We start from the raw sequence: 288,358 nt of genomic DNA, 5'->3' as shown, positions 1-288,358 counted from the left end.
CCTGCCTGGAACGTAATTTTGGAAGCCCGCCACATCAAAACTAATACATTTGCAAAGCCCAATCCAGACAACTAGGGTAAGTCCTCTGTGGGCCACGTAACAGGTGACACTCGTTGCTCACTGTTGCTGCTGTCCTTGTTTGCTTGTTTCGGGTTGGTGGTGTGTTTTGCCTTTGGACAGACGAGATGTGGGGAGAAGGTAGAACATCCACCTTGAGCGCACAATTTCCCAGATGGAACCATTTGCCTGGCAACTCTAACACCTAGAAGCTTGCCTGGTGCTGGCAGATAAGGATTTGAATGTGAGTAGTGAAGCATAGGAGACGGAGGGGATGGAGGGAGGGAAGCAAGCTGGAATATGTGTCAATAAACCAGGTTTCACTGTGAGCACCTGAGGCTCCGTCCTGCTGGAGCCTCTGGGGGGCTGCAGACAGCAAGCCTCAGAGCTGCCCTGCTCCCTTGGGGCACAGAGGCTGGGCTTTCTACCCACAATTCCTGACAGAGAGCGGCCACCCCACCCACCCATTAGCTCTGAGGGTGGGGCCAGACCCTGCGAATCCACAGGACAGTGCCCCAGTGCCCGCAGAGGAGATGCTACGAACTTCACTCTTCATGGTGCACCCTGATCCAGCCACGGGCTCAGCTCGTGGCCGAAAGCCAAAGCAAGCACCAGGAGAACCCAATTCCAGTAAGAGCCAGCAGCCCCTAAAAAAAAGGAAATGGTACTACACACATATGGTGATGTTTTGCTAAGCGCCCTGTTGTGCGCCGGTGAAGGGTCCTCTGAGGGGATTTGCAATGCCTATCACACCATCCAGAAAGGAGCTTCCAGCTCAGCGGTGTGATGGGCTTCGGTGGGTAACAGGCATGGAAAAGCGAAGGCCTCCGGGGACACTGGGCTCATTAAATGCAATCCTGTTTCTCCTTCCTTCACTGCTGAAACACATAAGCCAAAATCTCCCCAAAGCCCTAAATTTGCAGCCATAGTCATCTCTTTAATTACTGTGTCTGGTTCACTTTATCTGCAAGCATGGGAGCTTTTTATAGCCCTTTCCCATATCTGTGCAAGGTGTCAAAGAATCCTGAAGACCCAGGTGGGGGAGAAGCAAGGGGAAAACGCTCACTCAGGCCAATAAGCACGCTACTGCCCTTTCTCTAGGTCACTGAAAAGGTAGCTAAGCTGCTCAAAACTGAAGGGAGCATAAGCTGGCAAAGCACTGAGGCCAGAGGGACCACAGGACCAGATCTATCAAAGCAGGGGCAGCCTAAGTAGTTTGCGGAGTGAATACGGGGTATGTCCTAGCAGATCCTCCCGTAAGAACCAAGGCCACCATTCCCAAGGAGTGTTGGGGGCTCACAGCTCATGGCCTGGTTCTGCTTAGCGAATGATCTTAGCGAAAGGGGCTGCCATGCCAAGGATACCTCCCCTCCCTGGGAGTAACCCCTAGTCGGTGTAGGGTACAAGCCCCTTCCACCTTGCCTCATTTGGGTTTCTCTGAAGGATGCACCAATTCCACAGCTCCCTTTGGCTGGGCCATGGGTTGCAAGCACACACTTCAGCTGCCTTCCAAATACTAAGAGCACTCCCCAGTGACCTTCCTACACGCAAAGTGCTGCTGTAGGGTCTGCGTCTTGGGGAGCCCAACCTAAGGCAGCTGTACACCATGGATACTGTATGAAATGGCAGATGTGCTGGGGCCCTGTCCAGGTGTTTCTGGAAAGCACTGTGTCAAGGAAAATGTGCTCGGGGCAGAAAGGACACATCAAGGGTGGTTGGGAAGGCCCAAGTGCCTGGCATTCCCCCGTATATTGTCCCACAGTGTCTCACTGCATTCTGAAAAATTCGTACATTGAGAATGATTGAAAATGTGAGGGCATAAAGGTTTAAATTTCTACACTGTGAAATAAAGAACTAGTACCATAAAAAAGGTAACAGGACAAGTGAGAAACTGTGGAAAGGATCTGTAATATATGTGATAGACAAAGCAGTAATTTTCTTCCTATATAAAGAACTCGTCTTGAAAACTAATAAGAAAAAGACCAGCAATCCAAAAAAATGAAAAAGGACAAGGAGGGTGAACTGAGTTGGCAGAAAAACACATGATAAAATGGTCTTTTCACCTATAAAAAGATATTCAACCTTACTCATAAGAGAATGCAAATTAATACTAACGTGAGATGTCATTTTCACCTCACAGATGAATCAAAATCAAAGAGTTGAATAGCATGCTGGGTTGGCATGTGTGTGAAGTAATAGGTATTCTCATAAAATTCTGGCAGGTGTATAAATTGGTACAACCCTTCTGGAAGGCAGATTGGCAGTTTTAAATCCATAGACCCACTCACTGAACAAGAATCTGGCTCTTCTAAGGGTTTATAAATCCAAAATGTGTACAAAGGCACACATACAGGATTATTCATTTTAACATTGTTTATAGTAGCAAAAAACCAAAAGTCATCAAAATGTTCATCATCATAAGTAAATGTATAGTAAACCCATGAATACAATACTCTTCAGCCTGGCTCTGCCCTGCCCACCGGGCAAAGGATAAGTTCCAGGAGCCAAAGGACGCTGAGGTCAAGGGAGCTGGCTGTTCAGGCTGTCAATAAGACACAGCCCGCCCCATGCACCTGACTTCTTTCCTGGGTTTGGTCAACCTGACCATCCCACTGGGCAGCAGTCCTGGATTAAAAACCGTTCTGCAATGTACTGTGTTCCTTCTGATAAACATTGACATCAAAACACATTTTATCACCGCTTATATTTTAACAAATCATGTAATTAGTTGCTCTCACTTTAAGAAAAAATTACTTCTATCCTAAGTGTCAATTGTGATATTTAATTTTTGGATGTTCAAACCAATCCAGAGGAATTCTTTTTCCCAGTCATCTTTCGTCGGGGAGTTTATCAAATAGCTTTCAGTCACAGAATGATTTAAAAGCAAATCTTCCCTAGGTTCATCCTGTTATGGTCTGAGGTGTCTTTATTCACAAGGGTTCTAAGGGTTTTATATAATCTGTGTCAGCCATAAATTTCTGTGTTAAGGGAGCAAGAATCTTTGGAGCAAAGCTCTCTTAAAATGTTTTTCAAGATACTAATTTCTGAAAAGCAAATCAGAACTTGCAAACCCCAAAGCCTCGGAGATGTTCACCTGCTTCTTCTCCACAGGATTCAAAATTCTTAAAAAGCCCCTGGATGTTCTTCGGAGACAAAATTCCAACGGTAGGAGAGGAGGAAGGCATGATTCCAATTATCTGTGTCCACTGCCCCATCCACTAAAGCCTGCTGTCTCTTCCACAGACAGGCTTGGGGATGTGTTTCCTAGCAGGTGTCATTTACACACACACATTTTCCCAGTTCTGTGCTACACAGATTTCATGGTGCTCTGCACAAATGTTGCCAAGGCACAGAAATTCAGAATCACACATCTGGATCTCAGATCCCCGCAAACCTGGATTAGGCACCCCCCCTTCACTGATGCAACAAGGGACTAGGGATGAATTGTCCCCGGCCCTGTCCATTCATTTCAGATGTCCAGACGACCTAAGAAGGCACAGGGATGTTTCTTTATTCCATGGAGCTCTTCAGATAAGACGGGGGAGGGAACCCTATCTTTTGGAGAACTAAGAAAGGATCCCTCATGGTACACAAATGAACTAATGCACCATCAATCACGGGCGGTGTGTGAAAGGACCTTGGATCACATGCTGCATTATTCTCGACTGTAACCTGAGTATTGTTTGTAATTGCTCTCACTACCTTGCTCAGGGTTCAGATAGCAACTCCTCCATCAGGCCTGTTGGCAGCCGGGGAGCCAGTGAGTGTTCTTGGAATGGCTGCTGTCTTAGCTGGGCCTTGATTAATACCTTGCTCTGCCGGTCTTCTGCTCTCTGGGCCTCTTCCCTCCAGCACCTCCCCCTCTCCTAGCACACTTTCCCACAAAGCCCTTGCTCCCTTCAATCCCGGGCCAGGAATCGGCTGGGAGGCCTGGAAGCTCTAGGCGGAGTCCGCGCCTTTGCTTCATGCCACAGCGAATGAAGTGAGTGTGCAGCCCCTGGCAGGGAGCCCGCCTCTGCCTCCTTGGGCTGATGTATCCTGGGAAGCTAGGCCAGGGACTGGTGGGGACAGCCTGTTTTATTAGGAGTCCAGGCTGCGACATGGAGCCCGTCCAAGGCGTCTTTCACATGTCCTTGCTACTCCTCTAATAAACTAGGATTAACCCTCAGTATAAAGCACACTGCACTGCAGAGAGCCTATAAATTCTCTCTAGAACCCTGGCCCTAAAATGCTGGCCTTGCATTTGGCAACCCCAAAGCTCAACAAATGAGCAGCCATTTGCTTGCCTCCCCTCCCCATGGCGTGGGGCACACTCAGCAAGAAGGTTTATAAAATGGGTGTCCCGGCATGGGATACCAGCGTGGGTTTACTGACGTGGCTCTGGAGCTGTTAAACCAACCCTTGTTTTCTAGGGCAGAGTCTCCCTTCCCACCCACCCACCCCCACCCCCCCGCTGCCCCCAGCACGTCCCCTCACTCCTCGCCAGGGCTGGCTTGGGGCGAGCAAAGCTGAGCAGTTCACAGCCTCCCAGGCTCAGCAAGACTCCATGCTTGCTTTCATGCTTTGCGGCTGCCATCTTGAAATTCTTACAACTCTTCGAATGAAAAGCCCTGCGATTTAATTTTGCAATGGGCCCTGCAAATGATGGAGCCAGTCCTGCTCCTGGACTTTCTGGCTCCTGACCCAGAGGAAGCCATGCTGTGCAGGACCACCTCTCCTGGAACCCCTCTTGGGTTCTGTGTTTTGCAACAAGCGCTGTGGGCTTTCCAATGTGGGGGTGGGCCAGGTTCTCACAGCCTCAGGGCAATGCCTTTCTTTGTTGCCAAGGGCCCCTTGACCATATTTTTAAACCACCATAGAAATTAATACCTACCGACTGATTAGTCAACTCCAAACCCTGCTCTGCGGACTTTGTGTGCGTTTTATCGTATAATCCTCACCACAGCACTGTGAGGCAGGCACCATGATTACCCGGTTTTAAAGGTAAGGAAATGGACTCTCAGAGAGTTCAATTTGTCTCAAATCAAACTCAGATGCAGTTAACTCCAAAACATGTAGTTTTAACCGCTAGACCATACGGCTTGATTATAAAAGGAAAATATGTTCTCCATTTCATTGGCAGTAAGAGTCATGATTGATGTGTCAATTGACTGTGAGTGCGAAGATGAAGGCTGGTTGGAAGGAGAAAAGTAATACAAAAACAGTCTCTTTTTTTACCCCACCCAGTCCACAGGAGAATTTAAACTGATATTACCAGCATGCCATAAAGAAACAAGGATCTCCTGTAATTTTTTTTCCTGTTCGCTTTGGCCTGGCTTTTACTTTTAAGGATGTTGGCTTGGGTGACCGTGCGCACTTCTGGCTCTTGGACTGTGGGATTCATTATCCCAAAATGGCTCGCAGGCCTCAGCATTGGATATCTTCTCAAATGCATTCAGCAGACCAAGGATAGGCCCAGAATCCAACATCGCAGAAGTTTCCACAATTATAACCATCATCATCTAACGACCAAAGCCAATGTTGATTCACTGCTATGAGCCGGCCAGTTTATTTATATATATATATATATATATATATATATATATATATATATATATATATATATATATATATATATATCTCAACTTCTTTAATCCTCACACCCACCATATAAGGGAAGCATGATGATTGTAATTTTATAGGTAAGGACACCGAGGCCCGGAGAGATGAAGTAATTTGGTGAGATCACCTTGCTGGTAACTCTCAGAGCCAGGATTTGAATCAAAAGTCATGCTCTTAACCGCCACACAATATGAAAGCTGAATGTCCTTTGTCAAAGGCCCAGTTCTGAGGACAGACATCTAGAGATTAATCATCAAGAGTAGAAGGTCTAGTGGGGACTCCTGATCCTGCAACCACAGTGCCCTTCTCTCTTGAACCCCCCTCACTGACACACCACTGGCGGGATGTGCGCTCACTGGGAATGAGACCCCTCTAGACACAGCTCAGCCAACACCGGGCTCAATGGTTCTTTATCAATCTTCATTAGATGACATGTCCATGACTCAAGAATATCATCTTCCTCAATTTCCTAACTGGACCTATTGGGGAGTGATAGCCAATTAATCCAAGGGAATCTAGGTCCTGACAGAGATTGCTTGTAAAACCATCCACCTAAGGATAGAATTCAGAAGTGAACGGAGAAAACATTTCATGAATCCCAATACCCCTAATTTCTTGCTGCACTACGGAGAAGGTATCAGTATCCCCACTGTACAGATGGGAAAGCAGAGATTCAGGGAAATTTAGTAACTTGCCTGAAGTCCCAAACCATTAAAATAAAACCCAGGGTCTAAACCATGAGCTGAATAACATCTCCAAGTCCTATGCCATGAAGCCCAACAAGCCCACCGCCTTACACAGAAGGGCTTACAGTCTTCTCTCTCGGCATGAACTGTGCTTCCAAGGAGGCGTGTAGCTAGCTTCCAACCCTCCCGGCCGTGGTATCCTAATCAATACTAGCTACTCATTGAAGTTTTCTTGCCCCTGAAGAGGTCCCCAAAGAGGTTCTACACAAACCTTTTTTTCTCCGAACTATATCATACTAATTCAGAATCATTTTAATGGGACAAGTTCATGTTTACAGAATATAGTAATAGCAACTTACCTTCTGCCAAACCCATCAATCTTTTTTCTTCCTTTCCTTCCCTCTAATTCTATGACGGTGGAAACTGATTATGCTTTACAAAAAGCATCGCACTAAATGTCATTAACTCTTCAGCTGTAGAGGTTGCTGTGCACCACAGAAAAGCATAAAAAGAGCTGGCGTCCCTCCTTCCGGCCACTCACCACCATCACACAGAAAACACCTGCGGGCGCATGTGCTCACAGGCGCGGATGCAGGCGCTCACAGGCGCATGCGCTCACAGGCGCGCGGACGCAGACGCTCAGAGGCGCATGCGCTCACAGGCACAGGGAATGCACGCGCTCACAGGCCCGTGCGTTCACAGGTGCGCGGAGCAGGCGCTCACGGGCGCACGCGCTCACGGGCGCATGGCGCCCACTCACACACGTGCACACAACCATGCGGAGCCCACCAAGTACACACACCTGCTCAGACACACGTGGGTATGCTCCCACACGCGGAGCCCACCAAGTACACACACCTGCTCAGACACACGTGGGTATGCTCCCACACGCGTGCACACACAGATCTCCACATACAAACAGACGCGGACACACACACACACACACACACACACACACACACACACACACACAAAATTACACACACCTGCTCAGACACACGTGGGTATGCTCCCACACGCGTGCACACACAGATCTCCACATACAAACAGACGCGGACACACACACACACACACACACACACACACACACACACACACACACACACACACACACACACACACACACACAAAATTGGCTCACTCCCTAAGACTTCCTGACTAGGCGTAGAGGTTTTTGGAAAGCAGGCTGTTCAGGTAAACCGTTCTTTCTGGAAATCGCCTCTGCGCTCTCAGACACACCCCCTCTTTGCGGGAAGCCAGCCTCAGGGACTTACCTGGTGCTTTTTATTAAAACAAAGGCTGCAGTCACTTTCCAGCAATGACTGCGATGTGACTCCACATTGTAAGCAGAATTTTATTTATTTTCTCAGCAACACTGTTTTATCCACTGACAACTTTTTTCAGACACGTTTCCCGCTTTAATCTAGATCTGGAATTATAAAAATCAAGAGTGATTATTACTTGGGAGCGACAATTTTCTTTATAAAGGATTCACCATGCTTGGAAAGAAGTCTCTTAGTGCATACAAAACATGGCTTTTAACAAAATTTAACTATATGCCTGGCTCTTCAGGGTCCTCCTTACCCCATAAAGCTTGGGGGATGATCAGTACTGAACCCACAGATAATTACAACTTAAGGTTCTTCTCGATAAACAACAATGATGCTGAAAGGAACGTCTGACTTGAAATCAAAAGTTAAAATGTGTTGAGTAGAATTAATAGCTTGAGACAAAGAAAAAGGAAAGTTGCTTCAGAAGGCAATCAGAAATTCCAAAGGCAAACTAAAGGAGGAGGAAATAGATGTGATCTGCAGACCTCTAAACGTGGGGTGCCCTGGAGTCTTTTTCTAAGACTTGCAGTCTTGAGGCTACCTCTATACCCAGTGTCCAAATCTCCTTCTCTTCCTTTGCTGCCAACTGGCCCCAAGGTCATCAAGCAGTGCTAAATATAGGCCAGCCTTTTGTTTTGTTTTTTCCCTTCACTGGGAAAACGATATTTTAGTCCAGAAGAAAGCCAGGCAATTGACCACTTTTCCTGGAAAGCCTATGTGTCTAATTCTTAATTTTGCAAGAACCAGGCAGCGTAAATTCAGTTTATTAAAACATGAATTTAGCACATTTGCTGGAGTGGTGATATTTATCCCTCCTGAACTTTAAATTATCTTAGATGGTGAAAGAGATCTTTAATTATGCATAGACACAGGACGACAGAACACAATGGACAGGGTTTCTTTTGATATATATATTTCCCAAGAGCAAGAAAGTGATAGGTTAAGCATTTAATATTCTTGCAGACTTCATTTTATTTCCATCAAGTTCTGGAGTAAGTAAAATTTTCATTTTGGCATTAAAAAAACTCCACTATATGAAATACATAGGTTTAAAATTGGCCTGATGTTTTTCCACTGGATTCAGGAGACTAGGAATTCACAAGAATAGGCTTTTCCAATTTTCCATGGCATCTGATTTTACATCTGGAAATAGCCAGAGAGGAATAATTGAACATGTGTGAAGCACTGGGGACTCTGCCCAAGACATTTACATACAGCATCTCATTTTGAGCCTCACACAACCCTGACAGGAGCGCCATTATTCTCTTTTCTGATCCTACCACAATGATGGAGTTAGAAACGTTAACGGCCAAATACTCAAGGTCTAGAAGAAGTTAGGCAATTTGACCAAGGTTTCACCCATAATAAATGCAGGGATGGGAACTAGAATTCAGACTTGCCAAATCCCAGATCAGGCCTTTTGGACCACACTTACCATTGGAATCCAATTTTTCAGTAGGGCTTGGGGGATCATTGGCAACATGGTGTAAGAGATTAAAAAAAAACACGCTTTTTATTTATTTATTTGAGAGACAGAGAGAGCACCAGCAGGAGAGGCATTGGGAGAGGGAGAGAGAATCTCAAGCAGACTCCGACGCGGAGTGCGGAGCTGGATGCGGGGCTTGATCCGAGGACCCTGAGATCATGATCTGAGCCAAAAGCAACGGTCGGATGCTTAACCGACTGAGCCACCCAGGTGCCCCCGGTTTAAGAGATTTCTTAACAGAGGACTCTCGTGGTGGTGCTGGAGAGTTACCCAGGCCTTCTGAGGAGTTCTGGAGAGAACCTCCAAGGACCTCCCTCACCTAGCCTCAAGCAGCGCCTGGGTTGAGGACACACAGGAACTGCCTCTCCTCTAGGTTTGACCTCCCCGCCAATCCCAACTACTCAATGTGACAGAAGTGCCACGCTGGGCTGATGATTCCAGGGTCAGCGAGCAAAGGTCCCGTGAGTATTGGCCCCCCACCGTATGAGGGCAGGGAATGGGAGTGTAACTTCAGGGTCAATGCAGTGACTTTGCTTTCCGTGGTGTGTTTGTGACCTAAAAGTGCACATTGTTTTATCAGCCTGCCTTCCTGTCCCGAATACATCTATCGCACATCATTTTGCCTTCAGACGATTGGTTCTTTTTTTGGAGTGCAAATTCTTTTTATTTGGCAGGAGTGGGGCCAGGCGGGGTTGGGGGGGTGGGGAAAGGTAGCACACTGTATCAATCATACTCATTAAAACCTTAATTCCACTGCCTTTATCAGATTCTTTATCAGACCTGGCAAGGGTTTCAAACTGGGAGCTGGGAGAAGCTGGTAGAAGCTTCCCCACAGAAGTGTTTGACTGGGCAAGCTCTGAGGTCTGCAGTGCCTTCAACTTGACTGCCCTAGACACAGCGTTTGCTCCCCGACGTGCTACAGTCTCCTGCGCTCCTACCATTTACCTGGAGGCAGGTGTCTCAGGTGGTCCCCCTGAACTTCGGTCTCTTCAGCCTAGGACACGGGGGATGGATGGATATTTCCCGATGAGGACTGAGACACGGGGAGGCAAGAGGCTCTGATCCAGAGAGAGTGGGGCATCTTCTCTTTGGATGAACCAAGAAGTAGAGCGAGTCTGAAAAGGGGAAGTGGCCAATCAAGAAGGGATTACTGACATACCCCAAAAACCCACTCAACAGTTCTGCTAATAATGGAACCACCGCAGTGAGCTCTCTGAGTTCCCAGTTTCCGCTACTGCCAATTGGCAAAGAAGCTGAGCCCTCAGCACCAAAGGGCATCGGGAAGAGGAGGTCCCTCACCCCCTGCCCCCCCCACCCCACTCCCTGCACAAAGGCGGGCAGGACCGGCCCTGACACAGGGCAGAAGGGCAGATTTCTCTCCTAATCCCAAAGGCAGCGAGTGCGTGACCTGCTGAATCACTTCCTACTTTGTGGAAATGTGCTCTCATTTGCTTGCTCTCCATCCTCCCTGCCTCGTGACACACTGTCTCTTTGCAGAGTCCCCAGTCCTCTGCCACCCTATACCTCACGGAGACCCTCTTATTGCCTTTGATCTCTTTTTTATGGGCTAACCCCCTTGCACCAGCAGATTTGTTGTTGGTATACACTCTTTTTAAACTGATGAAAAAGCGGTGGGACAGCAGTGCATCCTTTGATTTTTATCTCCTGCGCAGTGAAGATGAATTCTCTGTGTGTTTTTCGAAGTGTATTGCCTCCGCCTCGATTTTATTTTCATGAGGTTAAGAAAGCAATTGAACAAGGAGTAAGGATTCCAGGAACGGTGGTTGTGACCGTGCATTTAGATTCACGTCTCTCTCTGCTTGACTTCCAACTGGCCACATCAAGCAAACAGAAGCATCCGTCCCTACGTACGTACTTCTATTCTTCACGTAAAGATCTGCAATTACAATAAGGGACATGATCATTGTTATTTTATTATTGATCTATGTTTATTTATATCTGCTTTGTTCCAGATTTAAAGCAGCCTGATGTATGAATTTCGGAGCTATGTGTGGGAGCAGTTCCATTTTTTTAAATCAAATTTACTTGTTAATGATTGATATGTTAATGATGTGATTAATCCATTGGGTTTGATTGATTTATATCATCATTTACATTTCATCAAGATGTATTTTCTTTTTTTTCTTTTTTTAAATATTTTATTTATTTATTCATGAGAGACAGAGGGAGAGAGAGAGGGAGAGAAGCAGAGGGAGAAGCAGGCTCCCAAGGAGCAGGGAGCCCGATGCGGGACTCGATCCCAGGACCCTGGGATCATGACCTGAGCCGAAGGCAGACGCTTAACCATCTGAGACACCCAGGCGCCCCATCAAGATGTATTTTCAAGGAGACACTTGACGTCCTTCTCAAAATGCTCCATTTCTCAGCATGGGGGACTTTTATTTTCCATAAGCAAACCAAATCCGACCTTCTGACTGATGGGAGGCTGAACTCTAAGTGTGGGGAGGCGAAGTAAGCCCACGAAGGTTTCCAGAACACTGAAGGAGCCCACTTTTTCTTATGCCTGTGTTTTTCCGATAAGGTGCGTTTCTCCGTAAGATACACAAGTCTGTACAATGTCTAAAAGAAATCTAGGAGAGAATAATCCCCACCTACTCCCAGCAGGCTGCAAAAGGGCCCAGAAAGCCTCAGGCCCCGGGCATCGGGACTGCCCTGCAGCCAGCGAAGAAAACTATGTCGGAGAGTGTCGGTCTATGACACCTCACAGTGGGGATGCAACCTTCTGGGCATTCTGTGTAGATACAAGTGGAGTCGAGTTCATGGGAAATAGAATAGGCAGGCCAGGAAGGGGGCAGTTGAGTGTTTTTAGGACAAAGAACATGAAAAAATCTTGAATGCCCACTGAGAAAACTGTTCTCTGCTTTCATTTTCATTTTCAATTCCTTTTCAGAGCTTCCGAGTACATTAAGGAGAAAGACTCTGTTGAGTTGTAGTCGACTTTTAACACCGCCCTCACTCCTGCTAAGGGTAACTATCAGTAAGGAGCGGGTATCAGGCCCAGAGCCATGGGCAAGCCATAGCAGTAACTAGCTCTAATCAAGTGATGATGCTTCCTTTCTGCTGAACGTGGACGGACAGTGATCTCTTTCTATCAGGGGGTGCTAATTGTCCCCTGAGGTACTGCTTCGAAGGTCTTGTTTAAAATAAATGTATTTAAGGGGCGCCTGGGTGGCTCAGCCCTTAAGTGTCTGCCTTCAGCTCAGGTCATGGTCCCGGGGTCCTGGGATCGAGCCCCGCGTCGGGCTCCCTGCTCCGCGGGAAGGCTGCTTCTCCCTCTGACCCTCCCCCTGCTCGTGTTCCCTCTCTCTCTCTCTCAAATAAAGAAATAAAAATCTTTAAAAAAATAAATAAATGTATTTAAGTATTCCTAAATCAATTTTTAGAGATTAAAATAAATGATTGCATAAGTGGTATGTTAAAGGTGACATCTGGGCTAACAGGAGGAAAAACATAAAGGGTCTTCAATGCAAGACACGGAGCTGATGTCCTTAGAACCAAGTTGGTGGCATCAACCCCAGAAGAGTTGAGTCTGAGACCAGGACATCTACCAATAAGCCACAGGAGGGGATAAACGTCTGGTTATTGATCTCCCCACCAGTAAACTGGATATAACAGAAATATTAACTTGACTTCTTCACAGACTTGTGGTGAAGGATCAAACGAGACAGTGTAAGGGAAAGCCTATTACAAACTGTCAAGTATTATATCCATGTTAGGGATTATCACAATAGTGAGCAATGGGGGAGGGATCGGGGATGACAAAAGCAAGCTAGGTCGAAGAAAATTAATGAGCTGGAAAGAACATTCTATTGTCCCATTAGGTCGATGGGCCCGGGTTTTGGGAAGGCAGGGAGTGGGCCAGGTTGTCATTTGGTTTGTACGAGCGCAGGGATGAGAAGAAGGAAAAAAACCAAAACCAAACAAAAACAAAGACCCACTGGAAGAGAAGAAAAAGCCGGGGAGACCCCGCGTCTGGGTGAAACCACCCTGAGGGTAAAACTACCACAAAATGGGCTCTGTGTGCCCTTCCCCACCTGCTCTCGCCCCTCCATACATGGCTGCCTCCTGAGGGGTCCCGGCAGTGTGGCCAAGCGCTCTGGGTCCACCGCGCATGTGGCTGCCGGGTGGCCTGCTTGCAGTGTCCTAGAAGAAGGGGATAAAACGGCAGAGTAAACCCCACGAGGCGACAACACCATCGGCTTCCCTTGGCCTTCCACACCTGGGGCCCAGTACAGAGCCTGACAGAATGGGGGCCCAGGAAGCGTGTTCAGTCAGTGCAAGGATGAAGACACAGAGGGAGGAAGGAAGAGAGGGAGAGAGCCAGCAAGGAAGGAGAGGGGCCAGAATTGTAGTTTGAATTCTTACGGCCCTGGCTATTATTACATATGCTCTACAAAAATGCAGAGGAGTTATTTTGATTCCTTTAAAAGTGTGACACGATATGGATTTTCGTTCCGTAAAGAGATTCTTCTACTTTGCTTCCTAATTAGACTGTATCTGTCATGTCTGTAATTCCCGTGTAATTAAATTGAAATTAAATGTCAATTTACTTTGAATTACAGAGTAATTCTATGTATACATGCCATGCAATCTGCATTTCGTTAGGAGAGGACAAGCGAAAATATCCTGACAGTCCCTCTGTAATTGCACAGTGATCTGATTAAGATCAGCGTGACAAACTACCTGCCAAGTCCTGAAGAAGAAACACTATGGGCTGGTGGAGGGAGGGGTCGGCAGAGCTCAGGTGCAGGAGGGGAGGGGAGGGTGAGCTCACCGCTCCCCCCACGGCTCCCCCCGGCACCCACAAAATCCTGAACCAACGGTGATCACTCATACAGTGGGGGTGATCTTTTAAAAGAAAAAAAAAAATAGAGACCTTCATTATAGAACTTGCTAACTGGCACTGCTTCTTCTTCACTCTCTAACCCAGCTGCTTTAATTAGGTTGGCTTTTGAGGGCCTGAATCCCCGTGCCCCAAAGACAGTGATAAATTGCAGAGAGAAGATTTCAAACCTCATCCAGGAATTTCATCTTTCTGTAATACACAAAATGGCTTCCATCCTACAACTTTAAAAAAGAGAGAAACACGGAAATAATTCCTATTCCATTCTTTTGTAACCACCACACATGCTGATGTTTCTAGCAATCCTGAGCACGGGGGCCCTGGGCAAAGGTGAGGTAAGCGGGGTGCAGGGCAGAGGACAGTCAGGACGTGGAGGAACCAGGTCAGGAGGTTTGCGCAGCGACCTACAGGGCGCGGAGCTCCCATCTTCGAAGATGTTCACGACGATGGCAGGAGAGACACAGAAATATCACCACCCGGGCTTTCGCCCTCGCCTCCTTCCCCCAAGTCCACGCTGCGGCCAAGGAAGGTCACTTTCCCTCAGCCTCCCTGTCCTGGACTTTGCCCCTTGGTGCCCTCCTCACCCAGGTATGGCTTCTTTCTGACGGTCAGCCAGTCTCTACACTGGCCCTCGTTTGGGATGAGGAGCTGGTTATTTCCCATTTACTCAGCAGAAGGCTCCTTTTTCTGCCCTCCCTCCCCAAGTCTCAGACACTGTCCCGGCTGAGCCTGCAGGGCCCCCAATGCCTGCCTTTGGAGGTGAGTGGGAAGGACTCAGAGCTTACAGGCCAGCAATGCCCCAGAGAAGGGGCTGGTCATGGCTCTATTTCTTACCAGCTGGGACCCCAAGCAAGTCATTTAACCTCTATGAACCTCAGTTCCCCCTAATATAAATGGAGATTAATATATACTGTCCTGACTATTGCATAGGCTTGTTGGAAGAACCCATGAGCTAATGTAGATGAAGATATATAGGAAAAGTAAAGACCCAGGTTTGGGACTATGATTATCCCCATAGGACATACATTAGTCAGAGTTCCCCCTTTTGCAGATGATTGAAAACCCAACCCCGCCTAAGGAGATAGAAGGGGGAAAAGGGAACTGGGTTTCAGGGACTCAGAGTTAAAACGTCCACGGTGGATGTGGCTTTGGGCCTGGCCAGGTTCAGGGATCATGCAGTGTCTGAGGATCTGGTTTCTCTGCATCTCTGGCTCTGCTATCAGCAGTGTGCCCTTCATCCTCAGACCCCATGCAGGACAGCATGACCAATCCAGCTCACGTCCTGCTCAGTTCAAGTTCAGTGGGAAAGAGCTTGTCCCAGAAGCTCTCTCTCCAATTCCAGGACTCATGATGCTATGATCAGTTGGTCATAAACCCATCACTGTGGCCAAGGGGCACTGGGGCACTCATGGGCGCCAATCCCAGCTTCTGGTCCTGGATCCCAAAGTGCCACTATGCTTACTACCTGAACTGCATGGACTGAGCAAGAAGAAGGAGATGGCTCTCCAGGGCTCAGAGAAGAAGAAAGAATGGAAGCTGGTCAGGATGGTGACACACACCCTCCTTGGAAGTCAAGGAATTTGTGGTTGGACTCCATCTTAGAAGCAGCAGCAGATGGGCGAAGGTCTAAGGAAGGGAGAGGCCCAAGTAGAGAAACTCGTGACTAAAAATAGCAGATCACTTGAGGAATGGTCAGCATTCAACAAGTGAATGTGTCCCTACTTCATGCAGTTTAGGAACACCAGACTCGGACACTTCTGTGGCAGGAGAGGGAGCAAGAATAAGCTCTGATTCACAGGAACTTCACCCAAGTGACAGAATGACAGCTGACGTGTGGCAAAGGGGTTGCCCGAACTCTTGTTTTCACATCCAGAGGCGGGACCCCCACCTCTGGGTTTCCCCCCAAACAGAGTGCTCCTGCTGTAGGTAGGAGAGGACAAGTGTTTAATGCATCTTAAGTCACAGGAAGGACAATCAGTAGGGTTCTCTTTCTTACTGGGAATAATTTCTGCCCAAGCAAGGATGGTGTGTCACATCTCTGTTTGGCCACCTTCCACAGCAAGTGGTGCTGGGAAGGTGGGTCATGGGGCATCTGAGATCACAGTTTTTGAAGCACAAATTAGAATCATGGTTTTATTGTTCTTGGATGTTCAAAAATTTACACATAGAAATTTACAAAGCCCAATAGTTAAAAACCTACTAGCTGCATATCACGGATCTCCTTTATTGAGATGAGGTGAATGCAAGAAATTGGGGTTCGCCCAGAAAGTCCAGAATGCTACCAATTAGGAAACTCAGGGAACTATACCACTTCCTCAAGGAAAGTAGACAAAGCAAAAAGAGAGCCTGTGCCTGCTTGAAAGCATGCTGAACCCCTAAATAGGATATCTATTTTTGCATAATAGGAGACCCGGCATATAATTTAAGGTCTATTATTAAATATTATTAAATATGGACCTACTGATACAGAGAGGCTCTGGGAAAACAATTCTCTCCCCTGTGGCCTGTTCTCCTTGGACTTACATGTAAGTTTAATTTACTCCCTTAAATTAAAAATAATAATAATAAAATATAATGAAATATGGCACTTCAGCATAATGCAAAAGCCTTCTGATGAATTCAACGCTCCTTCCCAATGCCCTGGCAAACAAATAGACCCAAACTGTATAAATCGGTAGAAAAGGCTGGGGGAAAATCAGACTTACACCTTTCTAAAACTACTGGGTTTCTCCCAAAGAATCGATCTCAGCCTCGTTTTCCCTTGTTAAGACTCCAAAATCTTGGTGAAAATCCCCAAGGTGGCAGGCTTTCTATCCAGGAACTTAGGACCTAACGAGGTAACAGTGGACACTTGCTGTCCTGTGACCACTAATGTGTTTCCTCTTCCAGGTACAGCCCCTCATCATTCCTCAAGGCAATCACCTGTCTCCAATTTCTGTGTTTTTACAATGTGCTTGACCCCTCCATCCCTGGGGGGACTGGCATGTTATTTAGGTTCCTGAATCACTCTTCTATTTCTTAGCTGTAGTGGTTAGGATGGGAACAGGTATGATCCAAGTCACATGCAATGAGACCTAGACCCGAGGCTTTTTTCCTGGAATGACTGGGAAAGAGAAGTGCTCTTTCTGCTGGGATGGCAAAGCTGAGAGCAATGGAGTCAAGGGTCTGCTTGAGAAGGAAACCAAATGGAGTGAAGTAAAGCCGAGGGATATAGGGAGTTCTCAAGTCCTAAAGACATGATATGACTCCCTGGATCCAGCTATGCCAGAGACAGGTCAAGAAATGAATTCCTAGACTGTTGGAAGAACCAAAAAATCCCACTCCCCACCCCTTTTAAAATTTTAGTTCGAAATGGGTTTCTAACTAACGCAATGGAAGGATTGAGTGAGGGAAAGTCCGTTCATGAGTGAATCAGTGAAAGCTTTCATAAATATGGTCCCACATCAATCAATCAAGACAACAGATTAAGCCTGAGAATATCTGTGATGTTTTACACAATCTAATTTAGCAATAATGAGTAAACTGCCATTAATTTTTCCATTTGCAATCCCTCCGCTAGAAACTTTTTCAGACTTTTCCTCCCTGTAAATATCAAAAAGATACTATACACCCATTCTACTTTGATGCAGATAAACAGACATTAGAAGGCATGCTCTGTGACTCAAACTGAAATCCACACAGTCCGAAAAGAGGTGCACAGGCCTACACAAAAATCCAAATGTGATACAGCTTCATGACAAATAGCCTCATCTTCATACAGGCCACCTGTGTGAAGGGCTTTATGCTCACCTGGAACACGGATTCTAGAAAGACAATGTAAGAAACAATTTAGTGACAATGAGAAGTACTTGAAATAGATTAATGAAAAGGATTCCAGACTCAATTTCTCTGAAACCCTGCAAATGTAGGATGGGTATCCTCACTTGTTAAAATGAGCTGTGCTTGTTTTTTCTTTTTTTTTTTCAAGATTTTATTTATTTATTTGAGAGAGAGAGCGAGAGCAAGAGAGAGCACACATGAGCAGGGGCAGAGGCGCAGGGAGAGGGAGAAGCAGACACCCCTGCTGAGGAGGGAGCCCGATCCCAGGACCCCGGGATCATGACCTGCGCTGAAGGCAGACGCTTATCTGACTGAACCACCCGGGCACCCCTAAATCAGCTATGTTTTAAGGCAAGAAAATGGTTCTAGACCAGTGGTTCTCAAACTTGTTTGGATATCAGGGGCGCCTGGGTGGCTCAGTTGTTGGGCGTCTGCCTTCGGCTCAGGTCGTGTTCCCAGGGTCCTGGGATCGAGCCCCGCATCGGGCTCCCTGCTCAGTGGGGGGCCTGCTTCTCCCTCTCCCACTCCCCCTGCTTGTGTGCTCTCTCTCGCTATCTCTCTCTCTGACAAATAAATAAAATATTAAAAGAAAAAACTTGTTTGGATATCAGAATCACCTACACAGATGAGAGACACATAGTTTTCTGTGGCAGGAGCCAAGTTGACAGCAATGGAGTTAGGCCCTATTCTCTACCTTCTGACTTAACAACCTGCGTTCTAACCCCAGGATCTAAAAACGATGACAACAGTCAAGTGTGGGGATACATGCGTGTATCTTCACATACATATAATCATGCACACTCTTTATTTCTGCCATTGTCTCATTAAATCCTCATCATAACCCTACAAATTAGATACTACAAAGCAATGAAGTAGTTACAGTGGTTATGTCTTGTTACAAATTAAGAATAGAGTCTAGAGTTTGAACACTTTTCTCAAGGTCATACAACAGGGCAAATCCGAGGCTTTATTTTTTTTTTAAGATTTTATTTCTTTACTTGAGAGAGAGAAAGAAAGAGAGCATGCACGTGAGAGAGAGAGGGAGGGAGGGAGAGCACAAGCAGGGAGAGCAGCAGGCAGAGGGAGAGGGAGAAGCAGACTCCCAGCTGAGCAGGGAGCCCGATGCGGGATTGATCCCAGGACCCCGGGATCATGATCTGAGCTGAAGGCAGATACTTAACCTACTGAACTACCCAGGCCCCAAATCCAAGGCTTTAAATCCAAGACTCTTATCCACTCCAAAAACAGATATGACAGCTAGTGTCATGCTTGATGCACGAAATCAATAACTGAACTTTACTAATAACATCATTAGAGAATTGGATAGAGTAATACCACTGACAAAGGGAAAATAAACAATGCAAAGAGTTCCTAAAAATAAAGACATGGATCCTAGAGAAATGAAAGCAGCCTCTATTTAACTCCTCAGAAGGCAATTTTAGAAGAAAAAGAAAGAGAACTGTTGCCGGCTTATTTGAAAAGTTTGCATACAAGAAACTGTATGCTCTCCATTACTAAAAAGACCTACAGCTCATCTCTTCAAGAAACACTCTGAGTCCCAAAAGATGTCTTGAAAACTGATGTACGGGTCCAGAGAGGGGCATCCCCCAGGTATCTAATTCATGCCATCAAAAGCCACAGTAATGGGTTGGAGGGAGGCAATAGATTTTTCCAGTGCGTAAATGACACAAGTCCTTTGTTTTCCCTTTTGCGCTCCCTTGACTCCCAACTAAATGACATAAAAAACATACCCTTCCTGGAGGCAGGCAGGCTATAGAAAGATTTTAAAACCATCGAGAAATAGTAGCAACCAGTATATCATGAAGAAAAGATTCTGGTAGAACATCAAATTGCAAGTGCTTATGAAGGTCAGTTTAAAGAATTGGCACCTGTAGGGCACCTGGGTGGCTCAGATGGTTAAGTGTCTGCCTTCGGCTCAGGTCATGATCCCAGGGTCCTGGGATCAAGTCCTACATCGGGCTCCCTGCTCCCTGGGAGCCTGCTTCTCCCTCTGCCCCCCTCTCTCTCTTTCTGTCTCTCATGAATAAATAAATAAAATCTTAAAAAAAAATAAAGAATTGGCACCTATAGTGGTAACAAACAGGATGATGGTACAATCTCGGGTTCCTTCCCAGCTCTAAGTCACTTGATCTTCCCTAGGACATGCTTACTGGGAAGTTATACTTTTGATGTGTTAATAACATCAAGAAAACCTCATGATGTCATACGGGTTATTTATATCACAATTCTAGGCCAACATCACTGCATTTTGTATAAGGAGAGCCTTGCTTTCAGCTCTGGCCATCGGAGCCTCTAATGGTACTGGTAGCCTGCCTGAGCATCTTCAGTGCATCTGATACATCACTGGCTGCCAACATCCATATGCTTTCGCAAAATGTCCTGCTGATGGGTACTGAAAAGCTAATGGAAAAATCACTCTTTGATAATAAAACATCAGTGCTTGACGTGCTGGCTTAGTGAAGTTTTTTCACATTAGTGATGGCAAATGGGAACCCTATCATGACGTCTCTCAAAGAGATAAACATACTTGCAATTGTCCTTCAGCAATATCTGATAATGCTAACTTGAATAAGGATAAATTTTACAGATACTTGGCGTGTTGATGCTCTTGGCAGGTCTTTCATGTTTTTGTATCCCTATTCCTCCTTATGTATGGCAAAGAAAACCTTTTGGTTCCCTGGATAATAGGGGAGTATGGTGACAGGTCCTTCCTTCCCTCCTTCCTTCCTTCCCTCCTTCCTTCCACTCATCTATTAATCACCTACTATGTGCCAGCGATTGTTCACAAAGAGTACATAAGAAGACTCATCCCCAGCCTTCAATCCTCACAGTCTAGTGAGAAGTGAGGAACAGCAAGCAAACATTCAAGAAGCAAAATCATCTGAAATAACCGAATACTGTAACTGAAGTTTGGCAAGAGGGCGATATCACCGCCCACGTGGAGGCTGAGGGAAGGTTCCCAGAGGAGGTAACATTTGAGCTGACTTTGGATATAAAAGTAAAAGCCCACGGTGGAAATGAGAAGAAGAGACATTCCAAGACATTTTGGTATGTGCGAAGCCCAGACATTTTAAAGAAACATGGAATTCTGGGATTCGGGAAGACTTTAGCAAAGTTAAACAACAAATACATGAAGGAGCATGTCAGGAATAGATGCTATGAATATAACCAGTGGCAGATTCTGACTGGGTCTTAGATGGCATGCTGAGGAGTTTGAATGTTACTTTGCGGGCAAGAGGGAGCTCTTTGTGAAAGGGGTTGTAGAAGGTGAGTGATAAGCTCAAATAGATAGTATGCTGTCCGTATGACCTCATCTGACTGAGGTAGAAACAAAAATAACAAAAAAGTTACTCTGCAGCATGAGAAATTTCATTGAGGCACAAAGGAGCATTTAGTGACAGTATCTTTTGCCAAATATTGAAATGTGTTCCTCAGAGAAGTTGGAAAATCACCTCGGGAGGTCTTTAAGAATAGACTAAATTATAATTTGTCTTAGATGCTTCGGATGTGATTACGCATTAGGGCAAATGGATTGACTTCAAGTCTCTCCCAGACTTACAGCTCCATTGTTCATAGAATATTGTAGTGAATAGAGCCCTGCGTTGGTTAGCAATTTGTACTTGATCCTGTGGTTGCAGATTGATTACAAGATTACAGAAGCAGAATGTTCACTTGAGAAATATGCACAGAATGAACACCATATGCTGGGGAAGCTATCGATCTGTTGAAGATTGAGCAACCTAGTTTATGAGAGAGGTAAATTTCCCCTGACTTTCTCAGAGGCTCATGATATAACCGTAATGTAACTCCATTTCTCTTAAGGCTATCTGAACACTAGAGCAGGGACCACCAGGCATGAGAAGACACAATACTGAGCTATAGCAGGACTAAAGGAACTCATTCCAGATTAACTCAGTATGTGGGGTGCCTTGTGTCATTGCCTGGGAAATTAGTTAAAACTAGCTATTATTGAAGGTGCCCTCAGAGACTATTAATTCTTCCCCAAAATGTCATAGTTTTAGACTTTAGCAAGTACATCCATAGGTATTATTACCTTAGCCTCTCTTCCCAAGAACACTGCAGTGAATAGACTTTAACAAATGAGAACATTGAGGCCGGGAGAATTTCAATAACCTGCCTAGTCTATTTAGCTACAAAGTTGCATAACCTGGATTTAGCCAGTCTCAAAACATTTATGAATCTCAGTTCCTAGCAATCTTTCCAAAGTAAGGGAACAAAAGTTTGGCAGGATAGGGGAAAGAGAGAAAATGAAGCAACAATCTAAATACAATACAATAAAATAAATAAATAAATAAATAAATAAATAAATAAATAAATACAATAATGCTAAATAAAATGATACTGAAAAACCAGAACTTACTTTCACGTCAAGGTCACAAATAATCCCAAAGCAGATTTTCAAGTGGCAAATACCTACTCTTGGTAAAAATCAGCTTTCAAAGGAAGAAAAAGATCTCCTAAAATACTGATGAGGTAACAGATTAAGGAGAGGTTAATAATGATAAATAATAATGATGATGAATTAAACATAATAGTGAGGTTTCTAATGTAGTTCCATGTGACATATCTCATTAGCAAAATAAAATAACACTGGATTGATAGTTTCATTAAACTATGCATAACAACTGAATTTTATCAAAACTAAAATATCACTGATTATAAGATGCACTATTACCTTATGTCCTACTAAGAAAGAAAAAAACACTGTCAATTACAATATGCCATGGATTTTCAGGCATGTCATGATTCCAGGGATGCTAAATGAAGAAAAAATTATGCATTTTAAAATACGTGAAATATAATGGTTACATATATTTTTACCAGGGGGTTAATAATGACTGGAAGCACTAGGGACATATCCATCTCAGGCATCACAATGAGTTATTTCTGAGCTGGGTTTTATTTATTTACTTTTTAAGATTTTATTTACTTATTTGAAGAGAGAGACACAGCGAGAGAGGGAACACAAGCAGGGGGAGTGGGAGAGGGAGAGGGAGAAGCAGGCTTCCCGCTGAGCAGGGAGCCCGATGCGGGGCTCGATTTCAGGACTTTGGGATCATGACCTGAGCCGAAGGCAGACGCTTAACGACTGAGTCACCCAGGCGCCACTCTGAGCTGGGTTTTAGATGAATAGAGGACCTCCTATGAAGAAGTCATAGGAGCTTAGTTTTAATGCTAAAAACATCATATTTAGAGGTAGATGGTAGAGGGTTTGGTTCTGAGAAATCATATACAAGGGAATAATAGTAGGGAAGAAGAAAAAATTTTCTGAATGCAAAATATTCTAGGAACCATGGAGTTACGGATTCATCTAAAAGAATGTGGGGCAGTCATCTGACCCATAAAAAACAAAAACTGGAAGGGGGGTTACCCAGGAGATGGATCCTAGGGTACAGGGACTTCAAGACCAAGAAGAAGAAGGTGACCGAAGAATCCGGGTGGTACTTGTGCTTGTCAATAGAAAAGTTTCGATATAATAAACCCTTGAGATAGTATTTTCCTATCAAAAAGCAGAAATATTTTCAAATGTGATGAATACTACCAAATTGTCTTCTAAAATGTAATAATTCATAAGCATTAAAGTGTATGAAAATTCTTATTTTTCCCATAACCCCACCATGCCTGGGTATTATAAGTTATTAAGTGACTAGAAACACAATAGATAAAACATGAAAAATCATATCTCATCTGAATTCAAATCTTAACATTATCAGCAAGGTTTAGAATATTCTCATTGAACTTTGATTATCTGAATTTACTCTTCCAAATCATCTGTTCATAAGTTTTGTGTAGCTTCCTATTGGATATTGTCTCCACTTTATTGATTTGTAAAAACTCTTTACATATAACTGATATGATATTAAAATATATAGTTATCATAAATGTACTTACTCAAAGGTTATTCCTTGATCTGTCATTTATTTGTTAATGTTATTTATTGTGTGCTTTTTTTTTACCATACCATGCTTTTAAAATTTCATATAGCGATACATCTTAATGTTTTTCTTTATGATTTCTGAGTTCTATTTCACACTTAAAAGGCTTTAGTTACCTGAAAATAATAAAGTATTGCCTTCAGTATTTTCATTTTTCTATTTTTTACATCTAGACTTTTAATTCAATCGAATTTATTTTTATAGTTTGGTATGAGGTAGATATTTAACTTTTTATTTTCAGAGAGAAATCCGATTGTCCTAACGTCATTTATTATGAAATACGTTCCCTGCTCCATAGATTTCAAATGCAATCTTTTTTTTTATCTTAATGGGCCCTCTTTACTTTTCATTGATTTAGTTGTCCATTATGCACCAAAGCCACAGTGTTTTGATTATATTATTATAGAACTTCTTAATATCTAGTAAGGTAAGTCCACAATAGAACCACTTTCAAAAAATTGTTCAATCTTTTGAAATTTCTTTAAAGTGTTTGAGTAATGTTCCACATACAGTCTTTCAAGTGATCTTAAAACAAACAAACAAACAATAAAAAACACCTTGACAAGTTCCCTTCTACTGACTTCCCACCAAAACTACATTAGGGTTATGACGGGAGTTTCAGAAGATTGATAATATGAATTTAAGAAAGATGCCCTCCTGAATGCTACATTTATTCAGCCCTAAATCTCTTTGGACAAAATGACATCCCTGACTTCACGAAGACTTACATTTCTTATTACATCTAGTCTGAGACTTTCCACAGCTGTTGTTGCTATCATTAGTGAGATTTAAAAAGTTAATGTTAATTAACTATTTATTGCTGATGTAATTAAACTATCTAGATATTCACCTTGCTTCCAAACACCTTTGTGAACTTTATTATTAGTTTGAACACTACTTCACTGAGGTCCATTTGACTTTCTAGGCATATGGTCATGTTTTCTGCATATAATGGACGGTAACTGTCTCTTCTAATACAAATGCAGTTTATCTATTATCTTACTGCATTAATGAGAATCTTCAAAAAATTGGGGGAAAAAAATGACAAACACCATCCCCCCCACCCCAAATTTAAAGAGAATACAGTAGTATTTAATGTGGTAGTTGCTATTTACATCTAATACTGGTTTGGTTTTCTTTTAAGATTTTATTTTGACTTTTTTATTTTTATTTTTTAAGTAGGCCATGGAGCCCAACACAGGGCTTGAACTCCCCACTCTGAGATCACGACCTGAGATCAAGGGGCACCTCTGTGGTTCAGATGGTTAAGTGTCTGCCTTCGGCTCAGATCATGATCCTGGGGTCCCGGGATGGAGCCCTGCGTAGGCTCCTTGCCCAGCGGGGAGTCGGCTTCTCCCTCTCCCTCTGTCTCTCCCCCTGCTTATGCTCTCTCTGTCTCTCTCTCTCTCAAGTGAAAAAAAAAAAAGACCTGAGATCAAGAGCTGGATGCTTAACCAACTGAGCCACGCAGGTGCCCCTTAAGATTTTACTTTTAAGTAACCTCTACACCCAACAAGGGCCTCGAACTCAACCCTGAGATTAAGAGTCACATGCTCCACCTACCCAGTCAGCCAGGCACCCCTGTTTTTCTACATTTAGGAGTTTTCCATTTCTTCCTAATTGTTTTTGAGCTTCCACAAAGAATACATGCTAAGTTGATAGAGTTACTAATGTATTATCTTTGTATTCCTTGAATAAGTCCCACTTGATTAAATTATTTGCTAAAATAATTTAAAGCATCCTGGCATGCCTAGAATAAATCTCATTTGGCCATAAGGTATTTCTTTATATAATCTTAAATATACCATCTAAGGGGCACCTGGGTGGCTCAGTCAGTTAAGCATCTGCCTTTGGTTCAGGTCATGATCTGGGGGTCCTGGGATAGAGCCCCACATCGGGCTCCCTGCTCAGTGGGGAGCCTGCTTCTCCCTCTCCCTCTCCCCTTCCCCCCCTCCCTCTCCCCTTCCCCCCTTATTGTTCTCTCTCTCTCTCTCTCTCTCTCTCTCTCTGTCAAATAAATGAATAAAATCTTTTAAAAATATATATAACATCTAAGATTTCTGCACCTGGAGTCATCAGTAAGACTAACCATAATTTGGGGGCTCTTCCTGACCCTTCACACTCCAGGAATCCCTGAGGATGTAACCCCCAGTCATCCTTTGTCTTGCTTTGTGGAGTTTCTCTTCATGCCCTCTCAGCAAAACCTTAACTGAACACCATATTGGTCTTGGAGCTTCTGCTTCTCTGCAGGACCTTCGTTTCTGGAACTCTGCATTGCAACTTCCGGTTGTTTCCACCCCCACACCCTCCACCCCCAAACTCCACTCCCCATCCTCCACAACTAAGCAAGGCTTGCTTTGTCTTTCTTGGGTTTCTTATCCCTGTGCCTGTGTCTGAATATTTCCTCCAAGCAATAAGCCAAGATCTTAGGGCTTACCTCATCTGCTCCCTTGTCTCAGGATCATGGTGTGTGCTGACCATGGTCCAGTATCTAAAAATAGCTGTACCGTATACTTTGTCCAGTTTTACTGCAGAAGGTTAAATCCAGTCATTGTTATTCCTCCAAGGGTGAAAGCAGAATTCCTAATGCCTCTCTGATGACAGATACTTAGTATCCTTTTTCATTCAGCATCAATTCTTTGTTCAGTTTGGGTTTTATCCTCTTGAAGCAATTTGTGTCACTTTAATTCTTTTATGAAATGATCTAATTCATCTAGAGTCTCAAACTTAAAGAACTGTTCTCTTCCATTGGTAACATTGCCAGATTTAGCAAATAGCAATAGAGGACACACAGCTAAACGTGAATTTCAGATAAACAACAAAAAATATTTTGTACAGGTATGTCCCATATTTGGGACATCATTTGAAATATCCCCCACGCTAAATGATGTGTTGTTTCTCAGAAATTCAAATTTGACTTAGTTAGTGTGTGGTATTTTATCTGGCAAGCCTATCCATTAAGTGTCTTTGTAAAAAAAATTTTTTGGGGGGGTTTAATTGATGAAGTCCAGCATATCTGTAGATTGTAGTGGTAGGTTTTTAAAAATAGAGCCAAGTCTGCCTTATATTTATTAATTTCTTGCTCTCTGGCTTTCATTTGTGGTTTATTTTGTTATTCTTTTCCTAGTTTCCCAAAGTTAAGAGTTTGAGTCGTTTGTATTAAAATTAAAAAAAAAAAAACATTTAAAGTCATGATTTTTGCTCTGAGTACAACTCTATTCACATCATGGAGATTTTTCAGTGAAGAGAGCTTCATCTGCATTAATTGCTAAAGCATTTGTAATCTTGGAAAGGCATTTTTTTTCAAATTCTAAGTACTTTTTTATTATTTTGTTTTACCATTGAAATCCAATATTTTGGCTTTTTGGTCAGAATGTGTCCTACAAGCGTTCCAGTTTAAGAAAAAATGTTAATGTTTTTTGCAGGCCAAGTATATAATTAAATTTTGCACACATTTTAGAAACAGAAGAGGAAAATATACGTATTCCTCTTTATTGGGTTCAAATAGAGATATATGATAAAGTCGGTTAACTGTGTTATTTAAATCCTTCAAATTTTTACTTGTCTTTGGCACCGTTCACCTTGAACAAGATCCACAAGGAACTTTTGCTCAAGATCTACAAATGCAACAACCTCTTCTCTCCATGATTTATGAAGCATTTTTAAACATGGCTGAGTAACTATGAAAAAGTATCCTTTTACAGGGATTTATTAGATAATGTATCATTGAAAGCCAATTAGCCCCTTGTCCAGAAGATAGTAAAGGCCAAGAACATGAATGAGATTATGTAGACAAAAATGCCTTATACCTTTCACCAAAGCCAAACTTGCCCATTCTTCTACATAAAAAGCATGAGAGTCATTGTTTTCATCAATGGCTTGCTTGGAGGGATCTAGAGAAGGCTTTGAAAGATTTTTGTAAGGTTTGAAGTTAGCCACCAAAGCGAAAGCCTGGCAAGGCAAAATCAGAATTTTACCCACTCCTAACAAGTTGGTGCAAACAACAACAAAAAACTAAAGGTTGGAGGCAAGGTTGGAGGCCACTAATGCTAAACAGTCAATCATAAAATGAAAGCAAGAGTGAAGGCCACACTTATATGTAACTATGTAAACTTCCAAATGGAGTGGTTTTCACTTTTCAGATGTATCAACCACAGATTTTTATGAAAGAAGTAGACTAGACTTCCAAACTGTGGACTTTCCTCAGTTTTCCGATCTTCTCAATGGATTGCACCTATTTTTTGAAATACAGTTGACCCATAAACAATGCAGATGTTAGGGGCACTGACCCTCAGCACAGTCAAAAATTCACATATAGCTTTGGACCCTCCCAAAACTTAACTACTAATACCCTATCCTTCACTGGATGCCTTACCGATAACATAAACAGTTAACTTAACACATAATTGTTAGTTATACATATTTACACTGTATTCTTATAGGAATTACTGTATTCTTAAAGGAAGCTAGAGAAAATATTAAGAAAATCATAAGGAAGAGAAAGTACATCGATAATACTGTACATGGATAGAACTGTCCTGTATTTATTTTTAAAAAGTAGTAAGTAAAAGTAGACTCGTGTAGTTCAAGCCCACACTGTTCAAGGGTCAGCTCTGCTTCCTGAAATGCCTAGACAAAAGAGTGGTATTACAACTGCAAAAACACAAGGAGTTTGGGACTCTGTGAAACACTGGTATTGCTAGTGCTTTCAATGTCTCTAAGTTTCTTAGGGAAATCAAACCCTACCCATGCATCACTAACCTTCCAGATTTGACAATGTAAGGCTTCAGGTGTCTTTCGCTATGAGGATTACAGCATAATGGTTTGAGCAAAAACTGAGGAATTAAATCTCAAAGCCTCAAATTCTAACTCTGATACTTCATAGATAAATTATGTAATCTCTCTCTAAGGCTCAGTCCCTCAATTTTAGATGAGGATAATGCCTCCCTCCAAGAATTATAAGATGGTTCTTACCAAGCATTCGCCACAAACCTGACACTCAATAAATACAACATATCATTAGATGGTATGTTGTAAGCATGCTGTCTTGATTTAGCAAAGTCTCTAAACAGAAATGGTTTTCATGCATTTTCTTTAAAGCATGTCAACATCGTAGTCCTTAAGCTTTTCAAGAGCAATACCACCCATGCCTTGTATGATGAGCAATCCAAATCAATTTCAAAGATGGTGTCATGTTCTAATCACTACAACTATATACCATTTTAGAAAACTCGTGAAAGGGCTTCACCTGAACCAGTGACCAAGCCAAATCAATGACCTCAAGCATATAGTACAAATGACTTCCCCAATAAGGCTGCTCACCAAAAATCTCCCTCCAACTGATCCAAGAAGGATGACATTTGGTAATTCACCCTCCACTAAAAAAAAAAAAAAAAAAAAACCTCTGCATTTGGATTGCAGAGTCCATAACAGTCAAGATCCTGTCTTTTTTCCCATGTTGTATCCAGAAACTAGAACAATGCCTAGCTCATATCCAATGTACAGTATGTATTTTGTTATTGAGATATAATTGACATGTGACATTGTACTGGTTTCACAACAATTCAGTCTTTGCATCGGTTGCCAAAATAATCACCACAGTTAAGTCTAGGTAACATCCATCACCAATACATACTTTCAAACAAATGATTGCAAATGATATTGACAGTGAAATTAAAGAAAGTACATTTTTAAATTATTCAGTGAGTATAAAGAAATGAAATTTTAAGATCATCCTGCCAAAACCAACATGAAATCTAAGTCTGACTTTCAAAAACTGTGGTAAGCTTCACGTGGAAGCAAACACATGGGGGGAGGGGAGGGTGGCATAACAGAAAGCCCAAAACGGTGGGAGTCAGAACACTTCAGTTTCGGACCCAGCTTAGTTGCTGAGCCTCAGTTTCCCAGTTTGGAAAGCAGCAGTCGCCTTGCCTGTAGCAGCACAAAGTTCAAGTGAGACAGAGGATGAGGAAGAAAAGGCTTTGAAACCTGTAAAGTACTGCACACTACAAATGAATGTCTGGAAATGTAAGGTGTAGAACTGTATTCATTACACCAAGCACACAAGGCATGAGATGAGTCAGAAATGGAAAAACGCAAGAAATAGAAACAAGCAGCAAATCTAGTTCCTTAAAAGAAAAAAATTCAAAAAGCGTTTCTAGATAGCTGATGTTCATTGTTTGATATTTGGAAAGAACATCGAATTAGGTATGCGATGGTCGAGTACTGGGAAAGCTATTTTGTTTTGTACACTTTTTCCTCTTAATCTTTGCACAGAATTAAATTTATTAATGGTCTTTATTTATAGGACAAGAAATAGCTCCACTGCTTACATGGTTCCTTTCCTAACTTGTCAACAGAGCCCAGAAAATGGATGAAATATGCTGATGGAAGAATTTAAGATATGGGGCACCTGGGTGGATCAGTTGGTTAAGCATCTGACTCTTGGTTTCAACTCAGGTCATGCCCCATGCTGAGCTCTGGGCTCAGCGTGGAGTGTGGAGTTTGCTTGAGATTCTCTCTCTCCCTCTCCCTCTTCCCCTCCCCCCAACTCACATGCTCTCTCTCAAATTAAAAAAATAAATAAAATCTTAAAAAAAAAGAAGCAGCAGCAGCTCAGGGCGCCTGGGTGGCTCAGTCGGTCAAGCGTCTGCCTTCAGCTCAGGTCATGATCCCAGGGTCCTGGGATCGAGCCCCGCATCGGGCTCCCTGCTCAGTGGAGAGTCGGCTTCTCCCTCTGCCCTCCCCTCCCCGGCTCATGCTCTCTCTCTCTCATGTAAATAAATAAAATCTTTAAAAAAAAAAAAGCAGCAGCTCAGAAAACACATCTACTAGCCTAGGGAGAAAGACAAAAGATTGCAGAAGTAAAGAGAAAGAAAAAGGGGACACACACATGCAACACACAAATTCCTTCTATCCAGTCTCTGAAAAGCAACTAGGAAAGAGTTTCAGTCCACTTCCACAGTTGTTGAAACCGCTGAGATAGTTAGCCAGTGACACAACTGCTTTGTAAAGACAATGAGGTGCCACTGAAAGGCTAGCTGAACCTGCTTTTTCTTTTACTGGGTTGTTTGATGGAATATCCTTTATAGTGATCTGGCGACTTACTAGAAAATCTTTGGTTTTATGGCTTAACTGTAGAGAATATAAACCATGGACAATGTGGGTAAACGTTCAGACCAGCAAAAAGAATCTCTTGATCATGAATGTCTAAATGTTTTGTACCTTCATATCCATGTACAAACACAGCCACTAAGAAAACTGAAGATCCATGATTCATGCTTTGGGAAATACTGTTTCTGGGGGTAAGAAAATGTATTTTCTTAATTTCAAATAGTCAATGTTTTATGAATCATTTCCTACTGGCTAGTGTCCATTGCAGTTGAGCAAACTTTTAAAATTCCATTTCTCGGGCGCCTGGGTGGCTCAGTTGGTTGGGCGACTGCCTTCGGCTCAGGTCATGATCCTGGAGTCCCGGGATCGAGTCCCGCATCGGGCTCCCTGCTCAGCGGGGAGTCTGCTTCTCCCTCTGACCCTCCCCCCTCTCATGGCTCTCTCTCATTCTCTCTCTCAAATAAATAAATAAAATCTTTAAAAAAAAATTCCATTTCTCTTAAAACTCTACATTTTGTTTCCTTTCATTGTATTTTCTAGAATTATCATCTTCTCCTTCACTGTATCCTTTCCATCAGCACACGGTGTTATTTCTTCCATTAAAGAAAGTGCATAGATCCCATGAACCCTTCCACTCTTGCCTCCTTTCTCTGCCTCCTTTTGTATCAAAACTTGATAAAAGGGGAGTCAATGCTTCTTCACCTCAACTTCTCCCCTCAACCCACTCCAGTAAGGATTCAGTCCTCACTCCTGTGGACATCCCTGAGGCTCTCCATGTCCCCAAACACCATTTCACTCCCTTTTTCATCAACATTTGACACAGCTGCTTCCTTTTCTCTTTTTTCAAATATTTCCTTCACTTGGTCTCCAAAAAAAACACTCTTGTTTTCTTCCAACTTGATGGGCCACTTTATTTTAGTTTCCTATGCTGACTCCTCCTCCCCCAAATATCTAAATATTGGCGTGTTCCAGGATTCAATCCTGCCTCCTCTCCCGTCCCTCTTTCCGACGTCTACTCATCCATAAGTCTCTTAACCAAAGTCTGTGGCTTTGATTAAACTTCAGTTGATTCCCACATTCACCTCTCTGCCTGACGCCTCGCCTCTGCTCTAGACTCCTATATAAGCCGCCCACTCGACATTTCCACTTTGATGTCTAATAGGTATCTCAAACCTAACATTTTCCAAAAGCAACTCCTTAGTCCACCCTCCCACGCCAGGCTCCCCCAGTTTTTCTGGTCAGTAAAATTCGAGTCCCACTCACCCCCTTGCCCAGGCTTCAGTCCCTTCCCTTCTCTCTGCATCGCATCATCCTTCTCCAAGAACTCGGAATCTATCTTCAGGATGTATCCAGAACCTGGTCCCTCTCCGGCACCTGCACTACTAACACCCCGTCAAGCCACCAGCATCATCGCTCACTCGTGTAGCTAGCATCGTTTACCAGCCCTTCCTTCCGGAGAGGTCTCCTTGCTCCTCCACGTTCACCTCCTAAAGACCCTTGTTGACCCAGCAGCCGGAGTTATCTGCTAAAGACAAACGTCACATTCCCTTCCTCATCATAGTACTGCAATCGCATCCTATCACGGGCACCACATGCACAATACAGTCCAAATGAACCCATTTTCACTTGGCCAGTTCCTTCAGGACATTCACATCAAATACCTCCTCAAAGAGACTTTCCCAGCAAACCTATCTAAAATAGCCCCTCCCCATCTCCTCACTCTCCCTCTTCTTATTTATTTATTTATTTATTTATTTAAGAGGAGAGAGCAGAGCGAGAGAGAGGAAGTATGAGTAGGAAGAGGAGCAGAGGGAGAGGGAGAAGCAGGCTCCCCACTGACTGGGGAGCCCAATACGGGGCTCAATCCCAGGACCCCAGGATCATGACCTGAGCCGAAGGCAGACCCCAACCTACTGAGCCACCCAGGCGCCCCTCGCTCTCCCTCTTCTTTAACAGCAAATGTATTTTCCTTTATAGCCCTTGTCAGGATGGGATGGACTCACTGGGCCAGTAGCAATTTGAGAATGAGGCTGGTGGTGGTGTAGCACTCCCCAAGGTTAGCCAAAGTGTCTTCTGCTATCTTTTAATTATACACCTGTTAGATTGCTATAAAAGAGTAAGCTTTGGCAAATTTTTCACATGTCTGGGTTTGCAGGGACAAAAGCATCATGGAGAGCTGAGTAACACATGCAATAAAATTGACTCCAATAACCAAAAGATAAATAAATAAGTGAAAATTAATCATTCTCAATAGCCATATGACCCGTAAATATAGGAAAAGATGCAACCTTCTTAGTAATTGAGAAATGCAAATAAAATTATAACGAGATGCTACTATTCAGCCCAAATGGCTAGAATTAAAAATAATCACAAGGCCAAGTGTTTATCAGCACGGAGAACAATGAGAACTCTCACACACTGCTGGTGAAAGTGTAAATTAGTATAATTAATATGGAAAACTGCTTGGCAGTATCTATTTAAAATAGGTAAAAAAAAAATACCCTAGTTCCCACAATTCTATGCCAGTTATATAATCGAGAGAAAGGCAGCTATGTGTGTATCTAAAGATAGGTACAAGAAATGTTCACAGCCACAAGATTTGTAATTAGAAAAAACCAGAAACAACCTAAATAAACATCCCTCAACAGTAGAAGAGGTGAATAAACTACAGTATATCCATACCATGTAATAACTCTATTCACCAGTGTAACCGAATTAACTATGGCTCTATCCAAAACCTAGAAGCTTTCTCTGAGTAATACACAGTACATGACTCCATTTACATAAAAATTTTAAAACAGGTAAAGTTAATTCATGCTTTTGGCAGTCAGGAAAGTAACGGGAAAGGGAATGCCTGGATGTGAGAGGCTTCTTTCTGGAGTACCAGTAACATTCTACCTCTTGACTTCATTTGTGATTACACAGGATGTGTTCACCCCCTAAGAATCCCACTCCAAGTAAGTTGTGACCTAATCATATAATATAATACTTTCAACAAGTGTAAATGAATGAACGACCACTATATCCAAACTCTGGATGACTCTCAAACACAATTGTAAGCAAAAGAAGCCGACACAAAATAGTACATAGTACGTGATTCCATTTTTACAAAATGAAAAAAGCAGGCAACATTAATGAATGGTTCTGGAAATCAGCAGAGGAAGAGGAAACCAACGAAGTAATATTGATGTTTTTATATAGAAGCACCTAGTTCCACTGATTTTTCTTCAGCCCAATTTTCACTCTTCTCCTTAACTAGAACTTATCTCCTGGTTGCACTGCAAAAGGATCTCCATTAATGTGGACAAAAGAAAATGGAGGTAAAGCCTGAACTATGGCCCAGGGCAGAAGGGTTCATTCAGCTTAAAGACTAGGAGATTAGCATTTCCAAGGGAAAACAATTCCCTGGCCCTCCCAGTCCTGCCTCATCCTGGAGCCCTGGATCACTCCCTTTCCTTGCTCTAGGACCAGAGAGAGCCGCACAGCTGAGATGGGGCAAGAGATTTCAGAATTACATCTAGTTTGCAAAGGGCTCTGCTGTATTTGGGGATAAAAAGCACTTTGGACATATATGTGATTATTGCTGCGTTAGAAGTAAACGTAGGATGAGAAAAACCCATTAGCAAGTGTTTCTGCAGAATGCTTTCTCTGGTGGCCATTCAGAGAAACATTTGAAGACACAAAACGTACAAGGATCCAATTATATCTTCCTGATAAGAAATACTCTAAGTGTCCAACAAGCGCTAATCATGGAGAGCCGTCAGAGCACAGCAATTTCTAATACAAGCGAAAAGCAAATCCCTCCTTTAAGGGTAGCAGCCAAAAAGCCTTGCTTAAATAATACCATTTTCGCGACTTCCAAAATAACTTGCCTCTATCTACCCAAGCAAAGGTCACAATAACAACTTGATCTTACAGTATGTCACCAACCAAGCAGATGTGAAAACCCCGGAGTTTTCTATCCCTCTCTTAAATCTGTAACATTACGTCAAAGCCTATTATTTCAAATTAGGGTTGAAATGATAGTAGAAATTGTGGTGCATATTCTTTTCTTTTTTAAGATTTTATTTATTGAGAGAGAGTGGGGGGAGCACGAGCAGGGGGGATGGGCAGAGGGAGAAGCAGTCACCCCGCTGAGCAGGGAGATGGCCATGGTGCTCCATCCCAGGACCCAAAATCGTGACCTGAAGCCTAGGGAAGCTGCTTAATCAACAGAGCCACCCAGGCGCCCCTGTTGTGCATATTCTAATAAGAACAAGATATCTTATCTTGTTAAAAATCCTTTAGAATTTATGATTCAGCCTACCCATACAGGTGAACACTACTTTTCAACCAAAAAGTGAGTGTTATAAGCCACTGAGCATATAATAGACACCCAGTGAAGGTTAGTCACCTTCCCTTTTCCCTAGGGGGTTACCTTGTTCTCTCAAATTTATTTAATCCACTCTGAAAAAGAAAAATAACTTAGCATAAGTATCTTGCAGTTGGTGTCTAGGAAATGTGGTCAGTGTGGAAACCACTATACATTTAAATACTCTCTAATTTGACCAACTATGGAATAGATCTTATCATTATCCTCATTTTACATAGGAGGTTAAGAAAACTGTCCACCATTTAGAGAGCAAGTTTTAAAAACAAGGATCATCTCCTCTCTCACACTGGTCACAAGGGAATATCCACAGATTTCTTTTGACACATTGTAATGAATCTTTGAGACTGAAGATTGCTGGTTCTAAACTGGGCGCTCTTTATGTGTTTTACTGACGTCTTGAAAAAGTCAACTTACTAAAGAAGATTGGTTAGCTCTTTTTCTATTTACAGAATTCATCTTTCAGGATTCTGTGTTTGTGGTAGGTGACTAGATACATCAAGGTAGGGTTTGGAAAACTTTTGGTTTTCAGAACAAATTGCTTATTTTACTTTCTTAAGGGCAATCGCGTAGGCTAAATTTACGTAAACCCTCATATGGAGCCCTATAAATATGCACCATATGCCTTGGGGTAGCTAAACACTCAGGATGCTGTTGAGGCCAAATGGAATCCTATCAAGAAGTCCTTCAGTGTTCAGTTCTTCTCATCCTTGAAAATGAGTTTAAATTACCTTATTAGTGAATACTGCTAGATGATCCCTGATGGCTCTACCACACAGCGATTACACGGTGTCTCATTAATTACTTCCAACTAATCTCTTAAAATTTCGGACAGGGCCAAGTGATTTTATTTGTGGGATCATTTTTCATAAGGAAAGAAAACTTCAGTCTCCAAAATAGGTCCCATTCATTCCTAACACTATATCTTTGCTCCTGTTATGGTCCTTGTTGGAAGAGCCACACCGCAATCTCTTTAAATCCAATCATTCTTCAAGGTCTAATTAGATTTTGCATCTGCAGCCATCACTGACTTCCATCTGCCTATTGTTTTTCTTGATTATATGCACTTTACCTCTCCTCTCTTGGTTCCCTTGAAGGCCTATCTTGGTGTCCTGCATATAATGGTACTCAAAACATATTGTCATTTGTGGCCTATAGTCCACAGTTTAGTACTGACTCATTTGTGACTCTACACTATTCACCTCTAAGTCCTAAGCGTTAGTCTGGCATATTTAACTGAATTACATGTTCCTTAAGGGCAGAAATTAAGTGGTATACTTCTTGCTCAAACACATAACTAAGAACATAGTAGTGCCGGATGAATGGAATCTTAGAATTGCTCAATGAGTCTCACACACACACACACACACACACACACACACACACACACAATGTTGTGAAGACTCAATGAGATGATATATGCAAAGTTTATTACATACCAAGCTCTTAGCAAGAAAGCACTTACCAAGTATACACATGCGCTTGATTTCTCTTTAACCAAAGACTGCCATCTTCACTCAAAACAAATATCAAAGTGACCAAAAAGCCAAGACAAATCACATTCAGTGTTTGGGACAGTGTGGCGGAAATGGCACTTCATAAACTATGAAAAGTGAAGAACAGCAATATAACCTTTTTGGAGCGAAATCTGGCAGTGTAAGGTGATACTACAAATAATCATCTGTTTCTTAGATCTTTTCATTTTTAAACTCAAAATTTTTCCCGTCATAAATACACCCATATTGTTTTTTAACATTTATGCTATATGATAGTTTTGAACATAATGAGGGTGATGATCAGTGATAAAATATCTCAAAAATAGCCCAAATAGAGCAAAGATGTCTTACACTAATAAGGAACCCTCTGGACACTACAGAAATGGCAGACAGTTGCTGAACTTTTGTTCCAGAGTGGGTTTTTTTTTTATTGACATGTATTAAAGCTCTCATATTAAGCATTTCAAAACACTGCTTCATTGGATGAGAGCGCAGATGCGGGGGCCCAGCTACTTATATTCAAGTCCCAATCCTGCCCCTTCCCAGCTGTATGACCTTGGGCCGGTGACTTAACCATTTCTCCATGTCAGTTTCTTCATCTATAAAATGAGAATAATAGTAAGACCAATTTAGGACCACAGTGAGTATTAAATGTGTTCGTAGATCTCAGACTTAGAGCAGTGTTACAAAGAGCTTCATAAGGGCTTGTTTGATTATTATTACTGCTATTTATTAAGTACCCATTATGCACTAGGGGCTAAGGATATAGTGGTGAAAACTTCATGAGACTTACATTCTAATGGAAGGAATTATATAGGTTGTAACAATAATACCAGGGACTGTAACTAACACCTACTGAAGTCAATGGATAGATCATCCAGACAGAAAATCGACAAGGGAACTGTGGCTTTGAATGACACATTAGACCAGACGGACCTAACAGGTATATTCAGAACATTCCATCCAAAATCAGCAGAATACACATTCTTTTCAAGGGCACATGGAACATTCTCTAGAATAGATCTCATGTTAGGCCACAAAACAATTCTCACTAAATTGAAGAAGACCGAAATCATATCATGCATCGTTTCAGACCACAGCACTATGAAAATAGAAATCAGTTACAAGAAAAAAAATCTAAATACATGGAGGCTAAACAACGGGCTACTAAACAATGAATGGGTTAACCAAGAAATCAAAGAAGAAATTAAAAATACATGAAGATACATAAAAATGAAAACACAACAATCCAAAATCTTGGGATGCAGAAAAAGCACTTCTAAGAGGGAGGGTTATAGTGATATAGACCTACCTGGAGAAAAGGAAAAATCTCAAACAACCTAACCCTGCAACTAAATGAGCTGGAAAAGGAAAAACAAAGTCCAAATCTAGTAGAAGGAAGGAAATAATAAAGATTAGAGCAGAAATAAATAAAACAAGGGCTAAAAAAAATTGAAGAAAAAAGAAATTACATAGGTTGTTGACTAAATCAACAAATACATATACTCTCAAAATTATGATAAATATCCTAATAGAAGAATCATAGCTGATAATAAAAAATGGTGCCAAAGGAACATTAGGGGTTGGCAGTCATGTAGGATTATCCAAAAATCAATGGGAAGAAGAGTATTCTAGGCAAAGCGAAGAAGCTATGCAAAGGCACATTCAATAAACTGAAGAAACTCAAGACCAGAGAGTGATAGGGAGAGGGTCACAAGATGGAGTTGTAGGAGTTAGCAGGAGTTGAATAGATGAGAGCCATACGGACCGTGTTAGAGATTTGGGATATTGTCTAAGTTCAGCTGAAAGCCAATGAAGAGCTTTAGGGAGGGAGGTGACATGATCAAATTTATATCTTTTCAATTTTTTTTAAGATTATTTATTTATTTATTTGACAGAGAGACAGAGAAAGAGGGAACACAAGCAGGGGGAACAGCAGACAGAGGGAGTGGGAGAGGGAGAAGCAGGCTCCTCGCCGAGCAGGGAGCCCGATGCGGAGCTCGATCCCAGGACCCTGGGATCATGACCTGAGCCGAAGGCAGCTGCTTAACCAACTGAGCCACCCAGGCGCCCCTCAAATTTATATCTTAATAAAAATCATTTTGGCTGGGAAATCATGCAGAAGATCTTGAGTTCTTATACACGAGCACAAAGACGCAAGTACGATAAAATCTCCGCACTTGGAGGAATGCAACCACACATTCTTTTTTTATATATAATTAAATCACTGTAAGTTATATAAGTCTATTATATATGTCATACATATAAACATAGATATTATATATACTATACATTTATACATATGCACGACTATGAAGATTTGTACTCTACATGGTGAAAGTTATTCTGGACCCAATTCCACCTTGCAGCAGGGTGGGAGGGTTCCCCCACATTTCCAATAAGCAATTCTTGGACACCAGTAAGATGTCCAAGAATTCAACTCAATTCCGACACTTTCTACCCAGAGATAGCATCCGATCCCACAGATTAAGGGCTCAGTCCTAAAAGACTCCCCTTACCACCTGGGGTTGAGCCATAAAATAAATGATATAGATCTATATAGACCAAAATGGAATAGTTATGGGGGAAAAAAGCAAGTTCTAGGAACATACAATTAGTAATGATAAGATTTTTGTGAAAATAAAAAGTATATATGAATAAGTGAATACAAATGTAAATGTTTCTCCAGATCTAAAAGTGTACACATCAAACCATCAATACTGATTACTTGAAGAGTAGGGTCAAAGAAAAGGTGAGCATTTACTTTTTACTTTAGATGTTTTTGATTATTTGAATTCTTTATAATGAGTATCTGCCAATTTGCAATCAAAAGCAAGCAATAGGGTGCCTGGGTGGCTCAGTAGGTTAAGCATCTGTCTTTGGCTCAGGTCATGATCCCAGGGTCCTGGGTCCTGGGATGGAGCCTCATATCAGGCTCCCTGCTCAGTGGGGAGCCTGCTTCTTTTTCTCCCTCTGCTTGTGCTCTCTCTCACTCTCTCTTCCAAGTAAATAAATAAAATCTTAAAAAAAAAGCAATAAAGATATAAAAATAAAACCAAGCCCAAGGTTTGCTTTAAATCTGTTTAGCAGAAGTAATTTATAGCATAATAAAGAATAAAGACACAAATAATGGGGCGCCTGGGTGGCTCAGTTGGTTAAGCGACTGCCTTCAGCTCAGGTCATGATCCTGGAGCCCCGGGATCGAGTCCCACATCGGGCTCCCTGCTCAGCAGGGAGTCTGCTTCTCCCTCTGACCCTCTTCCCTCTCGTGCTCTCTATCTCTCATTCTCTCTCTCTCAAATAAATAAATAAAATCTTTAAAAAAAAAAAAAGACACAAATAGTGAGTGAAGTGAAAAGAAGACTGATCTATGCTATTTATAATTTTTAAAAATAGTGGCATATAATTAAGGTATTTCCTGTTAATTACTGACAGGCAGAATTAAGGAATCTCTGTCAGCCATTATTGATCAGGTAATACAACCTGATGTTAGACTAATGTATGATCTCTATGGGGGTGGGCTTTCTTCTACAATGGCTTCCTCTTCCTTCTCTTAATCTGCCTGCCTGCTTCAGTTTGTCTTTTTGAGAACAAATGGATATTGAAAGACTTTGATCAGAGTAGATGTAGAAAATGCCAACTCTATAAAACAGTAACTACTAAGTCATGCAGCCTATACCTGTCCACAGGTGCCTGAAAAAAAATCATGAGACCTCTTTAACAGCTCATAATTAGAGGGACAAGCTAATTATATCATAGGATTAAGATGTACTCAACAGAGACATGAGAGAGTAAAGCCATCTAATTCAGTATGACTCATTTTTCTGACTCAGCTGAATGGCGGCTCCCAAAATACCAGTCTTGCCATTCAATAGTTTCAAGATAGCTACTAGGAATTAGTACCAACAAAATATTTTGGTATTATCTCAATGAATCCACCATATTATAGACCAGCCTTACTGAAAACATCTTCAGAACACAAATTCTGAGGGCACTTAACAGGTGTTTTGAAAGTATGGGGGTGTGTCACTGATGAAATAAACTTCAAAAATGCTGAGTAAAATAAGTTGAGGAAGTTTTTTTATTGGACTTTTTGGAGCCATCATTATACTAACGTCAATTATGATTCTTCAAGATATTGGTGAAATGAGTAGTATTTTCAAAATCCAAATTTATTTTTCTAGGAAATCCTTTTATTGGTGATATTAGGGACATACGAAGGATAATACTAGGGATATTTTCTTCTTTTGGAACCCCATGGTCAATCCTAAATTTGGTGCTTTAGGTTCTAAAACAAGTTTTGTTTGCCTTCTTTCTTGACTGATTTACAAGAGTTGTATAGGGGCGCCTGGTGGCTCAGTCGGTTAAGCAGCTGCCTTCGGTTCAGGTCATGATCCCAGAGTCCTGGGATCGAGTCCCGCATCGGGCTCCCTGCTCAGCGGGGAGTCTGCTTCTCCCTCTCCCACTCCCCCTGCTTGTGTTCCCTCTCTCGCTGTCTCTCTATCTTTGTCAAATAAACAAAATCTTTAAAAAACAAGAATAAATAAATGAGTCATATAACCCTCTAAAACAAAATTTGCCATGTCGTCATGCCCTCTATGGCTCTGCAGGCTCAGTGAGGAGTCTGCTTGAGTTTTTCTCTCCCTCTGCCCCTAACAGCTCCTCCCCTGCCCCCGCCCCCACTCTCACTCTCTCTCAAACAAATAAATAATTTTTAAAAAAGAATATTTTGTCTTCATCCTATTACAAAGTTACAGAACACATTGAAGGCTAAACTTCAGAGGAAGCCAAGGTATACTGAGTTCTTCATTCATTCTCTCCCACTGTCTCCCCTCCAGCTTTGCCATCTTCGGGTGAGGAGCACACACAAATAGAGCTTGGTCTTGGCGACAGCAAATTTGGGTTGGCAGATTTTGCGAATACACAAAAATAGACTTGGGTCTTCAAGTTGAAAGCGGTTAGTATTCCTCAACCCTCAGTTCATCACTAGCAAATTTCCTAAGACTTTACCACTTTTTAAATATAAACTTATGCTAGTATCTGAACAACGCATGTTGAATCCACAAGAAAAACATTCTGGAAAACATGTGGCAACAGTCTTAAAAATGTCTCTTTCCACTGATCCACATTTGATTCCACTTTTAGAAACTGATTGCCAAAATATGTGGAGGGAGTGGTCATAGACACTTTATTCACAATAGCTACAAAAAAAATGATACACATACAACAGAACCTTATTTAGAACTTTAAAATGACACAGTGGAAAAATATTTATTAATGTGGGAAAATACATATGTCCACATATACACATTTTTAAAAAACAGATATACCTAAATAAATAGGTGCATACATACTGGTATAAACTTGTATTTGCAGAGATTATATGGAAGGACACATAAAATGAAAATGGTAGGTACATATGGAATGGAGAACTGGAAGACTGAGGAATAGAGACTTCTTCCTCTACTCTCTGAATTATTTACCATAAATAAATTAAAATAGAGATAAAAATGGAAGGAAGGAAGGAGAGAGGGAGGGAGGGAAGGAGGGAGGGACTCTGTGATGGTATAAAGAAATTACCAAACAAAATGCATCTTCAATCCTGTATAAAGCCCCAAGTAACCAACTCATGATATTGGTAATTCAAACACATTGTTTGATAGCTATTATTCAAATTGTCTACAGTTTATTTTAAATTTTGCTCATTTGATCTCTCAGTTTCTAAAACAATGTTAATGTACATTTTCTCACATTTTTAGAGATTTCTGCCTTCAGTAGTATGAAACTGTGGTGCTCTTAAAGGCTCATGATAGGTATACTTGCTGGTTTCAACCTTTTATCACCATGATATAGATTGCTTTTTCCCTTTCAATAATTTTAGCCTCAGATTTGATTTTCTAATACTAATATGTTTGGCTTCTGTTATTATAGTCATTATTAGCATTTGCTTACATTATCTTTACTCATCCCTATATATTCATCTCTCTTGGGTCATTTCATTTTATGTGTCTCGTAAAAAAACATGCAGATGGATATAAACTTGTCGAAGCTGTAGTTCTTTGTTTTTTAACAGGGATCTTTAAACCATTCACATTTTTTTAAAAGACTTTATTTATTTATCTGACAGAGAGAGACACAGCAAGAGAGGGAACACAAGCAGGGGGAGTGGGAGAGAAGCAGACTCCCCGCTGAGCAGGGAGCCCGATGTGGGGCTCAATCCCAGGACCCTAGGATCATGACCTGAGCAGAATGTAGAAGCTTAACGACTGAGCCACCCAGGCGCCCCTGAACCATTTACATTTATTTCTTATACTTTCTGTTTATTCCAGTCATTGTTTTGGTGTGTATTCTATTTATTGTTCTCTATTATTTATTCTTTGATAAATGTATCAGATTGATTGTATTTGTTTTATGCATTATTTTTATTCCATGCCTTTGCTTTAATTGCTTGGATGTTATACTCCTGTTTCTGTTACTTAGTAGTTTACTCAAGTGTCTAACACACACATTTAAACTTACATTAAATTTACAGAAGGCTCACATTTATCTACTGAAGCCTAGATTCAATCAGTACTTATAACCACCTGTCCCCTTCCCTACCCCCTGGGCTTCAAAACTGTGAAATTATCTGGGAATTTAGTTCTAAATTTTATTATATTTTAAATAATTAACCTTCATTAAATAATTAATGCTCCATTATAAATTATGCTTATTTTTCTGCTCAGTCCCTTTTCCATATCTTCCTTTTGAGTTGGTTTTTAATATTGCTGAAGTATATTGTCTATTAATCATTTCATGTAAGTTTCATGAGTGGCATATTTCTAAGCGTTTTGTTGCTTACATCCTACTTTACCTTCATACCTGAATGGCAGGTTGATGTGATCTAGAATGTTATTTTCTCAGAGCCCTCTGAAAATACTAATTATATGCATTCTAAAATCTCCTTTCGGGCGCCCTCTTAATTATGTCTCTTCAGGTATTTTTTTTTCTGTAAAACGCAATGCCTGTCTTTCATGCTGACTGTTCTCCCCGAACGTAACATGATTTTTTTTATTAGCCCTTTCCCTTTAGCCCTGTCCATGCTTAGCCTCTAAGCAATGACCAAAGTGGGCAGACTCGCCTTGCGGGCTGCACCAGCCACCGCAGACTTGGCCCTGCCTCCCAGCTTTGCGAGGACTACCTAGAAGAGGGAAGGAGGAAGGTCCTCTCCAGAATGCCTTCCCAGCAGCTCCCAACCAGGCCCATCCTGGTTCCTACCCATCACCTTCCAGCTCAGAGCTCCCCTGGGACCATCAGCACCTTCTCCATCACCCACTCCTGCTCCTATTGTGGGCTGTGGATTCCACCTTCGATTGGATCTCATCTAAACTCCAACTTTCAGAGCCTCCTCCTCATTACTGGGTCCACTAATGCTATGCCCTCTCTTTACATATATTTAAGATTTGCGTCTATTAATTCTAAGGACTTGGGGATAGAGGAGGGCAGGGGTAGAGAGACTATGAGTCTGCTCACTCCAGGCCTTTGGTCTAATCCCCAGCCCTAGTAACATTTTAAGTCACGCACACCCGCAAGCATGCACATGACCTCCATAGGTTAATGCTAAGTCTAAATAATTAGGGCTGCATCGCTTCCTCTCAGGAAGAGCAATCCACAGGATCTCAGTGACATGCTTGGATTGTGCGGCCTGCCCTAACAACCTTTCTACCCAAGAAATAGTTCCTGGAATTTTGTTTTACCTCCCTGCCAGAATGGAGATTGAGATCACCTGATAAGGAACGGCTGCTTCTTGGTTTGGTGACCCTCGTTACTCTCGTGCCTTACCAGCCTCTTGCCTCCTCTCCCTCGGCCTGCCTCACCAAGCGCTCACAGTGTGCACGGGGCTATCATGGGATGTGGGGTTCAGCGTGTCACCAGACTCCTTTCTTCGCTCGAGATCTAAACTTTGGAATTTATTTATTTAGATGAAGTTACACAGACCCTGCACCAGAGGCCACAACCACACACCCAGGACCAAACAGACCAGACCATGAAGATGTGGTTCCCTCAAGTTCCCGCCACAGGCTTGCCACCAAGACGGGCATAGGCGCTTCGCATCAGTCGTCCTTCGTCTTTCGGGGAAAACGTGTAAGGAGCATTACTGAGCTCTGGACAGAGAATTAGAGGCCTGTGCGTTAGGGCTGAACCTTTTTTTGGTCTCTAAGATCAATCTGCTTGTGACTGCTAAATACGGCCACAGAGTTTCCCCCTCACTGTGATAGGAACAAATAAAGAAAAAAATGCACCAGTGACGGGCGCCTGGGTGGCTCAGTGGGTTAAGCATCTACCGTCGGCTCAGGTCATGATGCCAGGGTCCTGTGGTCAAACCCAGTGTCCCTCAGACTCCCTGCTCAGCGGGGAGCCTGCTTCTCCCTCTGTCTGCTGCTTCCCCTGCTTGTGCACACACTCTCTCTTTTTCTGTCAAATAAATAAAAATTTAAACAAAAAAAAATGCACCAGGGAGAAAACTCACAATGAAAGGCAACCTAGCATAGTGCTTGAGAGCCCAGACTCTGGTTGAATTCATATTCTTCTCTTCAAATGTGTGATCTTAGCCAAATTACTTAACCACTCTGTGCCTCAGTTTCCCTATCTATAAAATGGGGACAATACCTGAGAATTGTTATGAAATTAAATAAGAGTGCATCCACAGTGCCTGGGATGGGCACACAGGAAGCCCCGGTAAGTATCTGCTAATGGGACTAATATTAGCAGCAATTGCTGTTACCCTGCTCAGTAGAATAGACTAACCTGTGCCTCTATATTTGGAAGGAGCGCATCTCTCATGGCTCTCTTCTGACTTCCCACAAAGAGATTATTGCCAGGGGCATTTCAGCAGAGCAGACCCCTCAGAGGTGTGGAGAGGACAAGCCCAGGGGCCCCGGGCACCCTCAGGAGACGTGTGTCTCTATCCTTCAGATCTCTTAACAAGGTCAGGAACAACTCCCTTGTAGCTCAGCAGACTCATCCCCCCTCCTCTGTTCCGGGAACCACCTGGTCCAGGAGTGCAAAGCTGCGGTGTCTCACACACTCTCCAGGCACAACTCAAAGAGCCTGGCCCCCAGGCTCAGGCAGCCTGCTTCTGCCTGGATCGCGCACATGATCAGCCGCTTCACTTTCAGGCTCTGCAGATGGCACATGGCCGTGGGCTTACTGGAGTCCTGCTCAGCCTCTAGATGAGAACATCTCTTAATCAGTCCTGGGGATCCAGGCTGCCTAGGACCGATCACGACGGCAGCCTCACTGCCAGGCCCTGTCAACAAGGCTCTTTTCATCCCCTTATCTTAATTTAGCCAGCATCCGTGCTTTGTGGATTACCAGCTTAAGCGCTTGAGGAGGATGGGGAGGGACAATGAGAAAGCAGTTAAAGATGGTGTTGCTCTTGGGTTAAAGATGGTGTTGCTCTTGGGTTAAAGATGGTGTTGCTCTTGGGTTACAGAAAGGAATGGGGCTGCTTAGGATTTGGGAGGTGAAAGTGGATCGAAAGAGCAGACTGCTGAAAGATTCTGTTTTCTGTTTTTGTTTTTGTTTTTCTCCTTCTTTTCATATTGGCCCCATGGATAATAGTTGGAGTAAATATTTCTTTGGCCTTCTCCCTACCTCTTCCATTGTTACTTTGGCCTCACAACCCCATTTGAGGATGCATTTGTTTGCGTTTCTCATTAATGCAACAGGTCTATTTACTAAATCCCAGAAATCAATAGTCTCCTTTGAAGACGTGTGCCCTCGCCTTGCTTTCCTGGAGAGGGTTTCTTAAAGCACTGAAATGCATCACGCCGCGCACATAGCTCTGTCATTTTTTTGATGGTCAACAGGCTCGCACCGTCCTACCCAAACCCGGTTGGACAGTAAAAACAACTATAAGAAAAATGCTTTTCATCAACACATGCCAGGGCCACGCCAAGGCACGTGGGTGCCCCAGGGACTAATGATTTGCTTTCTCAGCCGATTCATTAAAATATTGGCAAAAGGACACCTGCTGGATAAACTAAGAAGGGAGTGGATTCCCTGTGGCAGCCTGCCTTCTCTTTGCTGCCCCAAGCAATCCACCTCTCCCTCAAACTTGCACGCCCTACTCTACAGAACAAAAGCCCTTCAATTAACCAAATCTATGCTCCTTAAAGCCCACTTAGTGACTTTAGAACCCGCTTAAGGCCCTTTGGTTCCTTACACCCCTCCACGCAGAGCACAATGCCAAATTATTCCAACAATTCCACCAAAGCCATTCTCATCCAGAAAGGAATTCTAGTCAATATAAATTTCCCCATTTCATGACATTTCCAGGGATGTTTTTGTGTCTTTTATATAGCAGCGCCCCAGACAGCTCTCCAGCCCAGCAAGCACAGAATGGGAACCAGGTGGAAAGAAGGAGAAAGGGGTAGAAGGGAGGCTGTGTGCTTAGCCTCAGGGCAGGCTTTCTGGAAAGGAGGGCAAGCCAGAGACCAGGGGGACCCCAATCCTGTGAGCATGAGGCCACTTTCTAAACACAAAAGTGAAAACTTTTAGGAGTCCTCAGGATGAAAGGGACCAAGAATGTGAAGTGCCAGGTTTTGTCCTATAGAATATCATTCACAGAATTTACAGGGATTTAGTTTCTAGCATTCCCTCTGGTTTCTTCCCTTTGCAAGCTCCTGAGTAGAGCACTTGAGTTGGTCTCAGAGAAAAGGCACAATGTACAACTCCCATAGCGCCGATGTCCAGGAGAAGCTAACGAGAGCCACAGAACACAACTGTGAAGTTTTCTAACAGCCACATTTTTTAAAAAGGAACCGGTGAAATTAAATTTAATGTCCCCTTTAGCCCAATATATCCCAAATAGCATCATTTCAACATACAGAAATATGAAAATGTATTAGTGATGTTAACACTGTATATTGGACAATGCAGTCATGGAGGCTCATAGCCTCATGGTGAGATCAGTTCTTGCTCCCAGGGAGTTTCAGTCTGAAAAGACAGTGGAAGTTTGAAGACTCTCTGTCTGTGAGTTAGAGTTACCGGAACGTCTAGTCCAGAAAAAACAAAAAAGAAAGGAAAAAAGAGGTTGGTACAATTTAGTGATTAGAGGTCAGGGCTCCCTTGCTGGACATAGACCCTGAACTCTGACTCTTCCCAAAGGTATGACTGTGGATAATGTACTTAACTTCTCCAAGGTTGTTTCTTGAGATCATAGGGCTGTTTTGAGGCCTGACCCTAATAAATGATAGAGAAATATTAGCTCCAATTGTACAAATTATGATTATCATTCATATATATGTTCTATATATCATATATACTAAATACATAAATATATTTTTAGAGGGGGGAGGGGCAGAAGGAGAGGGAGAGAATCTTCTTTATTTTTTTTTAAAGATTTATTTATTCATTTGAGAGGGGGACAGGGGGAGACAGAGACAGAAAGGGAGAGAGAATCTCCAGCAGACTCCCCATTGAGCACGGAATCTGATGTGGGGCTCGATCCCATGACCCCAAGACCATGACCTGAGCTGAAACCAAGAGTCGAACGCTTAACCGACTGAGCCAGCCAGGCGCCCCTACCATTCATATTTTTATTAAGAGTCGGGCATATTCTCTTATCTCCAGAACACTGAAGAGAAGATTTCTAATCTATCAATGGCTGATAAAGCCCTATGATGAGAGCAAGAAAGAGAACGAGGGAGAGAAGAGAGGTAGTTAGCTAGTGAGGTAGTGAGATGAACAGGGAAGGGGAAGGTAGAAGGGGGAACTCCAGCACAGGCAAACAGGGATTCCCTGGAGACCAAGACCCACACACCGCACTGGCCCTGTTCTTTGTGTGAAAACACTGAAGGAAGGACGAATTCAGAGGTTAATAAGTGGGGGCCTTCCCCTGGACTGCTGTATGACTGGTACATGGGGCCCAGAATGACCAGAGCCCCTTCTAGCCACATCAGCTCTGAGTACAAATCCGTGCGGGATGGAGCAGAGGAGGAAGGAAGTGAGCGAGGACCACAGAGGGCTGCCAGTACCCAGAGGGTCCATCAAACCCCGAGCTCTTCCTCCACGGGTGGCAAGGTGGTGCCCATAACATGTCCCCTCCTCCCTGTCACAGTCCCATTGCCAGCACCGGGTGATGAAAAGATGGCATGAATCAGAGCATCCATGGAGGGAAACATAAAGCCTCTGGAGTGCTAAGACTGTACCCCATCGCCCCTTTTACCCCCAATATCCCTTTCTATGGGTCCTAACGGGGCCTCTCACTCTCTGCTTGGCTGCGTGTTCACGGAAGCTCTTAGCCGGCAAGGTAGCTCGCAGTTCTGCATCTTAGAAAGATCTCCCCTATATGGAGCCAAAAATACGCTTTTGCGGTACGTTCTCGCTCACCACCGGCGTGGCTTCTGCCCCTGGGACACATGTAATATCTCTTCTACAGGCTGATCTTCAAATCCACGAAGGCAGCCATGGCATTTCCCCTGGCGTTTTGGGGACTGTGTGCCAAACGAACAACTTTGGATTCTGGAGTTCCCTTCTCCTTGGTCAAGATTTCCAGGCCCTTCCCTGCTCCCGAATCGGCCACATTTTTTTGGGATGTCCTCGTAAACTGCAATGCACAGCGTAGAGCACGCTCCTCCCACTATGCACTGAGCAGCGTCCCGGAGAGTGGGCTACTGTTTGGAACACTCAGCTTGGCAGCCCCGCTGCACGGCCACTTCACCATCCTCCCGGCCCATCAACGCACCCTCTTCTCCCACAGAAGACGCTGTCTGTTTTCCTTCCATAGGGTCTCTTCTACCTTCCCCCCCACCTCACCTGCACCACCCCAGCCCTGCCGCGGCCTGGGGCTTCATCATCGCTCACCCGGATGGATGACTGACACGGGCTCCGAAGGCTTTACTAATCCCAGCCTCTCCCCTCTGCAATCCATCTTTCATCCTGTTACGAGATGGTTCTTTCTGATCCATAAATCAGCTCACATCACACCCTTATACAGAAACAACTGCAACTCCCTGCGGCCTTCAGAGTAAGTGTTAACTTCATGTTAGAGCACTCTGCCTCCCAGGGATCTGGCTTTAAGCTATTTTCTTGACCCCATGGTCCTCTACACCCTTCTAACCACGCTGGACCCCTTGCCATTCCCTTCAGCCCCAAATATTCATACTTCCTCCCTGGTTGTAGAACGCTTTTTGGCCATCCTTCAAAGCCCAAAGTCAAAGTCATTTCTCCGTGATACCTTTAATGACCATGGAAATCCTACAGCACATTCATTGTATTGCCTTATTGGGCCATTCATTTATCATTTCTTTTGCTCGTTTTTTTCCTTTCCTTTTCAACCAGACACGGTCCCTATATTCAAGGAGGTTCTGATTCTAATGTGAGAAATGGACAAGCAAAGAGCACACAGGATCATGAATGCTTTAAGGGAGGATGGATGTGGGAACCTGAGGTGTAAGGGTTAAGTGTCTAACCAGACAGACTTCGGTGGCACAGAGCCTTCACAGAGAACAGAGTCCACTCAAGCAGAGTCCTGACTTGAGTGGGAGCTCCGGGCAGAGGGAGTCATCTGTGAGGAAGCCATATGACAAGTGAGATCAGGAGCCACAGAAAGAAGTGAGTACGCAAATTGCGGCTGCCCTGTAGCAGAGGGATGGGTCGTGGAGGGGACAGAGCTCGGAGATTGGCCAGGGCCAGTTCACACAGGACACTGAAGGTTACATATACAGCGTGGGGCATCAATGAAGGATCTAAGCAGGGGAGTGATGTGCTGAGATTTCGAGCTCAGAAACACCATTTTAGCAAGAGTGTGAAGAATAGAGAAGAGCCAGGTTGGAGCAAACTGTTAAGACGCTGGAGCAAAACTAGAGATAGGACAGTGGGTCCAAAGATCGGTGAGCAGACTCAAAAGTGCAAAGGAGTAAGAAATGTCAAATGGTGAACTTGAACGTGAACAAAGAGGAAGAAGGATACATGCTGGGTTTCTGTTTTGTCTTGTTTTGTATACACTACCTCCAAAGAGACAACAAGCTTCCTGCCTTAACAGAGCTTATGCTACCAGAGGAAGACAAAAATAATTACATAAACAAATGAGATAAAAATGTAAATTCACATAGGTATAATTGCAAGGGATAAAAATGGAGTAAGAGGTGGGAACAACCAACCAAGGAGGTAACAATTAAGCTAAAAACTGGATGCAGGGCGCCTGGGTGGCTCAGTCGGTTAAGCGTCTGCCTTCGGCTCGGGTCACGATCCTGGGGTCCTGGGATCGAGCCCCGCATCGGGCTCCCTGCTCAGCGGGAAGCCTGCTTCTCCCTCTGCCTCTGTTCCCCACCCCCACTCGTGCTCTCTTTCTCTTTCTCTCAAATAAATAAAAAAAATCTTTAAGAAAAAAAAAACAAAAAACCTGGATGACCATAAGGCAGGAAAGACACGTTAGGAAAGTACTCTAGGCACAGGAAGAGCAACATGCAGAGGACCTGTGTGTCTGGGACATAAAAGGGAGGGGAACGGGGCAGGGGGAGGAAAGCGCCTGGAATGAGTTCAGAAAGGTGGGAAGCTCAAAAAAGGGCATGAAAAAAAGTTTGACTATTTCCCAGAGATTGGCATGATTTGACCATGAAGAGATCCCCCCACTCCCCCCACCCCCATCTTATTTTTTTAAGATTTTATTTATTTATTTGAGAGAGAAAGAATGAGACAGAGAGAGCATGAGAGAGGGGAGGGTCAGAGGGAGAAGCAGACTCCCCACCGAGCAGGAAGTCCGATGCGGGGCTCGATCCCGGGACTCCAGGATCATGACCTGAGCTGAAGGCCGACGCTTAACCAACTGAGCCACCCAGGCGCCCCCACCTTTGAGGTTGTCACAACCTGCTCCTCATGTCCTTGGAGAAAAGCAGAGCAGTTTCCCCTGACTCGGCTTTTCCTAGGAATCTTTCCACAGGGAGCCTCCCAGATCACATGAGCAACCTTAATTTAGGAAAAATCTCACCCAGCATCTTCAGCAACATTATTTATCATCTATCCAGGTGCAGGAGGGTATACAGCAACAAGGGGCCGGGAGCCAGAGAACCAAGTCCCTATGGTCTGCCTGCTGTGTGTGGAGCCCTTTACCTCTGAGCAGTCTCTTCTCAGAGCCTGAGAAGCCGGGATAAGGTGGCAGACCGGGACAGAGCCAACAGGGCCTTTTGTAACCGGAGAAGGGGCCAGAGCACTGGCCATGCCAGGCGGTGGCAAGAGCGCATATGCAATGCTTGTGAGCGACGAGTTTGAGGTTCAAAGATGGGGAAAGAAAGGCCGAGGAGAAAATTTGGCTTTGTGCCTCTTCGAATGAAAGAGTGACTAAGCATTAAAATCACAGCTGTGGGTGACTTAGCCGGTTGAGCATCCGGACTCTTGGTTTCGGCTCAGGTCATGATCTCACAGGTCATGGGATCGAGCCCCACATCAGGGCTCTGCGCTCAGTGGGGAGTCTGCTTGAAAGATTCTCTCCCTCTGCCCCTCCCCTGTTAAAATAAATAAATAAATCTTAAAAAAAGAAATCACAACTGTGGGACACTTGTCTCTTCTGGCTTCCGCAAAGAAGAAACAGAGGTAATTATTTCTGAAGTTCCAATGAAGAAAAAATGGAAAAGGCCAAGATCAAAATGCCCTCAACAAATGAAGCTAGATAATGACAAGCCCTCCATTTTCCTCCCCCCGGTTTCCATGCCAGGTCTTCTCTGTACCTTGAAGAGCCAAGAGAACTTTTTAGAATAAGAAGAAAGGACTTAGGACCATAACTCATAGGAAGAGGGAGACTATCAATGGCAAATGGGCCTCTGATTAGCAAGTGCTGTTTTGTTTTTCTCTTATAAAGATCATAAATACGAGGGCCTGTCATGGTGTTTTGGTCACTGTCATCTGCCCTGATCCCCAACCTTAAAAGAAGCCTGCTTTCAATTATCTCTAGATTCAGAGATGATTGCTCTTTTGCTTGCTATAAATGTGGCTGGGGCCATCCCATACACACTGGGGTCTTGGGTTCTCTTGCCCAGTCACTAGGATTTAATCAATGCCCTCATAGTCGAATGGCGCCCATGTGTTAGTGACCTCACAGATACACCATTGTAATGCTGCATTATGGTTTTCCTTGGAGCGGGGAGGAAGGTGGGGGGAGTTCTGCCTAAGTTCCAGCATGTACAAAACCGTGCTGTCAGAATTTTACCCCTAGTAGTAGCCTGAGCATGTCATTCTAATCACAAGGGAACCATATTGGCTCCTTGTCAAATGTTGAATTGATTTTAAAATTGCTTTGATGACTTATATATTCAGTGCACAGTTTGGGGCCTCTGTTTATCTCTCCATATGAGCCCAGGCGCAGCTTGAGAGCATTTGAAGCTTGTTCTATTGGCCGTTTGAAAATATAGGTTTGAGTCACATGGAGCATGTACTTTCGGTTGCAAGAATCTCACATTTGGAGTTCATTCCTGGCTGGCCTCCAAAGCACTGAATGAATAGATCTATTTAAGATGAAATTTCAGCTTTATCTTTACAGAACGCTTTTGAATTAAACATATACATAAGTTGTGCATGATTTTATTTGGGGTTATACAGCACACGAGAGCTTGAAAGAAGAGAAGAGGAAAAGAAAACAAAAACACCACACAGCCTACTGGTTAAATTGGTCACATCCTACCTAGTTTACCTTCCAAATTCAGCCAGGTGCTCCGGACAGCAGGGGATCCGACTTTTGCCCAAGTCCCCCTCCAGGAGAGATCAGAAAATCTTGCCAGCATGGACTAAAAATTCAGAATTGGCCTAGAAAGATGAGACTTTTGTTCACCTAGGAATTGATTAATAAATAAAAGAAAGGCAGAAGGAACTGAAATAAAACCAGGAGAAAATCTTAACTGTGGGCCCGTGGGGAAAGCTAAGCTTTTGTGCTAGGCATTGGATTAGGGAGGATGATAATTAGTTGAAATTAGGAAAATGGGAAGCAAGACAGGAATGTGATAGCCTGGAAAACCAGGGTCCTCGGAGCTCTGCTTGTTGACCATGACTGGCATAATTTTCCCCTGGGGGCGGGGGTTCAACACAAAATTCCTTATGCTCATGGACAAGTTCGATGGATTAGACGAAAATCTAACCTGGGATTATCTATTCCATGGCAAGATGCACGCTTAGTACACATGCACTTGGCAGGAAATGTTTATGACGGGAGGCAGAGATGAGTCAAGCCTGCTTTTTAAAATGCATGAGGTTAATGCTGAGGCTCCCCAAGGTCCAGCGAGCTAATGATTTCACTTTCTGATCATGCTTTGTTCCTATGTATCTTGGAAAGAATTCAGTTGTCTCAATCCTGTCTCCAGAGAATTAGAATACCCTTAAGTCTTCTCCATGGATGTACAATGATAGCAAGCAGGCCCCGTATTAGCATTCCGCACCCCATTTCAGGGTTCAGTGTCCACTGGAAGAGTCCGAAAGACAAGAAAATGACATTACAGCCAATCCCAACTGTGGTCTATCAATACCGTGACTTCATTTTCCAAAACACAGGGCCTAAGTGCTGAATTCAACAGTGAAAAGCATACCGAATCAGGGACAGGAGGCCAGCTGAAGCTTTCACCACTCTGAGGTTGCCAATCCAAGATGGAATCAGTCTGTCTCTGCCAGTCAGCGCATTTCAGAATAACGGTTTTAAGTCTGAACATCTGAGGTAGATTTCCAATGAAGCCAATGACGCTTACGCTTCAGGACCCGGCACTTTGCCCAGACCCTGAGAGGGACCCTAAGTATGTATTCTCGTGCTCATAGGCTTTTATAAAACTTGTAAAAGCAAGGTACTTTAATGACCATTACTGTTATGTTAATTACCGAAGGGACTACTGGCTCTTTCCACTCCGACTTATATTCCATCACACTCCCCCTCCTGTTGGGAGGCCCCGGAGGCTGTGCACATGATGAGTATCTGAGAAGGGGAAGCTGAGTTGGGGATCCCTTGGCTTGGGTTTAGGACGCTCTATGTACGAGGTTTTCAGTGGCTTCTGTGTAGAGTTAAGAGATTGCTCGTCATGCCAGAGTAACAGATGCCTTCAGAGATGGTCCAATCACCCACCATGCCAAGACTCCCAGTGTTGGGACATGAAGGGACAAAGTCTAAGGTAATATTATGATAGGAACGTGTCCCACAGCACCCAGCACCAAAAGTTTGTGGGTGGCAAAAGAGAACAAAAAGTTGTGCAATGCTTAGATCCAGAAGCCATTCTGGCATGGTTGGGTTTTTTTTTTTTTTTTTTTCTGGATTTGTGATGTTAGTAGTATGTGACAGCTTTTTTGAATGTATGATTTGTTGTGATTTCTTTTCTCAATCTAAATTCATATTTATTTTTATATCTAACTTATATTTGCCATTGTGTACTATTTTCCCAAAGAGACCTAAAAGTGACCCACCCCTGCCAAGGATCCAACAAGTCAACTAGATGGCATCAGAGACTATAGACAAAGGGTTAGTGGAACAAAACTTTCTGGAACCTGAGATTCCAGAAGCTGAAGGGGGTATATGATCCACATTGCCAGAGATTCTGCTGTAGCCTCCAGATAAGCCTGCTCTGACCAACCCTGCCTGGCCAGTCCATCACTGGATTCTAAACAAGATCTTTCACTCTCAAACAACTTCTTCCCAAGAAGGACAGAGTACCCCTGAAGCAGAGCCAAGGTCATAAACCACATGCCATGATCCTTCCCACTGCTGCTGTCATCTTCCAAGGGCTGGACAGAATACCCTGCTAGAAGAAACTGTGATAGCCTATCACATACACTTGGTTTAACTCCTATTATCACTTGACCTCAAGGTAGGAGGTGTCAAATCCCAGAGTCCCTCCCCATCACCTCAAGTCCCCATTTGTGTTTCTCCAGGATGCCAAGCTCCTCATACCTTCCAGGATAAAAGGAACTGAAAACCAAGCTCAATGTGATTTACTTAATCACTAGAACATATTCTGTCTTCTGATCCTTAAAGCTCTTGGGTATTCTTTCCCTCCACACAAGACTTCGTTTAGTGTCTCATCACGATTCCAGTATTTCTCAACCTCTCTCCTTCTTTCATAGCCCACCTATAAGCCATTCTCCAAAGGATGTTACTTAATAAAAGAAAGTAGCTGATGGAATGTAGTGTGGTGTCAGGACCTATTATGACACATACTTTCTCCTGCTCCATAAAACACAATTGGGATATACGGCCTCAAGCAGTTCAAGTCCATCAAATGGGTGAAAGTGGGGTATTTTCAATATAGACTATTTGCATATTTCTCCTTGCATGGAATTATAGCAAACTCGAGACAATTCAAAAGAAAAAAATTACTCTTGGAAAAAGTAACAAACAGGCAAGTTTAAATCCCATATATTAATACTGACACAAAAGTTCCCAGGTATATGAAGCTACTTTATTTTTTTATTTTTTTTTAAAGATTTTATTTATTTATTTGAGAGAGAGAGAATGAGAGATAGAGAGCACGAGAGGGAAGAGGGTCAGAGAGAGAAGCAGACTCCCTGCTGAGCAGGGAGCCCGACGTGGGACTCGATCCCGGGACTCCGGGATCATGACCTCAGCCGAAGGCAGTCGCTTAACCAACTGAGCCACCCAGGCGCCCTATGAAGCCACTTTAAAGTGTGCGTGCCTTATATAGCTACTTCCCACCACTGTTGTTACGCACGTGTCGGCAACCAGTTACAAACCCACATTCTCTGAGATGTGTTGTCAACGATTAGTTTAATAAAATTGAATCTTGTGTTCAAAAGCATCAGACAGCAAGCGTAATAAAACACAGTTGCATCATTTCAAATGTCCACCGGTAAAGACCACACTGAACGTGAACACCACTGAACATCCTATTCTTACAACATAACATAAACAGTAAAGTTTTACCAGAAAGTTTCCCAAACCATAAACAGCACCCTAGGATAGCCAGCTTTCAATATGGCTCCCAGTAATCCCCGCTTCCAAGGGTTCACACACCTGTGTAATCTCCTCCCACATGGTATCAGGTTTGGTCAGCGTGGCCATTAGAATACAGCAGAAGTCACAATATGTCCCTTTTGAGATCGGGTTGTAAGACTATGCCTCTCAGGGCACTCTTGGTTTTTCATTCAATCTCAACCTTTCACTTTTTTTTCTCTCTCTCTATCCCCCTCCCCCCTCCATCCCTTCCTCTTGGGGACGCAAGCTGCCATGTTGTGAGCTCCCCTACGGAGGGGGGCGTGTGGTGGGAACACAGAAGCCTCCACCCAGTAGGAACTGAGGCCTGCCGACATCCGAGTGGATGGAGATTTGACTGGTGCACCCCCCACTCCGAAACCCAGTCCAAACTTCAGGAACTTAACTGGTTGAGGGCAGATCTCTATGACCTCATAAGAGATGAGAAAAGCCTGTGTGTACAGATGAGAAGGTCACATGCTGAAGACATAATCACCTCCCTTGTTCAACCAAAATACAAACAAGTGTAATTAAAGGCCATGAGAATGGGGTAGAGTACAAACAAAACCATAAATGGTTCTGGTTCTGTTTCAGCTTCAGGCACATCATATCTTCTTAATCCAGGAGGAAGAAACACACTCAGACCCCACATTTCAGAGGCATGTTTAAATCGCTTGGCACTGAGTTTCCTGCAGAAGATTTCTTTGATTAACTTTGCATTTTCTGTGCATTCAGAGGTTGTTTCTGATAAGTCAATTAGTGCTTTTCAGAAACTGTTAACTTATGCAATATGTCAAGTAAGAAAAGCATTCTTTAACCTACCAAGGGAATAGAATATGAGCTATTCAATTCTGAAAATTCCCAAGGTAGAGGTCAATAGCTGCTAAGTCACTGCTATTTCTGTTGCAGATTCTATAGGACAAGTCAATATTTCTACCCCAAAACTCTGGAGAGAAGTGGAGTAGATTTCCAAGTGACTATGCATATTTTAAGAAGCCTCTTTCTTGGGGCGCCTGGGTGGCTAAGTTGGTTAAGCATCTGCCTTTGGCGCAGGTCATGATCCCAGGGTCCTGGGATCAAGCCCCTGCATCGAGCCCCCGCACCAGGCTCTCTGTTCAGTGGGGAGCCTGCTTCTCCCTATGCCCCTCCCCCCACTCATGCTTTGTTTCTCTCTCTCTCAAATAAATAAAATCTTAAAGAAAAAAAAAAAGAAGCCCCTTTCTTTCTCCTTCTTTCTTCCTCCTTCCCATGGAGGACTCTCACTGGTGACTCTTCTGCTACCATATTCTGGAGGGGACAGACTATGTCTGGTTCATTCCCAAGTCCCTCTTACAGTGCTTATCACAGAGCCAGGGTACCCTAGACATACGCAATGGTTTGATGTCAAGCCCTCCTTTCCCAGGCGACCGCTAATGAAATTATAAAAGTGGATAAGGGACGGTAAAATAAAAAGCGAGGAACATTCTAAAGCAGCAAGAAAAATAATACACAGGCATCCTGTAATATCCCCCTCATGGATTCCTGCTTGATTCAAAGATGAAATATCCTCGGTATGCTAAAATAGAACAAGAGCTAGTACGTAACCAAGAAAGATGCAGAGCCAAAGCAACACATACTAATTTACCAGAACAAAGTAGGGATTTTACTGGTTCCACAGAAATCATCAATCTTTGCACATTTTAAACAATCCAAACAAGAAAAGTGCTATATTTTTGTATGTAATAATGGGTTGTAGTGAGTCATTTTTCCTGTCTATGTTCCCACTGAAAACGTTCTTCCATGAAGAATTTACTGCTACTCAATCCAGGAATTTGTCTCATAAAAACCACACAGAAATCTACTCAGTTATGTCATAAACTTCTCATTCCAGGCAACCAGGAAATAGAACTTTATTTACAAAGTTAAAATAGAAGCTGCAATAAATAATTTGCTGCCAGAGGCTAAAAATAACTCTTACTCCTAATTACTATTAAAATAATGCGAGGAAATGCTGGAGTCCTACTTTCCAGCACTTCCTGGCTATGCAAATGCCAAAGTGTCACTTGGCAACAGTTGGACAAACAAGAGAGTTTTGTGTCAATCAAGACAAAGCAACCGGGATGCCTTGTCGGGGCGGGGGGGCAGTTGGCAGCTCCTTTATGAACAAGATTATTATCTGCACCCAACCCCAGCCCTTCCATATTTTTTGCTTTCCCCAAAAATCACTTGTTAATTTCCCATTAGACTGAATCAAGAGTAAACATTCTCAAGTATTGAATAGACATCTGGTCATCATGCAAAACAAGTGTGTTGATGAATCGGCACCTTTCTAAAACTCAGTTTGGGCCAATGAAGCAAGCAGTCCATAAGAACTTTCGCATTTGACAACATCTGTCACTAACTGAGATATTTCCAACTGCTCTCTATGTCCAATCTGCTGAATAGTTCCCACCTCGCTAATCAGTTCAGCCTGACTTTGCTAAGCGAGTGTCTTCTGTGGGTTTGGATACCAAAGTACACATTGCCCAGCAGACCGAACAGCCCAGGTTTGAACTTCACTGCACCACGCACTAGCTATGTGACCCAGGGCAAGTAACTTCACGTGATTTTCAGCAACGGCAGAGGAGGGAACGACAGAACCTACTTCATAGCGTGGCTCTGAGTGTTAAAAGAGGTAATGAGCACCTCACATGCCTGGCACAGTGCTGGGCATAAAGTGCTTAGGAAGTGTTGGACCACAAGATTCTTGCCATTTATTTTAGTCTTATTTCTGTTGTTAATATTATGTCTGTTGCAAAACTAGGACACCTGACCTCCTAAAATAAATGTCCAGAGGCATACTCACATGTAAGGGCTTGACTGTAGTCCATGCATTGACAGGCAATGTTATTAAAAGGTACACTTATTGGGGCACCAGGGTGGCTCAGTTGCTTAAGGGGCTGTCTCCTGACTTCTGCTCAGGTCATGTTTTCTGGGTCTTGAGATCGAGCCCTGTGTCAGACTCCGTGGGCGTGAAGCCTGCTTAAGATTCTCTGTCTCCCTCTCCATCTGCCCCTCCCCACTCGCTCCCTCTATCCAAAAAAAAAGGTACACTTTCAAGCCCATACATGTGTATAGGTCCAAGATAAGTATGGAAGAAACAGGGTACAATCATGTGTGTTCTCTGGCCCTGTTTGGAGTCACCAAGCTCCTTCTCCCAATGTTCTGCTTGATAATCATTTTATATCTGCTATTAAAAACATATTCCATTCTCTTCTTAAACCCAGACTCTTAGACCCACCACGGTAATTCTCAACTTCTCCAGTGACAGAATTCACAGTACAAGGGATGAAAAGAACTCTAAAGAAATTCATCTCCACTCCAAAGAACAAAACCATAGCCAAAAGGGATTCTGTAATTTACTCATGTCCTTATTCAAATGAAGATACGAGACACCAATAAAGGAAAGCAGGAAAGCTGTAGGCTAAATAACTCATCTGGAAGGGGGGAAAAAAAAAAGAGGGGGGTTGCTCTGAAATGAAGTCTTCTTCATAAAAGCAAAATTCCTGCAGGGCAAGTCAGCTGATTGGTTTTTAATGGAGTGCAAAGTTTAATCCAGTTACCAACTAAATCGTACCTAAATCAAATCAGAATCCCTCCAGCTGACTGTAAAAAGAATCGAAAGACGATGCCATTCCTGTTGCTTTCTCAAAGACCTCACACCTCCATGCTATAGGCATCACTCTAAAAATATAGGAATCATTTACCGGTAACTCTTTGAGTTAGGATTTACATTTAGTTAACTGCCTTTGGGGTAAAAATAAAAACAAAAAAGAGACCGTCTTCTCTTTCTAAAGTCAGGAATAATCCAGGGTTCTTTTGGAATAATAGAAGAGACAGTATACTTTGAAAAGAGGGTTATCGGTCATGCAAAAGTCAACTTTCATCTATTTTGAACTTTGCAAAAATAAACCAGATAGTTGATGTGTCTGAAGTTCTGACAAAGTGAGAAAATGATCATTTATGTCAATGGGTAGAACTCATCTGGCCATGGTAATAAAAAAGAGAGAGAGAGAGGAAGGAGTTACCATTCACTGGGAATCTGTTATGTGTCAAAGACTAGCGTTCTACGTAGACGAAGTCATATACGCCTCATAAAAATCCAATGGTGAGAATATTATTGTCCCCATTTTAGGGATAATCAAAGAAACTGATGTCCAAAGAGCTTAAATGACTTGTCCAGAGTCCTACAGCTAGTAGTGACTCAGCCCCGAGAGACCAAAACCCATCCCTGGTCTTCACACAGTACTATTACCCTCCAAATGGACCGAGTTGCTTTACCCCTGTCCACAGCCGTTTAACTTCTAAACAAGTTTAAAAAAATTATTAACTTGGGTGTTGAGAACTCCAGGTGCATTTTGATAGAGCAATAACCATATAAATGAAAGACATGAGGAGTAGTCTGTCAACAAGTAACAAAGCCAGAATTTCACAAAAGTAAACAGCTTAACAGCTTAATTGCTGGTGCCTCATGGTTCATTATTTCTGTTTCCTTCACTTTCTCAGATAAAATGTTTTTCAGTTTGTGGGAGAAGGAAGGTGAAGAACTGCATTCAGTGACTCCGGATATTAGCCAGGGACGATCTGGTTGCAAGAAACAAAACTCATTTAAATTAGCTTAAATAAAATAGGAAGAACTTGGGAACTCAGGCCAGGATTGGCAAGCTGGTACGAGCGGATAGTCCATCCGCTGTCTCGGAGGGTTCACTTCTTGCCTTTGCTCTGCTCCGCAAGGTGGCTTCTTTCTTCTCTCTCTGCAGATAATTTTCCCTGCCTCTCCACACTCCGGGCAAAAAAAAAAAAAAGTCCCACTTTTATCATGTCCCAGTTCAAATACTTCCCTGAAGAATAAAAAAAAAAAATCTCTGAATAAATTGGCAAATATTCTTTGGAACATCTGGTTCACTGGAAACTCAGCTTTCTTTTCTGCTCCAGTGGCAGAAAGGGGCTCTTCAAACACTCAGCACGTTGACCTGTGACTTAGTCTGCTCAGGCTGCTACAACAAAATACCCTAGACTGGGTGGCTTGAACAAGACACATTTATTTCTAACGGTTCTACAGGCTGGGAGGTCCAAAATTAAGGTGCTGACAGAGTTGATAGCTGTAGACAGCTGCTTTCTCGCTGTGTCCTCAGAAGGAAGAGACAGAGAGAGCTCTGGTCTCTTCATCTTATTGTAAGGGCCCTAAATCCCATCATAGAGACCTACTCTCCTGACCTCATATAAATCTAATTACCTCCCGAAGCCTCTGTGTCCCAATACCATCACACTGGGGGGCAGGGACACACACCTTCAATCGATAACAGCTTGGGTCACCACCGCCTTGGTTCTCAGACCCCCTCCCCTTACCAGTGTCCCTGAGGGAGTCCTGGTCCCACATTCCCTGGCCTCTCCTTCCATTGCTAATCTTTCCTCTGCTGTTGGCACTTCTGTTTTCTCTGTTCCATCAACCGGCAAAGCTCTGGAAGAGCTGTTGGCCAACGGCATTGGAGCAGGAGTAGTTTGGGCACTGCAAGCTTTTGCAGCAGGCACACATCTCCCAGGTGGGTCTCTGGTGGAGGCCGTCCCAAATACAGCAGCCTGAGAGCAGATTTAGAGATTGCCCATTCTGGACATTTTTTCAGGTGCTACCACCTGATACGGTATCATGGACAAGTCACTTCTTCCCTCTAAAGTTCAGTTAAGAAGTGGGAAGATCAGAGTAGATGAACCCTAACGTCTACAGGTCTATGACCAAGACAGAAGACCAGCTCTGCCACGCCTCCGTTCATTTAACCTGAAGTCTATATAACTTAGACTGGATGCTTAAGCTACATCGACCCTCATGTCCCAAATGGCCTTATCTGCATCCTTGTGAATACACTTATTTTTAGTCCTTCAAAAATCACAATCAGCCAAAAAAGTTATGTTGTCTTTATGAGTTCTTCGCTGCAACTAACACTCCAGGGGACTCATTTACTCACTCATTCCTTTCAACCACTGCTTGAGAGCACCTAGGCCAGGTGGAAGGAAAAGTGCAAGGCATGGCAGAATCTCAAAGGAAGCTGGACTTCAGTGGGGAGGGGAGAGAAACTGATCATCACCAAACAACAGCAGAGAATATTAGCAGCTTTCATGAGGGCTAACCATTCAAGCAGGCTAAAAGACCTTTAAGGTTCAGGCAAATGGGAAAAAATATCAGTGATGATGCTTGTCAAGGTCCTAAATGTGGCTGAGACAATGGAGTCCTTACCAGACCAGCTTTAATAAGCTATCTCCCGGGGAAATTAACAATGTCACAAAAATACACAGCAAACACTGAGCATAAAGGGAAATGGGGGAGGGGGTTTTGACTCTTGGTTGGCTCCTATCCCCCATCCAGCTCCAGTTCTTATTTTCTTGCTACAGGTGGGGAGGGGTGTGGTGTGGCAGAGAAGGGAAGGGTGTCAGGCGTCTGTCATTTATGATGCCATACTCCAGCTGTAAGAAGGATGATTCACAGAAGTCCCAGGCCATCCAACCGACTGTGAGGGTCTCCCCGGTCATTTCAGTAATGCTCAGCCCCATCATCACACAACCCAGTAGAAGAAACCTGTGTTTTACATGACTGAATTTTCCCCACCTGCATTAGTCAGAGTTCTCCAGAGAAACAGAAATCAGTCTACTTACCTATCTACCTATCTGTATAGAGAGGGATTAGGAGGAATTAGTTCAAGAGATTATAGAGGCTGAAAAGTCCCACGATCTGCCATCTGTAAGCTGGAAACCCCGGGAAGCTGTGTGGCATAATTCAATCTGAGTCGGAAGGCCTGAGAACCAGGGGAGCTGGTGGGGTAAATCCCAGCCCAAGATCAGGAGAAGATGAAATGAGATGCCCCAGCTCAAGTGATGAGGCAAAAAAAAAAAGCAGGGGGGTGTGAATTCCTCCTTCCTCTACCTTTGCTTCTATTTAGGCCATCAACAGATAGGATGATGCCCACCCACATTGGGGAGGGCAGTCTTCTTTACTGAGTCTACCAATTCAAATGCTAATCTTACTCAGAAACATCCTCACAGACATGCTTAGAAATGATGTTTAGTTTGTTATTTGGGCCTCCTGTAGCCCAGGCAAGATGACACATAAAATTAACCATCATACCACCTACCACACTATGACATGGTTGTACTCTATGTGAACAACTTATAAGGAGGGCTAAGGAGAGATGGGGGCCCAGAGTAATTAGAGAAATGGGAAGTATAAGCAACAATGGGCTTCCCACAGGCAAGAAAATGTGCTGAAAGTCTAACCAAATAACAAGAAGAATGATCTGTAAGGCTCAGCTTTTCTGAGTGTCTTCATGCCTTTGTTTTCTCTCCATTCGCATGCTGCCATCTAGACTCATTCACCATGGGAAGGGGGTTCCCAGTGGGCCTCCCCAGGGCTACGCTTCCCATCCTCCAATTGTATTTTCAAAACATTATCTTCTCCTAACTGATTTCATCACATCACTCCCTACTCAGAAACCCGATTCAGTCTACATCAAATCCCTGGACCTAGCATTCACACTTCCTGTTCTCCATTCCAGTCAAACCGGTCTTACTCCTACATGTGGCACGCTCATTCCTGCCTCTCGTCCACGCACCTCTTCTTGAATATTTGACTACCTCCCCATCACTGGCTTGAATCTTCTAGTCCTCCAAGTCAGGAAAGGTCCCCTCTCTTCAGGAAAGTCAGCTGCAACCACTCAGATCCTCCCCAGTGGATGGTCCCTTCACCGCAAGTCTGCAGTGCCAGGTCAAACGAGTTTGCAAGTAATGATGTATTTTAATACCTTGTAGTCTTGGCTCTCCAGTGAGACTGTCAGCATCCGGCACTCTGTCTCATAGGCTCCACAGGTGTTTAATAAATACAAGAATGAGTGATTGTACTGATCATATGATCTATACTCTTTATCTCTTATGTAATGAGTCACAAAAGGCAGTACCGATATTTTATCCGAAGCGTTAGTTAAATGGTTTCCAATGATAGCACCTGGAGGAGTTGTGGGGTGATAACAATGCAGGCAAACTCGGGCCTTCACAGGGCAGAGCACGCAAGTAAGAAAGACAGCATCAAAGGTATAAATGGTCAATTGAAAATTCTGGATGTATAGAAGATGAGGAGAGAGTTGTCACGTGCAGAGGCCAAGGGCTCATGTAGGAGAGTGGATATGAGGGCAGTGAGGTGGCAGGCAGAAAGCACCAAGTGGAGCAAGAGCTAGATTAATAATGAAGAAGAGAAGGGGTGCATGGGTGGCTCTGTCAGTTGGGTGTCTGACCCTTGATTTTGGCTCAGGTCAGATCTCAGTGTTGTGGCATCGAGCCCCGCGTCAGGCTCCACGCTGAGCACAGAGCCTGCTTGCAACCCTCTCCCTCCCTCTGTCCCTCTCCCCACCCCTATTCCAGCTCACATGTGTGTGTGCTCGCACTCTCTCTCTCTCTCTCTCTCTCTCTCTAAACAAAAGGAGAAACAATAAGGAAGAGGAGCATGAGGAAATCTGTCCATCCCTCAGCTTGGATAAGGGAAGGGATCAAGGCAAAGAATCGAGGAAACAGCCACAAGATGTAGGTGCAACCTGGTACCCATTTAGATCTGTCCCCAAAATATGAGTATGTGCCTGGCAGAGCTGCAACAGAAAGGAGGGGGCTTGTCGGCTAACCTATTGGTTATAACTCCAAGTATCTGACTCTATGGTTTCTAGCCACTGATTCCAGGTGTTGTGTGTGGGTTCTGGTGGTGACTCATTTGTTCATCCACTATTTTATTGGGTACTTACTGTTTGTTCAATTCCTTGTCAGCTGATGTTATGCACCTTACAAGGTCCTGAGCTGGCCCATCAGGTGGAACTAAAGACTGATGAGAAGGAAGAAAAATGATAATGTAGGCAAGGTCCCTAGGTGGGGACAGAGAAGAAGGGCCAACTCTGGAGGCAACAAGGGCTGTGGAAAGTGCTCTGAACAAAGAGTTGTTTGGGCCAGCTTTTAAGAATGTTAAATTGTTTGACTTTCAGATATGTATTTTTTTTTATTTTGCATGTTACCGTATCTGATATCGGGATAATAATTATAAGAAATATTTAAATAGCCCTTGCTGCATGCCATGGATACATTCTAAGTACTCTACAAGTGTTCATTCATTTGTTCTTCACAACAACACTGTGAGGTAGACACAATTCTCAGTCCTATTTTATAGGTGAAGAAACTGAGGCACAGAGTAGTTACGGTGCTTACCCAAGGCCACAGAGTTTGTCAGTGGGGGGGGGGGCAGGGTTCACACTACAGAGCTGGGGTCCAGAATCCCCGCTCATCAGTAGTAAATTTAAGGGAATACACACACGTGTGCATTGAATATATCCACCCCTGAACAGTTATTAAATCAAAGTGCATCTTCCAACCACGGGCTCCTTAAAATCAAAGAACACTGTATGGCAATGAATTGGGGGTGGTAATTCAATGTGATTTGGTAAATATTTATGTAGCTGTGGAGGATGAAGAGATGAATAAGATGTAGTCACTCTCCTGAAGGAGGTCAATATGTAGTGGGAAACCCAGATAAATAAACACCTCATTACGGGGCACCATGTTAAAGGCTGTAGTACTATTTCCATTGTGTCAACAAAGCTCGTGGGCTGCTAAAAACAAAAGGATTCATTCTATTTGCCAGGTCTAAAGAGGCTTCATGGTGGTGGTAACCACCGCAAGCTGAGCCTTGACAGAAGATCCATTTCACTCGGGCCAGGGGAGGGTTGTAGGCGCTAGCAAGGACATTGCACGAGATGGTTCCACAGAGAGCTTATTAATAAGGGGTGATCATGAAGCAGAACTGTAATAGCACCGGAATTCTGTTTTGGCTTCTCCAGTCCTTCTCCTCAAAGGTTCCTGAAGGGTATATGTGTACAAAAAAACGCCAAGCAAGGTCACCTAATATCTTCTTCTTAGCTTCCTGCCCCCCACCTCAACCCCTAGTGTAAAGTCAGGAGCTAAGCTAGACCCATGGAAAATGCCTTTATCTAGGTTAGCATGGTTGAAAGAAATGCCCTAGAATCCTAAAAGCACAGAACCCAAACCATAGGTCTCACCATTCTGGTTTGATGAAAGGCTCATCTGGAGCGTAAAGCTGGAGTCAAGATAAGCCAGTTAGAGTGCGTGTGAGCACAATGGCCTAGACAGCTTGAGAGAGAAGGGAGCCTCCCAGCAAGAAGCCTGGCTCTCCTGAGGCCTAAACAACTCCAGCCAAGGGGCACCTGGGCGGCTCAGTCAGGTAAGGGGCCAGCTCTTGGTTTCAGCTCAGCTCGTGATCTCACGGTTGTGAGATGGAGCCCCACGTGGGGCTCTGCGCTCAGCGGGGAGTCTGCTTGGGATTCTCTCTCTGCCACTCCCTCTGCCCCTCCCCATGCTCGCTCACTCTCTCTCTCTCTCAAATAAATAAATCTTTAAAAACAAAAACAAACTCCAGCCAAGTAAGTGGAAGCAAAGGACATGGGGAAAAAGCAGGCGAGAATCAGGCTGCTCACAGGAGAGGCCCCAGTCCTCATTTCCACTCCTGCCTTGTGGGAGCCTTTGGAATTTTCATAATTCATGCACTGGAGCTTTATTTTTAAAGAAGATATAGTATAATGAAATCTTTAACCACTGGCAGTCCTTATAGGACACTGATTCTACACAGCACCTATTCCTTCTTAGAGTTGAGTGAAGGGGGGAAAGGGGAGATTGTGAGGAGCAAATGGGTCTCCATCCCCCACATCTCATGGAGGCATACTTGTATGCAGGGGGCCAGTCTAATTCAGCATGGCAGAGCAGACGTTCACAGTGAAGAGTCAATGAAGTGAAGGTCACGTCTCTCTATCCGTCTGTCTCCCCACTTGAAAATGCAGGAAATTATCCTGAGATACCTCAGTAGGCAGCAGTTATTTCTGAGACTCTAACCATTTCCTGGTCCTCACTGGGACAAGACACAAGGCTTGAAGAAAGGATAGGATTTTGCTTCCTAGCTCTGTGGCCTCAGGCAAGTGACTGACCTCCCTAACCTTACTTCTGTAGATCAGGACCTCGACAAAATGGCGGTGATGCCCACCTCACAGGGTGGTTGGGATGAGCCAATGAAAGAATGTGTGTCAAGTGCCTCACATGAAGCCTGGCACAGGGAACTCGCTGGTTTTCTGTGAGGGCCTACTACGGTATCAGGGCAGTTCCCTGCCCTCAAATTCCATGGGACCGGACATAATCAATGTTAGCTGCAGTAGGGGCAGTGCAAGAACCAGAATTTACCCCACCTATTTTAAGCAAAATGGGCTTAATACATGAGTTGAGAGGTTTACAACATCACTGGAAAGTGAGAGATGAGCTTCTTGGAAGGAGTCCCAGAACGACCCAGAGCCAGCCTCGCCGAGGGGCTGTAAACACAGAGGCAGAACTACTACCATGGCAGAAGTCTGAGGTCCCTGCTGTAGCAGGAAGCAGGAGAATGGACAGAAGAGGTCGTGCTCAGAGACTGGAGATCACCTCAAAATGTGGCCACTACTCCCTGCCCCGCTTCTTCTCAGTCTCCTGTGAGAACTTGCATCAGTGGAGCCTAATTTATAGCCAGAATCTGAGCTACAAGGGAGCCTGGGAAATGTAGTTTCGAGGTAGGCAACCATGGGCCAAGCCAAAACGCTAGGACCGGTGAAAGGAGGAACAGAATTTGGGGAACAACTAAATGTCCATCTCTTTCAGTACAAGATGGAGAAGGCAGGTGAGGGCAGAGAAGAGTATCCCTAAAGACCAAGGTTAGGAAAGAGGAGTCAGCAAGAACAACTGGGTAACCACAGTAAAGGAGGATAAGGACCCTCTAAGGAAAGCTAGAAACTAGGTATCTGACATTGTCTAACAGCTCAGAGACAGTTCGGACTTTACTACTTTTGCCCTAAAACAGTGAACACTTATACTTCCTTCTTCAGTGTTCTTCTCCCCTAAGTGTCCCAAAATGCTGCTTAAAGTCTCGCTAACTTGTCATTATTAAATAGAGCATCCTTAACTGGGTCTGGAAAGAACCAGAGGCCCCTTCCTCACAGGCTGGCCCCGCATGGAGCTGGCTCCGCCCCCCCACCCCCCCACCCCCCCCCCACCCCCCCCACCCCCCCACCCCCCACCCCCCCCCACCCCCCCACCCCCCCCACCCCCCCCACCCCCCCACCCCCCCCCACCCCCCCCCCACCCCCCCCCACCCCCGGCTCTGGAACGATACTGTATCATCCACTTAAGTTCAATTAATGCACAAAGGAATTGTCAATAATTACCTGCCCACTAGGTTTTCTGAATTTCTCTTTCAAAATGCTACATATTATTGTTATTATTAATCAAGGTATGCTCTTTGAACCAAGAACAAATTTGCTTAGAGTTGAGCACTAAATGGGAGGAAAGACGGCAGCCGGCGGGTGGCAGTTACATGTTTTCAAGGAAACGTATTTTGTCTCCTGAAGCCCAGCCTCTGTTGGCTGAAGCCATTTTCTTTGTCTGTGCCTGTGGTAGAGGGAAGGGCGCTAGTTCCTCGCTGGTGAAAATGGGGTGGCAGAGGCAAGCAAAAAGACAGTATTGTTTCCATTTTGCACTAATGTCCCCAGACAGAAGCATGCATTTCTCACATTTGCTTTCTCAAGGCCTTTATTGTCCTGGCTTCCTGTTAAAAATCAAGCTGGCGATGGCAGACCCATGCGAACCCATTAGAATACTGAAAGCAGTGTATTACGGTACCAGGCAGGAGAGTGAGGGCCAAACAATAAGTATAATAGGAAAGTATTAACCCCAAATGAAATCGATAGTAAGCTGCAAATTGCAGAGCCCAGGCTATGGCAACAAAATGAAGACACAAGTTACCATTGATGGACTCTCACAAGCAAGCAACATCGGAGGGGCTGAGGGCAAACAGAGAGGAGACAGAGAGGTTGAGGGAACCCAGCTTTGTTCCCGCCAGTTCTCCCAGGGAATTCAGCACGTCTCTCTAATTTACATGGAGTCCGCGATATCAGACACAGGCATAACTTGGACATTGAAAGGAACCGTTTTGAACAGAGCTGTGTGAACAAAGAACGCTGGATCCATCAAACAGAGAAACATGCCTGGAGTCTTTAAGCTTTTCTCGTGCACGCCCCTATGTGCATATCAGCCATACTATCTAATGGTAACTCCTCTCTTTGCCTGAGCAGGTGGGGGGTGGGGGGACACGAAGAGAATGTCTCTCAAAAACATAGAAGATGAACTTCAGGGTCAGTTTCTTAAGGGCTTATGGCTAGACTTCCTCAACCTCGCAATGAATCTAAGAGGTAGGAGGCCAGAGAGAGATCAGCAAGCAAATAAACATACAAGAATGAGGACGAGTGATTCTAAAGCTGGGCCCTGAACACGCACCAGCAGGAGAATTATGCCAGGATATTTCCAAAATATTATAGAGTGTATTTCTGAAGATGGAGATATACGGCCATAGGTCCATAGCCTCTGTCTACATTAAACATTGTCCTAGAGAAGACCAGCCATCACTTGCACAGAGACTGAGTTGAAATTCTCCACAAAGGTATTTATTCCAGGAAAAGGAAAAGTTACCTTCCCCACACCCACCCGCCTAGAACAAATATCAAACATTTTAGAGAGAGGGGACACATCTTAGTTAATCTGAGATATACAAACTTCTCCAAATTATCAGCCTATATATTTTCAACAGAGAAGACGGGTCTGTTCATACACACTTAACTGAAGCGAAGAAGTAGGAAACTATAAGATAAGTCAAGTCAAACAAAATGCTTTCACCTTAAGACCTACATGAATAAAATCATAAAACTTTACTGAAGGACATAAAAGAAGATTTGGATAAACGGAGACAGACCATATTGCTAGACAGGAAGAACAGATGTGATAAAAGTGTCAATTCTTTCCAAATTAATCTATAAATTCAGTGAGATCTCAAGTAAAACACCCACAGTTTCTTTCATGGAACTGACAAGGTAATTCTCTGGATGTCCGGGGGAAAGCAAATGTACAGAAATAATTAACAATATTGTTTTAAAAAAATGAGTGAAGCTATACTAACTGAAACAGCACGTGATAAGCAAAAGAAAACTCAACAAGAACAATGAGCTAGAATAATGTATTGACTATTGCCCATATATGTATGCGTCCGTGTGTGTGTGTTGTGTGTGTGTGGGGGGGGGGAATTTATTTCAAATTAGCAGGGAAAAGAGGATATCTGACGTGAATATAATTTTTTTGCCCATCTAGGAAATAGAAGGTCAACCCCTACCTTCTAACATACCCCCCCAAAACAATCAAACATTATCATAAAAGCATTAGGAGAAGCAAAATCTAGAAGAACGGGAAAAGACTGACAAATATAACAGTGCAAAACAAACTCTTGATTGTAAAAAAGGCCGTAAAACAAAAAGACAAGGAAGAGGTGAGAAGGGAATATTCGGAACATGTAATGGAAAAAGGGTAAGATCCACAATCCGTAAGCAGATACTACAACTCACTAAGAAAGAGAGAGCGCTGTAGTCAACCGGGTAGGTCCGAAAGGCCACCACAGAAGAACCTGGGCAAATGGACTCTCCCTTGACTCTTCTCTCTTACTCTCTCCTACATGCAAGACACCAACCGTTCTCTCCTCTCGCTTCTAGCACCAATACCCCGGTTCATGGTCCCCTCCCTCTCCCTTCTACCATGACAGCCTCCCACGGAATCCCCTCACAACTAGTGAGTCCTCCACCCTGAAGCCAGGCTGAGCTTGATGAAACACATGTCACCCCATGCCTGAATCACAGCCTCCATCACTCTTGGGGCTCAGAACCAAGTCCCAGCAGGGTCTACAAGGCGCCACAAAGCCTGGAACTCTGAGCTTGTCTCCCACGGTGACAAACTTATTCTCTGGATATTGGCCTTGCTTATTTTTTCTCAAATGCACATGCCCCCTCCCATCATCAAGCCTTTAATGAAGCAGCTTCCTCTACCTAGAAAGCTCAGCTGCTCTGGATCCTTCTTTCCCCCTCACTGTTGGGGGGAGCCAAGGGCAGGCCACCCCAAGATGGGCCACTTGGGCATTGAACACAGTTTCGAGTTAAAGGCAATCACAGCCCAGAGGAGCTCTTTGTTTCCCCTCAAAGGCCTAAATTTACATGGGAAAGGACAGCCTCTACCAGGAAGACAACTATTAACCAAAGATTCCTCTTTACCTAAGAAACTTATCTGCTTAATAAGGCAACCTTTATTTTTCAAACATCTCCTCTCACCTTCCGGCTGACGATCTTCCTCGCCCTTGTATCCCCAGACCCTACCCCTCTCCTTGGCTCAGGAGGCCATAATAAAGCCTCTTAACTTTGCTTATCTTTGCTATTTGTGTCTGTGTAAATTCCCAGTACGTATGAAACTAAATTTGATTTTCTGTTAATTGGTCTCATATCAGTTTGATTCTTAGTCCAGCTACAAGTACCTACAAGGGGACAGGAAATTCTTGCTCCTTGACCTCCCCATATTTTTTAGGTATCCTCTATCCTCCTCCTTAAAAATCTAAGTTCAAGGGCGCCTGGGTGGCTCCGATGGTTGAGCGTCTGCCTTCGGCTCAGGTCATGATCCCAGGGTCCTGGGATCGAGTCCCGCGTCGGGCTCCCTGCTCCTTGGGAGCCTGCTTCTCCCTCTGCCTCTCTCTCTCTCTCTCTCTCTCTCTCTGTGTGTCTTTCATGAATAAATAAATAAAATCTTAAAAAAAAAATCTAAGTTCAATATCATCACTTCTTCTAGGAGACCTTCCCTGGCATCTTGGATTAAGCCCTTGGATTAAGTCCCCAATATAAGGTCTTATAACATGTACATCTCCTTTATTGTAATTGCCACATTTATAACGCTATAGGATTCTTTGATTAATGTCTCTCTCTTGCAGTAGGCTGTTAGGCTCTACAAGAAGAGCAACCATGTCTGTTTTTGCTCACCATGGTATCCCATTGCCTGGAACACAACAGATGCTCAGTATATACTAGGTTGAATAAATGAAATTTTATTAAAAATGCATATACATATTTACATATATAATTATATAGATCTGTATCTATCATTTATATTCACGTGTCATATGGAAAGTGCTTGGAAAAACAGACACTAAATTTTAACAGAGTTTTTCACATGGAGGATTTTGGGAGATTTTTACTTAATTTGAATTTTGACTGGTGAGTATCTATTGTATTGCATTTAGAGGCTAAAAAACAATAAGTTATTACCATTTGAAGAAAAATACTCAAAGGTAAAAATTAAAGCTATGTAGCAGCTGGGAAATTTAAAAATGTATCAGATTGGAGATAATGAAGATTCTGTATTCCTTTGTCTTTTTAATTTTATGTGAGACAACCAAAAACCACGGCTCAGACAACCCACTTGCCTACACCTGCAGGATTTTCAGGCCACCTCACAGTTTACTAACTCAGTTTTAATTTCTCCATCACTTCAGTTCTTTAACCTCATCTGCTGTTGTTGTTGTTGTTTTACTACTGCTATTAGTCTTTTTTTTAATTCAGCAAAGCTCATTTTAATTGCTTACTGCAAATACCACCTACTTACCTGGCAACAGAGACAGTCCTCACCCTGTTTGAAAAAGCGAACCTAATTAGCAGCCATGCTAACAAGAAACTGGAAGCAAGAGTGGAGGAGGCAATGGGAAGAATGTTCGAGAAAAATTATTTTAAACCATTTAGGGTAGGGCCCCTAGAAAGGCAAAGATGGCCCTGCGTTTTGAGGGATTGTCAGGCTTCTTGAGGGTGAAGCTTCTCAAATAATTAGGTGGTAGAGCCAGAAAAGGTGTTAATTGACTTCAGGGATTATGGCGTCTTTCACTTTGCATAATTTCTCAGAGGAAATTCAAGACAGTTGTGGGCTATCCTGTATGAGTCCATCACTCCAGTAACCCAGGAAGGGAAGAGGGTTGTGATAAATGAAAGTTAATGAAACAAGAATTTTAGATTAGAAGTTTGGGATTTTGTCTTTGGCACCGGTATGATTTCATTCCCCTTTCAACGCTGAAAGCTGTCATGCCCTCCGCCACGTTTTAACAAAATGAAAGCCCATGTACCGATTTTAAACCTTGGAGACCCTTAGAAACCCGGGCATTTGCTCTGATTTTTATAGCTATTAGGAAATTATTGCAAACCTCACCTTAAAAATTAATAAGTGACACTCCACGAGCATAATTACATTGTTCCTCTTTCCCTAATCCACAATTCCTCGGCGTGTAATAACATGTGATCAGTGCTCCTTGTAACCCAGCTGCTTCATGTAATCGCTTGCTGTCCTACTGAGAAAAACTTTTAATAAACGACACATTCAGCAAAATGGTGCAACTCTGTTCTCGTAGCTACCCAGTCAGAACTGGGTTTTCCCCAAATGGGGTCCTGTGATTCTTTCTCCCTTTTAACCATAGCACTGTGGTGGGGATGGGGGAGGGTCAGAGAGGGAATTCGAATATTTCAATTAGAACCCCCACAGTTCTTGTGGAATACGACCAGGATTGTGTCACTAATTGAAGAAATAGACAACCCGTGTCTTTTCTTCAGCAGCTCTTATTTCCTTAATAGACATTTTTTTTCAGCAATTGTAGGAAATGTTTCCCTTTTGAAACACAACATCTACATAATGGGCCCCATCTGGAATGGAAGGCACACAAACTGAAAAATGGGGGGGAGATCTTTTTTTTTTTTTTTTGGTCTTTGTCTAGGGTGAATAATTGCAGTTAGCTACTGTGGTATCTATATATGTTACCATGATAGAAAATGAGCCAAGCTTTTCAATGACTAGAAACTCCAAATCTTGAAAAGGCTGATATCCAAGAAAAAGAATCTTGTGAATTTTGTTTATTCAAAAGGGAAGCATTTTCTTTTCTATTCAGTTCTATATTACCTTCATTCTGATAGTTTGACTTTGCTTGGTCCTGTTTTGTTTTTAACATGCATTTGGAATAACATCTGAACTTTCTAGCCCCCTTCTTCAAATTTGGATGAATTCTTTGGTGAATGATGAGAGCTTTTCTTTCAGTCAAAAAAACATGGAGAATTTCATGGGGGAAAGGGGCCTCTGAAATCTTGTATGCTAGTGTTGGGGTAAATGAAGACTGGAATAAGCAAAAGGATTTAAGCCCTCTGGACAGGAAAAGATTAAATCAGAGCTGCTGAATCTCTTCATTCTGTGATAATTTCCTAGGTCGGCACTCAAAGAAACATGAGAAGCGCAGGTATAATTTAAAACACCGATGGGGCGCCTGGGTGGCTCAGTCGGTTAAGCACCTGCCTTCAGCTCAGGTCATGATCCCGGGGTCCCAGGGCTGAGCCTGCTTCTCCCTCTGCTCCTCACCCCTGCTCTTGCTCTCTCTCTCTCAAATGAATAAATAAAATCTTTAAATAAAATCAAATAAAATAAAATCAAACACCAAAGAGCTTATACTGCTTGAAACCCAACACAGGAAGTACGGACCAACAATGACAATTGGAAGGAAGCAACTGATCAGTATCCAGTGAGGTGATCATTCTATTGAAAACCAAACCAAAGAGGGAGTCCTAGTTGTGTGTGGAAAAGGGCCCTGAATTTCTAATCACGGCATGCTAAAATATTAGGTGAGTTAAGTGAAATCCTGCATCCCAGCTTTGGCAAATACTCACAGTGTGGATAGCCTTAGTTGTCACATTAACACGATTTCGTGTTTGCTTTGCCCTCCTTTGCCATCAACGGTATAATCCGTGGGATCAACTCTGGAGAGCCGTTTCAGGGAGAGCCAGCCAGTTCAACCCCTTCCTTTGGTTCTTTTGTATGACATGATTCCAAATCAAGAGTTTTCCATCATGGTTTGGCAGAGGCCTCTCCCCCGCAGAAATTAAGGAAAGGTATGTCACTTGGCAAATGAAGAAGAGCGAAGAGGCTAGTTCTAATTAAAAGCAGAACATGACATTGACTTGAAAGCACTGGGTTTTGAATTCCCCTTGTCATTCTAGCTCAAGTCCTTTGTAAACCCAATCATCATCTCTGAGAGCCAGAATAGGCAGGTCTTCTCATTCTCCTCCAGCCTTTCTATCGGGACAGTCTTGGGACTGCTGACTACTGAAACGCAAATCCCATTACAACGTCTATACGTGGAAATAACAAGCATCTTCCAGGACAAAACAAGGAGTGCTAAGCTCCAGGAACATTAAAAGGAAACTATCCGTATTTTCCGACCTCAAAGGACTGTCTATCTTTTGAAGATAATGACATTTTGGACACAAAAATCACTACCTTACCATGGAAACATCTGATATTCAATCTGCCTCTGTCAACATATGTTTAGAGCCAACGCATGCTGCTTATTTCATTAAATCACTACAGATCCGGAATTGGAATCATTACGCTATTACAGTGCAGGGACTTCTTCTAAAGCATAATGTTCCCCAGAAGTGTTCACCTTCACTCTTTATTCTAGCCCCTATCCTATTTCCCCTCTCTCTGGCAATCACCCGTGACAATAAGAATTGCCTGATGGGTGTCATTTTGTCATCGAGAAATACAGGGGATCATACAAAAGTTTTACATTTAACTTTGGGATATGGGATCAAAGACTCAACCCTAACACTCTGTGATTGAACCGCTACCACTAGGAAAAAAATAAAAAAGGTAATAACTACCTTGCCAAACTGTAAGTCATAACAAGTAGAAATTTGTGTGAGGTTGGGATCCTCCCAAAGTGTTGTCCAGCAGCCATTATATGCAGCCCGAAATAATACCCCTCCCCCACCCCGCAACCCCCCCCCCCACCCCAAGCAAAATGTGGTAGATCCCAATGGATCCCTTCGGACTCACAGATATTCCTTCAGGGTGACATGCCAAGTCACTGAAACTCAAGTTCCCAGTTAAGAGAGGTGACCTCAAAGTAAGAGGAATGTTCCAGAATTCATCTTTCAGGAAAGGTAAATCTAGAATCTCTCTAATTCACATTTTGCAAATGTGTCCTTCCAGAAGACGCAAATTAAATAAATTTTCCTAACAAAACATGGTCATGTTCTGATTTCAGTCCACCCCCCACATAAACAACTGACAGACGGGGCCCCATTAGCAAGCTCCTCGGAGGCTTGATTAAAGGCTCGCTGCACTTTTCCCCAAATCTCCACGTTATGACACACTCTCTGGCAAACTCTGAACCCTGTCATTACCCTCCCCAGTTCAACAACACTCAGAAACCTTGGTCCCCAGGGATGTTGTCATGTTTCACAAAGGGCCACATTGTGTCTCTAATTCCTACTCTGCTTGAGGTTCATTTTATATGCTCTGCATGTGCCTTTTGATTTTCAGAACATGACTCATACCTTTTAATTTACTCTGCAAACCTACCAGTGGAGGACAGGATTGATGGGTTGGCTGATTGGAAGTGAAAGAAGGTGTCCTTCTTTCCCTGGACGGTATGACTCTTTAAAGAATGCCCTAAGTGACTTCCTGGCTCACCAAGATCAATGTGATGTGACATTTGAGAAGGGACAGGAGTAGTGGGTGTTCTCCTTACATTATTTTTAGACAGCTTATCATTTTTTCACTGACAGAAATAAAGCTTTTTTTTTTTTTCTCCCCCGTCTTTCTCTCAATAGAATAACAGAGCAACATGGAATGAATCTAGCTCAGCTAGCTCTCCGACAGTCGCGCCGAGGTGAAAGCTTTCACTAGGTGACCTATTTAGAGTTACAGAGTGTATTGGACATGATTCTGTTATCAGTGTTCCGCCCTGAGAGGCCCCAGAACTTGTAGGTAATATGTAAATATTTCACACTTTTGTCAGGAAGGGAAGACCATTTTTTCCCTAGATTGACTTGGAAGCCCCCTTCATTGTTTGAAAGAGTGCTTTCTGGAAGGGGAGGAGCCCCACCCACCATGAGGGCCCGGGGAGGGGGGGCGGTGAGCGGGGGTTGCTCTGTTTGAGACAAGGAGAAGAAATCTGTGGGATTAGGGATGGGGGTGTGTGGGGAGTAGACAGAAATGAAGAGGGAGAGGGAGAAGAGTCAGCCTTTGGAAAGAGGCTCTCCATCTGCCGCAGGAAGGAGTGGTGACTCGGGATATGTCCTGAACCAAGAACTCCGGGCTTCCCTGTTACCAAATAAACCGAGTCCCACCCGCACCCCCACTGCACTCTCCCGCACTCCTGCATGATCTACCACATGTTTGGGACGGTGGATACTGTTGACCGCGGGCCTCGGAGGGGCTGAGTTTCTCTGTGCTGTCTCTCTAGGTTATGCAGCAGAGAGTCTGCCTCTAGGATGAAGAAAGCCAAGGATAGAAACCAGAAGAACTTGTGTAACCATCAGACACCTGAGGAACTTGCAGAAATCTTGCAGAGACTTGGGGTGCTCCCTGCTATGGAGTTAGAGACTCGGGTCACCTGACCCAGATCTCTCAGAGCAGAAAGGTTCCAGCTACGTCTGGATTGTACTTTTTCCCTCTTTCAACATTTACACAACATTTATGTATTTCTTTTTTTTTTTTTTAAGATTCTATTTATTTATTTGACAGAGAGAGACACAGCGAGAGAGGGAACACAAGCAGGGGGAGTGGGAGAGGGAGAAGCAGGCTTCCCGCGGAGCAGGGAGCCCGATGCAGGGCTCGATCCCAGGACCCTGGGACCATGACCTGAGCCGAAGGCAGACGCTTAACGACTGAGCCACCCAGGCGCCCCCATTTATGTATTTCTTATGCGTACGTCTTATGTACATGTCGGTCTGGGGCTGTGCACGCGTGCGTGAGAGAAAATTCACGGCAGTATCTGACCCAGAATAGGACCTCACTGCTCTTTTTCATTCTTCTTTTTCTCTCAAGAAAATCTCTTAAAAACTTGGGTGAAAACCCACGGGCCTACAGAGAGAACATGGCTTGACATCGAGCATTCCAATTGTCCTGGGGTGGAAGGCTCTGACATCATTGGAATCACAATGCTTTTCGTTCTTTTATTATTTTGACCTATGTTTTTATACTTTTCACAGGACTTTTATATCCATGATGTCACCTCATAGTGACGACACGCCTGCAGGCGGAGGAGGACAGGTATGATTATAACTCAGCCACTCTTCTGTCAACAGTCATGGTTCATGACCAAAGCCCCAGAGCCCACAGCAGGGAAAGCAACCCAATCGCGTTCTTCTGCCCCCAGAAAGGTCCTCCAAGGCTGACAGTGCGAGCAGGCTTTGCAAGCAGCTCTAGGAAACAGTCCTGATAAAAGGGCAGCCTGCCCGATGGCCATATGCCAACAGCTCTGCCTGGCACGAACTGGGTGGGCCGTGGAGAGAGATGCTCTCCTGTAGGATGACTTTTCTTCTTTTGAGTCCATTAGGGCACACAGAGTTAGAGGCATGGGGGTTGGGGGGCTAGCCTGAGTCTTTACTTTTTTCTTCAGTCTGGGAGATATAATGCAATGGGACTGGATGAGAAAGAACGATCCTTCTTTTGTATTTAGAGCTCTTTCTTTGGTAGAGCAGCAAGAAAGTAAAAAAATCTCTAGATTTCAGGGAAAGATGTGTACTGTTCTCTTTTCCTTCCCCAGCCAGTGATCGTCGTGCTTATGTATAACAAATGGCTGGACCATTTCCTGGCCAGGCAAGAGTCATTTTATGTTCCTCAGTAACTTCTATGTTCACAGCATGAGGTTAAAAACAATGTGTAAAGTTATCAGCCTAGTACCTGGTACACAGTACAAGTTCAGGAAGTGTCACCTATTATTATAACGATATGCATAAGATCCACCACAGAGAGTATAAAATTGGTGTGTCTCTTGAAATGGGTTAGATCTGCCAGAAAGTACTTAAGGCCTGTATAGATAAGGCTAATAGTTTTGTTTGCTTTTTTAAATTAATTTATTTATTTGAGAGAGGAAGGGAAGGGCGGAGGGAGAGAGAGAAACCCAAGCAGACTCCACACTCATGGAGCTCCATCTCACGACCCCAAGATCAGACCTGAGCCAAAGCCAAGAGTCAGATGCTTAACCAACTGCACCACGCAGGCGCCACAAGGGCTCATAGTTATAAATAAGCAAGACAAGTGTCCTGCCTGTCCAGGTACCAGGGTAAGCCCTGCCCCAAGGTAGAGGCCAATGGGTGTAAGATCAGCATCCGCTCCTCTTGACCCATAACGCAGGACAAACGCACCTGCGAACACAAGACCACCATTACTTGGCCCACCATGTGAAATAAGTTCAACAGAAACGGGGAAGCAGCATGACTGAACCCAAGGTGTCTACTCACATTCGTTTGATGATCCCACACCCAATTCCAAAGGCAAGAGCCGACAATGATTTTTAAATGTATCCAATTCACAGCCAAGTGAAAATGTTTCTGTACCAAGAATAATCTTACATTAAACCTTTTTTTTTTCCAGCAGCCTAAATTTAACCAGTGGAAATTCTTTTTTTAGATGCTATTCTATTCAACCTTTAAAAATGAAGGATCTGAATTTAATGTGAAATCTGCATTTCATCAAAGATGGGACACGGTGTCCTTGGCTTAATCATTCTTTGGAAATCAAACATCTTTACTACTGCATGCTTAACAGGTAGCAAGAAAAACAAGTTGCAGGAAATGTGATTCAGCCTGAAGGACTGAAGGCACCAATCCCATCTACAGTGGTAAAGCATGGGGAACCCACCTCGTGTTGAAACCGCTCACGCATTGAACTAGCACGCAGTGTAATAGTCAATGATAAGGTCACTACGTATCTACACGTATAGGGAGAATTTGGAGCATGAATAAGAATAATAACACTTCCCAATTACATGACACCTTGCTTTATGACCCCCTATAGTATGGATCGCTCCATTAGTAGCCCTTGGAGGGGAGAGCCAGTAGGGCTCAGGGAAGAGACTGGAGTGGTAAGGAACCAGTTTGCAAGGGGTAAAGCTGAGATGTGCATCTCACCACTCCAGAACACTTGTCTTTCTGTCCTGCAGCTTCCTAATGAATGTGGAGACTTTTGTGGACAGGGGTAGGAAGTGTAGTAACTGTACTTATGGAACCAGCTTCAGGCAAAACAGAGGAAGAACAGAGGGCTGAAAGTCAAACTCCGCTGGAACTTTGATTATGCTTTTAAGGCATCAGGGTGACCTGGGACGAGTACCTTAAACATCCACTACTTCTAGTTTCCATCCCACAAGAGGGAATGTTAATTCTAGTTCTTTCCACCTCATCAAGTTTTTAAAGGAAAGAAGGATCTAATGAATATGAAACTGTTTAAAAGGTATTAACTCAAAATATAGGTATGGAAAGGATATATATATTTTTAAAAGATTCCACTTATTTATTTGAGAGTGAGAGAGAGCACAAGAGCAGGGGCAGAGGGAGAGGGAGAAGCAGACTCCCTGCTAGGCAGGGAGTCTGATGCAGGACTCGATCCCAGGACTCTGGGATCATGACCTGCCTGAGCCAAAGGCAGAGGCTTGAGCGACTGAGCCACCCAGGCACCCCTGGAGAGGATTCTTTTAAATAAAGTATATTGCTAATTAACGGAAACACTTGGATCAAATGAACGTATGAAAAACCTCTGAGGTCCAATCTCCTACTGGCCATTTAGATGATTCCAGAAACCGGTGATGGAGTGGGGTCTGGTCTCTGTGCTGGTCAACGACCCTTTCCCTTCCGATGGTAAAAGGTATAGATTTCCTTTGGGGAAACTCCTCCCACTGGATACAGACAAGAAGGGAGCTTCATCAAGGAACACACCCTCCCTGGGCCTACTCACACCGCAGAGAAATTGGAGCTGAAGCAGAAGGATAAGGCACCTGAGAAGTGTTGGCTCCCACGCCCTTGCAGTAAATCCCATCCGTGCCCCCTTGTTATTGTTCTTCCTTTGAGGTGGCGAGTGTTAGTCCCAGCAAATTGCAAACGAAACACGCAGCAAACTGCAAACGAAACACCCGGTGAAAGCAGCAACATACTGACAGATCTCTGCAGCCAGGGGAAGGCGGGTAGAAGAGAGAAAATCAAGAAAATCACACCATTTGGTCACCTATTAATCTACTGCAGAACAAAAGGCAGGAAAGCCAGGCAAATGAGCCACCAGTCAGTCTACAACCACCATACTTATAACGTCTCCTTTTCCCTTCCTTGTGTAAGTCAAGGAAAGTTTAAAAGCTCAAACAAAAACTATTAGTGTTGTAACAATAAAAATTAGTTTTAAAAGTAAATTATATAATTTAGGGGTGCCTGGGTGGCTCGCTTGGTTAAGCATCCGAGTCTTGATTTCAGTTTAGGTCATGCTCTCAGGGTCATGGCATCGAGCCCTGCATCAGGTCCACACTGGGCATGGAGTCTGCTTGAGATTCTCCCTCTCCTTCTGCCCCTCCCCCCACCTCTCTAAAATAAAGATAAATATTTTTTAAAAAAAGTAAATTCTACAATTTACACACACAATACAAAGTTTTTTATGCGACCACATAAATAGTACTGTTTAATACTGTTAGTTTAATAAGAAATGTACTAGTAATTCTGTTAAGGAAGTTGTCATTTTTTTGTATGAAAGTTACTCTCTTTTGCTAAACTGTATTTGACGGTGGGTCGTCATCACAAAATGAAATCACGAGGAAGAGCTGCATTCTAAAATCTTCAAAATGTTCTGCAATCAGATAAATGAATATCTAGAGATTTTTCTACAAAAGAGTATTCAAAAGCCAGAACATCAGATGTGAAAGGGAAATTCAAAAAAGTCGCCTACACAAGAAAATCACCAGTCTCGGTAAGGATCACATTTTCTGTACATCTAAACACTGATTTGGTTCTGATATTCCCTCTTTCAAGAAATCTGTTCTGATAACTGCTGTGACCTGGCAAACCTCTCTTAGACTTAATGGTGTAAAACAACCTTTTCATTATACTCCCAGATTCTGCAGGTCAGGAATTCAGAGTGTAGCAAGGATGGCTGGGCCCACACTGGGAAGACTTCATGGCTGGGGGTGGGTGAGAATTGTGAGGAGGTGCCTTCCCTCACCCAGCCACTGTGGAAGCTGGCCATCAGCTAGGACCTTAGCTGGGACAGTCAACCAGAGCGCCTACAAGGAGTCTCTCCATGTGGCCTGGGCTTCCTCACAGCATGCGGCCTTAGGGCAACTGGACTTCTCACATGGAGGCTCAGGACTTTACATGACATCCCAGCAAACAAGGCGGGAGCTGATTCTCCTTTACTGCCCTTGCCTCAGAAGTTATGTGGCGTCCTTTCTGCTGGGCACAAATGAGTCACAAGCCCATTTAAGAGAAGATGACACCAACGTCCTCTCTGAATGGGAGGAGTTATCAGCGTCTCGTCATAAAAGATCATGTCGGATGGGGGATATCGTGTGGCCACCCTTGGAAGATACGATCTGTCACATCACCGTGGATCTCTTCTTTCCAGCTCAAAATAAGCTTTGCTTCTCAAAATTCTCACAATGCTCGATTTTCAAATTGAGGCTTACAGATTTCCATCTTATATTGTAATTGTCACAGACATGTGTCATCTTCCCCACCTCTCTATGAGCTTCTAGGGTTTTCTCTCCTTTTTTGTGTCTTCACAGTACCTAACAGAGCTCCTGGCACTTCGTAATCCCACAGTGAAGTTTACTGAAGAACTGTGGATTGTTTCAGATAGGACTACAGCCTGGCCCTTGAACAGCACAGGGTTGGGGTGCTGACCCCTGTCCCACCCAGTTGAAAGTTCACAGATAACTTCTGACTCCCCCAAAACTTTACTAATAGCTTACAACAGATCAAGAGCCTTATCAATAACATAAAGGGTTGATCAATACATATCTTGTACATCATATGTGTTAAATACTCTTAACAATAACACCTAACTTTTTCTTATTTTGGGGGGTATTTCTAGGCTACATGGTTCACCTGTGAGTTTTTTCAAATTGTGGCAAAATCTCCAAAAAATTTTCCAATATACTTATGGGAAAAAAAACCTCGCATATAAGTGGACTCACACGGTCCAAACCTGTGTTGTTCAAGGGTCAACTGTATTCTGGACCTAGGAGACACTTACAAGCGCTTTGGGAAAGAAGGGAGGGGAGGGAGAGTGGGGGAGGGGAAGAGTGGGGGAGGGGAAGAGTGGGGGAGGGGAAGAAGTTGGAAGGCAAATGGGCAGACATACTGTTTGAAGTGGATCTTTCATTCTCAAAACATTTAAATCAATGCATTAAAAAATGTCCAGGGACACCTGGGTGGTTCAGTCGGTTAAGTATCTGCCTTCGGCTCAGGTCATGATCTCAGGGTCCTGGGATCGAGTCCCGTATCGGGCTCCCTGCTCAGCGGGGAGCCTGCTTCTTCCTCTGGCTGCACTCCCCCTTCTTGTACTCTCTCTCTCTCTCTCTCTCTCTCTCTCTCTGACAAATAAATAAATAAAATCTTTAAAAAAAATTTCCAAAGGAGAAAACATCCAATCGCCCACCTTTCATGTACATCAGCAGAAGATCCCTGGAGAAAAACACACAGTCACATTCACAGGTTTCATGTTAAATCCATGACCATGAACACCAAGGAGGCCATTTGCTCGGCACTTGTGTTGTGCTTCCCTAGTCCGTTCGTGCCCTTCCCTTCCCAGATGTCTGTTTCATACCTTCTCCTCTCTCCTCGACCTTCCACATCTTTTCCTCCTCCTTTCTGTTCTGTTGGTGACCTTCCCCGCTCTGTGAACAACAGAACAATGCAAAGGGAGGCCCTAGAGACCCCCACCCTCTCATCTTCCAGCCCGGCCTCTGCACAGAAGCCCTCTGTCTCCCCACCACTGCCCTCCATGGGCCATCCATGCCCCATTCTAAAGCCAGTCCCTCTGCTCTAATGCTGGGCTCTAGTCCCACCCACCACGGTGCTCCCAGTAAGCCATCCCCCTCTGTCACTTGCACCAGCTCCAACAGCATGTCAATGTGCTGGTATTTCTACCACCTTAGAAAATATTTCTCTTGACCATCCTTCACCCACCAGCCCATGGTTTGGTTTCTGTCCTTCAGTGAAATAAAATAAAAAGTTACTTGAAAGAGTTGTTGACACTTACTATTCCAACTGCATCTCCTCACTCTCTCTTAAATTCATCTGAATCAGGTTTTGACTCTTACCACTCTACCAAAGATGTTCTTACCAAGGTCACCCTTGGACCGTCTCTGTACCAAATCCAATTTCCAATTCTCATTCCCAATATCGCTTGACCCATCACCATTCAGGTGACACCCCCTTCCCCTTCATATATGTAATTGACCTGGTTTCCAAAACACTACACTTTCCCCCCACTACCTCCCTTACATTCCTTCTATATCTCCTTTCTTGGTTCCTTCTCCTCTTCTTTGCCTTTAATATTTGGTGCACTAAGCTTAGACCTTGAATTCTTCCCCAGATACTCCCACTCCCTTGTAAAGCTACTAATCTCAAAGCTTTAAATTACCATCTCTATGTGGGAAACAACTCCCATAATGTCTCTCCCCCTAGAACTCTCTCCCAAACTCCAGATTCACCACCTCTGCTCTAGATGCCTGGGGGCCACCTCGTACTTAAGGTGCCCAACATGGACTTCCTCATCCACCAGTCCCTGTGCTCCTGTAGTCTCTCCCATCTCTGTTGATGGCAAGTCCAATTTTCAAGTTGCATATGCCAAAAACTCTGCAGTCATTCTTGACTTCTCTCTCTTATGTTTTATATCCATTATATCAGGAAGTCCTGTATCCAGACTGTGATACTTTTCTCCACTGTTTCAAGCTACACCCATCCCTTGGTTATTGGAATTGCCTCCCTACAGCCTGTTCTCGACAGTGCCACCAAAATGGCTAGTTTTTTTTTTTTTTTAAGATTTTTATTTATTTATTTGAGAGAAAGAAGAGTGGGAGCTCACATGAACAGGAGGAGGGGCAGAGGGAGAGAGACAAGCAGGCTGCCCGCTGAACAGGGAGCCTAACATAGGTCTCAATCCCAGGACCCTGGGATCATGACTTGAGCCAAGGCAGACACTTAATCAACTGAGCCACCCAGGAGCCCCCAAAATGGCTAACTAAAATATCAGTCATATCATGTCTCTCCTCCAGTTAAAGTCCTGCAGTGCCTCCCCATTTCAATCAGAGGGAAAGCTAGAGTCCTAACAATGACTGACAAGTCACTACACGGTCTGACTCCTGGTTACTTCTCTGACTTCACCTTTTATTGTTCCCCGCCTCCTTCGTTGGCCTTGTTCTTCACTTCAAATCTTCCAGGCATGATCCCACAGTAAGGCCTTTGCCTTGGCTCGTCGCTCTTTGTGGACTGCTCTTCTTCCAAATATGTGAATGGCTTTATACCCTTACTGCTTGCAAGTCTTTATCCAAATGTCATCTTTTCTGTGAGTCTACGCGGAACACTCGATTCAACCTGCAGTGACCCATCCCTCGGCATTTCCAATCCCTCTTACCAACTGCTCCATTTTTTTGCTATAGTTTATCATTGTCTAACAGGCTATTTAATTTCCCATTTATTATTTATAATGTCTACTGTTTGTTCTCTATCACTCCCTGCTAGAATATATGCCTCACAAGATCCGAGACTTGTCTGTTTTGTTCACAGATGTGTTGTAAGCCCCTAGAGTACTGCCTGGCACACAGAAGGTGCTCAGTGAATAATTTTTGAATGAATAGTGTGAAGACAAAATCTGTGTAGAAATGGAGTAGAAGAACTTACATGGTGTGATTTTAGGGACATCATGGGGCTTCTCTTGTCCCAGAGTAGCTTTCCCACCACAATACCAAGGCACCACCCTCCCTTCCCCTCTGGCTTACAAGAGCCACCTTTATTTAATTTATTTTTTTAAAGATTTTATTTATTTATTTGTCAGGGAGAGAGCGAGAACAAGCAGGGGGAACAGCAGGTACAGGGAGAAGCAGGCTCCTCGCTGAGCAGGGAGACTGATGCAGGACTTGATTCCAGGACCCTGGGATCATGACCTGAGCGGAAGGCAGACGCTTAGAGCTGACTGAGCCGCCCAGGCGCCCCACAAGAGCCACCTTTAGATTTTGCCCTTATTAGTCCAGAATAGTGCAGTCAAATAGCTAAAACACACACTTACTCTAAGATGTCGGTAGGAGCTCAGTGCAAAGCTGGGTTGGGGCTGGCAAAGAGGTGAGGGAGACAAGAGATGGGATGGTAGTGCCTGGGCACCGGGCTGGGTGCCTGGCTGGCTCAGTCGGTGGATCATTTGACTCTTGATCTCAGGGTTCTAAGTTCAAGGCCCACACTGGGTGTAGAGATCACTTAAAAATAAAATCTTTAAAAAGGGGGGGGGGGCACTGGACTTTGGAAAAGTTGTATAATATCCTTTCCTCACCTGAAAAATCGAAGAGGTGGGTGATGATCATTATGCTTCATCCATGCAGTGTAATATATGTATACTAAATGACCATCACATTGGAAGTCAGACAGCTAGACTGAAATTCTCAGTAGCCTGAGAAAACTACCTAACTTCCCCCTGCACCCTCATCAATAAGCGACATGGGCTCCCACACCCTGAAAGAGAATGCTGGGTGTGTGTCCCCAGAAACAGAAGGTGTAGCATTTGAGAGGCACTGAAGGACAAACATGATTGCCTCCATCATGAAGCTTGGCTCTTGAGTGTGAATATGGCCATGACAAACACAGTCTCCCTCATCTTTAAAATGTCCTAGTGTTCCAAGGAGGACATGTGATGTGTAAAGGAGCCAAGATGCTGTTATCTTGTCATCCATTTATTGTCTAGGACGATGATGAAAACCTAGAGCGAAACATGCCCCCACAGAGATTTCTTTCAGACTCTGGGGCACAGGACTATAACCTTAAGGCAAAGGAGACTCAGAGGCAGTCCTGCAAAATCCAGCCAGGCCAATCCCCTGGAGTCCTTTAAAGGTGCAAAGACATCAGAACCATGTGTCCACGTCCCCACTGCACAGCCAAAGCAAGTCAGCTCAACAAGGCTTTAATTTAGAGCAAACTCACTTCCTCGTGCAATAAGGTCTAAGGTAGTCACGAACTGGCTAATGTAGCTTATTTATATTCTCTCAAATTTTTCATGGACTACAGTTGCTTTTGGAGTAGCTACAGACAAATGGTACCCACAAACACTCCCCCTCACTGTCTTTCCCATCCTCTCTTCCTGCTTCCCTGCCTCCCTCTCTCCCTCCAAGAATTGGTTTAGAAACCATCACAGCATCATTTGCAGAATCGAGAAACTAGGGTGGTGCTAATTTAAAAAGAGCCAGGGGTTCCTGGGTGGCTTAGTCGGTTCAGCGTTGGACTCTTGATTTCGGCTCTGGTCATGATCTCAGGGTCGTGAGATAGAGCCCCGCCTTGGGCTCGTGGTGGGCTCCACTCCAGGCATGGAGTCTCCTTAAGATTCTCTCCCACTCCCTCTGCCCCTCCCCTCCTCTCTCTCTCCCTCTGTAAAAATAAATAAAAATAAATAAATAAAGGCCAGATACCACAAATTGCATACTGTACGGTTGCACTTATATGAAGTTCAAAAATCAGCAAAACTAATGTACGATGTGAGAGGTCAAGGTCATAGTTAAGTTAGTGGGGTTTGTTATTATGAACACCTGCTAGGGAGTTCTGGCCTGCCGGTGTTCTCTCTCTTCGTCTGGGTATTGGTAACATTATAATGTACTTTTCTTTATGTTTATTTTACTTGATTTAAAAAACCGTGAGGTGCTTTTGAGGGAACAGACTCCTTCCTCTTATCAGCGAGCCAACAGTTCTATTACACTAAAATGAATATTGTGTTAGTTTTGTTCCAAAACTGAGTCTATGGCCTCAAGAAAAAAAAAAAGTCACAAAAAAACTAGTGAAAAATCTATCATTCCATCACATATTTAAAAAATCAGCATGGATGTCTATAATATTCTAGTATCAAATTATTCAAATATCTGAAAGAGCAAATCTCAAATGTTCCCAATTAACATGGTAGCTCCTGCCTACTAAAATATTGAATATATGCAATGCATGCATTCAATTAGCATTTGAAATTTTTGGCAAAGCCAAAGCCTGGTCTGTGAACAAAGCAGAAATTGAATTCTAATACGTTTTCTGAGATGCATTGCTCAGAAAAATCCCATACTATCACACTTCAGCAGAAATCGTGATCTGGAACCCATATTCCCTGCCCAGATTCTGAACCAGTGAGTATGGGGAGCTGCCTCTGGAGGAACAGAAGAGACCATGTGCTCCATGTTGCTGACAAGCCCCAAGAGAAAGAAGAAAGGCACGGAGAAGCTCACTGCATAGGTAATGTCACAGCCTCCTCTTTTCCCCAGGGGAAGGGATGAGTGAAGACCAATATGTCAGGGCCAGTCCAGTTCCAGGCTCCTAGAAGGAAGCACAGTGGGGTCGAAACCTCCTCACTTTCAGATACCAAGATTTGACTAGTAAGTTAAAAGGTGCCCTTTAATGAGGTGGTTACTGCTAAAAGGACATTTGATAGGCCACAGAAAGCTGTGTTAGCCCACCTCACAGACCCAGTCTTGCATGGAAGTGGGTGCCAGCCCCAACGCTGCTTTTTCGTATCTTTTCCTGAATGTTCTGTGTCACACTGGGCTTTGCATCCATGAGCTAGTGAAGGCACATGACTGTGCCCAAACATTAGTATTGTTTCCCTGGAGTGAGACTGGCCCTGGACGTAAAGAAGGATCAGGATCGGGCTGCCCTGAGGGCCTGCATTCCAAACACGTGGGCGCTAGGACAGACTGGCCGGACCGTGGTTAGTGAAACTGCTTTCAGGGTTTCATGCTTTCAGGATGGAGGGCGTGCGCTGTGCCCTTGTGGGGTCCAGAGCAACCCACCAGTCTGCTGGGGACAGGTTACAAGAGGGGGGTGCCGGGCCTACCATAGCAGGAACTCAGGGGCCAGAACAAAGGAGAGGCCCTGTGATGGAAGGAACCAGACCTGCCTGGGCTCAGGTGCCAGGCTGCTCCGGCACCCAGAGCTGCAGGAGCCCAAGCAGGGCACTTCCACTTGGGTGTCTCAGGTGCCTCACTGGCAAAAAGGGATGGAACATAATCATCTCCTGGGCTTACTGTAAAGTGTAAATGAGCCGAGAGATGTAAAGCTATTTAAAACCCCTGGCATACCCAAAATGTTATATAATTTTTGCGCTTAAGTAATATAATTGTCATAAATAATAGATAATGTAATAGAAAAGGTAAGAAGCATTTGGAGCCTGGAAATATACATACTTTGGCTGTTTCAATTTGTTTTTCTAACGGATCAAGGGAGGACGTAAGAAGGGAGGTCCAGAAGCAGTAGTAGTTGAATCGTGTAAAATTGCTGCGAGTTGGCTAATTTTTTTTTGGCCCATGCGATAGCAATTTCATGTGATTTGAACTGTTAATAAGAGTGGGATAAAAATGTTTATTTTTCCTGTTTTTTGAAGTGTCCAGGCCCATCCTGAACCCAAGGCCAAGAAGTGCTTGTGGATTTGTGGACCCAGGGCTCATCCACTAAGCGCTCTTTACTCTCAAGTGCTGCACACACACTCAGTCACCAACATGGTCAACTGGCCAGGGCCACACTGGGAAACATCTTCTTCTTGCCTGAACTTTTAGGTGCGCAGGGGAAGCGGAGAGTGCCCAAAGGCATCCGTGGTTTTACCCAAACTATCTGATGGGGGACCTTCAAGCTTTGTGCAATCTTTAAACCGAAAGGAATGTGAGATGACCTCCTTCTACCACAAATCCCAGCCCACTGCTGAGAACGCTAGCCCCGTCTTCCTAAAGGGTACATTCCCAGCCTGGCTCAAAAGGCACAGATGAAAATCTGATCCATAAAGGCATAAAATAAATATTAAGTCTTGCTCGCCTGTCAATAACTGGTCCCCTTCCCTAAAATAAACACTCTTAAGAGTTTCTTAGGTATTTAAGGGCACCTGGGTGGCTCAGTCGGTTAAGTGTCTGACTCTTGATTTCAGCTCAGGTCACGGTCTCAGGGTCGTGGGATCGAGCCCCACATCGGGCTCCACACTCGGCACGGAATCTGCATGAGATTCTCTCTCCCTCTCCCTCTGCCCCTCCCACTTGTGCGCGCGCTCTCTCTCTCTCTCTCTCTCTCTCAAATAAATAAATAAAATCTTAAAAAAAAAGTTTCTTAGGTATTTAATCAGAAAAAGGTATGTTTTTACCCGTATTTATGTTTCTGCTTTTTAAAATTTACCCAAATGGGATCTCACCGTGCATGCTGCTCTTTTGCTCTTTTTTTAATCTACTTAGAAGTCTCCCCACTATGTCCATACAGGAAACCATCCTGGAGCACACAAGAAACGCCCCGGAGGAGTCCTGCAGGCCACTTGCCTGTCGGGGCAACGGCTGGTCATGTTATGAGAACAGTAACAGTAACAGTCCTGCCATTCAAGGAGCTAGAAGGCTCAGAGGTTAAAGAAGGCGGTTCTGTGGAAAATCCCACTGCATAGATGTGCCCGTAACGTTTTTAAACAGTCCTCTATTCGTGACCTTCCATGTTCCTCCCAGTTTTTTTGCTATTAAAAATGTGGATATGCTACTATCTTTGGCTCAGAGATGCACTATTTTTAAGACAATCTGTTCCACTGTAGGACACTCCAGTTATTAGGAACTGTGTCCTTGAATTGATGTAATACCCAACACTCTTTGAGTTCAAAGTATTGGTCATAATTTATAACTTTAGGGTCAGGGAGACAAAGAAGCATGCGGAAAAACACACTCTCAAGCTTATAAGACATTGCCAGTTAAGTATAGCAACATGTAGCCTGGGTAGGCTTGACACATTTAACTAATAAAAACACTGCAGACCCAATCAAATTGGAATTTCAGATAAGTAATGAACAACGTTTTTGGTATATGTTTGCCCCATGCAGTAGCTGGGGCATAATTACCCTTAAAAAGTATTAAGTGTTTATCTTTTTGTTTTTAAGATTTATTTATTTATTTGAGAGAGAGAGAAAGAGAAAGAGAGAGCATGTGCAAGCATGAGCAGGGGGAGGGGCAGAGGGAGAGGGAGAGAGAGAATCTTTAAGCAGACTCCCCGCTGAGCACAGAGCCCCAGGCAGGGCTCCATCCCACGGCGCTTGAGATCATGACCTGAGCCAAAACCAAGAGTCGGACGCTTAACCAACTGCACTCCTAATTATTTATCTTAAATTCAAATGTAACTGACATCCTATATTTATCTGGTAAATACCTATCCCTGGGTTTCTTCTTCCAGCTAAAAATGTCCAGTACCTATGACCATTTCCCAATTTTATTCCCACACTCTCTAGCATTGGGACATCCTTTTTTTTTTAATTTTTTAAAAAAATATTTTATTTCTTTATTTGAGAGAGGGAGCACAGGCAGGGGAAGAGGGAAAGGGAGAAGCAGAGTCCCTCCTGAGCAGGGAGCCCGATGTGGGGCTCCATCCTAGGACACTGGGATCATGACCTGAGCCAAGGGCAGATGCTTAACTGACTGAGCCACCCAGGAGCCCCATTGGGACATCCTTAAATCAGAGCTCCCAGTGACCCAGGCTTGGTCCTTCCTGCTGTTACCCCATTCCAGCACTGTGTCCACCATTTCTATCCATCCCATAAAGACTTTGCCCCTAACACAGACCTATGAGTAAAAGAGCCCACATTTGCATCCTACCATACCAGAACGAGACCATTTGCAAAGTAAAAGAGCATGAACATCTCTAATGTCTATAAAATGTGTCATCAGAAAACAGCTATACTGGGAGTCCCCCTCTGCAATCTCATCTCCTCAGGCCGCTATTCACTCTAATACAAAAAGAAGCCAGTAGACTGGAATTCTTCGATTCAAATAATCTACATGCTCTAGTAGCACAGAACACAGCTTGCACTTTTCTTTAACGCAAACACTGAACCTTCATAATGGTATCCATACTTGAAGTTCCTTTTTTACGTGTATTTTTTTGTAACTTTGTCAAATTGTTGGTTTATCTTTGAAGTTTTTATAGTAGCCAAGGCAAGCAGGTTTCCATAAAACAGATCATACTGTTGCTGCTCAATCAATTATTCATTAGCCTGATCGTGTGAGCTGGGGCATGGCAATGGATCCATTTATTTTGACATTTTAACTACCAGTCTGGGTTGGCCACGTTGCTCATCAACTGAGTTCAACTGGCTGTTAATGAGAGTAAACAAAAACAGTGCATTGCCTGTGGATTTGGCTCCCAATTTTAACCCATGAAAAGAAGGGATTAAGAGAGGGAAGAATGGGGAGCTAAGGGGAAGGGAGAAATGATAAAGGAAGACGGGGAAGAAATGGCTAGAGGAGGCAGAGCCTGGGGGCGGATCCATCGCTCTCCCTTATCCCTGCTCCTCCATCCCTAACCCAGGTCATTTCTATTAGGCGATCATTTTCCTAAACAGACCTGATAAAACAGACTTAGAGTACATTCATCATTCTGCGGCTTCCTTTTTCACTCACCACCACCTCCCGAGGACACTTCCACGTCGACACTCATAGATCCACCTCAAGGTTTTCCTACTGCATACAGTGTCGTTGTAAAAAATAGGCGGCAATTTATTTAGACCGTCATTGAGTTGTTTACCTTTATTGCTATTATAAACAATGCCACAAGACATATCCTTGTTCATTCTTTCTCGTGCACATTCAATAGGTTTTCTTAAGTGTAACTTCTGAAAAGTAGAATTTCCAGGTCAAGGAAAATGAACTTTAATTTAAATAGATACTGCCAGTTTGGAAAAGGTCTGGAGGCTAATAGTTCGTCTTCTGGGGAGGGGACTGGTGTGACAGCCAAAAGGGATTTTAGCCTTATCTGGAATGTTTTAGTTATTTTTTTAAACAAAGAGAATGAATTCACTTATTAATTATGTAATGAAAAATAATTTTTGGAAAAGAGCTTTTAGACACAGAATAATGTATCAGTGGCTTAAATCACCTTGAGAACCAAAGAGATCCAGTCTACCTGCTTGTCCTATAAGGGCCCCTGTCCGGAGGTGCTAATAGCTGTGCTAGTGGAAGGAGGCCGAGCTTACTAGATGCTTCCCCCACTCCCCCCTCAACACACAGCACACCACATGCCGTACACACACCATACACACACCACACACCACACACCACACACACACCACACATACACGTCATACACGGCCCGCATCACACATACACACACCACACACACATACACACACACCGCCCGCATCACACACACACCACACATACACATCGTACACACCACACACTATACATACCAAACACACACATCACAGACACCACACGCACACCACACACACACACCAAACACCACACACAGTGCCCACACCACACACCACACATATACATCATTCATACCACACACACATCACACAGACACTACACACATATACACAACACACATAACATATACACACCACACACCATACACACACAACCATAGACACACCACACATACACATCATACACATACCACACAGACACTACATACCCTGCACATGCCATACACACCACACACATCACACACACACTACACACTACACACACACACCCACAGCACCCACATCACACATACTACACACCACACATACACACATACCACACCATATATACACCACACACACTCCACACAAACACAATGTCTAAAAGGCGCCCTTGTATGGGCCAAACACTTTCACCCAAATCTGGTACAAATTGCACTCGATGGAGTTAGGGTTTCTGAAGGAGCCACCAATGAGCAGCTTTCCCATCCCTGTTTTAAGTAATTTAAACACAGAATTAATGTAGAGACCAAAATATCTTTATCAAGCTGACTTTCGTAGGCTTAAGGATATGGATTCTACCTGTGAGTGGGTGGTTCTACAAATACCAAGTCTTAGAATAGGGCAGCCTGTCCCAGAGGGATACTTCAGGGAGACTGCGTCAAAAGTATGGCCCGGGCAAGTACTCGGAGGTGAAGAACAGCACTGTCTTAGGCTGGTGCCTCAGGCAAGACGCTCCTGCACGGAAAGTAGCATGCAGGAAGTCTGCTGCGGAGCACACTCAAGACCCAGACAGTGTGCGGGAGTGAAAGAAGCCGAACTGGCAGAGGGAGGCGCTGAACTGCAGAGAAGTTGCCGTGAAGGCCTCAACCAATCCAAGGACTGGGGTGAATCTTCCCAGATGTCCTGCTGGACACGGGGAAGATTTGCCATTATCCGACCACACACTGGATGGGGGCTGCCTCTGGGGAGTGGACTCTGAGCTGGGGAGAGAGTGACCTTGGCTCTCTTTAGCGGAAGGCAGTTCCTCGGCTGAGGGCGCAGGTCACCAAGTCATGAACATTCTCAGCAGCTTCAGGGGGATGCTCTCCTCTGTCCAGATGGGGGATCCAGCAGTGCCCCACAGCGCTCACTAGGGCTCAGCCCTGGGTTACGTGGATCCACTTTCAAAGTGGATAAGGTAAAATCTGGGAACAGTTCCTCAAGGGATTGTGGCTGGCCTATTTTTCTGGATAAACTTGTAAGAGGAAGGTTAGTGACGTGAATTACAGTTCCCGTTGCTGCAGCTGGTTTCAAGGTAACTGATACACATCATTGTCCACTCTACTGGTTGCTTTGGATTCCTCTGGCTCTTGGCTAGCACCTCTGTTGGTCTGAGTGGCTCACCTGGTGGGGTCACCCTGACCTTCATCAATGAGATGATCTGAGCCCACGGTCACCATGCCCTTCTCAGGCCGCAGCTACTGCCTTCATCCATTCATTGTTAAAAATGGGTACGCACGTTCCAAGAGACACCCCAGGATGTGACAGCAGCCCTCCCCCCTCCTGATCATCTGAGTCCATTACTCCTGCTTGGATGGAGACGATTTCCCTTGCTAGGCAGATGCAGGCACCAAGGTCAGCAGGTAGAGCTTAAGGCTTAACGTGACCCCTGCTGAGTTTCCTGATAGAAATGTCCTCCCTCTGGAAACTGAGAAGTTTAAACCCAGAAAACCCTAGAAGTGCAGTTAACAGGAAGCAAAAATGCCCTAAGTGGGTCACTGGGAATGATATAAGCAGAGCCACGCCTCCTTGGTTTCCAAACTCAAGGCTTGCTACCTACTGGTGACACAGCACCATAGAATGGTGGTTGACGTCGGGTGCGTACTGTGTCCTAAGGACGGTGCCCATTCTCACAGCTTATTATCTCCAAGCTGATTCTTCCGTGGCTGTTCAGAGGTTATTTCATCGCTGTTGGCAACAACTTCTTTTTTTTTTTTTTTAAGATTTTATTTATTTATTTGACAGGGAGAGAGACAGAGACAGAGACAGAGAGACAGAGCACAAGCAGGGGGGAGTGGCAGGCAGAAGGAGAGGGAGGAGCAGCCTCCTTGCGGAGCAGAGGAGCCCAATGCAATGCTCGATCCCAGGACCCTGGGATCATGACCTAAGCGGAAGGCAGACACTTAACAGACTGAGCCACCCAGGCGCCCCAACAGTCGGCAACTTCTGAGCGACACGGTAGGTGACCAGGTCAGTGGACCCCACGGTCATGCGCCCACTGCCACACCTCCTTGTCTGTCACTGGGTCTCTCAGTCCAATGACCTGGGACCCTGTGTCAATGAATCAAGCACTCTGAAAGCCCTGTGATAATCATGCTGGCAGATGCCTCCAGGCAGAAAGAGCAATCTTCTATCCGGTGCACATGTTAAATTCAGTCAAAACAAATTGCTGCTCCTTCAAGATGGGGGCTGTCGAACATAATCACGTGCCACCAAGTCTCCATAAGGGATGATGCCAAGTCAGCAGCTCATTATTGGTCTCTGTTCTTAGAAAGGTGGACATTCAGTGGGGGCAGATCACCCTCGGTGAAAGGAAAGCCAGGCTGATGGGCCCATGCATGGCTTCCTCCACTGCCACCATGGCATGAAGCCCGTTTTGCCAGTATTGGAGTGTCCAAGGATTGACACCAACTGGCTGAGTCATTCTGTCAACTTGGCTGTCGGTGCCTCCTCCATGGTGAAGGGATGCTCTCTGTTGGGTGTTAACATTAAATTCGAGGTCTGTCACACCTCACGCTCCCTCCCATAGATGCTTCCACATCCGTCTTCTCCAGATCTCCTTGTCCCTTCTCCTCTCATCTTTCTCCCTCTGGATCAACCTCATCAACCAGACAAGCCCTAGATTACTGACTATGAGCCCACATTGATTGTTACTTTGGCTACGTGTGCCTCCACACAGAGCGAGTAACCAGATACAGCTCCCGCGTCCCCGTCTGGAGGATTTCTCTTCACTCTTTCTCAGGGCCGCCCCTGAATGGAACTACAGCACAGCAGACCGTTGTCAGCTTCCACCAACATTAAAAACTACCTCATCTGAGAACTCGGTCTGGCCCCTTATCTCCTTCCTCAGCTGGTCACACGGACCTTAACGGGGGAGGTCACTGAGAGGACGCACTGCTAGTTGAGCCGTGAGTTGGACCCACGCAACTAGGGGCCCCTCACCCCCACCCCTGCCCTTGGGACGTACGTCCTGCCCATCGTTCCCACAAGGGGAGCCACGCCCAAGGATGCAGCCTGGAGAGAGCAGTGCGTTGTTGAGCTCATGTGGATGGTATACTTGCGTGAGTTACATTTAAGCCCTCTGTGTAAACTCTGAAGACTCTGGCAGGCAGGTGCAGAGATCTGCTTGTTCTGTGGCTGCCCAAGACACGTCTCATGTGTATGTCCCTTGCTTATTAAACCCACCGTCTACCCATCTGGAGTGGTCTGCCTCTTTCTTTGATCTCTCCTCGCCCTCTGCGTTCGAAGGCCAGTTTGCAAACAAACAGCCCCTCCCACGGCCCTGCTGCCTTAGGTGTGAGCCGAATGAGAGGCACCGGTGGAAGACTCGTAGGGGAAATGGGTCTGTGTTACCTGCTCAGATGATTTCCTTGGGTGCCTGACCTTCCTTGTGTCCAGGGCCAGATGGAGCGCCTCTATCTTACCATAAACTGCTGCTGAGAGTGGATGAGCTTATGATATGGTGGGTCTGACAGAGGTCAAGGGAGGGAGATCATACAGGCGAGCTTCCCGGAGCTTAGAGCAGGGTGAAGAGCGGAGAAGGCATTTAAAAGCACACAGAAGATATTCAGGACACCCCACAGCCTGCCCAGCACAGGGGCAGAGCCCTGGGGGAAGAGCAGAACTTGTATTCCCACAGGTAGCCCATTCCCAAATTAATCGATCAGTGAAGCACCTCTACCTCCCATGAGCAGAAGCAGTCACAAGGCAGGGAGAGGTCAGAAATGTGCTTAGGGAAAATTCCTCCCAAGGTGCCCCGGAGTGGGACTAAGCATTTCTGCTCTGATAAGCAGGAGGAGCTGGATTCCCCAGGCCCAGAAGGACTAAGCGCAGCCTGAACAGGAAGGTCCCATTAACAACTAGAATGTTCCAGACAGCCAGTGCTGTCCACCACAACTTTCGAGAAGTTTGTGCTGTCCAGAAAGATAGCCGCTAGCCGCCTGTGATTACTGAGCATGAAAAGTTGCTAGCAGGGCACCCGGGTGGCTCAGTCGTTAAGTGTCTGCCCTCGGCTCCGGTCACGATCTCGGGGTTGTGGGATCGAGTCCCACATCGGGCTCCCTGCTCAGCGGGGAGCCTGCTTCTCCCTCTGCCTGCCCCTCCCCTGCTCATGTGTGCGTGCTCTCTCTCACTCTCTCTCTCTCAAATTTTTAAAAAAAATTTTTTTAAATCTCTAAAGAGCTGCTAGAATGCTGTCATTCTAGAACTGAGTTGTTTATTTTAATTAATTCAATTTTTCAATGTCACAAATGGCTAGTAGCTACGGTAGTGGACAGCCCAGACACTAGGGAGTACATAGGCCTTGATCCCGGAGAGAAAGACCTTCGTAGGCTCAATCACGCGAGTTCCCACGGAGCAAATGAAGGCACTGGACGCTTGCACCTAAATCCCTTGAACTTGATGCACAAACGCTCTTGGCCTGGGGTATGGCATAGGCTTTGGAGTCACGCAGGCCGGGTCTCTGCTGACCAGCTGCGTGATTTCAAGCAAACTGCTTGACTTCTTTGAGACCCAGTTTCCTCCCCTCTGACGTGGGACTAACACTGGCTTTATAGGGCTGATGATGGGTCTGAATTGAGATACCTGGGGCACCGCGATCCTTTCGTGAACACAGCTCCTGATCCCAGCCCCCAGCCTCAACTCCGTGCTACTTCTTTCTTCGGTTAACCCCCCCACAATATCAGGCCAGCTCCGTGGGCTGAGCTTGCTTATCCCACGGTAAGAACGAAGTAAGCAGGGCTTCCTGCTTTGGATAGTTGCAGTTTTGAGCTCAGCGAACTGAGGCGTGGGTAACTTAAGAGTGTTAAAATGGAGGGCATAATTCAGTTACTCTTTTGGGAGAGTGGTGTGGAATCCATTCTGTAACGTCACAAACATGGCATTTCCTTCCACACCATCCCACCAACACTAACAACACAATCAGCTCCTAAAAATCAGCCGCCTCACTGCATCGGAGGAAGTGAGATTCTCACCTATTTTGGCTGCTAGGCCTTAGGAGGAAAAGCCTCACAGGAGGGGCCGAGATTCACAGGCAGGGGAGGGCTCTTGTCTGGGAATTACATAATTCCCTGCAGGGCAAACAGCCAGAAGCCAAATCTGGCAACCCACCAGGGCTTGCTGATTTCTTCGCCTGTTTGTTTGGCCCTTTGGCGCAGGGCTTTTGTTTTGATTTGGGATGTTGTGAGTGATGTTTTGAGTGTGACTACTCTCAGGTCGGCCTCTCATTGGGCGGAGAAGAGAGAGCTTCCTTTGTGGCGATCAGTAGCGATCTTGTTATTTTGGGGGCAGAAAGCGTCAGAAGGTTCATCGGTTCAAATTTTCATCCCGCTCCACTCCGGGTCCCTCTGACAAATTTACGTTTTACTTTTTTATCCAGGTCTCAGCACCAGACACCACATAAATAAATGAATGCATAAATAAAATCCACGAAGCTGGCCAGGGGATTTGAAGCTCAGAAGCCTTGCTGTATGTCAGAGACGAGTTTTAACCTCAGAGCCTCCTCAGCTTGTTATTGTTACCTGTGCAAAAGTCGGGAGTGAAGGGGCAAAGTCAGTCAATCCCAGCTGCACCAAAGGAGAACACAGTGGAGGAATGATCACAGAAATTTAAAAGCCGGTCCCAGCCATTCAGAGCGCACACTTTCATAGGTTTTCTTTCAGTGAGAATCTGGCCAGTCAAAATCATGCCAGCTGACGGACTTTTCCAGGTTGTCAAAGCAGAAGTAATGTCAGTATTCCTAAGAAGGTTTGTGTGGGAAAGGGCAGGGAGTATTCAGGATAATTAAAAGCCCTGCAAACTAGTCTGATGTTATTCTTAGATCTTGGGGTTTTACCTTCCTGTATAAAATAATAAAATAACTTCAGGCTCTTGTGAACTCCCTAAAAGTCACTTTGTACTCTCCTGAAAGCGAAATCCATGTTTGAACGGATGCTGCGAAACTTTCCTGGGATTACGTGCATTTCAACAGCTCTACCAGTTTGCAAACCTCTTTTGGAAGGATGGGGTTGGGGGGGGAGAAGAAAAAGGTTTTGGCAAAAGGAGCTCAAATCAAATCCCTGGACATAAAGAAAAAGTGGGATGAATCGCAGCCCCCAGGTCTGAGAAGACAACGGTCATGAACGGAGGCAGAAAGCAAGGAAAACGGAGAACTTCTGTCCAACCTATATGATGGGTGCTCCTTGCAGAGGTGTTCCTCCAAGAGAAGTCCCACAGTAGGAAACCTGACCTCACAGAGAGAGTCTTAGCAGCCCGGTGCAAAGGGTCCCAATCAGCTCCTCCCCGGGACAAGAAGCCGTCAGTTCTCTGGTTCTGAAGAAGGGCAGGGAAAGCCAGGAGCCTGGCCTGACCTGGTCGATATGTGTCAATTCCCTTCTTGCTCGCCTCCTTTCCCCGCTTTCAGAGGGCCAACCGGGGAGGAAACTAGCCTCTGAACCTGAAAGAAAGCACTGTCCCAAGAGCCCCTTCTGCCAAGGGCCCGGGAAATGGCGTGTTCCTGTTTGGTACCCACCCGACAGGCAGGGTCACCTCTGAGTTTCGTCCCCCAAAGAGAGGAGGCCCACACCCTTCCTCTCCCTCTATCTCCCCATCCCCACCCAGGTTCCTGGAAGCATCTATGCCATCAGACCACATACGCGGGACCCTAATACTAGTGTCATTACCCTTAACATCTCTGCAAGATCCCTTTTTCCTCCCAATGTCCATTCAGAAGGGGGAAAAAAATAATCCTCAAAGTGGAAAGGAGAGAAGCAGGGCAGGTGGTTTAGGAGCAGGCAATATCCCCTCTTGCCTGGGTTGCTGTCTTCAGACCATGCACACACACATACAGCCCATCCCCTTGCATCAAGCTTCCAAGGGAAGGGGCCTATCCTCCGAGGGCCTGAACTGGCTCCTGCCAGGCCACCCCTTGCCCCCCATGAGAAGAAGTGTCCTACCTCTGGAGGTCTGGGCGGGGCTCCACACGGGGCCCTGGAGGCATGGTATAATGGAACAGTCCTGGGCCAAGTCAGACGCGGAGCCTGATCCCAGGTCCCCAGAAAAGTGCAATCTTGAGCAAGCTACTCAACCTCTTTGAGCCTTCATTTTCTCCTACAGTATGTGTGGTAGTAATACTTGGCTCACAGAGCTGACATGAGGCTCAAAAGATAATAGGTAAAAAGCTTCTAATCCGGTACACAGTAGATCCCAATAAATATCAGTCTTTTTGTCTCTCTCACACACACACACTCAAGGCAAGACAAGACAAAAGGGATGCGGGAGTCAGGAGCGGAACACATAGTTGGGTACACAAGTTACTCAAGCTTCTTGGCCACAGCGTCCTCAGCTGGAACGTCAGGAGGTTGGGTTGCACGATTTCGATGATCCCGTGAAGAACAGAAGTGATCCACGACTGAAGAAGAGAAAAGAAGTCAGAGAAGAGAGGAATGGCAGATCTCAGAGCAGGATGGCAGAGAAGATCAGAGTCTACAGAAGTCCAAGAAGACTAAGGACGCTGCCCTGGAGGGGATACCAAGGGTTCCTTCTGGGTCCCGGTGAGACCTAATGCCAGAATTCCACCAGCGTAAATTCAATGCAACCAATGTAGGTAGGTAACAAGTTCAAGAGCACACACTAAAAATGTCGCACTTAGATTGGAAATGCTTCCTCCTCCTTGCCTCCTGTCACACTTTCCGTTGAGCCAATAGGATGAGAGGTGGACAGATGGAGGAGAGGCTCAAGCAGACCCCTGTCACGCAGATACTCTCCTCCAGCCTTGCTCCTCAACCCACATTCCTTGAAGAGGCCACATTACTGGGACTTTGAAAACACATCAAAGTGCAGACTGAGAATACCCCAGGGAGCTTCAGTTTCAACATAGAGATTCTTGAGGTACTGAGCGCTTGTCGAATGATGGGTGGACTCTGGCCCACCCCAGCCTTGGAAATGGGTCATCTCATTCCATTTTTACCTTGGAAATTTACCCTTTATTGCATATCAGATACAGGTGAAACGAGATGACTGTCGGGCCAGAGATTTCATTATGAAGCACCTAAGGGAGTGAAAAAAACAGCAGGAATTGTTCAGAATGGGCATCCACCCCATTCTCCTTGGGTGTCCAGGCGCCCAGCTTAGGAGGGTGAAGACACATCTCTTTCCCTCCACTCCTGAAATGCTTAGGAGCCCTGTGGTCCAGGGTTTGTGTCACTTTCTCCCTCAGTGTACAATATAGGACAGGAAGACACGGAATCTGTCTGTAGCTACCCTTAAGATGGCTAACTCATCAGATGAGTTAGCATCTTATTTTTTTAATAAGATACAGTCTCGGTCCCTTGTGGTGATACCAAATAGTCTGGCTTAGATTGACTGACTGATTTATTTATTTATTTATTTTTATTTATTTATTTGAGAGAGAGAGAGCATGAGCAGAGGAGAGGAGGAGAGGGAGAGGGAAAAGCAGACTCCCCGCTGAGCAGGGAGCCCGATGCAGGACTCGATCCCAGGACCCTGAGATCACAACCTGAGCTGGAGGCAGACGCTTAACGGACTGAGCCACCCTGGTGCCCCGCTAACTCCTCTGTTCTAAGCGGTGAACGATCAGAGAAAATGATTTAAGAAAACAAATAAGATGTCTTTTAGGTGTCTCTCCTTTAACTTGAGCAGGAGATTGGAAGATACCTGGGTGGTAGTCAAAAACCTGGGTGGTCCTGGAGAACTGCCAGCAACCCCACCCGTTCAGGGCCTAGTAGATATTCTAAACACGCCAAATGTTTTACATTTTTGAAAAGGGTGTTGGCTTTGGATTCAAAATCAGTGCAGTTCAACAACATTCTTTCCCTGCCTTGTGTTGCCCGTGGGACAGCGGAGGGTTGCCTGTCCTTGAGCGAGCTGAAGGTTGCCTTGGGTGCCTCTAGCTGGAGATGCACAGAAGTGGGGGATTTTGTTTCCCTGACTTCAGGCATCATAACAGGTGTTTGTGCTTGGGCATGGAAGAGCCACGGCAGCCATGCTGGACTCATTTAACCTTAAGAGAGACAGCTCTGTGAATGTTGACTCCCTAATGCATGCCAGCCTCGATCCAGCCAGTATCACATAAAATGAAGCCAAACACTTTTTGCTGGCAGGTCATAAAAAAGAGAGAGAGAGAGAGAGAGAGAAGCGGGATTAGTCCTAAAATGTGTCTTCTTCACTATTAAGACTTTTTTGCGTTGCTTTCTCTCATTATAAAACTATAGGAAAGTGGCAAACACAAAGAAAAGAAAGATTGCTGGTAAAGTGAGTATTAGGGAGGCTTTTTCCACCCATGGCTATAAGAATACAATGCTTTTTGCAATTTCCTCAGATTCAAACTCTGAGGAGGTTCACCCATGCGCAACTGGACCCCACCCTGTGCATCCCACATTCCATCCTGTACCACACCAGCTCAGCTGACGCTGTTCCAGGCATCACACTGGAATGGTGTGACATTGTGGAGAGCCTAGGGGTAGGATTTGGCTCTGCACAGCCTTCTGCACAGCCCTTCTTCCATGTGTGTTTTGTGTTTTGGTTTTTTTTTAAGATTTTATTTATTTATTTGAGAGAGAGAGCTCAAGTGTGGGGAGGGGCAGAGGCAGAGGGAGAAGCAGCTCCCTGCTGAGTAAAGAGCCCGACATGCGGCTCGATCCCAGGACCCTGGGATCATGACCTGAGCTGAAGGTAGATGCTTCACCGACTGAGCCACCCAGGCCCCCCACCTCTTCAGTGTGTCCTGAATTAAAAAAAAAAAAAAAAAATCATTGACAGAGAAGAGTTCCCCTCCTTTGCACCCACCCGTGTAGCCCTCTTGACTTAACAGTGAGGTCTGCAGAGACTCTACATTTCACGACTGCAGAAACCAGGTCAGGGGCCTCGGAAGAAGTCACTGGCCGTTTGCCCAGTGGAGATGTAGAAGGAACGGATGTCTTTACTATTCTGCGTTTTAGCCAGTGAGGTGTCTGCAGCCACCCCCAAGATCGGGCCACCGTTAGAGTGAACACAGATCAGAAACACCAAAGCCCAGAGCTAAGCTTTTTGCTAAAAGGGAAGCCCCAACATGCACGCCTTGCAGGGTTGGGAGGTCCAAGTCTCAGGAGCCGGATGAGCTGGTTTGATTTAGTGGCAGCACCAATCTGATCCTTTAAATTGTTTCCTAGCAGAAAGTAACCAGCTCTTTTGAAAGTCGGTCTGACTGTAATTTGCTACTAATTGTAGTGTAAAATGAGCTACTCTGGGTCCAGCTGATAGCAGAGCATAAATTCAAGAGGCTGCTCTTAGGATGTCCTTGGATTAAGGTGAGCTTTAATATTCTCACTACCCCAGCTTCTGGAAATCAGATCATTTCCATGCTATTATACATATCACACTACCCATCAAATTAAGGGAAGCTCCCAACTGATGAAACAGATAAGAATTGTTTGGACAGTGTTTAAATTTCATCAAAGAACAGAGTCTTAGTAACGAATTGTGCAGCTTACTTCTATTACAAATGTCTTTTGCTGCCCATCTTCTGACTTTTTTTTTTTTTTTTTTTTTTTTACTGCTCTTTGGACCACTTACTCCTTAGGGCTATATTTGCCAAGTGTGGTCCATGGGGCATGCTGGGTCCTTGCAAAAATGCAGATCCCTGGGTCCTGATCCAATTCTACTGAATGAGAACTTGGGTGTGGGGATGGAAAGAGGTCTCAGAAATGAGCCCTTAAAATAACATCCCAAAGGGATGCTGATGCACACCCAAGTTTGAGCACCACTGCCTTACAGAGAGATTAGGCTCGTTCATCAGTGGGAAATTTTGCTGATTGGACTGAAATCAAAACCAAGAGGAGAACGTGGATTGGAGGTGCTAGGATGTGCTCCCATATCTCCCTCCAACCTCCACTACTGTCCAAATTACTGTTTCTGCCACCCTGGGCACAAAGTCCCCACCCGACAGGGCTGATCAAGGGCTGGTATCAAGATAATAAACCACAGGTCCAAGTTCTCCACTGCTTGGCCTTGATGTCTTCTATCTCTCAAGTACACACCACTTCTCACATCGGCTATGCTCGGGTGATCACGCCAGGCTCTATGGCTTTGCTCATGCTCATGCTGTCTCCACCACCCCCCACCCCCGCCATATGCAAAGTCTCATCTCTGCCCCTTGATTCTTCCCAACTCCACCCATCTTTCCTGCCTAAGCTCTAACTCCGTATGAACCTTTTCCCACCACCTCAAAACACCTTCAGCACTCCATTCTCAGAAACTTTATTTCCCTTAGAATCAGTCTCAGGTTTGGGGGGGGCAGGTTGGGTTAGCATGGAGCTATGACATGCAAGACTCCCCTTGTCAGCTAGATTTGGAAATTCTCTAGGCAAAGACACTATTATACTTTTCGCTATTTCCCTCTGTTTTTAGTGCTGAGAGCAAAGTAAGTTCACAGGGCAAATCCAATAAATTCTTGTTAAGCTATCGTTTGGTGGAACATCTACCTGCCTAGAGGATTCTGTGATCATTTCCACCTCCCCCCCCCATCACGTCTGGCCCCAGTCGGTGCTAACTGAGTCAGTGGCATTATGGAGGACACGGAGAACTGCCCTAAGAAACATGCATAAGGAGGAGAGTACTCAACCAGTCATTATTGACTAAGCACCAACTGTATGCCAGGCACTGGGTTAGGTGCCAAGAATATGTGGTTAGTAAAACATTCTCCTTAGGGAGTTGCTGCCCTCCTGGAGGAGACAGATTATTCGGGTGTTCATAAAGACCAGCCTAAGGTTACAAGAGATACGTATTAGAAGGGAATGATTTATGTAGACACCAAAACCAAGACACAGGAGGACCTTACCTTTGTGTGTGTGGGATCAGAAGGAAGGGAACAGTGCTGGAAACAGAACTCTGAGGGAGTTGAGGTTGAGACGGGTTGAGATGGGCTGAGACGGTGCAAACCTCTCCCTAGACCCACCGCCTCCCTCCAAATTCAAGTTGCATGACCTTCCCTTTGGGAGCTCCCCCCAAATTTATTTTTAAAGGTTTTATTTATTCATTTGAGAGAGAGAGAGAGAGATGGCGAGCACAAGCAGGGGGAGAGGCAGAGTGAGAGGAAAAAGCAGACTCCCCACTGAGCTAGGAGCCCAACGTGGGGCTCAATCCCAGGACCCGGAAATCATGACCTGAACCAAAGGCAGACGTTCAACCATCTGAGCCACCCAGGCGCCCCTCCCCCAAAATTTAAGAGCTACTTGCATCCATGTGGCTGAAACATGTCTGCCGGATGACCGACTATGTATTATCCCCCAAATGGCCAAATCCCTGGAATTTCTCCTTGGACTTTCTGGAAGTAAAATGAGTATGCTAGCAGAGCTCTGCTAAAGTCACACTGAAGATTAAGAACGATTGTAATGCACGTGAGCTCCCAGAAAGGTAAAGGAGTCATGGCCCCCAAGCCTACAGAGTTAGCCCCACATTTCTTTGCTACCCAACCCCAGGAAAAATGTGAAGGAATGAGGGGCAGGGACCGTGTGTACATAATGATTAAACTCAGTTACACAGTTCAGCTGTTCTCTTGTGACTTTCTGTGGATTGCAACAAAGGGACATTTTAAGGGGTTCCAAAAGAATCTTCTGAGGGAAATTTGGCTGCCTATCAAATGACAGAGGCTATTGTTTATCCCTGAATAGCTTTGTCAGCAACAGGCAAGTTTAATAAGATAGTTACCCTGAAAACTCAGCGTGTAGGAAGAGCAGGAACATACGGACATAGACATGTGTTTTTATGATGTTTCTGTTCTATAAAGCTTACATAAACGGTGCTACTTGTCCCTCGCTCCCGAGAGGGTATGGAAAGGTAGGGAAGGCTCGAGGGGGGCTGCCCTCCAGAGGCATTGGCTGGCCACTTAATATAGCGCTGTTCAGTCCGATGGGCTGTATTATGCAAACTCACACATTGAAGACATTTCTGTCCAACCTTTAAAACAGGAGATTCAGAACAGCACTGTCATAAGACCCAGAAGATTCATACAGATAATGCATCTGACTATATTTAACAAAACAAAAACAAAAACACGTCCAGTGACAAAACTAGCAACACCTTTGTATTAAATCTGATCTGCTTCTAACTGCCATTTTTATAGTCAGTCAAACCATAAAAGCAAAAGATAGCTGTTTTTACAAATCTATGCTATCCTGGTCCATCTATAGGTTTTGCTCCTCCAAGAATTCAAATATTACACATCTAGAAGACAATTTAATGAGAAAAAAGTGTACTTACATTTTCTTTTCTAGGTGTTAAGCACCCTTCAGTCTTGAGGTATATCTTAACTCATCTACTACTGGCAACAATCCACAAGGAAGGTATGAGCTTTGCTTCCATTCACAGATGAGGAGTCCCTGGCACAGAGAAATTCAGTAACTTGCCCTAGGTCACAGAGCAGGTAAGTGGTAATGGCATGGTTGGAATCCAGGTATGGGCATGCCAACGTCCACGGTCTCACCACCTCTGTCATATCCTCTCTCTGGGGCTCTGGAAGAGAGATGGCTGGTCATAATTATAATTTTCTTGGAGTAGACTGGAAAAATATAGTGTTTCCCTAGGCTTTCCATAAGCTAATTTTTAAAACTCTCGTTTAGCTAGATGGTTAATGACAAGGTAGATAACCAGTTAACTTGCAGCAAACTAAACGTCATAAATAAATTACAGATGGCTAAGTTGTACAACCTAAGTCAGAATTTGCAATGAAAGCGAGGGGGAAGAAATGTTTGAGAAAAGTATCTTCCGAGAAAAAAGCAATAAGTTAAAATTGACTCCCCGAGGTAAAAGACTCCACTCTTTGCAATTTGCCCAAGTGCTAGGAGGTGACTTACAATTCCCAGCCTACACTCAGTTCGGAGTTTAAAAGTGCTTCTTTTAGCAGCTCTTGCAAGATAAATTATGACTTCAAAGCAGAAATGTCTCCATTCACAAATGGGTCGCTGACAAGAGCTCGAAGGTGCAAAGAAAGTATAACAAGCAAAGAAATATGGCAACAAGAAAAAATGAATTTTTACCCTGGATTCTGCTTCCTCTCAGCTCTTCCGCACTGTATTATGGCAAGCCTCATTCCCCAACTCACTACACTGGGAGGAGCACAGGAAGGGGAAGAGGCTCAATTAAGCCCCGTGGGTTGGATCCACACAGAAGGGAGCTGGAAACGCAGGAGGGATCATCTACTTTTTCTAGGGTCCGTGTGGCTAGTCTAGCAGTGGGGCTGCTGAGCCAAAGAGCTTTTATGGGGGTTGACCAAGACCTGAGGGCCAAGCTTGGGGCTGGAAGCCTGGGCCCAACGTGACCTGGAAATGCCCCACAGAAGCATCCCGTGAACTGCTTCTAAGACAAGAGATTCCAGGTCCGTCGAGGATCTGGATCAGCCACTTCTTGCATCTCTGCATCAACGTGGGGTTTCTGTCTAAGCCAGGGCTGACATGATCAAATGGCATATATAGAAGTGGCTTTGGAAAAAAATGCCAGGGTTTACAGTGTGGGGATGAAGGGAGACACCGTTCCAGAAAGCAGGAAAACCTTCCAAGTGCCCAGAGGGCAGAGCCTAGAATGTCTGGTGGTGCAGGTGATGGAGCAAAGCAGCAACACGGAGCACCTGAGAAAGCGATGTGCGCATGTGCAGGGAGGGGGCCCATGTCACCACATCCATGCAGACGCCATGAGGGCACACCCAGCAGCCAGGTGGTGGGACAACTTGGAACCAAAGTCAGCTTGGTGGGATTTGGTGATGCCATTACTGCACAGGCTCAACTGGGAAGCAGTCCTTAGCAGAAGTCAGCTTAGAACCTCCAGCCAGCGGGCTGTGAAATTACTGGAAGGAGCCTTGCGCCACTCGGGTCTCTGGCCTTTGCCTCAGTTTCCAGCCTTGCACTGCAGTTCTTTCCCAGGATTGGAGCATAGCTGGGACTCAGGCCCCTTGGCTGAGGCCCTGATGTCTTATCGGGGTCTTACCATCTTCCTCCTTCACCCTCCCAGAAGCATGAATGCTTTCTCCTACCCTCAACCCACAAAAAAGAAAACTTGGTGAAATAGCTCTGTTTTGTGGCTAAGAAGTTCAGAGAGAATCCGTGAGCGTTCCCAAGAAACTATGCCTTACCTACTGGTGCCACTCAATAAAAATCTTAACTAATTCAAGGGGCACCTGGAGGGCTCAGTTAGTTAAGCATCAGACTCTTGATTTTGGCTCAGGTCATGACCTCAGTGAGGTCATGAGATGGAGTCCTGCGTTGGGCTGTGCGCTCACGTAGAGTCTGCTGGAGATTCTTTCCCCTTCCCCTTCCCCTTCCCTCCCTCTCCTTCCCCCTCTGTTCCTCCCCATGCTTGCCTGTTCTCTCTCTTTAAAAAAAAAAAAAAAAAAAAAAAAACAACTTAAAAAACTATTAACTAACTCCAGGTTAGGCTTTGTGCCAAACATTTTAGTTAATCTCCCCAACCTAACCTGAGAGGGAGGGTTTTTTGTTTTTTTTTTTTTTTTTTTGTCCCCATTTTGTAGATGAGGAAACAAAGCACAAAGAGGTCATGACTTTCCCAGATCAAATCTGGAGCCTGTCCTTCAGTGGTGCATTACATTCCTTCCACGACACGCTGGATATATCCCCTCACCTTTTGGCGCTTCCCCTCGCTTCTCTCCAGCAGAGGTGCCAGTTTCGAGGAGGGTGTCCCTGGGTGAAAACAGAATCCCATCCCGTTCAATACAGTCATTGGAAAACAGGTTCCCATCCCTGAGCTAGCACTGCAAGGTAAATGGTATGATGGGAAAATCCTCTCATAAAAGAATTATAAAAAAACATTTACTTACCATTACTTAAGACTTCCCTCCCCACCACACCATCTCCCTCTACTTTCGCAATAAAATAAGGAACGAGACAAAGTCAGCACTCGAATTCTTCCGGCTGTCTTGATTCAGCCAGGCAAACATGGAAAACAGACCCAGCTCCCGGAGGAACGGAATACTGCGCAAGTGCAGAAAGAGTTAGCTGGGAGCCCAGCGGGGGGGGGGGGGGGGGGGGGGGGGGGGTATTGGACGCATCAAGAAAAATTAGAAATGAAAACAAAAGTGAGTTCTTTCATTACTGCTAATATATACCATATCAAGATATGGAGGAAAACGTGGGGGGAAAAGTAAATGAGTAAACAAAAGAAAGAGGGAAATTTTTGCAGCTGCGTCTCAGATCTCCAGTGGGATGATAATCCAACCAGCAGTGGGAGCGGAGGGTCTGGTCTTGGTGGTGCTTCTAACCAGCTGTGTGACGCCGGCCAAGACACTGCCCACGTCTGGCCCCTCCGTTCAAGGTTTCGGCCCAGCCACCATCTAAACAAACACATTCAGCCAACGCATCAGTCCACAAGCACTTGCCTAGCATGAGTTGTTCCGACATTTTTACGCCCATGATATTCAGAGAAGCACACGGGAGGGAAGAAAACTGCAATACCAAGTCACTTGCTTTCTTGTAGGAAGACTGTTTCATCTCCATGTCCCTAGGAAATCAAGGAAAATTCGTCTTTACATATTCACGCACACACACAAACGCTTTCCCTGTGATTAAAAAAAAAAAAAAAGATTTGTACTGACATTCGAGAAAAAAATAGGAGGTGGAGAGACTGTGAAATTAACATGGCCGTGGTTCGGTCCTGCCATCCTTAACCTTCCTCGGGATACAGAGAGAGCTGACTAAGCAGGGGGGCTTGTAGGAAATAACACACATTTCTCTTGCAGGAAGGGCTCACATCATTTCCTGCAGATACGACAATGAATCGGGGACTTAAGCTTTTATCTCTTTCTAGAAATTAAGAAATGTTGTAGGTACAATCATCACATCTGAGTATCTGCTTTCAGAATACTGTTGACCCTCGAGCAACACGGGTTTGAACTGCACGGGTCCACTTACACAGGGACTTGCTTCAATGAACACAGGAGAGTAGAGTAAATGCATTTGCGCTTCCTTATGATTTTCTGAAATAACATTTTCTTTTCTCTAGCTTTCTCTATTGTAAGAATACAGTACATCATACACATAACATACAAATACTGTTTATGTGATCAGTAGGGCTCCCAGTCAACAACAGGCTATTAGTAGTTAAGTCTTTGGAGGAGTCAAAGAGTTATACATGAATTTTCGACTGTGTGTGGAGGGGGTGGAGGGGAGTCTGTGCCCCTAAGCCCACTGTTGTTCAAGAGTCGAGTAGATGTTTTCAGACATTCTTCCTTAGCTGAGAAGACTATCACCCACATTTTCAAACGTGAAATACACACCATATAAAACTGACAAGTATAACTGACATCTTGTATCAAAATTAGTCTTCCTATGGTTACTGGGAACTCTGAAAATTCTCTGAACTCTCTGTGATTAGTCTTTGTCGCACGCAGAAAACTTGAAAATGGTAGATAACATCTGAAGGAAAGAGATGTGGAGAATGGGTCTATGCTCTCCACCCTCACCTCCAAGATGTGATGTGGAGAAACACAGGGGCCCCTTCTAACCCCTGGGATGCTGATGACGTGCTCTTTATTTAATGCACTCAGCTACTTAATTAGCATGCCAATTTAAAGCTTTGAAAAACTGTGTGCTAAGTCAGCAGGGGGTCTCAGTCCTGATGTTATTTTTCCCACAGCTGAATAAATGATTTCCACCACCACCACCACACTTGTATGCCCGTCCTCATTAGTATGTATGAAATGAGTGGAATAACCATTGGGAGATTTATACTGTGCCACAGCCAACTTAATTAAGAAGAAAGGGAGATGATTTCTAGAGGAAGAAGTGCATGTTCACAGGTTCCTACATACCTCTGTTTAATTAATAATATAAATCCGTCATAAGGAGACTTTAAAAGCGCCCTCCTCATTTTCTCTACCCATTTAATGATTAACGAAACTTTTTAGGAGCTTACAGATGTGAAGGAGCCATGATCTTTGGGTAAGCATCTGTAATTTAATTATAACCCTAACGTCTCTACCCCACACCAACTCAGTCGTTCAGTGAATACTTAGTGTGCTTGGGATGCAGGGCACAAAGGTGAACGAGGAAGAGCCCAATTTTCAAGGAACTTTCTGTTAAGCAGAGCAGACGAGGATATAAAAAAATGTGATACAGGGAGGGATTTTCCGAAGGAGGATGTATGTAGAAATTGCTAAAAGAGCCTCAGGTGATGGTGGAGGGTGAGAAGGGCACAGAAGAAAGAGAGAGAAGGGTTTCACAAAGAGCTGGTGTCTGAAGAAAGATTTAAAGGCCAAGTGCAAGGACTAGAGATGAAGTCCATTAAAGTCACATTCACTCGTACTTCCTTAGCACCTAGCACAAGGGATGTGCCAAACAGCATTTTCTCAGTGAGTGAACCAAGTCAGCCAGGCATCGGAGGATGTGACAGCATTTCAGGTGAGGGACAGGGACAAGGGTCAAGGGTCTTGGTTCTGAGAACCACAAGTAACTTTTTACAATGGAGGAGGTGGTTTGAGCGAAGTGATGAGGGGGGAACTGGAAAGGGATCATAGAAATCCCAGTTTATGAAACTGGGTAAAATAAATGGTTGTCTTCCAAGAATATTTACTTCACTAAAACTTAGAAGCATATGAGAGCACATGTCAACCCCATACATAAATTAAGCATATTAGCAGTGCCTTGATAACCACCCTATATTGCTTCTTGGCTTGTCTACATGGCGAAAAGAAAATGAAGCCAGGTGTCTCAACAATAAAAACATATTTCTTTCAGTTTGGGATCATGAAAAAGTTCTGGGGATGGATAGTGGTGCTGGGTGCATAACAATGCGAATCTACTTAAAGTCACTGAATTGTACACTTAAAATGATTAAATTGATAAACTTCGTGTTATGTGTATTACACCACACAGAAAAAGTATTCTTTGAATGCCTACCGTGCACAAGACACACAGATTGTACCTGATAGAATTTTGGTAGTGATTGATATCAAGCTCACTGGGTTTTCATTATTTTTTGTTGTGATACAAGGTACATACACACAAGTCTTAAGTATACAGCTCGACACATTTTAATACGTGTACATACCAACGCCCAGAACAAGCCCCTGCATCAAGAGGTCAACGATTTCCAGCACCGCCCCCAGGTTCCCCCTGCACCTTGCCAGGAACCCCTCATGAGGCTAAGTGCAACACTGATTTCTATTTGAAGAATCTTTTTCTTCTTTTGAAAATATATGTTCAGCCTCACGTTCTCCTGATTTTATTCAGTAGGAGCTTTCGGCGGTTGCTGACATAGTAGTTTAAGTCTCTATTACCGTGTCATGAAGCACCACAAACTCAGTGAATTAAGACAACATAAATGTATTCTCTCTCCATGCCCAGGGGCTGGGAGTCCAGGCACGGGTGAGCTAGGAACGGTGACCTCACCAGGCTGAAATCAGGGTGCAGGCCACGGGTGCTATCTCCTTGGAGGTGCAGAGCCCTCCCCGCAGCACACTGGTTGGTAGTAGAATTTATTTCCCTGTGGCTGAATTACTGAGGTCCTTGTTTTCTTGCAAGCTGTCAGGCAGGGACTGCTCTTGGCTCTTAGAAGCCGCTCTCTGGTCCTTGCCACGGGGCCCCCTCCTCTGCCAACATGGCAGCTCACTTGTTTGAGGCCAGGAGCAGACTGTTCTTTCAAGAAGAAACCATCTTGCAAGGGCCCTCGTGAGTAGCTAGCTCATGTCCACCCAGGATCCTCTCCCTTCTGATCAACTCAAAATCAACTGATAGGACCTTAATTACATAAGCAAAATTTCTTTAGCCACAAACATGACCTAATGATGGGGGAGTGACAGCCCATGATATTCACAGTCCCGCCCACACTCAGGAGAGGAGATTATTCAAGGCATGCACCCTAGGGACAGGAGTCCTGGGGCCATCTTAGAATTTGTTCTTCAGCTGTTTCACCTAACCACAAAAGCAGCAGGTATTTTTCTATTGAATGCACTGATTATAGAGAACTGAGAAAATACAGATGAAAGAAAAGTAAAATACAAATTAATATTCCATTCGCTATTACAACCACATAGAATCACTTTTAGCATTTTAGGGAATCTATTTCCGGTTTTTTTCCAAGCATTATAAATATAAATGGAGATTGAACTGTATAATATTAGGGATCTATTTAAACTGAGATTTCTGTCTGGTTCTTCACTGTCTGCTTGGAGGACTATTTTCATCTTCTGATTTTGAGCGTATGTTATAGAGTAGCCCTGTGTTTATCTGTGTAATATGCTTGCATATCTATGTACAGATGTACAGTTCTAGATTCCGCTAAACTGGGACGTGCAACAAACCCACATCAGCAAAATATCCAAGAAGTCCTTCTCCCCAGGTAGCAAACAAAGAGAAAACGGAACAAGAAGAGTACTGGTCTGCTTAGGGGTTGCCCAGCTGAGCTTTTCTTGGATAGCAGGAGGTACAATTAATGCACAGAACAGTGAGGTATGTCATAACTCATTTCTTACTAAGCATTTTTCTCTTATTTTTAAATTGGTAGGGGTCACTCAAGCTTTCACAAATATTCCATTTCTCCTTTTCTGAGCATATCATGGGACAGCGTTTCCCTGTCCCCACACAGCATGGCCTATGTGACTTATCTTGGTCACAAAGCGGGAACGAAATCAATGTGTGTTGTTCGAGAGCAAGAACATGAAGAACGAGTTTGTGATTGGTGATGGGGCCTTGCTTCACCCAGCTCTGGACTATGTGAGCTGCTGCGAGACAGCATCTTTCCCAGCCGGGGTCCCTGATGGGCAGAGGGCCCCGGCCATCGTAAGCTCCCAGTGAGTAAGACACAAAATGAGAGTTGTTTCTTACTGCAGCATAATCCAGCCTAACTTGAGTAATGCAAAAATTACAGTTTGACAATCATTTGTCTCTTTATAAATTAGAGTAGATTCAAGTTCATACCTGTAAAAACATGTCTTGCGCCCACTTGCATTCTGATGAGCTCTTGTTGAGGGGAAAGAAGGGGATAAAGGAGACACAGATGCGCTAAGAAGTGCCCATGGGAACCTGTCCTCAGGGTGAACATCTTCCTTCACATGTGACTTAGTGGGAAAATGCATTGAGAACAGCAGATTATCACACTGGAGCTGTTAGGCCAGAGGGCTGAAGCATCTGCCGCCCTCGACGATTGTGTATCATCCACTGTGGGTTCGTCGGGTTAGTTAGGAACTGAAATTGAACATATCTGAATGCATCTCCAACCTAAGAAAGTCTAATTCCTCTAAAATTCTCTCTTGAAAGTAGGGCACGGTAAATAATTACTTGCAAAATATATGAATAAGCCTTGGTATGCACTTAACCATTTCGAGTACACTCTAATATGAATCAGCAGAGGGTCAAAGCTTCTGACCTACCGCTGAAGCCAAGACACATATGAATCGGGGTGTTTGCTGTCGATACAGAATGAAACAAGCCAGCAAACACAAACAAAAACAGTTTTGTTGAGGGTGATGAGCTGAAGGGACATTTTTAGCAGAGAGCAGACGAATGTTTTTAGGCAACCTAAAGGTGGCACGGTTCGAGTCAGGCGGCACGGTTATGACACCTGAGACTGAAACCACCCCCCTAGCATCTATTCCCCCCTTCTTCAGGTAACTCTCCTGAGTTTGTTTCCAGGTAGCCATACCTTCCATGAGCATCTTGTGTTTCGAGGAGGTGAATGTTCCCTGTTCCCACTGAGGATGGGCTATGTAGCTTGGGCTCAAGCTAATCCACGTGCTCTCCTTCCCTGGCTCCATTGATTGGCTCAAGTGGGTTGTCCACCAAGTGGATGGACAACCGTGAGCCAATAAGATTGGAGGAGCTTTTTTATTTTTTTCTCTGTAACTTCCAAGAAAGACCCATCCTTGCTCTTTTCAGAGGGCTTCTGAAACTGGCCATCTCTCTGAACCTCTCCAAGGATACATGTGAAAGCAAGCATCCTGAGAATTTGTTAGCAGCCAGGTTACCACCACGAGGTAAGACCAGCCTTTGGGTGAATCCTCCGTTGTGGTGAGCCAAGAGAAGAATGAAAAGAAACCCTGATTGCTTTGTTGAGCTACTGAACTGAAGTAATCCCGAGGTCTGTCCTACCTGTGAACTGCAGGGCTCCCCATGCTCATCCACATGCTTTTAATGCTGAAGTCTGTCTTTGTTGGTTTTTTGAATCTTTGCATTGGATGCATTTAAACAGATACAATTGCAGACTGATTGGGAAACCCAGATGCCTAAAGACCTACATGGAACACAAAAATCAGAAGGCAGATGCCCTTTTCAAAGCAACGGCTTTAAGCAGCCCGAGTCTACACTTCCCAAAATGACAGATCATAGTAAGACGCTCTCACAGTTCCAATGATGTTGAACAGAATGTAAACTGTGAAGAATTGCAGGTAGGGTCTTTTGAGTGTTTGAGGGGGGCGCAGGGGGAATGAAGAGATGTGATCAGGAAGGGAATGGCAGAGAAAAAAGAACATCGACCTGATTACAATAATAACTAATGTTGCCTTGGGCTTACCGTGTGCCCAGCAGTATTCTGGGCAGTAGCCATATTAACTCATTTACTCCTCAGAACCATCTTATGGCAATATTATATTTATTTAAATATCACACCTCTGCCCCTCACCCTACTGCTAAAACCAGCCACAACTCAAGCAAGGGGTCTGGCTCCAACCAGTGCTGGACTATCACCCACTGCAGCATCCGCCATTTTGTTCCTTAATGTAAGGAGATAAGTAAAAATACCTCATTATCGACACTGGGCATTCCCTGTGCTCTCTGTCTGTAGCTTCCTTTGAAACCCAGTGGACATACCCAGGATTCATCTGGATGGAGCAAGATGTTCTGGCAGGGATGTACCTGGCAGAGCCTCTGTGGACAGTGTTTGCGAATGACTCACGCCAAGGAATTAGGGAAACAAAGGGAGGTCTCCTGCCAGTTACTTGCACAGACTTCACGGCCACCTACTTACCTGTTGATGTCACTGAGAGCCAAGGTTTCTTCTCTGTAAACAGATTCAACCTTTCTTCCTCACTCCTACAGACAAGGATGTTATTTATATCAAGAATGAAAAGGCACCTATTTGGAAGAGGAGATCTTTTTTGCTTCAGTTGTGACAATGTCAGTTAAACCTAATCCAGCTATAAAAGTAACCAAAACAGGGGCACCTGGGTGGCTCAGTCATTGAGCATCTGCCTTGGGCTCAGGTCGTGATCCCAGGGTCCTGGGATGGAGCCCCGCGTCGGGCTCCCTGCTCAGTGGGAAGCCTGCTTCTTTTCCCTCTCCCACTCCCCCTGCTTGTGTTCCCTCTCTCGCTGTGTCTCTCTCTGTCAAATAAATAAAATCTTTTAAAAAAAGTAACTAAAACAAAAGAATGTATTAAAATTTCTTTTTAAAAATTTTTTAAGTTTTTATTTAAACTCCAGTTAGTTAACATACAGTGTAATATTAGATTCAGGCATACAATTTAGTGATCCAACAGTTCCCTACATCACCCAGTGCTCATCACAAGTGCCCTCCTTAATCCCCATCATCTATTTACCCCATCCCCCCAACCCCCTCCCCTCTGGTGACCATCAGTGTGTTCTCTAGAGTTGAGTCTGTTTCTTGGTTTCCCTCTCTCTTTTTCTCCCTCTGCTCGTTTGTTTTGTTTCTTAATGCTAGAAACGAATGCTCCTATTCCTCTCACTGTAAATATAAACTATAAGCTCAAGGAGTTAAATGAGACAGTTTTTATTAAGCTCCTTTTGCATTATCACCAATGTTGTGTAAAGCGTGACAGAAAACAAACAAAAAGGCGTGGAGGTTGTTACTATTTTTTTTAAAAATTCACTTAAATTTCTTCTCCGTTGTATTTTTCATTTTTTCTTCCTTTCCCAGTAAAGCTCTCCCACCCCACCCCATTCCAGCATAAGACCAGATCTCCACTCATTCAAGAAAGGCCCACAATAGAGTGGGAAAGAGGGCAAACCACAAGCTTTTGTGTCTTTTGTTGTACAAAAGCCTAAACCCAGGGGGAAAGAGATTCTCTATTCACATCCCAGAGACACAGGAATGGAGAAGTTCCTCTAAACTCTCCCAGATCCCTGGGCTTAGGGGAAGTGTGGAAGAGGCGGGGGTCTGGGACCAGTCCCAAGAGCTGCGAGCTGGGCCCCGCATTAAGCAGGCTGCCTAGGAAGCCTGCCAGCCCCAAGAGGGATGGCTACATTGTGCACATTGACAGAAATATAAGCAGCCTTCGTGAAGATTCCTGGGCTCCCAGCAGGACGTTGGGAATAGCAGAGGACCATTTAAACTGAGCACAGAGACAGAAGCTCTCAGGCCTACCCTGTCTTGGAGTACTGACAGAGGATCCAGTGTCTTCTGCCTCCCCAGTCCAGGGCTCTGTGGAAGATCCCAGAACTTTCAGGGAAGTGGTGAGAGTATCCCCCAAAGAACTAAAATTTAGATGCATTCTGCTTGTTGGCTTGTTTTTCTATGGGCCCAATCAAAGGGGCAAATCATAGTCAGATCTCAAGATGAGACATATCAAGTGAAAAGATGCACTATTGCGTGTATACCAGAGTTTGGGGTAGGGGACATGTGGCTGCACAAGGACCCTTCAGTGAATCCTACCACAGAGTTTATAATCTCGTTTGTGGGCTGCAGAGACTAAGTGAATCTGAGAACAACGAACGCGGAAAGTAGCCAAATGGTAGAATGTGTGGTAGAGGGGATAGAAGGGTGCCCCGAGTGAAACTGTGGTGAGGGTGGACTCTGACTTGGTAACTCAGCAGAGTGGGTAAAACCAGCGAGTACAGGGGGTGAGGGAGGGCTCTCCAGGTGATGGGACAGCACACATGAGGAGTCAGATTTGAGGATGAGCATCTTCAAGAGTGCTAAGAAGGAGACACAATTGGTAGACTGGACTGAGGGAAGAGTGGGTGACCAGCAAAATAAAGGGGGGCTGCCCTGCAGAGGGTCTTGAGGTTCTGGCTCCAAAGTCTGTATGGGATACCGTACACAGCAAGATACCCGTCGGGAGTCTTGATCCAGACTGTGCAATGGTTTTTGGAAGTTATATTCTAAGGTTAATGTGAAGTTGGTATCAACAGAGTATGAAGAGCCCATGATAGTAGAAGGTAGCAGTATGGGGCGCCATTTCTGTAACTTTGGCAAGACAGGAGGAAAGGCCTGCTTTGGGATTGATGGAAGAAGAAATGAGGGTATAAAATAGTGAAAGGAAACATTTCGAAGAGCGGAAGTCACTTCGGCAAGTTGGAACTACGATTTTAGCATTCTGTTGAGCAGGACGTCCAATCAAATGATGATACCGGGCACAAGACAGTTCGTTCCATCTAAGTAATGTGACTGGCAAGAGTCGTGTGACAAATTTTAGCTTGCTATTTTAAGCCGCTGTTCACCTTAGTCCCTTAGGAAATGTGCTGTCTTGGTGTGGGCTGGGAAGGAATTACAAAAGTGAAAACAAGTGTTTCCATCCTCAGAATGTTTTCCTTCTTGTAATGTTCGGTGGTACCACTGTTTAATGTCTTCCCACACTTGGACACACCGTTGCACAAGGCAACTGTGAAGACAAACATGTCTAATTGCAGGAACAAAGCCACCCAAGAGCACTTGCATTTGTTAGTCCTGGGGAAGTGAGCGAGAATTTATAAAACAACAAACAAGATTTGTGCAAAAAAAAATAATAATAAAAACAAGACAAAACAAAACACACACACACACACACACACACACTCACGCAAAACAACAAACAAAAAACAAAAAACCCAAGAACATAAAATATCCTCAGAAGGCATGCAAAGAATTGTTCAACAGCATAGCAGTGTTTTTATAGACAAAGTCCTGAGTTCAAATTCCGATTCTGCCACTTAGTGACTGTGCAGCCTTGGACAAGTTACTTCAAAGACTAGCCCTTACGACCTCCTCCAACTGGAAACAGGTGTCCCTCTGGGCAGATGAAATCCCAAGGAGGCTGGAGAGCTCCTTTTTGACCTCCACTCTCCCCTGCGACTAAGCACCCACGTGCAGTAAGCGATCCACACGCTTGTACACAGTAGCTCTAGGCTTCAAATCCCTGTTTTCATTTCCTCTTCAGATATTGTAGGAAATGAGAGTATCTACCTCATGGGGCTGTTCTGAGGATTAAATTGCTATAGAACACGTCAAGTGTTTAGTGTAGCATTTGGCACGTTGTAAACATACTGCAAATGTTTACTATTATGATTGCATTTTTATTCAACTAAATCTCTCCTATTTGGGGGCAGAGGTTAGCAAACTGTGGTGCACAGGCCAAATCCAGCCCACCACCTGGTTTTGTGCAGTCGGAGAGGTAACAGTTGTTTTTATATTTTTAGACGGTTGGAAAGAAATCCGAAGAAAACTATTTTTGTGGCACATGAAAATTACATGAAACGCAAATTTTATTGTCCGTAAGTAAAGTTTTATTGGATGACAGCTACTCTCAGTCACGTATCGATGGTCTACGGCTGCTTTCAATGGAACAGCAACAGAGGTGAAAAGGAGCATCAGAGATGGTATGGCCCATAAAGCCCAAACTATCTGTCCGGCTTTGCAGAAAGGGTTTGCGGAGTCCCGGTTCCCCATCACACAGCCCCCTCCCGCCAATGGCTTCAGGATGTGCTCTTCAATCTTTCCCAAAGATTAGAAGGAAATCAAAAAATGATTTTCGAAATTCTTGAGCCCCAGTGAACATCGTCAAGCTGTTGAAAGAGAGGCATTCTGATTCTTTCCAAGTATTTTGCAATATCTTTCAAAACACTGTCACCTCTTTTCATGGGTGATGACAATGTGCTTCACATTAATTCTCCTTCTGATCTACAAAGATAGTGGGGGCACGGCTCAAAGCCAGAGCAAACACACGGCTGTCGAGGCTGCCCTCAGTGTTACTACAAGTGCCCCGGTTCACGTTGGAAACACATCTCATATGGACCGGCGCCAAGCCACCTTTGGCTGTCACACGATGGCAACATACACACAAGCAAAGCCGAAGATTCAGTCCATCACCGAGATGCTTTATCTGTTTGATGCCAGAAATCCAGATATTTGGAAAGATCTGGATAATTAATTACATTTTTCACGTTTCATCTGGATTTGGCAGTCAGCCTATTTCAGCTCCACAGAATAGCCAACTGTGAGCTGTGTTCTAAAGACGAACAGAGAAAACAAAACTCACTCTCTCCCTAGCCTTTCCAGGATAACTTTCCTGGTTCTACCTCTTCTATGGAGTACATTCTCTGTTTCCTTCGATTTCCCCCTCTGTTTATCTGTTTTCTTTTTTTTTTAAGATTTTTATTTATTTATTGAGAGAGAGAGAGAATGGTAGAGAGAGAGCATGAGAGGGAGGAAGGTCAGAGGGAGAAGCAGACTCCCCGCCGAGTCGGGAGCCCAATGCGGGACTAGATCCCGGGACTCCAGGATCATGACCCGAGCCGAAGGCAGTCGCTTAACCAACTGAGCCACCCAGGTGCCCTGTTTATCTGTTTTCTTTATCTTCTCTATCTTTTGTACTTTTTATTCTTGCTCTCTCTATCTTTTTTTTACCCGAACTATTCTCTTTGACACGATCTCTGCCATAAAACTTAAAGAGTGTGCTCTCCTTTTCCAGCCCCTTCTTTCCAATCCAAGAAGAAAAATGAGTGGCTTCAGAACAAATGAAGTTTTCGATTAAAACCCGACGGCCATGCCTCTGATAGCACAAAATGGCTTTGGAATTGCTGGGAGGCTGCTTTGTGTCTGATCAACCAGACCACGTCTGGGGCAGAATTCCAGGGAAAGGTCACCGGAGCAGCCTCTGATTTACCTATTCACGCTTTTTCTATTATTTTTCAATTGATTTTTTTAACAATCTGTTCAATGTTATAAGTGTATATAAAACCCCCTGTGATAGAATACAGACTCCTCTGGGCCACTTACTTGTAATTATGGCAATTACAACCTTTGCTTGACTTGGGCTATTTTGGGAGGCATGGTTATGGTCTACACTGGTCCACAGTCTTCTTTTGTAATACTGTGGACCTTGCCAAGACAAATGCAATCTTCTCTCCCTGCTCCCCTAAATTCCTGACTGATGCTCTGCCTTTCTGAAGTCTTGCTGTGAACACAGCACTGAATCCAAGACACTCCTGTCTGGATGGCTTTTGCACGTTTCCAGGGAAGGCTTTTTCTTCTCCAAACAACACTGTAGAGTTAGTTGTAGTCCCAGATCATACAAACAGGAATAGCAGCTGCAAAATGGAGAATGTTATTGTCCTTGGTCCTAACCTGCTGGCTTCATCTTTAGGAAGAAACAGCTTCGAAATGAGAAGGGAAAATATCTCGGTGTTAAAATAATCATTGCGTGAGTCCTGGAGGTAGTGAGCTATGTTACATTCATCTGAACGCTTGGGCTTCCTTTTTGCTTAAAGATGACTACAAAAAATACCTTTGTTCTGAAATCCTCTATAATTAAAGGGAGAAAACTTATGCTTCCAATACTAGATTGTACCACCTAATTTTAATGCCAGCCCAAATCAGAAATATAGTGGGTATGAATATAACCAGTAATAAGGAAACAGCAAACAATATGGTTGTGTGATGGGACAATCATGCTGGACCAACATACTATCAAGGTAAAATCAAAGTATACTGTTTCAGAAATATTTCTGTGTAGCTAAAGTGCCTTAATGTCTTGGGAGGTAAATCAGGATGACAGTGATTTTTTAATTCAATTAAGAATAATCCTCGCTAACAAACTATTTTATGCAATGCACACTTTTTCAGTTCTCTGCCGGAAGGCTTATATTCCCAACCCTTAGACACCTTTTGTCTTTTCTCTGTGTTGGAAAAAAAAAAATAAAGAAAAAAATAAAAATAAAGAAGAGCCAGCTTTTTTACTCACCTGTTAGGAAGGTCAGTCACTTTCTGCTTTCCTTCCCACCAGACACTTTCAACACCCAGCCACACCCCTCAACACAGGACTCAGTCCCTCAGAAGAAGGAGGGGACATGAACGACATCTCACTCTGATTAGAACCTATTGCTCTCTTCAGGATCTGACTCACCGGAGAGCCTGGGAGGCAGTCCCGTTTGCTCCTGAAACCTCTGCTAAGATTGGAATGTCTACAAGTTCACTGATTTCTAGAAACGTATATACAAGGCTTGTCTCGGGCAATCATGAGATCGAGTCGATCTCCATACCAGTCATCAGAATCTTAAAATTTGTACAGAGGCCTTAATTGGGTCTAGTCATGTACACCATCCAAATGGTTCCAACAATACTGTTCTCCATCAAGACTGTGTTCTTGAAACAGCTAGAACGTACATTCCAAGGTGTGGGGGTGAAGAGTCTCCTGTTGCCCAGGTGCAACTCCTGGGTCACCCAGTGTTCATGTCCTCCAGACGACCTCCCCAACAGTAAAAGTCAGGGAGAGAGATCTGCAGATGTTAGGCTGTTGGCTTAGAAGTTGGAGGGAGGAACCATGAGCCAAGGAATGAAGTGAATTCTAGCAGCTCTTTCTTTTTTTTCCTCTCTAGAACTTCCAGAAGGATGGCAGCCCTGAGGACACCTTGACTTTAGCCCAATAAGACTCATTTTGGACTTCTGGCCTGCAGAACAGTAATATAATAGGTTGTGTTGTCGTAAGCCACTAGGTTTGCAGTAATTTGCAGCAGTAGCAATAGGAAACATAAACACACCCTCTAAAATAACATTCCCTCCTTACTCCCCACTGGGTTGCTTTCACTGCCTTACTCTGCTTTTTTTTTTTTTCCTTCATAGGACGTACTACTGTTGAAAATCATATTACTTTCTCATTGGTTGCTCATCTATCTCCTGCAATAGAATGCAAACCTCATGAAAGTAGAAACTTTGCTTTGTTAATCTCTGGATCTCACATACCCACAAGATTACCTAGAGAGTAGGTGCTCAGTGGATCTTTGTTGAATGAATGAATGAATAAGTAAACTCATCCTTATTAAGACCAGACCCCACTGAAACAGAATTTGGATGCTTGTGGAGGGGTGTGTGTGTATGTGTGTGTGTGTGTGTGTGTGTGTGTGTGTGTGTATACAGTGGTCAGAGTAGAGTAAGAGGATTAATAAAACAGTGTCAGGCTGAGAGCAGGAGCATAGTACTAGCAGAGGTAGTGGTGAATTGTGGAATTCAACCTCTTTCTGATAGAGCCATGGCCCTGATTGATATTAATTAAGATACATCAATATTTCCAGAAGGCTTTTGATTAGATCCTCATGTGAAAATGTCCTCCATGGATAACTTCAGTATTGTTCTGGACTATGTTTCCCTATGATTTAGATAACAACCTCAAATGGCCCCACAAGGTCATTCTCAATAGTTCAGCATCCATGCATGGATTGCACACTTTGAAGAATTTCCCCAAATTACATGACTAAAGAAGTCAATGTTACTGTGATCAAAGCTGGAATGAAAAGTCAGCCCCAAACTACAGTCAGAACAGTAAGGTGCCAACACAAAAAAAGACACATAGATCAATGGAATAGAATAGAGAGCCCAGAAATAAACCCACGTGTATATGGTCATTTCATCTACAACAAAGAAGGTGAAAATATACAATGGGGAAAAGACAGTCTTTTCAATAAATGGTGTTGGGAAAATTGGACAGCTACATGCAAAAGAATTAAGGTGGGCCACTATCCTACACGCTACACAAAAATAAAATCAAAATGGGTTAAAGACCTATGTGTAACACTGGAAACCATAAGACTCTTTGAAGAAAACATAGGAAATAACCTCTTAGTCATCAACCTCAGCAACGTTTTTCTAGATACGTCTCCTGAGGCAAAGGAAACAAAAGCAAAAATAAATAATTGAGACTACATCCAACTAAAAAGCTTTTGCACAGTGAAGGAAACCATGAACAAAACAAAAAGACAACCTACTGAATGGAAGAAGGTATTTGCAGATGATATGTCTGATAAGGGGTTAATGTCCAAAATATGCAAAGAATTTATACAAATCAACACACACAGAAACAAACCATCTGACTGAAGAATGGACAGAAGACCTGAAAAGACATTTTTCCAAAGAAAACATACAGATGGCCAACAGACTCAAGAAAAGATGCTCAACGTGACTCATCAAAAGAGAAATGCAAATCAAAACCACATCGAGGTGTCACCTTATACGAGTCAGAATGGGTAGTATCAAAACGACAAGAGATAACAAGTGTTGGCGAGGATGTGGAGAAAGGGGAACCCCCGTGCACTGTTGGTGGGAATGCACAATGGTGCAGCCACTCTGGAAAACAGTACAGAGGTTCCCCCAAAAAACTAAAAATAGAAGTACTATACCATCCAATAATTCCACCTCTGGGTATTTATTTGAAGAAAATGAAAAGACTAATTTGAAAAATATATATGCACCTTTGTGTTTATTGCAGCATTATTTACAATAGCCAAGACATGGAAGCAGCCAAGCGTCCATCAGCAGGTGAATGGATAAAGAAGAAGTGGTGTATATATACAATGGAATATTACTCAGCCATGAAAAAAGAATGAAATCTTGCTACTCGAAACAACATGCATGGACGTGGAGGGTATTAGGTTACATGAAAGAAGTCAGAGAATGACAAATACTGTATGATTTCACTTACATGTGGGATTAAAAAACAAAACAAACAACAACACAAGAGAAACAGAATCATAAACACAGTGAACAAACTGGCAGTTGCCGGAGGCAAGAGGGTTAGGGAGAAAGTGAAACAGGTAAAGAAAATTAAGAGGTACAAACTCCACTTATAAAATAAATTAAAAAAAGAAAAAAGAAAAATTAACTCCAAGAAATGGCATCTTGTTTTGTTTCAATTTGATTAACTTTGATCATTGGGGAATTTGAATTTTTTTTCACACACCTGTCAGTTCTTTTCAAACTGATTTTGATAACTGTCTGCTCATGACCTTTACTGATTTTTCCACTTTTTGTTTTCTTATTTATTTATGGACATTTTTAAAAACTACATTCTGGATATCAACTCAGTCTTTGTTACATATACTACAAACTCTTTCTCCTAGTCTATTTTAACTTTAAAATGCTTCTTTTCACTTTATTTTGATCTATACGTTTTTCTTTAGGCTTACGTTTTGAAATGGGCCTGTCTGATAAACCATATAACCATTCAAGTTACATCACTGGGAAACGTACATGTATATTTTGTGGGCTCACTGTCAGAAAATTTTGTCAAAGGCTCAAATTATCTTTAGCATAACCAAACGTATTAAGCAGAAGTACCCTTCTTAGAAGAGTCATATTGGATCATGGATAAAGACATCGAACACTCAGTAATGTGACTTTCCTTAATGCCCAGTCACTGTATTTCCAAATATAGTTAAAATGTGCCTATTCGTTTACAGGAATTTTCAGGAACATTAATATTCTTTCCACATGGGTATGTTCATTTTTAGCAGTTTCATGACATCTTCTTGGAAAAAAAACCAAAAAACTTCCACACTTATTTCTTGTTACAATATAGCCAATTTTACTTTCGTGAACCAAAAAGGAACAAGGTCCCAGACCACATTAATTTTTTATTTATCATGTCAGTGATTCCTTTTAAATGTCACATATTAGGATTGGGTTTCTTTCATTAATATTTAAGTAGTATCTAGGCTTGAAGATACCGACTTCATTATCATGTAAGCAAAATGAAATAAAATGCTATAGATCACACAGATCTTTAAATTTTCCCAGAAATGTTGAAACAACGCTTTTTAAAGACTATCTCAGAGTATTAGATCAGAAATCTCTACAGACCCTCCATCAAAGAAGTAGACGCAAATTTGGATGGTCTATATTAGGAACATGAAATTTCACCTAGAGAACTGACAGAATTGGTAAATTTTATAAGTTCTCAATTAGTCACAGCATAAGGATAAAGCAAATTCACAGAAAATGTTAATTTCCAGCCAACATCTCAGACCTTTTTTGCCACGAATTCTCTTGCAAGGACTAGAAACATGGCGACACGCATGGGTGGGCGGGCAGAAGGATGGTTTTGGCTCTATCTTCTGTAAGGTACCAATTTCTCCAGAAAGCTCTTTTGAAGAGGAGAGCAACCAGAAGAAAGGAGTGAACTGGAGAAAGAACGAAACAAGCAGGGTCCACAAACATGGACCATTCGCTCCTGAACGGTCAAGTTCTGAGGATCGATGAAAGTAGTATTGAGTAACTGAACTTCTACCTGGAATTGAAGAACTAGTAAGGTGTCGGGGGGGGGGGGAGGGGGGTGTGCGCGGGGTGGGGGGGGCAGGTTGAACACACAGGCATCACTGTGTTCTGCTTCACCCAAGCTTTGTATTTAAAACATCAAATAGGTATTGTTTCCCGGGAGGTGCACTGAGGACAGGAGGGAGGAAAGGTGCATTTCTTGAAACAACAGACCAGACCAAGCGCTGGGCAGACTCTGGTCAGTGTTCCGAACTGAGCAGTGAATCCGTAATGACATGATGACTTCTCCTCTGCCATCTTCTCGGGGTTTCTGCTCCAAATACCTCTTTCTCTTTCTCTGGATCCTTTTCCTCACAACATCTAGCCACCGCAGGAGCATAAGCCACTGTGAAAATATACAAGCTGTTTCGTTCTACTTTGAGAGACTCTCGGGTTGCAGACTATATAGAGAGAGGGGTTGTGGAAGGAGTCTGCCACAAGCCTGCAATTGTGGGTCCATGCTATTGATGTCGGATAAATCTCTTGGGCAGTCCATTCTGTGCCAACCATGGAGCTGAATGCCAACTCTGAACGTTCAGAGTGGTGTTCTGAAGGGGACAGTGTGCTAGTTCTGCAGGTAGATGGCCACGGATTTAAATCCGGGCTCCATCCCTTCCCTAGCAGGGGCCCGGCAAGGGGGTGAGTCTCTCAGAGACTCCAGTTTCTTATCTCTGAACCCAGTGCACACACCCACCTTTCTGCTTCTAGTCAGTGGGTGGGGAGTCAAGGGAGCCATGTCCCAGGTGGGTGGAGAAGATTCTGCGCCTCTTCCATCCTTAGAGGCTGTGTGCCTGCCTTCCCTTTCTTCCTTCATTAATGTCTGCTTAGATTTTATTTATTTATTTGTCAGAGAGAGAGAGAGCACAAGCAGGGGGAGCAGCTGAGGGAGAGGGAGAAGCAGACTCCCTGCTGAGCAAGGAGCCCAATGTGGGGTTCGATCCCAGGACCCTGGGATCATGACCTGAGCTGAAGGCAGACGCTTAACTGACTGAACCACTCACGCGTCCCATCTGCTTAGATTTTAAATTCTGTTCTGGCCCCACCAGTGCTTTAGGTGATGCAGTCACCAGGCTGTGATTCTCAAACAGAAAAGCACAGGCTTTCCATGCTGAGGCTGAGCAGAGCCTCTAATAGATCATATGATGACTTGGAAAATTGTTAATGGCCTAAAACCTTTCCATGACATTGGACAGGGCCTAAGGTTTTGATTCCAACACAGCAGTGCCCCACCTATCATGACTAGCCTCATTAATTTGTTGTGATGATCCATTTTTTTCTCTTTAAAGTGTTGCATAATGTATATTTACTTGTCCTAATTAAAGTCAATGAAAAAAATTTTGTCTGAAGGATTAGTTGGCATGCACGGAAGTTTCTGGGAGATCAGCAAAATCAGATCTGGAAATGACTTTTCAGAGAACACTACAACTTGACCATTCGTTCTTACGGAGCATGCACAAGAGGAAAGAACAATGAAATGTTCCCCTCGAGGACTTTTCCCGTCAGGATGGAGAGAACAATTTTGCACTCTTATTTGGAACATTGGATGCCCGTGGAAATCAGAATTTTTCTGTTTTGTCTGTGCTAAGGAATTCTGTCTTTTATAAAGCACCAGCCCGTAACTGCCTGGTAATAATTTCCATCATTATTCTCAAAACCTTGGGGAGAATTCACAGCTAACAAATGGATTTTGGTCATCTCCGTCCATTCTCTGTTTGGCTGTTACTTATCCACACTTATTCACCTTGGAATCTCATGCCACCTGCATACATTTTTCATTCAACAAACATCTGTCCTCTCACACTTCAGTTATTTTTCTATTTTATCTTATTTTCCCTGTCTTTCCCTCCCTTTTAGAAGCAGTCACTCTAATATGTTAATGTATTTCTTTTTGATGGTATTCTTGAAAAATTGCTGTTTTGCATGCACATATTTTTGATTTTTTAGATGGCATTGTGTTATAGATCTAATTTCCTTTCATAGTGCTTTGGCTCAGCAGTATGTTTATTTTTATTTTTATTTTATTTTTAAAGATTTTATTTATTTATTGGTCAGAGAGAGAGCGAGAGCGTGCATGCACAAGCAGGGGGAGAGTGGTAGGCAGAGCAAGCAGAGAGAGAAGCAGACTCCCCGCTGAGCAGGGAGCCTGACGTGGGACTCGATCCCAGGACCCCGGGATCATGACCTGAGCCAAAGGCAGACACTTAACTGACTGAACCACCCAGGAGTCCCAGCAGTATGTTTTTAGATACAGCCATACTGCCATGTAGTCACTCAGTCCACTATTTCCAATTCTTGTATATTAACGATGGACCCTTTTTCTAGCTATTAGGTATAAAAGGTCAAACAAGAAAATTCATGGCTCCTCCTTCTACAGAGCTTACACTCTCATTGGGTGAATGCACATTAAACAAATAACAACAATCCAGTCAAGAGTCTGTCATTCATTTTTTCAATAAATATTTATCAAATGCCTTCCATATGCTACATTCATTAAGCACTGGGGACAAAGTAGAGACTGGGACAGGAGAGATACCTGCCCTCATGAGGCTTACACTCCAGAGGATCAGCCAGGTCCTATAGATCATGGCAAAGGATTTATGGTCAATGGCAAATGATTAAGTGGCTTTCTGCAACCGAATGATAGAATAGGGTAGGATATCTTTATTGTAGATGTCATCAGAATGATGGATCAGAGGGGAACAAGACAGGATTCAGGGGAACCAGTTCGAAGGCTGTTGCACTGACGCAGTTCAGAGGGGATAGTGGCTTCGGTGGGGCTGGTGGATGGAACAGGAGAGAAAGAAGAGGGTGACGTCACATATCCTGGAGCAAGAACAGGCATGAGATGGGCTGCTGGACTGACTGTGAGGGGTGAAGGGGAACCAGGAAGCATCCCCGGGCTTCTGGTCTGAAAACGGAGATGCAGAAGACTGAGGGTGCACTGAGTTTGGGGAGAAAAGCCAAGTCCTGTGTGGGTCATGAACGAATGTATGAATCCGAAACTCAGAGAAGAGCTGTGGACTGAAGATGCATTCAAGAGGCATCACATAGGGACGCGCTTGAAAATCATGAGTAGGGAATGCAGACAATGGCGAGAAAACGGGGTGTGGAGAAGGCATTCCAGAGCCCAAGTGAATCCCAACACTCGGAGACTGGATGGAGGAGAAAAAGCCAGTGGGAAATGATACTGAGTGCTCAGGGAAGGTCTACTGTGGTTGAGCTACTTGGATGTCTGGATGTTTCCCTAAGTAATGCCTTCAGCCAAAACTGCTTTCATGGAGAGGGAGAAGCAGACTCCCCGCTGAGTGGGAAGCTGGATGTGGGACTCAGTCCCACAACCCTGGGATCATGACCTGAGCCAAAGGCAGACATTTAACTGACTGAACCACCCAGGTGCCCCTTAAATAGTATTTGATTACAACTAAAGGATAGGAGCAACTACATCTAAATATATTTATTTTCTTTAAATCTAGACTAAAGAGTGCAGATGTTTAATTTCCCTGGTCATAGAGTATTCATAGTGTTTTGGCACTTTTCTCAGTTGACTGCTTACACATAGTAATCAATTTATCAACTCGCATCCCTGTTTGTTTTTTTCTTGTTGTTGTTGTTCTTTACACCATGGAGACATGTAAGGAGTTGGGTTGCAAAGCCAGATCCAAGAGGCCAACACTGACACAGGAGGCAGGGTAGCCCAGAGGAGACAAGATGTCTCTGCAAGGTTAGGCTTTCAAACCCAAGCTTATCAAATGGCATCACAGGTTGTCAAGAGGGCAATGTATTACATTGCAAAGAATACTAACTTGGGAACTAGCCTTTTACTACTGGCTTATCCCTGACATACAGCCTGACTCTGGGCAATTTACTCAGCTCCCCAAGTCATTTCACCTGCAGAGTACCCACAGGTACTCTGGAATTTTTAAGGTCTATCCTGGTTTGAAAAATCTCTTGATCTGATGTATTAATTGGGATTAGTTCTATTCCAAGTGAAAGAAGCAGACCTCAAACTGACTTAAGTAAAAGAGGGGATGAGATTTACTGGTTCATACAACTGCAAATCTATTGGCAACCCACAGAGCCCCTTCTGCAAAATGGGAAAAGGGAGTCCTGAGTGAGCAGCACGTGGCTTGGTAAGCAATGGGAGCCTTTGTGTGAAACAAAACACAGTCCTTTCCCTCTTGGTAGATGCAACCCTGCTCCCCGACGCACCACATGGATTTCAGCCCCATTGACCCCTTTGGCTGGGAACCCTCCATCGTTCACAAATTGCTCAACTGTATATATACGGGTAGCCCTGAAACCAAGGGTAACTGGCATCAAGTTCAGCTGGGTCTAGGGACTCAAACACTATCACCAGGCCTTACACTCACTCTTTCCCTGGGGCTCTGCTTGCCTTTTGTGGATTCCATTTGTGTCTGTGTGTGTGTGTGTGCGTGCATGTGTGAAAGAGAGAGAGAGAGAGAAAGAAAGAAAGAGAGAGACAGAGAGAGAGAGGGACACCATGCTGGGTCACATGCTGACCCATTGGATCTGAGGGTGGGGCAGAGATCCCATCGAACCACTCAGATTGAGAGCAGAGGACCTCAGGGTGCTTGCTGTTCCTAGAGCAAGGGTGTGGATGGTGAGCTGGGAAAAATAATCCTTGTCTTTTTATGTATCTCCATAGCTCTCAATCAGCTGACCAAGTAGTCTTACAAGAGCTGAGGAACCACTCCTCCTGTCCCCTGGAAGTGCTTACATTAGCAAAAACCCTGGAATGACACTAGCCAATGCCGAGGATGCTGCAGTGAAATTGATGTGTTTGTGTTTGTGCGTTGCTGGGGCATCATGAATTGGCACAAGGCTTTGGGAAACTATCGGGCAATTTTGACCAACAGGAATACAAACTGCTGTGTCATGGGACCCGAGAACTTATCCTAGAGAACTAACTCAAACTTAGAAGTTCACAGGTGCAAGAACATCTATTCAACATCATCTATGATAACAAGTTAGAAATGGACAGAATCAACCACAGGGGAACAGGTAAGTGAATTATAACGCAGTAACTGAATGAAACATTGAGTGGCCATTAAAATAACAACTGTGAAGAGTGTATAACCAGTATGCTAAGTGAAATAAGGTATGTACAAAGTTACCTAAGCGTTTAATGACAACAGAGATGTATCGAAGCACAGAGACGTGGCCTAGGAAGGAACACCTAAAATGGAAACTGTGTTTGTGTTTACAGCGCAGAGGAGTAGGAAAGCTGTTTTTTGTCTTTCAATGTCTTGTGATCTTGGTACAACATTGTTTAAGAATAAATAAGATCTAGTGAGAAAATTCTATGATTTAAGAATGACTATCTCAATTTCCTCATGAGGGTTTTGTACAATTAAGTCAGAGGTTGTACATAAAATGTTTGGTGAGGGGCACCTGGGTGGCTCAGTTGGTTAAGTGTTGGACTCTTGATTTCGGCTCAGGTCATGATCTCAGAGTCGTGACATCGAGCCCCTCATCAGGCTCCGTGCTCAGTGTGGAGTCTGCTTGAGATTCTCTCTCTCCCTCTCCTCTGCCTACCCACCCCCTCACATGCACATGCACTCTCTCTCATATAAATAAATCTTCAAAAACAAACAAATAAACAAAAATGTTTAGGGAATGCCTGCCCCACAGCGAGGAAGAAATAAAATGTTGGCCATAACCGTTAGGGTAATACACTGAAAACACTGAGGGTATGTTATGTAGTAAAAGATGACAGAAAGTGACTTTTTCACTCGAGGCTTATCCTCTAACACTAAGAGGAAGCCATTTCCCTTCGCCATACATCCCCTTACCAATTCACACTCTAGTGAGGTTCCTCTAGTGAAGCAACCTCAAGTGCATTCAATGGTGTCTCCTCAGAGGTTCATGGTTGGGTCCCCTGACCTGAAGGGAGGTCCTCCTGGAAAGTTTTGCTGGGAGGCTCAGAATATGTCAGCCTGGATTAATACTGCTCAGGGAAAGATGAGGAAATGGGGAGGCCAGTTACACGGGAAGAGGGAAGACTAAATTGACTTTAAAAAGTTAATTTTTAGGGGCGCCTGGGTGGCTCAGTCGTTAAGCGTCTGCCTTCGGCTCAGGTCATGATCCCAGGGTCCTGGGATCGAGCCCCGCACCGGGCTCCTTGCTCGGCTGGAAGCCTGCTTCTCCCTCTCCCACTCCCCCCTGCTTGTGTTCCTTCTCTCACTGTGTCTCTCTCTGTCAAATAAATAAATAAAAATTTAAAAAAAGTTTTTAAAAAGTTAATTTTTAATCACACAGGTCATAGGTAAACACATTCTCATCCTAGAATAAATTTAAAATAGCTAACTTGTCAGCTAAGGCTAAAGCTCAGGCTGCCGTCACAAAAGACCCTAGCCTGGGTGGCTCCAACAACAGACATTTATTTTCTCACAGCTCCAGAGGCTGGAAGTGCAAGGTCAAGTTCTGCAGGGTTGGTTTCTGGTGAGGACTCTCTTCCTGGTCTGCAGATGGCTGTCTTCTGTGTTCTCGCATGGTAATGGGGGTGGGAAGGATGAGTAGGCTCTCTGGCGTCACTTCCTATGGGGGCGCTAATCTCATCGGGGGACCCCGTCCTCATGACCTCATCTAAATACTTCCTTACTCCAAATACAGCCATCCCGGAGGGTTAGGGCTTCAACATAAGAACTCTGAGGGACACATACAACCAGTCCCTGATGACAGTCCCCTCCTTCCCCCACCTGGATGCTTCTTCCCCAATTAGGACTCTAGGATCAATTCTCAGGTATAGAAATATATCCAGACTTTCTTCTTTTAAAGAAAAAAAACAATAACCTATAGATTTTATGAGGTTTATCCTGTGCAGTTCTTAAAATCTTCCTCAGTGTAGACCTCTTTAACTTGTTTGATGATGATGATGATGATGATGATGATGAATTTGCTGCATAGTATTTTAAAAAAGGATTACCAGATTCTATTAACTACTTTATTATTTTTTTCAAGCAATCTCTATGCCCACCGTGGGGCTTGAACTCACGACCCTGAGATCAAGAGTCGCATGCTCTTCCCACTGCCAGCCAGGTGCCCCCTATCAGCTACTTTAAATAACTACCACCATACTGATAAACATTTAAGTCATTTCTGATCTTTTTTCCCCAATAAGACAATTCTGCAATAAATATCTTTACACACGTCTCTGCGCACGAAGGTGAATGCTTCTCTTGGGTAGATACTCAGAAGCTGAATTGCTGGATCACAGAACATGCACATTATCAATTTTAATAGATGCCGGCTAACTGTCCTCCAAGGTGGCTATCCCACTGACATTCTCACGAGTAATTCATGAGGCTGCTCGAACCTCCTTGCTGACATTTGAAATTATCAAATTTGAGTATTCTTTGCAAATCCCATGAATATCCAAAATATTATCTTATTATTTAAATTTCTATTTCCCTGTTCAATGTGAACTTGAGCATTTTCTGGGATATTTATCACCAAGTCCTATGCAGTCCCCCCTAAGTGTTGCCTCTCTATGTGTTTTGACCATTTTTTTCCTATCAAAGTGTTTATCATTGTCTTCTTCAATCTGTATGACTCCTTCATATGTATGCAAATCTTTTGTCTGTTAGTTAGGTTGCAAATATTGTCTCCCAATCTGCCAACTGCCTTTTTATTTTATTTACGGTACATTTTGCCTTGTGAAAGTTTTTATTTTGGAAATAGCCAAAATTTCTGATTTTTTCCTTAGACAACTTCACTTTTAGTATTATGAGAAGGCCTTTTCTGTGCCAAGACCATAAGTATATATACTCTTATATACTCATTTAACTCTCTTATATTTTTTTCTTCTACCTTTAGGTCTTTAATCCATCTGGAATTTATTTTCAAAAATGATGTGAGGTAGGAGCTAACTTTACTATTTTCCAAATGGATGGTCAGTTGTCCCAATGCAGGGAGTTGATTCTTTGGGGGGGGAGGGTGTAGGGGGAGAGGGAGAGAGAGAGAATCTCAAGCAGGCTCCATGCCCAGCACAGAACCGGATATGGGGCTCCATCTCACAACCCTGAGATCATGACCTGAGCCAAAATCAACAGTCAGACATTTAACGGATTGAGATACCCAGGTGTCCTGGGAGCTGACTCTATTTGTAGGGAGCATAAGCTCTAAGATGAGAAGACACTTTTCTATCTCACTGTCTCTGGATCCAGCTCAAGAGGAAATGAGCTGGTATACACAGTTAGACCCAACTCTCTCCACAAGAACAGGACCATACACTTGGAAGCCATGAGGCTCAGGGCTCATTTCTTCATGCAACAGACATAGGTTATAAGTGATATTTTAGTAAGTTAAACATTAAACCTGAATCGAGAGATCACTTCAACACCGATGCTTCTTCTCAAAAGCAAATCATCTTTTCTAGAAATTAAATCACCAACCCCTGCTTTTTCCCTTTTATAATTAAGACTTTCCTCAAATTTGGGTTTTGGTTGAATGAGCACATATTTACATTTAAAGAATTTTCTGAATTTGCACTAGAGCAAGATTCACCATAATGCTACACACATTTTGAACCAGACGCTATTTTGTCAAGTTAGCAACAGCCTTAAACACCACATGCCTCAAGGAAGTTGTGGACTTCCATGTGTTTCTCAAAAGGACTGGAACAGGGAACTGAGTGCAGGTGACATGCACACTTCCTTCCCCCGACTGCTCAGTGTGGCTAGTAGTGGGGTGCCAGAGACCTGGGTTTGAATTCTGCCTTACCCACCTTACAATCACAACGCTTTGGCCATATTTTCTTGTATTCTTTTTAAGATTTTATTTATTTATTTAACAGACAGAGAGAGCACAAGCAGGGGGAGAGGGAAGCAGAGGGAGAAGCAGGCTCCCCGCTGAGCAGGGAGCCCAAGCAGGCTCAGTCCTGGGAACCCAGGACCCCAGGACCCCGAGATCATGACCTGAGCCGAAAGCAGATGCTTAACCAACTGAGCCACCCAGGCGTCCCTGGCCATATTTTCTTACTATCTGTTTGCCTTGTCTGTTGAATGGGGACAATAAAAATATTACTTATTAGAATCATTAGAAAGACAAAGTGGGTTAATACCCACAAAGCTCTAGAAAAATTTCCAGCATGCCCAGTCTTCAACCCTGCAGGCTACTGCTTTCATAATGTCCCACTTTTGTCCTTTTGAAAAAATTTCCCATGTTTTTAGATTCACTTCTCTTTTTCATTCTTACTACTTTTTTTTTTCTGCTGTATTTTCAAAAATAGAGCCTTCGTCCCAAATCCACTGTCAACAAAACCTGGGAAATGTCTTGGTGGCCAGTCTGACGAGGAGAGCGTCCAGATCCCCGTACCTCGGCTTCATTCCAAGGAAAAGCAAGCCTCCATCATGGACCCTCTCTCACAGTTACCACGAAAAGTCAGCTCTAGGCCGGCTACCCGCCATGAAGCTCTGAGAACGTGCTTGCTACGCGGATTGACTGGGGTGTTTTTTGTGAGCGGCACTGTGCTAGGTTTTAGCTAAAGAGCTAAGGCTCAGGATCACGGGAGCTAAGGCTCAGGATCATGGGGAGCATCTGAGCTTTGTGCACATGGGCTGCCCCTCCATTCGCCTGACTCTCCTCCCCTTACCAGAGGTTCTCACTTTATAGAACCCAGGCCTCCATCCTTATTTGCCACCCCCTGCCCTCTGCCGTGAGCCCTACCCTGGGAGACGATCAGTTTGGGGAGCACTTTGCATGTTTTTGGCTCTTCCCTGACAACTGATGAAGTCCTCATCACCCAAGAATGGCCACGAAGGGCCCAGGGTCCTACTGTATGCCATATCAGGGGAGAACCAGAGGTGGAAAGATTAGTCAATGAAGATGTTGAGGATATGGCGGGGCACTGTTCATTCTGGAGAAGTGTCAAAGAGATAAGGACAATGAAGGGAGGTCTGGAAGGCAGGAGGGAGCTGGAGACCCAGCTGGGAGAGAAGCAGCGCACAGCTGTATGAACAGTCAGGCCCAGGGAAGGATCGCTGGAAAGAAGGGCCAATGTCTGGATGATAACCAAGAGTAACAGGGATGGCACGCATGGTCGACGTAGTCCCCCAAATCTAGAAGGCAGTCCCTGTGATGTCGAGAGAGGCTAGATGTTGCACTGTATTAAAAGATAAAAAGTGCTAAAATGGGCTCATAAGCACTGTACAAATATTTAATTTATAAAATAAAAACACAACGGTTTATGGGTTATATACATTCCACATATTTTATACACATACATATGTTATACATATTTTTTGTATGTGCTGTGGGTGTGTGCATGAATATGAAGTGAAGAAAAGTTTAAGAGATATTATTGGAGAATGTTCCCGAACGTGAGACCAGCACCAAACGGCCCTACAGGCCCCTCCACTCTGTCAAAGCCTGCCTGGGGGGCAGTGGACAGGGGATTCCACAGGATTCAGCTAAGCCTGGAAGGGAGGTTGTTAGGGACTGAGTGCTTGTGTTCTCCCTAAGTTCCTATGTTGAAACCCTAACTCCCAGGGGAGCTATATTTGGAGTAAGGAAGTAATTAAGGTTGAATATGGTCATAGGAGTGGGGCCCTTACCCAGGGGAATTAGTGTTCTCCAATGGTGAGACAGAAGAGACTTCACTGTCCCTCACGGGTGGGGAGCACACAGGGAGAGGGAGAAAAGACAGCCATGTGCATGCCAGCAAGAGTGCTCACCAGAAACCGAATCAGCCAGAACCTGGATTTGGGATTTCTTGACTCCAGAACGGTGACAAAAGAAACGTGCTGTTTAAGAGAGCCAGTCTGTGATGCATTATCAAGACAGCCCAAGCTCAAAGGGAGGCCCGCATGGAGGTTATGATGTGAGGTTAGCTCTCCCTTTCCTCTTGGTCTCTGGACGTGATCACGTGGGTCACCACCCAGTAGCAAGAAAAATCCTCTTCGTCCAGCACAAGCATTTCTCCCTCAGAACCTCCCAGCTCAGCATACCCGTTCCTTCTCTTACCATCAAACAGCAAGCACTGCCCCAAAGCAAACTATTAAAAACAAAAATACACCACATGCTGCCTGTTGTAACATCACGCGGGGACCCTGTCAAAGAGAACTCCGTTTAGGGGCACTGCTTGACAAGACAGCTACTTGCTCTGCACTGTTACGGGACGCAGAGTACATGTACCCCATGACCCTAGTGTGACTGACATTGAACGTGGTAAGGTGTGGTGCTTTACTCATTCACTCAACAAATATTTACTGCATTTCTAGGATGCACCAGGCGCTGTCCTAAGAGCTGGGGATATGGTGGCACGTGAAAGTCCGTTCCTGCCCTGGGGAAGCTTCCGGCTGAGTGGCAGGAGACAGACACTAAAGAAGAGAACAAGTAAGTATATACAGGGTCATCTGGCAGTTAGGGCAAGGAGGAAAAACTGGCAGGGAAAGGGGAAGAGAAGGAAGTACCCCAGCTTGAGGAGCTCTAATTTCACAGATAGTGGTCAGGGAACACTGGCATTTGAGCAAAGACCGGGAGGAGCCCTATGGATATCTGAGGAAATGGTGTTTCGGGAGGAAGAAAAACAAGAGCCTGAGGTGCCATACGCAGGAGGCTAGAGGTCAGCCAGTGTGGAGACTGTGAGGGGAAAAGAAGAGGGGAGGTTGGAGAGGGTAGGCCCCACGGCACCGGCTTTGGCTTTTGCTCTGAAGGAAATGGGAAAGAAACCACTGGAGAGTTTTGAGCAGAGGAGTGAAAGGAATTCATCATAAAAGTTCAAGGAACATTCTGGCCGCTCTTTGGGGACTAGAGTATACCGTACACGATGCAGCAAGTCCAGAAGCAGGGAGACCAGTCAGGAGGCTCCTGGAAGGCACCACATGAAAAGGAAAGTGACTTGGACCCGAGCGGTGATGGTGGAAATGAGAAGAGGTCAGATTCTGGATGTATTTTAAAGGTAGAGCCAACAGGATTTGCTGAGGAATCAGATGTGACCAATGGGAGAACGAGAGGAGTCAAGCATGACTCTAAGTGGTTGGGCCTGAGCAGCCAGAAGGATGTTGCGTTGTGATCAAGAGACACAATACTGATAAGTCAAGTACCATCACCTGGGTTACTGTCACCCAATAATGCACCTATAGGAAGCCGAGAGCGCAAGGCTGATTCTTGCTCCAAGCTAAGTAAATTAACCCTGCCATACAATGTTCTTCTTCTTCTTCTTTTTTTTTTTAAGATTTTATTTTATTTATTTGAGACAGAGAGAGAGCATAAGCAGGGGGAGCGGCAGGCAGAGAGAGAAGCAGACTCCCCACTGGGCAAGGAGCCTGATGCGGGACTCGATCCCAGGACCCTGGAATCACAACCTGAGCTGAACGGCAGATGTGCCCAATTGACCGAGCCACCCAGGCGCCCCACCATACAACATTCTTACTACAGCTTCTCTGTTGTGTTTTGTAAGAAAAATAGCTAAACATTTTCTCCCACACACACCCCTCTGCACCTCCCCCCACAAAGGAACTGTAAAAAGTAATGTGTTGATTAAAGCAAAAAAGGGAAAAGTCCCCAAGGCAAGGGAATCCAGTGGGACAATGTCAACACTGGACCTTAATAAATTCAAAAGTCTCTGCTTGCAATCTTGTTTGGAGGGCAGGGAAGAGGAAGGCACACCAGTGCTGAGGAAGAGGCAGAGGGTTAGGGACTTTCAAAACTTTGCTTAAACAAGAAAGGGCTTTAAAAGGCTGTAACTGAAGAAAGGAAATGTCTCCATTTCTTTGAAGCATGGAAAAGAAAGGAGCTATGAGGAAATGACCGTATGTTTTTATAAGAGTCTTACTAATAGTTCCTGACACAGGATTGCTTAAGAAAACAGGTGCGTAAGTCGTCAGTTTGAATGCAAAAATGTAACTCTCTCGTCTATATTAATAAGTACCTGGTTATGAAAAAAAGTATTTAAGAGGGCTCACAAGGAAACTGACATCAATCGTTTCGCTTGTCTTAAATTTTAGTGAAGTGCCAATTGAGCTTTAAAAACCAGTGAATCATCTGAAACTTTCAGGAAGTACCGAAGAATACGTTACTTATTTCAAAATGTAATGTTTGAGCTCATTTCAACCTACAAGTTATCTCTGGAACCATTCTTAAATCCAGCTCCTTAAGTGGCATCAATGTTTTATGGGACTATTAACTAGAGACCTGCCCAGGTACAAAATCCAAGGTCCAGTTAAGACACTAGGAAACCCTCTTTACGTTTTATAATTACCCGTATAGGGGAGTTTTCAGGGGATAACTTTATACTTAATGACGTCGTTTTTTATACTTCCTTAAAAAATCGACTTCAGATCTGAGCACATTGGATCATTTTTTTTAGGTACTTTCACTGTCCGCAATTATCCAGCCGAAGTTTAGATGCTTCAGACAGCTGTCTTCTGTTTTAAAGTTAAAGCAAACAAAACACCCTCATTGTCTCCATTTCTCTGGTTATAAAATTACTCTTAAATACACATTCATCCTAAACAGCCTGGAAAAAGTCTTTCAGTTGGTATCAGTACAGTGTTTTCTCACATTATTTACAACGTAGATTTGGAACCAGTCGAAGCCTAATTTTATATTTAAGCATGAGCCAGAACAATTCCCTCTTCCAGCCAGGCCTTCTACTACCTGGAAGTATAGGCCTTGAAAAGAGCTCTCCTCCAAAAAGTTCTATTTTGCTTTTCATCGTTCTTTTGGCCAAACAGCAAATTCCAAAGTGGTGTTTAATCATCTGGTTTATCTGGTTATGAAAAGTATAAATTACATTTCAGTCACTGCGTTTTTAAACAAACTTATATCCAAGTAGATACTTTTCAGTCTAAAGGTTAGTAAGAAGGGCAATTAAGAGCAGTTATGTTGGAACAGCAAGATGAAAACAAGGCCAGAGAGAGTCTTTGCTCTGTATTACATAACCAAAGACTTCCATTTAATGTAAAGAGCCTTTGTGGGGGGGGGGGGGGGAGGGGGCTAGTAATGGGAGTTCTGGTTTACTTAACATTTATTGTTCATTCATTACCGTATTTCTAATCTAGCATTCTCTTCATTTTCCAAACAATAATTTGGTATCAGAAGTGAACGGGGCCCCAGCTTCGCGGTGGTACAGTGGAAGGATTGTTACAGCCGGAGAGGGTACCACCCGTGAAGCTATTCACAGAGCACAGACAGTAAATCACTGTTACGCGCTCCAGCTTGCTGTGCTAGCAGCCCTCCGAGATGCTCTGACCCTGTTCCCGGTGGATTCAAATTGCACTTTATCTCCGTCCACAGGTCTTTCAGAGTCCTTTTTATATCCTCACGGCTGCAGATTTTCAAGCATCTTGTTTTGTAATTGTGGTTATTTCCCCATCACTTACATCTGCGAATCCCTTTTTCCTCATTCCAGAAAGAAATCAGATGCTACACATTAGAAGTTCCATGTTGGGGGAAAGCCTAGTTTTTGTGCATCTTGAGAACTGGAAACTCAAAACAACTTTCTAGCGTTTTCTTTTTTTTTTTTTTCCTCTTTCCCTTTTTAAAAGGTCCTATCCCATCCAAAAATCTATTTTTTCTTCTCCTACCGTATCCTTGAAAAAGAACTCACTGCTTTCACTAATTCATCACTCTCTTACGTGCTCTCTTCTAGATGCTGGAGATACAAGAGACACAAAAGAGATGGGAGTCCCAGGACTCAAGGAGCTTCTGCCCTAACAAGAAAGAGGCATCCAAATAATTGCACTGACAATTAATTCTAGTTGTGATATATGGACTCATTTGGCCGGGGACTTTGAACACATGATGGAGGGGTATGATGTATTCCACAATATCAGGGAAGTCCTTCTTGAAGGATGAGTACGGGTTAACCAGGTAAAGAAGTGTTCTAGGCAGAAGCACAAGGGCAGGTCTGGGGTTACAAAGGAGCATGGAACATTCCACACCAGCAACATCGGAGAGGAACAAAACTGATGGCAGCATGGTAGACAGAGGAGACCAGAGAGGTAGGCAATAACCAAATTGTGCACAGCCTTGAAGGCCCTGTGAAGGCCTTGCGATGCCAAAGTATGTTAAGCAGGGGAGTGATGTGATCAGCTATTCCTCTTTCAAAGATCACTTTAGCTACAATTCAGAGAATGAATTTGAGGAAAAGAGTAAGTGGGATATTATTTATGTTAATTTGGGGGGGAAACCACCAAAAACATTGCTGTATATTGGGTCTGGATACCTAGGGTATATGTAAAAGAACAGAAAATGAACTCTGGAGTTGCACAGAAAACTCAGGAGAAGTGGAGGGAAATGGGAGCAGTGCGGACTACGCAGAAGTGAAGCTTTAGACACGTTTCGTTTCTTGAAATAAAGACAGGAAACAAATAATGACAAAATATTAACAGCTACTAATTCTGCATAGCAAAAATTGGGAGGCTCAAGTTTTCTCCGAAAATTTCTGTCTTTCAATTTCCTCAAAAGAAAAGCAAATTCAAGAAATGAATGGGAGAAATAGGAAGACAACCAGGAGAGAACAATGTGTTGTAGAAGTCAAAGGCAAAGAGTATTTCACAGAGGGAGGCGAGGTCCTGTTCATCACTGCTCAGGATACAAACAACAAGAAAACTCTAAATGTCCACTGGATTTATGGTCACGGATGTTGCTGAGGACCTTGGCAAAACCCTGGTCAATAGAGGGCTGGGGACAGAAGCCAGATGGGAAGGAGTGAATGGGAGAGGAGAGAGTAGCAGTGGTGCTTGTCACTAATCCTTGGTGAGGTTTGGTTTTTGAAGGAAGGAGAGAAGGGGTAGCTTGAAAGGAATGGAGGCCCCAAGGAAGGCTCGTTTCTAAGACTAGAAGAAGAGACTAAAGCTTGGCTACCTGCCAGCGGGAAGATGCAGGCGAGGTGGAGAGAGAGCAAAGAATTTCTGAGTAAGTGCAAAGGATCAACCAGGTGGAGGGCCTGGCCTCCGGTTGGAGGAGAGGCACGGCCTCCCCTGGAAGAGGAGATAGGTAGGAAAGAATGAGTAGAGCGACAAAAAGTTCCCATGTGATAGAGTCTGGGTTTTCAGGGGAAGTAGGAGGCACCGAGGTGAAAAGATCTGGATAAGGGGGTAAAGTCAGAGCCCAGTGAGAGAAAGGGAAGATGACAAGGAGGCCGTGTTGAAACAACTGAGGTGCGTAACTGAAATTGTGTTCTCTCAGGCTTCGGCGGCCCAGCGCGAGGGCAAAGCAGGCTGATATTTCTATCATTCAGAACTGGTTTTCAGTCAGATGGGGGTGACCAAAAGACAGTATGGTTTTCAAGGGAGTTGAAAGTGCTTGTTCAAGAGAGATTGTTATCATGAAGCTCTGCTGGATGGAGAGAGAAATGAAAGAAAGGGATGGACAGATGGCTGGCTGGCTGGAGGGGTGGAGGGAAGGATGGATGGATGCATGCATGGATGCATGGATGCATGGATGCATGGATGGACAACAGCTGGTTGGCTGGCTGCCTGGCTGGAGGGATGGAGGGAGGGGTAGATGGAGGGATGAATGGATGGATGGACAAACAACTGGTTGGCTGGCTGGCTGAGAGGGTGGAGGGAAGGATGGATGGATGGATGGATGAATGGATGGACAGACGGACGGATGGACAGATGGAGAGCGGCAGGACCCACAGCTTGCAGGCCTTCATGAAATCAGAGTGTGCAGAGGGTATGCAAGTGATGAGAGGAAACTGTGTCTGGAGAGCAGGATGTCTGAATTAGTGATTTAAGAAACGGAGCCTTTTCCAGGTCATGATCCTGGAGTCCCGGGATCGAGTCCCGCATCGGGCTCCCTGCTCAGCAGGGAGTCTGCTTCTCCCTCTGACCCTCTTCCCTCTTGTACTCTCTATCTTTCATTCTCTCTCTCTCTCGAATAAATAAAAATAAAATCTTAAAAAAAAAAAAAAAGAAATGGAGCCTTTTCAGATAACAAGGCCCAGCACGAAGCCCTGGAGTCGGAGGGGGGCGGGGGCGAGGCAGAGATAAGTAAGGGAAAAGGTAACTACAGTCTAAACCTAAACAGCATAGATGAGGAAGCAAGAAGCCTGGAAAACAGAGGGTCAGTGGTTAGGTGGATGCTAACACTTCTGTGAATGGTGACAGGTGGTGGGACTCCTAAGGGGGACATTTCCCCTGGTGCTAAGTCTTTGGAAAGAGCATAAGATGAGATCTGTAGATGACAAACAGCATCAATGTATTTGTAGAATACAGCCTCCAAAGCTCTAGGAGCTTCAGAGAGGAGAAATTACCTGAGAAGCCAATGACCTGACTTCCCAACAAGAGGGAAAAGAACCAGCCCCAGCAGAAAAGGCCAGGGAAAAGCAGTGCTCTAGAAAACAGCCCGGATTCATTGTGACGGTGGTTCTCATCCCTGGCTACACACTGGAATCACCTAGGGAGGCTGGAAAAGAATAACCATGTGCAGGTGCTACCCCCAGCCTGATAATTCAGAATCTCTCGAGCCTGGGGATTTGCCCCATTTAAAACTCACCAGTAATTCTAATGTGCAAATGGATTTTAAAACCACTGATTTAAAGCAAGAAATTGAGGGGAATTTTGGAGAAGGGAATGCAGATCCAGAGGTTTCTGGATTATGATTGCTAACAGCACGAAGGTACACACGGCACTCCCCAGGGGTCCCCCGGGGAACTCACACCCACAAGAAGGTGAATGGTAAGCCTAGCCGACCCCTCGTCTCCCAAGTCCACCAGGCCTTTTTGTCTTAAAGCAGAGTTTCTGATCAAATAACGAGACGTGGTCTTTAAAAGGACACCGTGTGAGTTTACCTTTTTAATCTTCGTCCACACTTTTCCCAGGTGAGGTGGGGGTTGGGGGGGAAGCAGGTAATTTCATCACAGAAACATTTATGGAAGAGTTGTGAGGGGTAGCTCCCAGCACCGACACAGAACAAGCCTCATCTTTCCTCGGTGCCTCCCATCTGACTGCCGGAAAACGTGCTGGTGGGACTGACGTGGAGGGCGACAGGAATGACTACGACTGCGACACTTCTCAACCTTGACGGAGTGGGGTGTGCCAGGCTCCAGGCTCAGACCTCTCACTTAACCCACACAATCTCTGGGAAGTGAGTACATGAATTCCCCTTTACAGGGGAACCCACTGGGGCTTCTGAGAGGTAAGTGCCTTGCCCAGGGTCACCGGCTAGAAAGTTACATAAGCACAGCCCACCTCCAGAGCCTTCCTCATGCCACTTCATGCCATTTAACTACAAACAGTCTAAATTTCTTTCCAGTTCGTACACTCTGGGACTCTTTAACCCCCATTGGCTTTCTTTCCCTGAAGGAACAGTGTAGATGGCAGGCTTTGGAAAGGCAGTGGTTCTACTGAAAAGTTAAGGCAGGCTTCTGGTGGCGAGTCTGAGGTGCACAGAAGGGGAAATGACATCATGAGGTTTCATTGGGCAGCCTCCCTACAGGTGCTGCCCTGAGGGCTTTGGGAGAGACACAATAGCTAGCTTTTCTTCCAGTTCTGGGAGCATCTCTCCCCTAGCTGGCAGGTGGAAATGTAATCTCACCTTGTCAGGACCTGATGAAGGGCGCCTCACTGGATGGTGAAACTTTGATATCTAGCAATTTCCGGGAAGATTCTGGGTGGTATTTAGTAGCCGTGAAAGTTAACTCAAATTCTTTTCTTCTTGTATTCCATAATTTAAAATCAGGTAAATTTAATCTCTCGCTTCTTGGCTCAGCGTTACCGCAAATTAAACATCCAAGTATTAACAATGGAAATAATTTCTCTTTAAAAACATATCCCGAAACTCGATGTGGGGCATTTCCAATATATCCATAAAGCAAACAAGACAGCTTTAATTGTTTCTCCAAGGAAAGAAGCTAAACCCGGAATTAATTTGGTTCAGCCTGTGAAACAATTCGTTTGCTCTGCCTAATTCTGCCAATTAAAGAACTTTTCCCAGACACAATTAGCATGTAAAGCAGCGTCAGAGAGCGAAGAAGAGGCCTCGACGATCGGGGCGGGGTGGAGGTGCCGGGCGAGAACCCCCCCCCCCGGGGGGCCTCTTGGTCTCGACCTTGGGACCGAGGGAGCGCGCCAGGGGCGCACGGACTAGCACCAGGACCCGGTTCGCAAGGACCCTGCTGTCACCAGCCGAAATCCGGGCGTTAAATAGCGCAGCTGAGGATCAAGCCGGCCGGGCCCCGCGAGGGCACTTCCCCCAGTCCCGCCCGGATCCCAGAAAGACTTGGCGGAGCCGACCCCCACCCCTGCCGCCGGAATGCGCAGCCGAGCCTGCCGCTCCCCACGCCCCTGTGCACGCTCCCGGAGCCCGCTCGCGTGCTGCGGGGGCTGCGCGCGCACCCAGGGCCGCGCCCCCGCCCCCCCCCCCCCGCCACCCAGGATCTGTGGCTTTTGCTTGGGAAAGGTGGGGATAGCGGCCCCTGCTGGCATCTCTGACGAACAGCAGAGAGCCTGACTTCCCTCACCGTTCTCGCCACCTTTTCCAGGTGGTTTGTGGAAAAAAAAAATATATGGTAGATACAGGGTGTTGTCGCATGTGCATTTATTCTTCGTGAGTCCTCACGAGCAGCTGTCTGTACGTAACTTGGGATCCCCGCAGGAACAGCAGAAAAGAGAACATGGGTCCTGGCCCCAGTTAGGGAACAGGTACAGTTTCTAATGCATCTACTTTTGAGGGCACTCGGCCTAAGGGCAAGTGAGACCCCGATCCTCTTCCCAACGCTTTTCTCTGCCGGCCGACCCCATGACTGGTAAATACCGCTTGGAGAACTGCTTGGCCGCCCAGTGTTCCTCTCTGCAAAGGCTGTGGCTCCGGGCCCGCACCATCTGCGAAGCCCACTGGGGAACGGGGCGTGCGGGCGCGGCGGGGAGCGAGCAGCGGCACGCGGGAGGGGGACACCGGACCAGTCGGCACAAGCCTGGAACTGCAAGGCTTTCTGGCGACTGCAAGTTCACGCGGCGGAGGAAGGTTGTGGCTGCCATTCTCCGTGTGATCCTAACAATAGCGCCGTGTTAAGAAGTTGCGATGTACTTCTTCCACGAAGCTGTCGGATCCTCATTGCGATTGTCTGCATCTTATTTCTTAAGTTTACTTATTTCTGAGGACAGTCCACACATTTTCTAAGTTTTAAAACAGATTATGGCCGTCGGTGATAACACCATTCTTTGTACTACAATCTACGTGCTTACTTAACACGCTTTATTAACATGTTGTATTGCGCTAATAACTGTGTTCATTTCTTCGAGGTGTGTGTTTTTTTGTTTTTGTTTTTGTTTTTGTTTTTACCGCACCGGCTTTTATCCAGTGCATCTGGGTTCACAGAGCGTCCATCACTTCTGGAATCTACCTCTTGACACAGTAATCAGAATTAGAAAGGCTCATCGTTCACTTACCCTCATCCTTTAAAACTTTTCCATTTAAGAAAATCGATGATCAGATCCTTTCTTGTAACTCGCTCCTGCACTACGTCTATCTTTATTTATTTTTCTGATTTGGCAGGGCTCAGCAATGCTGCCCGGGATTTTTTTTCTTCTTTTTTTTTTTTTTTCTTTTTTTCCCCCTTGCTAGAGCAGATGCGGGGGTGGGGGAAGCAGGGGCTGGGCTCTAGCCGGAGTCAACCCCACCGGGACCTCCACCCGGAGCGCGGCGGGGGCCGGGACTAGGGGTGGAAGGAGCCTCGCTGGCCAGTTGGTGCGAGGCTCCACCTGCAGCCACACGGCGTAGCTTCTCCCTCTCTCCGCCACGCTCGCTCACATTCACACACAAACACCACAGCCCTCCTCTGGGTCGGAGGAGACGCCAGCCAAAGGAGGCGGGGTTGCAGGAGGAGAGTCCGCTCTGCGCAATCCAGTCCGGGACTTGGCTCCGCCCGGGAGCCGCGGCCTCTCCAGTGACAGAGGAGTAGTGAGCGGCACCGGGTGAGGCTGCAGCCAACTCCGCTCCCCGCGCACTCGGCCGCCCAGGCGCTCGGGACGCAGCAGCGGCGCTTCTCCGCGGGGCCGACCGCCCGCGATGCCCGCTTAGGAGCAGCGGCAGCGGCCAGCATCGCCACACCCGGGCAGCAGCGCTCGCGGTCGCAGAGCGGGGGCTACAGCTTGCCCCCTGCCCCAGCCCCCACCCCGCCCCCCACCCTGAAATGACTTGTTAATCCGCGCGGACACCACCGAAGGGACTCACCGGAGTGGAATCCAAGTGGAATTTGGATTTGGAGAAGAGTTTCTTGAACATTTACTCCTTCCTTGTTGGTTTATTTTTCTTTTATTTTTTTCCTCTCCCCTTCTGCGCCTGTCATTGGAGATGAACAGAGCGCGTTTGCTTCCCAGAAAGTAGTCGCCGCGACTGTTACCCCCAAAGAGACGAACACACATGTAGGAATGACAAAGGCTTGCAAAGGAGAGAGCGCAGCTTGCGGCCCGGAGAGATCTCCTCGATAATGGATTACTAAATGGGATACACGCTGTACCAGCCCGCTCCGAGCCCCGGCCGCCTGCCCGTCGATGCACCGAAAAGGTACGGCACGGGCGCCCCGGCGCGCCCCACCTCCCTGGCGGCTCGGCTGCAGCTAGCGGGTCCCGGGGCCGCGGCCGGCACGCGCTGTCCGCTTTGTGGTAGCTGCGTTTTATTTTGTCTGGTGTCTTGTCTCCCGAGCGTTGCCCGGCCCTTGGGAGCAGTAGTGAGCCCAGCCCGCCGCTCCTCTCCGCCCTGTGCCCGGGAGACCGCCGGGCTCCGCGTCGCGAGCTTCCCCACCCGCGCAGCGCACACGCCCGGGCGCCGCCCGGGACCGCGACCGCGCGGTGCTGCGTGGCTGGGGAATGTGTGTGCAGGACCCTGGGCTCGTCCTCACTTTCGGGCCAGCAGGGAGCAGAGAGGCCCCGAGAGGGTGGGATTCTCAGCAGCGCCCGGTCCTAATGCAAAGGCTGGGGAAAGGGTTGTGCCCTCGAGGGCTGGAGAACGTTGGGTAGAAGAGCGCTGTTTTCGCCCAGCTCCAGGTTTGGGTTCTGTGGTGGGAGAAGGGGTTCCGCAGAGAAAGCGAAGAGAATCTTTTGTTGTCCGCTCGGGGTCCGGGCTGGGCTCTGTGGAGTGCGGGAAACTTGTAATGGCCCTGGTACCCGTGCGTCCTGCCACTTGGTGACATCCCGGCTTTTGCGGCCGCTGGCACCAGAGGTTCCCGGCTTTGTTTGCTCGAATGAGTGCCCAGGAATGGTCTCCCCCCGGGGTGGCGCGGCACCCCCCGCCCTGGGTCCTCTATCCCCCCGCTGCAGCTCCCTTCTGGCCGGCGAGGACAGCATCTGTCGCGGCTCCGTCCCCCTCTAGTACAGAGCCCGCCACGCTGAGACTGGCGCCCGCTGCGCTCTCCCCCCAAATCTACGGGGTCCCTCTACGGAAAGGAGTTGTCTCTGGAGGGGGAAGGGTGGAAAGCCTTGCAAAAGATGACCCAGTGCTGGCTACCCAGACAAGGGCTCTGCCCGGGCCCCAGATTCTGGATGTCCGAACTACTCGCCGCGTCCTAGAGAGCTGCCTCGCGGGCAGTGGGGCGCTGGGGAGCTAGCCCGACAGTGCCCACCCTCCCTGTATGACTCCGCTGGGTGGCAAGTGTCTCTGCTCCAGATTCTCTGCTTTTTTTCTCAGCTCCCCACTGTGGTATACGCTGCCAAGCAGAATCCTGAGGTCCGCTCTCTCCTCCCACGACCCGAGCGGTACAGGGGGAGCCAGGGAGCAGTCCCGAACTTGTGCGTTTCGGGAAAGGAAACAGGATTCCGCTGTCTTTCCCTTTCCTTCGCCGCCTCGCCACCCCTCCGCCCAGCGCCTCCTCCTTTTCCAGCACCGGGTCACTCGACCTGGCGCTTCTGGAAAGTTTCTCTGAGAGCCAGGGGCGGCGGGCACGACGGGACTGGGGCTCAGCGTGTGCAGCCCGCGGGAAACCGAATCCGGAGGGAAGCGGGTGGACCGCCCAGGACGTGAGGAGTTAGATGCTGGTCCACAGACAGTGGCTCCCCGGTCCAGCAGTCAGTTGGGCTGGGGTCTCAGCAATGCACTTGCTGGTCCAGCCGAGAAAGCGGTGGCGAGGCGGAGGGAAGGGAAGTTCAGGGGCAGGATTCAGGATGCTGGTGCGGCCACTGGACAGCGGCTGGCGCGCGGGTGAGTGTGGACACGGGGCCGGGACTCGCTGGCTTGTAAGCCCCAGTCCCAAGTGCAACATCCCCAGCCTCCCCCCAACCCACCCCCACCCCCGTGCCCTGCGCATTTTTCCAGCCGGCAGATTTCCAGGGAGGAACGGAACAGGGAGCCAGGTGTTCCTGGAGCACGGGAGGACCTGCTGTCTTCACAGCCAAGGAAAGCACTTAACAGCAGCGGCCTCTGGCCTGTATCGCACTACGCAGCTCCAAAGGCCATTCCAGTCGGTCCTTGGGAGCAAGGTGGATGCTTTGAAAATGCGTGGCCACTCATGGCCATGGTGGGATCGCTCTGTGCTTATGGGATCGCTCTCTGCTTATGCTGGATGGAAATCAAGTTGCTACTTACTGACTGTGATCCATGAAAAGGTTTAAAACACAGGCGAAGGCAGACACACACACACACACACACACACACACACACACAGGCAGATGGGTACACTGTACGCACAACTTTCTTTGCCTCAAATCTGAAAAGATGTTTAACCCAGGTACAGTATTCTGCCAGCAGATCTCAAGAAAGCTATGTAATGCCCCCCAGTGCTGGTTTTTAAGTCTTTCCCGGGTAGGAAGGTCGAGTGTCTTTGCCTTGTCTTTCTCTAATCCTGGTAATTGTCGGGCTTCCTTCAGACATACATCTTGGGCATCAAGTCCACTCTGATGGCAGGGAAAAGACTGTTGGTTCCAGATACATGAATCCTTTATTAAGGCTTTTCCCCTAGAGTAAAGATGCCTGGGCTCAATTCTGAATGAAAATATTGTATTTTTACACCTTATCCAAATGGCTATGAGAGGTCAAGATTGCAAGCATTTTGTATATTTTTTTAATACCCTGTTTAGTCCGCATGGAGCAGTTTTATGATTTACAGTAAGCTTTGATTAAACTACGCCAGGCACCAAAGTTAATTATTAACCTAACCTTAAATACTATGGCAGAACCGAGTCTCCACCTGTTAACCTAAACTATCTGTTAAAAAATAATTGCACTATTTGAATTTGGTTTACCCATGCTTGTTGATATGGTGACGTATTTGACTCTTGAATAACCCCTACTCTGTATTATCATTTTGGTTTTAGGATATTCTTGAATGAGGCACTTTGCAAACCAATCCGAAAGCAGAAAAGAATGGAGTATCAGGTTTAAAACCTCATTTCTGTGTTATGTCTTTTTTCAAATGGATAGAAAGGGAGCACTCTAGTTCCTGTTTATTTACAGTGTTTGTGTGGTGACAGTCTTCCCAAAGTGTTGTGTGTTGCAACTATCACCCTGTAGAGATGGGCCATACTCTTCAATAATGCATATAATGCACATATTTAAAATTTAAGCAGCCCCCCAAAAATCAATGTTTCAGGAGCCATCTGCAGTATATACTTATTGGATAAAACATCTACATTTCAATAGGTTAAAAATTCCTAAGAACTGGAGTAGAAACCAAGTAAATGTTGAATAAATGAATGAAAGAAAGGGTCACACATCATTCACATTTCTCCGCCTAGAGTGGACCTGTCGTTTTCCCCCCTACAGTGGCTTCAAGTGAGTGGTTCTTATAAAGTGGCAATAAGTGCAACTCTTTATTTACACACACAGTGACACACATACACAAACACACAGCCCTCAAGTTCTTTCCAAGTCTAGTGAGTGCTTTTCCCATCATTAAAAAAATACAGCATTTGCATTTTGAGTAGGCGGATAACATTGCTTAGTATGTTGAATCAGAAGGATAGCAAGAAGTAGAAGACTGTCATCTTCACTGAATAAAAATAAGCCACCCAAATTAAGAACTTGTATTAAATTCAAAATAAATACTCATGCCTTAAAAGCAAATGGATAATTGCACTCCCATATGAAATAGAAGGAAAAATACTGTTTTGAACAAGGAGGTAAGGCAGATACTTTACTATGTGTACATAGTGGTTCAGCTCTTTTCTGAGCAGGACAAAAGAGTGATCACGGGAGAAGAAGTTTTTTAGAACTAGATTGCCAAAAGTGAATATATTCTCCCATCTTATTTGTTTGCAGAAAGGAATCACAGAACAAGCCAAACTAATTGCAAACGCTTTAATTAAGCATCTGCCGTTTGCAGCAGCATAAAGCCTGAGAGAGGCTTCCTGTATCTCTGGCCGAGTGGTCTAAGGCACCAGACTCAAGCTTCGCTTCTCTCTGCCTCCCCTGCCCCAGGTTGAGAAAATTTATTATCCTCCTCTCAGAGGGAGTGTTCCTTGGGTGTTCCCACTTCCAGAGGAAGGTGGAGCCTGGGAACACCCTCCCGGATCAGTGTCCCCCACTCTTTTGAGGGACCCGGGAGCCAAGTTGTCTCGGAGACATTTCCATTCCAGAGTGAAGGCTTTTCTCATCAACTGCTGGCAACCACACTGGTGGCCTCCTGGGGATATGGTAAGGGAGGGGAGGGGAGGGAGGGAGGCTTTTAATCCCTCTGAAATGGGCAAGTAAGATGTCATACCGCACAAACCTCAAGGGGAGAAGGCCATACAGGATACTCCTCAGCATGGGACTATTACAGTAGAGCATATACACAAAGGGTATCCTGCTTTGCGAAGCAGGTGAGTTCTTGCAAAACTTCTTGATTAGAGTAATTCTAATTACACTAATGGAGAGTGTCCTATACAAGTGTCAGGACTCACCACAGTGTTTCCCAGGTAACCTCTTGAGCCCAGACCTCTCTCTCCTGGGTCTCTCAAATAGTAAATCCTACAGGGTAGGTAGCTCTTCTTGGCTCTAAAAGTGTCTCAAATTTAACATGTTCAGAGCACCCCGTTCTGGATCTCTTTCCCCCAAGTATGCTTTTCTTATCATCTTCTCCATCTTGGTAAATGATAGCGCCATCCTTGGAGCTGCTCACATTTGAAAACTTCAGGAGTTACCCTTGACTCTTACTGCAGGCCCCCATCCACCCCAGAAGGCTGCGGGCCCCGCCTTCTGAGAGCACGCAGGCCTCCTCCGACTCTTCCTCCTCTGGGGCCCTCACCTGGCCGAGCCACAGGGTTGCTGTGCCCACCTCCCAACTCGGCCCCTTGCTTCACTCGTGGCCCCCTACAGACTGTGCTCAACACAGCAGCCAAAGTGATTTTTTTTTTTTTTTTAAATCGAAGCCAGATCAGATCACTCCCGCTCAGATGCTTTCCCATCTTCTTCCAATAGAGAAGCCAAAGTCTGGCCTACATCCTTCATGGCCCTATGCGATCTGCGCTCCTGTCCCCACCTCTCGGATCTCCACCCCTCTTCGGGGTTACATGAATATGCCCGGCGTGTGCTCTTCACCCTCGCCCTTCCATCGCCTGCGATGACTCCTTCCCCAGAATGCTGTGTGTTTTGCTCGTCACATACTTGAGGTCTCTGTGCAAATGTCACTCTCGCCCTGAAGCCTTGCTGATTATCTTATTTACTCCACCCTCTTCCCCAAGGCTTCCTACTGCCTGGCCTGCCTCATTTTTTTCCCTTCTCATTTTTCACAGCGTGACAGACTGTATGTTGTTCTCGTTTATCTTCTGTCTTCCACTACGACATAATGCCACGAGGAAAAACTTTTTCATGTGTTACTGCTTCACCTCACCTAAACCTGTGCCTGACACACCATAGGCCCTTCATAACAAGTATTTGTTCAATCAATTAATTGATTAATCCATCAAAAAAGAGAGACTCTTTTTGCAAGCATCTAATCTTTCTCTTTTATCTGCTCTTATTTCTCTATCTTATGTTTTTACCCAATAAAATACTTCTCCGTGTGTATGTGTGTGTGTGTGTGTGTGTGTGTGTGAGAGAGAGAGAGAGAGAGAGAGAGACACTGTTTTCCCTCTGCACAGGTGATTTGTCTCATGCGCCATTAGCAGAATATTCCCTGAGGGTGGTTTTCCCAGTCTTGGTGATGGATTGGAGCCTGCTCGTTCCCACACTCTCACCCAGTCCCCTTCTGTGGCCAAGAGCACACATCTGTGGGACACCTGGTTGGAGCTGGAGGGAATGTGAGTTAGGTAAAAGCAACTTGCCAAGAACCAGAGCTAGGAAGACAGCCAGCACTTATGGGGGTTGAGCTTTTGACCTTGGCCTCATTTGTTCTGCATTCTAACCACTGGCCACAGAACTGTTGTGCTTTTTTGGAGTTTGCTGATGGTCCTTTTTAAAATTCACCTTTCTGGCAGGAGAAGATAGTATGCTTATGAACCCACATTTCTGCCCTGTACTGTGGTAACTACAGTTGAAGATCCTGTACTTGGATGTCCTGAGTTCCAGACTCTTACTACCTCGGATGAACCACCTAACCTCTCTGAAGCTGCATTATTTTCAACAAAATTTGTGAATAGTAAACCTATGCTTCCCACCTTGTAGGACCGCTGGGAGAATAATATGAAATCACAAATGTGAATGTATTCGGTAAGAGATGAAATGCACTCTGAAAACTTGGAGAATCTGATGCTAATTCCTTTCTCCCCACCCCAGACCCTGGGCCGAGCAGAGATCTTGCTTCATCGTCTTCTAAATCAAAAAGCGAGATTATATTCTGTGGATGTCACATTTTTGTATAAACCCCATTATGAAATTAAGTAACATCCTCAAATTCATTGGAAATTCACAGTCTTCACAGAGCAGCAACTCTATCCATCAGAAGGCCAACCGCCTAAAGTGACGATAGCTTTCAGTGTGACCATTAAAGCGGGCAAGGTCACGGGCATGGCACTCTGCCAGGCATCAGAAAAAGTAAGGGCATTGCTTTTGCTGAGGTAGGTCCTAAAACAGTTCATGTCAGTGTAAGCATTAATGTAGGACAGACGTGTCAGGGTAAACCAGGGGTAGGAGGAGAGGAGTTTGGATCCTTGCCATAACAAGGGTGAATTCACCAAGATTTTGAGACAGCGGGTTTATAAATGTGGAGGGACGGTCCGGCGAAGGCAGTGGGCAGTGAAAGGGACAATGCAGAGACCACACTTCTTAGGCAGACACAACACACTGGGATTTGCATCCCAATTTCTTTTGCCATTACAAAGAGCATGACTTTGAGCCAGTTACTTCTCTGCCTCGGTTTCCATCTATTCGTAAGATGCTAGTAGGATGCTAATGTTGTGGTTGTTGAGAAGAGTAGACATGATGACATCTGTAAAATTCACAGCCCAATGCGTGGCACACAATACTCGCTCATTAAGTATTAGGTATTATTTTTATTTGGGTGACAGAAGTCAGGGAGAGTGCCCTGGTGGGGAGAGTAAAAAAGGTAACAGACAGAGATGGTACAAAGGAAGCCACCTCTGGACCAGAAATGAACATTCCCACTGCAGGCTGGCCCTGGTGACAGGGGTTGTCAGCTGGGAAGCGTGTGAACGAGTCACTGGCATGGGAAGAGGAGCCATGATCCTTTTCCTGACTTTGGATGTTGAAATCTCACACCCAGAATATGGAAGAAAAAACATTATACCAATAAAACCACTGCCCACAGTACAAGACTTTACATTAGATGAGAGCCTAAAGGATGACAGCTTAAAAAAAAAAAAAAAAAAAAAAAAAGGATGGCCTTCACTTACTAACATCTAAAAATGAAATACACAGTCTGCACGCACTCGAGAATCTGAGAGCAGCCTGTCATGTTGGTTCAGGGACGAGTTGAACTGACCCCAAGGACCCTACCTGTCATAGGAGAGAAGCTTGTCGGCTGATGGCTCCAGAAGGCTATGGCTAGGACTTCTGCCGGAGGGCTTTCACAGTGGCCATCCATACACTTGCTGGGCCACTCTTCCCTGGCCAAGCCTGAAATCAGTTTGGGAGAGCAGTGAGTCTCCCCGCAGAAGCAAAACACTACCTTCCGCACCAAATGTAGGAAGCAGTTAGCTGGCTGACCCGAAGAGAGCTAGTATTTACCGACTGGTATACTGCACTATTACCTGACATCAGACTCAAATGATAGTCATACAAGTTCTTATCAGTGAGAAGAATCTCACTCCTAAAAGGCACGGCAGAAGGGGCAATAAATTGGTATCATCACCACATTTCCCTGACGGACTCCTCCTTGCACCCAGGGGGAACAAGACTCCCTCCCTGGCCTAGAATTACAGTTATTTTCATCTGGGAGGGAAAAAAAATTGCCTCTTAAACTTTGTAAGTGGAAAAAGGATGTCAAGAGAGTGAAATAAATCAGCAATTAACATGCCCCAAAGGCTGAAGGGCCAGGTCTTCCTAGTAGCAAGTGTGCTGACTGTGGCTCTGAAAATATTGTTAGAGGGGTATTTGCATGGACGGCCCGTGGACCTAAGGCTTTCATTGAACACGACTCGGCACTTTCTTGTGGTTTCCAACTAACCTATAGCTGCCATCTGTGGAAAATTTAATTCAAAGAATCCACGCCAATTAAAAAAATTGAGAACTCTGAAACGGATGCTCTTTCACCCCTGTCTCATCCCTTCGGCCCTCCTACATGTTTAAAACCAAGCCTTTGCCATGATTTGATTGGAAGCATTTCTAGAACACGACAGGATCTGTCACTGAACACAGTGAAAACATGCCGCCGGAAAACCAACATTTTAGGAACTGGGAAGAAATGAAGAATATATTAATAATGGCTGGATGTTAGATAAGAGTTTTATAGACAAGTTTTCTGTGATGGGCCCATTCCTCTTTCCTTTTTCCTATTCCTGAAGCTTTCTTTAAATAGAGTATTTAATCTTTTCATTAATATTGCAACGACTCCAATGCTTCCCCACCCCCCCCAGACTCCTACTGTCCTTGAGCGAGGAAACTGAGAGAATACTGATTGAGCTGGTGAATGGAAACGTTCCTTTCCTGAAAATGGAATGCTTTATGAAAAACTGCATTCCACACACACACACACACACACACACACACAAAACCCCACTCAAACAATCCAACAACTGTCTCTCCTCCTTTTTACCCCGGAGAACCACAGCACTCCATTCACATATTTTGGTGTTTGAATGCATTTGTTCTTAGGCCTCAAATACCCAGGTGGAAAACCAGTCTAGTAAGCCTTTCGTTATTCCAAAAACGTGAGCATCCGAGTTGCTAAGAACATTCTCATCTCTGCATGGCAAGCGGTAAATACAAACTGAATTGTTTATAGCTCTCTAAACTGGAGTCTATGCAGCAGAATGGCAGTTGGGTGGATTTTTACAAGGAGAATACTTGTAAGTGGTTTGCGAGATGGATTCCGTGCTAATTCTTCTCGCATCATGAATGATGGCCCTAGCTAGACACTGTCGCTGGGATCTTCATCTATTAATCATGGAGGCTGCTTTCTTATTCGGTTGCCATAGTTTCAGTGCCTCAGATAGTGTTGGGGTGTCTTGGGAAAGGTTTGAGATAGACTGGGGCTTGCAAGCCTTGCAGTTATTTTGGTGGTGGTAGTGCTCTGAAAGAACCGAAAAACCACCTCTCGTGTAATTCAGGGTTGTATTAAAAGAGGCAACTTCTGAGTGTCTCTCTGGACCTTGTTATGTGCACATCCAGCTGGTATTTACTCTAGGATTTGCCTCTTGCTCAGTCCTGCTGGTAAAAAAAAAAAAAAAAAAATTACCATCCAGGGACTGATGTCACTTTCATCTTTCAACAAGAAAGCCAAAGGGTGCAAGCTCTTCATTACGGCTCTTCACCAGTGCGGAGGTAAATGAGGGCATTCACGGCTTGGCTCAAAATTTCAGGTTCATAATTCGGCCTCGGCTCTGCAGATGGCTAAATAAATAGGATGACCTCAGGAGGGCTGTATGTTGTGCTCTGGTATGGCAATGGAAACATTCTGTGCTTTACTCCAGGTTTAACCCCTGTTATTTTTTTAAGGTTGACACACATTGCTAAGGAGCTACAGACCATTTCACCACATTTGGCGACAGTGGCCCAGAGGGCTACTGCTTTACTAGCTCTTGGGTATGTGGAGCATTTCTTTCCTTTCTGTAATTCTCATCCTTGGCTGTTTTGAGTTAGGTTTGTGACTTTGGGGATGATTAGGAAGAGCTGTCCAGTTGTGTCTATGTTGGGCGACTGAGTCAAGAAAAGACAGGGAGGAGTAAGTTGCTGCCAGAAGGAGATAGACACACTCAGTGATTTATGTGCTTCGTGGGTGATGTAGAACACAGCTTTCCTTTGTTAGGTACATTTGGCCTTGTGTAACAGATACTGGTACACTTCTTAATGCTTTAGTTCCCATTTCTCAAGTGGACTTTCAAGGACTCCTACCAGCCTAAGCCAAGCCATTTCATTCCTTTGTAGATTAAAACATAAAATGAACCCACCTCACACTTGAAGCAAACAGCACTGAATTCTGAATTCAGGACATGCGATGCATCAGATACAAACCCAGGCAGATTCACAGGAAGAAAACCTTGAATTCATTACAAATGGGTCTCATCTAGAAAATTAGTCACTTTTTTTTCTTTACTAGAAAATGACTGGTTTTTATTGCAGGGTGAGCTTCAAAGCAGCTGTTTTAAATTTCCCCAGACCCAGCCTGCCAAAATTTTTTGCAAAAGATCAACAAGCATTTTTAATGCACATGCCTATTATATTGACCCCTCCCCTGCACAACCGCACTAAATGATTGATTTTAGAGGCCAATAATTCCAAGTAAATTAAAAGGATAACATGGCCTTAATTGCTACTAGCTTCACCAGGCTTCTGGGCACCGGAATTCCTCGAGGAGAAACACTTTTAAGTGTCACAGTAGTTTCTGATCACGTGGTCTGGTTTAGCCATAGGCTGCAATTACCTGTGCCCCCCCCCAAGCCTTTCTCCCCCTCCCCCTCCCCATATCTCTGGGAAGCAAAGAAAACATGCATTTGTAAATTCAATATGATGGACCTCTAATTATTCGGCAGGGTAAAAAATAGGTCTTGCTCCTCTTACAGTAGTCTCCTACGTGAGTTGTTCTTGGTTTTGGGGGTTTTTCTAAAAGGCACAGTGATGGGGAGGACAGTGGCACTAATATTTCAGATCAGAAGCTTTTTTTTTCACTGGAAAAAGAGTTTGGGTGAATTCAATCGGCTGTCCTCTTGGCAATAACAAGCTTGTGATTACTCTTGGTGTCCAGGCAGACACAGTACTGTACGCGTAGCCTAAAGAAAAGGAAGCAGTACTTTTGTATGAATGTCAGTCAGATACAATGTGGACTTTAATTAACCTTAATTAATGATTTCTGATTACAGATTTTTCTTTTGTGCCTCCAAGATGCCAATGCCTTGGAGGCTGTATTTTGGTGGAACATTTCCAGACAGCAGTGACTTGAACATGCTTCCATTAACTTTGCCGTGCAAACCATACTAGGTTCTTATGTGAAAAATGTGATTCTGTATCATTTGCAAAATGGTCATGCAAAGGAAGAAGTATCACTTGAGGGACAAGTGAAATTTATACGTGAGACAGAGCACTTCTAATCTTTGGGGGAACCATTTTTCATTTTAAAGGAATTTCCTTATCAAAACTGATAGTTACTGGCTCCTAGGGGGGACCCGAGGCTCTTTCTCCCCAAGATTAAATGGGACTTTGAGTTCTTTCAAATGAAAGAACTGGGGGCTGTGGGCCAAGTGGGATTTCCTTTGCCCCAAAGTACCTGTTACCATGTGCTGCACGAAATGACCAGGGAATACTATAAGCACGGGAGAGAAACAGGTCTTACTTTTGGTTAAAAGTACTTTTTCCTGTGTTACGAGTTCTACAACAGATATCGAGAAGCTGAATTACCGTGTTGCTGCGCTACTTATGTTCAACTTTTAACTAGAGGGTCTAATATAAGTTAGATATCATATATTAATTAGATATATTGTAAATTTCTTATTAATTAAATTTCTGTGTGAAAAATCATTCTGTAGCTTATATGAAATTCTAATAGCATATAGCCTATCTAGTTTAGCATAATTTGTGTTTATGAATTATAAATGCTTAACTTTTACAACTAAGCTTACCAATCTATAAGCATCATAATGAGATATTACCTAAATTAAATTGATCTGTCATTTTTGCTGTACTGTGTTCTAGGGTAGTGATTATCTAAGATAATTTTCAAGATGGATGCGCCCCCCATTTTCAAGATGGTTTTCCTTTTAGTGGAAATAAAGTCAACCCAAGATCCCATGCTTGCCCAGCCACGGGGGATGCTGATGGTATCAAAAGTAGAAAGAACAGAGTAGTTTCCTGTGTAGCCAAGAAAAAAAGGTGACAAACATTCATTGGAGACTTTTCTCTTTAAAGGGATGTACAGAGTACAGGGAAAGGTTTTCTATTCAAAAGTCAACTTTTATCTACAAGGTGTTTCCTCTCATTTGTGGCAAAGGGAAGTTCACCATGTTGAATATGCTGATTAATTAATTCTCGTGGGATATCTTGGAGGGTGGAGCTTTTGTTCCCATATTTTGTCATGTCCAGAACATAAGACCTGTTAATATTGCCCAAACACATCCGCTCCTGAGAATGAAAAGGACAACATAATTGCCTTTGCTGTTAGAAAACAGCCACATCCAGCTCCCCAGCAGCTCCTGCAACTGCCAGGTGTGCAAGAGAAGGCTTTGAAATGTTGTGACTAGCTTGACATTATCACAGTGTTATTGAAATGCAAATTATTCTGAGCAGTACTTGAAAAGGTTTTAAATGTAGGACAAGGACAGTATCGGTTCTTGCTTGTTGTCGACCATACCTAGTGGTAACTCAGAGCGCTTCTTCTATTAAAAGGAATCGTAACGCATTTGCATATTTCCTTGTTTCTCACTGCCTGTGTTTCAAGTGAAGACACGCCTTCCCCGGATGGCATCTTTTGGGGGAGAGGAGGGACCGGCTTCCCGCAAGGAGGTGCAAACACAGGACTGTCCTGCCTAGGAAGGCTATGGCATTCCAAAATCAGGCTAGCTGATAACCATCAACATCCACAGTAAATAACAGTGTTATTATGAGTACTAAAGACCTTACTTATAAGGATATTTTTCAAGGTGCTTTTATAAACATTGCCTCACTGGGTATCATTACAACCGGGGTTAGGCAGGGCAGGGATTGTGATGCCCAATTTAAAGATGAGATAGCCGAGGTTCAAAGAATCAAATAATTTGCCTGAGTATGCCTCCAGTGAGGGAAGGGCTTGGAACAGGGTTCGCCACCTTCTGAACCTGAGTTTTGTGCTCCTGCACATCACTGTACTGTTTCCTCAATACTTAAACAATTCTGAAAAACAATTACAGCCTCCCAAGCACGCTGAAACATTCTGCCTATTACACAGGTTGAACAGTGACAGAGAACAAGTTCAGAAGTAGTTTTCTGAGGGGCGCCTGGGTGGCTCAGTCGGTTAAGTGTCTGCCTTCAGCTCACGTAGTGACCCCGGGGTCCTGGGATCGAGCCCCGCGTCGGGCTCCCTGCTCCGCGGGAAGCCTGCTTCTCCCTTGCCCTCTGCCTTCCGCTCCCCCTGCTTGTTCTCTCTCTCTCTCAAATAAAAAAAAATAATAATAATTTTAAAAAAAAAAGAAGTAGCTTTGTCACTGTCTTAGGGGCTGGAGGGTCCTGTAAAAGATCAACTGAAAAACGGAGGATCTTTGAGGATGTTTTTGATGGGGATTCTGGTCCTATTTTATAGAAGGGACACAAATAAACCGCAACAGCAAGGTGCAAACTCTGAACCCTGGAGCAGAGCAGATCCGGAGGGGCAGAAAGTTGAACCAGGTATTCTGGCAGGAATATCCTCCTGGGGCTTGTAACTTGTACCTAATAAAACAGGCACACATTTCTAGCAAGGAGTAAATAGACCGTCTTGGTCAACGTGGGTGGATCTTCCCTCCGACAAAGGTCATTTTATTCTCTGGTCCCTGCTACCAAGTCTAGTGAAAGCAGCAGGCATATAGGTAGCACTTAACTCTTGGCAAGTTCTGGATACCGCAGAGACCCCATGACGACCTAGTTCAGAATGTATTGATAATATAGGCCAGACATTGGGCTCACATTCTAGCAAGGAAGGTAGATACGTGAAAAATCACTTTGGTGTAAGATCTGATGGTTCTCCGTCCCTAAAGCAGAGTGTGTTTGCTAAGTTGAAGTCCTTAGCTAAGGATGCTAAGAAGGACAGGAAGGAGAGCTCCGTCCAGCCGAGAGGTGAGGTGGGGCTTTGCGAAGGAGGAGGCATCTGAGTTGTGTGAAGGAGATTTCAGGAGGGGGTAGTGGAGGGGAGGAAGAGCCGTGGGTCTAAGGGAAGAGCAGGAGCGAAGGCCCAGGGCAGGGAAATGGAGAACTTGGTGCCCGAGCAGCAGGGGGATCCTCCTGGCCACTGAGGAGGTGGCGTGGAAGCCTGAGGACGGGGAGATTGAGAGCTCCCTGCGGAGGGCTCTCCCCAGCTCAAGAGGGGGACCCGGAGCTGCAGGCAGTTGAAGCTTCTCAGCAAGAAGATGACATCATCAGATGTGTGTTTTAGAAACAAATCTGCTAGCACTGGGAGTAGAAAAAAGGCATCGGATTCGGAGTGTGTTGGCAAGATACAGCTGCCCGGACGTAGGGACCAGTTGGCCGTGGCGGGTAAGGAAGGAGAACGAGGAAAAATGGCTCCATGCTGTCCTATCGGGGGAACCGAGAGGGCAGTGGGGGCCAGTGGAACTCAGGTCTATAGACAAGAGTTCACATTTCACATACCCCATATTTAAATGACACGTAATAGGCCAGACACCAAAGCCTAGCCCTACTGTGCTCACACCCAGCTCTGTACAGGGAGCGCTAAAGATGTTGTAATTCAGAGCGTTTCAACTGTCACATTTGGTCTTGGCAGCTGGGGCCACTTTCTCCCACGTTAGGAAGGTTAATACCATAATAGGAGGAGGTGGATAACCTGAGGAAAACTGAAGCACTATCCAGCGCATCTATAAAAACGGGTTACACAAGCGCAGGAGAGGTGAGTGCTGATGGTGTGCGCCTGTGAGATCACATACCAAGCCATCCGCTCCCTGTCCCTTGCATTCTGAACAATTTTACTTCATACAAGTGTTTGAGCTCTGGAATTAGACATACATGGGCTGGTCCCTTCCTCCCCGCCCCACTCCGTGCAGGGCATATGGTATATGTGTTTACTTCTTACATTGCCTGGTACAACTGAAATGTTACAGATGATGTAATTCACAAAATACAAATAACACCTAAATTGTGTTGTTTATTTAGTAACACAGTGTTCGCAGACAGCGAGGCCTTATCTGCTGCTCTGTGCTAAAATTGGACACTGCTTATGTAGTGGAAGAAAAAAAATGTGTTTAATAAGATTTCACTTAGGAAGAAATAAATCTTCATTACATCAGTGATCGAGGTGTCATGGGTTTTGGTTTCAGCCTTTAGACAAGAGCCAATAGAGCATAGCTGTCCAGCAGAACCCCCCAATATCTTTAAGGGTTGAAAATAACTAATATTAACGCTATGAAAAAGAATCCTAAAAAAATGGTGATTCTATATTTACCCTTCACATCACATTCTTCTTTCAGGGGTTTCTAAATACCACTTGTAATGGGAAAGTTTTCTTCTATATTTTAAGAAGAGGTTGAATAACAGAAGTGAAACAAAACAGGATAAGTCTCATCAGGCAGCTCTAACAAACTAAGTGAGTTTCTAGGAAGGAGACAAGTTTCATAAATTTGCATTCAGGTCTTATTTTTAAAGGCCAGTTCAAGTGAAACATTAAGGAGTCCTTTCATTATGCGGGGGCCCCGTAGATGAGTTGGTGTCAGAATGCTGAGAGACTGAACCATAGATTATTTACCTATTGGCCTTTGCCCAAGTAGTGTTTTGGTATCCGATTACTTGTTTCCAACTTGTAGGCTGCCCTCTAGTGTTACTTAATCTCAACACAACCGCTTTTGTTTAACTCCCATGAAAGGTGAAAAAACACACACAGAATCCCACCAGCTAGTCAGCAGTAAACCCGACCCCGCTAGACACCATCTCTAAATACAGCATCAAGAGGCTTATGGTGCCTGGTTTGAAACATCGTGAACAAATCTGAAGGTGCCCATCACCAAAGCTCTTGATGGCACACAGGACACTAGTGTCTGGAGAAATACACGCCCTGATGACATGAGCCCTGAAGTCGAATTCCCGAATACAAAGTCAAACACTGAACAAGAAGCATTAGGACGTTACCGATTTCACTTATATGTTCTGTGTGTGTGCGCACGCACACGCGCGCAAAAGAGTGATAGATGATAAACTCGGACCAAAAACATCTAAAAGGCCTTCTGTAGTCAGTTTAACTAAAAATTACACCTGTCAAGGAAAAAACTTTCAGCCACCATTGGGTGGGAGATGTTTCACCAGATAGCCTCAAAGTCTCTGGCATGATTATCCCTTGGGGAGGGGTTCTCAAACGTCAATACGCTCCCCTGTTCCAGACCTTCAAAGACTCCATTCCAGCCCTTTGTAGATTATCCTCTGAAGATATTAAGGAGAGATGCATGCCCTGCAGCCTAAACTGTGGCATTAAGTACTTTCTGACAGTAGTGCCAACTCTGCTTTTTCTTGGATGTAAGAGTAAGCCTACTCCAGAGTCAACAGTAAGCGGAGAGAGTAAATTTCCGACTCGGTGGCTATTGTGTGCAGATACAACGCTGGCATTCTCAGCGGGCTCAGAAGGGAACGTGACGAGGTTCCAAGTACATCCAGCTCATAGCAGCAGAATGACTGACAGGAAATTCAATAAAAATGGTTACTGATGACCGTGAGGGTCTCCCTACGGTTTTGAGACTTCCATCAGGAAGAACAAGACCACAGGAGTGCTAGACACACAGAGAGTGAAACTGAGGGTCAACATTCCACTTGGGAGTCGACTTGTTTTCTTCTAAAGGGCTGACATGAGGGACCAGCCTTCACCCCTACTTCCCTGCAGTGATCACAGAAGAAAAGAGGCAGAAAAGAAGCTGGGTGATCACAGAAGGAAAACAAGGGCCAAGCTCTGGGGGCGCCTGGGTGGCTCAGTCTGCCTTTGGCTCAGGTCATGATCCCAGGGTCCTGGGATCGAGCCCCGCATTGGGCTCCCTGCTCCATGGGGAGCCTGCTTGGCCTGCTTCTCCCTCTGCCTCTCTGTCTCTTATGAATAAATAAAATCTTTAAAAAAAAATATGAGCTCTGGAGTTTCCTATTCTACTGGCTGAGATCATGGGGAAGTTACTTAAGCTCTCTGCCTCATTTTCCTCATCTGTAAAATGGGAATACTAACAGCACCTACCTTATAAAGTGATTCTCATGACTAAATGTGACCATAGGTACCAGAACGATGTCTGGTACATAATAAGCGCTCAATAAAAATTAGCTATTATAATTTGACAAGTCCTCTTACTAGAATTGACTAAATTCAGTGTCGTAATGCCACCAGCAGGGGTATGGTTCTTGGCATATAAATTACAACTGAAAAGACAAGATGATGACAAGATGATAGCATCCAGAAGGGTCTTTCTGCCTGCTTCTGTCTCTGTCTCTCTGCTCTTTTATATGTCAGGGCATGATTCAAAATAACTGACTGAATCATCACTCATTATTTTATTTAGGAAATATTTCTAAGCATTTTATTTAGGACATATTTCTAAGCATACCTACTATGTGCATCAAGCTGTATTACATATTGGATCCTATTGGATATTTCTAAAATATTAAATAAAGCGTTAGGTTAGGTGACTAGGTTTTGCTCCATTTTATTCTGCCTTTATGGGGGCCTAGTGGTCAGGTAGGAGCCTAAGTTTATCAGGCTTATGCCTGTTGCCCCAAGCTACAACTTTCTTGTGTTCTGGAAATAGAGGATATAGAAACTCCCAGGGAATAATACCTAGGATTTTATCAGTGAGTTTTCTGTAGCAATATTCCAATTGTAGTTAATGTTGTATTTAGAATCAAGAAATTCAGGAATCTTCACTAACAAAGAGGGCCCAAAGATCTCTGTTAATTTAATATCTGACTCAAAACCAATGTATAAATAGGAAAATGTTATTTTCTACAGTACAACTTTAAGTGATTAAGTGGCATTAGCCACTTATACCAATAAACTGAAAACATCACAGTGATTCACTGGCTGTAAACCCTTATTTTCCAGAAAACCTAATAGTTGAACCACAAAACAGAAAAGTGGGTGGAATGCAAAGTGAATCCCTAGTCCAACCCAGCCTTCACCCCTACTTCCCTGCAGTGATCACAGAAGAAAAGAGGCAGAAAAGAAGCTGGGTGATCACGGAAGGAAAACAAGGGCCAAACTGCTCATTAGCTCTCAAGTAAACAGGAGTTAATTCTGGCTTTATCCATCCCGAGTATTTACTGCAATAGGCAAAGCCTAATACACAAAAATCAGGAAGCTGCTGGTCAGGAGTTAGGGAATGTGCTCACAAGTCAGAGCTTGGAGACTGGGTACATCCGGAGATGGAGAATAGGAACTGGGGCTCCGCCTCCCTGGTGGCCAGGAGGATTGTGTTCATTTGGTATCCTTCCAAACCCAGAACTATCTAACAGCTGTTTGGTGTTCCTTGTGAAATGGACTTGGGCCCTGGCCAGATGCGAGTGGACAGATGTTCCCAACACAAAACCTTCACCAAAATAGGCACTAATTGGCACCCTCCTAATGATCTGAACAAATAAGGCAGGAGTGGGCTGGATGTGCCCATGATCACCTCAACACCCAAGCCTGCCTCTCCCACTTAGGGGGAAGGCTTGGTGGGAAACGGCCTTCTCCACACTCGGGGATTTCAGGCTCCCCGGGCTCCTGGACATAAAACCTCCAAAAGGAATATTTCATTGTTTGTTTTGTGTCTGTGTATGCTTGCAGGTACGTGCTTAACAAATGAAACTTTTCGAGAAGGTGGCCAAATTGGGGGTACTTTGCCTTTCGCCCACCTTTCCTTCCTAAGAGGCAAGTCTTAAAATGCAGAATTTTCTCCACAAATTTGGTTTCGATGCGGTAATTTGTGGACACGTACTTTCTATGTAGAAATAATTACACGTTACCTTCATGTGAACCTCAAGCAGAATGTACTTCATCTCAAAACTGTGATTGTAATCGTAATAACTGCAATGTAATTTTGCCCAAAGATTTTGGTTAAAATGGAGTTTTGAAAAACCTAAATTAGTTTAAAGGGAGGATTTCAGAGGCAGACTGGTTTGACAATGTCCCATTCATAATTAGGTGGACTTGCTCCCACATGCACAGGCTACAATTTACTGTCTTTGATTTCAACAGTTCAACTGTCTTTTGAGAGCCTGGAGCACTTTTTTAGTAGGAATTACTCTCCTCTCTTTTTCCCTCTGTTTTGCAAGCTGGGAGCAAACTTTTAACTCCTGGCTTATTACTAACAGAATCTGTTACCCAGCTAGAGACTGACAAAAAAATTTTTTTCTAAGGCAGGATGTAGTTTTATCACAGGTGGTTGAGAACATTTTTATGGATGCCGCTCTTCACTATTTGCTTTCCATGGACTCCAATCATACGTGGATTAGGACACGGAACAGAGACCCTCCCAAGCTCTAGAGCCCCCACTCACACTTATTAATGCCTCCTTGGCCCCACACCTTTCCAGAGATAAAGATCTAATGAAGACCCATCGCCCACCCAGATCTTCCTGAAACATAACCTATACTACACTAAGCCAGCAAAAGAGGCCGGACACATTTGACTCATCATTTCTGTAGTTATCTCTCCCCCAGAATGATCGGCTTGGCTGAAGCGTGTTGAGTGTCCGAGGAAATCACACTGAGGTCTTCACCTCAGTTGAAAGTCTCCGGGCGTTTCCCCCCGCCCCCGATACCTTACTCTCAGGATGTCTCTGGACTTGTAGGAACACCCCCTCCTCCTTCCCATTCTCTAGGGTGGCCCCTGCCCACTTGGATGAAAGGCAGCTCCCACTAAAGGAGCTAGGATATGCCCAGCAACCAGTGCTGGGTCCTATGGAGTCCATTGTTTGCTCTCAGCACTGTGGAGCCAAATCTCATTTTATAGCACAGTGTGTTCTAGGAATTGCACTTCATCAGTACAACAGACCCTCTCTAATGCTTTCCTATTTTCCCCATTGGCTGCTGTCCCCAGCAGCGCCACACAGCCCTGCCGCAGGCAATTAGAATTCACTCCTCCCCGAGGCTCTGCTCTCCCCCGTTTGCAAGGGACCACAAGGCATCAGTGGCCATATTCGATGGACCCTAATGACACCACGCGTGACCAGCCAAAGCAGTCAACATGAGGGCATGCGGCACCACTTACGAAGTAAGTTTCTGTTGGGTTGATAAAACTGCCCCATTATTAACACTTCCTGTAAGTAAGTGTAAGTATACTGTCCCCCACTCGTGTCAGAAGGTTTTGAGAACGAAGCTGATGTGTGCTTGCAGGTTGAGAGGCCGATGTGGGTGAACCCTTTTGCCGGTAGATAGGATGCAGCCTAATGCCCCGCCTAAGACGGAGGCCCTCTCTCACCTTCCACCTTTTGGGGACCTTATCCAACTTGCTCCCTGGCCTCGTGCAGCTATGCCGAGACACGGGGATGAGCATCATCCCAACGGGCCTAACCTTGGAGGATTTCGTTTTGTCCCAAACCATCCACTGAACTGGAGGGTGACTTAATAATGGGTGCAAGACTTTTCAGGGCTCTTTCAGAGGCATCATCCCCTCTCATCCTTTCAAGGAAAAACAGAATAAACATTCTCCTTCCTGAATAAAAAGATGGTCGAGGTAAAGTTACGTGTTCTCATCCTTTTGCCCAACTCTTGCAAACTAAAACATGTTGAAAAGGACGGTTGGCTACAAAATCCTGTTTAAAAAAAAGAAATGTGAACATCAGAGGCAACCTTAGGCCGGGAATAGAGTTATTTTACACCTTCTGGGAAATTTTAAAGAAATAGGGAACAAAGGCCATGGCTCCCTTTGCAGTGCTCTCTCCAGGTTAATCAGTAATTCTGCCACTGGTGTCCATGACCGGGGGATGGGGGAGGGGTGGGATGTCTACACTTCTTGTTGTCACCATTCTTCGCGTCGATGTAAATGACTTGAGTCCAGATCTGTAGACAGGATCCTGTGACAGAGTCTCAGGAGGGTCCATGTGGCGAACATCAGGCAGGTATTTTTTTGGAAAGCCCTACCCTAGCTGTCAGAAAGCTGACGGCCCCTGACACTTGAACGTGTCAGCCCACACATTCCAATTCCTTCGTGGGATTATTGATGATGTTGTTGTAGGAGGTCTGCGTTTAATTGCAAACAGGAAGCTGGGAGAGCAAACTTGTGATTATATCCTCTGAGGTACTATTATATCTGAATTCAATAATCAGGTCAAAACTTAGGGGTGAGAGGGAAGGGAGCTATCTATGTGCTCCCTTCTTGCAAGAGAAGAGGGGAGGGGGCGGCCAGCCGACGGTCACCTGCAAAGACACAGAAGCCTGGGTCCAAATCCCAAAATTCACCACTCACCAGGTGCATGATCTCAGGCAAACCACTTAACCTCCCTGTGCCTCAGTTTCCTCCTCTGTAAAATGTCCTAGTAATAGTGTCTGCCTCAGGGTTGCCATGAGGATAAAGGAGTCAATGTGTGTAAATTGCTTTAAGTGTCTGTTATATAGTAAGTGCTAGATAAGTATTTCCTATTTTTACTCTTTTCCCCCAAAATCTGTTCATGTAAGCATGCTGATGAGGCATAAGCTGCAAAAAGAATGTGTGTGTGTGTGTGTGTGTGTGTGTGTGTGTACATACGCACTAGAAAATATCAAGCAGAACTGATTCTACACTTGAACTGTAACATGGGCAAACTTGGCTTTTGTTGCCTACCTGACCAGTTTTGACACCTTCCCTACACCCGACGCCCCTGCTCTGTCACTCCCTTCCTCCACATCCCCCTTCAGGGTCTTCTGCCCATGTTTTCGTTGGTCACGGCCTACATCTCATCTAAGTGAGGCTTTATGAATTCCATAAGGCCCCTCCCCTCTCAGGTCCCCAAGAACAGAGACTATACCCAATCATTTTTGCGTTCAGAGTTACTTGTTGAATGTGCTAGTGGATGCTAATATTTAAAACAGAGCTACCCCAAGACCTCTCTTGACAATGCTGCATTCCCATTCTGAAGGGTAAGGATTGTAGGCACGAAGCTATTTGGGAAACGGGGTTGCCAGAGGCCTACCTGGTCAGAATCTCCAGGGCTGAGGCCTAGGAATCTGCCAGAGTCAAATATCCTTCAGGTGACTGTAATGGTCAGTCAGTCTTGGGAGCCTCTGATTTAATGAATCATTCTGAGAATGACGTTCCTCGTGTGCGAGATGATTAGACAGCCAGTCTTTGGTCCCAGGGTTTTGGTGCAGACCAAATGATGTCATACGTTTTTATACCGTGTAAAGCCCCAGGTGAACCTAAGGAGCTGTTCTTACTGTTAGATGCAGAGCGCCTGGGTGCTGTGGAAGGTCTGCAGGGCACAGAGGTGTCTCCTGGGTACGTGCTGACAGGTCACTGGAGAACATCTCTCCTTCCGCATCATCTCTGCTTTTGCTGGGATTCAGGAAAGCCGGTTAAAGGCAAGGTTCCAATCCACGGAGCCTGACATGGGGTTCTCTGTACCATTAGATATTATTAACATTAGCCCTTTTAGAGTATTATCTCACAGACCTGGTTTCAAGTTCACAAACTAAAAGGTGGGGTAATGGTGTCAGATAACCTTGGCCAGGATCTGTCTCTTGGTAATCTCTCCTTTCTTAAAATAATCCAGACATGCTGACCATGTGAAACTTGTGACCAACCTTCAGTAGGTACGTTTATTTTGCTCTGAAAATACAACTGAGGCTCAGAAGTCGCCATGGAAATAAATATCAATGATCCGAGATGATTGAGGCCTAGTTACATTTATATTTTAAAATGACAGTGGCTTAAAATGCCTCCAGATTGATAAATTCTTCAACCACCAACCCCTTTCCATTCAGATCCTAAGGAAATGCAGTTCCTTATTTTCTGTTTGTAAGAGGTCAGGATCCATCACTGATGAAACACGATCCTAGGATGCCCGTGAGCAGTGACGCCAGTCACGACCAACTGAATGGAGTATGTGCTGTCACCACCCCCAAAGGTAGCACTGGCCTTCAGCAGCGCGGAGTCTGTGACCGTGCATCAACGTTGGTTGAGCAGTCTGATGACTGTACGGGTATTATTATATGCTCCGGAAATGTATAATTTATATGCAATACGAGTGACGCGAGGGAAAACTCTTGTGAATTTTGCATGAAAGATGTATGCATTCCTGTTGTTGCTGGAAGAGTACTCTCTGTCACGTTCTGTTAACAATAATTAGATACGTACACCTCATTAGAAGAGGAGAGTGTCCTTTCTCACTTATTATAAATAAAATCATTTTTATCTCCTGTATCTCACATCTCCAGTTCCAGCTCCGTTTCCATTTTGTTTCTCTGGTCAGTGTTGGCAGAGGTGCAGAGAAAAGTAGCTTCTCTAACCCTCCAGTCAGAGGACGGGCAACACGGGGCACCGTGGGCTCCAGCAGGGGCCATCCCCAGGCTGGTTCCCCATCCTTTCCCTGCTTCTAAATGACACGAGGGTTTCATGGAAGTTTACACTTCTCCAGAGGATACACTTAATCATCAAGATCCTTCTGCTTCTTATCTCTCCTTCAGGCTTTAGCTGAATTGTGTTCCAGTATCTGTGATCTCCATATGCTATGGGGTGGTAACAAACAGAATTTATCCATTAAGGCGAACTCCTCAGTCTCCGAGAGAGAGTTTTCTTTCTTGATTCAGTCTTCAAATGGTACAAGGTTATAAAGCAACCTCTTAGACAGTCCTTGGCTATATTAAGGGGATTTAGTATGTGCTTTCTCCTCCCTAATTTTCAGAGACATCTAAGAGGTGATATATCGTGTCCATTTTGTTGTTTGTTTATAATGATTTTTAATTTTAGTTGATCCACTGAGAGCCTGAAAAGCGCTTATTTGGTCTTCCCATCAGCTAGCCCCAAGAACCTTTAAATTAGGGGTTCAGAATATTGTATCTACAAGATCACAGTTTCGTTACTATACACTTCTTTCTAGAAGTAAAAATTGCAGGCAGAGAAGACTGGGCCTGTCCAATAAACTCCTTTAGCTTCCAAGGCAGCATTCATATGAGAACAGAGTTTAAGACTGTTTTGGATAATTTGGACAAAACTGTTTTTGGTTATCCATTGTGGTTTATGGAGTGGGACTGGGCAGGGCAGGGCTGTTTTCAGGTGAATCGAAGCTGTATAGCCTAAAAGAATAAAGTTGTCTTATATCTTCTGTTGACTTGGTATTATAATCTGTGGGCAGGCCCATTCACTCCCTGGCCATTCATTCCCTGGCCTCAATTTCCCACTGAAAAGGGGATTCTGGGAAACAGATCTTAAAACCCTCCACCTGAAGAAGCTCTATCAATGACAAATGTATTATTTAAGCCCAACAACAGTGTCTGTATGGTACATACCATTATATTTATAGACTACAGATTGAAAAGAGCTTTGAATGTAATATAGATACAGGGAGGCGTGTTTTAGAACTCTTGACCATCGAAAACCCAGAGATGTGTTAGGAGCCCATGGTGACCCTCCAAAGCCCACTGAAAAGTTGTCTGTATAGAATGACACCCACGGTTCCTGTCCTCCACAGCAGTAGCTTGAAACCTTCCTCCACACCCCACCCCAAAGCCAGTTTTCTGCTCCAGTGTGACAAGAAATGGGATATTCAGTGAAATGCACCCTGAGCCTTGAGAACCACTATTGAGCCAACGTGGACGTGGCAGCTAAATGGATGGTATCAGGAGTGTGCCAGTCCTCCCTGGAAGCAAGAGTTAAGGTCCATAAATCAAGCCTCAAGTATGGCGAAGAAAGAAAGCAAAGAAAGCTGTCCACGAGGGTGAAGGCATTCTAGCCGGGCCCTCGCTGTGCTGGAAGGCCCAGCTGTTGCTGATGCCCACGCTCTGGAACCAACTCAAGACCCATCAACCCAAAACCAGACAACTAAGTTCCAAGGCTGCCAGCCATTCTGGTCTGCGAGTGCAAATATAAGTGGCAGGGTAGACAGTCCTACACAATAACCGTGATGGTCGTGTGGCCAGGGTCTCCCCGCGTCAGGGCATGGAGAGGGAGAAGGTACAGTGCTTCTGCTGATGGCATTCATTTGTAGCCCCGAAAGACATTTTAGCTCCTCTCAGAGAGTAGCTTACATATTGCAAGGTTCTCGGGATGATATACCTTAATTAACAGTGCTAATCATGTTCCCTCCTTATTTGCAGAATGCTTTACGCTCATGGGTGTTGACTCAAGGGATTATTCAGCTTCTTTTATTAAGTATCAGATGTATAGCAGTTTACATCATTGGATCCTCTCCTCTGGTTTAGATCCAAAGACATTATTAGCCAGTCTTAATGCTTGCTTCTTAGTAATACTGTTATGAAATAAAAGCTTCTGTTGTAGAAGCTTCCTCAATAGACAAAAACAAAGGCCTTTTCTTAATCAGTACATTAACAGTAACCAGATAGTTAAGGAATGAGAAAAAAAAGATGGTAAGTGCTTTGACACACGGGCCTTTTCACCTAGAGAATATATACAAACCACTAACTTCTGATAACATGCACCCCACATCTGCTGACACTTTAGGAGTTAATTCTTAGGGAGTCGCTTTCGTATGTTTGAATATTGAAAAATAAACAAATACAAATGTCGGGTGAATACATTTAGAGGGTTTAGTACATGCCTTGGCTAGGAATCCAATTAGGATGACCTGGAAGAACAGCATGAAAGCAAATATTTCCACAGAACCGAATTTGAGGTTTTTCAGCAGCATCAGGGCTGCGGCCCTTCGGGATACTGGGTACACAGGCCCCGTATTACCTACCATCTCTTTGATGCCACAAGAATAAAAAGGATAGGTTTTTTTTTTAAGCTAACAGATTTTTAAAAATCCTTTAAAAATCTTTCTAGAGTAGCAGGAAAAACTGATGCAAAAGCAAAGAGCAAACAGGATGACTTAATGGAAATCAGGCAACAAGTCTAGGGGAAAAAAGAGGTTTGGAACCGAAAATAAATTGAATATATAACACCTTTCCATTCTGTTCCCTTTTTCGTTTTGTTTTTCATGGCAATCTATATTTATGGAAAAGTCAGTTGATTGCTTATCAGGCTGAAGCTTGTGTTTGCTCAGACTAGTGATAATAAGCAATACAATGAGGTGGGAATGGCTAAAGTGTGAGGAGTTGGGAGTCGGGGAGAATGGGTAAGTGGGCTCAGGACAGCTTTCTGGATCTGAAAGCCGAGTTCTGAAAGCACTGTCATTCTCCTGCTGTGTTAACTGGAGTGGGGGATGTGAGGATAATGGTCTGTGTGAGGAGTCTGGGGGCTCCCCAGGCAATCCGGAAAGCTGGCTGGCTCCGGGGAAGAGCTCACAGTCACTACCTAGTTACAGCCCTGTGGTCCAGTTGAGCAGTGGTCTGAGAGCAGCAGCCCCACCTGAGAGCTTATCAGAATGCAGATGCTCAGGCCCCTCGACAGACAGACTAAGGGAGAGTCTGCATTTCAACAAGGTGGTTGGTGCACATGTCCGTGTGTGAGAAGCACCGGTCAAAAGGACTCCTAGACATGAGCTATGAGAACACGTGGAGGGTAGGGTACAAAAATGGGGCTGTCTTAGAAAATCGAGCAGACTCTCTAGATACCTAGCTAACCACGTTTTGTAGAGGTGTGAGTATGTCCGTCGGCAGTTGAGCTTTCGTAAAGCCAGCAGGATGTCTCAGGGGAGTGGTTACTTGGACCTTGACAGGTGCCTCTTGAGTCACAGGAGTCCGAAGTTTGCCCAGTGGTGCTGAGGCCATGTAGGCAAATGGAGCTGAGGTAAGGGAGCTGGGTGATAAGAGGAGTGGAGTGACACTGATCTCAATGGCCTTGAAGATTATGGGTCTCATCAGGTTCCAGAGCTTTGACTCCAGTCAACCAAGACTCTGCCCTTGGTTTCCAGCACATACTTATTATTGAAATGACTTACCATTTTATTAAAGCTTCTTGCTTCCAAAATGCTTTATGGCCCTTTAAAAACAATCTTGATCATCATGACAGCCTCACGAGACACCTCAGTTCAGTACTGTGTTTCCCTGGTTCTAAAAGGCAAGTGAGGGTTTCTGCCATCACCCCCGCTGTCTCCACGGACAAGGGAACTGGATGGGGCCGTGAAGATGGCAGGATGACAAGACGCCTCTCTGCAGAGCATACTGTCGCCCCATCTGGATGGCGTCCTCAGGCATACATGGAGAGACTAGACTAGACTAGACTGGCCTTTGTCTTTTCGTTCCCACCCCGGGCAACCAAGTCCATTAGGGAGTATGTGAATAAGCCTCACACGTAGTTTCCTAGAACAGAGGAGGGTGAGGCTGCAGATAAACCCTCTGCCGCTTTACCTTTCATGCCAAAGTTGAAAAGCAATAAATACCAAGCTAGAGAAACATTGACCAGAAATGCTGATATCACAGTAGTTACAAATCTGTTTTTGTCCTTGTAAGTTATTGATAAAATGATCTCAGTCCTGTTTGGCAGGCAGAACCCATCCCATCCTGAGAGTCAACTGGGTGCGGGGGAGGCCTCTTCTGAGAAATACACAAGGAAACTGTACACCGCATCTGGGCCCTAGATTGTGCCCAGCCCTGGGCATGGGAAAGAGGATAAGGAGATTCCTCAGTAATCCCAGAAAGCAACTTTGATAAGGAAGGGCTACCCACAGGCCAGCATTTAGAAGGAATACCTTCAAAAGTAATAAACCGGAAGTGTAAATACGTTACTAAAAGAAAGCCTTGAGTCTACTCCAGCTCTTCTGGTAGCCAAGTTATTTCTTAGAAATATTAGGGACCAAAGGGAGTTCTTTTTTTCCTATCTGGACAAGGTGCATTTAATCTGAATGAGAAATGCAGCAGAGAACATTGACTGCCATATAATCAAAGCCCCTCCAGATGGATTTTTAAGAGCTGCCCCGAAGATTAAAGCACTAAATGGAGAAGTAAAGAAGAAGAGAGAGTCTACAAAATCCACCACAAAAGTGAAAGGGCCTCCTTGGCCATGAATTCAACCACACTGGAGCCTTGATGAGGAGCCCTGAAGCTTGACCACATTATCTAAAGGCATTAGCTTGCCTTCTCCTACTGTTCTATTTACTCTTCTTCTTCCAGCACAGACCTCTGGTCAGCACGGGGGGGGGGGGGGGGGGGGCGTGGTAGTTCTGCTACCTCATCTGGGTTAAACAGCCCTGGAAGGTCAGGAAGGTAGTCAAAGATCCAATGGTTATCACATGTTGGTCCGTCTTGACCACCTGTTGATCGGTCTTGACCACTCTGAATTTAAAATGGAAATTCTTGGCCTTAGTTAAAAGTGTAACGAGTCTAGATGCTACGGATAAGGGTTTTTATATTAGCCGCTATTTCTACACAGCCTGTTTTGTTTCAAGAGTAATGAGAACTATTCCAGGAAGAAAAAAGTATTTTTGGCAGGAATTAGACCAAGAGGAAAACAAGAGGTTGAGACCCATCTACAGCTTGGAACCCTACCCCAGAAATGGTGAGAGCAGAGGGGCTCCAGGTAGAGAACCTCTCCTGAGCTGGGTCCTTTTGCTCAGGTGCTATGTGGGAGGGAGCAGGGGAAGGGGGTTTCGACTGAACCCAGGGGTCCTAAGAGTTTTCCAAAAACGTTATCAACAATTTAGTTGTAAAATAGGAAGACAGCACTTCTCTGACCTGAAGAAATTCACTTACAGGCGTAGCAGGGAAAGGGATCATCATCCCATAGTAGTTAAAAGATGAAACTGACATCATCTGGAAAAAGAGAAAAGCTAGTATTTTTTGAGCTTAGCTTTATGATATGCTTTATGATATGCCGCTTGGGCTCTGTGATGTTCAAACAGATGCACATGCACAGAATTTCAGTGCTCAGAATGAAAAATGATGCTCTCTCCAAAATAACAAACAAATATCAGGGCAAGGGTTCAAGCGGTGCTGAGGCATCAGCCTCTGGGAGTAAAGGAAGTGGGTGCCAGTCCGGGCAAATGAAGACGGAGAGTGTAGGAAGTAGTCCTGAATTTCCAGAAGAGACCGGACAGCCCTCACTTCCTCGCACCTCTCACGGATCTGCCAGGGACACGTCCTGTTTCTCCAAGCCCGACACAGGAACCAGCTGTATTCAGGGTTTAAAGTGATGAAAACCCCCACCAGTTTGGCCCTGACCTACTGGTATATGCACGTGGGCAAACTTCAGCTTCAAAGAAAACCAAATTCTTTTGGAATCCTCCTGTGTGCTAGTGGCCCTTTTTCAAATTTTGCGTGTGTGTTTGTTTGTTTACTTAGTTTCTTTGAACAGCAGATGTATGGACCCATTTTGTTTTTAAATTCCCTGAAGTCTAAGGTAAATGAGAGGGGAGAAAACCAGTGTTTTCTGAACCCCATTAATGAAAGATAAAGGGGCAGTTAGGTCCTTTAAAAAGGCTATCAAAAATGCTAGCTGTATATAAAGAGGTTGGGGGGGGGTGTCTCCTGGGAAGAAATAAAATGCAACAGAACAAGAAGAGGAAAAGGCAAACGCTGAGTGTCCTTTAGAAGATACTCTACTTCCAAAGAAGGAGCCAGGTTCTTGTCTTCTGTAAACACCAGAATGTGGGGCACTTACGGTGGCATGGTTCTTGAACTTTACATGATTTGGTGAGGGATGTAAGAAATGATGATCTTAAACACCCTTTCCAAACGAATGGGCAACCCTCAATGCACTTACCAAGATAGGACATGTGCTTAGCTCCACATGAGACTGCTTAACTGGATAAGTAAAGCATCTTAAAGAACTCAAAAAGTTTTCTTCTGCCCTAGATACCCATTCATGTGTAAGATGTTACCAAGTTCACTTTAACTATTAATTAGCGTTTGAACTTGTAATGACAATAACTCGGGCTCCGTACTGACAGAATGAACTTGTGTGGGTGGCCTCTGAGCACAGGAACAGGCACAGTAATTAACCCTTTATTGACTCACGTTAGTCTGGGGTTGTTGCCTTTTAAAAATACTGCTTTCAATTGTCCTTGGATGCTAGTTACCATTTTAAAAACAAAATAATGGTTTAGATGACCCTACCTCTCTCCTCCCTGGCACACAATAGACATAATAGGTCTTCCAAAAAAAAAAAAAAAAAAAAACGGACCCAACAAGTTTAGGTGAAAAGACCGGGTGGGGCTCATTTGAATTCTGATTTTAAATATTTAAAATGCACCAGACACAGGGATCATCGCTAGTTAGCATTTTGGCCAGCTTGCGATTCAACTGTTTTTGTGTTCACCCTCCAATGCCCACCACCCCTCACTGCTGATCCATACGAATGCTATCAAGCCTTTGCAGCTTGAGCAGGACATGGTCCAGATCTGACTCCTTCATTTTGCCCCAGTTAGTATCAAGTGGGACCGAACACTCTCCACTGTAAGTCATTTATATTGCCATCTTACTATTATCATGATTGTGAATGTCACTGTCTTGGGATGGACTGAGAGCTTTGACATCAGTTCAATGTTGCTAATGGAAAATATTATTTACACAAGACTTTTTCCTGTCTGCATTCAGCCATGCAGAAATATACTGTCACCTAAGTGCCAAAAGAGGCTGATCTCAAGTAGAAGTTGTTAGCTGGTGTTGGTGCCAGTCAGATGAGAATAAACTGCCAAGGAAGACATGAGTGAGAAATGATGATCTGGGCCAAGCTGTTTCTCTCTCTCTCTCTCCCATTCTTGAAATTAGGTGTGTAACACAGGCCTCCACACCACCTTGGTCTCAGTGAAATATGCCTGATTACAAGCAAACAGGGAATGTTGGGGCAACACTTCAGTGCAGCTTCCTACCCCACCCCTTCATCCTGCCATGTCATGGTTCTGACAGAGACCAAGGTGGCATTTCAGGGTACGACAAGGGGACAGCCCCTCCCTGCAGAAGTCACTAGAAAAAGCAACAATAGCCAGAAATCAGAGGATCTTCGTGAATACCTGAAGCAGGAGTTTGTCCAGGGATAGACTGTTTATCCTTGTGGTCTCCAGTGGTGGATCCAACCCACAGGCAGGGGCCAGAAAATGGCCTCCGTGCTGCAAAGTTTGTGGTGATAGGGTCCAGATGGCCTGCATTTACCATAGTAATATTTTACTCACCTACTTTGAAAGTGGTATTTGAAATGAATGTGAATCAAAAGCATGATAATGGATACTTTCCCAATTAAAAAAAACATTTATCTATCTATCTACCTTTGTTTTAGAATAACTGCATGCCCTGAAAACAATGAGTTTTTGTGAATCCTATCTCATTATGTGAAGAGAATATCAGAGCATATAAAGAAGATCGATATTTTACCTAACCAAGATGTTACAATGTAAGGAAAGGAGTTTTATTTAAAAAATACACAGTTGAGCACAAGAAAATGAGTAAGATGAACCCGTAATGGAAAGTAAGACTTAACACAACTAATAATGACATCAAAGAATTCCCAAGAACACTTACTCAACCAACTAAAAATTAACTAAAGCAATATAATGCATTCTGTGTCTAGTGTTAATTTACGATACATTGGGAAAAGCAACGGATGTGACTGATGACCTGAATAATTAAATTTTTATGTAAAAATCAAAAGGTTAAGAAAGTCCAGGACAGAAGTAAAATAAAAACTAAAATATAAAGTATCTGGGCTTCAAAGAGCTTTAATAACTTAATCTGAGCATCTACCACTGATAGATATGGTGTCCACAATTCAGGTAGTGAAAATCAAGTTACTGAAGGAAATCCATCATTTATTTTACATGTATGTGTGATGGGAGGGAAATTAATCAGGCACAAATGTTTTCAAAAGCCACATGGCTCGGCATTAGAAGAGTTACTAAAATGTCCTGCAAGGAAAGGTACGGGTTATCCTGTTGGAATACTGGGAGCCATTTCTTTGGAGTGTAACCCGAGAGTGTGGATGGCAACCCTACACTCAGGCCAGTTCAGCTATAGGGGCAGGACGATTCTTTGAAGCAAGGACTTTGTCAATGATTTGTTTTGTTCTCAGACTGCAAAACAGGAAAAATGCTTTTCATCACATGTCAGATGTCAGATAATGTTCTGACATCTACAGACTCAATAGTCCGTAGAACTTTAACAGCCTGAGAATTAGGAATATGTGACCTATATTCCAGGAAGGACCAAAATCCAACGAAAACTACCAAAGCAACCCAATATCGCCTCCAGCTTTAAGAAACGGAACTACCACAAAATGTTTGCTCAGATCGTCACAACTAAAACCTCATTGTAAAAAGTTGTCTGGCGCTGAAGAAAGAAAAGCCATTTGTTCTAACTTCCAGAGGTGGGGGCATTGGGTCGTGGTACATAAGGATACGGTGCAGATGCTTAAAACCACACCTTATATACAATGAAGAAAAATTTGCTTCACTGTAGAACACACGATTGAAAACATTATTTTCAATGCTCAACAGCACTTGGCATCAGGGAAATACAAATCAAAACCACAATGAGATACCACCTCACACCAGTCAGAATGGCTAAAATTAACAACACAGGAAACAACAGATGTTGGCGGGGATGCGGAGAAAGGGGAACCCTCCTACACTGTTGGTGGGAATGCAAGCTGGTGCAGCCACTCTGGAAAACAGTATGGAGGTTCTTCAAAAAGTTGAAAATAGAGCTACCCTACGACCCGGCAATTGCACTACTGGGTATTTACCCCAAAGATACAAATGAAGTGATCCGAAGGGACAGCTGCACCTCAATGTTTATAGCAGCAATGTCCACAATAGCCAAACTATGGAAAGAGCCAAGATGTCCATCAACAGATGACATACATAACAGATAAAGAAGATATGGTATATATTACTCAGCCATCAGAAAGGATGAAATCTTACCATTTATATCAACGTGGATGGAACTGGAGGGTATTATAAGCTGAGCGAAATAAGTCGATCAGAGAAAGACAATTATATGGTTTCACTCATACGTGGAATATAAGAAACAGTGCAGAGGATCAGAGGGGAAGGGAGGGAAAACTGAATGGGAAGTCATCAGAGACGGAGAAAAACCACAAGAGACTCTTAACTAAAGGAAACAAACAGGATTTCTGGAGGGGAGGAGGGTGGGAGGTTGGGGTAACTGGGTGATAGGCACTGAGGGCTGGTGATGTGGTGAGCACTGGGTGTTACACGCAACTAATGAATTACTGACTTTACATCTGAAACTAATGATGTACTATATGTGGCTAACTGAATTTAAATTAAAAAAAAAGAAAATGTTATTTTCTATGAATGACTTCCATGGGAAAACACTGCCAACTCCAAGATTAATATAAGTACATGAAAAGCACCTAGCAAGTATATTCAAACAGTTCCATAATATGTTAACTAAGGTAACAGACAAAACTACTACCAGCTGTTGTTGAAAGCAGAAACACATCTAACAACACTCCAGTGAAATTCTCCTCTGAACAGTACTACCCCGAGAACTTCACGCAAACTAACAGTGCTAGAAGAACCTTGGAAAACACTGAGTACAAGGGACACGAAAGAATTCAGTATCCCAAAGCTCTGGGTGGCTCCACCAAGTGGAAGGCCTGCATCTTAGCCATCCAAATTCATTACTTCAGGACACCCACCGGTCATCAGGAAAAAAATAGTCAGGTCTGGCAATCCGTTACTCTGAGGAAGATAGAAGGTTTTTAAAGACTCAACAAACGCCTATTACTAACATTGGAAAAAAACAAACTCCAATCACTGAGCCCAAGGAGACAGACTGGAGGTACAATATGCATTGGTGAAGACAGAAGACAGTTTATTCCCACAGAGCACATAGAGCAGATAAAGCAATTAAACATTTTGCCCACGTGATCTGTCCTGCATTTATTACCCCTATGCATACTCATATATCTTTGTGGTTATTTTTTTTTGTCCTCCCTCTTATTTCTTTCTTTTTTCCTAAACATATTAAAATTCCTGAGAAGGTGGAAACCCAACTACTCCTACTAAGAACAATAATCATAGTAACCAACCTTTTTTTAGTGCTTCCTATTGGTTCATTTAATCTCTGCAGCAACCCTAAAGGCATGCCTTACTATGATTCCCATTTTTTAGTGAAGCTAGTTAAGATTCGGAAGAGGAGGGGCGCCTGGATGGCTCAGTTGGTTAAGCCTCCAACTCCTGACTTTGGCTCAGGTCATGATCTCAGGGTTGTGAGACTGAGCCCGCGTCGTCGGGCTCCGCACTCAGCAGGGAGTCTGCCTGAGATTCTCCCTCTCCCTCTGCCTCTGCCCCTCGCCACCAAGCTCATGCTCTCTCTCTGAAATAAATCTTAAAAAAAAAAAAAATCTGTAGAGTAAAGGAATTTTTCCCTAGGAAAACAACAGTTCTAGGGGTTCAAGTCCCACGATCTGGTCTCCACGGACCCCTAAACAACTGTGCCGCACACAGGGCAGCACTCAAGTACCAGGACATGCTCCCTGAGGGGCATTCAGGACTTGTTGATTTGTGAAGTGTCTGTGTGTCTTTGGACAAGCCACGTAACTGCTCTGGAAGAACAGGATTCTCTGCAGACTCCGGGAGTGGATTCGATGATCTCTAGCTTGAACCATTCTGTCATTTTCTGTTCACACCCTCCTCTCAAGAAATGTATTTATCATGAATACGTGCTGTGGTTTCCTATTGATAGGTTTCTGCGAGTGTGCACGTGTATGTGTGTGTGTGTGTGTGAGAGAGACTCCTGCCCAAAGATGTTCATCAACAACTCGTGCATCAAAATACTTAACTTCGAACTGCTGTCTGAACGGCTTCGGGCCAGGTAGGTGTTCTAAATATTGGGCTGCTCTTATTAGGGCCTCAATTTTAAGGCACACCTCCTCTTTTCCATGCATGCTAATACATTGTCCATCTTGCCTCTCCTAATAGCCCATGAGTCTTGAACTTGGAGCCAGAAAAGTACAGCCTTTGTAAAGCACAAAAGAACACCAGTGGTGTGGTTTGTTTTTTTCTTTTGAAATCACACGAGGCCTGAATAAAAAGCTCTCGGGCCATTCAGAGGCTGCGTGCATTGTGCAGCGGTTCCTTGGCCGCTGAGAACATCTCACCACTGACAATGCAGTACCTGAAGGCAGCCATACACAGGGCGCGATTCAGGAGTTGCAGGGACTGGGATTTTTGCCAGTGTCCACTGCCTGAAAGATCGGGGCCACGGGGGAGGCTTTTTTCTTGGTCAGACCCCGATAAGCATAGTGCCAGTTGGGCTGTTGCTGTTTTTTTGTGGTTTGCCTGCCAGCCATTTGTTTCCCAATGTTATTGCGATGATGTCTTTCCCAACACGCTGGGACTTGGGGACTTTTTCTTTTCGTTTTGGTCCCACCTCCATGAAACATACAGGGAGATGGTGATTGGTCATCGTCCACTCCCAGTTAGCAATACATCACTGCGTGGACTCAGTTCCCATGCCTCTGGCTTCCCAGGACAATGTCTCTTTCTTCAACAAGCTGATGGTAAATATCTGGTCAGCCTCATCTATTTAAAACCAGCCAACCAGGAATCCTAGTGTGCAGGGGAAAGGATTCTTTTGTTTGTTTGTAGTAACAATGGACTCGACTCTTCCTAACTAAAACTGAATTCCAATCACTCTTAAAATAATACCAAAGAACTAATCTAATTGCAACAGGGAGGCGGAGGGAGGTGGAAGGCAGATTTACTGGTGCTGGCTGCACCCCTGTGCTTTCTATGTTCTCTGACTGACGATTCTAGAGAACCTGCTGATGCCAGGGGAATTATCATCTTCCTTGCAGGTAGACAGAGCTAAGAGCGGGGAACGAAAAGCCAGGTGGGCATCTTTATCCGAAATCATTTCCTTTTGAGTAAATAGGATTGAGTTGATGGAGTTATTTCAGGGTTGGTTTTCTTTTTTTTTTTTTTCATGTTTTAAAAAAGTGCCTGAAATAGGGCTCTGCACAATGACTGGTGTCTCTTTCTGGTTTAGAACGTTCTAGAAGATCCTTGCTCTAATCAGTTTCCTCAGTAGAGGAATACCTGGATTGATGAAAAGTCGAGGGGAGTGGCTGTGGCCTGTGTCACAAAATCAGCAGCTCCCCTTCTCTGGTTATATATCATGACCTATATGAAAGCTGAACCTGTGTTGAAAGGGGCTCCAGCTGAACCTCAGCAGATGGGCTCCTGCCCATTTTCTCCCTCAGGTTGAGGGCGGCCTTCTTTCTTGATGTTTTTCACTCCCATCGAAAACACCCATGTACAAAGTCAGGGTAACTGTGAGACTACCTCGATCAGTTTCGAGTTGTGCAAAATCCAAAGGGCACCTGCCTCTCAAGTAACCCCCTCTGCACGTGCTCCCAACAGCCTCCTCCTGCCACGTGGCCTTGTGCTCCTCACTGCAGTTTCTATTCATCTCCACCCAAGTCCTTCCTGTCCGCTTCCCCTAAAAGCCAGCTCTGCGTTTGTGCAGACTTGCAGTTCTGCATCCCCTAGCTAGCCAGCTTCCCTCTCTCCCGGCCAGGCCAATGACCTTGTTACTTGGCCTAACTCTAGCCTCCTCCGTTGGGCAAGGTTACCCCCCATCCACTTGCTGCTTTCTTCGTACTGGACTCCTTTCAGCAGGAAAAGGAGCTGCTCTCCTTCCTGCCTGCCTTTGGGCCACCCTGGTCACTATTCTCAACACAGTGTCTATGTGCTTTGCTTTTGAACCTCATTTCCTTAGAAAAGGACAGATGTTTGTATTAGGCTAAATGCTTTTCTCCCTCAGGAGGAGTGGCCTGATTTATGTGTATGTAAAGATGGGTCAGACATTTCCAATGCTAGAAAGCTTAAAATGCACATTTCTTCCGTCCTTCCTTATTCAGTCTCTGGTTGGGTTCCTGTAGTCCTTCTAGAAAAGACTTCTGTAGTAAAAGTATAAAGTCTTTATGTGTTCTTTCATTCATTCATTCGCTCATTGATTCATTCAATAACCATGTGCTCCACCTGGGGCTCAGCACTGGGTGTCTTGCGGTGAATAAAAAGGACATGTCCCAAGGACTCATGGTACTCACAGCCTAGTGGAGACAAATTCAACCAGCAAGCATCCAAGTACATTTTCCATTACAGCCTGTGGTCACTAGCATAAAGGGCAAGAATAAGGTGCCATGAAAAAGGCTGTTGTGGTGAAGAGGGGGTGTCAGGAGCTCACACAGATGGTTTCGTCACAGAACGGATCTCCGAGGACGTACAGTCTGAACTAAGACCCACAGGAGGAGGAGGAAGAGACAGCCAGGGGAGCCCAGGGGGAAGCACTCCGCACGTAGAGGGACCTCCGAGCAAGAAGGAGCTCTAGGGTATTTGAGGAGCCACAAGACCATTGGGGTGGAACATAAGGGAGGGGGCAGGGCTCTCAGGAGCTAAGCTTGCGGGAGTCTGCATGTTGTTGTGAGTTCACTGAAACGGTGGAGGGACAAGGTCTGATTTATGCTCTCTACATGTGAGGTCAGCACAGTGGTGGCGCAGCAGGGATGGACAGAGGCAAAGGAGCTCCAGCCGTATTCAGGAGTCATCAACAGGCTGGCTGAGATAAGCCGCTGGATTCTGTCTTTGACGGGCTTTGTGAGAGCACTTCTGGTGGCTGCGGGCATGTCAGGGGTATGGGAGATAAAGGGCCAAGAGCCGATGGGCAGTCTCCTTGGGGAGGATGGGAGATGATCCCCAAGGCATGGGAAGGAAGGTTCAGCAGCCTTGGGTACGAGTGGTGACCGGAAGTCCGGCGGTGCCAGGAAGGTAACGGCCTCCTGGCCTTCGTTTTATCCGCCTGGTAGAGGTGAGACCTCTGCCCTGAGATGGGAAAGGGGTTCGGAAGAGAGCAGTAAGGGTCTGGAGTCCTAGCTGCCTCACCCATCCAGAGGGGCTGGGCTGCCTCTGAGGAAGAGAAAGGAGCGAGGAGCCGTTTGCAGCTTTGCCGGATTTGTTTTGCAGCCCTTCTCAACAACTACATACCATTTTCCTCCAGCAGCGCTGCCTCACTCCAGAGAAAAGTGGGCTGATGTACTTGGGAAAGATTTTCAATAACAAGGGCTTTCTAAATAACTTCCAGTTTACCCAGGAAATCACTCACCCAGCATGCCCCTCCCCCAAGTATTCCAGTTAGTCAAACGATTTACTGAAACATGTCAGCACTGAAAAATGCAGAAGGCGGCTAAGCGGGCTGAAAGAGCGTCAGAAAGCCCCACATCTGCGCATGGAGGGGCCACGGCCCGGGGCTCTTGAAAAGCCAGTCCTTTCAGACCCGTCCCGTCAAGCGCCTCAGCGCACCACGGGTTAAAAAAAGGGAAAACAAAGAAGGAAACCTCCAGCACAGAGAAGCAGTCTGTCCAGAGTAGTCCGCGGCACCTGGTGTTTATTTAGTTGCGTGGAGCACTTAAAAAATGTTAACCTGGAAATTGATCAATAGTTTCGCATAGCTTGAGCGAACAGTTTAAGGGACACAGAAGACCGGAATGTTATGTTAAGAGGATCGTTTCATGGGTGCAGAGGATGGATCCCTTTTAAAACGGTGCTGTGAAGATGTGTACAGCGCCCACACAGGGCCAGGCTAAGGTGTGGTGGTGAGCTGTTGGCAGAGGGCACAGGGAAACCTGATCCTGCACTTTGTAAATTATAAACTGTTTATACCTGTCATCTCTGTCTGGGTCTGTGCTAATGACACTTTAACAATTGGCTTATGTGTGACCGAGCACTAAGTGCCAGCATTTTCAAAGCAACCACATCCAAAGGTATTGTTACTGATGTCCGCTGGAGTCTGAGGGAAAATAACAAGGCACCGGAATGGAAGTGAGGACTTTTACCACTACGGTTTGGGTGCTTTTTGAAGGGTGGCCCTGCAAATGTCTCCAGGTAGATTGGGCCTGAGTATGCCCTTATACCCCCCACGAGGACCCAAATGCCTCAGAGACACTAACTTCTGGGTCCCATGAGTCTTCAAACTGAAAGGACCAATCAGAAAAGGCAGGGTTCACTGCATCCTATTAACGGCCACTGAGTCAGGTCCACCTGGCTTACAAAACTGTGGCCGGAAACGTGTGTTTTTAAAACTGTGTTCCCTTTTTTTTTCCCCACTCCAGAGCCTCCCCCCACCATCCTCACACCCAGTGTCGAGTACGATGCCCTGTGCGCGTGGACTAATAGACACTTAGGAAATGTGTAGTGAATTTAAGATTTGGAAGATACTCTAATTAGAGGGCAGGGTACATAGTAGTTAAGGATGTGGACTTTGGAGCCAGCTTGCCCAGGGTTCAGGTCCACCTAAACCACTTACTAGTATGTGACCTGGGGAAGTCTCCTCACCTGTAGAATGGGGATAATAATGGCATGCATCTCAAGGTGTTGCGAGGATTAAATGAGTCATGACACATAAAGCATTAGATCTGAGCCTGACACATGGCAAACACAACAAAATATGATTATTTTGCAAAAGAAAATTCCTCGTGAGCAGAGGGACCCCTTCTGAAAATACACCACCTAAAATGATGGCAAGCAGGCATTTTTCAGTCACGGATTAAGAAAGGTTCTATAACTTCTTCCTATAAATTACATAGCCTATTTTTAAAGGTAAAAATTTTAGATTAATATGGGTTTTTACTCTTCAGAAGTCCAAAGGGGATATAATTGTATACAAACGTGTATGCAATTTTGTTTAAAACAAAGCAGAAAAGTAGGAGTCTTTTTAAATAATAAATTAAGCTTTTAAAATACTTTGTCCTCTTAAAAAAAAAGAAAAAAAAACAACTTACCAGATTCTGTTTCCTTTTGGAAACAAATTCACATCTGGGATGCCAAATTTCGGTCTTAATACAGTATGGAACAGCTGAGTTTTAATTTTTTAACCTCCCAGAACACACAGAATTCTGATGGGAACATGGGAAAGGACATTTATCTTTTCAGCTGCATGAAAATGAAACCCACAATATTTGAGTGAACTGAAAGAAAAATACATATTAAAAATTAAGACCATGTGGAACAGGGAGTGTCTCTACAGCTACAACATTAGAATCTGTACAATTACCCTGCCATACAGAGTACGATGTCCTTTACCAATTATTAGAAGTGCTAGTGCCCTTTATAATAAGTAGAATGAAAGTAAACAGTGGTTCCTTTCATTCTAAGATACTTAAGGATTTCAAATGGATGGATGTACCACCATCTTGAATAAAAGCCACCTTCTGATTAGGAGAACAAAACACAGCGCTCAAAGAAAAGGGAGGGTACTGGTTAAAATTGGTCACTTAACCCTTAGTTTTAGACCTAGTTTGGAAACAGCTCTCTTACGGCTGTGTCTCGAGATACCAAAATAACTGGTTGAAATCTAAACCATTCGGTTAATCACCATTCATAGTAAACAGATTCTTTATTGACACTGGCCAGATTCTTTCTTGTTTTTGTTGCTCTCTTATTTTAACGCCTGAAGTTAATAACACCCTTTAAGAGACTGTCTACGGGTCCACCCAGGACCTGCAGAGAGTCTTGGCTTATCATTATGCCAGTTTCACAACCAGAATCCATTAGTTAATTTAACAGAGTCAGAGAAAAACTCATTTGTCTCCTTCAGTGTGTTGCACAAGGTGACACAGGGTCAGGCATTATCTGGTGGAGGGGGGACAGTGAAATTAAAGTCCCTGGGTACCAGCCATTCACAGCAGCAGAATGGATGATTATCAGGCTGGGTATAATTAGAGAGCCACAACAGTCCCCAACAATACACTGGCTATCTGCCAAGCGCAAAGGTTTAAATCTTTCATTTGTTGTGGGCCAGAATATCTGTGAAGGAGCCATGCATTTTTGTGTACCATCAATCACAACTTAGGCAACTACAGCTGTTTGCATTTTGGAAGCTTGGCAGCTCAGTGAGGTTCTGCCTACTTCCCCCCCGCCCCGCCACCCCCCGACAGAAAGATAGGATGCAGGGGTGCAGAAAGGCTTTTTTTTTTTTTAAGATTTTATTTATTCATTTGAGACACAGAGATACAGAGAGAGAGAGAGAGAGCATGAGCAGGGGGAGCAGCAGAGGGAGAGGGAGAAGCAGGCTCTCTGCTGAGCCAGGAGCCCGATGCGGGGCTCGATCCCAGCATCCTGGGAGCATGACCTGAGCCAAAGGCAGATGGTTAACCATCAGAGCCGCCCAGGCGCCCCCAGAAAGGTTTTTAGTGGCGGCAAAAGGATGACACTTCTGCCAAGGTCCTATCGCAGGCTCATTAGCTGAGTGGAAATCTGAACCTTGTCAGTTTCAAAGGTATACTTAATACATATACAAAGTCATCTGTTTCATTACCTTAATTTACCTGAGCTGGCTTGCCTGATAATCAACTGCTTCTGCAGTCTCAGCACCATATCCTAGAGGCTCATGGGGATGGAGTGGGGTGCGGGGCGCTACTGCTCACCGGGACACTGGGGCTTAGGGGGCGTACTGCCCTTTAACTGGGCACTTCCAGAAATCCGCATTCTATTCTATTCGTAAGCAAGAAACATGGCAGGAAGTTCACGAAGGCTTGTTATTCACTTTTGGTTCCAAAGGATGAAGCTGGAAAATGAGAAAAGAGACCATGCACTATGCTAATCACTCAAGAATAGTATCCAATTGTTAAGAGAGGAAATGCAAAAAGGAAAAGGAAGCCAGTTGAGAGGGCTACACATTTGTTGATTAGGTGTTTAACCTCTCTTGAGCCTGGAGAGTGCAAACTGTTATACGGGGCCACCTTCACTAAAATGATCTGACCTCCATGAAACTGTACCTGCGACGTATATCCTGCCCAAGTTGTTAATTAAAGCAAAATCTGTATTTCTCCCCCGCCATTCCTCTTTTTTTTTTTTTTTTGGTCCTCAAAGTTGCATCTTTGTTCCTTTTCTAAGATGGCTTTATGGTGTTTGGACTTGGAAGTTATCAGTTGAGAGCTGTTTGGATGTTAAAATTTAATCTTATCTAAGGTTTTGTGGTCTCAGGGTTGACTTTTAACTGAGAGTTGTTACCGGCTTTCCTGCCAGGCCGTTAACTCTAACTGCTTAAGACGAACTATCAGACTTCATTAGAACCAACTGGTTTGACAAAGAGGCATGAGGACATGTGATCTAGCCCTTTGTCCCAGCACAGAGCTAGAACATCAGCTGTCCAGAGGAAGATGGAAAAGAATTCCTTCTCCAGCCTCACGTATACGTTCACCTTTTCATGGCCTATGGGGTATAAAAGATCACGTTCTCAGAGTACTTAGGTGAGAAATACTTCCCAACGCACTGAAAAAAAGTCCACATATTTCCTTCCATTTAATCTTTAGAAGTAGTTTATTTTATTTAGCAAGGCCCAAATCCATTTGTTTGATTTGGCAATAATTGTCTTTTTTGGCAATGTTTAATTTTCTTTATCCAGCATTTTGGAAGATCCAACCCCACCCATTTTTAGGGCAGAAACGTTCAGTTGCTTAGCTCTGATGACAAAATGTTCGATGTCAAGCATGACTGTGAAGAATTAACCTCTGTCTGAATGGATATTTTGCTGGTAGGAGCTTTAAGTAACAATTTAAACTTCATTGTCAGGAGTAGATAAAATAAATATCATCTCTTCACACCCAGGGGAGTCTGGGCCAGCTGTATCTTTCAGAGTTCTTATTTCATTGTCCACACAATCAAATAAAGTATCTACTCTAATGCAATATTAAGGTCACAGATTTAATAATCCAGAACTTGGGGAATGCAAAATTTACTTTTCTCAAGATAACAATTTCTTCCACATGCTGGGCATTATATGCACTTAAGCTATGCTTTCAGTAATGTAACCAGGTCAGGGATTTCATAGAACGTGGAGGTGTTCTTGTGACTGTACCAAATACCAGAGTCTTACATTTTATGTATATTTCAAGAGCCTGTGTTTATATATATGCAAGTAAAAGGCAAACACTATGTCAGTCTGATGTGCGTTACCAGGGCCTACAGACACAATAGGGTTTCTGAGACCAGCTAGCACTAAGGTCTTTAAAAAAGAAACTCTGGTGCAATTCAGAGTAACCATTTCAAGACTCTGATCTATTACAAAGTGAGCCACGTGAGTAAGTCTAAGCCTTGCTAGAAAAATTAAAACTTAGGGGGGCGCCTGGGTGGCTCAGGTGGTTAAGCGTCTGCCTTCAGCTTGGGTCATGATCCCAGGGTCCTGGGATCGAGCCCCGCATCGGGCTCCCTGCTGAGCGGGGAGTCTGCTTCTCCCTCTGCCTGCTGCTGTCCCGGCTTGTACACACACTCTCTCTCTCTCTCTCTCTCTGTGTCAAAAATAAATAAAAGTTAAAAAAAAAAAGAAAATTTAAAATGTGCAGCTTTTTTCTCATAGTACATATGTATTTGTACTTTATTTTGCAATTTGTTATCGATATGTCTGTGTCCCCCGTAAATTGTAAATCCTCTGAGGACAGAGACTGTATTTGAGATTGTTCGTTCACGGATTCATTTGTTTGTCCATCAAACATCCGTTGGTCCTTGCCAGGTTCACTGTCTAGTAGTGGGCAGATTACTAAACAAATAATGTCAATTTGATTGCTCTGATAGAGCTCTTTCTTGCCAAAGAAAGGAGAGAGAGAGAGATTAGTGATTAACTAGGAGGGTGGGGAGAAGACTTCACAGAGGAGGTGATATTTGTTGGAAGAGTGTTTTACGGGAAGGGTAGAATTTCCAAGGTAGGAGAAAGAATGGGGTGGAGAACTGGGTGGGGCAGGAGGTGGAAGGCAATGGGGAAAGCACTGGAAAAAACCTTGCCAAGGGAAGAGGGGTACAAGATACAAAGAAATGAAAGGCGAGAAAAGAAACCACAAGGAAATCCAGTAGGAGCCATTCTTGCAAACTCGTCCAAGTCAACTGAATTGTGAGAAATTCTCAACCTTATTTGTAGGGCCCGTTCACTGAAACCCTGGTTTATATTCTTAACCCTGGGCACAGGCAGAAAAGCCACAGCCACAGCACTAGGACAGGCCCTCACCTGGGACTGCCAGGTGGGAAGGTTCCAGAGGGCTCCTAATGCTGCTTCCTTCCCACGTTCCTGTACATTAGCCATCCCTTATTTCGTACTGGCCACAGTGCCTGAGACAGTGTCTTGCTCATAAATACAGACAATAAATGCCCAATTTTGTTGTCTTTTGTAAAAGGGCCTCTCCCCGTGAGGTGCCTATAACATAGCTGGAGAGAGGGATATGAGTGAGCCAGGTCGATAATGACTAACAGCAGTGACCACAGACGGTCCCTCCTTTTTACATTGACGCAGCTCTGAAAACTGCATTATAAAAAGCACCACCCGTGCTCCTGAAAGGAGTAAGTGAAACTTCAGTGAAGTCTCGGTGAAGCACCCGACCGCAGGTGCTGTCTTCGGAGAATGGCGGCTCTGCCCCACAAGACGCAGAGGCTGTGGTTGGGAGGTTGGGGTGGGGCGGGGACAAACTCTAGTGAGGAAGCATCTTTAGGAAGCAAGCGCTGCGTTAAGTACACAGAATCCAAAATGCGGAAATGTGAGGGTACTTCGGGGTTTCCCAGTGCCGACCCCAAGCTCAAAGGGGATGGAGGAGAAAATGGAAGCATGTGTTGATGAAACACCTCTTTACAGGTGGGCACTTCTCATCCTAATAATAACCGTATGAAGAGAAAGCATCATTAATCCCACTTAGTGGGCCAGAAACCCACTAGAATGAATACGAGCTCCGTCGAGCAGAGACTTCTTTTGTCCACCGAGCAATTCTCGGTGCCTAGAACATGCCTGGCACACAGGAGGTGCTCTCAATGATTGTTTTCCGAAACAAGCCAAGCTCCCAAAGCCTGTGTCTCCAAAGTGGTCAGGGTCGAGTCAGTCTCGGAGAAGACCACCTTTTGTACTTGGTCCTGGGATAAAGCAACACCAGCGGGCAGACCTGCAGAGGGAATGGAAGACTAACAGTAGGAAAAACGAACAAGACAGGGAAGATGAAGAGTTAAGAGTTTTGCCTAGGTCTTTACCCAAAATATTGTTTCTTGTGCTAGTAGAAAAACGTTTTCCTTGTCACGAAACAAGAGCTAAGACAAAGCACAGAACATCTGACCCCTGAAGAGTATCTTCTGAAAATTAAGAGTGTGTGTGCCTGTGCATGTGTGTGTCTGTACACACACAATCATACATTCTACAGAGGTTAGGAACCTGTAAAAATAAATGGTTACACTGAAAGACGTTTTTAACCTTAACTGTAGCATTTGCTAGTGGAAACTGCAATTACTGTTGTGTTTTTGGTGGTGACTGTGCAGGATTCTTTTGAAAGGCCTGACAACTGCCCTCTTGATATTTATGTGTTTCTTGTTACGGAGCCCGAGATTCACAACTCTGAGCTTGTAATGAGGAAAAGAAGACCACACAAATAACATGAAAAGGAGTATAAATTGAATATCGCCAGAGAGACAAATCACATATCCTATGCTGCTTTAATTGGAAAGCAGTTCTTTCGTGGGGTTACTCTCTCCTCGGCTAAGATAATTAAGTCCGGGCTGACACTGGTGACCGGCTACTGATGATATATCGTCAGTTACTAACAATGCAGGAATCAGTAATCAAAATTTCTATTTCCCAGGTTACCGGGACACAGTTGAAGAGAAAAGCTGTTTTGATAAGGCTGGGAGATAGGCTTCCAAACACAGGATTCGCAGGGCCTCTACTCCATAGCATCTGGGACGGTTAATTAGGTCTGCTTTATTTCAGCTCTGTCATAAGAGAGAACATACCTATTGTCTGTGTTTACATTAAAAATACATTGCAAGCCCCATGCCGGAGAAGGAGTCTCTGCCTGGCTCCCTGTCATTGTTAATGGATTAAATTCTATTTTCTTAGTGGTTTGGCATGAGGGGAGGTGGGCACCAAACAGACTCAGAGATCTTAAAAGCCACTCCGTGCTGGCATGAGTACAAGGTTTTTGAATCATGATCAATTATCCCTGGGTAGAACTGGAGGCACCGAAATGGAAGGATTAGGCTTGTAATTTGGAGCCCGTTTGTTTATATCAGCAGTTCCCAAACTTGTCTGCTTAGGAGAATCCCCTGGGGATCTACGAAAATGTCCAAAGCCCAGGTCACACCCCCAGAGCAATGAAGTCACAATCGCTGGGTGTGGGACACAGGCATCCTTCACTCGTGAAGCTCTCCAGGCGTTTCCAAAGTCCCAGCGAGTTTGGCCAACGCTGGCTTATACTCGCGGGATGGTACGTGTTTGCATTTAGTTGTGGACAGAGCCGCAGATGCTGGTGGAGTGGGGAAAAGAGAATGCACACGATCCAGTGGGCAGCACTTGCCTGCAAGGTTCAAGCTGGAGTTGAAATTGGATTCTGAAACCACCGCTTCCCTCCCCAGTGAGAGAAGCAACCTCACAGTGGTTGCAAAGACTCTGGGGAGAAGGGGGAGTGAGGAAGGAAGAAATCAGCCTTGGCTCCCAGCTCAGCACCTCGCTCAGTGTTTGTTCAGTAAACAAGTGGAGAGGAAGCTGGGAGCAAAGCCTTGGAGCTCAGCTCCCGGAAAGGGACGCTGGGGTAGGATGAAGGAGACTTTTCACTGACCACACTCCAGTACAGTGGGTATCTCTCTACTCTGCCCTCTCTGCTCTGCTGCTCAAGTCCTATTTTCTCTCTAGTCCAGTCAATGCCCCCTCCTCTCTGGGAACAGTCATTCCGGGATAGTCTAAGATGACCGTTCCCAGAAGAAAACACGCATTGTGCTTCTCAAAACTCAGGCACCCTTTATGGATGCTCAAGAAGCAGCCTTTGGCCTTCCTTTGACATGGGAGGTGAACACCAAGAAAGGGGGCAGGGACGCCAGAGGACATGGGGGCAGGAATGAAGACACAAACAGAGGGAAAATAAAGTTCCCATACACAGCACTGGAATCTTGTTTATGGAAAATAAAAAATATGTAGGGTATTTGCTTTGAGCTCATCTGATTCTTTGGATTTGACTCCACTGTGCCCTGTCTTTTGGAGTTGGTTACATTTTTATTTGAAAGCTAATAAATTAGGCAGCCATTCATATGGTATGCAGGCGGGTTTATGGTGTTGTGTAAACTACCAGCCACCATATATACTCCTCTGTGTCACAGATAAATCCCCAAAGTTATCACGACTGACACCACAATGCCTGTAGATGTCCCCCCACCCTCATCCTGTATTCCAGAATATTACCACTGGCTAAACAGATTGTGAACGGTTGGGAGCCTGGGGAAGACTGTGGGAATTGGCAGGTATCAGTAGGCTCAAGTTCCAGGTTGGCCTCGGGAGACACAGACTTTAAAAGTTAACTCATTTTGGTTTTTTTCCCCCAAAATGAAACACATGCATGAGGAAAAAAATTTCACAAAACTAGAAGAGTACAACACAAAAAGTGGGTTTCTTCCCCACATCTGACCTCCACCTCTGCCCTCAGAGATGAACCTGGGTTACTAGTTAGTTGCTTGTATAATGGAACTGGGATATTCACAACACTTCAGAAAAATCAGTCTTGGCTTATATTTAAATTTTCATTTTAAAAAATGCCCCTTTCACAACCACCATAGAACTCAATGTGGTGATATTTAAAAATACTCAAAGCCACTTGAATCAAAATCAACAAATATTTAGCAAGTACCTCCAATGTACAAGATGTTGCTTAAGCAAGGCACTGGTACTGAGGATTTTATACATACGCATTTCAGGTTTTCAGGTGTAGAATTGATGCATGTAATTTTACATCTTTGCTTTAAATCCTTTTTCAGAAACAAAGATCATCTCTTTCTTGCCCCCGCCCCCACCTCCACCCCTTCCTTTCACACATTCCTTACTTTGAGATCTCTTTTAAGCCCAGATATCTGGGTGGGTGGTATGTTCTGGGCCAAAGTACTATCTCTCATACCTTCTCCAGATGGACTGGTTCAAGGATCTAATATTCCCCAAAGAAATAAAACTTCTCTAAGTTGCAGAAGACGAGCTGTAGCACTCTGAACAGAAAGACACATGTGCTGGGGATGAGAGGTGGGCCACGATGAAGCTGACATCCCCACCCACATCTGGTTTGCAAAGGGGAAACACCCTCAACTCTGTAGCCCACTGAGGCACTGAGTGCCCCACAGCCCCCTCCAGCTCCCGCCAGCAACATCTGTATGTCTTCTCTCCAGCTGGCTGGCCCGGCTGTTCTGGTGTCAAGAGAAAGTTATGAGTCACCAGGAAGGGATTTGAGACAAGAGTGGAGTTAAATCATCTTTTGGGGTCTGTATGTCATTGGCAGTAGGGCCTTAGGAACAAGCCAGTGGATGACATTCACGCCCAGAAAGGCCACACACCAGAGTTTAACTTTGGATCCCACACTTGCAGACCTCCTCTGAGCCCTGCAGAGATGAGAAGAAGTGGGGGAATATGGATGCTGGACGTTCTCACCCCAAAAGGCCTCTGGTTAGGGGCCATGATGTTCATTAGGTTATGACCATCCCTCTCCTTGCATACACTTTTTGGCTCCCGACCTATCACCTACACAAGCCAGTCAATCTGGGATCCTGAAAGAATGAGGCCTGGCCAAAGCCTGAGGACTTTCTCTTTGGTCCTTTGGTTCCAAGCAGGTTGTTTCATCAACAGAGCTATATGGGCAGCCTCCAGCAAAAGCCTGAGTCAACAGCAGGATTTTCCTCGACCATCTGTGGCTTCCTGCTCTAAGGAGTGCTTCCTCAGTGCGTGGGAGGAAGAACTTGTCAGAGGATCCAAGACTCCTAAGCAATCAGGCTCTCCAGGGGGACTTTACATGTTGTCTAGTCTAGCCCTACATCCGATGTCTGACTGCCCTGGACCATATTCCTTCCCCTCCAGCATTCAGTTGGCCTCCTGCTCCCTTGGGCAAGCCAGTCCGTGTTTGTGTTTCTGGGACTACTAGAACGTTCCTCCTTATTTTGAGCAGAAACTACATCCTAATGATTTCTGCCCACTGATCTTAGCTCTACCTCCTAACTGTCTTCCAGGTTTTTCTTTGGGTATCTGAGAACACCCATCCTTGCTCCTTGCATCTCTACTTCCTTTTAACGCCAGTCTGTCAGAAATTGTTCTGATGTTCTTTCTTGGGGTAACATTTACTCATTATTCAATGAATATATGTTAAAGTTCACTGTGTAGTCAGCTTTGTTCCAGAATGTGTAGAGACAGTGATTAACAAGACAAGCTTGTCCATACCAAGCTTACATTCTGATGGGCAGGGGGAGGGACAGATAAAAGCAAATAAGAATATAAACATGGAAATATCAACTAGGGACAAATCCACTACAGAAATTTAGAATAATGTGTTTAAAAAAAAAAAAGGCATTGGGTTGTTTTCCAGGTCAGGGAAGGACTGTTCAAAAAGTGATTTTTTTTTTAAGATTTATTTATTTTAGAGAGAACGAGAGCAAGAGAGAGTGTGTTTGAGTGGGAAGAGGGGTAGAGGGAGAGAGAGAATCTCAAGAAAGCTCCCCTATTCAGCATGGAGCCTGATACGGGGCTCCATCTCACAACCCTGAGGTCACACCTAGAGTCGGACGCTTACCCGACTGAGCCACCCAGGTGCCCCAGGAAGTGACATTTTAACGGAGTTCTGAATGACAAAGGTGAACCAACAAATGAAGAATGGGAGAGAATTCCAAGTGGTGGAGGGGAGGGTTGCCGCAGGTCCATAAGGCGGGAATGAAAAGCCAAGGGGGTGGCAGGAGCCAAGTATGATAGGGTGGAATGGAAGAAGATGGGGTCCTAGAGATTAGGTGGTGCTTTTCGCACCCAGGATGACATTTTCAATTCTGTCATAAATGCAGTTAGAAGCCACTAGAGAGTTTATGTAGGGGAGAGTGTGACCAGAGTTTTCAAAAGACTGTCCTAGGTTAGCATGTAGAGTGGGGTATGAATATGGTATGTTTGGGTTGTAAAATCACTATCTGGATGTTATCTCTCAGTCCTCTGAACTTGTAGTATTTTGAGTTTCCATTGCTCTCTGCTTTGTTACAGCTGCTCATATACTATGTCCCAAGGGGCCTGGGGGCTCTATGAGGGCAGAACCCACTAGGGAGCTCATGACCTCGGCAGCCTCCATGCCCCAGCTCAGTGCTTTGTCAGCACATTTGAGACTCCACCATTTTTTGAGTGGATGGATAGATGGATGGATGGATAGATAGATGGATGGATGGATGGATAGATGGATGGATGGATGGACGGACGGATGGATGGATGGATAGATGGATGGATGGACGGACGGACGGATGGACGGACGGATGGATAGATGGATGGATGAATGGATGGACAAATGGACGGACGGACAGGTGGATGGATGGACGACCGGATGAATGGATGGATGGATGGATGGACGGATGGATGCATGGATGGATGGACAGATAGATGGATGGATGAATGGAGGGGAACCACTGACAAAGGCAGTTGTGTACTCAACTGAACACTGAAAATAAAGTCTAACACCCTGGTTGGTATTTCCTCACGTCTCATGTTTTCACTGCTAACTCCCAAAACATTAAAGAAGTAATCCACAATATACAAAAGCAACGTTCCTGTGGAATGAAATCACGTGCAAAAATGGGAAAAATTACTGCTGGCGATTCTCAACCTCCAAGTCTACCTTTTGTAAGGGAGGAGGGGCATGCACATGTCCTTCATTTTCAGACGGTGACACAGCGCCCGAGCCTCTGTCATCATGCCCAGCCGCCACACAGCACCTTGCTCCCTCCTCAGTGAAGATTCCGGAGAAGACTCAGCCTTTCTTTCCTGTCTTAGTGCTGCTGGAAAGGGCTGATTAAATAGAAATGCGAGGAGCACATGTGCCTCCTCTTGCGTAACACTTCTGAATGACTTTTCTTTTTTTGCTCTTCGGAGAGCTGAAAACTCTGTTAACTCAACAGGAAGAATATCGCTATTTGAGTAGAAAATTACTCTGCCTTAGTCTTTTACTTATTCAAAGTGAACCTGGGGAATCTCCCTTTCAAAAGGAAGTTCATGCATTATTCCTTCTCCGTGTGCTCCATAGCTGTGTTCTTCCCATCGCACTGCTCAGACCTTAGGACCCTTCCCAGGGAGAAAGCCTGCATGACCCAGCCGGACCTCTACACTGTCTCGCAACCAGAGGATGGGAAGCTTTCAGAGCCATTTCTGCATTCCTCATGCCTCCATTTCCTCCCCCAGGAATGCCGTGCATGTGTGTGTAGGGACCCTTATGCTGTCCCGGGGTGACCAGCCACCTGGGCGTGTCTGCCGGGCTGGGCATGTGTCTCACTCTCTCTCCCTTCCCACCCTGATTTATCGCCTCTCTTTTGTCTGACCCTCAGCACTTACATTTGGCTTCTGCCTGTCATGCTCAAGCTTCCTGGATAATTTCACTTTTCTCCTGATTCTGGTCTCTCTCACACAGACAGTAATTATACTGATTGTCTGCCGTGCTATTAATTATGGGAATTGTGATTTATTTATTCATTCATTCATTCATTCATTCTTAGATGTGCGGGTTAATTGCTGATAACCATGTGCTGTTCTCCCTCCAGATAATTTGGACTGCCGTGATTAACCCTGCGTCCAGGTTATCTGCTATTCACCATTTGCCTGCATTTTATCTCAGAGCTAGAATTGATCACCATTGTGCCTGATGCCAAGGGTCCCTTTTGTGAGAGGACAAGGAGGCAGGCAATTTGTGGAGGGGACAATTCGTGGGGAAGCCCTCAGAGAAGGGAAGCAAGTATGTCTTCCTCCTCTACCCCCCACCCCGAAACAACCTGTTGCCCAAGAAAAAGCTGTCCTCCTAAAATATTCTTGAAGTTCAAATTCTTCATTTTATTAATTGATCCTTCAATGGACTGGTGTTACCTATGAAAAGCCAAGTTGCAGGTATCTGAAAGCTAAAGGCCAGTACATAAAGCAAATACTGCCAACCAACAATTCCCTCTGATTACGGGGATCGGCAAAAGCCATGACCAGGGTCATTCCATGGGGGAAGAAAAAGATTACAGACTGCAGACACTATGAACATTCCTTGGGAGAAACCACCACTAACTGCACCAATATGGCTGTGAAGTCTACCCACTGAACCCAGGGAGAGAGGGGAAGGAGGAGTCGGCTGTCAGGTGGGAGGAATAATGTAGCTCATCCAGGCAGGGGGCTGCTGCCCCAGGGGAGGCGCTCCCTTCTGCTGGTGGCCGATGTCACTGCTCACCCACCCATCTCCGAGACCCTCTCTACCAAGATCCCCTCCGCTCTGTGAGTGTGCTCATTCTGTGGAAGCCTGTTTTGTCAGTCCCTTGGATGGACAGGAGCCTGTCACTAGGAACAGAGGAAATTGAGACAAGATGACTCAGTCAGCAATTCCTAATCTCTGAATATTCTTTCAAGTATCATATGATACACTTTAAAAAAAAATGAGAGAGAAATCAGATTACATTCTTTTCACTGTGAGACTCAACACAGTACGTCTGGGATAATTAGAGAGCTCCTGTGTTTAGCAAAGCCAGTGCTGGGAATTAGGCTCTAAAGCATCTCCTTTGCTCTTTGTCTTTTAGCCTGTTTTTAATCTCCCCAGGGACCAAGGAATATAGTTCCACAGTCTCTTTCTTGAAACCTTTGCAATAGGTGTGCTTCAGAATTTTTAATTTTTCATATTTTAGAAAAGTGACATGGAACACATATCCCAGTGTGGACAGCATCCAGTAACCAAATCATTAGTATTTTTTGCAGTGGAGCATTATTTACAACAGCCAAGATATGGAAGCAGCCCCAGTGTCCATCCATAGATAAATGGATAAAGAAGAGGTGGTATACACACACACACACACACACACACACACACACACACACACACACACACAAAATTGGAATATTACTCAGCTATAAAAAAGAATGCAGTCTTGCTCTTTGCACAACATGGATGGACCTAGAGGGTATTATGCTAAGAGAAATAAGTCAGACAGAGAAAGGCAAATTCCATATGATTTTGCTCATATGTGGAATTAAGGAAACAAAAGAAACAGAAAACCACTCTTAAATACATAGACTTGGTAGTTGCCAGAGGGGAGGGGGAGGGGGATGGAGGATGGATGAACCGGATAGAGATTAAGAGGCACACACCTCTAGTTACAAAATAAGCCACAGAGCTGAAGCATGCGGCATAGGGAAGATAGTCAATAAGACTGCAGTAACATTGTGTGGTGATAGATGGTGACTACACTTGTGGTGGTGAGCACTGAGTAATGTCTAGAATGGTACGATCATTTCGTACACCTGAGACTAATATAACACTGTCTGGTAACTACATTTCAGTTTAAAAATTTTTTTTGCAGTGAAATGTATAAATACTCATCTCAAGAGGAATAAATAAAAACTACAGATGGTCTCATGCCAGTTTAGGTCAAATTTTGTCACCAAATAAATAGGAAAAAAATGTTTAGTTTTCAGGGTTTATTCCATTGGTTTGGTTTGGTCTGGTTTTTGTAATTGCAAATGAGGGACTGTGTACCTCTACTTCAAAAACCAATTCGCTTCATCCAGATCTAGAGAAACAGAAAATCAAATCTTATTTTTCTTTACACTTAAGAAAAAGTGAGGCATTTTTCAAAACAACCACTATGTGAAAATAGTTCATCCAGACGCCTACCACCTTCCCTCTCAATGAACAGGACTTTAAACCACAAAGTCTCTGTGCAGTGAACTTGAAGTCACCTATGTAAGGAATCGAGTCATTAAGTGGCAGAGACATTTAAACAAACCCATAATTTCCTGGAACTTACTCTTACTGGCCTTAAGGAAACGTATTTTCAGGATGTTTGGAAATCGTTATTAATTTTCAGGGTAGGATTTCACATTATAAATAAACGAACACTATAGGGAGTATTATCACCAGATTTGACTCGATTTGAAAAGACACAACTAGTGAATGGTGCTCTCTCTACCCCAATTCACACTGATACCTGCTCTAAGTAAATCAAGCCAGCCTAATAAAGAACATGAAGAAAGCCAATAAAGATATCATTCATTCAATTTCAGGAAAATTCAGCAGTATCTACCAAATGCAATAATAAATTTAAGTCGCTTTAAATGCACGGGTTTGCGGTTTTCATCCGGTTCACCAGGATATAAAGACTGGTTTTTCCTTTTAATAAATGAAATGAATTTCCTAAAGAACATAAGAAAATTATGGAAATCCAAGAGCTAATGCTTCTGTCTCACTTCTGTCCTGGATGTGTCTTGTCTAGACAGAGACACACAGATAATCCACTGCCTATGTAGATATTTCAGTGATGATAAGAACCAGTCGGCAATAGCATGCTTTGTTATGGAGCAGATCCTGAAATGATATTATGTTTCTCTATATACAATTAGAAGCTTGTAGTCAAATATAAACTCTATTTTTGGCCTGCACATTACTGGAAGAGCATCAGAGCTCACTGAAAGAGACAAGGGACACAATGAAAGACCGCATGCAGCCAACACCAGAGAACCTGATCCAAAAGGTTTAGTTCAAGAAACTGTTTTTCACTGCCTGATTTTGAGAATGTGTAGGGCTCAGTCAAAGTGTCCATCATGTGTGTCTGGTGATATTGTTACTTTGGGCTGTTATTCAGAGCTCAAAGGAGGAGAGAGACTTTGCAGGTTGTTTTCATTTCTCTCCGAGCCATGTTTGAAGTTGACTTCCACTCCAACAGGGGCAAGAACACAGCCCTTCAGCCCAGCTCAGCCGGAGGCAGTCCCAGGCCAAGGAGGAGCAGAAAGGTGAGGGTTGCGGCTGGGAGAGTCTGTTTTCCATTAACTACACTGAGAGCAAACAGAGCAGAAAGTATTGGGGAGAGTCATCCCATCAAAGGCCAGCAATTGCTCCCTTTTAGTTGAAAGCAGCTCAGGATTTTGACAAAGTTTCATGGAAAACCCCAGACACTAATGTCTCGAGTTTGCTCTCTATAAAGGCACTCTGCAAGTATCTTTCTAAAGGCACAAGGAACGTGTAGGCCTGCTATTTTTTGCCCTGTTTCATTTTTAATGAAATTAGCAATGTACAGAAAACTAGGGAGAGTAATGAGAAAAAAACTCACATAATCAGCACCTTGAATGAACAAATACCAATATTCTGAGCTCCTGCTTCAGAGCACGCCCCCCCCCCCCCCCCCCCGCCCCGCACCCTTCTTCTTCCTGGGTCATCTTCTTAGAAGGAAAAAGTAATGTGATACGATCCTTATTCTCAGCTATAATTCTTTAAACCGAACTTTGGGTGAAGGGCAAAAATCCATCCACTACTTTAGACAAATATTTGAAATTCCTTAGGCAAAGAGTGAAATGGTCCAGTTTCCATGTCTGAAAATCTGATCGGCATGGAGTTGCTCATTTTACCACACCGTTCCCTAGACCTGGTCCTGCCTGAAATCGCACTTAGCTCCCACTCGCACCCGGTCCACAGTGACCCGCCACGCAACCTGCCAAGTCTCTCTCCAGCCGGAGGCCTAGGGTGATCATCCATCCCAGCCACATGCCTTTACAACACCTTCACCCTCTAGACATTATTCTTCCCAACAGGACTTTTCTTTCTTTCTGAAACCTTATTGGTATTTGTTTATGTATTCTATTTTGAGACAATGGGCAGGAGCTGTTGAGTCCATCTACTAAAGAGTATGGTCCAAGGGCGGGAGGTGGGGGGTGAGGAGACCTTTTTTTCCCATCTCTGCCTGCATCAGCATCTAGCACAGAGCCTGGCTCGCAACAGAAAGCAGGGAATCAGGCAGTGGAAGTAATGAACATCAGGCAGCAAGCCCAGGAGAAATGAGTCTTGGCTGCCTTTCTGAAAGCAGTGTAATGTAGGGACAGAGCTCAGTGAAGGAGTCAGGAGTCCTCCACTTCTGTTCAGCTTTGCTACTTCTGAGTTGTGCCACGCTTGGCAAGGGACCTCACTTCTCAGGCCTCAGTTTCCTTAGCAATAAAACAAAGGGGGCATGTGTTTCTGCCTCTGGAGCAGATGTTTGAGTTCAGCAATGTTATAAAAGCTGAAAAGATGGAGGTGCCCAAAAGCTGGTGTGTGACGTGGCTAAACATGGTTGGGACTATTGCAGCTTTTTGAGACCCAGACAGTTGGACCCAGTATTTTCAGGCCTGCTAAGGTCATGACTTTACCCACAGAGCGCTAGTGAGTCAGGAGACTGTATCTGAAACATCCAAGTGAAGCGCACCGGATACACTGCCTCAGGGGTGCGTGTGTGTCGGGCAGGAGGGTAAAGACAAGGAAAGCTGTCGTAACACAGAACCCCCTGAAAGAGAAGACTTGCCTTCTCCCCTTAAAAGATGAAATAGGTTTACAACCTGACTTTGTTTTTCCAACAATATTTTTTTTTCCTCATACGACTTCCGAATTCACAGCTGCTTTCCTGCTCCTTTGTGACAGCGATTTCAGACCTAAAATGGGACATTATACACAGTCGATGTTCATGATTATGCTCCACTGAATGCCAACGTCATTCTCCAGAATGTGCTGAGGTTAGGTCTGTGGCATTTCCCTTGAAATGGGGGCTTCTAAGTCTCTGCTGACGGCTCAGAAGAGGAGGAGGAGAGAGACCAGAATCTTTAATAGAGGCTAGGGCCATTTTTCTCATTTGCATGAACCTTGTATCACCCAACAGGTGGCTGGACGTGGTCCCTGAAGCCTGGATCAAGCGGAGCTTTCAACCAGGATCACCAGGCCCATGTTGTTTCTCATCCCATCTGGGAAGTGTTCTTTGGTGGCCCGGTTATGCATCCTGAGGACAGCATCAGCGTCTTAGTGTTTACAGCTACCCTGAAACAGGGCTGTCCAGGTCAGGGAGGGCCACCTGCTATTTAAACACTCTTTAATGCCTGATTTCAGGTCCCCTGGTGCAAGAATCGTGAGCAGTTCGGTCTCCTGGGAGACAAGTCTCCAGCGTTCAGCAAGCTGGGTTTTCTGCACCCACACCTGCTCTCCCTCCTCTCTCTGGGCAGAGGTTCCTTCCCCTGACTTGAGGGGTGTCCAGATCTGTTTATCTTACCAGCTGCTGAAGCAGGCAGCCTTATTGTTACCCTTCGTAACAGACACTGTTCTCTATGATGTATTGACTTTAAAACATCACTGCTGAGGAGGGGGCAAGCACGCAAGTGTTTCCACTTAACACAGTGTTGTCACGAGTCCATCAATTTCTCCTAAAACCATGGCTGAGGCGCATTTGCATCTTTCTATCACGTTAAGCCTGCGATCACGGGGCCATAAAGTGGAATGAGCCTTTGCATGCCTACATGTCTGGAAGCAACTGTGTACTCCTTTTATAGATTTTTATTACCGAAGCCATTAGGGACTTTCAGCCACTCTGTCCACGTGAGCAGAGATGCATCAACCTATATTCAACTATTATCTTAAGTACAGTTTCTATTTATGTCAGCAGCTCTCTCTTTTCCAGCCTTCCTTCTGTTCCCCTTTCTTTGATGTCCTGGAAGGACATCGACTTTGGCGTCACACAGACCTGGGTTTACATCTGCACTTCCCCTTCTTACTGACGGTGTTGTAAATATTGACTGTGCCACCTGGACATGTCCCGTAACCTCCCAGAGCCTCAGTTTCCTTGGGTGCATAAGACCTTAAGCCCATAAGACCCGTCTCCCTGGGTTGCTGTGATGTTTAAATAAGACAATATGCATATGTACCCTCCACACCGAGGGTGCTCAATAAAGCTCCATGCCCACCCCATCCCTTTCCCATTTTCCGTGCTGTTATTTTCCTTTGCACTCGAGTGACTGCCAGGATTCACATTTTACAAATCACACGATGTGAGTTATGCCATTCTGAGACAGGCTCTCCGCCTCTCCCAGATGCCCACCCCCCAGAGACAGGAAGCTCAGTGACCTGGAAGGAGAAGAGGGGAGTGAGGGTGGGAGGAACAGGGAAGGACAAAGAGGAAGGGGCTTCCTCTCCCACTAAAGGGGAACACCAGCTCGGGTGTCCTGAGAATCTGGGGCCCACCCGAGAATTTCTTAAGGGATTCCAAGAGAAGGTATTAAAAGGCAATTTTTAAGTATCTCAACAGAAGAATAAACATTTATTGAGGGCTACAACTTTTATGATCATTAGCTCACAACCAAGCTTGAGACACTGTTTTGCCCACTCTAAGGATGAGGAACCTGGGGCTCAGAGAACGTTAGCTGGTATGTGGGATTCAAAACCCCATGTTTTCACCCTCTGCTCTTTCTGCTCCCTACATTATGAGCAATAGTTTGGTTTTATGGAAGAGCTTTTACATAAAAGCTTATAAAGCTTTTATAAGAGCTTTATAATGTCACAGATTTTTAAAGACATGACATTATAAAGACAAAGATGATGAGGCCAGAAAGCTGGAGCACAGAAGCCAAGATATGGAAGCAACCTAGGTGTCTGCCGATAGACGGATGGATGAGGAAGAAGTGGGGTGTGTGTGTGTGTGCGCGGACACACAAATATGCACAGTGGAATACTACTCGGCCGTAAAAAAATGACGAAAGCTTGCCATTTGCAACACGGAGGGATCTAGAGGGTATTCTGCTACGTGAAGTAAGTCAGACTGAGAAAGATAAATACCATATTTCACTTATATGTAGAATCTTAAAAACAAAATAAATGAACAAAACAAAACAGAAACAGACTCATAGGCACAGGAAACAAACGGTGGGTTATCAGAGGGGAGATGCGTGAGGGCATGGGGGAAACAGTCAAAGGGGATTAAGGGTTTTGCAATTCCAGTTATAAAACAAGTCAGTCATGGGAGGTAAGGTACAGGTAGGGAGGAGAGTCAATAATCTTGCAATAACTTTGTATGGTAACTACTCTGGTTGTGGGGATCATTTTGCAATGTCTAAGAACATCGAATCACTATGATGTAGACCTGAAACTAATAGGGTATTATAGGTCAGTTGCATGTCAATTTAAAAAAAAAAAAAAAGAAAAAAAATTTTAAAGCTAGAGCAATAAAAATGGAAATGTCATCCTTATTGTAAAACCCAACTATTTCAATATAATTAAGTGGTAACAACCATGGTCTCTCTGGCCAGGGTAGAACTACTTACGGGACTTGAACCCTGTCCTGAGGTTGAAACTAGGTGGTATCACAGGCTGGGATTTCTCTGCTCTAGCTCAAGGAACTTCTCACAACAGGAGTGTCCTGGCTCCAAGTCACTCCATGTCCTGTGCTCCCTAATCACCACATTCCCACTCCCTTCGTCACTGGGGCAGAATCACCTAGAATCACACAATCTCAGAGCCTGGAAGAGTTCCAGAGGCCATTACATTTTATGTGCTTTCATTTTACAGGTGACGAAACAGCCAGCAAGGCTACGTGACTTGCCTAGGGTCACCCTGTTAATGTGCCCTTCCTTTTTTTAATGACAGCGTGAATTATTGATTACCTTTAAAACTTATGAAATCAGCAGAAAATGGGCTTTTTAAAAGAATTAGTGAAACACGGTAGTAAATGATTTACCTCATAAGAAAAAAAAAAAAAAACCTGCCACTACCATCATCTTCTTTATTCGTGGGACACACGTAGAGCTATTATCGAGAGTATTTTGCATTTGCAAGTCTCCAGATAAATTATTTTCCTCACTGTTACCACTTACTATTAAAACATTCATTGGATGCCAACACTCTGGAAGATGGTACCCCAAGTTGTATCCATACAGCCAAGTCCAGGGACAAGGGCAAGCACACTGTGCTGCTGGTGCAGGTGTTCATAGCATGTGGAGCAGCCCATGTGGGTCTTTAAAACAAGCAACATCCGTTCACATGTGTGTGCAGACATTGGGTCCCCCCAGGTTCACATACTAAGACTGACATGCGTTATTCTGCCTTTTTTGTTTCCTTATCTGCCGTGCTGATGTGCTTTCCCTGAGTGGCATGGAGGCTGCCCTCAGAGCCTTTGGGGGTCAGACCAGTGAGGTGAGCAGGGGACGAGGCTTCCTAAGACAATGGAAAGTGGTGGGAGTGTTTCCAAATGGAGAGGGCTAGCCCGCTCTACTTTAGGCAGCCACTGCTCCGCTCCAGAGTGTTGGCCATGTGAAATGTGGGCCAGCCAAGGCAGATCTCTGATTTTTCTTTTTTAAAGAAGCCAGAAAGCCAGAGTTGTATGTTAAATCTATTTTTTTTTCCCTAAAATGTTGGCAACTTAAATTTAGGGTTTTTTCTGCTCCGTGAGCCAAGCTTTGGCCAAGTCCTACCAGTTTATGAGCCCGAGTAGAATTTTCCAGGGCAGGCTTTGGGGGAATGGCTGGGCAGAGGATTGGGGTTAAGCAAGAGTGCTGCTCTGGCTGCATACGCTTAGGCTTGTGTGACTCCCAAGTCCTCGTGGCACTTACGAAATTAACCTGATTAATCAGAAGTAAGACGTGGCAATTTGTGACCTCATCCTCTGACTTCATAATCATTCCCAGTCCTGGTGACATCCCCTTTGCTTTAATGCTTTGCTGACACAAACGACCTGCTATATGACAAAGGTACGCAGGAGGGAGGTGGATGGAAGCTCCAATCACTGAAAATATTTGTTCATTTTACCATGCAATTATCCCCACGAAATGCAGTCACAGGATTTTCAGACAGACTTCCTTGCAGCCCCTTTTGTTCGGCCCTCAATCTGGAATACTGAGGGCTGGTTTCCTGGCCAGTCAGCATTCTGCACAGACCATTCAACTCATGGCAGCCCATGGCCACACCACCGTTTGTACATCGCGGCTCTGTTAACTCAATTTGGTCTTAAAAACTCTAAGGGAAAAATTACAGAAGAGAATTTTTATCTGGGCTGAGAGCGTGTAGTAAGTCAACACAATTCTCGCCGATGTGACTCAGAGTAAAGTCATGTAATTAATTTTAGATGAATCCAAATAGATCTAATAAATTCGCCCAGCAGATGCCCTATTAAAATTAAGAATGCTCTTAAGGCTTTCCACAAATACTGCAGGGTTGGGGAAGAGGGGGATTATAACTTTAGAGTAATGGTGGATTTTACAAGGCCATTTCTCTTTAGGCTAAGAAGAGTGGAAAGTTGAGACAATAAGATGGGAAATTCAGGCCCAAGGAGCTGACTTTTGAAGTATATGTTTTTGTTTAGAATTAACCTCATGTTGACAGTCTCCCCACTATCTAATTGTCTGGGTATCTGCTGAAGTCTAAGTCCAATTTAGCCTATGTAAGCATGGTCACGGAGAGGGAAACCAGCAAATGGCTACAGATGCCTAGAAATATGCTGTATGTGGGTAGCACTGCTCAAAGTCTCAAAAATTCCTCAAACAACCTCTTTCATTGCAGCAGCCCAGCTAGCTCCAGAGTTTGAAATTCAGAGGCAAGTGCCTGTTTGTTTTTTGTTCTCCCAGGCTCGAGGCATGTCTGTATCACTGCAGTCTTAGCAGAGAGACCCAGCCCGCATTCTGCAGAATGGGAAATGACAATGTGATTGAATTGGGATCTCTCCACAAAGTAATCATTTCAACAAGAAAATATATTGTCTACATATTTACAAGGGTTAGAGCCCAAAGTTGTGTAGGAAGGGAATAATACATCAAAGCCTCGGCTGAAGACAACTGTAAAGTGTTCATGTGGACGGCCGAAGGTACTGCCAGAACGCTTCCTCCCATATGATGTACATGTTAACAACCTGATGATATGATGATAGAAAGACACATAAAACAGCTATTTTTCCTGGCACGGAGCCCTACTGTAAACCTGGAGGTATTTAAATACCCCATCGCAGCCACGGCCCTGGCTGTGTGTAAGGATTAAAGGAAGCCATTGGAGTGCAGAATAGGTTTCTTCTGCAAGCATCACCTCCCTGCCAAGTTCTGGGGGTGGCGCATGGTACATCCATGCCATGCAATCTTAAGATGGGAACCACAAAACTTGGGAGATACAATAAAAGAGCAGGGCTCTGTCTTGCTGGCTTGTAGGACATTTGTACGAAGACAAATGCCAATTGGGGAAGGCCAGAGAGTCATGTGGCATGTCGAGACAAATTAATCTTTAAAAGTATACATATATTTCCCAAGATTTCTAAAGGACTGAGAATCAGAGTTCTGAGTCTCCATTATTCTTCCATTACATGCTGCAAACTCTCTGAGGTAGTCTGCTTCTGTATTAGGCCATAATACCGTTTCTGAGCCCTTGGTAAATGTTGCCACTTCCTCTTGCCCCGCTTGCTTTCTCATCTAAAATGTAACAGCTGACTGGGATCTGGTTTATGTCTTACTTGGTCCTGTGGCCAATTTCTCTTTAGTGTTCTACTGAACAGATGCCATGAGAAACAGACAAGGGGACCTCAGGGCTTCTTCCCCTTTGGGTTCAGAGTCTCCGGAAGAGGAAGAACTGGCAAATGAATGACTGAGTAGACAATCGCTTTTAACCTGTCTATAAATACATGTTTATGTCTCTTGGTAATGGATTGCCCTTGTGAGCAAGTCATCATTTAAAGTTTAATTCTAATCTCTACACCAGAGATGGAGATACAGAATTGCTTGGGCTTTTCGCTCAAGCTCTCTCCCTCTTTTTCAAGATAAGGCAAATTAATTCATGTGTACTTTTCAACTGAAGAAACGATTAAGACCCAGCTGTGTCTGTGAAATTTTAAGTTGTGGTGCAACACTCGGGACTTGTTAATGCTTTTTTTGGCATGAAGAAGGGAGACATAGGTATCTAATATTAAGTGTTCTAAAAAGCGTAAGTTTGTTTGCCAAATTAACTTTCTAAAGACACCTAAGTTACTAAGTTTGACTTTTCTACACACAAATCTTAAATGATTGATGGACCACTGTAAAATAGCTTTGTTCAACAAAGATCATCTTTGGCAGGCTACTTCAAAGGCTTTACCACTCTAGAAAGATGAAAAGATATCCTCATTTTACATTAATTCCCTTATAGATCAATACTTATTTGAAATATGCCTGAGAATTATGCGATATTCACTGCATTATGAGCCTTCCTTCACCATATTCAGCAGCCCCACATGGGATTGCTTCTACTTCTAAGATTTAGGAGTATTTTCTACACATAAACAGCATCTTGAAGAACATACAGCTGGGCAGAACAGTATATCTGGCACTACTGTTCCACCAAGGCAGTATTTGACACTAAAATATACAGATAGAGAATTTTTTTCATCAACAATACCATTTCAGGGGATGCCTGGGTGGCTCAGTCAGTTAAGCGTCTGCCTTCAGCTCAGGTCATGATCTCAGGGTCCTGGGATCGAGTCCCACATTGGGCTCCCTGCTCATCGGGGAGCCTGCGTCTCCCTCTGCCCCTCCCTGCCACTCCTGCACTCACGCTATCTCTAATAAATAAATAAAGTCTTTATAAAAAATACCATTTCAGGATGTGGTTTCAGATTCTCCCTATAGTATTCTTCAGAATCTAAAAGGACCCATTTCTTTCTTTTTAAACATAGATTGTGTGATTTTATTTATATCTAAGGTCATTCTAGAATTACTGTGGAATTATGTAAACCAAGGGTGAACATTTCAACTACGGGGGTCAGGCAGGTAACAGAAATTAGCAAAGAGGGCGCATTATGGGGGGATGTGCGCAAGCGTGTGCATGTGTGTTGGGGGTGGGGGGGGTGGCGCCTGAAGGGAACAGTCATTTAGGTCAATATGTCAGATATTCTGATTTTTATTAGAAACCTTTTTTTTTTCAATATTGGCAACCACTTCAAATTTTTGAAAGATCCGGAGCTGGACAAACAAAACACGTCTGAGGGATGGCATGCTGCCGTAAACCTGCTGAGAAGAAAAGTATTTACATGAAAAAGAAAAAGAAATGTTTTCTCAGTCGTCCACACTTTTTGGAATGCTGTTTCGTAACTGTGAAATAGCCACTTATGATGGTCTTAAAATGGCTAGGACAGAGGAACTAATAAAGCTCTGGGGTCATGTGTTTGGGAGCAGCTTTGCAAAAGGGGTCAGATGTGCGGGGAAGGAGGGTGCGGTGGGTAATGGATACAGGTTTCTTATGTAAAACACAATAATCCGTGAATTCACAATGGAAAAGAGATGAAGCAGCGACCCTTTTTCTCTTAAATTTATCTTCAAGGCCATTTCATTTTATGGAGGTGAGTAAAGCTGACTTGCAAAAAAAAATCCTTCTTTGCTCTTTGGCAGGGTGAAGTAGAGAAATAAAGTCTCCCCGCTGAACTACTATGAGGTCAGAAGCCTTGCTGCTATATTTCACACTGCTACACTTTGCTGGGGCTGGTTTCCCAGAAGATTCTGAGCCGATCAGTATTTCGCATGGCAACTGTAAGTATCCACAATCACGTTGTCATTCTCTCCCTCTGTGGGCATCTCAGGCTGCATCAACCAGCTAAACACCCAACATTTTCTAAAATGTAATAAAATAGACTTGTTAGTAGACAACAGAGGGGTCTCATCAAATTGGGGAGATGGCTGTTCTGTAACTCCGTTAAATACTGTTGTGGCGACACGTGTGTGTGAACGTGCGTGTGAGGATCTGAAACGTTCCTCAAGTACCTCTGATGAAGTCTCAGGCCACTAAAAGGAGGCCATCCTCGATCATGCCCAAAAACCAGCCATGGGAGAATATCTCTACTATCTGGGTATCGCCCGGAGTGCACATTCTCACATGTGGTTAACGCATGGGCATTGTTACACAATGAGAATGGGAAAGAAGATGACTGTTTTGGAGTACTTAGGGACAAAAATTAACTTTTCTTTTAGACTTAGAAGTAAAAAGTCTGCTGGACTCTGAACTCACAGAGGACCTATTTTAACTATTTATAACTGTCTTTTGGCCTCCGCTTCATTGTCAAAAGGGTAGAAAGCCACATGATTAAGACAGTTGACTACTCAAGAGGGAAAGTCCTACCTGTCTGTGGGATCGAACAGCCCATGTACCGCTTCTTTTCCTTCCCTCCGAAAGACAAAATATTTTATCACAGTAAGGGTGAAAGGGAGCCCTTTAACCAAATATCTATTTTCCCAGTAGCCATCCCAAAACAAACTGAACAAACCCTAAGGAAAATATTTAGCATCTACAGTGGACACTAAGGAGATCCATCAACGTGTGGCTTTCTGCTGGACAGTCCCTGAAAAGGGAAATAATTTCACATGAAGGTGAGCTGGCAACACTTGGCACAGCAGACAGTGAGCAAACAAAAGTCAGGGCACACTCAAAGACCCAAGAACTGTGTAGTTCGAAATCACTAAAGTGGTGGTCCATCTGACTCAAGGTAACAAATCTTAATACACATTGATTAATTCCCATTTGGGACGGGTATTCTATCTCTGGTGCTCTGTAAAGAAGAGTCCCCAGCCCAAATATATGCTGCTGAAAATGAAATGTCAATGGACACTCCAATCCTTGACACTAGAGGGACAAGAATTGTCTTAGCAAGCTCCTTGATGAATGGATAAATGAAATCTCAGAGCGTGCAGGCGAAAGCACAAGATAATCCCGTACCAAGCTTGACTATGAGTCAAATATACCAAGGCTCCCTGATACGCACTGTGAGTAATGCTCAGATACTACAGGGGATTCAAGTGTAGGGGTCTGAGCAGGAATCTGTGAATGGGTTTCAAGTCATTATTTACACCCCACCCCACCCCCACCCCAAAAAAACATTTTTAAATATGACCCATCCTTCTTTCCTTCTGAGTTTCTTTGGAGGACTGCCAGTGCTCTGGAGAGTGTAGGTTTAAAGGCAGAGAGATTTTTGAAATGTAGGTATTTCTAAAGGTCAGATATTACTACAAATTGCCCGCTCTCAGCTAGAGAGAACTGTAGGAAAGCAGAAATATGTTCATTGACTCTCTAAGTCAGGGAAAATTCCAGATCACCCGACTGGCTACACTCCGTTTGACCCTGTCCTGTCAAAGCCCCCGCTTCTGTGAGATTAGCCAATTGCTTAACTGAAGAGTGAACTTCCCACAGTTCCTAGAATGCCAACCAACCTAGCGGGGCTGCCTTCAATAGGAGATTATTCCAACTGGACGCCTGTGGAGACTGTATTTTTCTTCTGGCTCCTGGACGAGGGTTCTCGCCTCCAGACCACATTGCCTTTGTGGTGACTGATGGGAAAGCTGCTTTGAAATAGTTTTGTCCGGAGACAAGATCTTTGGCAGGCTGCCCCCCAGGCTTAGCACTCTAAAGAAGATGAAAAGAAAACTGGAAGAAAAGAGCACCTTCATGTAAAGGGTTCACTTGCAAGTTTAACCACCCCCCCCCGGCCCCTGGCAAAAAGAGGGACAAGTCAGAAATTGTGACACGGAGAAAGAGAGGTCCAGGCTGATTATCATCTGGAAATGAGACTGTAACATGACTGTCCTCACAGAGCCCCTGTCTGTCACAGGCCTTCCTAAAATCACAGACTCCTTGGAAATGGAGAGCAGTGGCATGGACTGACTTAAGTACGGCTTTCTTTTTGGGACCAGCCCCCATCCTCTCTCTGCCTTGTCGATTCTTGGCTTGATTTCCTCTCCCTCTCTTGCCCCATCTCTCCTTTTCACAGATACAAAACAATACCCGGTGTTTGTGGGCCACAAGCCAGGACGGAACAGCACGCAGAGGCACAGGATGGACATCCAGATGATGGTGATCATGAACAGAACCCTCTACATTGCTGCTAGGTGAGGCGCCTTTTGCTCACGTCTACCCTCAGAGGGGGGCTTCCACCGTGATCTCAACCTGGGTCTCAACTGACTTATCACTGCACACTGGGAAGAAGAAACAGAAATTATGTCTGTGATACTTGCATGGCTGTGAGCCCAGATAAGGAACAGGTCAACAAGAACAGTGCTTCATTCTTCTAAAGCACTCAGGTGTTCTCAAACGACAAGCTATGCGACATAAACCAAAAACCGTGGGCCACATTACAGTGTCCTGCGAGTACCCCACAACATGTCTCAGGGAGCAATGCCAAAGCCCTTTTCAACGATTTTACTTCACAAATACGTACATGGTACATACTAGTTGTATGTGCTGTGTAAGTTTTTTATAAATGTTCATTCATTCAATCCTGGAAAAGAACCCTAGTTCAGTGAAGGAGCTATTACCTCCATGTCTTTAAGGAAGAAACCCAGGGAGAGAGAGGTGAAATGCCTGGACCAAAATGACCAAGGCAGGGTTTGAAGTGGGGTGGCCTTGCTCCAGAAGCTGGGCATTTACTCCCAGTACTGGGCAGCCTACTGAGGAGGAGAGATGGTACTATTTGTCCTGGCAATAACTTTCTACTAGCTTTTGCCCATGAACAAAGCCAGTGTGGGTATTCCTTAGCAAGTGTTCCACTGAGGTCCTCAGTAGGTGCCTCGCTGGTAGAATATCAGGTCCTTCTTTTTTTTTTTTTTAAGATTTTATTTAAAATTTTTTGATGGAGCACAAGCAGGGGTAGGAGCAGAGAGAGAAGCAGACTCCCCGCTGAGCAGGGAGCCCAACGCTGGGCTCGATCCCAGCGCCCTGGGATCATGACCTGAGCCAAGGGCAGATGCTTACCTGACTGAGCCACCCAGGCACCCTCATCAGCTTCTTTTTAAATATCATTTTTAGATCCCTAAATGTAGCAGGGCTGGAAGATTACATTTGTAGTCAATTATCTATAGGCTGGTCAAAACAAATGATTAAACACTGGATCTGTGAGAAATAGGTTGAGTCAAGAATCTTCTATGATGATTCACTCAGCAATTGAGTCTCTAGGGGGAAAAACAGGGTAACGGACCTCATATCTGATGATTTAGTGTGGGTATGGACTGCAGGTCCAGGGCGGCCCTGAGTTAGGAGCAAAAAAAGAGACCATTATCCCAGCTCGTTAAAACCCAGACAGTGTTATCCTAACCCCACCCCCACCCCACAAAAAGGAGAAATATAAGGGAAAAAAGGAGAGAAACACATTCATGGTTTTAAAACTCTAAAACAGACTTGCCTTTTGGTAAAGGTCAAATTTGTAAGACCCCAGCACTGACCTGTTGGTTTCCACTCTACACACAGCCACTTGCCTTCAGTACCCACCCTTGGGAAAATTCCTGAAGGAGCTTCCTGGCCACCATGTTTAGGGTCTCTCCTCTCCCTTCAATTTCCCAACACTGCCCAGAGAGATCCAGGTTCCTGGGCAGCAAGTGACACGAGATGTAAAGCCCAATCCTTCCCCCAGGCTCAAACCACAGCAACACAATTCAGTTTTGCTCACTGGAGCGTGGCGGGGGGGTGGGGAGGGGGTTAAGAGGAAGTCCTCGGATTAAGTCAGTTTGTGTTCAAATAACTGAATTCAGTTAAGTACAGCTTATGAATCCTGGGATATACACACGGGCAGGTGGGAATAACCGTCCACTCCGGCCTTAGGTTTAGCATAAAGCACGGTTTCTGTTTGCTGGGCAATGTGATCTCTTGGATATTGAAAAAGATTTCATTCACAGAATCCTATTTTTAAAATAGGCTTCCCAGTTCTTCCAGACAATTGGTGTCAGCCATCAGAAACCAAGTCCCATCCAGAACCCAGAGACTGACTGAGCCTTGATGGCAGGAACCCCTTTCAATTCTGCTTTATTACTATCCATTTTGAAAATTCTTGTTTGTTTGTTTGTTTAATCTCTAAACTGCTAATTAACATAAACAGGCCATGCCAGAAAGGGGCAATCCCAGAGCTTTCTGAGGAATTGCCAGTGCATATTAATCAGCTGTTAATTTACAATTCATATATTCAGCTCCTACTTAAAAGTTTTCAGGGGAGGGAGAGCAAGGAAAAACCTAGAGTCATCTCAAACCTGATACCAAAGTAATAGGCAATTCCGTCCCAATAATGAGCCTGACTCACAGCACCACCAATAAAGGCAAACAAGTAATAAACGAATGCAATAAAACTGCCTTGAAATTAAAGGGCAGGGTGATTGTGGCTCCCTACTGAGGTTCCAAGAACTTCCCACTTCAGCAATTTACAAAACCAGGCTCCCCATTCTCCCCCCTCAGCACACACACACACCAACCCACCCCTACACACACACACACACACACACACACACACACACACGCACACCAACCCACCCCTACACACACACACACACACACACACACACACACACGCACACCAACCCACCCCTACACACACACACACACACACACACACACACACACACACACACACACACACACACACACACACACACACACACACACACACACACACACACACACACACACACACACACCCCGAGACTCAAACACTCAGAGTTGCAAGGAAATTTTGTAAGCCAACCGCCTTGCCCCCAACCTTTATTTTCACATGAGAAATCCTGTTTTTATTTCTCTTTTTCTCTGTTGTACTTTGCCTAAAACAGTAGCAGATTTCCAAAGAAGGTGGGAGGAGGGAGAATTAAAGTGAATCCTGACAGCAGATCATTCCTTTCCTTTTTTCTTCCCCACTCCCTCCACTTTCTCTTAAGTAATGAGGGGGCCTGAAAGTCTACATGGGAGCCTTGAGGTCCTGGTTTAAAGCTGTGGGTAATTTTCCAACCCCAGGACTTCCTGCATTTTAGAAAAAGTCAATGTTATTTCAAGGGAAAATGAGCTGTTTTGCTTTCCCTCGCTAGCCCCCCATCTCCCCAGTTGAGTGAGTTCTTTTCTTTTTCTTCTGAATTCCAGACAAAAACGCCCTTGTGCTCAGCTCACACAGAAGGGGATGTTTAAATATAGCCCCACACCTGAGCTGCTGATTCTGTTTCTTCCCTTCCAGGGGGGGGAGATTGGCAGCAGATCGTGAAGGCAACCAAATTCTCAGCAAAACAGGAAGGTGAACAGAAGCAAGAAATGTAAACTTTAGCTCAAGTACATTTTAGACCTTAACTGACCATCACTGTGTGAAGAAAATACTGCTTTCTGGAAATAATTTCACTGTTATCGTCTTCCATCTTGTCAATCACATTATCAAAGTGAAGGCTGGAAATAAGTTTTGTACAGGGAGAAACAGCCAGAGATGAGCTTTTTGTTAGCCCCCATGATGAACGAATGTGGTTTGTTGCATACCAAGTGTTTGGTACATGGATTTGAAGATACCGAAAGGGCATGGGGAAACCTACCCGTGTTCTGGTTTTTGGATCAATTTAACTTTCGAAGTCCTCTCTCCTGAACTATGTACATACAGGGATTCTAGTGCTGGTATGAGTGGCACAACAGCAAAGTTTTCATAAAAAGGTGCCCCTTTCAGCAAGATGCCATGATTTGTCAGAAGTAGCAGAGTGTGATCGAGAGACATGTCTTGCAGGCTGAACTGTTCCCTTTTTCTTGCATGCGGATGTCTCTTTTCTAGTATCGCAGATATGGATTTATCTGCCTTGAATGAGATATACACTCATTCAGGAGAAAATTAACTATCTTGACTCCTGTGTTTGACACTGTATCAATTTCTCATTGTTTACAGGGACCATATTTATACTGTTGATATGGACACCTCACACACAGAAGAAATTTATTGTAGCAAAGTAAGTAGTTTTAAAACCATATTTCTAAAATGAAGGGCTTTAGGATACTTCTTAAAGGGAATACGTATTTCAAATGCACTGAGTAAGATGACATGGCTAATAACTGGGAATGATTTGGAACATTTTTTTTGCAATCCTACAAATTTGGGGCGAATCCCTGTTTGGAAACAGCTATCCACTTCATAGTTTATTCACCAAATATGTGTGCCTGTGTACTTTGGAGTTATAGGTCATCTCCAAATTCCTTTAATAAAATACTACCATGTTTGTCCAGGAAAATATCAGTTTTCATATGTAAAATTCTGCCCCACAAATGTTTCAATGTTACGTTTCCATGTCTTGCAGTATTAAGTTTGATTTGCCTGTTGTGGCTCAGCAATCTGATCATTAACCACTTCAGACAGACATAAAATATAACCTAAGCTTCCCCTCTAACTCCACATGGAGGTATTTTAGTTAATAAAATCTGCCACAGAAGTAGACGATCCCTTCAGTCCATGAATTTACGTGGAGTGGAACCTGAATTAAATCTTTGTCCACCCAAAGTGAATGTCCCCTTTATGTTTAAGTAAATGACTTCCATATTTTAAGGAAAAAAAGCACGCTTTATGAAAAGTGATTTATCAACTGAAAGGAAAGGGCAAGGACGTGTAGTTTATCAAAATGAGCGTCATTTAGCAAGTTGATTTGGATATTTTATGAGAAATCACCACGCTGTTGTTTGTTCTTCTTTCCTTTTCTCCTTCATCTATATCTCAAGGAGAAGAAGATCATTCTGTAGTTTAATGAATAGATAGGAGTTCAAAATTAAATGAATGGTTCCCATCTCTGATCTTTTGTTGTGATGGTGAATTAATCATGGAGAAAGGGTGCGGAAAGCTTTCAATAAATATATGTTCAGCCTCCGTCTCCCCAAGGGAACTCTTACTTCTAAAATCAAATGCAACCACCTCTGGGCTCTAATTGATTTCTTTCTTGATCCCTGCAGAAACTGACATGGAAATCGAGACAGGCCGATGTAGACACATGCAGAATGAAGGGAAAACATAAGGTAGGCAATTTTCATTTCTCCTGCAGCTGCCACTTTGCGTTAAGTTTTTGACTATTACCTCCGGCCATAGATCGTGATGTGGAATGGATCGCCCTAGTCCCTAATTGCTTTTTCCATCAACTTATTGAAGGCTTTAATTTGCAAAAATAGTTTGCTTTTAATGTGATGAAATATTACGACAGCTGCTAGGGCTACATCATGAACTATTGAGGGGCACTGGGGATTATGGACACCAAGTTGGCTGCCCCGACTCTTCCGAGCACACTCTCCGGTAGCCCCCTGCACAGACCAGAGTCCTCAGGGAGGCTGAAGAAGAGCTCAGAACAAAGCTGCTGCAGACAGACAGGGGTTTGGGCCCTTAGTCCCAGAACAGCATAAAAACACACTTCAGCCAGGAGCCTTGCCCATCAAGGGACCCTGGGACATCTGGCATTAAAATTAATAAGATGGAAGGTTGGCACTTCCACGCTCATTCTCTCTGTGCTATGCTTTTAGTTACTGTTAAAAAAAAAAAAAGCCATTGTCGTCAATGTCATCTTTTGGTAAACATCAGAAGGAGCTAGACTTCTTAAGGGGGGGGGGGACACTGCAGCCACCTTCCTTTTTAACCTTGCTGTCAGCAGATGGTGGTAGACGGTGAAGGATGCGCTTCCATATTGGACAGACTGGATACAAAAGAGTTTGCATTATTTTTCAGGATGAGTGTCACAACTTTATTAAAGTCCTTCTAAAGAAAAATGATGATACTCTGTTTGTCTGCGGAACTAACGCCTTCAACCCTTCTTGCAGAAACTATAAGGTAAATGCAGTTTTGTCAGTTGGGGACCACATGGGCTGGACGTATTCCGTGATTTACTGTGATTGTACCTGCAGCAGCCTAAGAGGGGTAATTCAACACCATCTGGGTTCCTCTCCCTCATTGGATTTAATGTACTGCTCCACATGAGTGATCCTGAGCAGGCTCCTAAGCTTCCTGTTTGTGCAGGATTGACTGACACATCTTTAAGGAGCCTACCCAGCAAAGTTAGTTTCTCTAAGACCCTATTCTTCATTGTTCAAAACGCCAACAGACTTTTTCATGTATACCGTGTGGATTTCCTCTTTCTCTCTCCCACCCCACCGTCTCCTCGCAGCACAAAAACACACTTAGGTTGTGAGTGATTCCTATTTTAAGAGGTATCTCAAAAGCATGCCACTGGAAACTGTGGACTTTCTTCCAGGAGATATTTCTAAGACCGCGGAAATTTAATTCCATTTAGCACTCAGTTTACCTGACAGTGGCCTTACCCACTGGGGCCTCCATGCAAGGGAGGATTAACAAATCCAGCTGGCTCTGAGCGGCAGACAGAGGTGCTGTTGAAGCAGCAGGAGCAGAGGTGGCCATGAGCTAAGGTCTTGGCTTCACATCTGTCAGCCCCCTTGCCCGTTCTTTCTGCCACAGCCCTTCTTTCCGCAAACATGTACTGTGTTTCTCACTTGGTCAGGCACTGAGGCTGTAAGGCCAAAGAGGAGGCCTCCATCCTTAGGGAAGCCAGACAGGGAGAAGAGAAATATCATTGCACGGGCCACTACCGCGGCGACTCAATGCAGAGCATTATGGAAGTACAGCAGAAAGGCGCTAAGCTTAGCCAGACGTGAGGAATCAGAGAAGGCTTCCAGAAGGAAGTAGATGACCCCTCTCTTCAGATGCTCCCCGCTGCTGTTCTCACATAGGGAACATGAACACCCCCAGTCCGGGAGACACCCTCAAGCTCTGGGACTATCCACAGCCTGACCCAGTCCCTCCCAACAGGTGCTCCGCTCATTTGTGCGGGGTACACAGTGGGTGAGAAGGCTAACCTTTGTTTTAAAGAAGTAGACGTTAGCCGAAGGAGGAGAGAAGGGTATTGCAGGCAGAGGGAACGGCATGAACAAAGGCACTGAGTAAGAAACATTCTGTTGAGCTTGAGAAACTTCCTTTGGATCTGAGTGCTGGACCCTGAGGTGACAATAACTGAGAAGTGACAATAACTGGAGAGGTAGGGGGGGATGGGGATGGGGACGAAGGGAAGAGAACAGATTCGGGGAAAAACCAGTAGTAGTTAAGAACTGATAAGCAGGGGCGCCTGGGTGGCTCAGGCGGTTAAGCGACTGCCTTCGGCTCAGGTCATGATCCCAGGGTCCTGGGATCCAGCCCCGCGTTGGGCTCCCTGCTCCGCGGGGAGCCTGCTTCTCCCTCTCCCTCTGCTGCTCTGTCAAGTAAATAAATAAAACTTTAAAAAAAAAAAAAACAATATGCAGCCCAGGATAAGGAGAGGGAGGGGTTAAGAATGACTGCTAGGCTCTCTCAGGGAAGGGGATGGATGGAGCTGCCAGCATTGGGGACGGGGAGTAAGAGCAGCAGAGCGCTGGGGCTCGTGGGGGCCGGCTGTGAGAACGTGGGGCTTCAGTTCTGCGCTCTGTGAGGACGCCCAGCCCAGTGGATGGCACTGCCTGGGGGATGTGAACAAACAGAGCTAACAAGATGGATGGGTGAGCCCTGATTTAGGGAGAGCCGTGGAGCGAAATGCACATTAGGGTTTCACCAGCATAAAGTGAACCCCCTCGGCGTGTGAAGAATGGGAAGAGAAATGATGGGCTGATAGCCAAACCAGAGGGCTCACCAACCTTTCGCTGGACAGTTTTTAAAAGACCCTCAGCCTTCACACTGGCATCAGAGGCGGGGGGGTCTTACCCTCATGCTCCTCTTCTACTTGACACTTACAAGTGGGCCCCAGCAGGGCCCAGATTAGGGTGAGGCAAGGGAGGCATGCGCCCCAGGCACAAAATGTAAGGGGCGCACCAAAAACATTCAGTATCAAGGGAAGGTAAGTGATATTTTTAATGCAGTACTTTTCAAAATCTAAATTAATGTAAAAAACACTATCCTAAAATAGCAAACTTCTTAATAATGACAGGATCTATTCGGTCTATAGCAGGCAGTCGGGCCAAACATTTCCTCTCGCCAGCGACAGCGTAACAGCTGACGTGACTCCAATTCTCCTACTTAATATTCCATCCCTGTTTGTCATTGTTTAGGACTCTTTAAGATTAATGCTTTTCACAATTCCCAACCAATTCCCTAGCTGGAAAGCTATCTTTCATAACAAACGACAGGTTTTCTTGGCACTGTGATACACAGGCTGGGGGAGTGGTCTAGCTCATTCTTCCCGCACGTGTTCCATTCCCCCGGACGCCTCACCTGTGTGGTGAGACCGTCACCTCTCGCTTGTTCTAGCCACACCTGCAGAGACCCGTTCAGGAGCCTGGGCCTCTCAGAAACCACACAGGGGATGCTCTTCCCGCACAGTCCTGTCTGTCTGCCTTGGCAGTGCTCAGAGAAGTGGGCTTTCAGCCTTGGGGCAGAGCAAGACTTTGTGGATGGTGTGAGACCAGAATGTACTTGGCTGCAGGAAGAATGGACAGTCTCTCTTAAGTGCTTTTTATGAACAGATCAGGACTATAGGTTCAAAGCAAAAACAATGATCAGTCTTCCCCCACCCCACCCCCTCAAAAAACCAAGTCTCTTAGTGCAGAAGAATCAAGTTGATTATACTAACCTGAAGCAGGAGAGTGACAAATTTTTGGTCTCTACCTCTGCACCATGCCCCAATTTACACAGTTTTAAAACAGAAGCAAGCTGAATGTAATAGAAAGATTAGAGCCCCAAATAAGATTATCTGGGGAAGAATTCCATAGGCCACCCACTATAAATCTAAAACTACACTCCATGTCTTTTCCCTCCTGCTCTCTCTAAACCTCTTGAACTTGTGCAAAAAGTCAGGCTGGTTCTTACTATAATTACCTGTACCCTCTGGTGATTTAATTTCCAGGGGCTGCTGTTAAGTCTGAGATTTGGAGACTACCACAAGGATTAGTCCCAACTTCATGGAAAGAGGATTTCACCATGGCATTGTCTCTGGACCTTTCCAGAATCACAAACCGAAACATTAATACTTCACTGCTTCTTGCCTTTGACTTGCTATAGCTATGGTTCTTTTTTTTTTTTTAGAAGTAGGTATATTTAATAACATAAATCCCCCTTGTATACTGTCTCCCCATTGCCAAGATTACAGCATGCACTGCTGGGGGTAAAGGCATTTCCACTGCATCACTGTGTATTAAGCATTACTTCTGGATACTTGCTAGACCCACAGACCACAAAGCCTGTCACGATTCAACACGATGCTCTTATTGGGATAAAATATATATTAAAAAAAAAAAAAAAAACCTTTCATAAAAGTATGCTGAGGGGAGAAGTGTGCATTTAAAGGATGTCTCACCTGAACATCTCTCCCCTAAAAATACATGTTTTTAATAAAAATGCTATTGGGATTCTCAAAAGTTTGAACAGATAGGATGGGCTTCAATCGGAGCTATCTCGAAGCAGTTACAGAAGTTCTGTCATATTCCTGAAACCGTTTCCTGGGGGTTGAGGGCAAAAAAACACGACTGGACAACAACTACCAGCCACTCAGTAAGCACCTCGCTCCTCCTGCACGACTTCAAACACCTTGATTTAAGGGCCCCTCACTCCGTGCCTTTCAGTGGATCCTCCCTGGGCACCACTGCTGTCTCAGGCTTCTCTTCTTCCAGTTTTGTATCTACAGTCAAACCAGGCAACTACCAGGTGTAAACAAGATACCCTCAAACTACAAAAAGAAGACTGAACCACAGAGGGTTATAAAAACATTAATGACATGGAGGAGATAATTTTATGGACTCTGGTACTGAGCTGTAAATGCTAGGGAGATCCCATGGTGTAAGGAAAAAGACCACATGGTAGAAGGCAGAAACCAACGATTTACTGGTCAAGGTAGGCCAACCTCTGACTAATGTTAGGGGCTGGCCAAGAGAAGTTTCTTTCCTGTTCCCATCACAGTTGAGTGCAGGTCAGTGACAGAGGGTCTGCTCCACTAGGTTATGCAGGAGGCTTCAGCCTGCTCCTACCTCTGCCGTCTCCTAGGATCTTGGGATTCTGGACTAGATCCTTTGTATCTAGCGGGGCAGAAGTAGAGAGAGAGAGAGCAAGAGTGGAGGACACTGTAGAGGCAAGCCCTAGGGGCGGCACATGGCTTTCCACCCCCGTTCTGTTGGTCAGAGCTCCTTCCAGGATCACACCTAACTGCAGGGAAGGGTGGGAAATGTAGTTTAGTGTGACGTGGAGGAAAGGGAAACAGAATTTGGTGAGGCTTTACCTCACTAGCAAGGCTTCAGCACACCCACAAATCCTGTGAAGCTAGGTGGGTAACCTGCAGGAGTAAGCTAAGCAGGGTGTACGTATACTTTGTGGGTAAAGAGGCCTCAGTCCTGGAGTCCATATGATTGTTTGAAGAAAATAGCAGGGTGGTCATTAGTTCGCTTACAGCTGGTTGCTGCCACTTGGGTAAAAAAAAGGCTTGACTTTTCCACTTGCTCAAAAATAAGAAATCAGGTTTCATTTACAATCTCCTTATTTTAAAATAGAGCTCAGTTTTTCTTCTTTCTTTTCATTCTCTCTCACTCCCCTCCTTCTTCCTTTCCATACTAAGATGGCCAAACAAACCTCACTGACAGACCAGTTATAACCTCCAGCATGCAGAAACAAGGCCTGGGGTGAGCACACATGTGGATGTCAAATGGCAGCCCCACTCCTGACCGCCTTTGACTTGTGTGAGCCCCTTACCTTCTGGACCTTTCCATCTGATGTACATGATTGGAGGATGGGACAGGTTTCTGAGGCTGGTGCAAAAGGCCACCTGAGCTCTGCTTGCATCAGTGCTTCTGCACCTCTCCTGACACAGTACTCTTCTGCCAGCTAGCCACAGGAAGAATTCCAGTGTCTTCTACTGGGATTTAACCCACAAAGGCAGGGCTCCTTAGGCAAAACAAAAACCAAAGACTGAGATCATTCTCTACAGAGTTTATGACTCAACATTTAATCCAGAGGCAGTGGGGGAGGAAGAGAGGAAGTTTTCCCAGTGACTGCCTTAAAAATTCCTTTTCCAAAGAAAAGACGCTTATTTCTAGGCTGTTCCAAAAGGATATGGGAATCTATTTACTATAACAGTTAAGAGTCAAGGAAACATGACTGAATCTCAGACTCTCCTAGCTGTAGAACCTCAGACAAGTGAGTTCATCTCTCCAAAGCTCAGTTTCCTCATCTGAAACCAATAGACGTATCTCAGAGGGTATTTGAGGATGCTCTGCACTATGCATATGAATTACTTCGCACGTTAAGTGCTTTATAAATATTAGCTGCTATGACTACTGTTGGTTGTTATTGTTCCTAATGAAGTCCCATTATTTCATTTAGATGGATACTCTGGAACCTTTTGGGGATGAATTTAGTGGAATGGCCAGATGCCCATACGATGCCAAACACGCCAACGTTGCACTGTTTGCAGGTAAACCACCTGATTTCTTCCCGTTGCATTTGCCCTCTCGCACCTACTGCTGTGAATCTGCTCTGGAGGATTCAGCGAGTCACAGCTGTACTTTGATTCTCTGGTGAATACCGTAATTAACAATGCCTTTTCCATTTGAAATTCACATAGAAATTGTACTTCTGCTTCGTACAAGGAGTCTCCACCACCCTTCCCCGGGCCTGTCTGCCTTAGAAAAGGGATCACAGCTTCGCACCAAATGTGCAACACATTGTTTAGGGCATGTTTGGGTTCACATAATCAAAGATCCCACCTCGAATGGCCAGTGTAGATTGATTATTCAAGGTAGGACCGACTTTGGGGCTGGTAGGATTCAACGGCTCAGTAGCGTCATCTGGGACACAGGGCCTTTTCACTTCTCTGCTTTCTTCCAATTCTTTGTCGGAGAGGGATGGGCAGCTCTCACAAACACGGGGTGGCCGCCAGCTCCAGTTAGGGCTACGTGTGTTCTTGTCCACATCTAGAAGGGGAAAGGGAGGAGACAAGGTAAGCTGCAGGAAGATCTCCAAGCAGGGAGGCCACCTGCCCACAAGTTTCCAGCAGACACCTCAAATACCATTTACCTGATAAGGGTGCGTGCTTCTCTCTGATGGAAAGATAATGGGGGATGGGGGGGATGCGGATCAGCTTAGGGTGATGCATACTCCTCATCCTCTCCTCTTCCTTCCCCTACAAAGGATAGAAGGCTCAGCAACTAAGCCATCATCTTCAGATTGGGATTCTCGTGTATATGAGTGAGTGTGTGTGAGTGTGAGTGTGTGTGTGTGTGTGTGTGTGTGTTTTAATTAGGAATTTATTTAGGAATTCATTGCCAGCTGTGTGGAGGTGGGTGTGGGGAGAAGTGTTGGTATAATAGTGATTGTTATAGCATGTAATAAAGCAGTTAGCTATAATTTCCACCACAACAGCTCAAAACTGGCACATCCCAGCTCGATGAGGAACTTTAGAGTTTTGATTATGAAACAAGCTTAGCTCCTTGAACCCCATCCTCAGTACCATGCATTTGTGAGCCTCAATCTACAGTCCGAGAGTGGAGAAATGGCTTGTGCCAAGAAGGGTTCCTCATTAGAGTGCGGTATCAGGAGGATGCTCCGCTTTGTAAAAAACAGTCATGTAAACCTGTCAGTCAGCACGAGCAGTAGCAAGGCCAGAGCAAAGAGTACCTGAGTGCGTAGCTTATGCTACAGCACCTTCCTGACACTTGAACCTGCTGGTACCATGGAGGATGTGGGCCACCGTGGAAAAGTTAACTGTCAACTAAAGGCGGGGGGGGGGGGGGAGAGGGGGCGTCAGAGTAGTGGCTCAGGCCACCAACCTTCCAGGAACCTTCCAGGAGCTCCACCGAGCAAGCCCCGTGAGGCAATACTCTGAATACCCCTCCTCCTCCCCCGACAGGTATACTTGGAGAGTTTGAAATCTCATAAGAGCTCAGCCCTTATTAATAGAAGATCCTTGTTGCAACTAAAATGGTTGTCATCTTAGCAAGAGTAGCACAATAGTGCTCTATCTTATAAATAAAAGTTCTGGTGAGATACCCAACGTTGAATGCAAAACTAAAAGCGTAATGGGAAGCCGATGGAAAACACACACACACACACACACACACACATGCTGCCCTCCCACTGCCCCCAACTACCTGGCATAACTGCATGACCTGGGCTCTGGTTGATTCTTTAAGAAAAGCTGTGATTTTTGTAGACATGTGTTTATCAATAGCTAGGTTTGCCATCTGTGGTTCCAATCTAACCAGTCAACATTTATTGATAGATGGCTGTTAATAATGCAGATGTCAAGACAGCTCTAACTTGAACCTCAGCAAATTTCAGTTATTTTTAGGCCAAAAGGAGACATTGAGAACTTTGCTTAGATCTGTTGGGATAAACTTTTCTAAAAAAAAAACCATGATGCTTATCCTGCCAGTAGAAGAGCTGAAATGGTTCTGTAGTGTATATAAGCCACTTGGACATAAAACTGATGAACGTATCCACTAAAAACAAACCAAGGAAGTACTTTTTTATTTTGAATGTAATTATTGTTTGTTTCACATACTGCATAGATTTTACTATTCCAGAAGATCCTACTGGATTATTTGTACACAGGATGTTTATTAATCCAGGAAAAGAGCCAAAAGCATTTAGGGATTAATCTTCAGCCTTCTTCATGCTCTTCTGCCTTAGATGGACCCTAAAGTGCATCTCCCAAAAGGCATGAATCTCAAACGAAGGCCAGGCTCAATGGGGTCACCCCTTCCCCTTTTTTCCTTGCTCTGGTATCTTCAATGTCAGAATGTTTTCAGCTTAGGACTTTGCAATCCTGAAGCAAGTATCTCTTCTTGAAGCTGCACGGGCAGGGTTCAGTGGCTCTCATGACTGAAGTGAAGAGAAGCAGTGAGTCTCATGATCAAAGGAGCAATTTAGTCAACTTCGTTTTGCTTCTGAAACCCCTTTCTCTGACTCCCCTCACCTGCCGGGGCTAAGGACTCCCATCACTTCTCATACTTACAATTTCTGGTGGTGTGATCAGTTTCCAGCTTTCCCTGGGCCCCCACCTAATCCAGTTTGCCACGGGGTGGTGGAATTAGCAGTGTCCGAGGGGCCCTGGCCTTGAGATTCCAGCCAAGGTCCATCTAATCAAATGAAGCAAACAACCTTTTTCATTTGCCCTGTTCCCTGAGCTGCTGCTGCTGCTTAGAAATTGCCATGCAATTTAAAAATGAAAAATGTTTCATCTCTCAAGATCCTAATTTAAAATGGTTAGGAATGTGGGCCAAGTATTTTCCCAGCGACTCTTGGATTTTTCCCAGTTGTCCTATCTCATTTGCCTGATGTAGGAAAACAGTCCGGGGGATGTCTCTATTACTCCCCGACGCCCACTGCCTTGCTCCCACCCCGTTCACCTCTTTTCTTTTTCTTCTAAGATGGGAAACTATACTCAGCCACAGTGACTGACTTCCTTGCCATCGATGCAGTCATTTACCGGAGTCTTGGAGACAGCCCGACCCTACGGACCGTCAAGCATGATTCCAAATGGTTGAAAGGTGAACAAACAATTAAGAGGAGGGGTGTGAGGGGGAGATACGTAGCTTGAGGGAGATTTAGAGCCTGGACAAACTAGACCGTAGTTTCATGTTAGTAATGGCTTTTTTTTTTTTTAATTTTATAAAGATTTTTATTTATTTATTTATTGAGAGAGAGAGAGAGCACGAGAGGGAAGAGGGTCAGAGGGAGAAGCAGACTCCCCGCTGAGCAGGGAGCCCGATGCGGGACTCGATCCCGGGACTCCAGGATCATGACCTGAGCCGAAGGCAGTCGCTTCACCAACTGAGCCACCCAGGCGCCCGGTAATGGCTTCTAACAGACAGGAAGGTGGCAGTGGCATCTTTTGCCCCAACTGATTTCTTTACCTCCCCAATTCACTTCCCATGAGTTTCTGGAGTATTAACACAAGGGCCAGTGCCACTACAAAAGAATACAGTACATTCATCTTTCCTGCCTCGAGCTCTCGTTTCAGAGTCTAACATGAAAAGAACTGAACGTTTCATTCATGGAAGAGAACAGGGGACTGGAAGGTGGTGGGGAGCAGGAGAAAAGCTATTCACAACCGTGAATGAGTCAGGGTTCACGAGGAGATGTGTACAAAATCCCTTCTGCAATACAGGCATTCCATTGTGGAAAATAAAATTAGAGACATACGAAAATTCATTTATTCTTCATTGTTCATTGCCACCACTTCTGAAAGATGGAATTTGTAGGCTCGAGTGCCTTCTGGAATCACCAGCACTTGCATGTGTGGTCATTAGAAATAGTTCGTGTTAACCCCATGTCTAATGGCCCTACACTTTCAATTAATATCATGTCTCTGGTTGCCACTGATTTGAAGTTCTTTTAACTCTGTGTGACATGTCCCCAATTAAAATGCCATTTGCCCACAGAACCATACTTTGTCCAAGCAGTGGATTATGGAGACTACATCTACTTCTTCTTCAGGGAAATAGCAGTGGAGTATAACACCATGGGAAAGGTAAGGCGGATAGAAGTCTCACTCAGACCAATGTTGTTGTGAATGACCTTGAGAGAAGAACCAGAAATCTAATCCCAAGGTCATCATTTCGAGAAGACTATGCCAAAGACTGGTGGCAGTGAACACAGTCCTGCCTCAGAGCGCTGTGAGCCTTTTTCAGAACAGTCCCAGATCACAGGGAACCTCTGAAATATTTCTACTGAAAATGTAATCGACAGATGTTTGGTTGATTTCACACTGAGTCTCAAGTATCTTGAGAGGTGGTTTCCAGGTATACTCATCATTTTTTTTCTTTTTAATGGAGTTGTTCCACAGAAGGAGAGTAAATACCCAGCACCCTTAAGCACACTGAGAGTCTTGATTGTCTTTATTGCAAAAAACAGGAGAACACTTACGGGATGTCCACATCAGTTATCTTTACCAGAGAGTAGATCAAGGTCACAAAGCTGGAGGGCACAAATTCAGTGCCAGGGTGGCTCACAGGGTTAGCGGAATTCGGAGCATGAGATTCAGGGCCCAGAGGCAGCCAGTGAGGATGGCAGAGATGGCGCATACAAAGCGTGCTTTTGTTTGAGGAAATAAAAAGCTAAGCAGTCTGTATGGAAATGAGTTTATCTGGCTGGGAGCTGATCCCCTGAAGGATTTATGGCTCTGTACTAAATGCCACAGCCTTATCTTTCAAAACATGCTGTTCCAATGAGTCTTCCTTCCCCCCCCTTTTTTTTGCTACTAATTTTAGAAACACGGGATTAAATTAAGCACCTTGTTATTGTCTTTCTGTTTTCTAAGAAAGGCAAACTCTACGAAGATCTCGCCAAGTTGACTGCATTTCATTTTCCTGGTGTGTTTTTCCTCGGCAGGTAGTCTTCCCGAGAGTGGCTCAGGTTTGTAAGAATGACATGGGAGGGTCTCAAAGAGTCCTGGAGAAACAGTGGACGTCCTTCCTGAAGGCTCGCCTCAACTGCTCGGTTCCCGGAGACTCTCATTTTTATTTTAACATACTCCAGGCGGTCACAGACGTGATTCACATTAATGGCCGTGATGTTGTGCTGGCCACCTTTTCCACACCTTATAACAGGTAACCGTGCCCTAGCAGCGCTGACCTCACCGGTCCTTCTGGGCTTCCCTTTCCCGCGGGGGGTGGGGGGGTGGGGGGGGGAATGTCTCTCCCAATGCACAAGATTCACAACTGACACCAAACGCGCCACTCGCTATATGTAGCTGCAAAGCACTTAACACTCCATTCTCATCAACAAATTAACAGTTATAAGCATTATTAGATTAGGATTTTAGGGCAAGTAATTAGATAAATTATAACAATATCTATTTATATGCCTGGCGTGGAAACACATCTCGTGTTATTTCTAAATCTCTCCAGTAGTACTGGAAACTGAATACTGTTGCCCTCTTTTTACACCTGAGGAAACTAAACTCAATTCTGTCACCTGGTCCCAGTAGTCAGGAGATGAAAGAGACACCCTTAGAACTCAAGAGCATGCCTCCTTCCTCCTCAAGGTCATCTAACGTTCTGTGTGACTTTTAATATTTCTGTGACTGGATCGATTACCTTTTGAAGTGAAAACACTGAAAATGTATTTAAAGGCTACAGAGTGTGCAGGATTCCGACGAGTCCATCGTGCGTCCAACCTAAGGCACCCTAGTTATTATCTGTCCGAGGAACCTAGACTCCCAACGACCACTGACTCCGGGGGCTTGAGTGAGGACTTACAAGTCATGAAACAACGTACCTAGAAATACTGTCAGCCTGTTCATTCCTGGGTTCATGTTTATTTAAGCTAAGTCTTTGAGTAATCAAATGACGAACTAAAAATTGTTCCTGGGGCAGCAGAGATTAAAAAAATAGGAGGAAGGCAGGCATGAGTTCTTCCAGACCTTAAACCTTAGAGTCCTAGCTCTGCTGTGTGAAAATGAGCATAACCAGGCATGGTCATAAAACCTAAAAACAGGAACTTCATTCTCATTTCTGTGGAGAACTTGGGATGTTCTGTACTGTCTTCCTCTGGATACACCCCATTAAGGGTCTGGATCATCCTTTTTATCAAGACTTTTAAGAAGCTGATGGGTATCTAGATGACAGGCACCTGCATGAGGAGACTGGAGCACAGTGCGTAGAAATGCTTACTAACTAGGGAGAGTCTGGAACAGAACATGCCAAAGGACGCGCTCATGTTCCTCAGTTATCTGGAGGACAAGAGTCAAGAGCTCTCCATCGAAGACAGATGAAAATATGAATCCATATTGCAACGAGAAGTATTCAGTTCCATCTAAGTGAGCTCTAAGCATCTGCAGGGATTTTTAGACTAGAGAATAGAAAAATACAAAAATCCAGGCTGTGACTGTTCATACTTTGGAACCCAAGTATGTAGGACTGTTTAAAAGAATCTGTCTTGGTACGTGGGAATGCAGGGGCTAGAGGAATTTCAAAGCACATTTCTAGTTTGTTTGGGGAGGGGGGTTTTGAGGGTGAGTTACTGTGTAATTATAATACAGGAGTAGATTCTTGTATATTATAGATACTCCTTTTAAAGTATTTTCTTAAAAGTCCCCAGGAAGCCCCCAATTAGTACATGCTTATGCAGTCTCAGAAACCTTATTTGTTCAGTAAAATCAGAAAATGATAACAATGCACATACCCATTTTCATCTATTAATTAGAGTCTGTCTCTGGTTTCATCCCTCTCTACCCCCATCCTCCACACATGCAAACTTGGTCGTGAAGGGCTGTTTCAAGCCCTTGAGGTGCTCCTCTTTGCCCTGGGGATAACACCCAAGTTCCTCGGTAGAGCACACAGGTCCCCCCATGGTCAGGCTATCTCCTCTTCCAGCTCCACAGGCCTTACCGGATGGGGCTAAACGTGAGCTCTCGGGTGTGCTGTGCCCATTGGTGCCCTACTCTGCCAGGTCTGCCAGTCCCACCAATGCATATCAGCCGAGGCCCTGTGTTCTTTACTATGGAGCATTTGCTGGAGTTTAGGGATTCCGTAAATATACACTGAAGGAACAGAAGGTGGGAAGAAAGGATGAATGAAGGAAAGATGAAGGGAAGGGTGGGAGGGAGTAAAGGAAGGAAGACGAAAGGATTTCACAAGTGATTCTAACCTGGGGAAGACTGATTATCAAACTCTAGGGTAACTTTAGTTATTATGAGATGCCCCATAAAATACTTCAAACACTGATCCTGTTTGTCATAATATTTAAAGTAAATACATATACCTGTTACTTTTTAAAAAGGGAGCTGTGAAGAGAGTTTTACAAAATTAATAAGTAATGCTAGGGCTCTGAGATTCCACAACCGAAGGAGATCACTGCCATATCTACCCAATTCTGTGCACAATGTATATATATTCTACATATTTGAAAATTCATCCCGCCACCTTATTTTAAACAAGCTTTCTAATCCTCTCCCTAATTCTTGCTTTATTAGTAATACTTCAGTAACTGTGTTATGAAATTAAAGATGGCAGAAAATTCCCCTAATCACTTAGGAAGCGATTTCTATATCCTTTCAATGTTTGCAAAATCAAGACTAAACCAGTCTCTCTGCCCTGGGTAATGTTACCACCCTGCAAAGCGCCCATGTCTTGGCCCGGAGGCTCCTGCCCATGCAATGGCCACTACCTCAAAGCCTGGTGAAAACTCTTGGCTGGCTGGTGCCTGCAATTTATTTGATCAAAATCAAGGAATGACCATAGTTAAAAACAAACATGGGTTCAAATGAATGAATAATTCATGCCTTCTCTCCATTGATTAAAAAAATCCCCAAGTCCTTTGATGAGCACCAGAGAAGGATGTAATTATAGGTAGAGATTACCACCATTATTATTATTTAGCACTTAATAGAGCATTTTATTTGCAAAATGTTGGTGCTTTAGAGACTTACGTTGTTTCATCTCATGCAAATAAATAGGAAGTAAAACTTAAAATGGGCGGTGACGAACAGAAAATAAGCATGCTCTCCCCACACATACATTCTCACTCCTGGGGTCCCTGGCTGGAGAAACCGAATTCAAAGAAGCAATATGTGGACAGGTGAGACACTTTTACTTCAAATGTACACCAATATTAGAGATGCAAAATGTTTTCCAAAGATTTTATCTTTAAAGTTAGTGAGTGAAAATTCAGGGAACTTCTGAACCTTCTAAACCACCAGTTACAAACAAATGCAGTTCCAAAAGCAATAACAACACGAAGAGGTTTTTCTCTATGAGTTTGCTGTTAAGCAGTCCCTTCTTTAAAGCCACCGACGCAAACTTGATTCAGAGAAACGTTCGCTGTGTATCCTAGGCTCCCTTACAGTATCAGGGTGCGAACTTTAAATTTCTAATGCCCGTAACAGGAGAGTTGCTTCGGAGTCTGCTTTTCCAAGCTGCATGCATAACTGTTTGGAGAGTAACGCTGTGTGAAATGTTACGTTACAGCATCCCCGGGTCAGCAGTGTGTGCCTACGACATGCTTGACATTGCCAATGTTTTCACGGGGAGGTTCAAAGAACAGAAGTCTCCAGATTCCACTTGGACACCAGTTCCTGATGAACGCGTGCCCAAGCCCAGGTATGTGTAAATATTTATGTGGTGATTCTGAACGGCGAGAAGTGGGCAGCTTGGTCCTCTGACAGTGAACGTCTTAAAGAACTGCACACTGGCGCCTTCCAGGGGGCCCCAGAGACACAAATGCTGGAACAACAGAAAGCCCTAGGAAGCCATTTGCCTTCATCTCCTTAACCTAAACTCAGCGTTACCTATAGTTATATTCAAAACGACGCTCGAGTCTTCTACTTAACCTCTATCCCTGTGGCTTATCCAGTGTAATCCTAGGATGATGGGAAGCATCCAGTGCAGCCCCGCTGCTGTGTATCTGAGAAAATGGGAGGCTCGGAGAGGCAGAATGTGTCTTGTGCAAGAGCACAGATCTGAGTAGGTTATTTCCACCACTCCACCCTGCTTCCCCGTCCCTTTTATAGAGACCCATGTCCTTACACCCTAATAAAACGTGAAATATACATGGTGATCCCTGGATTCTGTAACCAGCCTGGATCGGAGCTGCGTCCAGGACTCTGGGGCAAGGGCAGGTAGAGACCAGTGGGCACAGTGGACCATCACGTTTTCTCTGCTCTACCAAGTTCTAGTCTGTTGTGGATCCAGAAACAGTCCATATCCCTCCACCAAAATGTAGAGCCCCAGAGCCATTTTCATGGAAAACCTGTTGTCACAGGACAATGCAGAGACTTCTTGGTCCTCTGTAACCTCTGGGAAATCTTCACACTAAGCCAGCTAATTCATTCTCTCTCCACGGACAGGATGAAACTCTCCCCGCCCCTGCACCTGCCCTCCTCATGTGCACACACCGCACATTTCCATTATAACACATGCCATCTCAGTTCTATAGAAGAATCTGCATGTCCAGCTTCCTCCACCGAATTTGTGGGCTCCTGCAAAGAAGCCCAATATCTTCATTTTTTGGTTTGCAGCCCTCTCCTCCAACCACCAAACCCCCCACACAAAATAACCCTGTCCACTTAATTGAACTGACTTTGATAACATGAACCACTCTACCCAGGGGGGAAAAAACCTCTGTGGTTCATCCATCTTCATCACCTGAATTATCTGCTGTGTGTATACGGTTACTCACGGAGAGCAGACTAGGTGCAAAAAGCACACTAAGGCAAGCTCAGAGAGATCCTCTAAAAGTCACTTCACTGCCTGGGAATGTTAGCTACTTTCTAGATAAGCAGGAAGGGGAGGTACAGTTGAGGAATGAGGTTTCAGGGAGTACTTATAGAATATGCCCCCCTTGGTGTATGAAGATGGTGTCAGTTGGCTATGGCCAGGACACATACTTTGACTTTCTAACGGTGGCAATGTGTTTCTCCCAACCTTCCACGTGCTTCCTCATTCCTCTGGCCGACATCAAGATGCTTTCACGAGGCTGGCTTGGTTAGTGCCATAAAATGGTGTGTAAATGAGGCCAGATCGTGCCAGTGCTATCAGTGTCCAGTGTGCTTTCCTGAACCAGCAGGCAGAGCCGGGCTGTGGACAGGACTGTTGTCGGTGTTTCCCTGACCTGACTTTACGAGGCTGTCCCTTGACTCCTGAAACCACGGAATTGCTTGTAGAAATGACTTTTTGCTGTCACTGTTCAGAAATCAAGAAATGACCTTTCGGGAGAGAATCTTCAGTGTAATTGTAATTTTCATACCTGCCCAAATCAAGTAAGAACAATAAAAACAAAACTGCATGTTCTCGGACCCCCGGTAAGGGGAGCTGGTTACAGCGAGCCGTGCCAGCTGGCCACTACATCCGTGCCGATGTCAGCTGCATTCTCTCCTCCCGTAGAGCAAGTGCCTCAAGAACGTCCCGCACGGTTTTAGGACAGGTAGCAGAGCCTGGGGCACGTGGGCGAAGCACACACTTCCTCCCTTGTTTCAAGCTCCATCAGTGTTTGGGGGGTTTGTGCTTCTGGGGGTAAGCCAGGCTGCCCCCGGCTGAAGCTGAACTGCCCTGGCTGGAGCTTCTGTACGGAATGAGGCGGCGGCCGGGAGAAAATCTAAGCATATTTTATTTGGTGGCATTCTGCATCGTTCCACTTCCTCTTTTCAGCCTACAGTATATTCTCCCTCATGCCAGATGCTTAGGGAAGCAGTTCGTTCAAAGAATTTGCCATAAGGCATGAAAAAAAGCTCCCTCCCTTTGTTTCTTTTTAGGCCAGGTTGCTGCGCTGGCTCATCGTCCTTAGAAAAATATGCAACCTCCAATGAGTTTCCCGATGATACCCTGAACTTCATCAAAACGCACCCACTCATGGATGAGGCTGTGCCTTCTGTCATCAACAAGCCATGGTTCCTGAGGACGATGGTCAGGTGGGTGTCAAGCAAATCACGTCCAAAATGGATTTTTCCCTACTCCATCTCATGTTCACAGAACCTATTGGTGGATCATGATTTGAAATGCCACAAACATCTTCTGTTATCCTGGGCATTGGTTCAGCTATGAAATGCTGGCCAGTTGGGTGCCTGCCACAAAACCCCCATCACCACATTCCCAGTGAGATGAGTTCTGATATTTTCAGGCTAATTGGACCCATGCCAGCAATTAGAGGTAACAAAGATATCTCCTTCCGGGTGAGAGTCTTCTGGGCAAAAGCAGAGAAGCAGTGAAGGAGAACCAGTCGATGGATGTGGATACCTGTTTGGTTGGATATGGTTGCAAAGCATGCTCCAGATTCCATCCAAGTCCTGCCCCCGGCTCGTTAGCTGTCACACAGACCAGGGATGAGCGACACTTGCACAAGTACGCAAGCGTGAAGGGTTCATGCTGTGCCATTTGCAACCTGAAGGGGTGGCCAGAGAAGGGGCAGTTGGTTAGAAATCTGTGATAGCGTTAAATACTTCTTCTTGTATTTCTTTAGAGCTTATTTCCAAACTATTCCACGGGCTTTCCCAAGCGCCATCTTGTTGGCGGCAGTCATCAAACAAAATGTTATCCAACTTTACCACCATTTTTAAACGGTGACTTTATGGGAAGATGTTAAAAGTACTATAATGGCTCTTGCCCATAAAATGGAAACTGTGGTATATAACTTGCAGGAGGGTCCGTGTTTTCTGGTTTCTGCCAAGGCGCCTGGCACAAATGGGTATCCACGGAGTGGTGAAGAGCTGAGAGATACCCAAGAAAGATGGCGCTTGATAGGACTTATTGAAGGACTGATGTCCTTGCCCTATGGCTTTAAATGGACCTTGTTTGGCTTGCACGTCCTCGTATTTATTTATAGTGCCATCAGCACACCACTTTCCCATCCTTCAGAACTTTCCCAGCCCCTCTACGTACACTTGGAAAGCTTTCCAATCTGACATTCTGCTGACAAGGCTTTGCACCTCAGAGGCAGAGTATGGAAAACTGGTAGCTGTTGCTTTTCTTTTCAGTGTTAAATGAAATGTTAAATGAGTTGGGTTAGTAGTATTTCTTCCCCTCTTCCTGGGAGACCTCAGCCCTTCCTTGCTGCTCATGGAAGAGATCATTGCTGAGCGGTTTCAGATGGTTATGGCTGTCTATATGTTATGTGACTTGGCCTCCACAAACACATACCTCCATCCTCCCCTTGGAGCCACACTAATGCTCTGCATGTGGAAATAAAGGACCAGAACAGCTTGAGAACATTATCTCTATGCACGTATTTTTCTTGAGGTTATTACTAGAAAGCTATGTCACAATTGTTTGAAGTGGAAAAGGGGACCCTTTAGTGACAGACCGACAAAGATATAAAAACTGTGATCCTGTCATTTTAGATACCGCCTGACCAAAATTGCGGTGGACACTGCTGCCGGGCCGTATCAGAATCACACTGTGGTTTTCCTGGGATCAGAGAAGGGAGTCATCTTGAAGTTCTTGGCCAGGATAGGAAACAGTGGTTTCCTAAATGACAGCATCTTCCTGGAGGAGATGAGCGTTTATAACCCTGAAAAGTACGTAGAATCTTCGGCTCTTTCTTAGTGATTATTTGTCGTTATGATCCTTTTGATTCAGAGAAAATCTGAGGATAGGAGACTTCAGTTTTATGCGTTTTTGGGTGACTTTTAATAGTTTGTAAAAAATGCTTTAATACTTAAAAAGCATTATTTTCTCCTTGCCAATAACGTGTGTGTTTATCCAGACACACACACGCGGGGCGGGGAGGGCAGCTTAGAAGATCTGTTTCACCTTGGGCGAGGGCAGACTAAGATACCGCCTGCGGGCGGAGGCGGGGTGGGAGGGGTGTCGGCAGGAGGAGGACTGACTCAGAGGGGCCGTGACCGTACCAGCCTCCCTCACCCCCTTAGGTGCAGCTACGACGGAGTGGAGGACAGGAGGATCGTGGGCATGCAGCTGGACAGAGCCAGCGGCTCGCTGTACGCTGCGTTCTCCACCTGCGTGGTAAAGCTGCCCCTCGGCCGCTGCGAACGACATGGCAAGTGTAAAAAGTACGTATTTGGCCTCACTGACCATTAGAAAGTCCTAGAACGGAGTCCTGGGTAGCTCATGGTCCTGTTCTTCCCGCAGAACCTGCATCGCCTCCAGAGACCCATACTGCGGGTGGGTAAAGGAAGGAGGTTCCTGTGCCCACCTGTCACCCAGCAGCAGGTAAGGAGCCTGGGCTGCGGAAGAGCATAAAACGGCCCTCAGCTGCTCTGCATTCTAGACGTACCACCAACTACGCTCCCACACACCCCTGCCACCGAGCCTGTATGCACAAACCTCACCAACGGGACTGCCAGCCGTTCTGCTTCCTTTTCCCATTTCATAGAACACGGCGACATCGCACGTGGCGGATTTCCAATAGATTAATCATCTGTCCTCAGACTGAGGAAAAACGCAGAGGAGAGAAACACAGTGGGCTTCTAAGTATTCCCCAGAGAGAGGGACAAGAAGGTGTATGCCTTGATCGCAGTGGTGTAAGAACAGCAGAGAAAAGGAGCAATAGGGTCCCGATTAGATTAGTGCCATGGTCTGTCTGACCACAGCAAAACTGGTTCCTCTAATGGACCATGCAGGGCCAAGAAGAGATCACAGAGCATTTGTTAAGCGATGCATTTGTACTGCAAGGATGGTGTATGCATCCAATAAACCATTCTCCTGCACTGAAGAACTGTTGACCCCATTACTCGTTAGGGAGTCAATTCTTGGCAGTTCTCCAGCCGATCAGCTAGATCAGGCCAGTCCATCATGCCTATGATGTTGGTGCTTAAAACTGTTACCCTGCTTTAAATGCTGAGATGACATTAAAGGTTCCCCCTGCCCGTCTTTACTTTAGTGGATATGAAATCCAACGCACATCCTTGACAACTTATGGCAACTCAAGGAAGGTGCCATATGGCAGCACAGTTCTGTATGAGCCATTCCTTCAACGTCCCCAGATCCAAGAGGGCAAAGAATCGTCTTGCCTTCACTCTGAGCCTCCTCTCCCATTTTAGAATAGCTGGACAGGCAGGAGAGCGTATCTGATGACCACCACATGCATAATTTGAGGGAAAGTATTCCCACAAACACAGCTCATGACAGTTGTAAAATCTGACCTGGAAATCTAATACAAAGGACTGACTCACTATACATGATTAGACCAGCTTCACAAGTAGCAATACTGACATATTAGTGTTAGAGCTTTGTATCTTTTCATGGGAACCCTTGAGGTGAAGGAGTAAAGATCACAAATCACAGTGAGGAAAGCTAAGAAATGACCTATCTCCTTCCTATATTCAAGGTGTGACTGATTTTTAAAAATCATTTTTAAGTCGGGGCGCCTGGGTGTCTCAGTCAGTTAAGCGTCTGCCTTTGGCTCAGGTCATGGTCCCAGGATCCTGGGATTGAGTCCCTCATCGGGCTCCCTGCTCAGTGGGGAGTCTGCTTCTCCCTCTACCCCTTCCCTCCCCCACTGCCTCTGTTCAGTTGCTCTCTTCCATAAATAAATAAAATCTCAAAAAGAAAATAATTTTTAAGTCAACATGTGAACTCCAAAATTGTTCCCTTCAGGATCTACATCTATATTTCATTGCTCAAAACATGTGGAATTCTCCTTGGAAAACAGCCTTCAGGGCCTGATGAATCCTGGCTTTCACTACCACTGAAAATCTTTATCCTTTGAATATGAATTTGATTTTTAACAGAAAAAACACTGGAAAACAAACATGGTGAAGGATTCAATCAAGGTTGTGACTTTCCAGATAGTTTTCCTAAATGGTCCATAAAATAAACTCTAAGGCAGTTTCAATGATGCTGTGAGAAGCAGCATGGAGCTCCTCCCCCCCCGCCGCAAAAAGGACAGTACTCCTCTGAGTGAGTCCAGTGTGCTTATTTTAAAAAATCAAAATAGATATATTGAGATTGGTCTTGTTATACACCTTGTGCAGCCCAATGGTGACCAAATGGGTTTGAAAGAAGAGTGAGCTGGTGGGGGAGCATGTGGGTAATACTGCCGAGTCACAGGGCCACAGGGTCTCGGGGGGGGGGGGGGTCTCAGCACAATCCACCACCATGTCCCATCCCCTCAAGGGTGCTACATGGCCCCCAGCCATCTGTTCCTTGGAACACTCTGTTAAACAGGTCATTTCTACACAAAGAAATAGATCAAGGTCTAGGAAGGCAGTGCTGGGGTCAAAGCAAAAGTAGAGAGGAAGAGACTTTTTTTTTAATTTACAGATTTCTACATCATTTATAAAGAGTTATGTTAACATTTAAACTTTTTAAATGTTTAAGAAATGCTCAAAGAATCTGTAAAAGGAGGATATAAATAATCCGCCAACTAATTAACTTCCTGAATAATATCGGAATCAGCAGCTTAAACCCTGGCTTCTCTTCGGAGAGTCACATAAGACTCGTTTCTATAAACTTGGGAGACAGATTTCCCAGCCGTTATCTACTTCTTTTTCTGCACCTGCCACTCAATTTATCAAACCGTGTTCATTTCTGTAGTGAAACTTCAGACTCGTTCTGGAGTAAGGACTTGCATTATTGAATTTGTTTCTTTCTTCTCCCTGCCTCCCCCCCTTTTTTTAAAGACTGACTTTTGAACAGGACATAGAACGTGGCAATACAGATGGCCTGGGAGACTGTCACAGTAAGTACAGCTTTTTATCCATGTTCATCTTTGTGCAAAGATCCTTTGGTCGGATGGCCCAGAAACATAACGCCACATGTGGGGCTGGGTGCGGCTGGCACTGAGCCAGGCAGAAGTAACAGAAATCATCTTCTAAACATCCGATAAAGAAAACAGTGTGTTGCAGAGCCAGTGCCCCCTGTGCTGTTGCTATAAAGGCTGTGGAACCAATTCACTCCAGAGGATATTAATTATAACCGAGCAGTAAGTTAGATCAGCATTTCCATTAGAAAACTGGTCTTGTTATTTTAAAAAATGTGTTATCACACCGTAATTTTTAGCCAAATAATAAAAAGATTGATCGCTGTTACTCTAGCTTTCTAATTGAATGGGAGGGTTTTGTTCTTCTCAAACATATCGCCTAATAAAAGTAATTATTTTTTTAATTAGATTTATGTCTGTTACCATTTGCCTTAGGAAAAAACTTCCAAAAGAACCCACAAAGTACAAGATGACTCAAAATAACCTTTTTTATAGGAACTAGCCTACTATGCTTACCTCGGAGTTCATTTCAAAAGTTAGTAAATGGTAACATTTCAGTTGGAACTTCATATAAAAGATGCTGGTCAAACATCTGCCCAGTTGCCCTCTGATCTGATTAACATGGGTATTCTCCTGAAAATGTTTACTAATGCTAAGTTAGAGAATAATGCCACTCTCTTGGAAAATAGTTCGCAGTGTTTCAAAGGTTACATATGATGATTCTAGGAAGCTTACATTCGTTCAAAATGGCACCCCAAAAACAGCCCCTAGGGGAATGAAACTGTATTACTCTGATACCTGGTTCTATAATGGAAATCATGGGTCAAACTCTCAATCTTTGGGCCATGAGTACTGAAATCTCAGACTCTAAGGTTCCAAGTTTCTACCTTACCTTTTTTTGGAGATCAAATATTATCCAATAAAGAGGACTACGGGCAGCCTCATCTCCGAATTCTTTGCTGTATTTTTTTGTTTGCAAATATTACATATTGGCAAAAGCTTCTTATTGGGTCTTGAAACACAAAATTTATGCGTGAAGAAATCCACATAGGAGACTGTTACCACCAAAAGGCCCGCGTTACTTGTGTGCCGTCAAACAGTTTGATGTTTGATCAGTGGATCTTAAATCATGTTAATCATGTTGGTGCCTTATGGCTCCGTTTTCAGGGAAACAAGTTCTGGTTTGTGTGTGCGTCTGTGTGAGCAAACTTAATGAGCTGACTTCAGTGAATAATTTTCTTCCTATTTTTATGATCTGGTGGTATGGGCATCTGTAGAAAATAGGGGTGTCAACTGGGACTGGATAACTGAACGGATGAAAGCTGTGAAATGGTTGTTACTGTCTCTATCACGTGTCCACAACACCAGCAGGCCCACGCCACCTGTGTGTTTTTGGACAAAGGAACCGAAGGAAGCCTCTGTATCTAACACAGGGGAGAGCCTCAGGTCCCCAACCCGTGAACTACTCTTCAATCTCAGGGGGCAAGCCTCTGTGTTTTCGTGGGCTACCTAACCTTGAACTCGTCCTGGTGAGGCACTCAGGGTACACAGCTCAGGGCAGGAGGAACAACTGCCCCTCGCTGCCTTTCTTAGCGGCTTCTCGAAGGCTCTCTCTGCTCCTGCTGCAGCATGACCTACTTCTGCTAGCCATACCTGTTCACACAAAGGCATTCAGAGGATTTAGATAACTGGTGCACAGTGACTCCTGAACAGGATTTTTAGGGGAAATGAGGAAATCCTAAAGAGTCAGTGTAAGAGGCTGAGGAGCAAGCTGAAATGAACCAGCGATGTGACCTAGACACACCGCGCGCGCGCGCGCGCACACACACACACACACACACACCTATGTGTGTGATTGAGAGGATGACACGAGAGAGAGCGTAAAGACAAGAGTGTTTTGTAAGTGTGGTCCAGGTGTCACTTCTTTTACCTGCATACACGTCCGTCTGTACAGAGTAAGGCCTCAAGTCCCAGAATCACGTATAACCACAGTTCCTTTTCTAACTCTTGCTGTTTCTTTGAGCCTTGGCAACAAAGGGCAGTGACTTTGAGGAAACTCACTCGGGGAAGAGATAGAGGAGTGTGCAATCAGACCCGATATAAAGTGTCTTGTATTACACGCAGAAATTAAAAAGCACTTTCTCAGTACTGGGGATCACATGTTAGCACAATTCTGCGTTAGCTCATTCCTACTTATTGATGTAAGTCACACTAAGCAGAGTGTTAAACATTAAGTAACCTTCTCCTCCCTTTTGTCTTCCAGATTCCTTTGTGGCCCTGAATGGTAAGGAAGATATTACTCATAATTTAATATCGATGGAAATCTATGTGGGAAATCCTGTTTCACTAATCCTCTTGAGTATTTTCAAACCTTAAGTTTCTTTTTTAATTAATTTTTTATCCTCATTATTTTTTTATAGACATTTCAACTCCTCTTCCAGATTATGAAATGTCTTACAACACAGTATATGGTCAGTTTATGGACTTTTTTTTTTTTAATTCTAAGCCACTCATCCTGTGGTAGTTTATAGTTTCCATCCCTAAACATCATGGACCAGATTCTTTGTTACTTCAGGGCCCCAATTCACTAAAATTATTTATCATTTTCACAATGCTTCAAAACTCACTGCCTATGAGAGACAATTGACATAGGAGACTGGTTCCTACATTTTTAATCCACAAAACATGAAATTTGCCAACGTTAGGGAATTTGGTGAATACACTTAATGAGTTCTTGAGGTAGAAGAAATTGCTTTTGGACTATGAGTGTATCCAAGATAAAACAACAGTGCTTATAAGTAATAAGCCATAGCTCTTAACTGATAGAGTACCATTCCCCAAAATGCTGACTTTCAGGGCAGGACCCTCTGCAGGGGGAAAAAAATCTACACAGCATGCAGAGACCAGTTCTTACGAGGCAAACCTTTCCGACATCACATGAAAATTAGCCATTTGAAACTTAAGTTCACAAAGAGTATGAATATTTAGACATATTTTCAGGGAGAGTTCTTCAGAATGTATACAAGGAAGAGTGACGCAGTGGAAATGATGTGCAAACAGGATCTATCCCATTGTTCCTGCTCTGAAATACAAGACAATACATTAAACAAAGCTATGAAACATAAACAGAATATTCTGAGCCCTTTATAAGAAAAATTGAAATGCAATTGAAGTGTTCCATTGCTATTTCTCAGAGTTCCCCCAAATGTTTATAGGGCAAACTATTCAAGTGTTTTTTAAATATGAAAAACATGTGTGATGAAGATTTAAGCTTTGCATTAGAATGGGGACTAAGAGTTTCACTGATGCGCATTTTATAGCTTTTGTGTTAAAAATACGTTAACAGTAACAATTCCAGGACAGTCTTTAAATGTAGAGGCAGGGGATAAAGGAAGGGAAAAAAAGGAAAGAAAAGAAAGCAAGGCAGGTTTAGGACTGAAGAAATAGTTCAAGATGGCTACAAATGTGTTTCACAGCTCTATGTAATAAACTCTTACTCCCTGTGTCTAATTAGCATAAATAAAAAGCCTCTTTGGAAGTCCTAAAGGCTGTGCAGTCCTAAGTGAGCTGTGCAGATATGGGACACAATGCTTGATTTCTCCTGTTTTCCTTGTGAAGGGAGGCCACGTAAAGCAGATGAGCCCACAGAATTCATCCACCTTTAGTCTCATCTGTTACTCAAGCCAGAATACTGAACACCAACAATAAGAAAAATTTCTCAGGAGGCAGATGTCATCTAGCTTAGCTCACCCTTCAGAAAGAGAACCCACTTAGCATCTGCTCTCCTCCCATATCACACTTTGCAATCATTTCCTATAATTGAATAATTTTTATCAGATGCTGAGGAATTCAGGTCTTAAATCTAATTGAACCGGCTACCTCCCCAGCATTCATCAATTGGACGAAGACCAATTTTAACTCCCAGGTAATTTCTCATATAGAAAGAAGAGTTAAACGATGGGATGCTTTTTAGGAAGAAAAAGTCACCCTCCGATCTATGGATCTCTCCTATTTCCTTTACAAAGGGAAAGGAACTTACTAATTCCTCCATGTTAACATTTTAAGGGATGATGCCTGTTCACCCTCACCTCTTGATCAGTGGCTTCTGTGATGAAACTAAAGAAGAGGTAGAATTTTCCTTTCACCTAATGATCCTATCCATTTTAGGCTAAATCTGTCCAGCGTCAAGTTGTTAGATGATTGACTGACCACCAAAATAAGAACTGGTCCAGACAGTACTTTTGAAAACACGGGAGACTTTCTTTTCACAAACTATTCCAAGAGATGCTTATGTTGGAGTTAAAAAACAAGAATAGATTTCATTAATTCACTCAGCAAATATGTGTTGAGTGCCTACTACAGTGTCGAATTTCTACTGTCAAAGGGAAGACCAAATTGCTGTTTGTACTGAGCACGGGTATAGACTAGGAAGCCGACCGCAAAGTCCAAAATGCACCCACTGTCCCCAGCTGCGCCCTTTGCACGTCCCCCTAAAATGTTCAGTGGCTGAGGGCAGAGAGAGAGCCGTGAGACTCGAACTGCCTAACTCAGAAAAAGGAATCTCTACGATAAATCATGCAATCTCTCTGCTTGGCAAAAGTTCTGTGCAACAGCAGTTCACATACACAAGAACCCCTTTTAGTGAATTGGACCCTGTTTTCCTTCTCTCTCCCTCTCTTGTACTGATTTAGTGTCTCTTGTTTTGTGTCTAATTGGCTACAACCATTGCTAATAGGTAAGAGTGGTTTGAAGCGTCTCTAATCTCTGGAATCACACAAAGACTTGTAGATATAGAGAAACAGTATGATGCATATTAAATTTAACTTCTAAAATCTATTTCTTTGCGTAAGAATAATACATCAGGGGCGCCTGGCTGGCTCAGTCAGCAGTGTGTGCGAATCTTGATCTCAGGGTCGTGAGTTCAAGCCCCACATTAGATGGAGAGATTGATTACTTAAAAAAAAAAAAAAGAATACATCATAAGCTCCACTGATTAAGTTATGACCTTTCATCATGGATTAACAAGACAAAATCATAGGCTCCAAATCTACTGACCTGTAATACCGTATCTACAAATAAATGCCTATTTGTGTAGCATTATTTTGGTCACAGAGTCTCCTAGGGAATGCACAAATGATATAGCCTGTAGAATCAGATTTTAAGAAAGAATATAAGTGACTCCCTTTTAACATTTTAAGCTTGGAGAAGTAGTAATAATAATAATATGCCTCTTTGATTTCAAACTAAGGACTGCTGGTTAATCGTGCTCTTACGAGGCGGTTCTAAGATTTTTGAGAATCAGGTATTGCTTTCTCCGATTGTCTGATTTCACCAGTGACACATGTTGCCTATCCTCAAGCATAAGTTTAAAAGAATACAAACCTCAGGCTGCTCAGTTTTTTTCTTTAATTCTGAGTACATCAGATGCATGGTTTCTCTAGATTTACATATGGAAAATGGGGATGTGGTGGGTATTAGACTAACACTTCAGCAATAGGAAGGAGCTGATTTCTCACGTTTGTGTAAAGCATTTTCCTACCTAACTACCATCTGGTCCACATTAATTTCCTCTCATAGCCATAGCTTTCCATTACCAATGAGTTTTCAATGTATTTGCAGCATATGGTCCAGGAAATCTTTCGACGGAGAAATGTGTCCCTTAGGCATATATTTCCCCTAGATTACCGTATTAAGAAATGTTCTCCCTAAACCATACTTACAGCATTACCATAAAACTGCCCCTTGAACAAAGTTAAATTGAAAGTACTCAAAATGCATATCAATTCAGGTAAAAAAAATTCTTGCTACTTGGAGAAAAGGATTTCGTTCTCCGCGCCACCCCCCCCCCCGCCCCGCCCCTTCTAACTCCCTACAAAGCGATTTCTAATGGTTTGCCTAGGCTGGGTGCCGAATTCTCTCTTAGGCTGACCATATATCGCGTAAGAGCGGTGCAGAATTCAGGAGTAGGAAACAGAGGCTCTCTTTCAGACCGCAATATAAGCAAAAAAGAAGTAAGAGAAATTCTGCATTTCCAAGTCCGGCTTAATTTCGCTACTCCTGTTCTCTTATCAGTATTAAGAGATGAGCCATGAAACCCAGGAATGTCAAAAAAAGACAGTCTAGATGCAAGCATTCTTGAGTTGTAAATGAATATGTTCCTAACAGCTGGATAGAAACCAGACTATGTGCACCAAAGCCAATGCTTGAAGCTGCGTGGAGAAGAACAAACTCTACACAGAAGGAGGTTTCTTAAATGTCACCCGAGTGCTGTGGGGGCATTTAAGAATGGTGCTTCCACAGAAATCATTAGAATGTAGGTGACCCACTTGGCTTCTCTGCTTTTTCCTGAGGTCTTCTTCACATAGGTTGTCTGTTATGTGCAGCACTGGAGTCTCCTGGGAACCCAACTTATTATAATAACTAATAAAGAAGAACGCAATTCATTCCTCATTGTGATCTTTCTTTCTGGTCACCAATATTTTATTTATCACATACATGGTGATCACAGCCCAAGGTTGGAGCCACTTGGGAATCTGTCCTCCGTTCTACCAGAGGCACTGTTTCCACATTCACAGAAGTTGCCTTGATGTCTTTTCAAACATTGTTCAAGAGGCTGCTACAGCTAAGGTGGTTTAATGAGCCAAAGGCTCTAATGGAAAATCACAGGTTAAATTTTATTTCTACTGGAAAGAAGAGGTAGTGCGGCTTCCTTTAAACCACTGTGACAGTTGACATCAAAGCACCTGATGCAACCTGTGTGTAACCTTGCGGGATGCTGGCAGGAAGGCTTAGGAATGTGTTCATAGGAAGAATCCAGAGTTTCTGCCATAACTCCCAACCTGGCCATTCTTTTCCTGATTTCATCCTCTGGTAGGCTCCTCTGGATCTCAAAAAGCTATCCCTTTCTAATCTGAATCATGGCCTCAAGAACAACCTCTCCCAAGTATGAGTCATAAACCATGGGACTGACTTTGCCAGAACAAGACTCGGAAGGCATAGTCATGGCAACGTGGGGCAGTTGAGGCTGCCATTCCAGGGAAGCGGTGGTGGGAGCAGCTCCCTTGAGAAAGCCATCACTTCTCTTAGAACTGGGGAACCCATGAAGTTGAGCTGAAGCTGAAAACTAGACACACCCTCCGTGAGAAAGGCTTGGTGGGAAGGGCTCGGGACCGCTGAGTTGTTTCTGAGAGGCGAGAGGCGAGAGGCTCATCCACTACCATCCACCTGCCCATTCAGTCACAAATGCTGACCCCAGAGTGGACACATCCTGCCTTTAGTGGTGCTATGGGAATACCAGAGAAGTACCCTGGTATTTCTTGAGCACGTGCTGTCAGACACTGCTGGGTACTTTTGCCATTATCCTCCCCACACAGGGAGGTAAGTGACATCATCCCCATCTTGTGCACAAGCAAAATCAAGGCCCAGAGAAATATAAGTGAACCTCCCAGGCTCACCCAGCAAGCAGCAGAGATAGGATCTGGCCCTTCACCCTCTGACTGCAAGGGCAGGGAGTCTTCTGCGGAACCCCAGCCCCTAAGCCTGTTATTTCTAGGGCAATCTCCTTTCAGTCCTACAGCCAGCTTGGGGGTCCCCCTCCTGGCCTCTGAGCAAAGGGAATGTGGGGGTCTCTGGCGATGTGTTGCCTAACTGTATTTGTGATGCAAACAGGGCACTCCAGTTCCCTCTTGCCCAGCACCACCACGTCAGATGCGGCGGCTCAAGAGGGGTATGAGTCTAGGGCAGGAATGCTGGACTGGAAGGATCTGCTCGATTCACCTGACAGGACAGACTCTTTGGGGGCGGTGTCTTCCCGTAATCACCAAGACAAGAAGGGTAAGGCCTTGGAAATGCCTCTTCCTCTGGGGGGAGAGGGAGGGAAAAGTGAGGAGGACTGTGTAACTGCTTCCAGCTGCATCGTAGCAGTGTTCAAGGCACCTCCAACACAGTGATTGAAAGCATCTCAAAAAAGACTACAATCCAATCCTCTGTGCTCGGCTTGATCCTCAATTATTCCCCGATCAAGGAGAAACCACACAAAACAAATAACACATCCTCTAAGCTCCCTCCATCCAAAAGAGGTGCGGCTTGGCCCAAAGCAGATCCCTCTCCACTCCTCTGAGCTCATTCTGTGATTCTGGGTCCTCCTTTCCCATTCCACAACGGGATGGAATGCAGGGCCGCTGGCACGTGCACGTAATCCAAGCAAAGGCCCGTTTAATGTGAGAGAGAGCAGGGCAGAGTCTTTACTGGCCCGTAGCATCCCACCCTCACGCGTGGTGCTGCGTGTGAATAGAGCTGTCATCCTGCGAGGTACTGTAACTGCCCTTTGAAGACAACAGCTGAGACAAAAATATGTTATTTAATCAAGCAGAATTGCTATGCATTTAAAACAGAAAGGAAGCTGCGCTCCTTTCTGAAAGCTGAAAGGGACTCTACTGTGAACTGTCCTAAATTCTCCCCTGCTTTCTCTGCTCAACTAGAGACAGGAAATGTCCTCTCTTTTCTCACCAGTGGCTGCTTCTGGTAACACATCCTACTTTAGTTGCAGCTGCAACCAAAGAGGCCTTTACTTGTCCAAAAAACAGTCTTGTAATCAGAGACTGAAAAGCCCAGTTATGTTGAGAGCTGTTTCCCCTCATTCAGAATTGTTCACTTCTATATGTTCTCAAGGGTTTCATCCAAGCACGGGTTGGGAATCTCGAGGGCAGACCAGTCACTGTGACCCTTGGAGGCCAGTCTCTGTCGTGTCCCTCCCTTGGGATTTTCTATGTACGTATTTCCATCTTTACTTTGAGAGACTGTTGGCCAGGAAGCCCCCCACACACTAGACCCTCGCCCTCTTTTCTGCGACTCACCTCCACTGCTGTGTGGGCCAAGCCGCAATGCAAAGGTGTAGCCCTTGTAACTTATTCCAGAGCATGTCCCCTCAAAAATCAATTTTCTTATTCCCCTAGAACTTCTGATTCATATTCCCTGTCCCAGATCTTAAAAAGAGTGGCTTCTGCCTCGGCAGCCACCTGAAGCTGGCGGCATCCCTGCTCTTAGCATTCCGCCAGCGCGCCAGGCTCATGGGTGACGGGACAGAACTATCACGGTGGGCCACAAGCCCTACCATGTGCCATTATTTGTTATGTGTGGCTCCAGACCGCAGATGTGTTGGTCTTGGCCGAGTTCTCCAGAAGAGACAGCTCCGTGAAATCACTTGGTGTTTGGTCACTGTGACTTTCTGAAAATCCAAACAGCCGTTCTAGTGGAGCATTAAGTATGTCAACCAGATCGCTAGCTGTTGGTTACAGTCATTTTCTCTTCACTTCACTGAGACGGGTGGCATGACTCCTCCAGTTGTTAACTCCCCCAAGGGATGGAGGTTATCAAAGAGTCCAATTAACACTGTGACAGATCATTTTAAAATTCGGCACTGTTCGTTCTCTTGGGTCTTATTATGAATATTGACAAAGCTGGAAGCAGTCTACAGTTGTCAAACAATGGTGGCAGAGGTGATTGCATGGGCGTTTCACACGATCACTGTTCCTGTGCCTTTAACTCCTTGCCTTGCCCCGTCAATTCGAGTCGGGTTTTTGACAACTGAGTATGTATTTGATGGGGCAATGACAATGGGTTCTTATGCAGAAAAATTTTTCAAAAACAAAATGTAGCTTAATGTTCCTTTTGCCATGATTTTTATGATTTTAATTTCCATTTTGCTCTGAATGGTTTTTCTGTTTAATGTTCATGATTTATTTTCAACGTCTGTTCTGTTTTGCTAAGCACTGTGTGGTATGACTTGGTGATGGCGTGATTCCGTTGGAAAAGTCTTATTTCTTTTCTGACTCATGATGACGTCCCTTAACTCAGCCCAATCTGTGATCTCCTCGCTTCTTTTCATTTCCTGATGTGGGTGCCTTAATGATGTCACATCCGTGTGCACAGCATCTCCCAGGATGCAAGAGTTTCATGGGTTTTGTGAGGGCCTCTGGCGGGTGCTCTTTTCACTGGGTCGATTGTCTCATGGGAATGTGACATTTGTGTGCCCCAGCTTTAGGAGCTAAATATACTCTGGAATTGTTCCTAAAATACCACACATTTCCCCGCTAAGCAGAAAATGTGTCCCGCTCACCAGCTTGCTGAGGAGTCAAGTGCCCATGCCTTTTTTTTTTTTTTTTTTAATTTGGCTGCTGAGTAAGAGGCTCCGCCCTGCAGATCTGCGGACCACCACCGGCCAGCCCCACTCCCGGCCCCACGCCACCCCCAAACACCCCTGCATTTCCAGAGTATGTTTGCTTGCCTTTTCCTTTCTTTTCCTTTGCTGTTGTCTTTCGTCTCGATTTAATCCCGTATGTTCTTCACATTCTGTCAAAGCACCAATCCTCACCTTGCTATCTAACCCCCTTCTGCTACCATTGTTCTCAGCCTCCCCCTTTCCAAATAATAGACCCAAGCCCTCTGCCCTTCTGTGCAATGTTCCAAGGCTCTTTCCTTCTACACTGTGAGGAGCATTCTGAGGCTGTATGGACACAGACAGTCATACTAACAAAGCGGGAGAAGAGGCCTGTAAGGCTCACGGAAGCATTATCACTGAAAATGAAGTCATTTTCTCTCTCAGTAACTGGCCTTGCCCTTCATTACCCTACTGGCCTTGTCTAATGTCTCTTGTCCTTGCTGCTTTTCTTTAAAATTGCTTGATATCTTTCAAGCCCTAGATTCATTAGTAAAAACACAGCCAACTGCTCTGTTTTATCTCTGGGTCCCTAGATGTCTGGAGCCTCTAGAGCCGGCCCTTTAATCACCAAGTTGATAAATTGGATGCAGCCCTGGCTACTTCTTTCTTGGTTTTGCCACATTTAAAAATATATATTATTTATTCATCCTATAACTATTGAGGTGATAATGAGTAGTTACAAAGGGGCTCTAATTATATATGAATAAGAAAGAAAATCCACTTTATTTTTAGATCTGGCTTGTCTCCCCCCACCTCCCTTCCCACAGCAAAAGAAATAAGAGCTTTCTTTTTTAGGTTAAGCAATACTGAAAATTAATAGCCACTCTTGTGCCTCTTGTTTCTGACCAAAAGTAATAATACCATAAATCCTGATTTCCAAGAAGACTGCAAGATACGTGAGGAAATCGGCCATGTACTGATCTGCCAAGAGAGCTATGCAGTATGAGTATAAAATGTAGATGCTGACCACTGCTGTTAGGGCACAATAAATCAGAACAGAAGAAAATCCCCTACTTCAGACTTTATAGAGTTCTTGTGAGCTGTCAGAAAACAGATAAAATGGTCAATATATACAAAGATGTTCCCATTTGATTGGAAATGCCAGCGCTGTAGTATGCTTATATATTTTGGGCAATCTTTTAAAGTGAGATACTATCAATTATATTTAGTCAAGAGGATATATACTCATTGCAGACAAGAAAAAGATATAGAAACAGAATTTAAATTAGATATCAAATGAATAATTTAAAACATACAGTAAATGTTGAATATATTTTAATCAATGTACAAGCTATTTGTGTAAGCACTTTTTACTTTGGGAAATAATATTGCAGTAAGATTCATAAGGTCTGTCAAGTATGGTGATGAGTATGTTGTCCATACTTCATAAACAATCCCGAACAGAATTTTCTAGAGCACAGAGTGTATCAACGATTCCTCCAACGCAGTGTAGCCTGCAGCAGTAGGGCCTCCCAGTAGGACAGGCCGCTCCTTACAGGACAGGATTTAGGTGGTTCCGGACATCACGGCCTTCAAGAATACTGAATCCTGTGCTGGAAGGTCATGTCCTTTTCATTTCTCTTTCAGTCTTCTTGGTTATGTCAAGGGAAAAGTCTCAGTTTGGTGCTTTATCGTTAACAACTCCCTTAACTTGCTACTATCCCACTCTGACAAGAACAAACAGGCCTTAGACTGGGGGCTTTGCCTTGCAGCTGGAGCTAGCTGGAACTTAAAGCGGTTTTGCTCTCAATTACTTTTTTATGGTTACCTTCTATCTATGAATAGTGACACTCCCCTCTCCCCCCCCCCCCCGCCATTTATGATGACAAAGTTTCTACTGGAAATACATTTTAAAGGTAATTTAAATAAAATACTAAGTAAATGCAAACGCTGGGAGTACAGGGGGATAAAATTACTATGTAATATGGTAGGTAAGACTCACTGGTATCACTAAAACTGTAGTATTGGAAGTTGAATGACTAAAGTTTGGGTAACTCTTGGCCTCAAGCAATTACAGGAGTCCAGTGAGGATTCAACTACTACCCAAACATGGCTTCTGGCATTTGGAAGAACATGATTTAATAATCACCATGCTTCTGTGGGCCGGGCTCTGCGTGTTGCAATGATATGATCTAGACCTCGTGACATCTCTTCCAACTACTGAGCTTTGTGACTAGGGATGAGAAGTTTGGTCAAGTAGGAGTTGAGAGTAAAATGGACTTAGATTAAAAGGAAATTACTCATTCTAGTCTTGTTATTAAGCATCTGATGAGATTCTTCTCCAGACCAGCAGTGAGCACCCAAGGATACCGGTAGCTGGTGATTCCCCAAGTTGTGGCTGAGGGAAAGCTGACCTTTGGTATTTCTGGAGCCTGTCTCCTTTTCCGTTATCGGTATGGATTCATGATACAGTGTGTTCCCCTAACCTGGCAGTAACCTACGCTTGACCCCTTTTTCCCTTTGCACTCATTCAAACTCTACCTATTCTGAGCCTCAAACGCTCATAGCCAGGCTTTCCTCATTAACAAGCTGAGAAATCCAATTTTAGGTGAGCAGTGTAGATCACGGAGCCAGGCCCGACGGCGCTAGCATTTTAACAACCTCCGATGCTTAAAATCTAATGGATTGGGGATATTAAAGTACCCCGATTCTCTCAACGGAGGAAGTCACTTCTTGGCTCCTATCAAGTCTCATGTAGGTGATCCTACATACAGAGAAAATTATTAGTGATGACAAGAGTAAAGGGGAAGAAAAACAAGCTTCTCTTCTTTTCCTGATTCCTATACTTCGGCCAGATTTTCTCTGTCACTTCCTCAGTACCATTACCATAACAAAAATGTTTTCTGAGGCATCTCAAGCAAAATTTATTACTGGCTCCACAGCACGGTACGGGATGCCAATAAGGAGTTAGAGGCTACACTAGAGATAGACACGGTTTCTATCCAAGAAACAGCAAACCGCCAGACAGATGAAGCACACATAGACAAGAAAGTGCACCGAAAACCTTTCCGGCCACCACTGCCTGTGTGAACAAGGCAAAAGTATGCGCAGCGGACTTCAGGAAAGGGCATTAGACGACTCAAGGCAGCTTGGCTGATGTCAAGGACACAGCCTTAGAAGATGGTTTCTCAGACCCTTTTCTTTAGCCTTCCCTTCAGCACCAGTGTTGCGGCCGTCACATGCCACTGCACAGGGAGGAGGATGGCGGAGGGAAGTGAGGTATGTTTGGTACAGGATTCATATTTTAAGATTTTGTGGAAATGCTGCCAAACTCAGGCTTTTGTGGAACAGCCTTAGTTTCAAAAAGACGAAGCCCTTGATAATTTGCATAGCTTTTATTTGTAAAACCTATAGTATCACAGCCATTTTTTAAATGTGATGGTAGGGCAGTCTTGGAGAATTCAGAGAAAAGGGTTCAGTCTGGTGGGGAGACTGCCAGTGGGCAGGGCAGGAGGCTGCACCTCCCACCCCACAATCCACACCTGACTGGACCAGGTAGGAGTGGGCATGCGCAGAGCCCAGGAACACTGAAGAGCCGGGGACTGACTGCTGTTGTTCCAACAACCATTCTGAATTAATTCAGTTCACTTATTTCTGTTTTGAGTGTTAGAGGAAAGCGATCCTTAAAAGTTCATAAAAAGTATCTAAAACTGCTACTGCTGCCGCTGATGAAAATGAAAATACAATTTTTGAAATTGAGTCCATGAGTATTTCAATTTGTAAATTATGGTACACTGGCCCCATAAAGGTTTAGAGTCAGTTTAGTTATTGTCTGTTATTTTAATCTCCAAAGTGTAGATGGGTCGAAAGAATATTTGTGGGAATCATTAGAAACACATTATTTAGGGGTAGCAGAGTAAGGTTACTAGATTAAATACAGAATTCCTAGTTAAATTTGCCATGAATACTTCTTAGTGAAAGTATGTCCCACAGATTGCACGAGACATACTTATACTTGAAACATTATTATTGTTGAAATAAGTTGAAATTTAACTGGATGTTCTGCATACTTGCTACCTGACAATCCAGCTGGAAGAGACTGCTGATAATTTCTTCAGTGAGTACATAAAATCTAATCTCTAGATTACTTCTACCCTTTAACTTTTAGAATAACCCACAGAAAAGGAATTAAAGTAAAAATTTCATTCTGTAAAAAATATTATCAGAAAATTATCACTGAAAGTTATACAGGCATTTGAAATGTTATAGACTAATTTAAAAGATTATCACTGAATGCAGGTGTTCAAATGCCACTTTTTGAGAGAGCGAGCGAGCACAGGAGTGGGAGGGGCAGAGGGAGAGGGACAAGCAGACTCCCTGCTGAGCACAGAGCCCAAGGCGGCTTGATCTCACCACTGAGATCAGACCTGAGCCAAAAGCAAGAGTCAGACACTTAACCAACTGAGCCACCCAGGCGCCCCTCAAATGCCACTTTTAAGTGAGAAAGGTTAAGAAATCAACCCGTTCCTAAAACAAGGGCGTGGTTAAAACTATTGGTTCTTTCTAATTTTATTTAACCTCAGGTTTTTATCAACTGTTATGTTAACCTAATATGTTATTTTTTTTCTTCTTTAATTATATGGCTGCCCTTTTCTTCCATTTCTCATTTCCATGGCTTTGAAGGAGACTAACTGGAATCCAGAAAGCACTAGAAAATATGTTTAATAATGGTGACCATAACCCTAGCTCAAAGAAAAGCAAAACGGCAACCTCACTTTCTTTCTTCATGCATTCAACAAACATTTAGCCAGAAGGTACTATCTACAAACTGTTACAGTGGATACTGATTTGAATTCCACCGAAGTCTTCAAGTCAAGGAAATCAGTTTCACCGGGGCCTCCTGGCTAGCCCGGGAAGCAGAGAGAAGTCTGAGTAAGAGGAGTAAAGGAAAGAGGGGCCGGTGGAGCTCTGAGACAGGAGGGCGGGAGACACAACTCAGATCCAAGCTAGGATCTGAGGGAAAGACCGTGCAAAGTCTTGAAGGATAAGAGGAGGGAGAAGGCCATTGCAAGCTAAATAAGCCACCTGACCGGGACAGGAAGCCAGGAGAGTACAGGCTGTAAGGCAGAGTGTGCTGTGACTAAGGTGATGGAGTATTTGGGGGGCCACGAGACCTGAGACTGAAGTGGTAGTCTGGAGCCCTCAAAGTTATGCTAAGGGCTTTGGTCTGTAGCTGTGGGCAGTGGGGGACAGGAAAGTGGATGGGTGGGAAAAAGGGGTGAAAGGAGCGTGGGAGGGAGGGAAAGACCGAGATCGAGGATGACAGACATGTAACAAATGGATCATTCAATAATATCAGGCTACCGGTTACATATATACAGTAAGTTTGGGAAATGGAACTTTACATCTGTTTTAGATCTAAAGTGTCTGTTTCTATACCTCATTGGCATTTCCCTGGTAGATGCTCCTTGCCAAGCTACGAGCTCTATCCTAGGTAAAGCTCCAAGCCAACCAGCTCAACTCCAGTTTTGGGGTTCTCTGTCTCTCTAGTTAAAACACGGGGATGCACAGCACAGAGTTTTCATCCAGATCAGACTCTGAAATCGGGGGAGCCCGAGAAAGAAACGCTAATATAATCCAGGGTGCCACCATTTATTTTTACTAGATTAATATTGCCCTGTCACCTACCAGAAGAATCTATTTGAATAGCCGAGGAAGCAGGCCGGGTGCCGGGCTTTCGGACGGATGATGTGAGCGTGCGCTCCGCAGGAGGGGCTCGGACTGAGCAGCCCATGTGGAAGGCTGTAATTGTTCTCTCAGCCGTGCGGGCAGAGATGTAGATTTGATCTAATTAATTTTGTATCCTCCTGACAACTTGCTGAATTTATCTAAGGTCTTGATGAGATTATTGTGGAAAGGGTAGATGAAAAAAAAAAGTTAAATGTCAGCCATGTAGGAAGCTGCTTCATCTCCCTGCCTGCCTGCATCTACACACCAATATTTAAAGTTTCTTTTCGAGAGATACCAACTAAAACCTTTTTCTTCACCTAACATCCATTTTCTCAAAAAAAAAAAAAAAAAAATGAAGGGCTGAAATTATGATTATGGAGACTTGAATTTTTTCTTCTAAAATCAGCAACTTAAACCTTAGGTATTTTACAAATCAATTCATCTTCTAGAAGTGCTTCTTACCTTTCATCTGTAGCCACTTTTTCAAGGCACATCACCCTTGACATGAATTCATTTTATGTCCCACCCCCCGCCCTTACCCCCTCAATCTTTTTTTCCATTCTCTCCCATCTTTTGCACAAAAACACACACAGTGACAAAGTTTTCTGACAGCTTAATGGAACTTTCATGGACTATAGGGACCAGGTTAGGCATGATCTTATTAACTGAACTGGAGTAGTTAAAAATTTGCTCTTTAATTGGTTCAACTATACGGTGTTCCTCTAACTTTGTTTGTCCTAACAAAAAAACTGCAAAGAATCGATTTGTATTTTGGATCATGCATAATAATGAAAAAATAATATTAGCTTTATCTCAAAGCTTTCTTTCTGATAGCCTCACTTCCTGGAGTTTTAAAAAAGAAAAAAAAAAAAAGCCTGTTACAAGGTTCACTTTACAAACCGTACTGTTCCATAGACAAAGTAGCCTAGTAAGGGCCGAAGAGTGGGAACTGGGATATTTCCCGAGGACGGCTTCTCTTTTCTTGACATTATACATGAGCACGGCCTCGAAAGCTCCAAGTGCTGCTCAGAATGCACAATTCACGTCCTTACCATAAAGAGAGAGGACGGAAAAACTGTATTCACCTGCTGGTCCCAGGGAGAGACAGGCCGCGCGAGGTAATAGTTCAAGTCCCGCAAAGCGCATGGCCTGAGAAGATCCACGCAGATCCACACAGAGCTGCATCACCTGTAAATCTCCTAGCACCTTCAATTACAGAAAGGCCCTGAAGTAAACTAGTGAAAAGTAGATGGCTGTTCTCAAATATATTGAGTGCATGGTAGACAGGATCTTAATCGGTGTCAGAAAGCTAATTACGGGCAGTGTGAAGGTTTGCATCTTTAATTAATATTTCTTAAGCTCTCATAAGCCTACAGCCTGGGAACTATCTTCGGAAACAGATTCATTTTTTAATGGGATAATAGGAATTTCCCACTCCAATTACTTTTAAATTTCCTAATTTTTAAAAGGATGCATTCTTTTTAAATATGTTTCTGCAATTACATGTCTTCACTGAAGGCAGAGGCGGTCATGAACTGTACAGAAATAATACAAGTTTGCTACAGTCACTACTGACAATGCTTTATTAGGAGGGAAAAGAGTGTCAAGAAATTTATAGGGCAGCAATCTGCATTATGCCTAACCTTTTGGACATATTAAAGCTTGTCATTTCCAGTCCTACAGCCTCTTGTTATTCATAAATAATAGATAACACTGGACACAATCATCTGACATTTGTTAAGGCAATAAATATACCCTAAGTGCTGATGGGTCTTGCACTGCATGATTTAGAAGCACACAGCAGAAATTTAATGTAACTTAAAATGTCTTATATAATTCTATGGATTTGCAGATTCAGTTCAACTCAGCAGATCTGTAAGCACTAAGGTCTGTGCAGTACACTGTTGGGCTCGGCATTTTTATGATCATAAAGCAGGACCTGGATTTGGGAAATGAGCTCCAGCCCCTCCTTCAATTCAGAAATATAAAAGAAAGCTTTCTGAGTTTCTTATTCTCTTCTCTGATCAAGCAGAAGGAGGAAAGATGCCCAGACCCACTATCAAATGTCGCCTGATGGCTGTGCACTGTTTGAGTGGAGTCGATTTCGAGGTGACGTGACATAATACGCGGGCCTCTCGAGGAGGCCGCTCTAGTCACAGTGGGACTCTGCTTCTTCTGTCCCTGGGGCCCAGTGCTGCCTGGGCTGACCCAACCTGGGCCGTATGTGGGCTCTGCAGTACCAACCATTCCCTGATGGCCCCTGTGAGAGAGATGGGGAGCATCAGATAGTCCCCTCCGTGTCTTCATGCTGAGGCAAATAAAGAAACCGCAGGCATTTTTCCAACAGCTTGTGGCTCTAGCAAATTGGGCTGATTCTGTTACAGCAGGGCCACTGTGTTTTAGGCCGTATGTCAAGCTTCTGTCAGGTACCAAGGGAAAGTGTTAGGGATTTGTTTGTCTTTCCAATAAAATCACATTAATTTTGTATTCTTTGTCAGGAAATGGTAACTGCAGTAAAGAACTGTCATACCTGGGACCACTCAGACTTTGAGCCCCAAGGAAGACTGCACTTATTTATTTATACTAGAAATCATTTTGAAGGTCTGGCTATACATTGCCTCGGTAGTATCTGAGGCTGGGCTTTAAACATTCGATTTCTGGCCTATCGTTCATGTCATGTAGGGCAGGATTTCTCAAGTTTTAGTGAAAATAAGAATCACCTAGTGGGCTTGTGAAAACACAAATTTATGAACCCCAACTCCAGAGACTGTGATTCAGAAAGTCTGGGTAGGACCCAAGGATTTGTATTTCTAACAAGTTCCAGGTGATGCTGATGTTGAGCACAATGATTTTTTTTAATTTTTTTAAATTTTTAATAGATTTTATTTATTTATTTATTTATTTGAGAGAGAGAGATTGAGAGCACAAGCAAACTCCTTGCTGAGCAGGAAGCCCAACAGGCTCAATCCCAGGACCCTGAGATCAGGGCCTGAGCCACCCAGGCGCCCCAAGCAACAATGATTTAAGACACTTTGCAAGTTGCCGTGGGCTATCTTACTTAAGGTCATTCTCTTAATATTTTGTTTTACGTTTAAATCTTTACTTTTCTACTCTTGGCTGACACAAACCTTACCAAAGTATTCAAAGAGTCTATCTTGGACCCTGTACAAGGCAGGTAACTTGTCAGAAATTCTAGAAATACTATTACATTATTTTTAAGATTTTATTCATTTATTCATGAGAGACAGAGGGAGAGAGACATAGAGGCAGAAGGAGAAGCAGACTCCCTGCAGATTCAGTTTGGAGCAGGGAGCCCAATTTGGGACTCTATCCCAAGACCCTGGGATCACGACCTGAGCCGAAGGCAGAGGCTTAACCGACTGAGCCACCCAGGCGCCCCCTTCTATTACATTATTAATTGGGCATTAACAAATGTCCTGCACCATGCCAAGTGCTTTACATGCATTCATCTATTTAACCTATTAAATCCTTCCAACAACACTCGTCTCATAATCAATAGTACTGATGCTCAGAGGAACGGACTTGCCAAAGGTCACAAAGCTAGTTATAAAGCCAAAACTCAAAGCCAGGTCTTTATAACCTCCAGGTTTATGTTCTTAACCAGTTAACACCCAGCCTCATCTATAGTCCAGATCCCAAGAACTGTATTTCCGGCAAGTTTAAGTTGGCAGCTTTAGTATTCAAACAGAACTGCTTCCTCCTATTTATCTTTGCTTTGTAGAGAAAAAAGTCAAAGCACTGCAAATGATTCAAAGAATCACCTGAATTTCACAATATTAGTGAAATTTTAGTGGAAGATCCACTTCACCGTTTTGTAGCTTTGATGCCTTGTGAGGGAGCAAATCAAGACGATGGGACTAGGAAGCTGGAGAACAGAAATGCATTGTCTGGTTTCAGAAATTGCTTAGATGTTGGGTTTCCAGTCTTATTAGAAAGAAAACCTCAAAAAGAAGGAAAGTAAACCACATAAATTCTGCTAAAACTTTGCCCATCTGAAATAATCGTTACCTTTACAAAGAGAGTGACAGTTCTAACACATGCAACCACAGACCCACATTTCAGGGCATGGCTTTTAAAAATCATCTTATCCTGATGCCCAATCTAGACCTCAGTCCATGCACTGGTGTAGCCCTCCACGGGCAGTGCCAAGTGGGAAACCTCAGAGATCTGAGGACTCCCCCTGGCACAAGGGGAAATTAAGCTGTTTCTCCTCTAAAAAAATGCGAAACAGAATGAATTTCATGCTCGCTCTCCCTTTTCGGCCTGTGAGGGCATCCCAACAACAAGAAAAAAAAATGCATCAATTTCAAAGGTGACAGAACTGGAAGTGGATTCATCCACAGACAACCACAGTAAGCACTATTTCAGTATGTGAGCTTTCATTTAGCTTCTCAACCCAGGGAAGCTGCCTCTACTTTGGTCAGTCATTAACTTGATAAATCCTGAGGACCATGGCTCCTCCCAGCACCTAATCTTCAGCCTGCCGGGGGGGTAGGAAAAAAAAAAAAGGAAAAGGAAAGTTTGAGTTATAAACTCCGAGCCCATTTCCATGGCTGCTGGCTCTTCAGTTTATTCTTAAGCCATCTGGTACGCGTTATGCCCTAAGACAAGAGGGCTCCTTCCTGCTGAGATAACCACAGAGCGTTCCCACTGCATTTTCAGTATGGTCTCCACTGGGTGCGGTGTGGCTTTGAGGATAAATTGTCTCCAGTTAGGAGTTCTTTTCCCCCTATTTGTTTTCTTCTCTCCTTAATAGGGATTACAGCCGGCCCTCTGTGGTTAGCAGACATGATGCCTGGCCCATGATTAGTTCATTCATTCATACTGCCTTGTGGGACTGGGAGCCTGGCATTTTGTTGCAATAAGATTTTCAAACAAGAAAAATTGGGTTGTTAGATTCCATTCACCCAAGTTCTTATGAGGATTTCAAGGAAATTGCAGGCTTGTCTTACTATAAAGGAAAATCAAGAGTTTATTTTTAGGGAATCGTACTCCAGAGCTTTTCTTGGTGTTTTGCCATCTTTGTTAGCTCTCAGGCCCAACACGAAACCCGCTCTGGCTCGGCCGTGAAGGAAATGTCCATCCTCCTTTTTGCCTTTGCATACTTCTCTAAAGGACACAGAGAGGCTTTGTTGTCTTTGTGGTCACCGGGTCCGCTCTACACAGATACCTATTAATCACTTCACTATGGAGACAGACACATCCATCATATCACAGCAGCTCAGAAACAGGCAGTCCAGTGAGCAGGGGTGAGAGGGGGAAAGTGCGCACTTAACCATTTCAAGGTCCTGGCCGCCAGGGGCTCCTATACTTAGCAAGGTAACTGGGTGGGCGTGAGTAGGGCTCTTCCTTGGCATGTCGTTTAACAGGTGCAGTTGATTCTGTGTGCTTGCATTTGTCTCGTTTCATGCTTTGACAGGACAGACATCTCCCAGCTATTTCTGTAGGATTCAGGGGATAAGTATAGGTGAAAAAAAGGTTTTCATCTTAAAAACAGTGGAAGTAAATTTAGGTGGACTAGCTGTGCTTCTGATGCAAAGGTACTGACTCTCTGAAGTCAGCTGTTTTTCAATGGGGGATTCAACATCCAGCAGAGTAAGCTGAAAGTCAGCTTTCTCAGGAAAGACAACCCATAAAATTGCAGGTACATTAACCAAGAACTTTCCTTCCAAAAGGGACATGTCTTCTAAACATCTTTTTCAGTCACTCAAGGTTTTCCACAGCCTTCTAACTGGTGTTTAGCTCTTGCTCTTATTTTTCCTCTACAAGTACTCATGCATTCATTCACTATTTATTTAGCAGATATTATTAACTAAGCACCTGCATGCCTGGGAATTTAGGGGTAAATCTCCCTCCTAAAACAATCTCGGTGAGAAAAACAAACATAAAGTAACATAAGAGTGATGACTTTAGGATAGAGAAGTGCAGATCTCTGGGTCACGCAGAGAAGAGCTAACCTGGTCGGAGTAAGATGGTGAAGGCTTCCTCCTTTAACCTGAGGCCTAAAGGAGAGGGTCAGAAGAATGTGGGGTGAGCAGGGATATTCCAGGTACAGGGAACAGCCTGTGGGAGTGCCCAGAAGCAAGGGAGAGTACAGCCAAGTGGCTGGTGCTCTAGGCATGAGAGACTAGATGGGAGTCAGACCATGCACCATTATGAACACAGCTTTTACTCTCCTTCCCTCCTTGCATGGTTCTTACTGCTCTCTGCTTCCGCTGACATCCACTGAACTAGAAGCAGTGCATCTCAGGATGCTTCCCCACTCTGGAAGTAGTTCTTGTGTGAGCGTGGGCCTTCTCCCCTAGTGGATGACAGGGTTTGTGCCTCCTTCACCTCTGTCTCTCCAGCACTTGGCACACTGCTTTGGTCTGTGCTCAGGAAATGTTTGCTGAAGGCACCCACAAAGATTGGAGCTGAAACCTTGTTATGCCACGACAATGAGAGTGAAGGCACCAAGAACAGCACAATCCAACCCTGAGTTAGGAGAAGATCTTTTCTGAGGCATGCTGTCCCATGGTGATGGGCTTCCCATGCAGACTAGACAAGTGTAGACAATCCTAGAATGGGCCTACCAGAAACCATTCTCTGTTTTCTAAATAAAGAATAAAGAATTTGATGTTTGAAATTTTAAAATGCCTTCACATGATCATCATAGGAAAATTCACAACTGTGCTGGACTTCCTCTTACTTTACAGTTTATAACTGTCCCTATTTTAATTACATTTTGCAGGGCCTAGGGGGTAGGGTTGTTCATAATCTTTTCATTGCTTCAGCCTCTAAAGAGCTTCCAATTGTCCCTCTGAGACCTCCCTCTAGCATCCCTCCAGCATCTGAAAACTCTCACCTCAGGGGGAAAAAAAGTGAAGATTCTATTCTTTCTCAGTTCTGCCAATTTAAGGCATGATTTCAGAGAAATCTCTAAGCCATTGTGTGCCTTGCTTCCTGCAATAGGAAGGTGGAAAGAATAACCATTTAGCACCTCATGACTGGTGAGAAATAGCTGGTGGTTAATGAATCAATGCAAAGGATGTTTCAGATACTGTTTTCATTATAATGCCCCATTTTCAATGGGTGAGAGCAGAAGGCCCCTGGGGTTGGGAGAGGAAGACATTTCCGGGCCCCAGAATAGAGAAGCCAACTCTTACTGGTCTGGCGGGGGGGACCTGGAGAGGAAGTATGCCACCCTACAAAAGCCCCTCCACTTCCCCAGGGTTTCCATGCAACATCTGAAGCAATGACGTTCAACCAGCTCCCTTGGCAGAGTTGTATTTATTTCAAAATATTAAATTCCACTGGGCTAGCCAGTCATTACAAATAACCCATCTACCCTCATCATCTCTTTTGGAATTATCCCAGAATGAATTTTTCATTTTTGATACAGTTTCTCTTATTATTTTGAACATATACTGAGCACCTTTATCGATTTGTCTAATGGATGTTAGGATGATTACATTCTGTTCTATGGATGGAGATATATTTTGGTTCTGTAACTTCAGAAGGTTATGGTCACTGCAAAAATGTCCCACCAAGTTTAGAGGCCCATTTAAAAGCGTCTCTGCAATGTATTGCAAAACCATCTATCTGGTAATCATTTATTAAGTGCCCAACTAAGGAGCCCTGGTGATGGTGAGGGTTATAAATGCATATAAAATAAGGTCCCCGCCCTCAAGGAGCTGAATGCAGAATTTTTACTCTACTAGGAGTCTAACTACAATCACTGCATTTTGCTCAACATTTCCTGCTTTTGTTGTTTTACTTATTTCAAAATGCAGGACCTATAAGGCAATCCTGGGACAGAGGTACGTGTTCCCTTAGTTGCCTCAACATATCCCTTTGGCAACAACATTTGGACAGCACAAGGTTGGAGCTGGGAAGAACAGGTCTGTCCCCCTCCCCCGGGAGACCCATAGCAAATGGAACCAAATGGAGAGGCTGTGACTGTTACTCTTAAGCCCTGGGTGAGCCACAAGCCCACCACATCTCCTTGGTGGCTTCTTTTCACCTATAGACTTGTCCAGCAAACTACAGCATTTAAGTTCTTTCTTATTCATTGCTTCATTTGACTCTTGCAAGAACCCAGTAAGGTATTAAGTGTATTAACCCCACATCGCAAATGAAAAAAAACTGAGGCCCAGAGATGGGCCAAAAGGTCACCCAGCAGTAAGTGGCAGCCTAAGACCCCAGGCCTCTGGAGATCTCTAGTGTTGCTTGTACCAGCACCCATGCCCACCCCCACCCCCGAGAAGACCACTGTGTTCAATCCTTCACAGTGACCGATGTCACAAAGTTGACTTAATCATTTCCATAAATGCCCCTTTGCCCTTTTCATGAATAAAGAGAAAGCTTTAAGTTTGGAAGGGATTTTCCAGAAATGACTTCTAACTTCTTATCTTCCTGACTTGTGCTTTCAACTTAATCTCCGATCTGTTTCTACCTGTGTACCTGGGATTTCTGAATTTGCACAAGCAGATGAGGGAAGGGCACCTGCTTGGGGTGGATATCTCAAAACTGAAGAGATGCAGGCTTTTAAAGGCACTATTTACATAACAAAATGAGGTGGGGGGTGGGGGGCTGTTTGAGACACCATTTTTCTCAAAGGTCATACCCTATTTGATTTAACAGCCAAAACCCTGAACTCAAATGTCATCCCCTAAAAACGTTTTACCCAGTGAAAGAGCAAATGGTTTCCATGAGATTAAACTAGTCAAGGACCTTCAGACATGAAAGAATAGCTATAAGGAAAAAAAGCCATGAATAAACTTGAAATTTTTGCAGTTTTCCCAATTAAACAATGAATGAAACAAATGGACTACGTTAGCTGCCTTCTTTCCCTGTTCCTCTTAAACTGAGAGGTCAATTTCAATTATAAAATACCAAAGCCAATTATAGATAACTACCTATTATTATAAGGATGCATTTATTGGGAAGACACAGCCCCCATGAATATGATTGCCAGGAGGGGATCCATGAAATACCCACTGCCATGAAAAATCTACCTGGTACCCCCCCCACACACACACACATCGGTGAGGTCTACCCTGTGGTTAGATTCCACTGAGATCGCCAAGTCAATGAGGGAAATTAAACCCATTTTATTTACAGGTGTACATTTTTGTGTCATTGTACGTAGGTGGTTAAAAGTGATCTTCAATAGAACCCCAAACACAGTCAAAACTGAAAGAAAATCAGTTGCTATTTTAGCATTACAACAAGGAAATGCAAATTTAAGAAAGAACTTTTCATTTGCACAGTTCCTTGGTAACTAGGTATTAAAACATATTTGAATGCAGCAAGACACCTCATGGTTTGGGGAGCTCCACATTATAAAAGGTGTGAGTTACAGCCAAATTTCCTGCTGTTTTTTTTTTTGCTTCTCCATTTCTATCCCTTAAAAGTTCAGTTAGATAAATCTGGAAATATTTGAGAAGTGTCACCTTTGGAAATTATTCAGGGTCTTGACATCTTAATACTCTTTCCCCGGGGTGAAATCGCCTGCCGTGCCCCCTTCATTACCAAGGGCATTTTTTTAATCACAGAACCTTTGTTTCTCAAGAGACATTTGCTGCTTTTGTTTATTCCCCCTGAAGTCACAATCCTTTGTCACAGGACAATCATTTCCACAGCAACCGACTGTGATGTCACAAGTAAGGGGAGGAGGAATGTTTCGACAGAAAAGAGAAAGAGAATGTTCTCTTCCACAGGCAAAGGTTTCTGAGTTTTAAAACCATCGCTTCTCTAATCAAAATATTTTAGCAGAAAGACCCCATGACAAAGCTGCATTTCTTCAGGGTCTCAACTGTAACATAAAAAGCATGTCAGCAGAAGTTGAAGGGCTGCATGTTGTGGGCTTAGGAAGGGGTAGAAGTTTTTATTGTATTTCATTCTAATTCTGTGCCAGTGAAATCTGCCAGTAAAATACATTAAGCATATTCCAGAAAGAGTTGATTTAGCAGATGAAAAATATGTCTCCTGAGACCAGAGAAGGTACATTTTCTGTCTTACTATCATTTCCATAATAGGAACAATGTTTACATTTCCTCAGCCCATGCAGTGCCTCTAATGTATTCGTGTTCTTTCACCCTCCAGAGGCAGGAATTGAGGTATTTGAGATTTTATTTTTTAGCTACCGCATCAAGCACTTAAGATCTGACAATTGTGATGTGTATTCTCACTCGGTATTAAAAAATAAAAGCCTCAGTGTTTGCATTTGATTAGAGTCTCTCAGCTTGGTGGCTGATTAGGCAGGAACAGGGAAGGCAACTTTCTTCAGAAACAACATGTCGATTAATGTAGTGTAAGATTATTGACGGGTGTAGTCACATAATTTTTATTAAATTGAAGAGATTAGCTCTGCTGAAGAATCTCACCCTGACAGCAACGCTAGTCCTAATAATGAGACCTGACACTTTTCAAACCCACTCCAGGGCCCCAAATGGTCTTTTTTTCTAAATACTCGTTCAGTTCAAGTTAGGGAAGAGCTTCGTTCAAATATTCAGCATATTTACCTGAAATTGAGTGTGCATTGCCTTTTTTGGGGGGGGGGGAAGGATGATACAAAATCAGCATAAACATCTGTAATGTGAGCTTTAGCTATTTTCTTTCCCCGTAAATGACACACGAGGTCTTCCTCCAGTTGCCTGAAATGCACACATAGCTTTTTCTCCAGATAGAGGCCACCCTGCCCACAAAGAAGTCATCAGAGAAGACCCTGGAACCCTGGAGCGTAGTGCCATTCGTTCATTTAACAGGCATAAAATTGTTGCCTCTTCCTCTCTGGACTCAAAGTGTCTCTGCTATCCCAATTTTCTGAGGGGAAGACTGAGAAAAGATGAAGGAGGGGGGCGGGGAGGGATAAATTTTGGAAATGAAAAACTGTCCTATTCCACAGACTGAAGCAAGCAGAAAGAGCACATACTTGAGAGAGGGGGAAAAAGCACTTTTTCAGAACACAAGGCAACAAATGAAGTCTATTTACCTATTTCACGGGGGGGGGGGGGGCCGGCTTGGAGAGGATTAATTAATGTTTGGCAAGCTGCGCCCCAAGACAAGTTATGCAGAGGTGCTACTGTCACTTATTACTGTTATTAATGAACGGGGTGAACGCCAAACAAAAATAAGCCCCGCGGTGCGCTTTCATTTCTTAACACCGTGTGCGATGTCTATTGCAGGAGTAATTCGGGAAAGTTACCTCAAAGGCCATGACCAGCTCGTCCCTGTCACCCTCCTGGCCATTGCGGTCATTCTGGCTTTTGTCATGGGGGCTGTATTCTCTGGCATCATTGTCTATTGCGTCTGCGACCACAGGCGCAAAGACGTGTCCGCTGTGCAGCGCAAAGAGAAGGAGCTCACCCACTCGCGCCGGGGCTCCATGAGCAGCGTCACCAAGCTCAGCGGTCTCTTCGGGGACACCCAGTCCAAAGACCCGAAGCCGGAGGCCATCCTCACACCACTCATGCACAACGGCAAGCTCCCCACACCCGGCAACACGGCCAAGATGCTCATCAAGGCCGATCAGCACCACTTAGACCTGGCGGCCTTGCCCACCCCGGAGTCCACCCCGACCCTGCAGCAGAAGCGGAAGCCCAGCCGCGGCAGCCGCGAGTGGGAGAGGAACCAGAACCTCATCAACGCCTGCACCAAGGACATGCCCCCCATGGGCTCCCCTGTGATCCCCACGGACCTGCCCCTGCGGGCCTCCCCCAGCCACATCCCCAGCGTGGTGGTCCTGCCCATCACGCAGCAAGGCTACCAGCACGAGTACGTGGACCAGCCCAAAATGAGCGAGGTGGCCCAGATGGCGCTGGAGGACCAGGCGGCCACCCTGGAGTATAAGACCATCAAGGAGCATCTCAGCAGCAAGAGTCCCAACCACGGGGTGAACCTGGTGGAGAACCTGGACAGCCTGCCCCCCAAAGTCCCCCAGCGGGAGGCCTCCCTGGGCCCTCCAGGAGCCTCCCTGTCTCAGAACGGCCTGAGCAAGCGGCTGGAAATGCACCACTCCTCCTCCTACGGCCTTGACTATAAGAGGAGCTACCCCACGAACTCACTCACAAGAAGCCACCAGGCCACCACTCTCAAAAGAAACAATACTAACTGCTCCAATTCCTCCCACCTGTCCAGGAACCAGAGCTTTGGCCGGGGAGACAACCCGCCCCCCGCCCCACAGAGGGTGGACTCGATCCAGGTGCACGGCGCGCAGCCCGCGGGCCAGGCCGTGACTGTTTCGCGGCAGCCCAGCCTCAACGCCTACAACTCGCTGACGAGGTCGGGGCTGAAGCGCACACCCTCGCTAAAGCCGGACGTACCCCCCAAACCCTCCTTTGCCCCCCTTTCCACATCCATGAAGCCCAATGACGCGTGTACATAATCCCAGGGGGAGGGGTCAGGTGTCGAACCAGCAGGAAAGGCCAGGCGCGCGCCCAGCTCGGCGAGGCCCTCCACTGCCTGAGTACCCACCAGACCAAGATGGCCGCGGCGGAGCGGAGGACGCTGGGTCCCCCCTCGGGGGCGCAGGGGGACCCTGGAAAATTGGGCCACGTGGTTGGGTGAAGGTTTGCGACGCGGGACTCACCTCCATTCTCTGACTTCACTCTCCCCTCACACCGTGCAGCAGGTCGGACTCACGAGACTTAAATTATCATCACAAACATGAGCCAAAAGCACATACCCACCCACCTTCCCACGCATGCGCGCGCGCACGCGCACACGCTCACCCCACCCACACCCACACCCACACCCACACCCCACCCACACCCACACCCACACCCACATCCACACCCACATCCACACCCACACCCACATCCGCAGGTGAACGATGACTGCAACACGTTGTCCGTGACTGCACCGGGCGCCTGCAAACAGGGCTGGCGTTCCACCTGCAAAACACAGATACATTTTTAAAAATCATGAAAATTAAAAAGACAAAAAAATAAAGAATTCATTGATAATTCTAACTCAGAACTTTAACAATGGCAGAAGTTTACTATGCGCAGATACTGTGAAATGCCCACCAGTGTTACACCTTTCTGTTATTAGCAGATGAATGCCATGTTGGGCAACTATGTCAGATTTCTGCTCCTCTCTTTTAATGAAATAACGTGACCGTTAACGCAAGTAACTCTTTATTTATTGTTCACCCTTTTTTTCCTTAAGGAAAGGACTCTTCCACCTACCATCCAATGAACAGCTCTTCAGAAAGCCCCTTGAAAGTTAAACTATTTAACGTGAAATCCATTAACTGGAATAATTGAGTTTATTTTTACAATAAATTCACTGAGTAAATAAGTTGGAGCTGCAATTCTGAGCTTTGTGTTTGGACTGTCTGATCTCTAGCTAAAGGAAAGCGTTGAGAGGGAAATATTATTTAAATCAACCAGTTAATTTGCTGGTCAGGTCTCTGGCCCTATAACATGCAAAAAATTAATTAGTTTAAAAGTCCTTCCAGATCCTAACTTCTGAAGCAACCGGAGAGGAACTTTTAGAATGACACATCCCGTGTCCCATTGCTGCCAACAATGTGGTTGTCAGTGGTTCCTACTTTCTGTGAAGGCACCAGCTTGTGATACCCATCTCATTTCACCTTGCATGTGAGACAGCAAACAAAATCCACTAAAGGCGTGAACTAATTAATATGCTGGCTGCTACCTTGCATAAATTAATGGTTTGCTCACACGGGTTTTTCGTGGGGTTACATCTGTGAATAGCCTCTTTTCCACATGTAAATTTGTGCCTTACACCCTGAGTTGTGTACACTTGTAAACTGTCGTTATGATAAACTTCCCCCCCCCCCCCCGCCTTTTGAAATAAATGCAGCTATTTATTTGACCCTCCCTCCCCCCACCCCCGCTCCAGCCCTCTGGAAGATTAGCATCTAGCAGATGGAAGAAGAGTGCAGTGGTGGTGGTTATAAACCTGCCCCCCTGGGAGAGCTAGGCGGGCAGCACACCCTCCAATTCACTTCCTTCTAGTCGTGCCAACTCCAACCACCCTTTGGCCATGCTACCAAGCATGGACACCCGTGTTGTGGGTGGCAATACCCATTCTCCTTCCAGAGCTCCCTGCTTCCCTGGTATTCTCAGATCATTTCAACATGGTGATATCCTCATTGGCCAGAAGAGAAGGGACTAACGTCCCAGCCCTCATTTCCGCTGGATCCACTGGCTGGAGAACACGCTGTGTGCGGTTGCCAGGCACCTGGGAGGTGTCTCCAAGCCATGGGCTCAGCACGCACGTGCCCTGCACACAAAGAAATGACGTGGAAGTAGATGCAGGCAGGCTGGTCCCTGCTGTGATGGATGAGTAACTCCAAGTACAAAGCCAACCACAATGGATGCTGCAAAAACATTGACTGGGGCAGAAGATTTTTTAATTTTTTAACAAATTTCTTCATCCATTTGTTGTTCTTGTTTGTAGTGGGCGGGGTGGGGGTGTGTCCCCCCCCCTTCTCATTAGCTCAAGCACACAGAGGGGTCTATTGTTTACTCTACCATGAACAAAAGAACTGTCAACATAATGTAAACAGTGAGCATTGTTTGGGGTTGTGTTTTTAAACAGTATATTTGGTGGCCTCTTTGTCTCTTTTTATTTCCAGTTTGATCTTCTGGGTTTGATCTTGTCTTAAAAAAAATAATAATAACTTTCAAAGAAAGACTACTGGGGACAATCTTGAGTTGGCTGATGAAAAAGTGGTACCTCCGTAATCAGAGTGAGACCTAGGTGTGTCTCGAGGACTCACGCATTAGCTTTGTGTTCCTGCAGACATCCCTCGCAGTTTTGCTGTCTTTCGGGGTAGGCTTCTGTTGTTTTGGGTTGTTATGTTTTTATTCTGTTTTGTTAGCAGAATCAACGTTCACATCCCATGAACTCTGTACCCTGAAATCGCAAAGTCTTCTCTAGAAACTGAGATCATTGTTTTTTTCCCTTCTCCCCGAAGGTTGACCCCCAAGAGTATTGACAAGGGAGCCCCCACTCTCGTGTCCCCATGGGTGGACATCATTGCCTCAGCTGTGTTACGGAGACCTGTGTCAAAACTTCCATCCCACATCCCCACCTCCCAACAACTCATCACTTGCGGCGTTCTCCCTAAAATGCCCATATGTACTGAGCTGGTTGTTTGCATTTAAGTATTTTTTTCCCTTTTCTTTTTCTTTTTTTTTTCCCCCCCACTGTGTGTTGGGGGGAGGGTCCATAAACCTGAGTGTGCCTTTGCTTTCCACCCTTGCTAGACACTGGTAGATGCAACAAACTCAGATTTATATTTGTTGTAAAGTTGTAAAAATATTGTGATGTCACCAACTTTCCTTCCATCTCCACATCCCTTAACATCTGATTCATGACTTAATGTATGTTGTAAAACAGAAAAAAAAGAAAAAAAAGGGGGGAAGACAAAAAAAAAAGCAAGGAAAAGGCTCTTTATTACTTAAAAGTAATAAAACAAGACTGTTCTACATTATCTTTTGTGTCCTGAATGCTTTTATTTATCTCTTACTTTTTTCCCTTTTGAACAGCCCCTTTTTGGGGTTGGATTCTACTCTTTCCCGTCTCTGTCTGGTTTCCAGAGCATAAATAACAATGTGGTTAGACCCGTTTGTTTGCAGTACTCACACCCTGCCCACCCCCCCACCCAAATTATTGATGTGTTTTCTCTGCCTGCACCCAGCCTGGGGCGGGGTTATAGCAGAAGCCACCAGTAATTAAAAGGCAGGGCACACATTGACTCCCTCTATTCATTTTATGCATTTTCTTTTTATGGGCTTGTTCATCATCAAACATTTATGGTAGGCTTGATAGTTTAAGAGATCAAGGCTAGGATTTTAGTATGTAGGGTCCCCTAAAAATAGATCCTTGCACAGATGTGACTTCAGCCTTTTTACATATTAATAAGATGGAGGGTGCTGATTTTACTCCTTGTTAGCATTTCTCTCTTGTAACCCCAAAGAAGACACGGTTGGAGGTATATTGGGATGCAGCCCTGTTATTTTGCAGACTAGCTTTGCGAAATGCCTAGATAAGTTTTCCCCCTCTGGAGTATTTTTAAAAGTTATTTAAATCAGCCCTCACAGTATTTTACTTTTGACCTTCTGAAGTCATTTTCTTTGAAGCGTTTTAGGTCAGTTTGCATGTGGGAAGCTACGGGTTGGGCCCCGGTTCACACCTATAGTGATCCAGTTTACCTTTGGGTATTTCCAGTTACATTTCGTGAATCCCACCCAGAGGGCCAGGTGTGTCAGGCACAAAGTTAACTGGAATGTAGTTCCTGGCTCCTCACTTGTAAGGAGAGATGGGCAGGCTCTCTGTAATGGCCACCAGGAGGTAGGAAAAAAGTGCTGAGGGAGTGGCCCAGAGGTTGGCGGCACAAGACTACGTTTGAGCTGGTTCTATTGTTGTTGTTGTTTTTTAAAGATTTATTTATTTATTTGTGGGAGAGAGAGCATGTGAGCAGAGGGAGGAGGGCGGAGGGAAAGAATCCTCAAGCAGACTCCATACTGAGTGCAGAGCCCGACATGGGGCTCGATCCCAGAAGCCTGAGATCATGACCTGAGCCCAAATCAAGAGTCAGACCCTCAACCCACTGAGCCACCCAGGCGCCCCTGAGCTGGTTCTTTTGGGAATGAGCTCTCTGGGCAGCTCGACCAGGCAAAAGGGATGACGTGTACAAAGTCACCAGGTGCGCTGTGATTGGGAGACAAAAGGTTTATCTGGCCTTGAGCAGGGGCTGTGAGAGGAGAACCTGCTGGAAGCAAGGTTGGGAAAGGGGAGACCAAGAGGCGCCTGGTTACTGCGTGCTAGGATTTTAGCGGATGGGCAGCAGGGAGCCTTCCGAGGAGATGAAGAAGCAGACACATGTGTTTGTGCTTTAGAAAGCTACCTGGCAGCAACGTGGAAAATGGATTGGTCCCGAGAAAGGCCGTGGGCCACGGAGCAGTGTGCCAAATGGCATGCCAAGTAGGTAGAAACACCACAAGCAAAAACTCCTTGTCTGATTTCGGATTCTTCAGGAACCAGAACCGAATCAGCTCGGTGACCATCCCCCCTTTTGCCAGACCAAAGATCTTCCTTCTCCTTGTGTGACCCATGGGCGTGCCCCGCCCAGCTCTAGCAAATATAAAACTGAAAGAATGGGCAACAGCTCGTCTGAATTTATTTCTCAAAAAAATGGGGAAGCTGAGATCCGTTGAATGAAGGGATTTGCCCATGAGCCCAGGGCTGGTGGTGGAGCAGCTCTTCCAAGAACAAATTCATTGTCTCTTACCCCCATTCATTTATAACATTAGAGCAGGACTAGCCAGGAAGACCTCACCACACCCACACCCGCCCTCCCAACACCCCCCACACCCCTGCAGCCCTTAGTGCATGCCTCCCCCTTCCCTGATGGGACATCCAAATGCCTTTGTCTGGGCTGAGTCGAAGGGGTCACGGGCTGGAGCGAGAATCAGACCGGTTGGAAGCCCGACAATCCCTGCCTTGCAACCTGATCCCCGCCACGGCGGCTCTTGCAGCAGTCAGCTTTGTTCCGGTCTGGTGAAGGGGTGACAAGAACTGAACAGGTGCGCCCGGCATTTTCACTGGGGCCCCCGGGATGTCCTCGCTCAGACTCAAAAAGTGCCTCAGATAACGCAGCTTTTTCATTGTTGTGTTTGCTTGCCGGCTGCAGGCTTAGCAGTTTCTGCAGGGGGTTTTAGACTGTGGGCCCTAAGGAGGGGCTGTCCCAATACGGCCAATGGGCTAGGCGTTCTAGGGGGCCACAGCCTGCATCTGAGACCTGCCAGGTTCCTTAAGTGCCGCGTCAAGTAAACCCAAACAGGTCTCGTTGTTCGGCCTTATAATTCAGCCACAAAGTGTGGCCCCAGAACCGAACTGCCCGGAACAAACGCTCCTTCGAGAAAAAGTCATTCAGCAAGTTAGCATAGGGGTATCTGGAAGGCACCTAACAATGTCAGGCACTGGCATGTTTTTGCTTGAGGGAAAGGGGCGAGGGGAATTTAAAAGAACGCCTCCGTAACAAAATAACATGATTAAGAGCATAATCCTTGTCCTGGCTGAACACTGTGACAGCCTGCGCTCAGTAACCCTTAGAAACCCCCATCTCACGCCGGTCTTAAACCCAGGTGGTGACGTGTCTCTTGCACAGAATTGGGAAAGAAGGGCTCACATTTATTGATCGGGACTGCCAGACAGATGGGGATCTTCAATATTCCATTTAGAGTATTGTGTATCTTTAGCTCTAACCACCCCCGGGGATGCCTGGAGGTGGGGGGCGGTTGACCTCCAGAGAGGGTTGGGCTGCACTGATGTGCATTAAATGTGGCTGGGCAGAAAAATGTGCAGATGTCCCTCTAGCAAATGGAAATGAAATTTGAGCAAATCAAGAGAGGCAGCTGAGTCGTGGGGAGCTCCCCATTCCCCTCTGCAAACACGTCCGCACACACATGTGCACACAAATGCCTATCACAAGGCTTTTTCCTCTTGGGTCTAATACCCAAAACATCACAGAGGTCAGAACCCGTGTTTGCGGAAGGTGGACCCTTTGGAAGGTCTTTTGCCCCTTTTCCTGGTAAACCATGGGTTCCACCTGAGCACGTTCTGGTCGAAAATAAACTGTCATAAACGATGGCATCAGGAATGGAAGCCAAGACTTCACAGAGGTCCTTTCTGGCTCCGTTAACAATAAACTCAGGTGGCCCGCAACTTTCTTATTCTCCTAATCACTTTCACATAGAAGACTCTCTTGAGAATCGTTAACATCATCCCCAAGAGCAAGTCATTGGTCCTGCTAATGGACTGCAATAATGGTCCAAATAAAGGGGACGCTAATGAAGGGGAAAAATACGTAACCATGAAATCAGAAGCATTTCCCATTGATGATTTTCAGCCAAAAAAATAGAAGAAGGTGACATTGGACACAATACCAAACGCCAGGAAACCAACATGAAAGAAATTCAGGCGTGATTCCCGGGGCGGGGGGTCCTAGGATGAGCCAGATGATGGAAAATCTGTGTAAGAGCCCAACACTCTCTTTTCTCCTGCTCATCATGACAACTGCCCTCACCGTGCTATGGGGTTGGTAAAGACATGAGCCGACCTTGGCAAACTTAGTATCAGTTCTCTGGTGTGGATACTGAACATTTTGCACACATAGTGTGAAAGCATGAATTTCCACAGTAGGGCTAAGGTTTATTTCAAAGACCTAATCTTGTCCATGACATGGCTTGATCTTCATCACAACTTCGTGGGGTGGGTCAGCCCACGTACGATCGTCCTTGTTTTACAGAGACTGGGACTTGGAGAGAAGGAATCCATTGGATCACGGATCACCATGAAAATGTAGTAATGTTTCAAAAACCTGTGAGCTGACGTCACCACCTCAGCCCTCTTGGGAACACCTCAGGTTACACCAGCACTCTGCTTCACCGAAGGGGAAAAGCCTCTTACAGCATTTCCCAGGAGAAATGATTACAACAATACAAAGCCTAGGCACACACGTTCTATTTTAAGAGCATTGTGCTCTAAGATTTTTCCATCATTAAAGAATACATCTCTTCCTTCCTGCGTCTGCAAAGTCCTGAAGCCAGCAGTGTTATTCGGAACTGTCAACAAAGCAGGAAAAGGGAGAGACAAAGCCAAATTCAGTGACCTCCCTTCTTGAGACGCACCCTGCCACATCTGGGGCAGTGACACAGACCCTCAGTGGAAAAAAAAAAAAGAGAGAGATGAAAGGCCAGCTTTTATAGCTTCTTCATCCTACTCAAGCCTCACGCATCTCAAGAGAAGTTTAAGAAGCTTCTAAGAGAACACAGGGTTGACTGGGAACAGAGAAGAAGTGCCCTATACCTGCAAGGGTAAAGAATTTGCTCACCCTTCCCTTCCTAGAAGACAGAGGTAAAGGAAGTGTGAAAGGAAGAGGTAAGTAAGAAATATCACTGTTGTCTTTTTATGTTGACACCATCGGCCCCTTAGGGTACCAACTCAACACCGGGATTTCCTCTCTGGTGTCAATGGTGGGATAATTTGGTGGAGAGCTAAGAAAATCGCCCAGAAGGAGACAGAAGGTAGAGATTGCCTCTACCTAAGTACCTATCTTCCTCCTACATAGCACTGTCCATATTCCATGTTGCTATGGCTGCAGACTGGCCATCCTGGAATTATAAGCTACTTGGTGTGAATGCACCCAGTGCAGAAGAGGCAGGACCATCTTCTCTACGATGGGGCACCTGGCCTCCCTCCTGCCCTGGGGACAGAATGGCCCAGCCAGTCACCACGCAGAACTAATCTACAGCGCTGCTAAGAAGCCAGCATCTTCCACTGGCCGCCATGACAGATAACCTCAAACAGATGCCACTCAGTGGGAGAGGAAAATGGCCGTTCTTCTTAGAACTCCACTGTTCTCTTTCTGCATGGTTGGTTGGTTGTCGCTGGGTTCATTTGCTTGTTTGCCAGTTGAAGCCCTGTTCCCACAACGCCTTTTCCCAGTACACAAAAATGCGTTTTAGTAAAGACGAAGGCTGGGTTGCCACCAACTTTGATAGCTCTGGTATAAAATATATATGTAAATCCAACTGCTACACAGGGCTACCTATTTAATTATGTACTCAGTAAAGGTAGCAACCTTCCTAAACAACCGATTTCCCCTGATCTGAAGGGTGCCAGTCAATAACCGATTGACTCTGAAAAGGAAGTTTTTCTATGCCAAAGCATGCATTCCAGGACAACACCCAATGCTAAAGTCGTGCTGAAGACCTGCCTTCTAGAACATTCCTGGGGAGAGGATACATTTTTTTTGCACGTGGGAAACAGAACTGTCTGCTGAAATCTGACACAGGTGTTGGCTGATTTAAGTTCTTATTGGTGTTTAATTTTTATTTAAGAACAAAGATTCATCCCCCTCTGTTTCCAGGGTGAAGAAAAGACCTGTGATCACATTTCCTGCTTGGAGAGAAAAGATAATGTGTTAGACTTATATGTATGAACAGAAATAGGTAAATAGTCATATTTCCTTCTGACTTTGTAATTTAAACAGTGTAAGTCAGTAGGGAAGGGCTGTAATTGGATCCAAAGTAAGTGAGGTGAAAATTACTAGGTGTTGGAGCATCTGCATCTCGTTTTAATTAGGTGACTATAATAGCGAGATCAAAAACTTTTCCTTGTCGCTCAATCTGTTGAGCTTTCTAATCGAGAAACCAAAGGGCTTGTTTTGTCCTCAGGAAAGAGTGACCCAGAAAGATCCTCTCTAATTACTTGGCCAGACCTGGGCCCAGGGAAGAATAGGGCTTGGCGGGGGGGGCCATGAGGGTGACGTACCCCAAGACCAGCCCCCCCCCCACACAAAGGCCAACCCCCAGAGGCTCCTAGGAATAGCTGTCCCTAATCTGGCAATTTAAGAGTGTTTGCTTCTCGCAAGACAAAGGAGCTTAGAAAGAAGCACACACATTGTGAGTCCCTGGGCCTGACTTCCAGTCCGGGCTGGCCTCTGAGTTTCTGGGGGCAGTCTTTCAAACTCTCCCTGTTTCATTTTCTCCATCTGCAAAGTCAGTTTAAATCCTGGCTGCCCTGCCTACCTCACAGGAGTGTGGAAAAGTCATACGAGGTGAATGTTTACCGGCGCTTGCAAAACTCAAAAATGCCACTGTGTCCTTCTTCTCCAGCTTGGCATTCCAAGTTGGAGGACCAAGATCCCGGGCCTTGGAATCTTCAAATTAAATAAATGATTTTGAGTCTCCATCCTGCTGATCTTTATTTTTTCCTCTCCCCTAAATACTCCTTATCTGCCAACAGAAGTAGCCAGCCAGTTAAATAAAAGTCCTGCTTGGCCCAATAGAGTCTGGCTCTTTGTCATGCGTGTAGCCCCCTCAGCCGCACGATGCTTGCACGGAGGCTGGGGGCCTCTGCACACCTGAGTGCCGCTTTCCTCCTCCCTTCCCTGATGCCAGGGCTGGGGGTGACAGGGGGCGCCCTCACTGAATTGGGCCTCCCCTGGCTACCTAGGACTCTTCCTATCTGCTCAGCCAGAACCTGAAAAGTCACTCACCCTCCTCATCCATGAGGCGTATGCTCACGGCCACCAGTCCCTGATGCCCACTGCCCTTGGATCGCCTACCTGCTGGGTGACTTGCTCCTTGAGCTGATACACTGACAGCCCGTCTCCCTGCACACATCTCCGTCGTTGCCCTGTTTGGGCCCAAAGCGATTCCAATCTCAGCTGCAGCTGGCCTGCCTCGATGGCTTAGTCCCAAGCCTATCGCCGTCTCCCATCCCTGGAGCCTGAAATATTTCTTTCTCTCTCTCTCTCTCTTTTTTTTTTAAGATGTTATTTTGTGCTCAGAGGGAGAAAGCACAAGCGTGGGGAACAGCAGGCCGAGCGAGAGCGAGAAGCAGGCTGCTTGCTGAGCAGGGAGCCCGACGCGGGGCTCGACCCTGGGATCACGACTCGAGATGAAGGCAGATGCTTAACCGACTGAGCCACCCAGGTGCCCCATGAGACATTTCTTTTAAGAGAAAAACTACTCTGTGATAAGAGTAAAGCCTTATGCCAAACATGTAAGTGATAGTCATTACCTCATGGTGCTGAAAGACCCTCTTTTTGGAGAAGAGTAAATCAAGGCACAAGACCTTGCTCAGTGACATACTGCTCGTGTGGCGGCCCAGCTGGTGGCAAGAAGCTCGTATCCCAATTCCTAATTCACTGAGGGATCCTATACTCTAGAATGTACAGACATAACTTCTGAAACAAAGTAACACCAGAACAGAAGCTAGAAATGTATTTCACTCTTTTTTTTTTTAAGATTTTATTTATTTATTTGACAGAGAGAGACACAGCGAGAGAGGGAACACAAGCAGGGGGAGTGGGAGAGGGAGAAGGAGACTCCCTGTAGAGCAGGGAGCCCGACGCGGGGCTCGATCTCAGGACCCTGGAACCACGACCTGAGCCGAAAGCAGACGCCTAACGACTGAGCCACCCAGGCGCCCGTGTAGTACTTTAAAAACAGGAGGGGGAATGGATCCTGTAGGAAATCAGCAGCCTGCCACATTCTGCACACAGAAGAACACATAAATCTTATGGCACGGTGGGTACATGTTGTAGACATGAATATGTGTACATATATGCCCATACACACTTTACAAAAACAAAATTCAATCAGCCGATGCATGTGTTATATCAACACCTGGTTTAGGGATCCTGCCTCCAGCAAGCCTTCCCTGAGCTCCCAGGCAATACCAGGCTCTCCTTCCCTCCTCCCCTAAAGCACCTCATGCATAAAGGTCTCTAATATGTACCACCATGAGTTGGAAAGATTTGCTTTTCCACTTGACTGTTAGCATATCAAGGGCAGGAACCATATATATATATATATACACACACATATATATATATTTAATCTTTCTAAGTCCACAGTCTACACTGAGCCAGATAAATTGCAGGTGCACAATGAATCATTTGCTAAATGAAGTTCACCATCAGACATAAGGTAGTAAGAGTGCAGTCTCCACTACACACCCACATGGAAACAAAATTACTGCTCCGCTTGTCATTAAGAGCCACAGCATGGACCCCACGCTCACCACCAGACACCCAGCACCGAGTTATGTGTTTCCCCAGCGTTAGCTCCTTTAATTTTATGAGAATCCTACCCTTTGTTATGTGCATTTGAAAGATAAGGCATCTGAAGCACAGAGAAATTACTTTCCCACATTCCTGGAGCTAGTAATTGGTGGACCCAGGGTGAACATTTGGGTTAACGCATAGCCAGTGCTTTTAATCCTCTTGGGTCTTATTAGGCAAGGTGGGCTAGGGGATGCTTTTTTAACAAGACAAAGAGTGCCTATGAGAAACCAAGCGATAACCAACATCATAGGGAACTATGGGATTAGTGACACCGGGGATGGGAGTCAGACTAATCCCTTAGCGACCCTTCCAACAATCCAGACAGCAATGTGCAGCCCATCCCCCAAATAATCTATAGGTGCGTGTCTGTGTCAATAGTGCCGATACGCTCGTCCTGTTTTCTGGGGGCTTTTTACATAGGACGCAAAGTTAGGAGCTGAAATTTCAAGTGTTAAAAACAATCAAACTTTCCAATACCCTAAAGCCTTGCCCGTCATGAGATGCCCCACCCCAGTGCACATGGAAGTACCCCCACCGTTTGCAAAACCATTATAACAACTGGATACGCTAGGATAGTGGAATATACATCAGAGCTGATCCATGGCAGCAGAAAGGGCCTTGGGGGATTCTGACCTGGTGGGGGTGACATTGGGGACACACAAGCTCATCCACTCTGGAGACCAAGCCCATGTGTGCTGAATATGAGAGAGAGAGAGAGAGAGAGAGAGAGAGAGGTTTATTTCTCTCTTTGCTGATGCTCTGCTGTGTAAGTGCTGATAAGAATCTCCTAAAACTATTTTAGGAGATATTTTAGTGCAACTTGGGAGTGTTGGGCGGTGGGGGGGGGCACTCATGATTTGGAGGGGGAAAAGACAACAAGATCTGATTTCACAGACGCTTCAGAAATAATGGCATAATCTTATCCGTTTGCAGCAAATACAATCAAGCATTCAAGCCTCTGATAAAGGTGTATCGCCTTCATTGGTGCAGCAAACTGCAGATTAAGCTTTTTTTTTTTTTTAAATGCTGTTCAAATTGCCTGTGAAGCAAGCTTTTATGAGATATGATGGTTCAAACAATTTTGCAAAGAGCAGAAGACAAAGAATACGTTTTTACTCGGAACTGGTTTCCTAGGAAACCCTGAAAAAATGTAACACGATATCTCTTAGAGGTAGTTCAAGGACCAGGACTCCTCTTCACTTATTTAATTTTTTTTTTTTTGGACGGTGTTTAATATCTGCCTCTCCCTCTCCTTGCAGTGGGAGCAAGAAGGGTAGAAAAGCTCTCGCGTACCCAGGAGCCCGAGTGTCCTCTCGTTAATTGAGTGCCCGATCTACACAAAGGAAAAATATCGGAGCCAAGTCAAGTCTTCATTACTCTCTGCAGCAATTTGAAGTAGAAATTACAGGAAGAGAATTTGAACTTTTTGCTCTATCATTAAAAAAAAAAAAAAATCCCCAAATCCCCGCGAAGACATTAAAGGAAAGGGGGAAAAAAAAAGCCAACCCACTCTTTTTCAAACCCGGTCTAAATTAATCTGTTTCGAGGTCTTCAAATACTGTTTATTTTACGTTTATCCATCTCTGTGATGTGGCAGCGTATGCAGGCTGGCAGAGGATGCCTGAATTAGCAGGCTTATCCATCTCCCAAGTTCAGATGCAAGATCACCAGGGTCTAGCGGTGGCAGGGATGCTCTGGATGAAGGGATGGGGGAGTCTGCAGGTCAGGAATCCTTCAAGGAGCACAAGGCTATTTACAGGGACACCTCTGCCAGCCCTAATTTCTATCATTCATCCCTCATGTCAAGAGGAAATCAAAATAGGAAAAGCGAAGTAACATCTGGGCTGTGCGGGAAGGAGTTAAGTTTGACTTTAAAATAAATAAGGCATCCAAGCCTCAAGTTTCACTTGTTCAAAAATTGACGAGGAAAATCATCATGTTGTTTTAAAGAAATTTGGGACGTGCCTGTGGGTGGGCAAGGGAGGGAGGGGACTGTGGCCTCCTGAGAAGGTCCTCACTCGTGGGTACTCTCTCCCCACATCTGTGCAAAGAACTGGGGAGAGCCCAGAGAAGGTGATGGGGCCAGAGAACAGTTGGTGATGGACCCCCTCTCAGCACCAGCAGACCCCCACACACCGTTTCTTCACCATCGAGTCTGGGTAAGCACGACATTCCAGGAGAAAATTTCTTCAAGCTAAAAACAATACCATTTTTGTGTTTTGTTCAGAGTCTTTGAGGAGAATGGGTTTAAGTCTTTAGGGTCTTTGAAACACACCTAATAATGGTCTTTGGGGATGGGACAGTTGCCCAAAAAGAAGGAGGGAAACCCAGAACTTGAAGACTCTTCACTAAGATGAAAAATCGTGAGCTGCCCAACCAACAGAAGAAGACTGACATGCACGATGGCTATCCTGAGGGCTTCATGGGATCCAGCTCCTGCTAAAGGACATGGCAGGCCCTGGAGGGACCCTACAACCCCAGCCTCCACGTTCTTAATCCAGGTCTAACTGGACTGAAATGTATACAGTATGATACATGGGGAGGGAACAAAGCAACCTTCCCGTTTCCTCGTACAGTAAGGACCTAGTAAAAATGAGCAGAGGATACACATAAAAACCTCAGGTAGTGGTGGACACTTGGATGCCATGTTTCCTTGCCTTTTTTCTTTTTTTTTTAACAATATCATCCTATTTTTCTTTTGGAGAGTTGGCGTCCCCTTTGTTATGATCTTGATGGGGCCATAAATTAAGATTGCTTACTCTCCCCAAAACAAGAGGTGGACAGGTGGCCCAACTAGATCAAAGACTTTTCCCCAGAATCTTCAAAATAAAGATGTCCTCAGTAGTGAGTACTCATGCCTCAGCAGTTGGACGCTCACCAGATGTACCCTGGAAAGCTCCGGCTCAGGCTTCAGAGCCAAAAGCTTCTCTGAATATGGAGACAGTGAACTATCCATTCTCCCCTAAGGACTGGGACAAGTGCAGTTTGAGGGGGAGAGCACATACTGGCACACAAGGGGGTGAGACGGAAAAGGGAAGCCACCATCTGAGCCGCTGAAGTGTGTCTAGAACAAGTGAGACTACAGGCTGCATCATTCAGCTAAACGATCCTCGCCAATCTTGGGGAAGACACGGTGATTACTGGCAGTTTGCACAGAGCACTGGTGAATCAGGGAGCCCTGAACCTTCTGGATGTAGGGTACAACTTGGGGACCACACTAACATGACATACAGTTAAGCTTCAATTAAGTAAAATCACAGTTTGTTATCAGAACATGGAATTATCACAAATGCTGGCTGCTGGAGCTCATTGGGCTCTTGAGGGCCTGGAACTCAGAACTTAGAAAGTCAAGAAGCAGGGTGCTCTCTGTGTCTTCTGTCTGGGGCCCTTGGCCTCCAGTGCCCTGACTTTGTTCAGTCCCAGAGACCGCTGCTCTCCTAGGATCAACACGTGAGGCTAAAGTGGCCACTCCAGAAAGGCGGCCTGAGCTTCTGAAGTACATCACCTCCCTATTCACACACGTGGCAGAAATTGACCAGTCTCTCTGAGGCTCAGCTTTGGGATTTGGGATTAGAGCCCAGGGGCTGGAGTCTATAGCTGGCATGGCTGATGTCAGGAGAGGCCTGGAAGCAATCCTGCTTGGCCAGATCATAGTGCACCTGGGCTCCGAGGAGACTCCATGGAGATCAGGCATCACCCTGTCCTCTGGAGAATTTCTCAAGTGCCATCTAAGGACAGAAAGAGGGAACATAGTCTGATTTGCGGGTTCAAGAATGAGCACTGAAAAGCTCAGGGTGTTGGGGGGAAATTACTTAATCTTTGAGCCCCAAATCCCTCAATTTAAAAAAGTTAAGTTTTCGGATACCTCGGTGGCTCAGTCGTCAAGCGTCTGCCTTTAGCTCAGGTCATGACCCCAGGGTCCTGGGATCGAGCCCCGCATCGGGCTCCCTGCTCAGCGAGGAGCCTGCTTCTGCCTCTGCCTGCCGCTCCCCCAGCTTGTGCTCTCCTTCTCTCTCTCTCTCTCTCTAATTTAAAAAATCTTAAAAAAAAAGAAATCTTTATAAAAAGATAAGTTTTTTCAGAGATCATTAGATTAGAGAATTGAGGAAAAGCACTGACTCACACTGGCCCTCAAGACATGGTGGCCATTCCCACATCTTGCCTTGCACCATAGAGTGCCACAGGGGGTGAGGGTGAAGGGATTAGGCCCCTTCTCTGGGGTGTTTACATGGTCCTGAGGATTCACACACAGGTAGGCAGTACTGGATTTTTCTCAGCTTTTCTGAAAGTCCGTTCTGGCTGCAAATCCAAATTCATGGAGCTTGCTTAGACATCTGCACTCCACGTGTGAGAGCATTAGGCTGAGCTCTGTAAGCCATCTCTGAGCCCCGAATGTGTTGAAGCAAATATGACATTCCACGTGGCTAACATGACCCAATAGGTGCTCAGTCTACTTTGACTCTTCATGTTAACATTAAAATCTGTGTTCCCCAGAATATCAGAACGCCAGATGTCAGGTGAGGAGGAAAAATCTCAATCCATGTATCGCATTCAGACATGGTGAGGAGTAGAATGCTTGAATACGGTGGGGTCGTAATAATACAGAGACTTTCCTCAGTCTGGTTGTTGTTAGCGCTAGGCTTTTAGGATTCATGGCATTAGTCTAATGGTCGCGCATGCGTGCGCGCACGCGCGCACACACACACACACACATACACACACACAATGTATTTTCCCACACACAATGTATTTTCCCAAAATATCTGTCATGTTGCATGCTGCTATTCCAGGGACAGGAAAAGTGAGCACATCAAGAGATGAATGTGAAGTGGGGGGCCACACCATGATTGGATACATGTGATCCATTGAGAAGCCAGAGGAGCGGCACCCTCCCCAGACGGCGGGGCTGAAGAGGTCTCTGAGAAGGCTTCTTGGAGAGGGTGGCCCCTCAGCTGTGTCATGAAAGATGAGCAGGAATTAGCTATATGAATGGGGCTGGTGGTTGCATTTGGACATAGGGTGGCATAAAGGGATTGTTCCATGAGGAAAAAACAAAACAAAACCCAGCACATATAAATAAAGACCCAATAGAGATGGCTCCCATAAGAATGTGCAAGCACCCAGTCTTCAAATCTAAGATGGACACATTTCTTGAGATATTAAGTTCTCTGGAGTCAGCACACATCATGCAATCTGGATCTACACATAATATTGTTTTTCCCTGGGCATCCGACTCTGCTTGTACTCACAGGCACACACATACGTACACACACACATACGCACCAACTGCTGTTGACAATTGGACACATCCCCCCCCCATACTTTCTCTTTTGCAGGATTTTTTTCAAATATGGAATCTATATTTCCATTAACCGTATATTGCTAATCACGGTATTTGCACTAACCAGATATCCCAGTAAGAGTGGTATTGGACTTCGTAATGTTATAAATACCACCAGCATGTAGCATGATGTATTCAGTTGTCCCTGTGTTAACAAGGCTATCATTCACAAACCTGAACGTATATCTTTAAAAACTGATGTTGTTTCTATTCCTTCCATTCCAGGAAGTTGGAATACTATCACAAAAAGGTATGCATATTTCAGTATCGATGTTTCTGAAAATCACTCAAAAACGTACCTTCATAGTGATACCAATGTCTTAGGGCAGACCACTGTAACAAAATACCATAAACTGGGTGGTTTTTTTTAACAACAGTTCTATAGACCAGAGGTCTGAGATCAGGGTGGCAGGTGGTGGATACTTCTCATTGTATCCTCACATAGCAGAAAGCAGAGAAAAGACACAATGCTCTCCTGTGACTCTCGTAAGGGCATTAATTGCCCTGGTGGAGGGTTCCACCCTCATGACCTCATCTAATTGTCCACCTCCTAACCCCGTCACAGAGAGTGGTAAGGTTGTAACGTAAGAATTTGGGGAGGAACACGGTCAGTCCAGAACAACTCATCACAAATGGGATTTCTCCTCTCCCCATCCCCTAACCACCCTTGGAAAGCCTCCACCTTTTTAGGTCAATCTCATAGGTGAAAAGTCTCACTGTTTTTAGTGTCCATGTTCCCAAATGTTAGTAGAGTTAAGCAACTTTTCATGGGCTTAGAAAAACAAAAAGAGAATGTTTTCTTTTTTTTCGCATGGATTTTCTCCCTTTTCTTAACTTCTTTTTCTATGTGCATTAGGAGCGGTTTTAAGCTTCTTGTCTTCCAAACAGGTACAACTTGTTCTAACCCTATTTATTAAGTAAAGCATCCCTCCCCACGGTGTTATAATAGCAGTGTGGTGACTTTGAACTCTGTCAACCCAGCTAAGCCAGACCTGTACTTTCCAAAAATTCCCTTTCCTATATGGTTCTAGGTTACAGATGACTAGGAGAAAAAATTAGAAGGTAGAAGTAACACAGCAGCTATTATGCTTTGAAGGTCATCATCGAAGGCAAGGTGCTCTCGCGTGTGATCGGCTTGGGGCATCGACCAGCCCTGCAGCTCCTTCATCTTCTGTAAGTCCTGGGCCAGATGCCCGTGCGGCTGTGTAGCATGGAACCCCAGCCTCTCTGTCAGGTCACCCGTGGCATCAGGGTGGTGAGGGACAGACACAGGTTCCAGTAAGGTTCTCGTGGAGTCCAGCTGATCCTCCCTGGTTCTCTTCCTCACCAGCTCCATGCCAGCCTTTCTTCCTGACTGCCCTATGGTGACTCAGGCCCTAACAGCAGAGA

General features: G+C 44.8%; 1 protein-coding gene and 1 long non-coding RNA gene across 7 annotated transcripts; one reads left to right on the top strand and one right to left on the bottom strand.

Moving 5' to 3' along the window:
- The first annotated feature begins 148,176 nt into the window (after positions 1 to 148,176).
- On the top strand, positions 148,177 to 273,400 carry SEMA6A (semaphorin 6A). Of its 6 annotated transcripts, XM_027605016.2 has the most exons (21): positions 148,178 to 148,892; positions 212,661 to 212,798; positions 215,027 to 215,144; positions 218,921 to 218,981; positions 219,970 to 220,032; positions 220,730 to 220,831; positions 226,346 to 226,436; positions 229,393 to 229,512; positions 230,407 to 230,495; positions 231,356 to 231,573; positions 234,934 to 235,065; positions 237,216 to 237,371; positions 238,797 to 238,973; positions 239,328 to 239,468; positions 239,548 to 239,628; positions 242,040 to 242,098; positions 244,383 to 244,403; positions 244,540 to 244,590; positions 249,788 to 249,952; positions 265,802 to 265,987; positions 269,198 to 269,328. In XM_027605016.2, exons 2-20 carry the CDS (start codon positions 212,699 to 212,701, stop codon positions 265,978 to 265,980), a joined length of 2,124 nt encoding a protein of 707 aa, XP_027460817.1. In that variant the 5' UTR covers positions 148,178 to 148,892; positions 212,661 to 212,698; the 3' UTR covers positions 265,981 to 265,987; positions 269,198 to 269,328. The 6 variants fall into 6 exon arrangements, with proteins under 6 accessions (XP_027460812.1, XP_027460814.1, XP_027460815.1 ...); XM_027605011.2 differs by lacking the exon at positions 265,802 to 265,987 and having other exon boundaries at positions 148,177 to 148,892; positions 269,198 to 273,400; XM_027605017.2 differs by lacking the exons at positions 265,802 to 265,987; positions 269,198 to 269,328 and adding an exon at positions 272,962 to 273,400 and having other exon boundaries at positions 148,180 to 148,892.
- Positions 225,722 to 270,692, bottom strand: LOC113928847. The gene is made up of 3 exons (XR_003521983.1): positions 270,601 to 270,692; positions 226,729 to 226,935; positions 225,722 to 225,907 (listed from the first exon to the last, which is right to left on the bottom strand). It is a non-coding gene; the product is annotated as an uncharacterized LOC113928847 (long non-coding RNA).
- Positions 273,401 to 288,358: the final 14,958 nt, after the last annotated feature.

The sequence above is a fragment of the Zalophus californianus genome, chromosome 5 (assembly GCF_009762305.2).
Source record: "Zalophus californianus isolate mZalCal1 chromosome 5, mZalCal1.pri.v2, whole genome shotgun sequence".
NCBI classification, from domain to species: Eukaryota; Metazoa; Chordata; class Mammalia; order Carnivora; family Otariidae; genus Zalophus; species Zalophus californianus.
This window is presented reverse-complemented; position numbering and strand designations above follow the sequence as displayed.

Bases quoted from the DNA above. Each gene is read 5' to 3' on its own strand.
- SEMA6A (XM_027605011.2), top strand. From the start codon at position 212,699: ATGAGGTCAGAAGCCTTGCTGCTATATTTCACACTGCTACACTTTGCT. The intron at 239,469-239,547 runs GTACGTATTTGG...TTCTTCCCGCAG, and splicing joins CGACATGGCAAGTGTAAAAA to AACCTGCATCGCCTCCAGAG. The intron at 244,591-249,787 runs GTCAGTTTATGG...TGATGCAAACAG, and splicing joins GTCTTACAACACAGTATATG to GGCACTCCAGTTCCCTCTTG.